At 43.9% G+C, this 287295-nt stretch overlaps 7 protein-coding genes and 2 pseudogenes across 22 annotated transcripts in view; 4 read left to right on the top strand and 5 right to left on the bottom strand.

The window, feature by feature from the left end:
• The window catches only part of DSCAML1 (DS cell adhesion molecule like 1), a 343723-nt gene extending 334628 nt beyond the window's left edge, over positions 1–9095 (top strand). The window contains exons 24-32 of the mRNA XM_054592323.1: positions 73–261; positions 717–1004; positions 2576–2731; positions 4738–4768; positions 4908–5026; positions 5321–5473; positions 6050–6244; positions 6760–7071; positions 8620–9095. Coding sequence (XP_054448298.1) covers positions 73–261; positions 717–1004; positions 2576–2731; positions 4738–4768; positions 4908–5026; positions 5321–5473; positions 6050–6244; positions 6760–7071; positions 8620–9095 — 1919 coding nt within the window. The remainder of the gene's footprint in view (positions 1–72; positions 262–716; positions 1005–2575; positions 2732–4737; positions 4769–4907; positions 5027–5320; positions 5474–6049; positions 6245–6759; positions 7072–8619) is intronic.
• Positions 9096–24829: 15734 nt separating this feature from the next.
• LOC129086151 (protein lin-28 homolog B-like) lies at positions 24830–25717 on the bottom strand (annotated as a pseudogene).
• Positions 25718–48991: 23274 nt separating this feature from the next.
• On the bottom strand, positions 48992–122483 carry CEP164 (centrosomal protein 164). The gene is made up of 34 exons (XM_054592321.1): positions 122348–122483; positions 119158–119282; positions 115793–115895; positions 111141–111252; positions 100219–100423; positions 93178–93333; positions 92661–92780; positions 91886–91963; positions 82060–82431; positions 81011–81091; positions 78605–78688; positions 74388–74473; positions 73262–73429; positions 72248–72364; positions 70599–70736; positions 67714–67923; positions 62828–62959; positions 62527–62743; positions 61417–61494; positions 61060–61191; positions 60628–60750; positions 59341–59484; positions 58842–58925; positions 58627–58692; positions 58136–58311; positions 57648–57774; positions 57305–57372; positions 56627–56834; positions 55547–55654; positions 52110–52224; positions 51193–51540; positions 50260–50326; positions 49281–49403; positions 48992–49085 (listed from the first exon to the last, which is right to left on the bottom strand). The coding sequence occupies exons 3-34, from the start codon at positions 115872–115874 to the stop codon at positions 48992–48994; spliced, it is 4419 nt and encodes a 1472-aa protein (XP_054448296.1). The 5' UTR covers positions 115875–115895; positions 119158–119282; positions 122348–122483.
• A 4949-nt stretch (positions 122484–127432) lies between these two features.
• Positions 127433–149553, top strand: BACE1 (beta-secretase 1). 2 transcript variants are annotated; one of them, XM_054592319.1, is made up of 9 exons: positions 127433–128137; positions 141333–141421; positions 142947–143163; positions 143655–143792; positions 144466–144600; positions 145572–145673; positions 146283–146432; positions 146698–146869; positions 147481–149553. In XM_054592319.1, exons 1-9 carry the CDS (start codon positions 127880–127882, stop codon positions 147720–147722), a joined length of 1503 nt encoding a protein of 500 aa, XP_054448294.1. In that variant the 5' UTR covers positions 127433–127879; the 3' UTR covers positions 147723–149553. The 2 variants fall into 2 exon arrangements, with proteins under 2 accessions (XP_054448294.1, XP_054448295.1); XM_054592320.1 differs by lacking the exon at positions 127433–128137 and adding an exon at positions 140540–140597.
• Positions 149554–151522: 1969 nt separating this feature from the next.
• Positions 151523–206914, bottom strand: RNF214 (ring finger protein 214). 4 transcript variants are annotated; one of them, XM_054592314.1, is made up of 16 exons: positions 206822–206914; positions 205148–205254; positions 202565–203075; positions 201810–201869; positions 201241–201276; positions 197757–197897; positions 195200–195339; positions 155861–155957; positions 155557–155645; positions 154858–154948; positions 154556–154654; positions 153973–154349; positions 153723–153855; positions 153443–153547; positions 153048–153143; positions 151523–152144 (listed from the first exon to the last, which is right to left on the bottom strand). In XM_054592314.1, exons 2-16 carry the CDS (start codon positions 205249–205251, stop codon positions 152079–152081), a joined length of 2145 nt encoding a protein of 714 aa, XP_054448289.1. In that variant the 5' UTR covers positions 205252–205254; positions 206822–206914; the 3' UTR covers positions 151523–152078. The 4 variants fall into 4 exon arrangements, with proteins under 4 accessions (XP_054448289.1, XP_054448291.1, XP_054448290.1 ...); XM_054592316.1 differs by having other exon boundaries at positions 203030–203075; XM_054592315.1 differs by lacking the exon at positions 201241–201276.
• Positions 200420–201065, top strand: LOC129085917 (PRELI domain-containing protein 1, mitochondrial-like; annotated as a pseudogene).
• A 546-nt stretch (positions 206915–207460) lies between the features above and the next one.
• Positions 207461–234619, top strand: PCSK7 (proprotein convertase subtilisin/kexin type 7). 5 transcript variants are annotated; one of them, XM_054592312.1, is made up of 17 exons: positions 207463–207529; positions 209112–209233; positions 209696–210175; positions 210908–211042; positions 211656–211821; positions 212977–213067; positions 213997–214051; positions 214545–214683; positions 215415–215515; positions 218796–218963; positions 219427–219534; positions 219985–220087; positions 230990–231146; positions 231706–231800; positions 232593–232686; positions 232897–233014; positions 233297–234619. In XM_054592312.1, the coding sequence occupies exons 3-17, from the start codon at positions 209708–209710 to the stop codon at positions 233660–233662; spliced, it is 2364 nt and encodes a 787-aa protein (XP_054448287.1). In that variant the 5' UTR covers positions 207463–207529; positions 209112–209233; positions 209696–209707; the 3' UTR covers positions 233663–234619. The 5 variants fall into 5 exon arrangements, with proteins under 5 accessions (XP_054448288.1, XP_054448287.1, XP_054448284.1 ...); XM_054592313.1 differs by lacking the exon at positions 209112–209233 and having other exon boundaries at positions 207461–207529; XM_054592309.1 differs by lacking the exon at positions 207463–207529 and having other exon boundaries at positions 209117–209233; positions 232596–232686.
• An 87-nt stretch (positions 234620–234706) lies between these two features.
• Positions 234707–257474, bottom strand: LOC129085911 (transgelin). Of its 6 annotated transcripts, XM_054592302.1 has the most exons (30): positions 257043–257474; positions 255263–255384; positions 254793–254957; positions 254660–254705; positions 254150–254251; positions 253961–254044; positions 253083–253182; positions 252830–252895; positions 251822–251915; positions 251410–251462; positions 250609–250680; positions 250374–250445; positions 250121–250183; positions 249205–249323; positions 248871–248944; positions 248709–248775; positions 248049–248122; positions 247787–247910; positions 247422–247539; positions 246779–246915; positions 246418–246526; positions 246103–246179; positions 245886–245932; positions 245526–245631; positions 244755–244865; positions 243412–243525; positions 236534–236725; positions 236254–236431; positions 235856–235958; positions 234707–235550 (listed from the first exon to the last, which is right to left on the bottom strand). In XM_054592302.1, the coding sequence occupies exons 1-30, from the start codon at positions 257223–257225 to the stop codon at positions 235406–235408; spliced, it is 3117 nt and encodes a 1038-aa protein (XP_054448277.1). In that variant the 5' UTR covers positions 257226–257474; the 3' UTR covers positions 234707–235405. The 6 variants fall into 6 exon arrangements, with proteins under 6 accessions (XP_054448277.1, XP_054448278.1, XP_054448282.1 ...); XM_054592303.1 differs by lacking the exon at positions 250121–250183; XM_054592304.1 differs by lacking the exons at positions 234707–235550; positions 235856–235958; positions 236254–236431; positions 236534–236725 and adding an exon at positions 241940–243321 and having other exon boundaries at positions 257043–257473.
• Positions 257475–265689: 8215 nt separating this feature from the next.
• On the bottom strand, positions 265690–287027 carry PAFAH1B2 (platelet activating factor acetylhydrolase 1b catalytic subunit 2). 3 transcript variants are annotated; one of them, XM_054592300.1, is made up of 7 exons: positions 283099–283249; positions 280745–280832; positions 274011–274100; positions 273075–273191; positions 271447–271569; positions 271205–271273; positions 267941–268058 (listed from the first exon to the last, which is right to left on the bottom strand). In XM_054592300.1, exons 2-6 carry the CDS (start codon positions 280823–280825, stop codon positions 271232–271234), a joined length of 453 nt encoding a protein of 150 aa, XP_054448275.1. In that variant the 5' UTR covers positions 280826–280832; positions 283099–283249; the 3' UTR covers positions 267941–268058; positions 271205–271231. The 3 variants fall into 3 exon arrangements, with proteins under 3 accessions (XP_054448274.1, XP_054448273.1, XP_054448275.1); XM_054592299.1 differs by lacking the exons at positions 271205–271273; positions 283099–283249 and adding an exon at positions 286905–287027 and having other exon boundaries at positions 265690–268058; XM_054592298.1 differs by lacking the exon at positions 271205–271273 and having other exon boundaries at positions 265690–268058; positions 283099–283253.
• Positions 287028–287295: the final 268 nt, after the last annotated feature.

Genomic DNA, 287295 nt, shown 5'->3' with positions numbered 1-287295 from the left:
CACCCCCGTGATGCCTGTCAGGTACTCTTGGCCCCACCCTGCCCACCTGAGCCAGGCAAACCTCCCGGGCAGGCTTCGTGCTGCAGTACTCGGTGGACCACAGCGAGGAGTGGAAGGACGTGTTCATCAGCTCCAGCGAGCGGGCCTTCAAGCTGGACAGTCTCAAGTGTGGCACATGGTACAAGGTGAAGCTGGCGGCCAAGAACAGTGTGGGCTCCGGGCGTATCAGCGAGATCATCGAGGCCAAGACCCATGGGCGGGGTGAGGCCTGAGGACAGGGATGTGGGAGGAGATGTGCCCAGGGAGGAGGAGTGGGGGGAGAAAAGTTCAGGACAAGGGGTGGAAGATGGCAAGGATAGGGAAGGATGGTGCAGGGAAGCAAGAGGCTAAAGGGAGAGGCTCAACCTAAGTCCCATCACTGCAACATCTGGACAAATCACAGTAGGAAAAGCCAGTCCCACTTTCCTACTGTGGGTGGCAGATTTTTATCCCTTCTCTCCCTTCTTCCTGCTTCTGTCCTCCTCCTTTGCTGAAGCCTTCTCTCCAGGTCTTTCCCACCTGTACTCCTCCTCTGTTCCCCAGGGTCAACCACTGACACCCCTGGAGCCGCTGCAGTCTCGGGGGCCCCCAGGGAGCCCTTTACAGCCCAGATTAATGAATCCCTTCCCCTCAGTCTCTCTAACCTCTCTCTCTCTCTCTCTCCTTCTGGCCCCCAGAGCCCTCCTTCAGCAAAGACCAGCATCTCTTCACTCACATCAACTCCACACATGCTCGGCTTAACCTACAGGGCTGGAACAATGGGGGCTGCCCTATCACAGCCATTGGACTGGAGTACCGGCCCAAGGGCACCTGGGCTTGGCAGGGTCTCCGGGCCAACACCTCTGGGGAGGTATTTCTGACTGAACTGCGAGAGGCCACATGGTATGAGCTACGCATGAGGGCTTGCAACAGTGCTGGCTGCGGCAATGAGACAGCCCAGTTCGCCACTCTGGACTACGATGGCAGTGAGTCAGAGGGGGTGGGAGGGAGCAGCACAGATGCTGGAGCAAGGTGCTGCCAGGGAAGCTGGCAGGGAGGCAGGCACACAAAGAGAGCGACAAACAAATACATAAATCAGCAGGACGACAGTTGGGAGAAAGGCTGACAGGTGGATAAGCAGGCAAATGAAGCAACAGATTGGTAGGCAGGCAGGTAAGTAGTCAGATGCAATAGTGGTCAACAGAGATAGGCAGACAAGGTTATAATACTAAAGATAGAAGGTCTTTTAAGGCACGAGCCTTGCTGTCCATTACTTCAGAGAGACAGAGAGGGAGGTGGAGATGCAGCTGAGGTCCTGCCCTCTACGAACCCTCTGCTAATATGGTATATTAGGCAGGATGAGAGAGCCTGTGCTGCAGTATGAGAGAGACATGAAAAGTTCCACGGCTAAATCCAATAAAGATTTGTTTCCTGCCCTCATAAAGTGTCATGAGGGTTAGCTGGCTACCATCTTTTAGATCTGTCATCTTGAACCTGTAACTTCCAAGATCACCAAAAAGAGAGAGATAGGAGAGGCACACAAATTCTTTAAGTGCCTTGGCCAGGAAGTGATACTCATGACTTTTATTCACACTCTGTTGTCCAGAACTAGTCACATAGGCCCTGACTGCTGTGGCTTAGTGGACTGGGTGTTGTCCCACAAACTAAAAGGTCACATTCCCAGTTAGGGTACATGCCTGGTTGTGGGCCAGGTCCCTGACTGGGGGCATGTGAAAGGCCACTAATTAATGTTTCTGTCCCTCTTTCTCTCTTCCTTCTCCTCTGTCTAAAAATAAACAAATAAAATCTTTTTTAAAAAAAGAACTAGTAACATGGTTCTAATCTAACTACCCAGAAGCTGGGAAATGTAGATGAGCATATGGATATTTGGTGAGCACTAACTGGAGCCTGTCACATAGGGACATCTCACACAGTGCATGCACACACATGCACATACAACTACATATGTGTGTACACATGGACACACACACATGCAACATTAAAGGTTCACAGAAGGCTGCATTCATAGAGACCCAATATCACAAGCTAAAATTAAGTCTACTATGTGTTAAGGAAACAGAATGAAGTGATATCAGAAGGGGATGGGCTCAAACAGGAAAGGCTTCATGAAGGAGATGACTCTTAGATGAGGCTTTGAAATAGGCAAAGATCAGGCTTTGGCAGAGGGCTGTCAGCAGGAAATTGTATCATTGTCTCCCTGCAGGCATGAGACCCAAGGCAAGCCGATATTGCCCATGGGAGGGGTGACTCCAACAGTCAAGAGACTCTCTGACAGACTTCAGGATAATTTTATAACAGGCCCAGGAAGTCATTAGTATCAAAATATAGTGTAAAAACTACCCAACTGTTCCTGGCTGTCCTGATGGGACCAGAATTTGTGGGAGCCGAGGGGTGGGGAGGAGCTCTGTACCAAGAAGTGGAGGTCAGGGTGAGAACAAGGGCAACAAGGAAGGTCAAAGGGCTCCTTCGCCCATGGGAATCTGCATAGCACCTAACTCATAAGGAACAGCTGGCTCCCTTCTTCACCCCCGTTCAGGCACCATCCCTCCCATCAAATCTGCTCAAGGCGAGGGGGATGACGTGAAGAAGCTGTTCACTATTGGCTGCCCAGTGATCCTGGCTACGCTGGGAGTAGCTCTGCTCTTCATTGTACGAAAGAAGAGGAAGGAGAAGCGACTGAAGCGGCTCCGAGGTGGGGGAGTTTCCTTCCTGTGGGCTTCCTGGGCAGGAGTGCTGACCCCCAGCCCCACTGGCCACCTACCACTGGCTCACATCCCCTTCTGGACAAGAGAGAGTGCCCATGTCCCCTTGAAAAGCGAGCCACCACACCAACCTTCTAAAACCTCCCTAGTATTCACTGCCTGCTCCTATATGCCCCAGGACTTTGTGCCTGTCCTAACTAGGGCTAACTTTTAGAGGTTCACACTGGTAAAGCCATAATGTTTGTTAAAAGATTTAAACATTTCCATGTTGATTGGTAAATAGATGTTGCTTCCTGCACCATGGGTGTGCCATTCTCTCACACAGGATTCCTGGGACTTTCCTAGGACCCAGCCACTAATGAGTGTGCCTGCAGGTGTTCTCTAGGGCCTTGATCAGTTCTGAATGGAGAGTTTCCATGCCACATCAGTTTTTAAATATTTTGAATATCATCACCTCTCCTAATACCAAATAGTGCAGTCTAGCATGAATGAGTCTGATTTGCCTTGGTTTGTACAGTGTCTGGCACTTATTAGTTGATTAATAAATGTTCACACTCATTTGGAAAACACTTATTGAGTGTCTACTGTATTATAGATATGCCAGACATTGGAAATAAAAAGATAAATGAAGGAACAATCCATGCCTTTATAGAGTTTACAGTGTCATTTGAGAAGCCAGGGCACAATAGTAGCACAGAAGACTAACACTGCCTAGGGTTTAGGAGTTGGATGAATAGATGAACAGATAGTTCAAATGACGATTGGATGGTTATTGGACAGATGGATGAATAGATGGATGGATGATTGAGTGGATGAGTGGTTAGATGGCTGGGTGGATGGTTAGATGATTGGATGGTTGGATGGAAAACTGTATAGATGGAAGGATGGTTGAATAAAAGGTGTGATGGATAGATGGTTGAATTAATTGGTGGTTGTATGGATAGATGGATGGAAGAGTGGATGGATGGATGAATGGATGGATAGATGGATGCGTGGATGCATGGATGGATAGGCGGTTGAATGAATGCTTGGATGTATAGATGTATGTTTGGATGGATAGGTGGATGATAGGATGGAGAGGTGGTTAGAAGTTAAATGAATAAGTGGATGAATGGGTGTTTGGATGAATGGTTGAATAGATGTATGCATAATTGGATGGATGGTTGGAGAGATAGTCAGATTGGTTGATGGCTGAATAGATGGAGGGTTGGATAGTTAAATTGGTGGATGGTGGATGAATAGTTGGATAAGTGAGTAGATGAGTGTGTAAATAGTTGGATGGGTGGATTGACAGGTGTTTGGATCAATAATGAATGAATAAGTGAATAAATGGGTGGCAGTCAGATGCTTGGAGGCGTCTGTGCAACTAGATTCACTTGGACAAATCATTCTTGGTTATCAGGGGTCTAATGGATTAACCAGGACGTTTTCCTCTCTCTCATCAATTTTTAACCTGCGTGTCCTAATCCTATTCAAGACCCCTCTGAAACAAAGCAGGGACCCCTAAATCTATCCATGGAATTTTTAGGGGATAGATGCCCTAGAGGAGGAAGGGAAGCCTCTTGGTTGACAGTCATCTGGGGCTGCCAATTGACCACCCTTACTTCATCCTCTACTCTGTCCTCTCCATAACAGATAACTAAGCATAGACCCTCCACTGGTGCAAGTTTTCAGCCTAGTCTGGTGTCTCGTTCAACTAGAGTCAATTCAGGAAACAAATGGAGTTCTTTATATACCTCTCCTTTAGGAAAGACCTTCCTATTAGATAAAAGTCTGAGAAAAGGGAAACAGGCCTGAGCCAAATCCTGAATGGAAGGAGAGAGACCTTATCATGTTTTGGACTGTTTTAGAGGTCCCTACATTTCTTCCTCTTCTTCCCAGAAGATCAGCCTTGGCCCTAATTTAGACAATTCTCCCACCTTGTCCCATGCCTTTTCCAATTCTCATCCTATTCAAACTCCACTCTTACCCAGCCCCTCTCTCTACTGTTTTGCAGATGCAAAGAGTTTGGCAGAAATGTTGATAAGGTGGGTTTCAAATAGCTGCTTCCTCTCTCTTCTCCCTCTGCAGGGGACAAGCTTCTAAGATCCCACTGTTTTTGCAAAACCCCCTCCCCCAACCCCTTATGGCTGCTGAGCCACCCACCTCTAGCCCTTCTCCCCACAGCAAGAACAACCGAAGTTTTGACACCCCTGTGAAGGGGCCACCGCAGGGCCCACGGCTACACATTGACATCCCCAGGGTCCAGCTGCTAATTGAGGACAAGGAGGGCATCAAGCAACTGGGTGAGTAACAGGTGCCACAAGCTCTCTGTCCTGCTCTAAGTGTGCTTCTCCAGGCTACAACACACAAAAGGCAACACCAGCCTTTACAGCAGTGCCCAGAGTTCTAACTGAAGCCCTATCAACAACCCTGAATGCATTGCAGCTTCTCTCAAGGGCTGTTTCCTTCTCTGTCTAAGGGAGAATTATCCTGGCCTTCCTAGACCTCAACATTGGATAAAGACAAAGAGAAATTTGGGAATTAAAGATGGTTCCCAAAGGGGAGGAGTGCCACTGATTTTTTTTTTTTTTCCCCAGGAGATGACAAGGCCACCATCCCCGTGGCGGATGCTGAGTTCAGCCAAGCTGTAAACCCACAGAGTTTCTGTACCGGTGTCTCTTTGCACCACCCAGCCCTCATCCAGAGCACAGGACCCCTCATCGACATGTCTGATATCCGGCCAGGCACCAGTATGCATTATCCCCAGGGAGAGAGCCCTCCTTCCACACAATGTGTCTTGGGCACAGCATGGGGGCATAGGTGATTTTTTAAAAGATAAAAAAGAGGGAGGAAGAGCATGGAAGAATTGAAAGAGACTGGAGTTAAAGTCTGGATACCTTGATTGCACACTAAATAACTGTGGCCTTGGGCATATAACTAACCTTATACCTCTGAGTCTAAGTTTCCTTACCTAGAAATGTAGAGAGGGTTCTGCCTCTAGCACTCTAGATATAATAATGAAATACATCAAGCACTGTAGGGATGCACAGTCGGGATGCAGCAGAAGAGGTGGCATTTCTTCCCAGGCTGGAGGAAAAGATAGGGTGGGAGGAAAAGACCAAGAAGTTGCCCACTGCCCCCATGCCTAGACACTCTTGCTCCTCTCCTCTGGGCCCAGCTGGTGCTGTCAGGAAAGGCGGCATGCTCAGCATTCCCAAGGGAGTCCTATGGCTGCTTCTGCCTCCTCTCTTGCTCCTCACTGCCCTCTCTGCCCAAGCCCAAGTGCCCTCAGGTGGCAGGTGCTAGCTCTTGCTTCCTCTGTGTAGACCCAGTGTCCAGGAAGAATGTAAAGTCAGCCCACAGTACCCGGAACCGATACTCAAGCCAGTGGACTCTGACCAAGTGCCAGGCCTCCACACCTGCCCGCACCCTCACCTCTGATTGGCGCACCGTGGGCTCTCAGCATGGTGTCACGGTCACTGAGAGTGACAGCTACAGCGCAAGTCTCTCCCAAGATACAGGTGAGAGCAGGGCCCAGCCTGTGTCCTGCTCACTCTCTCCCACTCCCCCTTCTTCCAGCTCCACCTTCCATTTTCCTAACTCCTACCCACCAGTCTGTGGGTTCCAAAACACAAGTCAGCTCATTTCCAGCTGGCCACTGACTCACTGTGTGGCTGTGACAAAAACACTGGACTTTGCTGAGCTTTGCCTGGTCAAGTATTTCATTTTGGTCTCCCCCAAAGTGTCAGAGAAAATAGTATACATGATGTTTGTTGGAGAAAGGGCTGAGTGTTCCAGGTAGTCGCTTATTTTCAAGAACGAAAGGTGTTTGCCCTCTGTTAGTCAAAGACCCCAGTTTTGCCACCACTGCTATTTTCACAGTAGGAAAGTAGGATTTTCTGAGCCTGGTACACCAGCCAGGCCTTTCAGTGGGGGCTGGGCTTAGGGTAGGGAAACTGCTCAGTCTGGTCTCATTTACACACTTCTCCCACAACCCACTGATTTCCTCTTAACTCTATGCCTTCCATCTCCCCAGACAAAGGACGGAACAGCATGGTGTCCACTGAGAGTGCCTCTTCCACCTATGAGGAGCTGGCCCGAGCCTATGAGCATGCTAAGCTGGAGGAGCAGCTGCAGCATGCCAAGTTTGAGATCACCGAGTGCTTCATCTCTGACAGCTCCTCTGACCAGATGACCACAGGCACCAATGAGAATGCCGACAGCATGACGTCCATGAGCACACCCTCGGAGCCTGGCATCTGCCGCTTCACTGCCTCCCCACCCAAGCCCCAGGATGCAGACCGGGGCAAAAATGTGGCTGTGCCCATCCCTCACCGGGCCAACAAGAGTGAGTGTCCAGACCACCTTCCCTCCTTGTCCCCTGCCGCCTAACCCCATGAGCCCTGGCTAGGCCTAGCCCTCACAGCACCGGATCCAGTAGAGCTCCTGGGCAGTGTAGGGTAGCACAAAGAACAAGGACCTGGGAGCAAGCATATCGGGTCCACATCCTGGTTCAACCTTTTAATATCTCTGTGACCTTGGGCAAGTCGTTTAATCTCTCTGGCCTTAACTTTCTCAGTTATAAAAATGCAAATGATAGCATATACTTTTCATCGTTGCAATGGGAATGAGAAATGATATCTGTGCCTGGCACATAGTAGGTTCTCATTAAGTAGTGATCATTCCCTTAATCTGAAGCTACTGATGAAAAGAGATCCCTGTGGGGTCAAATGCCCAATGGCCACTCATCTCAATGCTCCGTAAACTTAATCCAGACCCAGAGAAGCAATCCTGGCAGCTCAGCCCATGGTGGCTGAACCCCTAGGGGTGAGGGGAGGCACTGAGCTAGACTGACTGGGAACCATCTAACTGCAGGGGCCTGGCCAGAGCGTATGCCCTTTGGGGTTGGTGGGGCAGGTCTAGAATAACCCAGGGGCATAGGAGGAGGAGTGCCTCAGCAGATGTTGGGATCACAGCTTGCAAGACTGTCAAACCATTAGTCTGGTCTGCTCAGTACTGGCCTTGCTAAGTGACCATGCTAACCTGAGGGGCTCGGGGTCATCTGAAGAAGAGCCTGGGGTAACAGAAAGTCAAGGATTTAGGAGACTAGAAGCCCTGAATGATGCGCCCAGCCTGTTCTAACTGTGAATTTGGGAAAATTACTTAATCTTTCTGAATCTCAGTTTCCTCACTTGCAAAATGCAGGCAGCTTTGGCAAGGGCGGTGGGTACTGAATGAGATCGTCTAAGGAAAGTACCTGGCATGGTCAACATGGTAGAGGCACATGCACAGGGGAGGGTCACACAGAGCAGAGGGAGCAGGACAGGAGAGAGTTTAAGAAATTAAGGACAATTCCACCTGAAGAAGAGGGAACCGGGGAGAGAGGGGGACATGTAGCTGATCTCAGACTTCTGAAAGGCTGCATGGGAAAGAGGGGGAGGCCCCGTTCTGTGGGTTGTCAGAAGGCAGAATTGGGTTCAATGTAAGATGTGTCAAAGAGGTACAATCCTTGTCTTCTCAAGGTTAAAAGAGCTTTCTAGCAGCCAGAGCTTTCAGGAAGTTCTGGTCTCCAGAAGCAAGTTCTCTTCCAGCTGAAGCTGAACCATTTATAGTGATCATTCAACAATAAGCATCAGTTTATTGAGCAACTGATGTGTGTGCCCACCATATGTTGAGGAACTTTCCATACTTTATCTTATTCACTACTTAGAACAATCCTGTAGGGTAATGTGATTATCCCCATTTCACAGATATGGAAACTGAGACTAAGAGAGGTCCTTACTACCCAGCCTGTGGAGGGCCAGTTCAGGAAGAATATGAAGGTGCAGGGAGTTGGCTGAACAAGCTGGTACCCAGAGGCCTCTGCCTCTCACATCCTCTGCCTCTGTGATTCCAGGTGACTACTGTAACCTGCCCCTGTATGCCAAGTCGGAGGCCTTCTTCCGAAAGGCAGATGGACGTGAGCCCTGTCCCGTGGTTCCACCCCGTGAGGCCTCCATCCGGAACCTGGCTCGAACCTATCACACCCAGGCTCGCCACCTGACTCTGGACCCTGCCAGCAAGCCCTTGGGCCTCCCACACCCAGGGGCCCCTGCCGCTGCCTCCACAGCCACCTTACCTCAGAGGACTCTGGCCATGCCTGCCCCCCCAGCTGGCACGGTGCCCCCAGCACCCGGTCCTACCCCCGCTGAGCCCCCTGCTGCAGCCAGCGCTGCCCCTCCAGCCCCTAGCACCGAGCCTCTGCGGGCCGGGGGCCCACACACCAAAATAGGGGGCTCCAGGGACTCACTTCTCGAGATGAGCACGTCGGGAGTAGGGCGGTCTCAGAAGCAAGGGGCTGGGGCCTACTCCAAGTCCTATACCCTGGTGTAGGGCATAGCAAGAAGACAGCCCTATGCTTGGACTTGTCTGAACCTCCAGCCCTCAAACACCAACTTGGCTGTTTTCCTGAATTATTTATATTAAACTGGCAGACAAAAACCAACCAACAATGAAAAAAAAAAAATCCAAGTCATGAATGCTTGTACATAGAACTCTTTTGTACAAATGAAACTATTTTCTTCTTCTCCATGGAGCCAGGGCACAAAGAATTTGACAGTACAAGTCACCGCACCCCCCCCCCCCAACACACACACAAAATATGCGTGGAGAGATATATACATATATAGAAAAGTAGGAGCGTATCAACAAGCTATATATCTATATATTTCTCTCAACCTTATTTTGAGACAGAGGCACAAGGACTCAGCAATTTGTCCCTCCCCTTACCCCTCCCTCCAATCTAGGTGGTTTTGACAAAAACCAAAATCCCAGCTCAGAGACACTGCATGCAATTTTACTGTTCCAAGAAAACCAGAGGAGTTGCTTCAATTTGCAGATGCTTATGTGTTAATACCTTTTTCTATGAAAAAAGACCCAGCGCCGTGTGCAATAAAAGATATGTTTCTACGAGGTGGCTTTTTCCCATCTGCCAAGGGCCAATGGGGAGGGAGGAAGGAAAGGCCCTGTACCAGGCCATCATTTCTCATAGAGAGACTTTGAGAAGCCTGGGTTCCCGCTTAGCATATTAAGCTTTTTAAAAGGCTTTCAATTAGCCAGGGGGCATCCTTGAGCACCTGTTCTGATCACAGATCTGTGCTGGGCCCTAAGAGGGACCAGAGTGTGGCTTTGAGCACGCTCCAAAACCCCTCTGAGACCCAGTTTCCTTATCTATTGATATAAAATGCGGCAACCTTGGTGAGAGCTCTGGGGAGCCTGGTATGAAGGTTGGGAGTGTCTACCAGCTTCTCTCCTCTGGGAGAATGCAGCATAGCCAGAGGAACAAAGCTGTGCCAAACCACCAGTGAACACCTAGGGCATATGAGGGGTCCCCATGAGCTGGGAGGGTAGGAAAAGATGATATATACCGAGAAGGCAGGGCCAAAGCCTGAAGCTCTGGGCTGATGGTTAGGGCAAGGTGAGCCCCAAAGGAGAGGCAGTAAAGTAATCAGAAGCCAGAGAGGTGAAAAGGGTTCATGAAGGAGGGGGAATGGAGCTCAGCCAAGAGAAACAGGCCAGAGTCCTACTTCACCTGGTCTCAGAGGAGCTGGCAACTAGATTGCCAGGTAGAAGGAACTGCGCCCACTTGCAGGTGTGCAGAGAAGCCATTTTTGATGAGAGTGTTAAAAGCACAGCATAGCAGGGTAGCATGTGAGCTGGGCCTCCAAGGACGTGAAGGTTTGGCTAGGCAGAAAGGGGAAGACCCAGGAGACTAGTAAAAGCCCATGACTATGAAGTTTGTGGTCTCGGCGGGGACCTCCCTCCACCATGAGTGGAGCCCCCTGGTGAAAAGAAGGTGTACCTAAGAAGTATTGTGTTGGCCAAAAATTCGGTTATGTTTTTTCCATAAAATAAAAGACATATTTTTAATTTTCACCAATAATTTTATTGATTTTGGTATTTTGAGTACTTCAACTATCTCCCACTATTGGCTTCTAGTGGGTAGAGGCCAGAGGTGCTGCTAAACATCTTCCAATGCATAAGACAGTCCCACATCAAACGATTATTTGGCCAAATGTCAATAGTACCAAGAAACTTCACAAACCACTTTTGACACAATTGATCAGTCACACCACTTCTCAATACTCTGCACAAATCTTTTTTTTCATTTCAGTTGCATTTTTACTTTTCTTGAAATAATAAAGCATAATATGGCAAAAATGTTGCATATCTTCTTCCGTCTTCAATATTAAAGTGGGTACACAAAAATCCACCAATTTTGACGTTTTTTTAAATGCACACTGATATGACAGCTGTCACAATACAATCTAACAGAATTGTTTTGAATGAAGCTAAAGACAACTCAGCACTACTAGAGCCATCGTAAGGAAAAACATGACAGACTTTTTGGCCAACCCAATACAAGAGCATTCCTGAATTCCGCACCCCCAAGCAAGGCTGAGTTGTGCATCAGGAATGTGTAAGGATGGTGAGTCTGGGACCTGCTGTTCCCCCACAGCTGAGAAGAGGAACTGGGAAGGAACCGAGGGTTGGAGAGGAAGGGAGGGGTTTGTGCCTTTGGGTCAGTGCCTCAGTGTGGGCTGTATACCCAAGATACATGACCTTTAATAGAAGCACTTTCCAAAAAGGAGCTCATTCCATAAACACTCCCTGAGCCCACCAGTGATTTTGGGACATTGCAAGATAAGGAGACAATGTAAGAGGAGAGGAAGAGATGATGTGCTCCTTGGTGACTCCTGGGCCCCTGGGGAAACTCCATTGCAGGGCCCACAGCCAAGATCCACCAGGAGAACCAGCTCATGGCCTTAGTGAGAATAATGAGAAAAGGCCCTGCATTCCAGACACCTGAAGACAGCCCAGCTCCATTCCATCGTGGGAGGATGGGATCTGCAGGTCACCTCCCAAACTTGCAGGCACAATGATCAGGCCTGAGGGTTCTTCCCAGAATTTGGCTTAGAGAGCCCACACCCCCAACACCACCCCTACATACTAGACGCTGGGGGGAAAAATACAAATTAGCCCCAAGTCTGGCCCACATAAGAGGGTGAACAAGTCCCCAGAAGCTGGACTGAAATGGAGCCACCCACCAACCCTGTTGAAAAAGCACATCACAGAGCCCTGTGGTGCATATCAGGTGCTGAGCATTGGCTCATGGCACCTCCTGGCAGCTTTGGGAGGTAAGCATTGCAATCTCCATCTGAAAGGTGAGAAAGCTGGAGCTCTGAAGAGCTGAAAACTCCCCCCAAGGTTAGAGGAGCAGGGAGAGGTGGAGATGAGAGTCAAACTCGAGTGTCTGATTCCTTGACGATGAATTCATACTGTCTTGTGCTGCTCTGTTCAGAGGCTGAATTTCTGTTCTGTCCCGAGGATGTTGCCAGGTGAAGAGTCCTCCAGGACCAGGTGAACCAGCTGTACTCACTTGCAAAAAGTCAGTCAGTGTGGAAGTGTTCGTGACCCATTCAGGAAAGTGAGCCACTATGCTGGGCTCTGATAATGTACTTTATTCTGGGGGGGGGAAGTGGTAGAAGGGAGGGACTCATCTCTGGGGAGCTGTGGAGAAGGCCTGGGACCTGAGGTGGACCATGTAGGAAAAGAAGGATTTGGAGAGGCAACAGAGAAGCAAAATTTGAGCCAGTATAACTTGTGTTCAGCAGAGCTGGACCCCTTACTATAAAATTCAGACAGATTTGTGCAAAATCCACACAGCTTTATATGCTGCTAATCTCTAATCTCAACATGTTCTTGAGCTGAACCACAAACCTGCCTGTTTAAATTTTACCCAGAAGCTAATTCACAAATCAATTAAACTCCTGCTCTTCCTCACTGAACCCTATCTAGACCATCATCTTAAACCTTTTCTTGTTCCTTTCCAGATCTCCACTTTGTCCACCACAGAGAAGGCCACCATCTGGCTTTAGAGCCTTAATACTCAAGGTATAGCCACAGACCAGCAGCATTAGCCTCCCCTAGGAGCTTGTTAGAAATGCAAAGTCTTGGGCCTCACCCCAGACCCACTGGATCAGAATCTGCAGTTTAGCAATATCCACAGAGGATTTGCATGTACATTCAAATTCAAGAAGCTCTCTTCTAAAAGGTCTTCTGAGAGACCACTGCCCTGCTTCCCCATCTGCCAAGAACCAGAGCTAGACTACTAGACTACTGGGCCTCAAACTTAGCTGCACATCAGATTCACCTGAGGAGATTCTTAAAAAAAGAAACAAAACCAAAAACACGAAAAACCGAAAAAAACAAGCCCAGCTCTCACCAACCTCAACTGAATCACAATTTGTGGGTGTACAGCCCAGGCATTTGTTTTGGAGTCTTATTTTTATTGTGGTAAAGGATATACAACATAAAATTTACCATTTTGACCTTTTTTTGAAAAATAGATTTTTTTTATCCTGTTTTAGGGAGAGGGTTAGCATGTTTGTAAGATGGCACATGGGATAGTACTAGCATGGTAAACAGAAGCAAGACCACTCTTGCTTTTATTTGAAATTTGAGTACAGTTTAAAGAGATGTGTATGAATACCATGGTGACAAGGGATACATTGCTCTGCCTTTTTCTTGTCGTTTCTGTCAAATTTTAACTTATTTTTTATTGACGTATAATTGACAATAACATTAGTTGCAGGTGTACAACATGATGATCCAGTATTTGTGTACATTGGGAAATGGTAACCACAGCAAGTCTAGTTAACATCTGTCACCGCACACGGTTATAAACAAATTTTTTTTCTTATAATGAGGACTTCTAAGATTTACTCTCTCAGCAACCTTCAAATATGTGATACAGTGTTATTAGCTATACTCGCCATGCTGTACATTATATCACCATGACTTACTGATTTTATAACTGGAAGTGTGTACCTTTTAACCCCTTCACCTGTTTTTGCCCAACCTCAAGCCCTTCCCCAGCAACCAGCAATCTGTTTTCTATAACGATGAGCTTAGTTTTTGTTTTGCTTTTGTTTCTTTAAATTCTACACGTGAGACCATACAGTATATGTCTTTCTCTGTCTAATTTATTTCACTCAGCATAATGCCCTTAAGCTCAATTCATGTTTTCAAAAATGGCAAGATTTCCTCCTTTTGTGTGGCTAAATAGTATTCCATTGTTTGTATATACCGTATCTTCTTTATCCAGTCATCTATTGATGAGCACTTGGGTTGCATTCATCTCTTGGCTATTGTAAATAATGCTTCTATGAACATGGGGTGCAGGTATCTTTTTGAATGAAGTGTTTTCATTTTCTTTCGATAAATACCCAGAAGTGGGATTGCCATTTCATATGGTGGTTGTATTTTTCAACTTTCTGAGGAACATTCATACTGTTTTCCACAGTGGCTGCACCAGTCTGCATTCCCACCAACAGTGTGCAAGTGTTCTGCATTCTCTTTTCTCTACACCACTGCCAGCACTTATTTCTTGTTTTTGCTTTTTTGTTTGTTTGTCTGTTGTGGTAATGGTCATTGAAACAGGTATGAGGTCATATCACGTTGTGATTTTGATTTGCATGTCCCTGACGTTCAATGATGTTAAGCATCTTTTCATGTACCCATTAGCCATCTGTATGTCTTCTTTGGAAAAATGTCTATTCAGATCTTTTGCCCATTTATTAATCCAATTGTTTTGGGTTTTTTCCTATTGAATTGTATGACTTCTTTATATATTTTGGATATTACCTCTTATCAGATATATGATTTGCAAATATTTTCTTCTATTCAGTAGGTTGTCTTTTCATTTTGTTGATTGTTTCCTTTGCTGTGCAAAAGCTTTTTTAGTTAAATGTAGTCCCACTTGTTTATTTTTGCTTTTGTTGCTTTTGTTTTTGGAGTCAGATCCAAAAAGTCAACACCAAGACCAATGTCAAGGAGCTTACCACCTATGTTTTCTTCTAGAAGCTTTATGGTTTCAGGTCTTATATTCAAGACTTCAATTTATTTTGAGTTAATCTTTGTGTATGGTATAAGATAGTGATCCAGTTTTCCCACACCATTTGTTAAAGAGACTGTACTTTTCCCAATATATTTTCTTGGCTCCTTTATCGTAAATTAATTGACCATATATATGTGGGTTTGTTTCTGGGCTTTCTATTTTGTTACATCAATATATGTGTCTATTTTATGGCCATAATTATAATTTAATTACTATAGCTTTGTAATATAGTTTGAAATCAGAGAGTGTGACACCTCCAGCTTTGTTCTTCTTTCTCAAGATTAAGTTGACTTTGGGGATTTTTTGTGGTTCCAAACAAATTTTAGGATCGTTTATTTTATTTCCATTGGAATTTTGATAGGGATCACACTGAATCCATAGATTGCTTTGGATAGTATGGACATTTTCATGATATTAACTCTTCCAATCTATGAACACAGAGTAACCTTTCCACTTATCTGTGCCTTCCTCAACTTCTTTCATCAATGTCTTATAGTTCTTAGTGCAGAGCTCTTTGGTTACATTTATTTTGAGGAATTTTATTCTTTTTAATGCAACTGTAAGTGGGATTGTTTTCTTAATTTCTCTTCCAGATAGTTCATTATTAATGTATAGAAACACAACAGATATTAATTTTGTATCCTACGACTTTACGGATTTTGTTTATTTCTAGCAGTTTTTTGGTGGAGTCTTTAGCATTTTCAATATATAATATCATGTCACCTGCAAATAATGACAGTTTTACTTCCTTTCCAATTTGGATGCCTTTTATTTCTCTGACTAGGGTGAGAGCATGCACTTGCAAAGACTTCCAGTAATGGGTTGAATAGGAGTGTTTTTAATCTTAGAAGAAAAACTTCCAACTTTTCACCATTGAGTATGATGTTAGCTGTGGGCTTGTATGCTCTGAAGGTTATGTTGAGGTGCTTTCCCTCTATACATGCTTTATTGAGAGTTTTAATCATAAATGGGTGTTGAATTTTGTCAAATGCTTTTCCTGCATCTGTCAAGATAATTATGTAATTTTTTATCCTTTATTTTGCTAAGGTGTATCACCTTGATTGATTTGTGGCTGTTGAACTATCCTTGCATCCCTGGAATAGAGCTCATTTGATCATGGAGCATGATTCTTTTAATGTATTGCTGAATTCAGTTAGCTAATATTTTGTTGAGAATGTGTGCATCTATGTTCATCAGAGATATTAGCCTGTAGTTTTCTTCTCTTGTGTTCTTGTCTAGTTTTGGTATAGAGTAATGTTGACCTCATAAAATGAATTTGAAAGTGTTTCCTCCTTTTCCTTTTTTTGGAAGAGTTTGAGATGGATTGGTATTCTTGTTTGAATGTTCGGTAGAGCTCACCAGTGAAGCCATCTGGTCCTAGACTTCTGATTGTTGGGAGGTTTTTGATTACTGATTCAATCTCCTTGCTAGTAATTGATCTATTCAAATTTTCTATTTCTTCCTGGTTCAGTCTTATAAGTTGTTTGTTTCCAGGAATGTATGCATTTCTTCTAGGTTGTCCAATTTGTTGGCATATAGTTGTTCATTGTAGATTCTTATAATCCTTTGTATTTCTGTAGTATCAGTTGTAACATCTCCTCTTTCATTTCTGATTTTATTTATCAGAGCCCTCTTTTTTTCTTGATGAAGCGAACTAAAGATTTGTCAATTTTGTTTATCTTTTCAAGGAGCCAGCTCTTCCACTCTGATCTCTGTTATTTCCTTCCTTGTGCTAATTTTGAGCTTTGCTCATTCTTCATTTTCTGGTTCCTTGAGGTACAAAGTTAGACTGCTGAGTTGAAGTTCTTGTTTCTTGTTTCTTGCAGTAGGCACTTATCACTATGAACTTCCCTCTCAGAACCTGGGTGCAGGTTTTGCTGCACCCAGGGGAGCAGGTGGGATTGGAAGTTCCCTTGTTGCCCTGGAGAGCCTACTGAAAGTGCCCATGACACCCCACAGTGTCTGCCAGAAGGAAGGAAGCTCTGAAGGCTGATAATATGCTCAAATCTATTAACCTTGGTAGCAAAAAAGAGCTGGCAATTGGCTCTCTGACTCCAAATGAGAGATACTGCAGCAAAGGAGACAACATGTGATTAAGTGCCACCCCAGCCCAGCTGCTCTAACTGCACCCCAGGAGGTTTCATCTGCATGGCGGTGCTCTGCCCTGAAGCCCTCTTGCTGCTGTTAGTGTCATTCTTTCTCTCTTTAGTTCCATCCTTTTCAGGCCAGGCCAAGGTAGATGCACACAGCCCTGCATGTCCACAGCGTCCTGGAGCTACAGAATACATGCTCATGCCCTGCCCCCTGACACCCACACAAGCCCGGCCCAGAGCTGCCCACCTAGCACCCAAGTGCACAAATGGGGCCTAAGGATACAAGCGCCTCACCTTGCCCTCTACTGAGGGTTTCTACATCATCTGACTCCACCTTGCCACTCTGCGTCCTGCGGCACCCTCTTCCCTCCAGGGAAACAAAAAAACAAAAAAGAGCTGGCAATCCTCACCTAGTGGATTGGGGAGGAAAGCAGGAAACACTGCAGGGTCTTACTACCCTTGAGCCAAGCAGCAAACAAACTGCATACCAAGCTGAGCTGGGCTTATTGTGGGACTGCTAAAGGGTCTGATCAGGTCCCTGGATATCTGAAGCCTAAGGGAAAAGTCCCCAGCATCAGGAAGGGAGTAGGAATTCAACAGAGACCTTCCATGGAGGAAAGCCTCACCCAGTACCTACCGTGTACATGGTGCTTTTCCAGGCACTAGGGGCACTGGATGAGGAAGACAGGCAGGCAGTGGGCTTCCCCTGGGTGCAAATAAGGATCCCAATCTCTGGTGAAGAAACCAAGACTCAGTCTCTGTCTGCATAGTCACTTAGCCAGAGCTCAGAGGTAGTAAATGACATCACAGCCAGAGGACGGATGCCTCTGATGCTGACCCCAACAGCAGCTGCCTCCTTCTGGGGGCCTCAAATCCACAGGAGGATGTTCCTGAGGCACTGCACCCACACACCTCTCCTGCAGGTGAATGAGTGCTATTCCTCAAGTGAAATGGGGCAGAGGAGGAGGAGAGGAGAGCATTAATGTCAAGGCACAAACACTGTCTTTTCTTCAGTCACAGGACCTGCTATCCTCTGAAGCAAGGGAGAATAGTAGGGAGGGAAAAGGAGAAAGGTAGGCCGGGAGGCTTTCCCTCTAAGAAGACTGTCCCTGTTTACATGAAGGAAGAAGTCCCTTTGAACCTCCTTCCCTGTCCCCTCCTAATTGTCCTCTAATTCCAGTGTCAGGAGGGAGGGCACATACTCAAGAGGGTGCGTAGAAAGTGCCCACATGCACAACCATGCCTAAAAGTTATTCTCATGTGGGTTTGTATTCTGAGCCTGCCACCTATTAGCTTAACCTTTCCAAGTCTCCCCCTTCCCCCACCAGCCCTCACTCATCTTGTAGATATGACCTACCTTATAGGTTGGTTGTGAGGATTCAGTAAGGCCTGTAGATAAGTAAAGCACTTAGCACTGGTAGGAAGCAAGCAGAGGCCCTGTGATAATGCATATGGGCACTCTCCATTAACTTAAGTGAGCACACACATGTGTTCGTAAGTAACAAGGCAGGAGGAGTCAGGGGAGGTGCCTGTGACCACCCTGTTTCATTATCATGTGGAAGGAGAAGAGGGGGCATTTTTCTGGGTGGCTCCTGTGCAGAACTGTGAGGGAAACCTCCCTCACAGCCAGCTCAGAGGCAGTCAACAGAGACTGGGCTACCTTGCCCTGGGAAGCAGTTAGCAGAGGCTGGAAAAAGACCAGTTTCCATAACACTGCAGATTCCAGGGTGCTGCACCCAGGGCTTTTGACACAGGTTATTTCTTTAATCCTCTCAGTATGAGGTATTTTCAACCCTATTATACAAACGAAGAGACTGAGGCTTAGAGAGAGGAATCATTCCCAAAGATGTCCCACTAGTAAAGAACAATCAGAATTTAAACCCAGGTCTCTTGGAGACACAGAGCCTTGGACACAGACTTTGGTCCCAACCTCAGCCTAATACAATAGGTGCTCAGAAAAGGTCCTATCTATCCCCACTCCCTTTGCCCCTTTCCAGCACTAGGCTAAGGTGCCCGTAACTCCCCCAGCAGTGGCTCCACAGGTGGACTGACGACCAGGAGAGAGCAGTCGAATCTGTGTCCCTCAAACTCCCAGAGTCTACATAATTGTCAGGCACTGGCCCTTGGTCCCTGTGAGGAACCCCAAGAACAAGTCTTCCCTCCTATCCCAGGGCAACTTCTCTTGTTTCCCCAGAGGCCTGGGCTTACATCACTTTCCCATGTGAGCTCCCTCTCGTCCTCTCTCCCTTTCTCTATTCTCTGTCTGTCTCTGCCTCTCTCTCTCTCTCTCTGTCTCTCTCTCTCTCTCTCCTGCCCCCCACCTTCACATACAACTAGCCACGAGGTGTATACAATCCCCCAGCAAACTTCATCCTTGCCATTTGTGCCATTTGTTTATCCTTTATGTCCAAGACTTTACTGTTAACCATGGGAAGCCACACAAGTTCCAGAATCTCATTCACGGTTCCCAACTTCCCTGTAGGGGTGATAATAATAGCTAAAATTTACTGAGTCCTTCTTACTTCATGTTTTATTCAAGTTGTACTGAGATTTAATTGACATGTCACTGTATAAGTTTAAAGTATACAATATAATGGTTTGACTTACAAATATTATGAAGTGATTATGGCAGTAAGTTTAGTACAGTAAAAAGAGGCAAAAATTTTTTTTTGTCCTTTTAATGAGAATTCTTAGGATATACTCTCTTAACAACTTTCATATACTTACCAAATACAGTAGGGTTAGCTACAGTTATCATGTTGTACATTATATCCCTAGTACTTTCTTATCTTTTAACTGGAAGTTTATACCTTTTGACCACCTTCATCTAATTCCTCCTCCCTCCACCCCACATGCCTCTAGTAACCACAAATCTGATCTCCTTTTCTATGATTTTTTTAAGATTCTACATATAAGTGAGATCACATAGTGTTTGTCTTCCTCTGAGGATAATGCCCTGAAGGTCCATCCATGTTGGCAGGATTTTTTTTGTTCGTTTTTTTATGGCTAAATAACATTCCACTGTGTGTGTGAGTGAGTTTGTGTGTGTGTGTGTGTGAGAGTGTGTGTGTGTGTGTGTGTGTGTGCGTGTGTAGGTCACTTCTTTATCCTTTCATCAACTGATAGACATTTAGGTTGCAACCATGACTGGGCCATTGTAAATAATGCCTCTGTGAACATGTATCTTTTCTAATTAGTGTTATTTCCTTTGGATATATTTGGTTATATTCCAGAAGTGAAATTACTGGATAATATGGAAGTTCTATTTTTTTAATTTTTTGAGGAATCTCCATACTGTACCAGTGGCTACCAGTATACATTCCCACTAACAATGCCAAATGGTGCTAACATCATCAGAACCATTTGTTATCTCTTGTTTTTTTTGTTATGGTCATTTCAACAGTCGCAGCTCACTCTGGTTTTGATTTGCATTTCCCTAATGACTCATGATGTTGAGCATCTTTTCATATACCTATTAGCTACTTGTATAACTTCTTTGGCAAAATGTCTATTTATAGCTCACTTTATTTGGGTTTTTGTTACTGTTGAGTTGTAGTAGTTCTTTATTAATTTTGGATATTAATCCCTTATGAGATACACGATTTGCTAATTTTTTTCTCATTTCGTCGACTTTCTACTTTGTTTTTTTTTAATGCCAACGTTATATGTTTCATTTTTAATCAAGTAATTTTTTTAGACCTCAAAATATCCATAGTTGACAGAATAAGACATTAGGCATAAATCCCATGGTCTGCAGAAAAGCAAACAGTACTTTAGCCCATCAGAATGACTATCCACAAGTGAAACACCATTAGAAACATCTCCTTTTTTGTCCTGTAAAAACATACAGTTCAAATGTTTTGTTTATTTTCACTTGTAAACAACATGAATTAAATTGGACAATGAGGCAATCTAAATACTATGCAGAATAATTTAAACACAATAGATAAAACTGTATTAAAGACATATAGAAATCAGTGTTCACTTTGGTCTCTAGCACGGTTAGGGTTGTTAATACCAAAAAAAACCACAACTCATACTTATTAAAGCCAGCTTGTTTGTTAGTGCCAGTGGTTGATAGATGTAAGTAATTCAAGAAGTAGTCAACACCATCAGTTTCAAGCTGGTAACTCTCACAAGTGTGAAGCCACAGTTATATTAAATATCGTAATAGTTTCTCACATAACTTTGCAGCTTCGTTCCATATATACAACTTAAAAACGATTCATAGGTCAACTTCTCACTCTAACTGAACTATGACACAGATCACACAACCACCACATCTTAAAAAGGCTGATGACAGCTATGTAAGACAGACTTTGATGCTTTTAACAAGTTGTTCTTCCCTAAAACAAATAAATTTCATTAAGACATCTAGAAAATTAAACTCAGTGCAGCTGCACTTGTACATACTTTCCCAAGTTTTATAACCAAAGGGGAGATACACATATATATTTTATGATAAACATTTCTTAGAGAAAACAGATAAATTAATTTAAATTAACTTTAAGACTTAATGAGATTTCCCATGTCTTGTATAAATGTTAAAAAGTCTATTAAACACTATGGGCTTCTATTCACTAACTAAATACAACTAGCAGTAACTTGGGGCCACATTGGTGCAAGAATATTTAAAAAAATTGGCAATAAAAACATCCTATTTTGTAGGTGAATCAATGCTAATAACATGATGTTTCCTGATCTTTTCCCCTACATTGCATGCCAAACTTCCAAGTCATAAGCAAGTAAAGATCTTTCTATATCTTTCAATTGTAAAAATACATCCAAGGTCTTCTAATAAGACTAGAAATGCAAGTATAAAAATGTTTCCACTATAATCTGCCATGTAGCAAATGAACAGCTCACAGGACTGAGAGACCAGTGGAGCATCTTTCTTAGGAATTACATTTGCGTTGACATGGGGGCGAGGTCAAGGGGCTACTAATTTACAGACCTCCTGCTCAACTCATGAGTAACCCCTGTAAACTGATGCTTCACACAGACCCTTCCAGTTAGTATCTAGAAATGGCATTGCACATCCACTCCACGTCCACTCCTTGGCAAGCCAGCACTAGTGAGTTGTGTGTGGGGGGCAATAAGGTTGCCACACGCTTGGCTTCAGGGCAGCACAGAAATGCATGAGGGAGATTGGCTTTTTTTTATACTGCTTGCCCAGCATGAACACACTCACATACTCACCTCTCTTCCTGCTACCCTTTCCTGCCTTGACCTCTGGGCTGAGCAGTTATTTCAAAGATGGCTTCTGTGTTCTGCTTTGCTTAAGTGTAAGAGTGCCCATAATTCTTTCAACTAAGTACATGATAGGTTTAAGGAAATGCTTGGAGACTTCGCTAACTAAATGAGATGCTTCATTATTCACAAGTGTTTGTCAAAAACACACAGCCGTGAATTGCTATACTATAAAAGGTTCTGTATCAGAGAATTATCAGCCACTGTTAAGGCTGGAGCAGCATAAAGGTGTGCTATGCATCAACTACGAGGTAGCCTTGTGTTGTAAACAGAGTTATATTCTACCCATGTAAATGGATACTGTGCTTACATCAGTGATATTCACATATACAAGGAGTTCAGGAATTTTGTTTTATTTTCACATGAAATAAAAATAGGAGAATCGATATCTGAAATTCAGAAATTTTGATCTATGTCAAACAGAGGTAGCTTACTAACATCAGTATATAATACTTACATAAAGGTCAGTTATTTGGTTTGTTCTGAGTAAGCAGGACTGTAGACTATTCTGTAAAGAAACAACATCATCATCATATGGTATGTTCCCTGAGCAAAGTTCTTTGTTCTGAGTAGGTTATGTAAGAGTGATAATATTCTTATATAAAAAATAAACCCCAATTTTTTAATCATAAGATAGGTTTGGTGTGTGGTCTTAGTTCAATCTGGTAAGATGCTTAAAATGATTTTAAATTGCACCCATAGGTCCACAGTTATAAAATGTCCTTAAAAAAAGAAATGATCTCGGCTCTGAACTTTTTAACATGGAAACAGGGAATGTCCAAATCTCAAGTCTGTAATTTCCTATTTCTATAAGGTCAAGAAACTTTGGTTTGAATTTTCGAAGTGACTTACTATGTTTTGCATTTTTACTGTTAACCTGCTTATTATACCTGCTAAAAATTAAGCAATGCCACTTTGATTTGTCTACATAATTTATACATGCTTACCATCCTCACATAAGGCCAGGAAGGACTTCTCTACAGCTATATAACATTCAATATCGTCAAAGGTAAGCTTTGCATCACAACATACTGGTACGTCAGTATATGTACCATGGAGATGCTCACAAGCACTGTGGTAGAATTCAATCTGAGCTGTAAAGGACCAGTGGCCCAGCCCCGGGCATTCGTCCTTATGCCTGGCCTGCTGAAACAGCAGCAGCTGTGCGCGTCTCTGATGGTAGAACAAGTGGAGAGGGAGCTGAGACTATTCACTAGGACATGTCTCACCTCAGCCATGCTATTTTCTTTCTATTCTTTCTTTTTCTTTCTTTCTTTCTTTCTTTCTTTCTTTCTTTCTTTCTTTCTTTCTTTCTTTCTTTTTTTTATCTGAGCTTACACCAAAACTGTATTTATTGTCAATGTTAAGCATTATAATTAACTGGTACCTTCTTGGAAATGTTTCAGAAATATACCCATAATATCTATAATCAGGATGACACCAAAATGAATTTTCATGACTGAAAACTAAAAGGAACAAACACTATGATTGTTCTCTAACCAATTTATTAACAATAACTGAGGACCAACCTGAGTAGTGTTTTTATCCCCATCACTGCATGGTCATCCTGAATCCACCCTACGGGTTACTTTAGCATGAGTCATGAAGGGAACTTACGTGAGATCAATTTTATTGTATAAAATCTGTCTAGCTCTCTGGTAGGAGAGGTTCTGGTACCTCTGCCCCAGGCTCATCACTCTAGTTGCCTGCCACCAAACATTGTACTTTTTAATATATTCAAGATGATACATACTGGACAATTGAGAGCACCCACTTAATGTTTACTCTTAACCCTGGCATTTTATTCATGTCTCTGCTCTTTTGTTTGTTTTAGAAACAAGTTAGATAACTCTTCAGAGGAAATAATAATAGCCACCAAAATATATACCAAACAATTGGGGTTTTCCTCCAAGGTCTTCAGTTGTAAACAGGGAAGGCCCTTGCTCCAAGTGATGGTTAGAAGGACCAATTTAGTCAAGGGAAGCTGCTGCTGTTGCCACAATCCCTTAAAAAACCTCGTAACATGTAAAAGGTTATGAGCCGATATCAAAATACCACTGAAAACAATCAAGTCACTACATTTTTACATTGCCCTTTCCCCTTCTTTTCTCTTAATATGCATCTAATTTACAAGCAAAATATATGAGTTAGAAACATTGAAATATCGGCACAGAATTACACATTAATTGTCTTTTCTGGAGTTACGTATCCTAGATTCAAAAAATCTTATGGCAGTCAGAGGAATATGGAGTTAAGGTACTACCTTCAAAGCGGGTCGGGGCACTCTACAGATAACAAATAAAAGGCAATCCCAAACTTGGTGGAAGTAATTATTTAAAAACCTTAAGTACCATGTGATTGGCACCTCTGAGATCTGAAGTATCCTTTGGTTCACACAAAAGGTAACAGTCATGTTTTTATTTGTATGTAATGTAAAGGGAGTGGTGTTTCAAGAAAAACTCCAGGGGTTATTTTTGAAACCATCTAAAACACTTCACACAAGTTTTTAGTTCTTGGGGATGTCAAATTCTGGGAGGGAGGGTGTGTGCTTGTATCTCTATACACACATATATAAAGACAAACTCTCTCTCTCTCTCTCTCTCTCTCTCTCTCTCTCTCTCTCTCTCTCTCTCTCTCTCTATATATATATATATATATGTCTACATCCCTACATAAATCCTTCTACACACACACAGGACTCAGGCTCTCTCCCTCTCACACATGCACATATAGATATACATAGTATCTCATTCTCTGAATTACATAAAACATGACACCCTGCTCAAATGCAATTTGCTTAGAGTGATTTGTCTGGTTAAAAAAATTCACAGTTCCTCAACAGTAGTTAAAAACCCCAGGTCAGTTGTTGTCTGTGAAATACTGTTCCCCTGTATTGGCATGAGGTAGACTTTCCAATCAGGGAAAGAAAACAATACATTAAGGAGAAAGATTATGGATTTTTCTTTTTCCTGTTTTTGAACAGAAGTCCCCTTTTTGCTTTGTTCTTCGGGTGCTGCTGACGACTTCGTGGAGGAAGCTTCTTGAGGTGACCTGCTGGGCCATTCTGAGACCTCAGACCTAGCCTCTGGAGGAAATGGGGCTGATGCACAGCCATGCCCTCCCATCACCTCCTGTGGGAAAGCCGATGTGCCGGGATGCAAATCTGCTTCCTCTCTTCCCTAAGAACTGACAGGCGGCTGCGCAACAGTTTTATGCGGGCAGTTTGCCACCATGTGTGTGATGCTCTGACAGTAATGGCACTTCTTTGGCCGAGGAGGTAGACTACATTCCTTAGCATGATGATCAAGGCCACCACAGTTGTAGCATCTGTCTCCCTTTGCTTTTCTTTTTTGTTGTGTCTTCCCTTTGGGTCTTCTTTCACTTCCTAAGCAGGAGCTCCCACCAGGTCCTGTTACCTGTATTGATTCAAGGCCTTTGGAAGATTTTTTAAATGTGAATTCCACTGGTTCTCCTTCTTTTATGCTTTTAAATCCTTCCATGAATAATTTGCTTGGGTGTACGATGAATACATCGACTGGAATATCCAAGGGGCTTCCCTCTCAGTTTATCACGGAGATGAATCCAAATCCCATTTAAACGTTGAACCACTTACAGTGGCCAGTCCCGTGCAAAACCTAGGATTCCTCCTCTGCCTGCTCAGGCAGCTTCCCGGGCTCTTTCCCACCACCTTTGCTTGCCCCACCTTCGGCCATGTTGCCCCACGGGCTCTCTGATCTAAACTCATGAGACGAAAACTTTCCCTTTGCAATGGAGTGATCTGCATCAGTCTAACATCTTGATTTTGTGCGATCACAAATTTAGCTGGTATGGTCTAAGGTGTTTTCCCTCTTTTGATATTTTTCTCTTCTCTCTCCAGTTTCTGGCTCCCTGAGCACATGTGACTTTGTCAATTACATGCTTTCTTGCTACTAATTTCACCTTAGATCCTTAAGCTCCGCTTTGTTGTTTCTTTTGCTGCGCAGAAGATTGTTTGGTTTTTATCATTCCACCTTTTTTTTTTTTTAATTCTGTTGCTGTGGTTTAGGTGTCATACCAAAAAACTCATTGCCAAAACCAATGACAGTTTTTTTCCTGTGCTTTCTTCTAGGAGTTTCATGGTTCAGGTCTTACATTTAAGTCTTTAATCTGTTTTGAATTAATTTTGGTGAGTGGTGAAAGATGGGGTCTCATTTCATTCTTTTTTTCTTAAGTATATTTTATTGATTATGTTATTATGGTTGTTCCAATTCCCCCCGCCTTTGCCCCCTTCCACCTACTACCACTCTTCCCTCCAGCAATCCCCTCCCTTAGTTCATGTCCATGGGTCATGCCTATAAGTTCTTTGGTTTCTCCATTACCTATACTATATTTATCATCCCCCTGTCTATGTTGTACCTATCAATTACACTTTTTAATCCCTGCATCTTTTTCCCCATTCTCTCCCTTCCCCCTCCCTGCTGATAACCCTCCATGTGATCTCCATTTCTGGGATTCTGTTCCTGTTCTGGTTGTTTGCTCTATTGGTTGGTTGGTTGTTTGGTTGGTTGGTTGGGATTCAGTTGCTGATAGTTGTGAATTTGTTGTCATTTTAATGTTCATAGTTTTAATCTTGTTTTTCTTAAATAAGTCCCTTTAACATTTTATGTAATAATGGTTTGGTGATGATGAATTCCTATAACTTTACCTTGTCTGGGAAGCACTTTATCTGCCTTTCCATTCTAAATCATAGCTTTGCTGGATAGAGTAATCTTGGATGTAGGTCCTTGCTTTTCATCCCTTTGAATACTTCTTTCCAGCCCCTTCTTGCCTGCAAGGTTTCTTTCGAGAAATCAGCTGATAGTCTTATGGGAACTCCTTTGTAGGTAACGCCCTCCTTTTCTCTTGCTGCCTTTAAGATTCTCTCTTTATCTTTAACCTTTGGCAATTTAATAATGATCTGTCTTGGTGTGGTCCTCTTTGGGTCCAACTTATTTGGGACTCTCTGTACTTCCTGGACTTGTATGTCTATTTCCTTTGCCAATCTAGGGAAGTTTTCTTTTATTATTTTCTCAAATAAGTTTTCAATCTCTTGCTTTTCCTCTTTGCCTTCTGACATCCCTATTATTTGGATATTGGCATATTTGGAGATGTCCCAGAGTCTTCTTATACTATCTGTGTTTTTTGGTAATTCTTGTTTTTTCTTTCTGTTCTGGTTCAATGTTTACTTCTTCCTTATGTTCCAAATCATTGATTTGAATCGTGGCTTCCTTCCCTTCACTGTTGGTTCCCTGTAGATATTTTATTTAATCCAGCTGAACTTATTTCTTTTATTATTATTATTCTATTAAAATTGTCCCAATTTTCCCCCATTGCTCTCCCCTTGCCCCCTTACCACCCTGCTCCCACAATCAGTCCCCACCCTGTTGTCCATATGCAGGGGTCATTTATACTTGTTCTTTACCTAGACCCTTCCCCTTCTTTCCTCCATTATCCCCCACAACTGTCCCCTCTGGTCCCTGTCATTTTTTCCTTGTTTCCATGCCTCTGCTCCTACTTTGTTCATTCGTTTTTTGTGTTCATTAGGTTCCACTTATAGGTGAGATCATATGGTATTTGTCTTTTACCGCCTGGCTTATTTCTTTTAGCACAATACTCTCCAGCTCCATCCATGTTGTCATGAAGGGTAGGAGTTCCTTCTTTCTTTCTGCTGTTCCATTATGTATATGTACCACAGTTTTCTGATCTACTCATTTACTGAGGGGCACTTAGGCTGTTTCCTAGCACTTGGCTATTATAAATAGTAATGTTATAAACATAGGGGTACATAGATTCTTTTGATTTGGTGTTTCAGGATTCTTAGGGTATAATCCCAGCAGTGGGATCACTGGATCAAAAGACAGTTCCATTTTTAGCTTCTTGAGGAAATTCCATTCTGTTTTCCAAAGTGGCTGCACCAGTCTGCATTCCCACCAACAGTGCACTAGGGTTCCCTTTCCTCCACATCCTCACTAGCACTTGTTGTTTGTTGGTTTGTTAATGATGGCCACTCTGACCAGTGTGAAGTAGTATTTCATTGTGGTTTTAATTTGCATCTCTCTGATGACTCGTGATGTTGAGCATTCTTTCATATATTTATAGGCACTGTGTATGTCCTCCTTGGAGAAGTGTCTGTTCAGGTCCTTTGCCCATTTTTTAATTGGATTTTTTGTCTTCCTGGTGTGGAGTCATGAGTTCTTTAAATATTTTCGATATCAAACCCTTGTCCAAGGTATCATTGGCAAACATATTTTCCCACATTGTTTGTTCCTTTTTCATTTTGATGATGTTTTCTTTAGCCATGTAGAAACTTTTTAATTTGATATAGTGTCATTTGTTTATTCTTTGCTTTATACCCCTTGCCCTAGGAGATATATCAGTGAAAATATTGCTGTGTGGGATATCTGAAAATTTTCTGCCGGTTTTCCTCTAGGACTTTTATGGTGTCACAACTTATATTTAAGTCTTTTATCCACCTTGAGTTTATTTTGGTGTATGGTATAAGATGGTGGTCTAGTTTCATTTTTTTGCATGTAGCTGTCCAGCTCCCCCAACACCATTTGTTGAAGAGGCTATTTCTACTCCATTTTATGCTTCTGCCTCTTTGTCAATTTCAATTGACCATGGAGACATGGGTTTATTTCTGGACTCTTTATTCTCTTCCATTGATCTGTGTGTCTATTCTTATGCCACTACTAGACTGTTTTGATTACTGTGGCCTTGTAATATAGTTTAATGTCAGGTATTGTGATCCCTCCTACTTTGTTCTTTCTCAGTTGCTGAGGCTATTTGGGGGGTTTTATGGTTCCATAAAAATTTTTGAAATATTTGCTCTGTATCTGTGAAATATGTCATTGGTGTTTTAATAGGGATTGCATTGAGTTTATCGATTGCTTTGGGCATATGGCCATTTTAATGATGATAATTCTTCCAACCCATGAACATGGTATATGCTTCCATTTATTTGTGTCTTCCTTAATTTCTTTCTTCAGTGCTGTGTAGTTTCTTAGTACCGGTCTTTTGCCTCCTTGGTTAAGTTTATTCCTAGGTATATTTCACTTAGTGTAACCTTCATTTCTTCCTTTATTTTGTTGCCATACTCAGTGAGTCCTTTGAGCATCTTGATCACCAGTGTTTCGAACTCTGCATCTGATAGGTTTGCTTTCTTTATTTCATTTAACTCTTTTCCTGGGGTTTTGTTCTGTTCTTTCATTTGAGCCATATTTCTTTGTCTTCTCAATCTGGCAGCTTCCCTGTGTTTGTTTCTGTGTATTAGAGCTGCTTTGACTCCCCGAAAAAGGCACCTGTAAATTGTGTGGGGAGGAGCCTTATGTAATAGCCAGGGTGGGGCAACCCACTTCACCACTTTATGGCTCTGTGTGGGGAGAGGGCTCAGAGAGGAGACTGTGCTGCTGCCTGGATTCTGGAGGTTTGCCTGGCACTTGCCCCATTTCTAGTCACTTCACCCATTCCCCATATGCTACTGGCACATTTCCAACTGTTACCCTGCTGTTCAATTCCAGAGTGGGTGGGTTTGTGTATGTTTTCAGATTGTGTGGGCCCTTTAAGTGAAGTTTTCTGGAAATCCAGCAGTTTTTCCCACTGCCCCAACCCCCACTGGTTTTTACAGCCAAAAGTTATGAGGATTTATCTTTCCAGCACTGGAACTCTGGACTGTGTGGTCTGGCCTGGGGCTGGGATCCCTCACTCCCAAAGTATCCCTCCTGATTTTTGTCCACCACATGTAAATGTGGGACTTACCATGCCCAATCCACCACCACCACCACCCCTCCACACCAAACCACATCTCCTCACCTCTCCACCTCATCCCCGCATCTCTGCCCCTTCGACCCACCTGGATGATTGTTGCTTCTTTAAATCCTTTGTTGTCAGACTTCCATACAGTTCAATTTTCTGACAGTTCTGGGTGTTATTTGTTTTGTCTTGATTTAGTCTTGTAAATTTTTTTGTGGTTGCACAAGGAGGTGAAGCGTGTCTACCTATGCCTCCATCTTGTCCCGACATCCTCATTTCAGTCTTTTACATGTGAATATCCAATTTTACCAGCATGTTTATCGAGGAAACTGTCTTTCCTCCATTGAGTATTCTTGGCTTCCTTGTCAAATATGAATTAACTATATATACGCTTGGATTTATTTCTGGTTCTCAATTCTGTTCCATTGATCTCACAGTCTGTTTTTATGCCAGTACCACACTGTTTTGATTACTTTACCTTTATAGGATAGCTTGAAATCAGGATGTGTGATACCTCCTATTTTGTTCTTCTTTCTCAGGATTTCTTTGGCTATTTGGGGGATTTTGTTTTTTTGTTTGTTTTTGTTTCTTTTTTGGATCCATATAAATTTTAGAATTCTTTTTTACTTCTATAAAATAACTTCATTGGAATCTTGATAGGGATTGCATTGAGTCTTAGATGGCTTTGGGTAATATTGATGTTTTAACGATATTAATTCTTTAAATCCACAAACACAAGATACCTTTTCATTTCTTTGTGTCTCTTTTTCTTTCATCAATGTCTTGTAGTTTTCAGAGTAGAGATTTTTCACCTGCGTGATGAAGTTTATTCCTAAGTATTTTATTGTTTTTGATGGTATTGTAATTTTGTTATTGTATTTCTTTTCTACATAATTCATCTTTAGTGTGTAGAAATGTTATTGATTTTTGTGTGCTAATTTTGTATCCTGCAACTTTACTGAATTCATTGATTAAACATTTTTTGTGAAGTCTTTAGGATTTTCTATATAGAAAACCATGTCATCTGAAAATAATTTTACTTCTTCCTTTCCAATTCTAATGACTTTTATTTCTTTTTCTTGCCTAATTGCTCTAGCGAGGACTCCCAGTACTGTGATGAATAGGAGTGATGAGGGTGGGCACCTTTGTTTTTGTCCTTGATCTTAAAGGAAAAGCTTTCAACCTTCTACCATGGAGTATGATGTTATGTGTGATATGGCCTGTATTATTTTGGGGTACATTTCTCTGTACCTACATAGTAAGAGTTTTATTGTGAACTGATGTTAAGTTTTGTCAAATACTTGTTCTGCCTCAATTGAGATGATCATAAGACTTTTTTTTTCTTTCATTTGGTTAATGTGGTGTATCACAATGATTGATTTACATATGTTGAACCATCCTTGCCTCCTAGGAATAAATCCCACTTAATAATGATCAAGGGAATGATCCTCTTAATGTGTTGCTTATTGGCTTTCTAGTATTTTATTGAGAATTTTTGCACCTATATCCATCAGAGATATTGGTCTGTAGTGGTTTTTTCCTGGTAGTGTCCTTTTCTGGTTTTGATATCAGGGTAATTCTGGCCTGATAAAATGAGTTTGGGAGTATTCCCTACTTAATTTTTTGGAAGAGTTTGTGAAATATTGGTACTAATTCTTCTTTAAATGTTGGTAAAATTCACCAGCAAAGCCACCTGGTCCTGGGCTTTTGTCCACTGAGAGATTTTTGATTATCGATTCAATTTCCTTACCATTAATTCATCTATTCTGATTTTCTATTTCTTCCTGATTTAGACTTGGTAGGTTGTATGTTTCTAAGAATTTTTCCATTCCTTCTAGGTTGTCCAGTTTGTTGGCATATAGTCCTTGCCCTTTATGACCCTTTGTATTTCTGTGGTATCTCTTGCAATATCTCCTATTTCATTTATAATTTTGTTTATTTGGATCCTCTTTCTTTTTTCTTTCGTTAGTCTGACTAAAGGTTTGCCTCTGTGTGTGTGTGTGTGTGTGTATGTGTGTGTCCACAGCAAGGTGTCATGAATACAGATCAGACAAGAGTAGAGTGCATGCACAGGGCAGGCAGTCCAGTGGTGCAAGCTTGGGAGTAAGGCCATGGCTCCTGTGGTGCTGGATGGCTGCTACCAGCATCTGTGGTACCAGACCACCCTGAACATGCCCGATCTCATTTAGTCTTGGAAGCTAAATAGGGTTAGTCCTCATTAGTACTTGAATGGGAGATCGCCCAGGAATACAGGGTGCTGTAGGCTTCTGTGTACCACATTTTTTGCTACTGCCCAGTGATGCTGCTCCATCCAAACATCTCTTGCTCCTCCTCCCTCTGTGGTCACTGTGCACAGAGAGGAAAAGTACTAAAACCAGCAAGCAATGAGAACGTTAGAATGCTACACATTCTCTAAAGCATGCAAGCAAATGCTTTACAACACTTGTAATCAATAGGTTTCTCCAATGCTACATGCAATCACCATTCAGCACAATGTTGTTTCGGTAAATAGAACACATACAGTGTGCTTTCAATAAATGGGACTCACACACATTGAGAATGTCTACAATAATATGTTTCTCCAGACTTGTAAAAGTTATATTTTTTACTAACTTTCAAGAAACACACTGTTAAATACAAAGTATTTTTTTTTCATACAATGAACTCAAATCCTACAGTACAGGCAGTAAAGTTTTTAAGAAAATGTTGTTACCAAGTGAAACTAAAGATACTTATACTTATGTTTTCTGTAATGAATATCACAACTGACCTGAATAGTAATCAGGTTCTTAAGCAGTTATTTACAACTGGTATTTGGAACAGTGCATATTCAGTAAGTACATGTATTAATACATGGTCTGATTTGTAAGACATATTTTTCTAAGTAGTTACTTGCAAAATATATTTATGCAAGACCCCAAGACATGATATCACAAGGCACAAGTCCCCAAGACTACTACACCCAAGACAACAACACCTGAGATCCAAAAGCAGCAGATCTGATACATGAGTCCACACCACCCGAGACCACAGCACCAGGTGACCATGACACCACAAGACAACATGCATAAGTCATGGAACCTCGAGACATGAAACCAGGACCTGAGACCCTAAGACTTGAGATCCAAATCCCTGAGTCCCTGAGACCCTGAGACATGAGACAGGAAACATGTCTCATGTCTCAGGGTCTCAGGGATTTGGACAGCTGTCAGAAAATAGAAGACACTAGAAAAAATACACTAGACACATGGCACTAGATACAAGACCCAGGACAAGAGGCGAAAGCCCAACTCCGGATCTTCGACACCAACTCTTAGTTTGGTTAATGTTTTCTATAGCTTTCCTGTTCTCTATCTCATTTATTTCTGCTCTAATCTTTATTATTTCCTTCCTTCTAACTTTAGTCTCAGTTTGTTCTTCTTTTGCTAGTTCCTTAAGTTATGAAGTTAGGTTGTTGATTTGGAATCTTTCTTGCTTCCTAATGTTTGTATTTATTGCTAGGACTATCCCTCTTAGAACTACATTTGCTTCATCCCATGTTTTGGTATGTTGTGTTTCCATTTTCACTTATCTCAAGATAATTTTTTTATTTCCCTTCATTCTGTCTGTTGGTTGTTCAGAAGAGTTTTGCTTCATTTCCATGTATTCATGCATTTTCCAGTTTTCTTACTGATTTCTAGTTTCATACCACTGTGGTCAGAAAAGATACTTGGTATGATTTTAGTCTTCTTAAATTTGTTAAGACTGTTTTGTGACCTAACGTACAGTCTATTCTATCTATACAAGAAAATGTTTCTAGTGCACTTGAGAAAAATGTGTATTCTTGTGTTGTTGGATAGAATATCTATATACAGCTATTAGGTCCATTTGGTCTACTGTGTTGTTCAAATCCACTATTTCCTTATTGATTCTCTGTATGAATGATTTATCCATTGTTGAGAGTGGGGTATTAAAGTCCCCAACTATATTATATTTCTGTTTATTTCTTCTTTTAGTTCTCTTAGTATTTGCTGTATGAATTTAGGTGCTCCTATGTTGGGCACATAAATATTTGAAATTGTTCCCTGGCTGGTGTGACTCAGTGGATTGAGTACTGGCCTGCAAAGCTAAGGGTTGCCAGTTGTGTTCCCAGTTGGGACGCATGCCTAGGTTGCAGGCAGGTCTCTAGTTGGGGGCATGTGAGAGGCAACCAATCAACATCTCTCACACCATCCTTAGCACCGGTGTTTCTCTCCTCCTTTTTCACTCCCTTTCCCTCAAATAAATAAATATTTTAAACATATTTGCAATTGTTTTATCTTCTTGCTGTATTGACCCATTTATCATTATATAATGACTTTCCTTGCCTCTTTTTACATTTTTAGTTTAAAGTCCACTTTTTCTGATGTAAGTATAGCTATCCCTGCCTTTTTGTTGTTGCTACAGTTTGCTTGAAATACCTTTTTCATCCCTTTGCTCTTAGTCTGTGTGCATCTTTAAGGCTAAAGAGAGTCTCTTGTAAGCATCATGTTGTTGGATCTTGATTTTTTTTTAATCTATTCAGCCATTCTATGTCTTTTGATTGGAGAATTTAATCTGTTTATATTTAAAGTAATTATTGATAAGTTAGGACTTCCTATTGCCATTTCATTCATTGTTTTCCAGTTGTTTTGTAGATCCATTGTTACTTGTTTCTTAACCTGCTATTGTTTTTGTTTTGATGTCTGTTGTTTCAGTATGCTTTGACTTCTTTCTCAGGTTCTTTTGTGTAATTACTGCAAGTCTTTCCCTAGTTTACCATAAGGCTTACAGAAAATATCTTAAAACTATAACACCCTATTTTAAAGTAATAATCACTTCCTTTGCTAGAAGTCCTAAGCTTTACACTTTTACTTCTCCCCTCCCCCACTGTCAAATTTTAGGTTATTGATTTTAAATTTACATATTTTTATATTGTGTAACTAATAACAGATTACTGTTATGGTTATTTTTACCATGTTTGTATTTTAAGTTTTAAACTAGAGTTGTAAGTAAATTATGAACCATCATCACCATATTACAGAATCTAATTTGAAATATGATTATATTTATCATTACAAGTCTGTATTACACTGTCTTCTGATGCTTTTATGATGTTAATTAGCATCCTTTTATTTCCACTCAAAGAACTCCTCTACGATTTCTTCTAAGGTAAGTCTAGTGCTGACAAATTCCTTCTGCTTTTGTTTGTTCAAGAAAGTCTTTATTCCTCCTTCATTTCTAAGGACAGCTTCACTAAGTATATTATTCTTGGTTGATAATTTTATTCTTTTAATATCTTTGTTTTTTCTATTTTTAATTTTTTTATTATTTAAGGTATTACAGTTGCCCCAATTTTTCCCCCTTTGCTCCCCCTTCCACCCAATCCACCCAGTCCCCCCTTCCTATAGTCAATCCCCACACCTTTGTTCATGTCCATTGGTGATGCATATATGTTCCTTGTCTAGTCCCTTCACCTTCTTTCACCCAGTCCCAACATACTCCCTCCCAATCTTATAGCTGTCAGTCTGTTCCTTGCTTCTGTGCCTCTGATTCTATTTTCTTAGTGAGTTTATTTTGTTCATTAGATTCCGGTTATAAGCAAGATCATATGGTATTTGTCTGTCATTGCCTGGCTTATTTCACGTAGCATAATAGTCTCCAGTTCCATCCATGCTGTCAGAAAAGATAAGAATTCTTTCTTTTTTACTGCTGTGTAGTATTCCATTGTGTAAATGTACCACAGCTTTTTTACCCACTCATCTACTGATGGGCTGTTACCAAATCTTGACTATTGTAAATAACACTGTTTTGAACATAAGGGTGCATACATTCTTTTGGATTGGGATTCTTTGGACATATTCCCAGAATTGGAATATCTGGGTGAAAAGGCAGTTCCATTTTTTACTTTTTGAGGAAACTCCATACTGTTTTACATAGTGTCTGAACCAATCTTCATTCCCACCAATGCACTAGTGTTCTCTTTTTTCCACATCCTTGCCAGCATTTTTTCTTTCTAGATTTAATAATGATCACCATTTTAGCAGGTATGGGTTTTGATGTGGTTTTAATTTGTATCTCTCAGATTACTAGTGATGTTGAGCATTTCTTCATATGTCTATGGGCCATCTGTATGTCCTCCTAAGAGAAATGTCTGGTCAGGTCTTTTGACCATTTTTTAATTGGATTGTCTGTCTTACTGGTGTTGAGTCGTATGAGTTATTTATATATTTTGGAGATTAAACCCTTGTCCAATGTATCATTGGCAAATATGTTCTCTCATACAATGGGTTCCCTTTTCATTTTGCAGATGATTCCTTTAGCTGTGCAGAAGCTTTTTAATTTGATGTAGTCCCATTTGTTTATTTTTTTTCCTTTATTTCCCTTGACCAAGGTGATATATCAGCAAAAATATTGCAGTGTGAGATATCTGAAATTGTACTGCCTATGTTTTCCTCTAGGAGTTTTATGTTATCACAAATTATATTTAAGTCTTTTATCCATTCTGAGTTTATTCTGGTATATGGTGTAAGATGGTGATCTAGTTTGTTTGTTTGTTTGTTTGCATTTACTAGTCCAGCTCTCCCAACACCACTTATTGAACAGACTGTCTTTACTTCATTGTATGCTCTTGCCTCCTTTGTCAAATATTAATTGACCATAAAGATGTGGATTTATTTCTGAGTTCTCTACTCTGTCCCATTGATCTATGTGTCTGTTCTGATATCAATACCAGACTGTTTTAATTACAGTGGCCTTGTAGTATAGTTTAATATCAGGTATTGTGATCCATACTACTTTGTTCTTCTTCCTCAAGATTTCTGAGTCTACTCTGGGTCTTTTTTGGTTCCATATAAATATTTATAATATTTGGTCTAGATCTGTGAGTCATATGCCATTGGTATTTTAACAGGAATTGCATTGAATCTATAGATTGCTTTGGTTAGTATAGACCATTTAATGATGTTAATTCTTCCAAGTATGAACACAGTACATGCTTCCATTTATTTGTATCTTTCTCAATTTCTTTCTTCACTGTCCTATAGCTTTCTGAGTACAGGACTTTTACCTCCTTGGTTAAATTTATTACTAGGTACTTTTTTTTTGTAGCAATAGTAAATGTGATTGTTTTCTTAGTTTCTCTTTCTGACAGTTCAATATTGGTATATAAATATGTCAATAATTCCTGAATATTGATTTTGTATCCTGCTACTCTGCTGAATTCACTTACGAAGGAGGACACACAAAGAAACGAGAATTATCTCCTGGAGGGCAGGTCCCTCGTAGTACAGGCTTCCCCCACTGGGTAAGTGTTCTAGGCACCCATCTGTATCAGTGCACCAGCTGGCATTGTTGTGAGATGCTGAATTAGGCTTCAGTGAAATTTTTTGGAAGACTTTTTTAACTCATTTGCCCATATCACGATGGGTGATTTACAAGCACACCTACCCACACACCACACTGAGTGTTCAGGAGTTTTTGACCAAAAACAGCATGACCCCCATGCCACACCTTCCCTATTCACCCCAGCTCACCCAAGCATCATTTTTTGTTTGTTTGTTTGTTTCCCTGGATGAAAAAAGTCCTTAAAGGGAAACATTTTGCTGATGTGCAAGAGCTGAAACAAAAAGTAGCAGAAACACAAAAAGGGATCAAAATCAACAAGTTCTAAAACTGTATTGAGCAGTGGGAAAAACATCTTGGTAGGCATATTGCATCAAATGGAGAGTGCTTTGCAGATGACTATAGAGTTTAAACATATAACAATAAGTCCACATTTTTAATATATTTCGGGGGGGCAGGTCCCACCTCATATTAGGTCAAGTAGTTTTTTAGTGGAGCCTCTAGGGTTTTCTATGTACAATATCATGTCATCTGCAAATAATAACAGCTTTACTTTCTCTTTTCCAATTTGGAAGCCTTTTATTTATTTTTCTTGTCTGATCACTGTGACTAGGATTTCCAGTACTATGCTGAATAAGAGTGGTGAAAACAGACACCCCTGTCTTGTTCCTGACCTTAAGGGAAACACTTTTAGTTTTTGCCCATTGAGTTTGGTGTTGGCAGTAGGTTTTTTGTATGTTGCATTTATTATGTTGAGATGTGCTCACTCTAGTCCCACTTTGCTGACTGTTTTTTATCATAAATGGGTGCTGAATTTTATCAAATGCTTTTTCTCTATCTATTGACATGCTCATGTGTTTTTTAATTTTATTATGTTTATGTGATGTATCACATTTATTGATTTGTGAATATTGTACCATCCTCGCATCCCTGAAGTAAATCCCACTTGATCATGGTGTATGATCTTTTTAATGGATTGCTGCATACAGTTTCCTGATATTTTATTGAGGATTCAGCTACTATGTACATTAGATATATTGGCCTGTAATTTTCTTTCTTTGTTGTGTCTTTACCTGGTTTTGGAATTAGGATAATACTGGCCTCATAAAAAGAGTTTGAAAGTCTACCCTCTCCTTGAAATTTTTGGAATAGTTTGAGAAGGACAGGTGTTATTCCTTCTTTGAATGATTGGTAAAATTCACCTGTAAAGTCATGTGGTCCAGGGCTTTTGTTTGCTGGGAGATTTTGGATTACTGCTTCAATTTCATTAGTTGTTATGGGTCTATTCAGGTGTTCTGCTTCCTTCTGATTCAGTCTTGGGAAGTTGCATATTTCCAGAAATTAATCCATTTCATTCAGGTTGTCCAATTTCTTGGCATATACTTGTTCATAGTATTTTCTTACAACCCTTTACATTTCTGTGGTATCTGTTATTATTTCTCTTCTTTCATTTTTTATTGTGTTCATTTGGGTCCTCTTTTTTTCTTGATGAGTCTGGTTAAAGGTTTATCAATTTCGTTTCTCTTTTCAAAGAACAAGCTCCTGGATTCTTTGATCTTTCGAATTTTTTTTAATCTCTATGTCATTTATTTATGCTCTGATCTTGATTATTTCCTTCCTTCTCACTTTGGGCTTTGTTTGTTGTTGTTTTCCTAGTTTTTTTTTTTTTAAGTGTAGTATTAGATTGTTTATTTGAGATCTTTCTGTCTTCTTGAGGTATGCCTACAATGCTATAAACTTCCTTCTCAGGACTGCTTTTCCTGTGTATTATAGGTTTTTGTGTTGTTGTGAGTTCATTTTCATCGTTTCCAGGCACTTTTTGATTTATTCCTTGACCTCATTGATGATCCATTCACTATTTAATAACATGCTATTTAGTCTCCATGTATTTGAATGATTTTGAGTATTTTTTACTGACATTGATTTCTAGTTCCACACCATTATAATCTAAGAAAATCTTTATATAATTTCCATTTTCTTCAGTTTAAGACTTATTTTGTGCCCATGTGGTCTCTCTTTGGACATGATTCGTGTGCACTTTAGAAGAATGTGTCTTCTGATGTTTTGGGATGAAATGATCCATAAATATCAATTAAATCCATTTGACCTAGTGTGTCATTTAAGGTCACTGGTTCTTTGTTGCTCTTTGTCTGGAAGATCTATCCAATAATGACAGAGGAGTGTTAAAATCCCCTACAATGACTGTATTGCTGCAGATATCTTCCTTGAAGTCCAACAAAATTTTCTTTATATATTTGGGTGTTCCTATATTGGGCGTATATGTGTCTATAAAGCTTATTCCTTTTGTTAGATTGTTCTCTTTAGTATTATGTAGTGACTTTGTTTAGCTCTTTTTATGGCCTTTGTTCTGAAGTCTACTTTGTCAAATATAAGTATGGCTACCCCATCTTTTTCTTTCATCTCCATTTGCATGGAATCTTTTTTTTTCCCCATCCCTTCACTTTCAGCCTGTGTTATTCTTTTGTTCTGAGGTGGGTCTCTTGTAGACAGCATATACATGGGTCATGCTTTCTTATCCATTCTTCTACCCTATGTCTTCTGATTAGAGCATTTAATCCATTTACTTTTAAGGTTATTATTGATAGGTACTTGTTCACTGCCATTTTATTTTTGTATACCTATGTTCCCCCCTCCCTCTCTCTCTCTCTCTCTCTCTCTCACTTCTTCTTCTTAAAACAGCCCCTTTAAAATCTCTTGCAATGCTGTTTTGGTGTTAATAAACTCCTTTAGCTTTTTTTTTTTTTCTTTTTGGTCTGGAAAGCTCTTTATTTATCCTTCAGTTTTAAATGATAGCCTTGCTAGATAGAGTAGTCTTGATGGCCAAAACTTGCTGTTCATTACTTTGAATACTTCATGCCAATCCCTTCTGAAGTGTTTCCGTTGAGAAATTAGCTGACAGTCTTACAGGGGTTCCCTTGTAGGTAAATGTCTGTTTCTCTCTTGCTGCCTTTACAATTATCTGTCTTTAAACTTTGCCATCGTAATTATGTGTCTTGGATCTCTTTGGGTTTCTCTTGATTGGGACTCTCTGTGTTTCCTGGACATGTGTGACATTTTTCTTCACCAGGTTAGGGAAGTATTGTCATTATTTCTTGAAACAGGTTTTCTGTCCCTTGCTCACTTTCTTCTCCTTCTGGTATCCCTATTATGCGGATATTACTATGTTTCATGTTGTCCCAAAGTTCCCTTAAACCATCCTCATTCTTTTTAAGTATTTTTTAAGTATTTTTTCTTTGTTTTGCTCTGTGTTTTTTCTACCTTGTCTTCCAAATTGCTGATTCAATCCTCTGCTTCATCTAGCCTGCTTTTAATCCATTCTAGTGTATTCTTCATTTCAGGTATTGCATTTTTCATTTCCAAATAATTCTTATTCATGGTTTCTATGTTCTTTTCATGCTGATGTAGTCCTCCCTAAGTTCCAAGTTCCTTGAGCATCCTTATAACTATTATTTTGAACTCTATGTTTGATAATTTGCTTGCCTCAATTTCAGTGAGCTCTTTTTCTCCTGGAGATTCCTCCTTCTCTTTCAATTGGGTTTTTCCTTTGCCTCCCCATTTTAGCTAACTCTTTGTTTGTTCCTATGTATTAAATAGATCTGGTTTGACTCCCTGTATTCATGGTTTAGCTTTATGTGGTAGGAGTCCCATTGGACTCAGTAGTGCAGTTTCCTTGATCCCCTAGTTGGATGCTCTAGAAATGCCCTTTGGGCAATTTATGTGGGCTCCCCTGTTGTATTTGGGTCTTGATTGTTGTTGGCCTCTTTATTGGTGGGTTCTCCCCTCCAGCCAGCTGACTGAGAGGCTCAACCCCCATCACATCTTGAACATTGTTGTACCAGTGCTGACAGAACAAAGCAAAACAAGACAGAAAACAAAACCCACATGAGGGAAAAAACCCACAACAGCAAAATCAACTATTAAAAAACAAAGAATAATAAAGCTGTAAAGAGAAATAGAATATTATAAGAAAAACATGAATACAGTAAAACCAAAGAAAAGAAAAATGATTATTGCAGGATAGAGGGAGGAAAAGCCATAAGAGTAAGGAATAGACACAAGGAATTGCCACAAATGAACAAAGAAAGGGGAACAATAAAATTAAAAATATAAGAAAAGGAAGGAAGAAGGCTAAATGGAGTAAGAAAAGGGAAGCATAAAATACAAGATTTGAAAGAAAAAAATAGAGGAAGTGAGAAAAAATTGAAAAGAAGGAAAAAGTAAAAAGCTATAGGAAAGAAAAAATAATGAAAAAAGACACAGTGGAATTCATCTCAGCAGAGTTAATGCTTGCCTGCTGGGCTCTCCCTCTGGATACAATTCTGATGCTGTCTGAAGTTGGTGCAAGCCAATGTCAGCTACTGTCCAGGTCTAGTCTCAGCAGCCTGTTTGAAGCTACAAGGGATCCACAGTTTGTTGCTGATTCCTCCAGGCCTCACTGCTTTGTAAGTCTGGCTTTTTATCATGAGTGGGTCAACTACCAACCAAGGGCACTGGAAGAACCACCTCCACCTGCCTCTGCCTGTGGTCCTGCCATTAGTCTTAGACTAGCCACTGACCTGTCTGTTTCTGAGAAGGCTTCTGGTGGAATCAGGAGAACAGGACCGCTGAATCTCTTGTGGGAGGTGCTGTTCAGGTTTCAGGGAAGATGGTGGGTATGCTCCCCTATCACCGTCACATGTCTGAGTCTTTCCCAGAATGTCCCTGAACTCTGAAGGACGAAGCCCCTAGTAGGATAGTGGATGAGGCCTCCAGAGTTCCAAGTTTGGTTCTTCCAGAGACCTGAAGGGCATTCCTAGGTTCTCTCATGAGGGGGAAGTGCCAGTCTGGTTCCCAGGAAAGTATGTAGAATGGCCATGCCCTAAAGCCAGTCTCTAACACCCCTGAGTCTGCCTATGTTGCTGTCTCCTCAGTGGGGGATAAGACATATATTGGGGGAAAGAATGAAGGGGGGAAAAAAAGGATGCAGAGTAGGGTGAGTTGGATTCCAGAGGATGGGGGTAGGAGGCTTTCAGGGGGCAGGACTAGCAGTTTCTCCAGAAGGTGAGGTAATTGTTTTTCCCCTGGGAGGGGATTGCTCTTCTCAAGAAAAGTAGCTGCTGCTGTATGGTGTTATATCCTAGCACTGAGAACCTAGCATCCATTCCCCCACACCTCTCCCCCAAGCCTCCCACTCCAGACTCTCCTCACATGACTCCAGATTATGCTGCCCTCCCTTCATCTGATCCCAGGGTGAGTGGCTGGGAACACAAAACCTGTGCGTTGGCCCCTTTTAGAACAAAACAGAGGGAATGGATGCTTTGTCTTCAGTGGGTCCTGTCTCCCTTCAGCAGGCCAAAATACCGGCAGCCTTTCACCGCTGGATGCTGCGTGAGTGGGTGATCCCAGCACTGGCACTCTGTGCTTGGAGGCCTGGTCAGAGGTCCAGGACTCACTCCTCTTCCAGGGAAGCTCCCACAGTTGTGTGGAAAACTCAGGCCACCACCTGTGAAAGCAGTGCCACCGCCTTTCATGTCCCTGCCCTTTCTACCAATCTTCAGATGATTTCTGCCCATCCTTGGTTCCGTATCTTCTCTTCAGGTAGTCTTTAGTTGTTTCAGGGGGATGTTTCCCTCTTTGTTTTTATTTTCAGTTTGGTTCTGGGAGGCAGTGCGACATAAATTCTCCTACTCTACTGCCATCTAACTGCTCCTATTTGCATCCTATTCTTTAAATGTTTCAAATATGCTGTTTTATTCTCTTCTGTCCGGAAAAGTTTCTGTTGGAAAGTCTTGTGGGGGTTCCCTTGTATGTAGCTTATCTTTTCTCTTGCTTTTTTCATCCTTACCAGAGGACATTTTAGTTGTTGTTGTTGATTTTTAGAGAGAGAGGAAGGGAGGGAAAAGAATCAATGCAAGAAAGAAGCATTGACTGGTTGCCTCCTGTACACACCTGGACTGAGGACCAAACCTGCAATCTAGGTATGTGTCCTAAAGGGAAATCAAACCCATAACCTTCAGGTTATGGGACGATGCTCCAAACAACTGAGCCACACCAGCCAGGGCTTTCTCTTGCTACTTTTAAAATTCTTTGACTTTTGACAATTTAATTATAATATGTGTTGGTGTAGACCTGTTCAGGTTCAGCCTATTTGGAATTTTTGGGGTCTCTTGAATCTGGGTATGTTTCGCTCCCCAGGTTTGGAAATTTTTCATCTATTATTGCTTTAAATACATTTTGTTGCTTTCTCTGTCTCCTCTCCTTCTGGAATTCTCATTGCAAATATTGGTGATTTTTATTGTATCCCATAAGTTCCATAGGCTTTCTTACTCCTTTTCATTCTTTTCTTTTTGCTCCTCTGACTGGATAATTTCAAATGTCCTATCTTACATGTCATTTATTTTGTTTTGTATGGTTGAGTCTGTTCTTGAAGCTCTCTTGAATTCTTCAGTTTGATTATTGTTTTCAGCTCTAGGATTTGTTTGGTTGGGAACTTTTGGTTTCTATTTCTTTTGTTCATGTGATGTTTTCCTAATTCCGTTTAGTTGTCTGTGCATTTTTGTAGTTCACTGAATTCTTTAAAAAGGTTATTCTGAATTCTTAGCCTAGCAGTTCATAGGTCTCCATTTCTTTAGGATTATTCATTAGAGATTAATTTCCTTTGAGGGTGTCATGTTTATGAGGGGTGTGTGTGAGAAAGAGATCCTTGATTACTTAGGTTGGTATATGTGCATTTGAATAAGTGTTCTCTTCTTACAGACTTCGCAGGTTTGCCTTAACAAAGACAGTTCTTCAAGTCAGCTTAGTTTGGGTTTCTGGATGTGTCTGCTCATAATGTCCCTGGGCAGGTGGTGTATGCTATTAGGGTCTTTTCTTGGTTAAGGGAACTGTCTGAGCCCTGAAGTTGATTATGAGTGTGTGTTCCTGCGTGCTGCTGGCTGAGAGCAGCTGAATAGCACTGCTGGCTTGGTTCCCTGCCCCAAGTGAGGCCATAGGATGAGCTCCATTGTTGCCTCAATTCTCTAGTCAGGCTTACTAGATGGTCAGGACTGCGTACTATATTCAGTAGTAGGCAGGGTTGTGAATTAGCTTCCCTGCTCTGACGGGGCAGCAGGACAGTACCCAGGGACCACATGACTCATTGTTTGGGGACCCAAATTAGGTAACAGTGTGCATGGAATATCCTGGTCAGGTGAGGCCACCAGTTTCACTCTGAAGACAGGGAAAGACACAGGCTGTGCTCTCTGTTCAAATGCCACTGTAAGCAGGGCTGGTCAGGTGGGCTGAATGCTGCATTCTGTGATAAGTGGGGCTACAAATAAGTTTGCCTGCTTTTGTACAGCAGCAGGAGCCGCTCCAAGGCCTCCTAGGCTCTTGGTGGTCTTGATTCAAGCTGACTCATGCCCCAAGTTCCTTAGCCAAATGGGGCCACTGGCTGTACTATGGAAGCAGTTAGCTCTGCCCATCCACTTCTTGGAGCAAGTGTTGCTGGGCTATATAGCTTCTAGGTGTTCTCACCACCCTTCCTGTCAGATAGGGCCCAAAGCTACATCCCACAGCTGGTAGGGCTATGACTCAGGTCTTCCACCTAGGCATGGGCAGACCACGCTCCAAGGCCAGCAAAACCCTTTCTCTGAGGATCCAAATCAGGCAAACCAAGTTCTCTGAGCAGACTGCACCACCAACTTGGTTCTGCAGATGAGCAAAGCCACAGGTTGGGACTACTACTTGGGTTCTGCAGGTGGGAACTTGGTCTGCCATGATTTGAGTGTTTGTTGTTGCAAGACCCTACCCCGCTTCTCCATCACAATCAGATTCCCAGTAGTTTAGTCCCACATTCACCTGCAATCCCTGTTGGACAAAACCAGAGTAGGGGCTCCCATGACACAATCCACAATTTTGGAGAGCTGGATGTCACCCCTGGGCTCCCTTTTCCCTTTGGAGAAACCATAAGCTTGGGGGAGACTTCTTGGTGTGGTGCCGCACGGGCTGGGGGCGGTACACTGCAGGCAACATGCAGCCATTCTTAGCCTCCTAATGCAGTCTCTCTAGGTCTGTGGTGAGCAGAGGTGGAGCACTTCTGCCTCAGCCCCACATTCTAGGAGTCTCCCAGTGGTGTCCTGCCTATGAGTAGTTAGTTGTTAGTTGTTTCTCTTGTGAGGGGAAACAAAGTCAAGAACAACCTATCTTGTCATCTTGGTGATGTCACTTCCCTTACTGTGTTGAACACTGTTTCTGAGGACTTTATAGGGATTAAGATCTTTAATCCTCACAACCATTTTATGTTACTGCTCTTAATCCCATTCTACAAATGTGAGAATAGAGGCAGAGAGAGAATAAAGCAGGAACCCTTGTTTGTCCCATGCCCGCTATGCTTTTAACTCAGAGAGCGAGACTCACAAACTGTCCCACTGCTTCCTACCTCCCATGAGCAGGTGTCTTTCTCCACAATGGCAGTGTTGCATTGCTCTTCACTGGGCCCTCAGGGTAACATGCCTGCTGGAGATGACGAATTCAATGGAAGTGCAGGAGTGGTAGACAGAAGATGCAAGAGGAAAGGAGGCACAAGGGGGATGGTTTCCAACTCATTAGGATACTTACTGATAACTACCTTCGCTTGCCCATCTCCACTAACAAAGCTGGCGGCGGGACTGGCCACTCCCCCCAACCCTGGCCGAGCCCTGCCGTAGGCCACTAGCAGCAGTCCAGCCTTCCTCTGGATGAGGGCAGCTCCCCACCCACGGCTGGTCCTCAAAGCCACAGAAGCTGAGCAGTCACCCTGCTTCATCCCTGGGGCATGGATTCAGGCTTTGCACTGGTTCCAGGCACAGGACCAGAAAGGACTTGTTCAGGTCACAGAGCTCGTAGGTGTCAGAGCCAGGCGTCCTAAAGCCAAGATTATTTCACTCCTCCCCATACTGCCATTTTGTGTGGAAGTCGCCATGGCAGTTGAGGGGGTGTGGTGGGGCTATTATCATTCCCAACGTTGCTCCCCTAATAGTCAGTGAATGTCTCACAAAAGAGCTTTGGGAAATAGTCTATTCCTGTATTAGGAATGACTCTTAACCCTACCTGAAAAGGGTAAGAACATCAAAACAGTGCACATTTTTTCCTTGTATTTTGCATAAATCTCCAGAAGGAACTGGTGTATTTGTTACCTTCAAGAAGGAAACCCGATGGCCAATGATGGAGTGACTTTTGTACCCTCTGAACATTTAGCATGTGAACATATTGCCTATTCAAAATAAACATCGTTTAAAAAATATCCTTGAAAACTCAGGCTGGGGGTTTCAGAACCAGTTTCTCGGTTCTGGCCCCACCTCTGCCACACAGTGACTAACCCTAGACAACTCACTTAATCTCCCCAGGCCATTTCCTCCCCTGTAAAATATGAGTGTGCTGAACCAGCCATCTGCAAGGCTCCTTTCAGCTCCAAATGTCTACGACTCTAGACTCCCCAGGCAGATGAGGGGAGGGATGGGACAATTTTGGAGGTTTGAAAAAGTCCTTTTGTAAATACTGGCCTGGGGGGGGAGTTGCTTACTCAGCCAGAAGCCACCCCCTTCCTGAGGCCAAGGTCTTTAGAGCAAGCTGGCCAGGACTGTTCTGCAAGCCAGGAGGAAGACAGGAGATGCTGGCACAGGGGAGTGTGGTCAACAGAACTTGGCTTTCAGAGATATATGAACCTGGGTTCAAATCCTGGGTGACCTTGAACTATAGTCATTTAACCTCTGAGCCTAGATTTCCTCATCTATAAAATATCAACTTCACAGGTTTAAAGGATTACAAGAGATTACATATTAAAATAAAAGCACTTGGCATAAAGAAGATATCCAACAAATGTTTGCCAGCTTCCTTCTTCCCTCCCTTCATCAAAGTGGGTAGGACACCTGGGTTAGTTTATATGCCTTAATTGGTTTTCTTATGCAAATCCATGAAACATGGACATCTCCAGCTGGTTGTCCTCCTATCTCTGTTACTGCAGACCCAAGACTGCACTGTACGTAGGCTGTTCACGCCACTGGAGTTGGAAAAACACCCACCTAACTTAGCCTGCTTCAGACTTCATGTCTGTATGGGAAAAACTGTGCCCTTTGGGAAATGGCACAGTGGGTCTCCATCTAGTAGGCAGTGGAGTAGGGAGGTGGGTGAAGGGAGAGATGGGGGTCAGCACTTCCCAAGGCTGGAAGCGGGGAGCAGGGCTTCAGGGCACAGGAGTAGGTGTGAGGAATCTACTTTTAGGGAACTCAGATACTTTCTCCAAGACCCCAGGCACTGAACCTTGATTTTCTCATTCATAGAAACAAAGATGAAAATCTCTGCATCACAGGTTTTCTGTAATGATTAGATCAGCTACCTAGGAAATATTCTGTGAATACTGTTTTCCTTCCTCTATTCTTAAAAGGAAGGAAATAAAGGCCTTCAGAGAGGAGATACATTCACACAACTACCTTGTAGATCATGGATCTGCAGAGATTTAATTGATGTACAAAACATAGTATTGTTACCCAAGATGGTTGTGACACATATGCTAGTCCCAAAGAACACAGAATCAACCAAATAACAAAATGGACTTTTTTCTGTGTGGTAGACTAATGACAAAAGCCTATGGGATTAGGTTGGGGGTGGGGGCGGGGGTAAAAAGCCAAGGATCTTAGTTTCTTATTCCATGGCACAAAGAAATTAGTAGTGGGATGGTAGAGAGTTTGTTTCTAGGCATTGGAGAGGCAAGGGCAACCCCACAGCTTCCAAGAAAAATGGGGACATTTAATTAAAAAATAAGATGGACGTCAGAGAATACCCTCTGTAGTCCCAGAGAGCCAGCTGATGAGAAGTGAGGCTCCAGGAAGCTGTGCCAAAATGACACAAGACCCCTCACTACCAAGGCCAGGAACTGACCCAGCCCTTTACCTCCTTCAGAATGAGTCTCCAAGCTCTGAAAATGGGCAGCAGGGGACGGGCACAGGTAGAATAGATAGATGGAAACAATCTGTGAATATACCCAAGGAGGGGAGAAGCGAGATGAGGACCAGACGCCAACCCAGACTTTTCCTATGGCTTGTTGTCTTCCTGAAAGTTGTGTGCTTGAGATCTGAGAAGCTAGCTGGAAGAGCTCTGGGCAGGAGGCCCAGAGAAAGGAAAGGGGGTGGTACTGAGGACAGCCCCTGAAGACAGCATAGTGCCAGCAGAGGGACGACAGGTGACAAAACTCTGGTTGCCTCCAGCAACCTCTGGCAGGGCTCTGGGCCCAATCCTGAGATAGTTAAAAGGAGAAACAGAAGGATCAAGAAAGAAGACATTTTAAAAAAGAAGAAAGGAAGGAAAGGCAGGAGGGAAGGAGGAAAAAGAAAGGAAAAGGGAAGAAAAGGAAAAAGAAAAGGAAGGCCTGCTCTCTATGAGGCTGAGGTATTGGAGAGACAGAGGCTGGTCGCAGGGAACAGACATGCTGGGGGCTTTGTTCTGGTGAAGAAAGGACCGCACACGTAACTGAGAAATGCCCTGTGGGTACAAGGGATCAACTTGGCTCCAAAGGGAGTCCCTAGGCCTTTGACATCAACTCCTCTAATACCCCCTTCCTGAAGGTACCCATGTCCCAAGTGCCCCACACCAGTGTTGCCATGTCCATGCAGGAGAGCTCAGAGAAGTCCATGTATTTTGGCCTGAGACCCATCACATGATCACTGCATGGCTCACTGTTTCCAGTTGTACCCTCCTTTCCCCCAGCCCACTTCCCCCAACTGTAGTTCCTCCAAGTTTTGAGCGGGGCAAGCAGCAAAGAGGGGACAGGAGAGTGCTTTATCAGCGGAAATAAAGTGCAGGGCCTCCTCAGGCACTTGGTCTGGGTGCAGAAGGCGCCAGGTGTCCCAAACGCCTGGGCCTCAGGAGCGATAGATCTTCAGTCTGTTGTTCTGATCCAGGCCCAGCTGCTGGAGGCCCAGAGTGGCTGTGGGTTTGTGCACCGAGAAAAGATGTCTGGCCACAGGGTTAAGGAAAACTCTAGAGTCAGCTGGGCACCAAGGAAGGGCCATGGAAGGAAGAAGGGTTAGAAGCTAAACAGGATCCTCATTGGACCCCCAGGGTACAAACACAAGCCATGCAGCCCAGCTCAGCCCTCCCAGGAGCTACAGCAGGAGGTGACCAGGGTTTGAGAACTGGCTAAAAGGATACAACTTGGGATCACTCTTGTAACGTTCTAGCCACTTCAGGTTAGCCTCAATCATGCCCTGAAAGTTGGTGCTGCCCACGTGGGAGATGTGCAACTGAGGCTGGGGCAGGAGGCGGAGCTGCTCACTAGGAAGGGGAAGGGGGTGGGCAGAGGGAGGGAGGTCGTGATACAGCCAACCACAGGCTATCAGTCTGCCCCTCCCTCTTCCTCTCGGCGTACCAGCTGCAGACTTTTCGGGGTCTCTTAAGCAATTCAAAATTTCGTCTACTGGCAGGATGCCCTTGTGAATGTTCCCACCCCCTCCTGGGTGAATACTCCTGATATCAAGGCTCCAGGCTCCCACATCCATGGTTTCTGGACCAATCTCATCAGCAAAAGTTCTCCCCAATGTCAACTCAAATGCCTTCCCAGCATCAGCTCCCAAATTGGTTAAAAGGGTAAGTGTGGGGGGTCAGGGTACTTATGGTCGAGAGCGCTGAGGGGGCGGGGGGCGCGGCAGGATCCATTTTGCAAGGAATAAGATGAATGAGAAATAACAGGCTTAAATAATTGCCCATCTGTCTCCCTCGCAGGGCGCCCCTCTCACTCCAGATGCTGCTCAGTAGGACTGGGGGAAGAAGGGAGCTGTTGGAGGCAAAGACCTGGATGACAAAGACAAAGGCCACACTCCAGCGCTGAAGGCGCCAGTGGGAGGGCAGTGTGCAGGGTCAGGCCAGGGGTTGGGTTCTCCCCACAGGTGCCACAGGGCACTTCCTCCTGGAGCTGGGCCAGGTACGTCCAGCCACACCCGCACTGGGACTTTCCTCTGGTTGTGTATGGAGGAGCACCTAAGACCCAGGCAGCTTTGGTGGGCTGGGGGCCTGCCTGACCTGTCTTGGCATGACCATGAGTTCTGCTCCCCTCCGAGGTCCTACCAGCTCAGGGAGATGCAGTAAGCAGCTGAGCTGTGTGGTTCCCCACTGAGCCTACCTGGAGTCTTACCTGGCAGACACGTACCCCAGCCTGTTCTCCAAGGGGGCAGGACCACTGCTGAGGATTGGGACCCCAGCTGGAAAGTGGGAAGAAATCATTCACATAGGACAGTGGGTCAGCTGAGCCAGTGCTGGGCCCAAGCAGGCCACCTCCCTGCTCCCCAGCACCTCTGCCTCCCCAACACTGAAAAGGCAGTGCCCCCATAACATAACAGAAGCAGGGAAACTTTCAGTAGTTGGAAGTGAGAGAAAGGTGATGGACGGGAATTACTCTATTTTATTTCTAAAACTTAATCTACTTTTCTGTTTGGGTTGGAATGTGGAGTTGTAACTTTTTCTCCTCAAGCAACTCTTTTTTATGGCTTTTCACATTCCTTGACCGTCCAGTGGCACCAGGGGAAGCCAGCCTTCCCAGATATAGGAAGCAGCCAAGGGTGACAAACAGAATCCTGAAGTCACAGAGACTTGCAGTCAAAACCCAGTCTGTTGCTCCCTTACTGGGCATCCAGGAGCATATTATTTAACCACCCTACGTCTCAGTTTTCTCATCTGTAATGTGGGGATAAATAATAACTACCTTAGAGGGTTATTATAAGGCCTAAATCAAAAACTTTATATAAAATGCCTGGCCTACAATATAATGCACACCATGGCAGCTACTGCAATGATAATGACGATAAACTTTTAGGTTCAGCTGAGCTCTGGAGTCACAAAGAGCCCAACCAGCCAAGTTCCAGATACACCATCGTGGCCCACAGAGCCTGCAGCTGCAGGGCAGCCGGAACAGCCTCCTCCCCGGGGACCCACAGTCAATGGATCAGCGAACCAAAGCTGGGGGTGGGGGAGGACGAGGAGTGGGAGAAAGAAGGGAGAAAATGGAAGAGGAGGAGGAAGGCGGGAAGGCTCAGTCCAGAATCATACAGTGGCCCAGAAGGAAGCTTACTTGGAAAATATTTGCGCCACTTCTCTACCAGGAAGTCATCCACTGTTTGAGTCACTGAGGAGGAGAGCCTAGGGCCCAGGCCTGGGGACCAGGCCCACTGGGTGGACATGGCTGTGGTGGGGGAGGAGGCTGAGACCCGGCCCAGGGAGGTGTGGGTGGAAATGAGAGCACTCCTGCAGGATGGGGGCGGGATCTGGGCTGGGGTGGAGGTGAGGAGTGGGGGTGGCGGCTGAGTGTTGAGGACACCCAGCATGCAGAGGACATCATTTAGCTGGCTGCTAATCCGCTTCAGGGAGCTGTCCAAGTAGTGGATCTTGTTGAGTAAGGTGGGGCTTGCAGTCGGGCTGACTGAAAGGGAAGAGGCAGGAGGACCCAGGTTTCAGGCACAGGGGTTCCCCAGGCCCTGTTGGCACTGTGGCGCCCTACTTGCCCGCCCCTCCCTGTTCCTCCAGGCAACAGCCCCTCGCCTTGATTGGGAGACTGGGGGATGGCAGGGCTTCTGTGTCCCAGACAGGGCAGATGGGAAGCTGGCCCCAAGAAACAGGTTCTCCAGGGCACAGTCCTGGGGGGAGGGGTGGGGGAGGGCCCTCTCCACTTCACAGGCCAGAGTGGCAGAGGGAGAACAGCCTCCCAGAAGGTAGCACTCGGAGGGAGTGGTAAACAGGGACACCCCTCACTGTCGAGTACTCTGCACATCCAGAAGGCTCCCCCAGACCCTTTGGGCCCTGGGGACTAGCAAATCCAGACTAGTTTACTCCTCCCCAAGCATTTACTGAGAACCTGCTCCAAACACCAACTCCCAGAGGCTAACCCACACAGAGCTGGGGAAAGGGACTGCGCCCCTGTTCCCCAAGTTCCTCCCTCTCCATGGAAACTATGGTCCTCCCCTCCCTCTCATCCCTACTACCACCACTCACTGTGAGGCAAGGGGCCAGATTCTGAACTTTCACTGCTGGTGTTTTCAGAGCTGCTGAGGTCGAAGGTCACCACTTTCTTGGTGGGGGCTCCTCTCAGTGTGTCCTCATCTGCAGCCTATGGGGAACAGCAGCAGTTATGACTGGTATTCTCCCTGAGCTCTCTGTCCATTGCCCTGGCAATGTCAGGGACTGAGTACTAGTGTGCGGGTTCTCTGGGACCCAGAGTTCTGTGAGAGGCACACCACACAGGCTGCCTTGCAGGGGGTAGGCGGGAGGCTAAGCTAACAGAGCTGAACCATTGGGGACACAGGCAGTAGGGCCACCAGGACCAGAGAAACATCCACCCTTTCCCCCAATAACCTCCCTGCAATGTCTCTCCATCTAAGCTTCCCTCCCACCACATCCATGCATCAGGCATCCAGGGGAAAGTCTACAAGGCACAGGGAAGATCAGGAAATCTCCTAGGTGCACATATTCCCAACACCCCAGGAACACCTGTCCTTGGGTGCCACGGCAGGGGAAGGGGGAAGGGCTAACTCCTCTCTCAAGAAACTTCAGCAAGAGAACATTTAAGAAAGAGCCAACCCCTTGTCCTTAGACTATTCCAAAAAAAATCCAAGAAGAGGGAAGACTCCCAAACTCTTTTCATGAGGCCAGCATCATCCTAATCCCAAAACCAGATAAAAGACACAACGAAGAAAACTTCAGGCCAATGTCTCTGATGAACATAGACACTAAAATCCTCAACAAAATATTGGCAAACCGCATCCAGCAATACATTAAAAAGATCATCCAACCATGATCAAGTGGGATTCTTCCCAGGCATGCAAGGATGGTACAATATTTGCAAATCAATAAACATAATACATCACGTAAACAAAAGAAAAGACAAAAACCACATGATCATATCAATGGATGTGTAAAAAGCAACTGATAAGGTGCAGCATCCATGTATGGTAAAGACCCTCATCAAAGTGGGAATAAAGGGGGCATACCTCAACATAATAAAGGACATATATGAAAAACCTACAGCCAACCTCATACTCTACGGGCAAACACGAAAAGCTTTCCCACGAAGACAGGGAACAAAACAAGGTTGTCCGCTTTCACCACTTATATTCAACATGGTACTGGAAGTCCTAGCCACAGCGATCAGACAAGAAAAATAAAAGGCATCCAAATTGGAAAGGAGAAAGTAAAACTGTCATTATTTGCAGATGACATGACAGTGTATACTGAAAACCCCAAAGACTCCACCAAAAAACTACTCAACCTAATAAGTGAATTTGGCAAAACAGGGGAATACAAAGTCAACATTCAGAAATCAAAGGCATTTTTGTACACCAACAATGAAATGTCAGAATCAGAAATCAGGAAAAAAATCCCATTTGCTACAGCAACAAGAAAAAGAAAGTACCTAGGAATAAACTCAACCAAGGAGGTGAAAGACCTGTACTCAGAAAACTACACAACACTGAAGAAAGAAATCAAGGAAGATGCAAATAAATGGAACCATATACCATGTTCACGGATTGGAAGAATTAACATCATCAAAATGCCCATACTATCCAAAGCAATTTATACATTCAACGCAATCCCTATTAAAAAACCAATGACGTATTTCACAGATACAGAACAAACATTTCAAAAATTTATATGGAACCTTAAATGACACCGAATAGCCACAGCAATTTTTGAGAAAGAAGAACAAAGTAGGAGGGATCACAATACCTCACATCAAAGTATATTACAAGGCCGCTGTAATCAAAACAGTCTGGTGCTGACATAGGAACAGCCACATAGATCAATGGAACAGAAGAGAAAGCCCAGAAATCAACCCATGTCTCCATGGTCAATTAATATTCGACAAAGGGGACAGAAGCATAAAATGGAGTAGAAATAGCCTCTTCAACAAATGGTGTTGGGAGAGCTGGACAGCTACATGTAAAAAATTGAAACTAGACCACCAACTCACACCATACACAAAAATAAACTCGATGGATAAAAGACTTCAATATAAGTCACGACACCATAAAAGTCCTAGAGGAGAACATAGACAGGAAACTCTCAGATATTCCACACAGCAATGTTTTCACCGATATGTCCCCCAGAGCAAGGGACACAAAGGAAAGAATAAACAAATGGGACTCCATCAAATTAAGAAGCTTCTGCATGGCGGAAGAAAACATCAACAAAATGAAAAGGGAACCAACCATATGGGAAAATATATCTGCCAAAGATACCTAAGACAGGGGTTTGATCTACAAAATATATAAAGAACTCACACGACTCCACTCCAGGAAGACAAACAATCCAATTAGAAAATGAGCAAAGGACCTGAACAGACACTTCTCCAAGGAGGAGATACAGAGGGCCCAGAGACATATGAAAGGATGCTCCTCATCACTAGCCATCAGACAGATGCAAATTAAAACCACAATGAGATACCACTTCACACTAGTCAGAATGGCCATCATAAAAAGATCAACAAAACAACGGGTGCTCGCGAAGTTGTGGAAGAAAGAGAACCCTAGTCCACTGTTGGTGGGAATGCAGACTGGTGCAGCCACTGTGGAAAAGTGTGGAATTTCCTCAAAAAGCTAAAAACGGAACTGCCTTTTGACCCAGCGATCCCACTGTTGAGACTATACCCTACGAATCCTAAGACACCAATTCAAAAGAACCTATGCACCCCAATGTTCATAGCAGCACAATTTACAATAGCCAAGTGCTGGCAGCAACCGAAGTACCCATCAGTAAATGAGTGGATCAAAAAACTATGGTACATTTACACAATGGAATACCACACAGAAGAGCTACCACCCTTCACAACAGCATGGATGGAACTGGAGAGCACTATGCTAAGCAAAATAATCCAGGAGATGAAAGACAAATACCATATGATCTCACTTATAAGTGGAACCTAATCGACAGAACAAACAAGCAAGGAAAATATAACCAGCAACAATGAAAGAAAAAAGAAACCAACAGTAATGAGAGGGAAGGAGGGAGGAGGGTAACAGAGAAAAGAAGGGAAAGAGTTAAATCAAGGAACATGTATAAAGGACCCATGGACAAAGCCAGAGTGGGGAAGGATTGAGGGTGGGAGGTAGGGGTGGGTGGGGCAGGTGAAAGTGGTGGCAGGAAAATGGAGACAAAAGTATTTGAACAGTAACAAAAACAAAACAAAAAAATGAAAAGAAAGAAAGAAAGAAATTTCAGCAAGAGGCTCCAGTCTCTCAGAACCACTCAGCACAGACAACCAAACTCAAAGCTGAAGCCATTGCCATTTTCACCAGCCCATGAAGCCAAAGCCTACTGCCAATCCTGGCCTTAGAGGCTCAGTGTCCTCGACACAGGACCAAAGAACCCAGCGTATCCTGGGAACAGAAAAGGAGGCTATGGCCACACACGGCTATGTGGCCACAGGGCTGCACCTCTTCCTGAAGAGAGGACTCCAGCTGATTCAGCTTCTCCTCCTTCTTCTTGAGCAGGTTGTGGCCTTTCCGCATGGCTGACTGCATCTCATCCAGGTGCCTCTCCTCCTGCATTCAGGGAGGAAGGGGGGAGAAATGTGGGGACTTCCACTCAGATGCTGTAGTCCCAGCTTTGCCATTTGTCAAGTGGGTTATCCCGAGAAGATTACTTAACTCCAGTCTAGATTCTCATTGAAGAAAGAGAAACACTACTTTCCCTAGGGTGGTGAGAATTAGTTAAGGGTATATCACATGCTTAGCACTACACCCATATCTAATTAAGTTCTCACATGGTCACTGTAACCGAATGGTTATCATCACTGCTCCAACTACCACTACAGTCATCATTGTGGCCACTGTCATCAGGAGGGTACAGCAAAGCAGTGATAGGCCCGGAGCGGCACGCACACACCCGTGGGAAGTCTGCACTTTGTGTGAGCCTCCTGCCTGCTGCTCCACCATCCCCAGCCACGCGTGCTCACAGCTCTGACACCAACTGAATTTAAAGAGACCTCAAACATCTGTGATCCCAACTAACAAGAGCCATGACGTCTCTGGCTCTTCGATATGAATCAGGGTATCGAAGAAGTTCCAAAGAGAAATCACTCGGTCTTTGCTGAGTGTATACTCAAAACATTTTCAGTCATCAGTGAAGTCTTTAGGGTGATGGAATGGAGGAGCGAGGCCCTAAGTGCGAAATTTTGAAAAACCTTACTTATACCCTTCACCTAGGAAACAGGAATAACACCACCTGTCGTGCGTGCCATCTAGGGTTGCTGTGAGCACCAGGCGGCTCACGACCAGAGAAAGCACTCTGCACACTGCACACTGCGCACTGCCTCGGGGGTGTATGGTGCTCTCACCCTCGTAGAGATCCCTAACCTTTGTCACCTGTCCAGTTGCCCTAGAGGACCTGTAACTGCACAGGTCGCCACTGTCCTGGGAACCCCAGAATGCTCCACTGAGGGCAAGCCCCAAAATGAGTGTGGCCCTGGCCTGCCCTCCCCCGGGACTGCCGGGCCCGGCCTCCAAGCTCCTGACCTCCCGCAGGTCCTTCCGCACGTCCTCCAGGGCCTTGGTGCCTAGCGGGTCTTTGGCTGCACCCGGAGCACTGGCCAGCTCATGGCACCAGTGCTGCTGGGCGGCTTTCAGAACTATCTGCCGCCTCCGCATGGAGTGTTTCTGCCGCACCAGGAACTCCCTGGCACTGCGGAGAGCTACCCCCTCGGCAGAGAGGTAGTGCCGGAAGCTGTGGGAGGACAAGGTGGGGAGGGAGTGGAGGGTTGGGTGTGGAGAGGGCCAACAAAGACTCTGAGAGCCCTTGCTCTGGGTCACTTGACCACTTCCCCAGCAGATACCCATCCTGAGCACAATTGCTGGGCTGGGCCTGGACAATGTATAGGAATACTACAGCAGGCAGCATGTTGCACTGAGTCCTCCCACCCTGACTCTGAAAGGACTCCACATGGATGGCCAGACACTGCCTTCATCCTGACCCCCAACCAGGGATCAGCGGATCAGCATGCTATGTCCGCAGTCACAGTGACCATCTACTTGGCTTGCCAGAGAAGATTCCGCAGTCTCCCAACCCCCTTCCCTGAACCAAGCCCCCCTGGTGACTGCTGTCACCTCATTTCAGGTCACCCCAGCTCTGTGACACAGGCACTCACCCCTTCATGGCATCCTCAGCCCCAATAAAGACAGGCTATCAGAACTCACCTGTCCAGGGACAAGTCAGTGTCTTCCTTGCTCTGGGACAGAGAAGAGGGTACCTCTTCGGTCTGGCTCTAAGGACACATGGTAGGAAAGACCCACTAAATGCAACACAAACAGATACACTGCAGGCTCAAGGGGCACTGAACCCCGCCCAGGGTCAAGACACAGGCAGCTTTGCTGGCTGTTGGGCACCATTCACTCACAGATGGAAATGGGGCACTGGGAGTGACAGGCACAGGAGGTTAAGGCCATATACGAAGCAGCGCCAAGAGCCCTCCTGGCACCCTACCGCTCCTGCTGCCCCAGCCCAGCCACGCTGTCCCTTCCAAGACAGAGGAAAGCTCACAGTCCTAAGGGATTTCCTCAGGTCCTCGATGTGGAGATCCGGCTCCAAGCATGGGGAAGCACTGCTCTTCTCAACTGCCAGCTCTTTCAATGTGTCCTGCTTCCTCTGAGCTTTGGCTTCCAGGTCACTGTTGTGGAGGACAGTAGTGGGAGTTGCAGGGAGGTGAGGCAAGGTCACGTGATGGAGCAGACCAGGCAGCACACTGTCGGGACCCTTGGGCAGACTTCAAGCCCCAACGTCAGGTAGAAAATGAGACCATCCCTGTCCCTTCACTCCTGTCAAAGTCACTGAGGCAGGGCTGGGGCATGAATGGTAAAAGCAGGGACCCGAGCTATTCACAGCCTCCTAACACCCCCCTCTCCCTACAAAACAAAGCAGACAGAGCCTGGCTCTGCCTCCACCAGTTAACTGGGCCATGAGTAGACAGGGTTTGTGAGCAACACAGGTCAGAGGGCATTGGGTGGCTAAGTGCAGAGTGTCCACACTACCTGATGTGCTTCTGCAGCCTCTGAGTCTGGGTCTGCAGAAGATCCACCTGGGATTCCAGCTCCAACTTGTGGGTCCGAAGCTCACTGAGAATTCTTCGGAGCTGCTGGTTTGACTCCAATAGGTGGGTGTGCTCCTTCTTTGCCTCTTCCAGCTGCTGATGGGTGGCTGTGACTTCCTGGGGCAGAAGAAAAGACAGAGGCACCTGGAGAAACAATGAAGAGAAGGCAGGGAGCAGACCACCCTGGACACCAGGGATCCTGAGGAGCAGGGGAGAGAGGGCGGGACTGACATACCAAGGTCACCATGTCTTCGGTCAGAGGGTGTGCAGGCTTCTACCCTCCCCCCACAGCCCCACTGCCTGCGGTTCCTGAGTTGTGGAATAACCCCAATGCCCTGGAGAGGTCAAGTGAACAAAAAGTGGTGTGCTGCCGGGAGAGGAAAGGAAGGGAGTGGGGACAGACAAAGGAGGGATGCCAAGAGTCAGACAAACCTCGCTCTCCAGCTCAACCTGCTTCTTCACGTCAAGGAGCTGCTGCTTCTCCTTCCGGACAGTCTCCTCCCGAGGGGGTGAGGAAAAAAACGGGGCCCCTTGGCCAACTCCAGGCCCCAGGTGAGAGGGCAAAAAGGCCCATCCTCTCTTGGGGGAGCTATGACTCCAAGGTCAAGGGCACCTAGAGATCCTGTCCTCCACTCCCATGCCCTCACCTGAATGTCCAGCTCAGCCACTCTGGCCTTGACTTCTTTGGCTCTGGTTTCAAGTTCTACCTCTAAATCTCGAAGTTTCCTTTCCTGCACAGGAGCAAAGGTGGAAAAAAACATGTAAGTGTGGAAAGGGAACAAGGAATTAGCTGAGGGGCAGGAGGGGTCCTGACCCACCATCCCATGGCACATTCTCCAGATGGCTCGGGCTGCATCATTAGCCCCTGTGGCCTCCCAGAAAGCACCACGCCTTCTTTGTTTCCAGCGGTGGCAAGGAGAAGCAAAAGTGCCAGCCCCGTGGCCCTAGAGAGGCAGGCCTCCTCTTCTAAATCTGGGGATGGGCCCTGGCACAGAAAACAAAGAAGCAGAGATATCCCAGCTCAGGGATGGCCAATGAGAGGCCTTCACTCCTGAAGCTGTCAGGCTCCACCCTGCTGTCCTGCTACCCTAGTACTTTTCCACCCTGCATGGAGGTCAGCCCCAAGTGACTGTCCAGAGTCCCCACCTGCTCCCAGTGCCGATGCCGCAAGTCTTCCAGCCGCCTGTCTTGCTCCTGCCTCACGGTCTCCAGTTCCCGCTCGTGAGCCCTTCGCAGGCGCTCCAGTTCTCCGGTCAGGTGCCCCAGGAGCTCAGCCCGCTGCTTCCTCTCCTGCATGGAGGGTGGGGCCGCCCATGGGAGACGGCAGTGGCCCTCACACCCCTAAAACCACAGCCTCCCACTCCTGCCGCCTGGAGTCAGTCAGATCAAGGCCTCCATCTGTTCCCTGAGGCCAGCTCTTAGAGAATAGCATCAAGGATAGCATGGTCCTGCCCCCTAGAAGTCTGCACCCTGCTCTGCCACTGAGCAGAGGCTGGCCAGATGTCAAGAGGTATCCCCTGTGGGAACCTGCCTCTCCCACGGCTCCCCCACATACAGCTTCCCTCCCTCAAGGCAACAGAGGTCATCGGTAAATGATCTCTATTCTTCGGCAAGGTCACAATTGGTTTGGGAAGGAAGTCCACTACATTTCATCATGGCCTGCTATTTCTGCCCTGGGAAGGACTGTACGAGGAGTCTGGGACACTTGTTCCAGTCCCTGGAGCAGTAGCCTCGACGCCCTGGGCAGAGACCCACCTATGGGCTCAAGTCAGTCACCCCGCCATTTTTCACCCCAATGGAAGCAAGCCAGAGTGAGGCCTCTCAGATAAATGAACTCCCCCCACCCCACCAAGGCCAAGGGCCAAAGATGGGCAGGTACTATGCACACATGGGTTGGCTCTTGCCAGGCTATTTCTTGGTGTTCCAGAATTTCGATTAACCCTGGTAGCATGTTTTGTTAGGGTGGTTAAAACTGAAGGCTTTGAAATCAGTCTAGGCTTGAGTCCTGCCTCCTCTGCTTTTAGCCAGAGGGGCCTTGGGAAAGTTGTTCATGTACCTCAAGTCTCAGTTTCCTCATTTTTAAAACAGAGATAGTGATACTATGTATCTCCTAAGGGTGTTGTGAGGACTGAATGAGTTAATGTACACAAAGAGCTTAGAACAGTGCCTGGCATGTAGCACAAGCTCAACATTAGCCAGCATTACCATGAGGGGAAAGTGCAGCCTGCCTGATGGAGAAGCAGCGCTCCTCATCAAATGGTTTAGTAAAAAGGCAAAAAATGACTCCACCATTTCAGGGGGCCACGGAAGAAAGCCTCTCACAAACCAAGACCACAGTTTTTCCTCTGCCCTAGAGCCAGCTGGGAAAGGCCCAGGTTGTGTGCATGCGGGCACATGGGGGCCCATGCATGCAGAGGGTCGTGGCCGGGTCACCTCGGCTTCATACTGCTCTCTGGCCTCAGCCAGCACTTGCTGGTGCTCCTCCTTCATCTTGTCCATCTTCCTCTCATGTTCCCTTTCCACCTCCTGGCGCTTCTCTCTCAGGAGAGCACTGAGCTGCAGGGATACCACATGCAGAACTGAAGCACCTGAAGGTCTCATACACGCACACCTCTCCAAGGCTCCCACCCACATGACACACACATGGCGATACCCCAGCTACCACCTCCCCACATGCAGGGGGCATGGAGGTGGAGAAGGACCTGGCCTCAAGGGAACTGAAACGTAAGAAGGGAACCAGAAGCTCTAACCCCAGCTGAGCCATCTGAAGCAAAGAGGAGGGCCCTTTGGGCCAGGATGGCCTGGCCAACCAACAGAGCATCCACAACAGCACACAGAAAGTGGAAGAGGCAGACCAGCATTTACCTCTTGCTCGTACTCTAGCACTTGGTGAACTCTGTGCTGCGCTCTCTGCTCCGCCCTCCCCAGGCTTTCCTGTAGCTGGGCCTCCTCTTTCTGCTGAGCTTCCTCTATCTTCTTCTGGAGGCTGGAGACCACCTGAGCAAGCCCCAGCACAGAGGGGTTTCACTCTCCAAGAGCACTATAGTGGCTGGGGGGGGACTTACCTCCCAGGGACCCAGTGCTCCTCCCCTTGGGGCTGTGGCAAGAGAGGCTCCCTACGTCATGGCAGGGATGGGACTATCAGTGAAGGGGTCTTGAGGATGATGCACAAGGACCATCATAACCAGGCTCTGCCTTGCAGGCGTAGCCTGCAGCACCTACCTGTCTATGCTTGGCCTTCAGGGAGGAAGAGAGCTGCTCCAGCTCAGCTCTGTGCTCCCTCTCTAGCGCTGCCACCGCCTGGGGAGCAACAAAGGGTCTGTGAGGGATGCAGGGCAGGGAAGGCAGGCTGGGCACTGACCCTGGAGGAAGGAGGAGTCAGGAAACCCATCCCTGACGCTCTGCACACGAAAAGGCCAAGAGGAAACACAGGAACATCTCTGTTCCTTCAATATAACTCAGTCCCTAAAAGTCTGCAACTAGCAAATGAACAGGAACACGAAGGACAGAGTGGAGGGGCATTGAGGTAAAGCCTCAGGTCACTGCTTCCATGCCCTGCCTCTGGGCTAGGCCACGGTCACTTGGGTGACACTCATGCCTATGAATGTGACCCAAGGCAGGAAGGGCTGGGGGTTTTAGCACCATCTACCCGAGCACTTGCAGTACAATGTTCTCCCCAACGCTGTTGGTGTTTCTCCTTGTCTGAGAGCTGAAGCTCCACCCTTAACCAAAAGAAAACAGAAGTTCCCTGTGGTCTGACAGCTACTGACTTCAGCCTCTTACCTAGAGACAGACCCTCAGATCCAAGGGACAGGGAGTAAGGACAAAGAAGGAAAAAACTCCTCTAAGAGTGCTAACCTCTCATACTAAGGCAGGAAAGGGAGAGAGACGAAAGGCCATCACAGCTGTCCCTCGGGGACAAGGACGGGGACAAGGACAGAGACAAGGCACACTTGTCTCGGGACCTCTGGTCTGCTTTAAGTTCTTTTAGTAATGAAATCTTCCCAAGCCCACAGGCCATTTCCCCTCAAACTTTTCCACTGCCATTGACAACACCCACCTGCCACTGGCCCAGCTGGCCCCAGATGAAGCATTTGGACACCTCCAGCACCCTCAGCTCTGCCATGTGGACCAGGGCTGGCACCTGCCCTGAGACAAGCTGGATCCACATGGGGCAATGGGCGCACAGCCTCTGCATCCATCTGTGCAATTCCCACTCTTTGTCTGGCTCCCCAACCTGCATGCCCAAGGTTGGCTCTTCCTCCACACTCAGTCCCTCCCTAGGCAGCCCAGGGCACGTCCAAGAAGAAGGTCCCAACTCTATTTGCTCACTTCTTCCCTCTCTCCTTCCAGCTGCTCCCTCAGCTGCTGCAGAGCCTTCTCCTTCTCAGCATTCAGGGCAGCCTGCTCTCTCTTCCCCAAAGCCTCCATCTCTTCCTTGAGCTGCTCCAGCATTTGCTTGTTTCTCTGTTCCAAGCTGGCCCTCTCGCTCTTCTGTAGAGACTCCAACTTCTCTCTCATCCTCTGCAGGGAAGCCTCTTGCTCAGCCCTGGCCAAAGAGAAGGAAATGGAGACAGACCTATACGTTCAGGGGTGCCCCCACAGCGCTGGCCAGCTCACGGCAGGCACTCACTTGATCTGGTCCTCATCTGCTTCTGCCTGGGACTGGGCCTGGGCCCGGAGTTGGGAGAGCCTCCGGCTTTCCTCCTCTCTCATCCGAGTCCCCTCTTCCTCAGTGGCTTTCTGTAGCTGCTCCTTCAGAAAACTGGGAAAGAAAAGAAAGGCAAGTTTGCTGGAGGGCCCACAGGTCTTTCCTCTTCTAGTCTTAATCCCCGGCTCTCAGCCTCAAAGACCTGTAGCCTGACTGTGAAGCTTCTAAACTCTTAAAGGTGAGCCTAATCTCAATCTCTGGGTCCTGCTGCCTCCGTGAAAGGCTCCCCAGGGTAAGGAGGCCATGAATTCCACCTGCCCTTTACCTCAGGAAGCAGATTACAGGCTGCCTGGTCCCAAAACAGCATTTCTTCCAAAGGCGCCCCTCTGCCTCCAAGTTCACCTTGGCATGGCGTTCATTCAAGGACACATACAGGCTGACCCCAACCTGACTCTGGTTCCATATCCTTTCACTCTCTACCCCACAGATTCTGTTTTAGCCACATCAGATGAGCCACCACCTCTAAATCCTACCACACTCTTCCTTGCCTCTTGGCCTTTGTTCATGCTGGTTCCTCTGCCTAGAATCCCCTTTTCTTCCTGACAAACCCATATTCATTATTCAGTACTCAGCTCCATCCTCTCAGAGAAGTCTGACTCCCTCCAAGGTCGTCAATCTACTCCCGTGCCAGTCTATACCATGCATCATAGTGCATCATAATTAATCATTTGTAAATCTGTTTTCCTTTCACGTCTGGGAGCTTCTCCAGAGAAAGAATCTTGTCTTAAAATTTGTTATATCCCATGTACCGAACACAGAAACTAACATGAAGTAGGTGCTCAATAAATGTTTGTTGAATTTGAACAGTATCACCAGCTCCAAAATAAAAGCAAGCTTTGATTATCTATGAGGGTACCTTTTTTACAGACCAACGACGGTCAGCATTTCACCCCAAGTGGATATGCTCTGCTCACACAAACCACACCCTCCTCACAGAGGCTCAATGGCCAGGGCTGTGTGCTGGCCGCTCAGGGCACTCAAGCCTAAGAACAAGATGACTCAGAAGACAATTTCTCTGAGAAGCTCCTGTAATGAATTCCAAAGCCATGAAAAATTTAGGACTGTTTCCTATTTCAAGTTATCAGCACCACTGCTCTCTCCTCCATTATGACAGAAAACTTGAGTTAGGTAAAAATCGTTCCTTCTAGATTCCCCAGGAACCCTTTCTCTGTTCTTTGGCTAAGTTTTATGCATAGTACCACAGAATGTTAAGAGCTGGAAGGGTCTTCTGAGGTGAAGACCTTCATTTATAACTCTCTTTCTTCATCTTACAATGAGATCCAATCTCTTCATTTTACATCTAAAGAAACTAATGGTCAACATGAATAGACATTTCTCCAAAGAGGATACGCAAATGGCCAATAGACATGTGAAAAGATGCTCAATATCACTAATTATTAGAGAGATGCAGATTAAAACTGAAATGAGATAGTACCTCACGCCTGTAAGAATGGCTAGCATCCATAAATCAACAAACAACAAGTGTTGACAAGGATGTGGGGAGAAAGGAACCCTTGTGCACTGTTGGTGGGAAGGCAGGCTGGTGCAGCCACTGTAGAAAGCTGTATGGAGTTTCCTCAAAATATTAAAAATGGATCTGCCTTATGATCCAGCAATTCTACTTCTGAGAGTATATCCAAAGAATCTTGAAACACCAATTCAAAAGAATATATGCACCAGAAGCAGCCCAAGTGTCCATCAGTAAATGAGTGGATCAAAAAGGTGTGGTACATTTACACAATGGAATACTATTCAGCAGTGAGAAAGAAGGAACTCTCACCCTTTGCGACAGCATGGATGGACCTGGAGAGCATTATGCAAAGTAAAATAAGCCAGTCAGAGAAAGTCAAATACCATATGATTTCACTCATATGTGGAAATGCTGTCAGAGGGAAACAGAGGTTGCGGGTAAAAAAGCTGAAGATATTAAGCAAAAAAACAAAACAAAACAGAAACAATCTCATAGACACAGACAACAGTATGGTGATTACCAGGGGAGAAGGAGGTGCTTGAGAAGGTAGATGAAGGAAAAGGGGGTATAAATGGTGATGGAAGGAGACCTGACTTGGGGTGCTGAATCATCCCAATAAATTCAATTGAAAAAAGAGAGAGAGAGAGAGAAAGAAACTAAGGGTCAGCCTGCCTGCCTTCCTGCCTGACTACTCATTCAAGAAATATCCGCCTTACACCCTGGCTGATGTGGCTCAGTGTATTGAGCACTGGCCTGCGAACGCACCAAAGGGTCACTGGTTCGATTCCCAGTCAGGGCACATGCCTGGGTTGCGGACCAGATCCCCAGTAGGTGGAGTGCAAGAGGCAACCACACATTAATGCTTCTCTCCCTCTCTCCCTCCCTTCCCCTCTCCTCTAAAAATAAAATCTTAGAAAAAAGAAAAAGAAATACCTGCATTACAAAATAGTCAAGGATATAAAGTACAGCATAGGAAATATAGTCAATAATATTATATTAACTAAGTATGGCGCCCATTGTATGGGTACTAGAAGTACCAGGAGAAACACTTTGTAAAATATATGATTGTCTAACCACTACGCTAAACAACTGAAACTAATACAAAATAATATTGAATGTAAACTGTAACTTAACATTTTTTTAAATTGAAAATAAAGAAACAATTTGCTATAAGGTGTGGCTTCCAGAAATTTCTACCAAGTGGAAGCTTCCCAGCAGAGAGGCCCCACCTCTCAGGAAGGCTCATGTGTAAACAAAAACAGGGTTCTCATGAAGAACTTTTTTGAAGAGACCCAGGCAAGGCCCTGCCCACAGAGATGTCATTTAGTAAAGACTGCTGAAACTATATTGATTTCAACTGAAAGTAAAAACAAGAGCTACCACCTGTTGTGACTACTGTGCTACAGGTCCTGAGGCAGATACCTTTGGCATGCTAGTCTTCACCAAAACCTAAGAGGGCTCTGGACAGCCCTCTGGAGTTGGGGGTTTGGGGAGGATGGAAAGCACAGTCAGCTAAGCTTCAGAAGAACCAGGAAGGGAGGGGGAGCCTGGTGGACTGACAGGGAAACACTGCAAGGATTTTCTTCTAGGCACTGCCTCTAAAGGTGAGGTGAGCCCCACCCTGTTTGGGTCAATTTTCAGTTGGCTGAGAAAGGAGGATGCTACGGAGGGATCTGTTCTGTGGGATGCTCTCTGGCAGGGGATCTGGGCAGTTGGGGGGTTGATTTAAGGATGGACCCTGGCTCAGAAGATCCTGTGTTGGGCTAATGAGAGAGATTGTTCCCAACCCTCTAGAGAGTCGATATTGGTTGCCTGTTAGCTTCTCTAAATAAAGCATGTGTATATACTCCTTGTTATTTATAATATAAAAAAAAAAAAGTAAGTCTCTACCACTTTTGGATGCTCTAAGAGGTAAGATTTAGATGTCAGCTAAATTGCCAAGTAAGTGAATTATATTAACACCTTTTCATAGCACTTTTCCCACCCTGCGATTGTGACAGAGGTTACTTATTATCTTCTCAATATCCATTCTACCATTTTCCTACTAACAGAACCGTGATTTTATTCTATCAGGTAAAGACATCTAGCTAAAGGACTACATTTCCCAGTCTCCTTTGCAACCAGGGATAACCAATGAGATTTAAGTGAAAATTATCAGGTTGAGTTTCTAGGAAAACGCCCTTAATGGGACTGAAGGCGCTAGAAGGAATCCCCTTTTATACTCTACCCCTGTTCTTCCTGCCTGAAGCATAAACATGATGGCTAGAGATCCAGCAGCTACACTGGACTGTGAAGAGACCCTGAGAGTAAAGTCCTGCACTAAAGAAGTAGAGATTAAGAAGACAGGGACCCGGTGACTCTGGGGAGCCACTATGCCAACTCAAGACTTCCTGTTCTTATAGAAATAAACCTTTAGGTTGTTTATACATATATACACACAATCACATATATACAGGCCCAGCCCAGGCTGAAGTGTTTTATTTGTCTAGAGCCTCCCAGCCAAATACTCAAAGAGCAGAAACCCAAAGAGAAACCAGTGGGTCCTGGGCAAGAGCACTTCACACTGCATCATCACGTGGCCCCACCAATGATACTGGGTCCCAGCAGGGACCTGACTCCCAGGAAAGATGACACATAGTAATTAAGAAAACAGGCTTGAGAGGCAAGCCTCCTGGGTTAAGCTGACTCTGCTGCTGCTTCTCAGCTTCCATACCTTGGGCAAGTTGACCTAACCTTTTGGTGCTTCAATTTCTCCGTCTATATTATAGATTCTGTGAAATGGAGTTGATAATAACACCTCATAAAAGCTGTTCAGAAGACTAAACAAATTAACAGATATAAAGCCCATGGACACCCTGGCTGGTGTGGCTCCATGGAATGAGCGCTGGCCTGTGAACCAAAAGGTCGCTGGTTCAATTCCCGGTCAGGGCACATGCCTGGGTTGCGGTCCAGGTCCCCAGCTGGGGGCGTACAAGAGGCAACCTGTCAATGTTTCTCTCACACATCAATGTTCCTCTTCCTCTCTTCCCTCACCCCTCTAAAATATAATTAAATAAATTAATGAACAAACATGAAAAAATAAAAAAGCTCACAGAACACCATAATCTCTCAAAAAATCTTAGCTGTTCCCATTATGATCGTGCCACCCGACTCCCTGCCAAAAAGAGGGGTGTCATGAGCCTTGGCTAGGGAGCCCATTCCTCCACACAGGCCACCAAAGAGGAGTCTTGATGGGACTGTGGGCATCCCACTGGTCTCCAGGGTGGGAGGAGGGTTTCTCTTGCTCCAAATGTCACTGCCAGGCCCCAGGTAGCTTGTCTAAGGAGAGTGGCAGGACCTAAGGGACTTCTCTTTCTGTTGGTGAAGTTGGAGGATCTCGTCCTCCTCCTCCTGCCACAGCTTCTCCCGCAACTGCTGCATCTTCTCTTGCTTCAGTTCCAGTAGCTGCCTCTGGTCTTGCTCCAGTTCTTGGGCCACTGCCTCTTCCATGGCTTTCAAGGTGGCCTCTGAGAGCTGCTTTGGGGGAGCCAGGAGCTCTGGAGATCGCCTACCAAGGATGGGGTCAGGAATAGCATTTCACAAGTTTTAGTATCCACCCACGTTTTGGCATCAAGGTTGTAGAGCTACAGTTCATCACAAACCCTGATGGAGGGCCCATGATCAGGAATCACACATGCAAATCAGGTCACCCAAGGGCAGGCAATAAGGCTTCCCCTCTCAGAGATGCAGGCAGCATCTGTTCTTGAAGACAAGCCCCAGTGTGGCTGTATAAGGCCCCAAAAGCCTAGGGAGAAGGGCAGCCCATGGCAGGACCTGGCAGATTGTGACCCAAGGTGAAGATGGAGCTCAGGAGCTGGCAGCAGCAGGGAGAAATTAAAGCTCCGTCTGTAACAGACTCTTCCCCAGAATGGCTCAAGACCCTGTTCTGTCTCTACCCTAAGGCTCTGCCTGCTGCCTGAGGCTCATGTCAGCAGTTTGGGATGTCCTCAGAGGCTGCTCTTTGCCTCCCAAACTGAAAAGAGGCCCATCTATATGAGTCTGTGGGAAAAGCAGCAGCATCTAGACTCGTCGGTGAAGGTCCAGGAAAGGGGAAATCTCCACCCCACACTGCCAAGGGAGAGAGGCAGGATACCATTCCCTAAGCCAAAGGGAGTAGCAGATGCACAACAGGAATGCCATGCTCCGTATCTCCCCAATGATGCAATGCTTTCATCTACTTAAATTCAGTATTTGGGTAAATACTGAAATGGGTAAAAGAAATTCAGAGCTAACCTGGATGCATAAGGTGGGTGGTAAGATAAGGATTAATGTAACAAGGTTGTTTGTTGCTTGTATGGTGGTTCTTAAAAGAAATACCAAAAGAGAAACCGCAAGGACATTTAAAACAATGAAAGCATAAGCAGGATAAAGTCTGTTACCTCCCAAAGTGGCTTTCCTAAAAGCCAGTATGTGTTCGCACTCCCATGTCCTAGATCTTACGTTAGCAATTGATCTTGCCACACAACCATCACCCTTCTCCCACAGTGCTCAGGCTGTGGCAGGCCTGGCCTGCTGACTCAGCCAATTGCAGCAGCATGTGGGCATAGCCCACATCGAAGTGCACTGGAGCGAAAGTGGCACAGGGGAACCAGTGTCCGTCTAAGGTCACAGAGCCCTCTTCGCCCTCCCGCTCTAGCAGTGCAGCAGATGGAAGGCAGCGTGAGGGGTCAGACTGGAACAGCAGAAGAAAACAAGCCTTTGGAATAATTCCAGTTTGGTCCCTTGAGACCACAGAGAGAAGGAAGACATAAAAGGCCAATGACATCTCTGAAATACCGTGAAAATCTTTCCTTCTGCCGTTCCTAAAATCATAACTCAGACCAGAAACAGTCTTGAGCTATGCTTTCAATTTTCTTCTGCTTCCAGCTCCATCTCCCCCCTCCTTCCAATTCCCAGCTTCCTCTTGGTCCCCCGACACAGCCCAATGGATGCAGATGTAAGAAATGTGGATGCCACCTCCTCTGAGAACCCTGCCCTTGGAAAGAGCCTCCCTCTGCAGCTCTCTGCCTCATCAACCCTCCAACTCATTTCCAGCCTTGGCTGAAAACATCTTTTTTCCCTGAGATGGTTCCTTTTAATGTGTCTCTCCCCTGTGGGCTGTGTAGCTCTGTGGAGCCCTGGGGACAGATGCTGCAGAAAGATATGGCATCCAACAGCACGGCAGCTTGTGCCCAGGCTACATGCACCGGTGAGCTGGCTCACACCTGGCATGTGGGCGCACTGGCCTATTTTTTCAGTGTGCCTCTTCTCCACGTCCTGTTTTAAAGATCTAATGTCCTAAACTCCCAGCTTATATTTCTTGTGAGCAGTCAACAATGAGCCCACAAGAAAGATCTATGAGACGACTGGAAGTTGAAGACCCCAGAGGAAGAGGCGGGTCCAATTCCTAGGCCACTCCTCGGAATCAGCATCGATGAGACCCAGCTTCTACCAGTCAGTTAGTGGTCAACAGGAGGCTCTGTAGGAACATCATCATTTCAGGCTAGCCACCAAGTAGCTCTGAGACATGTGAAGAAAAGCAAGGAGGGAAGGCAATCAGGGAGGAAGAAGAGGGAAGAAAGATCCAGTACCCAGACATTCTGGAATGGCTGTACACCACTGAAACTGGGATCGCAATCCAAGACATCGTGTGTCCTCTCACATTCAACCCAGTGGTTTTAATTCATCTACCATCTACAAACACCTCATGAAAGTCGTGGGCATGACAAAGGGGAGAATATCCCTGTTTCCCAGAGCCAGGCCTCCTGGCCATAAAGTGTGCATGGTGGTGGTTGCTTGTGAGTCCTGCCCATGTTCTCTGCCCATGTTCTCTGCCCTGCCCTTTGCTCCTAACTCCTTCTGATTCAGCTTGGCAACACCTATGAACAGTGACCAACTTCATTCATCATGTTTTTTTTATTTCCTATATTTTATGATGTTTTGACATTCTTAAAAAGCTTGCTGATCAGAGAGACTGCCCCTCCCAGGACTAGCTAATTCTTAGATAGCAAAGGGAGCATGTCTGTCATATGCAAACCAACCTGAATCTATCCCCAGCCACATCCTTATCTAACTCACCCCAAGCCAACATTTCCCTACTCTAAACCACACAGGACCAGGTACCAGGCAACTAGAGACCACCCCCATAACTCAAAACCCACAAAATTATTCAAACCATCCAATGCCACACTCTAAGGTACTTACCCTGCCTCGTCCATTCCTTCCCACGAAAACCCCAATAAAGGCTCTGGACCATGCTCTCCCTTCTCGCCTCTTCTGCCTCCTGAGCAGTGCAGGTCCTTCCCCACATGGCCCTGTGTGGTGTGACATGCCGTCTTCTCTCTGGAAATGTCAGCAATAAATTCTTCTTTCAGTGGCAGTGACTTCTCCGTAAATTAAAATCCCACAGATACAAATGAGACATAGAGCTACTCTCCACAAAACCCAGAAAATCAACCCACTCCTAGTGTAGCTGTAAAGATTAATGACAAGGAAGTTATAGGGTCTGAAAAGACTCAGGAAAGGAACAGCAGACATTTCCTACAGGGACTGTGTAAACTGGTCAAGGAAAGGAAAGTGTCCCTGAGACCTCAGCAGGGGAGAAACACAAAGCTGCCTTGACTTCTCTCACTGCCCAGCTTCACTCCAAGAGGCCTTGAGTAGACCCCCTCTGGTCCTTCCTCTGAGCCACTTGGCCTCCTTCCACAGAAAAGGACCCTGACTGACTGTCCACAGTCACCAAGGAGACTTCAGGGTCAGAGCTGTCACTTTAGGATACATCACCACCTGAAAGTCAGGGCTACCCCTCACCACATCACTCCTGTAGCCCATGGTGATGACATGCGATGGTGAATTCATGTGCCTTGCTGGCTCTTGGTGACAGTTTCTGTAAGTAATCAGTGGATGAGCGTATCTGTGCTCAGTAGTCAGCCCAAATCCTAAGGACTCTTAACTCTTTTGTACCATTTGGTTCACAGACAAGAAAATTGGTATAGCTCTGGCACCCGTCTCTCTCCTTGTAGAAAAAAGGCACAGTGGCTGCACACTAAACATCAGAAGTCTATGGCCAGTGATGAGCCTCAGTCCCAGTTCTGCAGCTGACTAGCAATATGGCCTTGGGCAAATCCTATCTGGGCCTCAGCTTCCTCACCTACAAGAGTGGTGAGGTAGGGGGAGGTAAAAATAGGAAAAGCTGAGGGATTTGTAAGTTTTGGAAGTGCTTCATGAACTGCAAATCCAGGCACAAACAAAATACACCACATACCATCTAATTCTATGAATATAAAGTTGGGGAACTAGAAAAATGAGTCTACAGGACAGAAACCAGAACAGTGATGCGCTGGGGTGGATAGGCTAAGAGGAAAGGGGCATGAGGAAACTCTCAGGGGTAGAAACATCCCTATCTGATCTGCATGGTGGTTACATGGTGTGTACATGTGTAAATATTCACCATACAAGTAAGACTCGCATACTTTCATGTTTAAAAATATTTCAACAAAACTGTTTTGGGGTTTTTCTTTGAGCAGGAATTTTTTTCCCCTCCAATTACAGTTGACATACAATAAAACTTTTTTTCAAGAAAGAGAAAAATAGTGCTTGGTAGAGGGAAAAACATGATTTACCAGGTTTCTGCTAATGACTTCACTTCCACCCTTGTACCCCAGGTCCTGGCAAGGGGGGCCCTGGGACCAGTGATGGCTACTCACAGAACCAAGGGTATACCCAGTCTCCCCCAATTTCACCCCTCAGCTGGGGCCAGAACATCCCTTCCCCACCACCCAAGAGTGGATGGGAAGTAAAGCCTTCCATACGCAACAGAGCACTGGGACAGACACATTAAAACTGGCCCTTACACCTCAGGAGAGACTGGCAGAGCAGGGCTGACCACCACCTTCTCCTTGGGCTCCTCGACCGGGCAGCACTGCTCCTCACCCCTCCTGGAGGCAGCAGGTGGACTCAGGATCTCCTCCCTTGATAGCAGTAAGGAAGCAAATGTGTTCAAGTCAGTGTAAGTGCAAGAGGCTCCCGTAGCATCCCGTTTGGGCTCAAAGAGCTATGATGGGGACAAGGGAGGGAGCCCCAACAGTGTCCCTACCTCAGGTCTTACATCTTACTGCCTCTTCCTGAGCTGTTCGGAATGAGGAACAGACACTCACATCCCAGATGTGACGCAGAATGGTTATGGGACCCAAGGAGAAGTTCTGCACACAGCAGGTGTTCCATAGATGCTAATGATTGAACACTGATGCTGCTCAGCTTCCCCCAGTGACTCATTCCAACTGGATGGGCTCTAAGACCAGCTTCTTTCTCTCGCCAGAACAGAACTAGCAAATATACACCAGGATCCGAACCAGGCAAGGACACAAAGGTCCTCTCCACTGGCTGCAGGGAGGCCTGGGGCTACGCAGCTCCCTCTAGAACACAACAGGACTCTACAGGGGTTTGCTGAACGACTAGAGGTTGGATGACCACTGGGTGGGAGGGGGCTGGTGGGCAGAGACTAGGAGAAATGGCCCATTGCAGGACCAGCACAGCCCTGTAACAGGAGTCTCTGCTCCAGCCCCTGGGAGGGACACGGTTAGGTGAAAAGAGGGCCAGAGACCCCAGCTCATTCAAGAGTTCCTAAGCTGCCCTAATCAGACTACGCACCCCAATTTAGCTACAGACTGAAAACTCAGAAGAGGCCAATTTCCTCACTCTCCAGATCATGTGGGACACTCAGCAGAAACCTGAGACCTGTTACTGCTGCTTCAGCTGCAAACCTGCCCCAGCACTCCCCACTTCTCCAGGCCCACCCCTCCACACCGTCCCTCTCCACCCCAGCACACACAACTACACACAGGACACGGCCACTGCCATTCACTTACCTATGCAGGGAAGCAGGCAGGATGGCACGGCCTGCAGGCACCTCCCCCGGCTCCTCTGCCCCATTCCACTCAGGCTGCCCATCAGGAGCCTGCAGAGGCCCTTTTTCAGTGGCCTGACTGTGAAGGGGACTCTTGAGTCGCTCCCCGTGCAGAAGTGAAGGAGATAACCTGGTTAGACCAGCCACAGCAGCAGAGTCAGGCCCCCTCCATTTAGAGAGCAGGAGGAGAATTGGGAGTGTAGTATGTGGACCTAGGTCTGCTCCTCCTCCAGGCTGGGCCCCAGTCCTGGAGAGGCAGGGAGGAGGGCAAAGCAGCTAGAAGAACAGGAAGGAAAGACTCCTACTGTAAGGAAAGTATTTCCTTTGCCTACACCAGACTTAGCCTTCCCAGGTCCCTGCACTGTATACACTTGTTCCAGAAGTGAGAACAGAACAGACTCTCAGTGTGTCCATTCCCAGAGTTCACCATCACTAGGACCAGGGAGGGATGGAAGAACCAAGCAGAAGTTAGAGAGAAAAAGGGAAGAATGATTCAAGTGGTCAGACTATAGAAAATGCAGGAAGTTGTAGCTTTAAGGAAGAATTCTGATAGCCTTTCAAGGTCCAAAAAGTAGAATGACTGCCTCCCTTCCCCTTCCAGGGTGGCAGCCCTTCTCTCATACAGACTCAGGCCTGAGAAGCTGGAAGGGGACACGGACACACACACACGCATGCACATAGTCACAGCCAGTTCTGATGTGGCAGGGCCCTGGTCAGAGCTCTGTGCTGCGGAACCAACCCTGTATCAGGACTCCAGATCCCTAGCATGCTACTCCAGCGCTGGCCAATGACCAGACTACACACAGTTTAATCCAAGTAGTGATAAGGACAGAGCCCTGGCCCACAGTAGTGCTATGTGCACAAAGTCCCACCAAAGGCACCCAGCAGCTCTTCACATTCCAGTCTTGGTATGGAATCAGGTTTGAGGTGCGTGCACGTGTACATGCACTCACATATACGGACCTTATACAAAGCCATCCATGTCTGCCTTCAGGCAGGAGCACACTGAGCCATGCTGACCAAAGCCAGGAATTGTGCCCAAGTGCCGGCATCCCCGGGGCCCAAGGGTGGCCTCCCACATACTGTACCTCTCTGAGCTTTTGGACTGCTTGCTCTGTAGCTCATCTTGGCTGGATTGGCTGTTTTCCTTGTCTTCTCTTCCCAACCTCTGGGCCTACAGGCAGTAGCAGTAGAAAGTGTATATTGGAGGGGACTGTATTTGGGCTCCTCAGTCCTTCACCTGACTCATATGCCTAGGAGGAAGCACTGGGAGGTGGTTCTTCAGTGGATGAGGGCTACTCAGGATACAGAAGAAGTGGCCTGTTTGCTGTACAAAAAGCCTCCTGGGGTTCTGTCCCAGCCCCTGGGCTCACAGCTGCTCCCAGGGCCGGCATTACAGGCTTAGGGAGGGGGGGTCAGACACTGCAGCCACTGCATGCTGAACCAGAAGGCAGAGGCTGAAGGGAAACACACAAGAAAAAGCAAATCCTGCCCCCTGCAGTTGGAAGCTTTCACTGCCAGCTGCAAAGAGAAAGAGGTATCCATGAACACCCCCTAACCACAGAGGCCCCAGGCCTCAGTGCAAATGGTATACAAAGATGCTAAAGTTAAGCAGGCTGCACTGGAAGTAGCAGACAAGTACACTAAAGAGGAAAGACCCTGGGACGACAGAGTATTGGTGAAACAAGAGAGTGCCATACTCCAAACAAAAAAGGGCACCATGTGAGTACCTGAGGAAGGAAGATAGGGTGCCCCTCTGCTCCATTCTGAGCTGCCCCAGCCACCCAGCTCCCATCAGTGGACCCTTCCATCAAAGATTACACCATCCATCAAAAACAAAACAAACAAATCTCATTTTAAAGCCTGGGCAGCTGGGCAAATTTGGTAAAAAAAAAAAAAAAGGACTATTCTTGATAAACTCAAATATTTCCTTCAGGGGTGGGACCATGGGAGTGTAGTGGCATCATCAGCCTGGCCTCAACCCGCTGTTCTAGCACTGAGGGGGTTCAATTAGATCGACTCTGGGCCCAAAGAAGCCGGCTGCAAACATTAGCTCCCTGCTCACACTTCTCCTCCTCCCCCAGCTGAAGGCAAACAAATGAACAAACAAACAAGCAGCCTTGCCAGAGCCAGTCCCCATTCTAGGACCTGCACTCCTTCTGTCACACTGACAGGAGCCCCGTCTGTCTCAGGACACAAGAGTTAACAGGAGCAGTGAGGCAGGAGACAGCTCACTCCATCTTCCCCAGTGGGACCCCCCCGGCCCTGGGCCCACAGTCTCCTACACCTCTCCACTGGCAGCCCGAACCCCACCAGCTGTGGCCGACTCTGCCATCTGGATGGGTGAGGAAGGTCAGGGCCTGAACTAAAAAGCCAGCTTCCCCGGATTATATTAAAAACAGAAACAGTGCTCTGTGTCCCTCCTGGAGCCCGCAGCAGAAGGGCTCCCTGCCAGCGCTGCCAGCCCTAATCGCATCAGCCTGGGCAGAGCCCACAGACAATAGCAGGGGCGTGCAGTCGTCCTCATGCCCCAGCTCTTCCCTTCCAGCGTTCAACTCACCATTTGCCTTCCTTACAAACCACTTGCCTTCCCACAGTAAATAGCTCCCTCTCTCATTTCTCAAGGAAAAAACCACACAGGCCAACCTACTTAAACAAACTAAAAAGCGCGGTGATCATAATAAACATTTGGAGATTGAGCCCTACGTCAGAAAGAACTAGCTGCAGACAATGTCTGTCTGCTTCCTTCTTGTTTCATCTTCTATGTTTCTGCCAGAAACCCCTGCTGGAGAAAAGAAGGTACCTTGGGAAAGTACCCAGACAGAGGTCCCTCAAATAGGCTTTTACTGGATTCCAGAAGAGGAATCAAAGGGATGAGACAGAAATCATCTTCAGAAAGGGGAGAGAGCAAGCACATTCTCAGCCCCTGGCCTAAGACGGCTAACGACACCATTTTCCCATCCTTACCTCAGCTTCGTGGTTTTGTTCTGTATATGATCCTGTCCCCAGTTAAATAAATCACAGCGCAGTCATAAAGCAGAATGCTCTACAACCAATCAAAAGAGTAAGATAGATCTGAACTCACTTAGAAATAAAGGTCTGTTCTCAAATCTGAAGACCATATTGCCAAGAAGTTTCTGTAGCAGAGTCCCAAATTTTTGTGGGAAGAAAAAAGATAAACAAATAGAAAATAAATACATGCTTACATGTACACAGAAGGATTTCTGGAAAGGTACATGCAAACTGTTAATGCAAACTGCTAATAGTCCCCACCGGTGGGAGTAAGGCTGTAGGAGACTTTGACCATCTGTAGTATGTGAAATAATTTTATGGTCACTTTTGTAATTTATTATGAAATTCACCATGTTTATAACTGATTATAATCATCTTGACTGGTGATGTTTTGAAAGGTATATACATATGGTAAAACTTATCAAATGGTACACTTTAAATATGTCATTTACTATATGTCAATTATATATCTCAATTAGGCTGCACATAATTTAAGTGAACAAAAACTCATCATGCTCACTTCTAAGCCTCTGCACTGGCCTTGGCCTGCGAGAGATCCCGAGAATACAGACCATGGACAGAAGCGCACAGGAAAGACGAGGAGACTGCACCAATGGTTCCAACTGTCCCACAAAGAGGCTGCCACTCATCCCTCCAGCTCCACCTCCCTGCTCAGCCCCTCCATGCCCTGAAGACAGAAGAGAGCTAGAGACCGAGCCCAACAAAGAGCTCTATGTGGTTGTCAGCCAACCGGAGAACCCATGACTGCTCCACACCCCAATGTGCTGGTCATGAGACACAGCTTAGGCTTCCTCTGCCAGAGCTGACTGCCACAGCGGGTGCTTGTGAGAACAAAATCCAAGCCAGGCCCTGCAATACTTTATACAATATCAAGTGCCATGACCCAAAAAGAGGCTGCTAGCCTCATGAGGCTCTAGGCAGGGCCTAGAAATCTGTCTGTATGAAAGCACCCAAGTATTCTGATATTGGCCAGGTTTTGGAGCCAGAGCAATGGAAATACACCCTGCACAGCCAACTCAGTAACTTCCCCACTAACCTCCTCCCATAGGTGCCCCACAATTCACCTGCTATACACCATTCCTGACTAATCCCACCTGCCCTTGGTTGTGTCTTTGCATCCGTCCAGTGCTGCACATGAGGATGACCAATGTGTAGCAGGGACTACTAGGCAGTGGCACAGGAAGACTCGCCAGCCAGAGCTCGGAGGATCACGTCAGGTTCAAATGTACCTGGCTTCACAGCTCTATCTGAAGGGCTCCCAGGCTTGATTTATATTAAACATCTTGTTTGTGTCACCCAAACCAAATTTTCCCTTAAACTTACAGAGGCTGTGAGCCAGAATCATTCTTGTCTCACAGAGAGAAAAGAAGTTTCACAAACTCACAGAGGAGAAAAAAAAATGATCTTGTCTTAACTCTAGAAATGAAACCACAGCATCCTTCCACAGAGCCTGGGGACTGGTCCCTGCCATAGCTCAATGATCCCATAAAGACACAACACACACCCCTAGTCTCTAACCTGCTAGATTCATGCAGTGTTCCTAGAAAAGCCCATAGGCAATGATCTCACTCACAGGCAACTCACACAGCAGTATTAGTAATAAAAGCTAAGTTTATTTAATATTTATATGCTAAAGTTTCACATTCCTTATTCCACTTTCTTCTCATAACATAGCTCCTTAAGAACAGGATCTATGTCTGAGTCATTCTTGTACCCTACTCTAGGTCAGACATCACCCATGCCCACACATAGCTTCTATCTGTCAGGAAGACAAAGAATCATAAAACAAAAGAAGCACTAAAGAGAGCAAAGCAAAGAGATGATGTCAGAGGTAGGGCTTTCAGGCCAAAAAAGAACCTGGACAAAAGGGGAAGGAGCACAGCACACAGACAGTGAAGGAGGTAAGGTACCCAACAAATGGAGAGTGCTGGGCACAGCTAGTGCCCAGTGGGTAGGCTGAGGAGGATAAGGCTGCAAAGGTTGAATGGGCCAGGTTGAAATCCACAATCTAATGTAAAGCACATGAGCAAGTGGTCAACCCTCAGTTGCTAAATGAGTGGATAAGCAGATCAATATGATGAGGGGGGGAATGCCTTAATTCATAGCAGCAACAGAATGGGAATGGTCAGAAGCTCCATCACAGGCAAAGTCAGGGCCATGCTTTAGTAAATTAGAAGGTAGGAAACTCCTATAACTGCATCCTGGGACAGAGAGGACTCAGCTCTGGGTTATCCTAAAAAGTGAGACCCCAGCCCACGACCCAGCCACTCACCTCCCAGTGGGCTCCATCCAGCACCGGGGAAAGCACGTCAACATCCAGCAGGTGCTCTGAGATTCGGCTGCAGGAACCAAAGTCCTAGGGACAGTGGAGGTGAGAAGACCAACTTTCCTTCATCAAAGTCAGCATCCACCAGAGCCTCTCTCCTCCACCATCAACCTTCCAGAAAGGCACATCCTATATGCCAGGAACTGCACTAAATAATTTGATATCTATTAATTTTTTTTAAGATTTTTATTTATATATTTTTAGAGAGAGGGGAAGGGAACAAGAAATAGAGAGAGAGAGAAACATTAATAGGTTGCCTCTCTCACGCCCCCAACCAGGGACCTGGCCCACAACCCATCCATGCGCCCCGACTGGAAATTGAACCGGTGACCCTTCAGTCTGTAGGCTAGCACTAAATCCACTGAGCCACACCAGCCAGGGAAGTATCTAATTATTATGTTCAAAATAACACCGCAACTAGATGGAAAGACATGTGATAAAGCAAGTACGTTAAAATGTTCACTGTAGCCCTGGCTGGTGTGGCTCAATGGGTTGAGTGCTAGCCTGAAAGCGAAAGCGTCGCCAGTTCGATTCCCAGTCAGGGCACATGCCTGGGTTGTGGGCCAGGTCCCCAGTAGGTGGTGCACGAGAGGCAACCACACATTGATGTTTCTCTCCCTCTTTTTCCCTTCCCTCCCCTCTCTATAAAAATAAGTAAATAAAATCTTTTTTAAAAAAATGTTCACTGTAGACTCTAGACAAAAATAAGAATTTTTCTACCCACATACGTATTGTAGAAAAAAATAAGAAAAATTCTTATTTTCTGCATGTTTGAATTTTTTCATTATAAAATTATGAAAAAAAAATTCTGTTAGACAAATACTCTTATCCTCATCTCCCAACTGACATAGCAGGTCTGAGAGCATGCCATTTGCCCAAGGTCAAACACCTAATAAACAGTAGAGCTGCCAGCAGATGTGTCCTGGACAGACTCAAAGCCCAAGCTCTTTGCATGGCAAAGCACGTCACTTTCCAGCTGTCTCTCCCTCCTGCTGTCCAACCAGGCCAGTAGGAGGGAGGCCAAGACACCCAGAAGACATGTGGACAGCTTGGAACAGGCTTGGTAGGCTCCTCCCAGCTTGTTTTCTCTCCTTCCCATACAGGTGCCCCTCTGAACAAGGGGAATTAATCAGCAGCACTTCCTCCACAGGCCTCTCTTTGGGACAGGCAGCACATGCCCACACAGGTGCCAGCTTTCCTCTGCCCTTTGGCTGCCATGTAACCATGCTGCCCACCCCACACTCAAGACCCCGCTGGGCAAAGGGAAGAATTGCTACCTGACAACATGCTGCTAGGAGAGTTGTCACAGCCCTGAAAAATAGTGAGACACCCAGCCAAGTTCTGGTCCTGCTGCCCACGGCTTCCTCCACGCTCCCACAGAAAAGAAAAGTACTGATGGGCACATTTCTCCACAAGGCGACTCCTTTTTCTAAAATGAGGGCCAGAGCCCTGGTTTCAGTGTTCTGAGACATGGTTACTCTTCATGACAGTTTTTGCCAACAATGACTTTTTGCCTTCCCTTCCTTACTTATGGGTTTTCTTTTTTGGTGACATTTTCCTTTCACTTTGATTCCACTCCACTTAATGCAGCTGCCATCTGCCTCCTAAGCCCACAGCTCAGTATGAGCAAGAGCACACAGCTTCCTAATACCTCTGCAGTCCCTCATATCATTACTGCTCATCCCTGACCCTCTTCCACTAATCCATTCCCTTTGATCTGCCTCCTCCAAACAGATGGAACATGGTTTCTAGAGGTAATGCTCTGCCAAAAAGCATCCCAAATGACCTCTCTTAGATACAAACCTGGCAAATGAAGCCAGGAGGCAGCAGGCTGGGTTGAAGGTCTGGGACAGAGAAACCCTGGATATTGGCATTCCAGGACAAGTCTTAACTTTGGAAATGAAACCACAGCATCCCTTCTGGCCAGAGCCTGAGGACTGGTCCTTGCCATAGGTCAGTGATCCCTCCCCCACCACAGCACACACACACAAGCACACACATACAACCAGTCTCTAACATTCTACATTCATGTACTGTTCCTACAAGAGCCCAGAGGCAAGGATCTCACAGAGCAGTAAACAGAGCAGTAATAGTTATAGCAGCTACATTTATTTAGTGTTCATATGCTGATGTTTTGCATACTTTACCCCACTTTCTTTTCACAGCAAACCTAGAAAGTAGGTAGTGTTACCCTTAGTTAATAAGCTAAGAACTGGAGTTAGAGAAGACCCAAGTCTGAATCCTAACATCCCCACTCACAAGCTGTGTGATGCTAGGCAAACTCCTTAAACACAGTAACCCACAAATATATGCTTTTTACCACCCCTCTGCTGCCTCTCATCTCAGACTCACCAGGCCAAGGAAGGACTTGGGGTCAGAAGCAGTGGAGTAGGAGATCTGTAGTTCCTTCATGGGTTCATTGATCTCTGGCTCCTGGGTAAACAGACCCCCAGAAAAGTCACTCTGAACCAAGCACAGAGGATTGTGATCACCAGCCAGGAAGTCTGTTCAGGCCATGAAGCCAACACAGGGCTTAGCGCAAACCAAAATCCACCTCTCCTGGGAAACCTGGAAGAGGCCTGTGGACCCTCCCTTTCTCTCTGGACAGATGCACCAGCCCCCAGCCATCTCAGGCTGGGCCACCCAGATAAATATAGACACCTACAGGTCAACATGCGTAAGTAGAGCCAAGTGAAGCGCAATGAGGATGGCTAGAGTTGGCAGGAGGGAAGTTTGATACTATCCTGAAAAAAAAAAAAAAAGTATCTTTTCCAGGAAGTAGTTAAATAAATTAATTCGCTTGTCATCTACCTGGAGGAGTAGGACTAAGGGCTGGAAAATCAAACATACCAAAGGGTCTCCCCACTAGGTCCTACTTCTGTCCATTTGGGTCATTGCCCACATCTTGGGTTGGCTCAGAAAGACCCATAGAAATTAATGAGGAGTCATCTTATAACCTAACTGCCCAGGGCTGGGGCAGGAACTCCCAATTGTCCCCCAAATCCCCTCAGTGTTCTCTCTCTATAGGAACTCGGACTGATGCAACCAAGACTAACCCCAAAATGAAGTCAAAGAGTAGAAGGGGAAGGCAGGAAATGGGAAGAGGAAGTAAGCAGAATAGAAGAGCATGAGTATCCCAGGGGGGTTCCAATGGAAAAGCAAATTTCTGCTCTGATTTCTTGAGCCAGCAGGTTTGGAGTTTCATTCAGGATTTTACCTCCTGCTGAGTCTGGGCACATTTATCACCATTAAGGTTTCTGCCTGATGTTGACAGCCAACTGGAGGCCTGCAAATGAAGCTCCTGCCTCAGATATAAAGATCTGGTACAGGAATGTGCACAGGGCTTCAGAGAGCTGCAGAGGGTCACAGCCAGCAGCTGCCCATGGGACAAAGGGACTTACTTCACTGGCGTCTGATATGCTCTCTTCTGGGACAGCAGCCTCCTTCTTTGGCTCCTTTGCTGCCTCTTCCTTCCTGGAACCCTCCTCTCCTGCAGCCACCAGGTCCTCTGGTGCATCTTTTTTATTGCATTTGGCAGGCCGATTGCTCCCAGGATCCACCAGACTCTTGGACATCACAGGATCACTCTTGTGATTCTTTTCTATCCCTGGGAGCCAAGCGTTCGCCCCTCTCCCCTGCTGTCCTCTGACCTCTGCACAGGTGAGACTGCCGTCTGCACCCTGGCTAACGAGCTTGCTGGGAGCAGTGGGATAAGGAGCATCACATCCAAGAGAGACATCCTTCTCCTCTGGTTTGCTTGTTCTTGGAGACTCCTGGGGAGCAGCAGATCATGTCGAAAGGAAGATGTCAGGAATTAATAAAAAGAACTGAGGCTTACTATAAGACGGAGCAACCATTCCTTGACTCCTACAGGCTCTAGTTCTGTTACCAATGGTTAGCAAGTACCCAAAAGCTTTTTAAAACAGATTACTGGCCCCACCCCAGACCTACTGACTCTGAACTTCATGGTGATTGAGACAAATCCAACCTGACCCCCATCCACTGATGGGCTTGAAAACTACTGCATTGGTCTGTACAACTCTATTACCCCCTATCACATCCGTGAGTAGTACATCTCTTTCCAGCCCCAACAGACAATTATAAGATTGCAGACTCAAAAGTCAGTATTTATTTACAATGATGATGAGAGAGAATCGCATGAGAGGAAAGTACCAAAGTCTAGAATTTCTATTTTTCATTTTAAAAGGCAGCAGGAAAAAAATATCAGGAGGATGCCCCTTCTTCAATAGCAAAATGTGCAGCTCTCTCCCTAGAGCTCTCCCATGAGAGTAGCCCTGGAGGCGAGGCTTCTGTTGGAGGACATCAACTGCGTCCTGAGAAGTAGGTGCCAAGATGCGATTAGATGTGTAATCAATTTATGGGGGAAATGCTGACGAAAGATAAAAGAGGGAGGAAAGCCTTCGGAGCACAGGACTCAGACCTGCGACTAGAGAAAGGGACAGAGGGAGCTTGATCAGGAGGAGTCTTGGGCCACAACACAGTTCAGAGAAATGTCTGGCAGGCCCAGATGGGGTCCTGCATCAGACGGAAAAGGCTCTGCTCTAGGGCCTGCTGTACTCCATCCACTCATCAACAAGCATGGCCTTGTCACGAGCCACAGTGGAGCAAAGATGCAGCAGCGGTCAATCTGCTAAGGGCCCTTTACCAGGGTCTCCTGAAAGGAGATGTGGGCAGCAAACCTCCACCACTGACACACCCTGCTTCTCACACAAAAATCTCACTTTGAAGACTAGGGCAAACCTTTAGAGCTGGCCAAAATAAAGAAATTAGAACCCGCCCCCCTTGGAAAGGCAGCCAGGGATCTCTCCTGAGCTCAGGCAGAGAAGCCTTCCCCCCCAGAAAACATCTACGCTAACACTTGAGCAGCTAGTCAGAAAAACTGATGAGTGGGGATTTCTGAGATCTCCTGATTCCCTACCCTGGACACTCAAACAAAAGGAGCCTGATAATCAGAGTCCAAAGGTCCAAAGAGCAGCCCTAAACAGTTTTCACTGATGGTATCTGTGAAAGGATCTGTTAAATCCAAAGACAAGGAGCACCTATCTAATCTGCCTGTAGGTCTGGCAGCCAACTGACACATTCCCAGGACACTCAGGAGAGGCAGGAAAGCAGAGCAGTTCAGAGCTCAGCTTTGGAGCCAGACTGCCTGCGAGGAAATCTTGGTTCCATATTAGGCAAATGACTTAACTTTTCTGCACCTCAGTTTCTTCCTCTAAAATACAGGGATATAGTAAGGCCTGCCTCACAGGGTTATTGGGAAGATTAAATAAGTTAACACTCATTAAGTGAGTTAAAGAACTGACAACTGTGCCTGGCATTAAGTGTTCCATAAATATTACTGAATGTAATAAGACCCACACCTTCATTCACTGAGATCTTCAATGCGCCAAACACCACCTTGGTGACCTAAATATGAACAAGACATAGATCTTGCCCTCAAGGAATTCAGATGAATATGGAGAAAATTGAAATGTCCCAGGTGGCCCTGGTTATGAGCCTTTACAGCCCAAAGCAAAGGGCACTAGACACAGAGGTAATGCTGTCACCAGCTTCAAGCCTATCCCAGGGAGAATAGCACAAAGACAAGGCACTCTCCAGCGCTGCCCATTCTTCCAACATCTCTAACCTGTAACCTAGGAGAAATCTGCTGTGGTTACTGAGCCGAGAGAGGGTGGCAAGATGAGCTCCTGCTCTTCAAGACAAGCTTCTTCCAGGTGAGGCAGGCCTCCTCATCTCAATATCCCCCGTAGAGGTCAGCACTGGGCAGGAGCTCAGTAACGTGTGTGCGTGTGTGTGTGTGTGTGTGTGTGTGTGTGTGTGTGTGTGTGTGTGTGTGTGTGTGTGGCGAGGGGTTGGTCTCCAAAGACTCCAAGAAGGAGGTGCGAGTTTCTCAGGGTAAGTGAGGGGTATGTGGCCAGCCACACTGCCTCACTCATCAAATGCAGGATCAGCCCTGGCCAGTGTGGCTCAGTTGGTTGGGGCGTCATCACATAACTGAAAGGTTATGGGTTCGATACCCGGTCAGGGCAACATACCTAGGCTGCAGGTTCAATCCCCAGTCTGGGCATGTGTGATCCCTGGCCTGGGTGCTTGCAGGAAGCAACCAATTGATTTTTCTCTCTCACATCAATATTTCTTTCTCTCCCTTCCTCTCTCTCTAAAAGCAATGAAAAACTGTCTTCAGGTGAGGATTTAAAAAAAAAAAAGCAAGACCAATCCACCCAGCCGTGCTGACCTCCTGATTAAATAAAGGCAGCAGGCCGTAGATTAGGGGACAGAGGAGGTGTCAGATTAGGGGACAGAGGAGGTGTCAGATTACAAACAGCAACGATGGCTTTCAGGACAAAGTTCCTATCTCCTCACAGGGTCCAGCCCCTGCCTGTTTCTCATGGGTCATCTCTAGCCTTTCTTTCTTCCTGTGAATAAATTTCAGGCTTATTCTCTACTGTGCCATACACAATCTTAAATCTCTCCCTCACCTCTTCTCCCCACCCTCCCCACCCCCGCCCCCACTAGTCCTCGCAGTCTCACAGCCTTCAGGAAGCCATCTTTGACCCCTGGGGCAGCAGTCCTGAGATTAGCCCTCCCCATCCTCTTTCATAACAATGGCTGTATTGTAATTGCTGACTTCCTTGTCTGTTTCCCTTACCAGATCAGCCCCCCTATTATCCTCACTGTCTGGCACATAATAGGTTCTCAGTAAATGCTTGACTGAATTTTTAAAAAGAAACTGTAAAAACTCCACAGAAGTTTGCTAAGCTGTGGAAAGGACAGCTTCAACTTGAATAAGCCCTCACACAGCACATTCTGAAGGAAAGGAAACCGAGGACGAGAGGTATGGAAACTAACACTGCTGCTACATAAATAAACAAAGATAAACAAGTGTGTCACGCAGATACAGGAGTTCCTACCCTATAAACGGGAGATGTAATATTTATTTTACAAGGTTATATAGAAATTAACTATAAATATTTGTTAGACTGCTTATTAAATAAAAAATACCTAAACAAATGTTAACTATTAATATTCAAGGTGATGGAAAAACAAGTAACCTATCAAAAACCAGAGGACACCAGATATAGGAAGAGTTTCGCGTTATTTTGCATAAGAGAACACAGCCAGACTACAAGAATGCAGGGTTAGCCATTCTCAGGCTTAAATTCTTCAAAAGAAAATTTTTCCCATGATGGACTTATCCTTTCTGTCTACCTGAATATTAAAATATTACAACATGGCTAACATTAAAATTAGTGAGTTTGCATTGATGCATCTGTGACAACTGCACAGCATGACAGCCAGAGGAAAAGATCAGCAAAGGGAGACTAGACATTTGTTCTAGACACTCACCAATGGAGGAATGAGAGATGAGCGTGCCGACAACCCATCAGACAGTCACACAACATACTCCTCGCCTTGCACAGGGCCCTGCTCCTGATCACAACACGGGCCCACTGCCTGAGGCCCTGCCTAGGACACCCCTGCCAGGCCCTGGTGTCAGTGTTCTAAGGGATTGACAGCCAAGGGCAGAGAATGCACCCTCGGCAGGGCTTTGCCTCAGCTCCTCTGCAGTCAGACCCCTTCGGCTTCTGTCACAGCCCCAGGTCTGTGGATATCTCAAGGCAAATTGCTGCTGCTTTTTCAAAGAAGACCTCGCCATCTGCATGGGAAGGGGGTTGTTGGAGAGTGCCTGTAAGAACTATTTCGAGTTTCATGTACCCCTCCAAAAGCCATGTGGCGCCCAGTGCTACGGTCCTCCTCTAGCCCAGAGCACAAAGGCAGGGACTCCTGTAATCCACACAGCTCTGGAGGGAGGATGTGGGTGCGGTGGTGCTGAATACAACATCCATGCCCAGGTCCTGTTCTGGGGAGACCCCCACCAAGGCAAACATCAAGTCAGTCTCTTTTCCACATGAATTCTTTGCATTTCTCGCTGGTGCTGTTAGCACTTTCCAATCACACTGACATCATCCAGTTATTTCTAAGCCCAACTCCCTCCCTCCCTCCCTTTGATCAGCTGACGGGCTTTTCACTAGCAACACAAGGCCACATGCCAGTTCACCTACCTACCCTTCAACCTCCCCCTTTCACTCACACCCATTTTCAGTGTCTGTTTCATGAACCTATCCCTTTTAATTCTGTAATAGACTAGAAATGGGTTTTAAGTGGAAGGCAGAAGAGTAGGGGCAAGGAGAGAGAGAGGCATTCTTGCCATCCTACTGCCCTCTCATGGAATCAGGAGCACAGTGACAGCTGACAATGAGACAGGGTAGAACAAACCACAAAGAAGCTCTCCATCTAGGTTGCCTGGGGCACCTCAGAGGATCTATAAACTGGGACAAAAGCCATTTTCAAAAGGTGTGGTCCAAGCAGAGGCAGCTTTGTCATCTCCTTAAACATACCCTTCTCCCATTCATCCCCACCACTAACCTGCCCTACCAGGAAAAGCCCTAGTTCCTGCCAGAGGTTAGAACAGAGGAATTCAACATTCCATGTGGCAAAAAGAACTAAATCTAATAAGATGCTAGAGACAGGAGTGGGAGGTGTACTTAACAGACATTTCACTCCAGACATTTTGTCCCATCACACTAGGTTGCCTATTTATATTAAAAAAGGTTATACAAAATATGTTTAAAAGCATCCACTCACAAAAAAAAGAAAAAAGCATATCATCATCAGAAATGAAGTTTTTGGAAGTCCAGGACATGTCGAAGAACATTTTTTTTTGGCACTAATAATCCATTGTAAAGTAAAAATTAACTAGCCCAAAGTCAAAGTTCATCATGATAGACACACTTTGGGATCTTCTATCCACCAGCTGATAGCAGAGACCAAGTATCTACTCTACACAGGACAGGGGAAAGCCAAGGGAAGGAAAAAGACACAGCACAAGCTGCCAGAATACCAACCCTATCCCAGCATGACCCATTCATTCCTTCCTTCATTCATTCATTCATCACCTATTTATTCTCTCGGTTGTTCAGCAAAACTTACCCACAGCCTTCCCATGTTCCAGGCAGTGGGATGGAGAGAGAGAGAGAGAGACAGACAGACAGACAGACACACACGAACGAATATGAAAATCTCTGCTCCCAATTTGCTCTGTCTTGTGGAGACTATCTTCTTTCTCCAAAAGTTAAGTCAGTCCTCCTGACACCCCATTCCTATTCATGGCTACCCTTCTAGGTTCAAAATCTGAGCTACTGATTCCTTCAGTATTTAAGGTCTTAATGGTAGATGACAAGAAACAAAGTTGTCATTTTAGGGAAGCAAACAAACCAAAGGGTTTGGATTGAATGAAAACAGACCAGGCCCCACTCAGAAGGAAGTTTCAAAATAGGCAAAGATCAGATTGGTGATAAAGATGGGACACTGAGAAAAAAATGCCACATTTGGAAGAAAGTGCCAAAGTCACAATCAAAGCATATCTGATTGTGCAGAGCCGAAACTATGGACAGTTTGTGAGGTACTAAAGAAAGCCTAACTATAAAGAGGGGCCTGCAATGGCTCAAGTTGGGTCACCTAGGAACACCTACCTATAAATCAGGGCCTGTCAGCCAACATCTGCAACCTCAGCTAGCCTGAGACGTTAGCCCTGGCTCTCCATGTAAGCTAAGGAGCAAGAAATAAGAGCCAGAAGTAACAGGAACATAATAAGAGTTTATAAGGACATACTATAAGAGATAATAAGGAAACAAATTTTACTCCCTGATGCAAACACTCTTGTTTCAGTGGTCAGTTTTGTGATCATTCTAATAAAACATGAGTGATCCATTTCATCTTAGAGGGTTTAAAGTACTTAAAAGAATTTGGTATATTAGGTAGCTACACTTTGCCTCCTCACACAACCAAAAGGACAACAACAAATTTAAGAACAAAAAATAACCACAACTGCCAGAAAATCGAACTGGATGGAAGTCCGACAACCAAGAAGCTAGAGAAGAAACATTCATCCAGACTGGTAGGAGGGGCAGACACGGGCAGCCAGGGCAGAAAAGACACATGGTAAGGTGGCAGCTAGAGGACCGGGTGGTCCCACATTTGCGCACAGATTAACCATGAGGAACAGCTGAGGAGCAAGACAGACCACGCAATCCAGGGTTCCAGTGCAGGAAAAGAAAGCCTCAAAACTTCTGGATGCAAAAACCTGCAGGGGCTGCGGCAGTGGGAGAAACTCCCAGCCTCACAGGAGAGTCTGTGGGAGAGACTCACAGGGTCCTAGAACGTACACAAACCCACCCACCTCGGAATCAGCACTAGAAGGGCCCAATTTGCTGGTGGGCAGAGGAGGAAGTGACTGAAAGACAGCCCACAGTCAAGCAAGTGGCACTGATCCCTGTCAGACCCTTCCTCAACAGACAGCATCACAACACAGTGACCTAGGTTGCCCCACCATGGTGAATACCTAAGGCTCCATCCCTTCCAAGGTAACAGGTGGGTTGAGCAACAAAGAAATATGGCCCAAATGAAAGAACAGATCAAAGCTCCAAAAATAGAACTAAGCAATGAACAGACAGCCAACCGATCAGATGCACAGTTCAAAACACTGGTAATCAGAATGCTCACAGAAATGGTTGAATATGGTCACAAAATGGAGGAAAAAGTGAAGGCTATGCAACATGAAATAAAGAAAAATATACAGGGAACCAACAGTAAAGGGAAGGAAACCAGGATTTAAATCAACGATCTGGAGCAGAAGGAAGAGACAAACATTCAACCAGAACAGAATAAAGAAAGAAGAATTCAAAAAAATGAGGAGAGGCTCAGGAACCTCTGGGACAACTTTAAATGTTCCAACATCTAAATCATAGGGGTGCCAGAAGGAGAAGAGGAACAACAAGAAACTGAAAACTTATTTGAAAAAATAATGAAGGAGAACTTCCTCAATCTGGCAAAGGAAATAGACTTCCAGGAAGTCCACAAGCCCAGAGAATCCATAAGAAGTTGGGCCCAAGGAAGCACACACCAAGGCACATCATAATTACATTACTCAAGATAAAAGATAAGGAGAGAATCTTAAAAGCAGCAAGAGAAAAAGGAGATAATTACCTACAAAGGAGTTCCCATAAGAGTATCAGCTGATTTCTCAAAAGAAACCTTACAGGCAAGAAGGGGCTGCAAAGAAGTATTCAAATCGATGAAAGGCAAGAACTTACATCCAAGATTATTCCATCCAGCAAAGCTGTCATTTAGAATGAAAGGGAGGATAAAGTGCCCCCCAGATAAGGTCAAATTAAAGGGGTTCATCATCACCAAGCCCTTATTCTATGAGATGTTAAAGAGACTTATCTAAGAGGAAGATCAAAACTATGAAGAGTAAAATGACAACAAACTCACAACTATCAACAGTTGAACCTAAAAACAAAAGCAAAAACAAACTAAGCAGACAACTAGAACACAAAGAGAATCACAGAAATGGAGATCAGAGGGGAGGGGGAGACGGGAGAATAGGGAAAAAGGTACAGGAAATAAGAAGCATAAATAGTAGGTACAAAATAGACAGGGGGAGGTTAATAGTATAGGAAATGGAGAAGCCAGAGAATTTAAGTGTACGAGCCATGGACATGAACTAAGGTGGGGGGGGGCGGTGGGCAGGGAGGGGGCCACACGGAATGCTGGTGGGGGAGGTACACAGTGGAGGGGAATAAAGGGGAAGAAAAAAATGGGACAACTGTAATAGCATAATCAATAAAATATATATATTTGGTATATTAGACTATGAAAAGTTTAATTATGTTTGTAATCAATATTTAAATGTTTGGGGAAATGTGAATTGTTGACCTCATGATTTATTAGTTACGTGAATACTTTTGGAATATTTAGAGAAATATTAATTGTTACAAATGAATAAACTGAACACCAAAGTGCGTATAGTAGGAAATGTTCCTTTTCAAGTACAAAATGCATTGGAGTTTTTAGGTGTAATAACAACATGATGAGTTTGGGGTTTTGTGTGTTTATTTTTTATAAAGAACATTCTGGTGGCAGTAAAGAAGAGACCACGGACAAAGAGATCAGAAGGAACAGGGCTATTTCTGGAATCTATTCTCATCTGTATTCTGCATTTCTCAGGCCTCGTGCCTTTGCTCAAGCTGTTTGCTTGCCTAAAGCATCCCTTACATCCTTCCTCCATGTCCAAAACTTACCCACTCCTAAAGACCCAAGTCAAATGTCATCTCTTCCACTAAGTTTTTCCTCTCTCTAGACAAGTAATTTCGTCCCCCTCAGGACTCCTCCAAACAGTGTACCTGTGCTGTTCAGTTCTTGTACATGCTGCTCTGCTTTAGAGCTTCCTAAATATTCATTTACTCAACAGTTACTGATCACTTATTAAACAACAATCATCTAGCGTCCTTTTTCTGTCTCCAAATGCAAATTCCTTGAGGCCAGCCCAGACCCATATCTTACCAATACCTGAATCTCCCACAGGGCCTAGCGCAGAGGCCTGCTACAGAGCCAGCATTTGACAAATGCTCAGAATCTGGATGATGTTACACTCTGTTTAAAACCGCGGATGACTGCCCATGCCTGTGTAATTTGATCCCAACTTACCAGCTCGCATGCAAGTCCTCCATGACACAGCCCAACCTACCCCTACAGTGTTCTCCCTCATTCCTTTCTCACATACATTCTGTACTCCTGTCAAAGGAGACGCCTCATCTTCCTCCTCAGACTGATCCCATACCTCTCTGCCCCTGCCTGTGCAGTGCCCTGCATTTGAACTTCTCTCTCACCATTCACCTCTGCTTGTCTAGTCCAGCCCATTGTTCTTGACTCACCTCAGATGTCAGTTTCTCAGTGAAGCCTTTCCTGGTAAATAACAACAGACAAGAGACTTCTAATGCTCCGCTCCCATGGCCTCCCTGCATGCTACTCTGCACTCGTTATTTAAGTCTCTCTTCTATGAGACTATAAGCTCTTAGAGAGCAGGAATATCTAACGTAGGCATTTTATGACCTATAGCAACTAGTAAAGTACCTTATTTTGTAGAAACATACAACAAGTGGTGCTTATTTGATAACTGACTAAGTGGATGAAGTCCTTTCCCCTCCGTGCTTCCCCAAGCCCCAGAAATCCTACCTGGACACAACTGGGACACAATGATTCTCTTCCCTAATATGTATTCCCATGGGGTGAAAGGCTTAAGAAGCAAGGAGGTATCCACCAGGCTAAGGAAGGCACCTGCCTACAGGGGCTTCAGGATCTTACCTCATACTCAAAGTTGCCTTCCAACACCCCAATGTCCAGGTGCAGGTTCTTGAGAAGCTCACTTGAGCTGTGGACACTCTGAAACAAAAATGATTATGAGTGGTAAGCTGGGAAACTGGACAGCCCAGAGGGAAGGCCAGGAGGCTCTTTGTGGGTTATACTTTCTCAGTCAGACCTAAGAAGTATACAGACTAGGCGAAAAATGAAGCTGCTAGCGAGAAATCATTTTTACTTATTTTCAAACTTGCACAGAGGTTAGCCAAAAAGTGAAAACAACCCAAGTGTCCATCAACAGATGAATGGATAAATAAAATGCTGTCTATACATACAATAAGGATTATGCAGCCATAAAAAGGAATGAAGTTCCAATAGATCCTACAATGTGAATGAACCTTGAAAACATTATGGCACACACAAAAAACCATACATTAAAGGGCAAAGACTGTATAATTATCCTTATAGGAAACATGTAGAATAGGCAAATTAATAGAGGTAGAAAGTAAATCAGAGGTTTACCAGGGGCTGGGTGGAGGGAAGAATGAGGAGTTATCATTCAGTGGGCACAGAGTGTCTGTTTGGGATTACAGACAAGTTCTGGAGCTGGACTGTGGTGACAACTGCACAACACTGTGGAAGTCATCAATGCCTCTAAACTGTGTACTCAAAATTGGTTACGATGGTAACCTTCGTGTTATATATATTCTTTACCACAATAAAAAGTTTTCAGAAAGAAACAGAATAGGGTTTTCAGGGCGAGGAGCAGGATCATCATTACCTGGTTGTCACTCTCCACTTCATCCTCCTCATTGGCCTCCTCCTCTAAAGCAAAGAGGCTGACAGCATTCTTGTCCTCATGACCCTTGGTATAAGCAGAAGTCTTGAGACCCTGTGAAGGCTCCAAAGTAGAAAAAGAGGGTTAAGCAACTCATGAGGAAGACCTTCAGGATGCTTTCCCCACTCTCTTTCTGTTTAGGTGTCTTCCAGAGCAAGTCCACATCAATGAAGCTGGCCCTGGTAACTCTGGCTCACACTGATCCCTCCTTTCCCCAACTACCATTGCCCTGGCCGTAGAGACTGGAAAATCAGCACTGCAGTCTCTATGACATGGGTCCATCCTCCACTGCCAAGAGCCCACCATCAGCATCATACAGGAGTAACTCACCTTCCCAACTAGATTAAAAACATTGAGGACTCAGCCCACGCCCTTTATTTCTCATCTATGGGCCACAGAGTTCCTAGTGCAGTACAAGGAGACCCCACAGTAACTACACAACACAAGGAAAAGAATTTACCAGTATGAGCTCTCCAAGCTGGCCAGACTCCACTGCATCCCCCAAGTCCACACTTTGAGATACACGAAGAGCAGAGGGTGGGGCATCCACAAGGCCTCGTAAGGGAGCCAGGCCCCCAACAGGGATATGGACCGAAGCTAATGAGGAGCCCAGGGCCTGAGCAACAGAAAACATCCTGTTACAAACCCAAGAAACCACATGGCTCTGAGAGTCAGAGGCAGATGTAAAAATAAAACATCTAAATCCTGCCCGCTCAAATTTAAACCACCTCCGTTCAGAGGCTGCTAATGAAATACAACATCCAGAAATTACCATCGTGCCAACTGTGTGAGAAATCAGAGGCTGATTCCCTGATTCTCATAACTCCACTGCTGTCTTCCAGTAAACATCCCTTCGCATCTGGCAGGTGCTGCACAGGGCTCTGCTCTCCTTTCAGAAGCCACACAGGAAGTGTGTGGAAGGGGAGAGCAGAGACAAGAGCCTCATTTACCAGAGTGAAAAGTCTCAACAGATAGTTTAAACTGATAAATCAAGAAAAAGCAGTGTAAGCACATTATTCACAAATATGGAAGTAAAACACCAGAAGAAAGCAGTTGCCTCTGAAGAGAAGCACACACACCAGAGAACTGCAGTATCTTGTGATAGGCCGTTAGGTACCATTGGACTTTGTTTAATATGGCCATGTATTATTTTGATTAAAATAAATATTAACTATGAAACAATATACAAGAGCAACAAAAAAATAAACTCTCTTGCCCGCCTGCACTGACAAGAAAAGTGGCTGACAGAAGTCAAAAGACTGGCCCCTTCTTCTGCGTCTTCTCTAAAGGCATTGAGCCAGCATGGCCAGGGAAACCAGGTAAGGAGTCAGAATCTGGGAGACCACGGGCTACTCACAGTTACCCATCAGAAAGATGGGGATGATGTGTGTCCGATCACTTAAGGTTTGTTGAGAACTTCAAATGGGATCATCAGTGCAAGGAGCACATGCGAGAGGTCCAGGGCTACACCAGTGTTATGGAATTGGTATTATAACACAGATACCTTACAATAGTCTGGGCTAGAAGTGGAGGCAAGGATAGCATTCTGGCGACAATTTACAAAGAGCTCTTTAAAATTCACTCTGCAAGCTTAAAATGTATAAAACAACACAAAAATTCCATTTCCTTCTGATCCCACAAGGACAGAAGGAAGAAAAGAGAACCAGGAGAGGGTCAGAATTAGACCATTCAGACAGCCCTTCTCCTCACCCACAGCCTCGGCCCAGGGCCGGACTATCAGGTGGGTCCTGAAGAGGGCTGTTTCTCCAGGGAAAGGGCATGAGATGTTCATCTGAAAGGTGACATGAGAACCACTCCGAGGCCTTTGTAGGTTCCCGAACACCTGGCCTGTTATAGAGTATCTCTGTTAGGCAGAAAAGGAGATGGCTATTAATAAAATTGGCCAAAATCACCTGAGTTAAGCACCTTAACTCAGTAATGCCATGTCTCATTGTACTCTCATGACAGCCTGAGGACACCATCCTCACCACGTGAGCCAATGGAAATTGGTGAGGTCAAGACCCCTGCCCAAAGTCATGGGCCACCAAGGGGGGCAGACATAGGCTTGGAACCCGGAGCTATCTCTAAGCCAGTATATTACACTGCCTCCTGGCTGTGGCAGAAAGAAGCCCAGGTAAGCATCTCTGAGGTGAACTGTGAGTAAACCAGGCCTGCTGCTCGACTTCCACCCTCCCAGCCAACCACAGCGTAGCAGCACGCAAAATTCTTCCTATGCTGTATTTATGGAAAATTGCGGGCTCCTAACACAGCTAATTTGCTAACGTGCTGGGGGCCTGGGGGAGGGAGACAGGGATGCTGAGGACTTTTATTCTCCCAGACTTTTACCAAATTAGTGTTTAGCAGGGAAATTATGCATTCCTGGCTCCTAGGTAATCATCTTCTGTAGATGGCCATTAACTCTGACCATGGACTGTGCATGGCCTTGTCCTTCAGAGCAGATAAACTTGCTGCCATTGGGCTAAAACTTTCAGGATAATCTGCAGCTTATCTGATATTTATAGTGCTGCAGTAGTTATTAGAGCTAACAGAGAACCAGTGCAAGCCAGCAATTAAGAAGCAGAGGTAACAACTAGGCGAGGCCACAGCTGGACAACAAAATAGCCAGGGAAATTCAGATTGACCCCGTGGTCTCTGATCCAATTTGACTCCTAAATGAAGGATATGGTGTGACTCTTTAAAGAGATAAAGGGTCAAAGTGACAGGGCAAGCCCAACCCTTTGGAAATCCCAGTAGGGGAGGAAGTGAAGGCACAAACAGGATCTACACAGCTTGACACAGGTTATTCACAGGTTTTCTGGGAACCCTGGGAAGCAAGAAGCAGAAGCAGCTTACTGGATGAAGCCCAGAGTGTAAAGAGATTCTGGGCTTCAGCCCCTTGTAATCATATTAACTCTCTAGTTCCGTGTGATTCTTAGAAGGGACTAAGTTCAGAGCTTGGGGGCAAGGTGTCTGATTAGGAGCACTCCTCCTATAATCAGCGATGGGAAAGGCTGCCCAAATCCTGGGAAGGTACCTATACCTGTATGAGTGTCAGGATTGGTGCCACCTTGCTTACCCTCAAAACTTGTCAGAAAATCCCCAAAACATGTGAACCACCCAGGAAGTCTAGGTCTCTCCAGCCCCTATCTTGTACATGATGGGATAGAAGACACATGAAATACATATCACCCCACAAGATGAACATCCTGAGTAGTTAAGGGATCAACAGTTACCAAGGGAGGGCAAGTGACAGGAAAGCAGACCTAATGGCTGGCTGCATTAAGATATCAACTCAACCTGCTCCCTCACTGCCACGTTCAGAGAGACCTGGGCACCATGCTCTCTAAGAAGCCTACCTGATTAAGAAGCTTCATCTTGCCTGGCTCTACAGCAAGGCTTCCATTGGAACTCAGCTCGACTAGCCCCTGCCTGAGAGGGCTGCTGCTTGGCTGAAGACAGGCTTGCTGAGAGGCCTCCTGCCCAGCTGGGGCAACGGCCACCTCCTGAGGATGCTCCAGCAGCTCTGGCCCCCAACCCAGAAACCGTAAGTCCCTGTCCGTTACTCTGGTGGCCTCGTGCTCACCCACATGAGATATCCTGGGAGACTGAGCTGTTGTGCAGCCGACCATGCTGGCCAAGTCTCTGCATGGCATTTCCTGCATGTTCTCTGGCAGCCCCAGGTCTTCCAGCCGCCTGGAGATCTTGACCATCTGCAGGATGTGCTGGTAAAACCTCTGATCCTCGGAATAGTCTTCACTCTCTGACTGCTCATCAGCAGAGCTCTGCAAGTGGGATAACTGGGGCACTAGGAAGGGGCCAGAGTGTAGATGTCTAGTTCCAAGGCCTGCCTGACCCACACCTAGCCCAGGTCCCGGAGGGCTCTGCAGGTCCCATGGGAAGTTATTCACCTCACCCACGACCTGAGAGCTAAGGTGAGAAGCCAAGCTGCTGCTGCTCTCTAAGTCAGACCCATCCCCACTGGGCTTCCTGTCTTCTTCAGGGGGATCTGTAGACAATGGGAGGTGTCTCTTCACACTGGTAGGAGATGCCCCAGGGGCACTTCCTGAAGGGGCACTCTGGGCTGGCTCTGATGCAAGAGTATCAGGTGGTATTAGGGATAGTCCCTGAAGTGGACCTTCAGCTGAGGCCCCTAGATCCTCATGGTCACTGAGCTCTGTTTCCTTGCAGCTCCCAGGAGTGTCCTTGTTGGCAAGCTTGGAGACCTGTCCCATCCACAATCCTGGGGGCTCTCTCTTCCTCTTTCCCCAACCCACATTCCCACCTTCCCCAGAAACACTCTGACAGCTCAGGTCTTCAGCGGGGCCACTATCTAACATGAACAGCTTGCTCTTCCCAGTAGGCAGCATCGGGTCAGAAGAACAAGGAGACAGGGAGAGGTCCTCCTCAGGGGATGGTGAGGAAACGGGGCTCTGGCCCTTGTCCGCCCCAGGGCCTATGGAGCTCAGGGTGCCCATGCTGTGGCTGTTCTGCTCCCCTTTCATCTGTGGGCCCTTGACGGTTTCAGAAAGATTTGAGGGGGCAGGGGCCGGGCTCCTGCTTTCCAACACACCCTGCTCATTCTGGAGGGGTCTGCTGTTCTCAGGGCCCAGAGGGCCGAGTCTCTGCTGTGTGGTCCTCATTTCCAGTTCTTCTATTTCAGGGTTTGAAAATCCCATGTAGATTTTTTCGGTCGGCTTCTGGGGTTTCTCCAGACCCTGCTGATGACCTAATTCTGTTCTGCATTGGGCTGGGGCCCTGCCTAGGATTTTGTCCACGTCGGCAAAGATCTGGTGGGTTCGGGAAGCTTGGTCTTTGAAGAGTGGCTGTAGCTTGTTGGGCAGGGTGCCCCTGAGAGGCCAGGGGGTGTCACCAAGCATGCATGGGCTCTTCACTTTCTTAAAGGAGCCCTCACTTCTAGCCTGCATCTCTTGGTCTAGGTCCAGATCAGCAAGCCCAGGTGCTGGGACAGGGGATGGGCCATGGAGAAAGGAGGAAGAAGGCAGAAGTCCCTGCTCAGGCTGTGTTTCCTAGATGGATATACAAACATGCAAAGAAAACTAAGACAAAGCCCTTTTGATTTACATTTGCCACCTCAGCACTTGGCAAGCCCTTAGCAGAAACCCACCCTCCATTTAAAGTAGAACAAAAACCAAAGAGAAAAGAAAAGCTAAAAGCTCCCTTGGGCTTTGTTGTCTTCTGGCCCTAGTTTCCTCATCTATAAAGAGGAAGCCTGACTAGAACAATGACTTACAAACCTTGCTCCATAGAACCTGAAGGCTGGTTCCACATGGTATCCCGGGGCCCACTATAGTGTACATGCGATGGAGAAGGGCCATCACCAAGACCCACCCCAGCAGCTCCACTGCTTCTTTACATGCTGGACGGACCTCTCTGGAGAAACCGATTTGGAGACAGGACCTCACTACTAACCAAAGTCTGAAAATCACAAACCAGATTATCCCTAAGGTACCATCAAGCTCTCAGCTCTGTAACTGGTTAATTTATAAAATCTACCAACCTTACCAAGGACTTCCAGCATTATCTAAGAAGGGAGAAAAGAGGGGAAATCTAACTGTGAGTGAACTTTAAGAAACAGCCTACATCTTCTACCAAAAGCACGAGTTGGTACTGCTCAAAAGAGGTTGACGCCGTCAGAATGTTGGGGCCAGAAGAAACCCTAAAAAAATCAATCACACCCTGCAAGCATTCACAGTAAACTCCACCCAGCCCATGAGCACACACCTCTAGATAGCCCAAACCACCTAAGCCCAGGTCACCCTCCTGTCTGCCCCTTTGACAAATTCACGTTTTGAGACTCCTATCCTGAACCCTAAGAGCCAGACTGGCAGCCCAGAATTATCCAGTTGACCCCAGCTCCTGAAACTACAGAAGGAATTCTTTTTAACAGAGCACGCCAGGAATTCAGTCACACATCCAGAATTCTGACTAGCACCCAACCCTCCGCCCCAGAACCCTCGCTTCATTCCCTCTTGCACCTTTAGCCATGCCACAGCCTGTCCAGATGCTGAGTATCATTCAAAATAATCCTAGGCAGTCCTGAGCAGCCCTGAAGGTGTGGCTCAGTTGGCTGAGCAACGTCCCATGGACTAAAGGGTCGTGGGATCAAGTCCCCATCAGGGCACATACCTGGGTTGCAGGTTCAGCCCGGTCAGGGCGTGTATAAGAGGCAACCAATCAATGTTTCTCTCTCACATCAATGCCTCTGTCTGTCTGTCTCTCTCTCTCTCTCTCCACTCCCCGCCCCATTCCCCTCTCTCTAACAAAAAATAATAATAATAATCCTGGTCAAGTTAAAATCCCATTGTTCATCTTTTGTCTTCAAACACATGACTTTAGAAAATTCAACCTATTTGGAAATTGCGTGTCCTCTTTTCTCTATCTGGAGGAACAGGCTTGTTATCTTATTTCTCAGAGCCATAGTAGTAATATGTGGGGGAAAGGAAGGGAGGGAGGAGTATCTGTAGAGCTTAGAGATGATGAAAAGAATGAATTCATCAGCAATCATCCAATGCCAGAACTGACACCTTGAAAAGGATGGAGGATGAAGGAAATCTTCACTGAGAAGTAAGCACCAGGCACTGGTGGGAAATAAGGACTATAAACAAAAGAATAAATCAACTGGACCTAGGAGGGTTGAAAAGACAGTCCTAGTGCTCCCCACCTGGCTGATCCTCCCTTCTCCTCAACATGCCCTGCTTGCCCCACCCCTGAGTGAAGGGAAGAATGCACGCTTCACGGCACTGCTACACTATGGCTCCAATTCTTAGCTTCTCTGTCTACAAAATGAGGGTGATAACTCTGCCTCCTAAGGGCAGACATGCTGAAGGACAAAAAAAAATAAAATAAAATAATAATAATAATAATAATAATAATAATAATGGAAAAGAACACCTTCAAATCTCAGCAAAACAGCTCCTTGAGATCAACGTTACCATGCTGCCATCAAATTTCAGTTATACATCATTCACCTAGGACACTGGCAACTAAGACAAGCAGATAAGGCCCCAAGAGAGCCTTTCTTGGGGACCGTGAAGACACTGGTGTTCTGGCAACTGACATCTAGGATTCACACCACTGGGACAGCAACAAGCTCATACTAGGAAAGCCCCACTCTGAAAGCAGAGGAAAGCCCCTCTGCTCACGCAGACTCTCTGGCCTGTGCCAGCTGCTCCCCATCCCCCTACAGTCCCGAAGGGCCGATGGCATCACTTCTTATACTATTACTGCAAAGCATCGTCCTCAGCAGAGCATTCTCTCCTTTATGCTTTCCCCAGGGGGAAAAAGGGAATTGTTTAGAAATAGCAGCTTCTAAAAGGTGAAAGGAAAATTTGCCAGAAGACTGGCACAATTCAGATGATGTACTATCAAGAATTTACTCTTTATTGTTGTTCTTAACCTCTCAGCTATAAACACCTAGAGGTTCCCAATATCCCCTCAGGCTGCAGCCCTGGCCTCTGTGAGTTGGCACCGACTGACTCACCACAGCACTTTTTGAGGTCTCTTTGTCCTTCTTGTCTTTCTTTTCCTTTTTCTTTTTCTTGTCTTTCTTCTTAATAGCCCCAGAAGCTGACAGCTTCCCTCGCTCTTGGATTACCAAGTTCCGATAGTGCTCATCACATGGGTGGTCCCATGTGGACTGCCCATTCGCAAAGTTGAAATAGTAAATATCACCTGTGATGTCCTGGCTGGGGATGAGCAGAGGAAAGAAGTTAGTCCCTGCTCAAGTCAAAGCTACTTAGGAAAAAAAAAAAAAGAAAGAAAGAAAAATGGCAAAGAGGCAGAGGAGAAGGAACTGGGGAGAAGGGAAAGAAGGAGAGAGAAGATGGAAGGAGAGGGGAAGACAGGAAAGGATAACACAAAAAACTAAAGGCTACTATTTAGCTAAGACTAAAAGAGTTAAGTTAGATAAAAACAAAGGACTGGGATACCTAGGGACATTGCTACATGGAGACGTATAATCATTGGGGTTCCTGGGAATTCATGCTAGACTGGTGTGGGAGTAAGTTTTAGATAAGTACAAACACCATGGTATATTGGTAATAAAATCTAGGACAGACCTTGCTTAATAGTTGTATATACGGTCTGAGGAAGAAAGATGCATTATGAAAGCCCCGGTTTTATAAAAAGCCTTCAAACTCATAAACGGTGACAACTCAAGCTAGTAGGGATCAACAATAGAAGAAAATAATGTAGAAGGTGGGTTTCAGGAATCTGTGCCTCACCATGGACAAGTCCAAAATAAACCATTTATCCTATCCACCACTATCAATAATCCATTAAGACAGATAATGGATTAGGGGAAAAATTCACAAATAGCAATATGAAAGATATAATACCCAGGAATAAATCTCAAGTGCAAAATCTTTCTAAGCTTTACTGAAAAGCCAGGAAAAAGAAAAAAAAAAAAAAAACACACAGAGATACTCCATGTTCCTGAATAGAACGACTCAAATCTATAAACATGCCAATAACCCTCAAATTAATCCATAGAATCCCAATAGAATCCCAATCAGCTTCTTATGAAACTTGACAGACTCAATCTCTATTCAAATAAAATAGAAAATATACAGAAGTAAACAGGAAAAACATCAGGAGTAAATGATAAAAAAAAGAAAGATATTCAAGTGGTCAATAAGCACATGAAAAGTCAGTCAACATCACTAATCATAAGAGAAATGAAAATTAAAACCACAGTGAAATACCCCTCTGTACTCATTAGCATGGCTAATATCAAAAAAGCAGAAAATAACAAATGTTGGCAAGGATGTGAAGAAATTAAATGCCTTGTGCTCTTTTGATGATTATGTAAAATGGTGTGGCCACTGTGAAAAACAGTATATAATTAGCATCTGGCCCAGCAATTCTCTGGGTATATACCCAAAAGGGCTGAAAGCAGGATTCAAACAGATACTTGTATACAGTCCCTGGGAACTTGGGTTTTAATGCCAGTATTCACAGCAGCATTATTCATAATAGCCAAAGGTGGAAACAACTCAAATATCCACTGACAAATAAATGGATAAACAAAATGTGGTCCATACACATACCAAAATATGATTCAGTCTTAAAAAGGAATTAAATTCTGAAAAATGCTACAACATGGACGAGCTTTGCTAAGTAAAATAAGCCTGTCACAGAAGGACAAATATTGTATGACTCCATTTATATGAAGCACCTAAAATAGACTATTAATGGAGACAGAAAGTAGACCAGAGGTTACCAGGAGCTAGGGAGAAGGGAGAATGAGGAGTTTTTATTTAATGGATACAGAGTTTCAGTTTTGGAAAATAAAAGCTCTGGAGATGGGTGATGGTGATGGTTGCACAACACTGTGAATGTACTTAATGCCACTGAACTGTATATCAAAAAATGGTTAAAACAGTAAATTTTGTTATGTATATTTTACCAAAAAGAATTTACAAAAAAATCTTGTATTGAATAACTTATGCACTGACTAGAACCTCTCGTATAATTATATAGAAGTGATGACAATGGCCCTGGCCAGAGAGCTCAGTTGGTTAGAGCATCGTCCCAATACGCCAAGGTTGCTGGTTCAACCTCTGGTCAGGGCACATACAAGCAGCAACCAAGGAATGCATAAAATAAGTGAAACAACAAATCAATATTTCTCTGTTTCTCTCTCTCTCTCTCTCTCTCTCTCTCACTCTAAAAATCAACGTGTAATTTTTTTTTCTTTTAAAAGCTGAAAAAAAAGAAGTGATAACAATGGACATTTTTGCCTTGTTCTTCTTCAGTGCCTAAGAAAGCATAAAGAATATTAAAAGACAAGGAACTAGGAGAAAATAGTAGAAATGGAAGTATAAGATCAGGAAAATCAAAGAGTTCCACCTCATCAACAAAAATTAAAAGATAAGCAACAAAATAGAAAAAAAGGCAAAAGATATAAACAAGCAAATCACAAAAGATAAACCATGGCCAACTGATGGCCAACTCAACTCCATGAACAATTTGGGAAATGCAAATTAAAACAATCAGGTATAATTTCTTGCTATCAGGCTGACAATATTTTTTGACTGATACTATTTTTAAATGAATGATCATACGTGCTGTTGGTAGGGCTGATAAACTGCAATGGGATATAATTTATTATTAACTAATAATATTTATTTTAAATTCTATACCTTTTAACACAGCAATTCAAATTCTAAAGAAACATGCAAAACTTCGGGCAACATGATTAACTGAAGAAAACATCTGACCTATCCTCACCCCATGTCAACATAAATAAATAATGGATGAATATATAACAATTACAACAAAATAACAAGACCAAAAAAAATTCTTTCAATATAGCCAGAAAGAAAAAGAAATTCTCACATGCCAGAAATGGAAAGAAAACATGAACTCTGAGTAATAAGTGCATGAACTGATAGATCAAGACTGGTATCTGACCTGGATACAGGCCCTGGGAACTTGGGTTTTAATGTCAATTTATGGACACAAAATGTGGCCTTAGGCCTCCATGAATTTGGAAACTGGAAATGAGACCCTTACATACATCTGTAGGCCTTAAGAATGCTCCCTCCATCAGTAAAAGAAACTAGAGGTCCATGGAAACAAGGAAACATGCAACTCACTCCATTCTCAGCAGGCAAAATACAATGTTATAAAAAACTGAAATCCCCAAGATACAATACATGTTGATACAGAAGTTAAAATGTGTTAAGGAAATCTCAAGTGAGGAAATTAATATAAAAACTTAGTCCTAAAGCCCTGAGAAACCCTTGACAGAAGCCACTATAAAGCCACTCAACACCCTAGGAAAAAGACACTCACAGAAAATAACCTCTAGAGAAGATGGACTCACAAAATTGACAATAAATAATTACAAACCATGGGAGGACAGGTCACCACGACAAAAATTCAGTGACAAAATGAAGAGAAGAATTAGCACATAAAAATCTTGGCATAGTAGAACAATTAAAAGACTAATAATAACTACATTTACAATTATTGCAGGGATAAAAGGAACAGAATCTGTAATAAAAGAACAGAATTCCAGAAGAAAAAAAAACCCAGACATATTGAAAAAAACATAACAGAACTTACAGGAATTGGTAGTATCATTACATTTAAAAAAAAAAAATAGGTAGGTTAAACATCAAATTTAACAGAGAAAAAGAAACAAATAGTGAATTAAAAATTATCCAGAATGCAGCATGCAAGAGAAAGTGATTTTTAAAATATGAAACTGAAATTAAGAAACAGAGGATAAAAAAAAAAGAAGGTACAATATATTTCTGGCAGAGGTTCCAGAAAAGAAACGTGATAGGGTTGAAAATGTTCCAAAATTGAGGAGAGGCATGAGTCCTCACAGTAAGAAAGCACTCCAAATCCTGAACATGGTAATTAAAAATACATCCATACTTAGATATACTGTAGTGACACTATAGAACACCAAAGTTAAAAACAAAATAAAAACAACCAAAGGGGGAAAAACCTGATTGTTTACAAAGGAACAACAAATTACAGCAAGAAAACATGTCTTATTTGCAAAATCAGAAGTCAGAAGAAAATGGCATAACATTGTCAACAGGTTGTTCATATTCAACAAACAATACTATACTCAACTAAACTATCTTTCAAGAGTGAGACAAGACAAGAAATGACTGAAGACACAGGAAGATATTAACACATTTAGCACACATACAAAGGACATTTACAGAACCCTGTATCCGAAAATGAGTGATGACATTCTTATCAAGCACACGCTTACTGAGCCATAAAATAAGTCTCAACTTGTAACAATATAATGAATAAATAAAATTGGAAATCAGTAATAAAAAATACCCAAATATCTGTCCACCTCATTCCCTCCAAACCATTATTTTGGAGCAAAAATATTTAACAAAATTTTAGAAAATCTAATCAACTAATATATATTTATGACCAAGCAGATTTTTCCCCAGGAATGTAAGGTCACTTTAACATTTGAAAAATCAATCAATATAACTGCTAACACACTAAAACAGAAAAGTCACATGGTCCTATCAATAGATTGAGGGGAAAAAAACCCAAAAACATTTGATAAAAATCCAATATCCGTTTCTGATTGAAACTCTCAGAAAGCAAGAACAGAGGCGAACCTCCTCATCCTGACAAAACATACAGCTAACATCATATTCAATGGTGACAGAATGACTGCTTTTCCCTAAAGAACAAGGCAAAAATGTCCAGTGTCACCATTTCTACTTAATTATATTAGAGGGTCTGAAGTAAAACAAGTAGATATAAAAAGTATTCAGATTAGAAGGAAAGAAGTAAAAATGTCTTTATTCCCAGAAGACATGGTCACCTATGTTGGAAATCCTATAGAAACTACCAAAAAGCTACTAAGAATCGACATACGTAAATTTAGTTAAGTTTGTAAGATACAAGATCAATATAAAGAAAACAACTTTATTTCTGTATAAAAGCAACAAACAGCCCTGGCTGGTGTGGCTCAGTAGATTGAGAACCAACCTGCAAACCAAAAGGTTGTTGGTTCGATTCCCTGTCAGGACACATGCCTGGGTTGCGGCCAGGTCCCCAGTAGGGTGCACGTGACAAGCAACCACACATTGATGTTTCTCTTTCTTTTTCTCCCTCCCTTCCCCTCTGTCTAAAAAATAAACAAATAAAATCTGTTTTAAAAAATATTTTAAAAAGCAACAAACAATGGGAAATCAAAATTTTAACTATACCATTTGCAGAAACATCAAAAACGGAAACTATTTAGGCCATAGCCAGGTGACTCAGCTGGTTAGAGGAGCATGGTTCCATACACCAAAAGGCTGCAGGCTCGATCCCCAGTCAGAGCACACACCTAGGTTGTGGGTTCAATCCCCAGTTGGGGCAACCTGCTGGGAGTAACCAATCAAAGTTTCTCTCTCACATCAATGCTTCTCTCCCTCTCTATCTCTCTACCCCCAAATAAATAAATATATATTAAAAATAAGAAAAATGTTTTTAAAATTTTAATATATAAACTATTCAGGAATAAATCTAACAGAATGTGGGCAAGATGTATGCCAAAAACTACGAAACATTGCTTAGCAGTATTAAAGAAAACCTAAATAGAGATAGACCCTGTCAATGGGTTGAAAGACTTGATGTTGTTTTAGATGTCAATTCTCCCTATTGATTTACAGATTCAATACAATCCCAATCAAAATCCTAACAGGATATTTTGGTACAAAATGGCAAGCCGATTCTAAAATTCATATGGAAATGCCAAAGACCTATAATACAACTTTGAAAATAGGGAACAAAGTTGGAGGATTTGCCCTAAATGATTTCAAGATTTATAATAAAGCTACAATAGATATGATAGAATGACATTGTTATAAAGGTAGGCAAAGAGATCAATGTAAGACAGCAGGCTTCTGACCAAGATGGAGGTGTAGGTAGATATGCTTCACTTCCTCACACAACCAAAAGAGGGATAATAACCAATTTACAAACAACCACCAGAACTGCTAAAAAATCAAACTGTATGAAGTCTGACAACCAAGGAATTAAAGAAGAAACATTCATCCAGACTGGAAGGAGGGGTGGAGACGGGCAACTGGGGTGGAGAGGACGCATGGCAAGGCAGCAGTTGGCAGACCGGGCTGGCGAGGCTACAGCAAGCAGACCGGGCAGTCCTGCATTCGCATGCAGATAAACCGGAAGGAACAACTAGGGACTGAGACACACCATGCAACCCAGGGTTCCAGCACTGGGAAAAGAAAGTTTCAAAACCTCTGGCTGTAAAACTCTTTGGGGGCTGCAGCGGCGGGTGAAACTGCCAGTCTCACAGGAGAGTTCATTGCAGGAGCCCATGGGGTCCTAGAACATACACAAACCCACCCACCCGGGAATCAGCACCAGAAGGGCCCAATTTTCTTGTGGGTAGTGGAGGAAGTGACTGAAAGCAGGGTAACAGCCAAACAAGCAGGCTTGTTCCCTCTCTGACCCCTCCCCATCATACAGCACCACAAGCAGCCAAGTGGGTTGTCCTGCCCTTGTGAATACCTAAGGCTCTGCCCCTTACAACATAACAGGTGCACCAAGACAAAGAAATATGGACCAAACGAAAGAAAAGATCAAAACTCCAGAAAAAGAACTAAGCGACATGGAGATAGTCAACCTATCAGATGCACAGTTCAAAACACTGGTAATCAGGATGCTCACAGAAATGATGGAGTATGGTTGCAAAATAAAGTAAGAAGTGAAGGCTATGCAAAGTGAAATAAAGAAAAATATACAGGGAACCAACAGTAAAGGGAAGGAAACCAGGACACATCAACAACAATTTGGAACAGAAGGAAGAAATAAACATTCAACCGGAACAGAATGAAGACACAAGAATTAAAAAAAAAAAAAAAAAAAAAAAAAATGAGGAGAGGCTTAGGAACCTCTGGGACAACTTTAAACATTTCAACATCTGAATCATAGGGGTGTCAGAAGGAGAAGAGGAAAAGCAAGAAATTGAAAACTTATTTGAAAAAATAATGAAGGAAAATTTCCCCAATCTGGCTGAGGAAATAGACTTCCAGGAAGTCCACGAAGCTCAGAGAGTCCCAAAGAAGTTGGACTCAAAAGAAACACACCAAAACACATCACAATTTTTAAATTACCCAATATTAAAGATAAGGAGAGAATCTTAAAAACAGCAAGAGAAAAGGAAACAGTTACCTACAAATGAGTTCCCATAAGGCTTCTAGCTGATTTCTCAAAAGAAACCTTGCAGGCGAGAAGAGGCTGGCAAGAAGTATTCGAAGTCATGAAAGGCAAGGACCTACATCCAACATTACTACATCCAGCAAAGCTATCATTTAGAATGAAAAGGAGGATAAAGTGCTACCCAGTAAGGTCAAGTTAAAGGAGTTCATCATCACCAATCATCACAAAGCCCTTATTATATGAGATGTTAAAGAGACTTACCTAAGAAGAAGAAGATCAAAACTATGAACAGTAAAATGAGAACAAACTCACAACTATCAACAATAGAACCTAAAAAGAAAAAAACAAAACAAAACAAACTAAGCAAACAGCTAGAATAGGAACAGAAACACAGAAATGGAGATCACATGGAGGGTTATCAGCAGGGAAAGGGAGGAGAGAGAATGGGAGAAAAGATACATGGAATAATAAGCATAATTGGCAGGTACAAAATAGGGGGATGTTAAGAACAGTACAGGAAATGAAGAAGCCAAAGAACTTGTATGTATGACCCATGGGCATGAACTAAAGTGGGGAATGCTGGCAGGAAGGGGGATAAAGGGCAGAGGGTGATAAAGGGGAGAAAAAAATGGGACTGTAATAGCATAATCAATATATTAAAAAAAAAAAAAAAAAGACAGCATAGAATCCAGAAACAGAACGATGCATAATGGTCAATTTGGAAAAAATCTAAACACCCTTCAATATAAGTGGTTAAATAAATCAGGATTTAAAAAAAATTACAATGTATCTATGTATGGAAAAGCATTCAGCTGATAAGAGACTAAGGGAGACTTTCACACACTGACATAGAGAAGCAGTGTACACAGAATAGCACTTACATTTAGAACATAAAATGTATACAGGGTGTGTGCCTGTGTGTTTTAAAGGACTGGAAGGAACTCACCAATCAATTACTCCTGGAATTGGGGCTAAGGGTAAAAAATGACATTATAAATTTTAACGACTTTTGTTAGTTTAAAAAGTGAGAAATACTTCACACTCTTCTTACAAGATAAGGGAGGGTCAGCCACCACGAGCAGGGAGGTGAAGGCAGCTGGCACAAAGCCTGGCACGCAGCTGGCCCATAACCAATGACAGTTTCCTTCCTTCCATCTGCCTTTTTTTTTTTTTTTACTTTTTAATCTTTTAATATCAATATATTGCACAAAACTACAGATGAGTATAATTATAAATATCTACTCATTACTCATAATTAAATCATTACCAAGTGGAATTTAACATTATTAAAGAATACATTCTTACCAGCTAAGTTCATAGTCATTATTAGTAAATGCATTAATATAACCCATAATAAGCTGAAAAGAAAAATAATCATCTTTATGGTAAAAAGTGGCATTTGATCAAATTCACATCTATCCTTAATTTTAATTTAACAAATCTTTTTGAAATATAGCTTTTAATTGACAGGATTATTTTTAAAGAAATCATTATTTCTCAATTGTGAATAATTTTTCCCTCTGGTAATTTTTGGAGAGTTTTTGGAGATATCTGGAGACATTTTTTAAAATTTAATCTTTATAGTATTTTTTTTCCATTACCACTTCATTCCCTTACACCCCCCGCCCCCTGCAGTCACCACACTGTTGTCCACGTCCCTGAGTCCTTTTGCCTTTTTGCTCAATCCCTCCACCCACTAACCTCCCCGCCCCCAAATAACTGTCATCCTTCTCTCCATCTATGAGTCTGTCCCCATTTTCCTTGTTAGTTCAGTTTGTTCATAAGATTCCACATATAAGTGAAATCATATGGTACTTCTCTTTCTCTGACTGGTTTATTTCACTTAGCATAATTTTCTCCAGGTCCATCCATACTGTTGCAAAGGGTAAAATTTTCTCCTTATTTATAACTGAGTAGTATTCCATTGTGTAAATGTCCCATAGTTGTTTTACCCACTCATCTACGGACGGACACTTGGGCTGCTTCCATATCTTGGCAATTGTAAATAACACTGCAATGAACACAGGGGTGCTTATGTTCTTTCACATTAGTGTTCTGGGTTCCTTTGGATATATTCCCAGAAGTGGGATCGCTGGGTCAAAAGGCAGATCCATTTTTAGTTTTTTGAGGTATCTCCATGTTGCTTTCCATAGTGGCTGCACCAGTCTGCATTCCCACCAACAGTGCAAAAGGGGTCCCCTTTCCCCACATCCTCACCAGCATTTGTTGTTTGTTGATCTATTGATAATAGCCATTCTGACAGGTGTGAGACAGTATCTCACTGTGGTTTTAATTGCATTTCTCTGATGATTAGTGATGTTGAGCATCTTTTCATATGTGTATCAGCCATCTGTATGTCCTCTTTATACCTTTTTTAACATCACTGCAGTGATTTATTTAAGTATGTGTACATTAAGGTGCTATTATACTGATTATATTTCTCTTGTGGCTTTTAATTAAAAAAAAAAATATATATATATATATCTATATATGTATATATAGATATATATATATATCTCCAAAAGCAAAACAACACAGATATATACAAAGTTAAAAACAGAGAGAAAAAGAAGACAGAGATTACTTGATAAGGCAAATGTGATCATCAGGGTGGATATCAGAAACAACAAAAACCATTATCCTATAAACACAACAGGAGTCCTCAGCACCTGGAATACTGTGTGCACTGTGGATGGATTTACTACAAAGAAGCATATTATGAAGCTGCAGAAGGTCCAAGAGAAGGCAACTAAAAAGGTCAAAACAGGGAGACATGATGTGAGAAGCTAAGAGGATTACAGTTCTTCAGTGGAGATGATTAAGACTACAACTGCAGTCATTCTAAAGTGCAGCCAACACATTAAATGGATGGATAAGAGCAGAATAATTATACCTTGCACACAGAATGTTCACAATACAAGGATAAGAGAAGACCCCAAAAGACATCTGGGGATGAGTACAGGACAAGCATAGGGAAATCCCGTGCTAGAGTAGGAAGTAAACTCATGGCATTCATTTTAGGGACACAGCTTAGAGAGAGAGTTCTATGTAGGTGATGAGCTCTATGTAAATGATGAGAACAGAGAAGATACGCAAAACAGAGGAAACAGAGTCAGCAAGAAGGGGAGAGGATGTACCCTCAGGAGGGAGACACAGCTCCCAACTCCTTTTAGCTTCCCCACCCCAGCCAGTCTGTTTCCTCACCACCAACCTGTTTCCCTGAGATAACCTGAGTCTCTGCTCCTCACAATCCAAAGAACTGAAATTGAAAATATGAACAAATCCCCAAATATGTACCTATTCATGAAGAGATTACTTAAAGTCAGGGATGGGTTGCCAAGGGAGCTGAAACCCTGCCAGTCTGTGGCCTCATCGCAAACCTCTTTAGCACCAGCATCCATTGTGGACATGCCAACAAGGTCTCAATACCAGTCTACAAAGTATAACACAGACAACTTGTGAGTGTATCAAAAACAGATGCTGGCGCTCGAGGACCTGACCCAGGGCAGTAGCTCCTGGGACACCGGGTATAAATGCTGAACCCCTCATGGGACCGTCACATCAGCCTATGCTCAGGCTCAAAGCATCAGAGAGCCCAGCAGAGCAGCTTATTGCTGTCCCCAACTCTGTGCAGGACAGGCTTTGAAAGGTGACTGGTTGAAGCTGATCTCTAGTGTCAGCCTCCCTCTGACTCTGACAGGCCAAGTCTGTGGGCCACCCCCCCTGCTGACTTACCATGGTTTCCACTCCACGGGCAGTGGGGCCACAATGCCCTCCCGTGCCAGCCACATCAGTTCCGGCTCCTTGATGGGATCGATACCTATCTCTCTGGCAAATTCAACAATTTCTGCAAGGAGAGGCAGGAGGGTAGAAAAGTAAGAGAGGTGGAGAAGTGGGTGAAAAGAAAAAAAAAAAAATCACAATTAGTCTATGGAATAAGAAATGTACATGTTAGTCTCTGCCCCCAGTTCCTATTAATATTTGGTCTTTGACCCCAGTTCCTGAAAGAGAGCTTCTAAAACACTTGCAATTTCCCAAGGAATAAGAGCATTTACGGTCCAATGAGGTGACTCTAGGTGGGTGCCTGGATGGCTCCTGATGGGGCTGGTCACCAGAAAGACTTTCAGGCTCAACACCCATTCTCTGGACAGGGGAGAGGGACTGGAAAACAAGTTAATGGATCATGTCTGCATGATGAAGCCTCCATAAAAAACCCTTAACTACGGGGCTCCTAGAGCTTTCAAACTGGTGAACACACCCATGTGCTAGGAGAGTGGGGCACTCCAACTCCATGGGCACAGAAACTCCTGCACTTGGGACTCGCTCAGACTTCATCCTATGTATTTCTTCAGCTGGCTGTTGATTTCCATCCTTTATTATAAACTGGTAAACATAATTGTTTCCCTGAGTTCTGTGACTTGTTCTAGTACATTATCAAACCTGAGGATAGGGTCATGGGAACTCTGATGTACAGCCGATTGGTCAGAAGTACCAGGGACAACCTAGGACTTTGGATTAGCGTCTGTAGTGGGGGCAGTCTTGTGGGACTGTGCCTTTCGCTTGTGGGATGTGATGCTGACTCCAGGGAGATAGTGTCACAGCTGAACTGAACTGCAGGACATCCAGCTGATGTCAGAGAATTGGCTGGTGTAGGGAAAAACACACACACCTGGTGGCAGACGCATTGAGTTGAGAGTAAAGGAAAAAGAAGGTTTTATCCCCAAACAACTTCTCTACTCCGCCTTTACTTTTCAAATTTACTTCAGTGAAGAGGTTATTAGTTCTACATAATAGATATATGTAATTTTCTTAAACTACAGTTATAAATGGTACATCTGAATCAAGGCATGGCAATTGCCATGGCCCAAGAATATAATCTGAAGCCAAGTTAATGAAGGCAAAAAAAAATAAGACCATGACTTCAGTGTGGCAGGGGCCTCAGGAAGAATCCCAACAGCCACAGCTAGAACTACCCTGAATGGGGGCAGCCTTATGAGGACACAAGCTCTCCCAAGATTTACAAAATCTTAGTGCAAGTACTCATCACTCCATCAACACGCATGTTTGAAAACTACAAAAACACTTAAGCCCATTGGGGACCTTACCAACATATGACTAAAGTACAAACCAGGTGACAGGTGCTGCCAGAGAGATGTGCACTGAGTGCCATGGGAGCACAGAGTAAGTGGTGACATTCTAGCCAGGCCAATGGATATCTGAGCTGAGAAACGAGGATGATACTCAGGCAGCCTTCTTCCCCATTCACTGAACCCTCTCTTCCACGAAGAGAGTTTCCTTTCAATTCTGCTATATGTGATTAACTGTAATACTTTTTTTGTACTCTTTTGGAATTAAGAATTTAGAAATGCTCCTTTGCCAAAGATCTGGAGGAAAAGGGGAGATATATGTACTGAGTTAAGAGCTATCTCACCTAGAAAAAGATACATAAGATAAGCATTGGAATATGTCACCAGAGCCCCCAGGAATAACAAAATAAAGTCTCAAGGAGCTTCAGTGCTTGAGCCATCACCAGTATGGGTCACCGCAGTAGAGAGTTTGGAGGATGACATACCTGGGGACTAGGAAACAAAAGCACTTTTTCAAAAGATCAGCTGGGATTTGGCTAGCCAGGGATTAATTTATTCATTGATTTCACAACCAGTTTTTGAGTGCCTCCTGTGTACCAGTCACCATGTGCCACAAACGAGAGGGAAATGGTCTCTTCCTTGGGAAGCTGGGATCCTAGTAGAGGAAACAGCCAGTAAAGAAGTGAACAGATAAATATACAAAGAATTAAAGCTTCTGATAAACACAATGAAGGCAGTAAATGTGGTATGAGATAGAGAACATCAAGGTGGAAGGCACTGCTTTAGGAAGGGTCAAGGAAAACATCTCAGAATGATGACAACTGAAACCCAGCGGCGGAAAGGAGCCCCACAGAGCCCTGAGGAAAGAGCACTCAAGCAGAAGAAGAGCAGGTTCAAAAGGCCTGTGGCAAGAAGCAGCTTGGCCCATCTGGGGACTGTCAGAAAGGCCGTGTGACTGGAAGAGTGAGTAAGGCAGATGGTGGCACCTGGTGAGCCTGCCAGGTGACAGGGCCAGGTCATGTAGAGCCCTGCACACCTCACTAAGGGTGTTATGCTGAGTAAAATGGAAGATTTTAATAATCAGAGCCCTGATATGATCTGCTTTACACTTAAAATGAACACTCCGTGCTAAATACAGCAGACAGGAAAAGGGAGTGAGTATAAGCAGGGATTCTAATTAGGAAGCTATGCAGAGTCCAGGAAGAGAAAATGGTGGCTTGAGCTCAGGATGTCTAAACTTGGACTGGGCAAAAAAAGAGTTCGTATTAAGATCCTTGGAAAAACATTAGAACTCATTTACAGAGGGTGAAGCAGTACAAACTGATAGTTACAGAAGAGCCACAGAAATGTAGATTACAGCATAGGAGATATAGTCAATAATATCTTAACTATGTATGGGGCCAGGTGGGTACATAAAGCAGCAGGAAGGCCACTTTGTAAAGTACATGACTGTCTAACCATTTTGTTGTATATCTGAAACTAATACAGAATAAACTGAATGTAAACTGTAATTAAAAAAATAAAAATTTTAAAATAAAATATTTAAGAAATAAAATGAGCAAGAAATGTTCAAAAACTATATGAAGAAAAATTTAAGTCACTCCTGAGAAACAGAAAAAGACACAAATGGAAAGGAATACAGTGTTCTTGGATAGGAACACTTAACTTCATAAAGATGTCACTCCTCTCTAGGTTCATTCATAAGTTGAACACAATTTTTCCAAGATGCCAACAGTTCCCACATATTGTGCCCACCCCAGAACTGGACAAGGTGATTCTGAAGATCACAGGGAGATAAAATCAATAAGATAACCAAGAAAACTTTGAGGAAAAAAGCAAGGAGGGTATTTCAACCCTACTAGATATGAGAATTTATTATCAAGCCTCAGTAATTAACAGTACTATACTGGCTATGAATAGATAGTCCAATGGAAAAGAGGAGAAAGTAGACCCAAATACACACAGGCAGCATCCAGTGGGGGAAAGATGAGTTATTCCATGAATGGTGTGGGAACAAACTTAGAGGAAAACATAAGTGTTTATCCTTGGAGTAGGCAAGGCTTTTCTAACTGTGATACAAAATTCAGAGGCCATATGAGAATAAACACGTACATTTAACATGAAAATGAAAAATTTCTACACGGCAAACAGAACAAAACTCTTATGCTATAGGAAAGTCCAGGGTTTAACGTGGGATCTCTGGACTCGTGAAGGTGCAAGTGGTCTTTCCCCCCTGCCAACAGATCCTCAATCCACTTGAATCATAAGCAAAATTTGTGTGTCCTGGTCCGTAAATCCTGAAAATTTCAAAGGAATCTTCATCTCCCCGCCCCAAATGTCATAGTGCTTCAAAATACAGGCCCTTGAGTAAGAATACCTGGGTATAGATCCTAGTTGTATAGCTTCGAACTGTATGGCTGCAGGGAAGTTACTTAACCTTTCTGTGCCTTCATTTCCTCATCTGTAAAATGAGGATCATAAAAATACCTAACTCATGACTTACTTACCATGAGGGTCGAAAAGGAAATACATGTAGAGTTCTTACTACAGAGAATGGCGCATAGTAGCACTGAATAAATTTTGTTATTATTGCTATTAATAATGTTATTGCTGTTGTTTAAAAAACAAAAATTGCTTTGGCTTGTTCTTAAGAAATTGGGCTTCCCCTGGCCTTCGGCACACTCTGTATTTTATAATATCCCCTACTGTATTTTCATTTAAAATTAACCATTGGCCTAGACCTGACGGGTGTGGCACCATCCCACAAACCAAGAGGTTGCCAGTTCGATTCCTGGTCAGGGCACATGCCTGGGTTGTTGGCCAGGTATCCAGTTGCGGGTGTGCAAGAGGCAACTGATTAATGATTCTCTCACACACTGATGTTTCTCCCCCTCTCTTTCCCTTTCTCTAAAAAATAAATAAAATCTAAAAAAAATTAATCATTGGTCTAATCCAAGGTCAGCACACTTCTTCTATAAAGGGCAGACAATAAGTATTTCAGGTTTTCTGGGTCAGTCATATGGTTTCTGTCACAACTACTCAATATTGCCCTTGCAGCCTGAAAGCTGCCATAGCTAATACATGAACAAATAAGCATGGCTGTTTTGTAAATAAAACTTTATTTACAAAAACAAGCAACAAGCCAGATTAGGCCCATGGGTTATAGTTTGCCAACCCTTATCTAACCCAAATGTACTGAGCAGCTCTGTGCACATACCATCTTTTCACCAGAAAACAAAAATAAATCAGAGATAATTCCTGCCCTCAAAGAACTATGACAATACACCCGAGGCCTCTTACCTTGCTCACTGGGGATATAGGTTTCATCATAATCTTCCTCCAGAACCAGCTGGTCTCCTATGCGGATAGGTCTTCCGGCCATGATTGGTCTGGGCTCAAACTCCTAGATCCCAGAGACCCCACCCAAAGAGAAAATCAGTGAACCAGCTTAGAAGAGAAAAAGTTGGGGCTGAGTCATGAAGCACTTGGGTCACATCAGACCCTGCAAACCAATTCAGCTGGGAATTTTCCAGATACTAGGAAGAACTTGGGACTTATGGCCCTGTGCTGGGAAAGTTCCCTGAGACATATCTCCCAAAGTTCCAAAGGCTTGGGAAACACTGGGTGGACCACAAAAGATCTGAAAACCTATCCCTCAAATGGAGAACTAGACCCCCAGCTAGAAAACCCCAGTGACCAAAATAACTAACATCATACCACCCCTCCACCATATACCAATATACCTTGGTGTGGTCATACTGCCTCAGCACACAGCCCTGTTTGCATGTCCCTATTTACTTCAATAATGCCCTCAGAGAGCTTATACTCTGGTGGAAGTAGCGTACATAACCTCAACAGCAGTACTAAGCAGAAGGGAAAAACACATCCTTCTCTGAGAGTACTGAGAGAGAAGTAACACATTCCCACTGAAAGAATGAAGAAAGGCTTTGTCAAGGAGCTGGGTACCAAAGGCTGACAAGAGGCCTGACAGTAGACAGACAATTATTCTAGGCAGACAGAACATCACGTGCAAACAGATGTTCTGAGTGCTGGATACCAGCACCCTTGGCAGGGGCTGGGGTGGAAAGCCAGACCAGGGTCTGGTCCGTGCTTAAGAGCTTTGACTCTGCCCTGTAGCAAAGGTGGGTAGAGGTGTCACTGTGGGCTTTGGTGAAAGAAAGGGACACAGAATGGCCTTTTTTTAGGATGAGAACTCTGGCAGGAGTGGCACAGCTAGATTAGAGAAATGAGACTGGTATCAGGAAAACCCCTGAGAGGGCAACCATACAGGTGAAAGATGATGAAGGCTTAAACTAGGTCAGAAGTAGTGGGAATGGAGAAGAAAGGACAGATGTGAGGGATGCTTTGATGTTAACTGGACTAGGAATGAGGGGAAAGAGTGGAAAGGAGTCCACCTCAAGTCCAAGATTTCTAGCTTCAGGGACAGGACGGTACCAAATTCTTCAACTGACAAGCTGGTGCAGTTCCAGAATTCTTCCTCCTTTCCCATCCCTACTCCCGTAACTACCCCAGGACCCCAAGGTCACATTGCTCCTCCCCTACAGCAGCTTCCATGCTGAAGCCTCATGACACAGAGACAAGTCACCCTGTAAAGTGGCTGCTGTGGCCACTGGCCACTACTCTGAGTGTGTCCCCCAACTGAGGAGCCATCAGCCACACCATGTGACCAACAGGGGTCTGAAGGAGCAGGTCCTGACCCCTCCTTAGCCACCTCTTCAGAAGCTGCCACTGTCCCACCTGGAGCAGTAAGCATAACATAGCCCTCTGAAAGCAGAAAGACCCTGTCATCAAAAGATCAGAATGTGGCCTGCAATGAGTGCTCATGACATGACCAGATCTGGTCATTCTGAATCTGTTCCAAGGTTCCTAGAGAGTCCCTGATAAAAGGCATGGGATCTACAAGGGAAAGTGGTGGTGGGAAAATGGAGACGACTGTACTTGAACAATAAGTAAGTTTGTTTTATTAAAAAAAAAAGGGCATGAGATCTATAAGGGACCTCTCTCTGCACCCTGACAGCTGTGAGATGGGCAAGAGAGGTGTCTTGCCTTAAGACTCACAAGAGGTGGTTCCCTTTGTCAGTCCTCTGCACCCAAGGGAGCAAGGCTCTGCCACCTCTTATTCCCATGACACCTCCAAGCAGTAACCTGGGGGGCAGCATCTCAGGAAGAAAGACTACAGGAAGAAGGATTCTTCTCTGCAGTACATAAGCCCAAGCAGGAATCTGGTCCCTACTATAAGAACCCATTAACATCCTGTGGACATAATGATTCGGCCTCTGCACACAGTCAAAGATGGGTAGGACCACTGACTCTGAAAAAGCAGAGCCAAAAAGCACCAGGAACCAGGGCAGGAGATGTGGCTTAAGGAGTCTTTAATCCTCTGAGTCAAGAGAAGAGAGGGAAAGGGGAAGGATCCCTGGGCAGGGATGAATCAATAGTGGCCTGAACATCCGGCTGGACACTATTCAACCCAACAAGCAGTGATCTATACCAGGCATTGTATCAACTATCTCAAGAGAATTTGAGAAATTCTGCACTTGAGAAGGGTTACCCAACCCTAGACACATCCCACCTCTAGAAAGCATGGTCAGGTAAATCTCTGTCCTTGTGGCAAAATGTCTAATTAATTATATACATAATTACCTACGTTTAACTATTTAAAGGTCAGAAAGGCCCTGGAAAATCTGAATTCATAGATCACTCAAAATGTCAAGCAAACCTTCTGCCAGAAAAAGATTAAAAGAGGGCTGAGCCGTATTCTACCTTCTTTCCTCGCCTTGCTAGCTTCAGAAAAGATATGGGCAAAGGCATGGCCAAAAGGACAGGAACGGTAGAGGTGGGGAAGGTGGTGGGAAGAGAAACCATATTTATTGAATGGCTACTGGAGATCATTTACTCATTCAAGAACTATTTATTGAGCTAAGTTTATTTATTGTTTGGCACTAGAAATGCAATGGTGATAAAAACCAATTCAGCTGTTATTCCCCTGGAGCTACAGTCTCATGAAGGAGGATAACAAACCAATCAAAAAGTTACAGATCGATGAATAATTATAAATGAGGTAGGGCTCTGGAAGAAATGAGCCTGACTTAAATAAAGCCTATGCTGAGAACTGAAGGACAAGGAAGTATTCACTAGACAAAAACAGAGGGAGCAGGTGTTCTAATAGAAGCAGAAGCACATGCAAAGGCCCTTCCACAGGAAACAACACCAAGCACAGTTGGAGATGATGCTGGGGAGGTGGGTGGAGGTCAAGCCATGCTGAGAAGTTGGCCTTCATTGGGAAAAAAAAAAAGCTGGGAAAAGGGGGTTTTTTTAGACATTAAAGATTACTCTGGCAGCCATTGGGAATACAGACTGGAATAGAGGCCAGACTGGAAGGAAGAAAGAGTTGCGGCAGAGAGATTTAAGTGGGAAACCATGAGCTAGTCAAAGAGAGAGATAATGATAACCTGGGCTAGAGTGGTAACAGGGAAGATGAGATGTCTAAGAAAGTAGCCCTGAGATCTGCTATTGCAAATATATGTTACATGTCCTAACATTTCCTTCCAAGTCTGAGACTGAGAGAGAGACATCACTAGGCACTCATAGTACCCTAGACATGCATTCAGAACCATCAATATTATACTCCATGCAGAACTTACCAACAGATCAGATGAAATTTGATGAGTCCTACTTGCCACCAGGCCTGAGACCTTCTATGAGCCATAACAATTGTAGGGGAAGGGTCATCCAAGTGCACTCATCCATCTCCTGCCAATCCTAGAATCTAGCCAAAAATAAATAAATAAAAGTGGCTCATACACCTCCTCCAGGAAGCCCTCCCTGGATAAGCACCACAGCCCCTCCCATCAACTCACAACCTCCTCAGCAGAAAGGACACATTTTGCATGTGTTCATAAGCATATAACTCCTGATACTACTTTTTTCATGGGATTGTGTTCCACCTCTCTTCTTAAACCACAAACTTATGAGGGCCATGTCTACTCCTTCCTCTGCATTTTCTGACCAAGCACAAAATAAGGTACATAAACCATAGGAGCTCTATCTCTGCTATAAACCACTAGCACAGGACCAAGGAATCTCAAGAGTCAAAAAATAAAAATAAAAACCATAGGAACTTTGGTCTAACTACCCCTCCCATGTCAAATTTTCCCTCTCTATGCATTAAGTGACAAACAACATAGTGGCTGAAGTACCACCTTTGGGGCCAGAAACTCCTGAATTCAAATCCTGCCTCTCTTGCTTACCAGCTGCATGGCCTTAGGCAAATTAGGCAAGGTCCTTCACCTCTCAAAGTTTCAATAACCTCATGTGTATAATGGAAACAATCATGATAATCTACATCAAAAAGTTATTTGAGGATGAAATGAGATAGTTCTTATAAAGTACACTGGTACACAGTACAAGTTAAACTGATGTTATTGCCCATTCCACAGTTAGATAATTATTAACTATGAAAAGGTCTCTTTTCCACATTAAACCAAAAATCAGTTTCTAAGAAAATTCCTCCTATTTGCCTGTTCTTCCCTCTGGACCTAAAGAGAGCATCCAAGTCTTCTCTACTCCAAGCTAAGTATTCCTTTCCACTCAATACATGCCATTGTTCCCCAATCCCTCAACATTGTGTTAAGCTTCCTAGAACGCTAATTTGTCAGCATAGCCAAAAAGTTTTGAACAACTGAACACTAACAAAGCATATACACCCATATGCACGATTAGGAATCTCTGCACATTTATTTCTTCCTCCCTCCTTGAACAATTACAAGGAAAGTTCAACTCAGGAAAAAAAATTTACTGAAGGCCTTGGGGAGAAAGCAGAAGACATCAGAGTTGACTATGTAGTTGTAATGAGCACAGGTTTTTGAACATTCTTGGATTTTCCACTACCAGCTGAATAGGATGCCTGTTTCCTCATCTGTAAAATGGGGAAAACAATACTTATCTCAAAGGGTTGTAAGTTACATGATTCAATACATGTAAAATACTTAAAACACAGTAAGATCCAAATAAATGTCAGTTGTTGTTATTATTCATTCTTTTTACATTTTTTTGTTTTATTTTTTGATTTGAGAGAGGTGAAGGGAGGGAAAGAAACACTGATGTGAGAAACATGGAACAGCTGTCTTCTATATGCACCCCGACTGGGGACTGACCCTGCAACCCAGGCATGTGCCCTGACTGCAAATAGAACCTGGCGACCCTTCAGTTTGTGGGACAACACCCAATTAACTGAGCCACACCAGCTGGGGCTACTATTCACATTCTTAAAGGGATTATTTTACATTGTTCCAGAGGACAGATCACGTATGAGGGAATATAAGTTAAGGCCATTCAGACATGCGATAGCCAGTTATTGAACACCTACCATGGGTCAGGCACTGTGCTCACTGTTAGGGCTACAAATCTGATTACACATGGGCTTCAACTCCAGCTCAGCATAGCTGGGAAGCCAAACACATAAACATATGGTTGTATAATATGATAACCACATTAGGGGAAGAAACAAAATACAATGGGATGCAAAAGTCAGGGCAACTAACCTTACTTTGGAAAAGCAGGGAAAGCATCACAGACAAGAGGACTACTGAAATGGTTCTGGAAGGAAGCAGAAGCGCACTAGGATAAGGGAGTAAGGGAATTTAATGCAGAAGAAACAGCATGCACAAGGCAAAGAAGCAAGAAAAGAATATGGTGGGTACAGAGAATTCATTACAACAAAAGCTTACATTCCGTGAACACTTCCTATGTTCCTCAGACTACTAATGCATTATATACATCACCTCAACTTATCCTCTTAGGTAGGTTGATTATTATCCCCATTTTTCAAATAACGAAACTCTCAGAAAGTTAAAAAAAAAAAAATTTGTCCAAGGTCTCACAGCTAGTAAATGGCACAGCAAAACATGTACACAGCCACATCTATATGACTCCAAAGCCTGAGATCTAACCACTCTGACATGACCAGAGTGCAAGGGACAACGGGAAGGATGACAGAAGAGAGACCTACAATGGAAGGCAAGGAGCACAATATAAAGGGCTATATCGTTTTCATGATGAGGAGTCATCTCAGGATTTCATATAATTATGGCAGCTGTGTAAGAACTAATCAGAGGAGGGCAAGAACAGAGGGAGAGGAACCACTTACAAAGTTATCCTGAAAGCACAGGCAAGAAATTATGAAATTACTGGCTGTGAGAATAGAAAGGAAGGGTTTATCACGGATATTAGGAGCAGAATAACAGGACTTGATGTCTACAGCAAGTGAGGGAAAAAGAAGTGGGAAATGAGAGCACTTAAGCCATATCCTGTTCACTGTTATCTTTTCATTCCTACACCTTGCCCAGTAACCGCACCTGGCATACCGACTAGACTGCAGGAAATACCCAACAAATGTTTGCCGCATACGTTAGATGAATTCCAGGTGCAGACTTGGCTAAGCGAATTAAGTCCTTGACTGAAACAGGAACTACAAAAGGAGGAACAGCGCTGGGGGACCAGGAAGGCTGGAGAAGGTGCAGTTGGGGATAATCAGTAAGCAGGTTCTAGCTCAAGAGTCTGGAGAGAGCCAGTGTGGGAAGTCACCGTTAAACAGATGGTAACTGAGCCTCCGGGTGAAATCACTGCCTGGCCAGCAATCGGCCCAGGACCCCGTTTACCACTCGGAGAGATTCTGGAAGGATGCCACCTAGTCCGGCCGTTACTTTTTCACTCCATTCTTCAGTTCCCGCCCACGCTCGTGCACGTCCCGCTCGTTGGCACACCAGAGTGCCTCGACCCTCCCGCTTTCCTCCTTTCCCTGCCACCTAAGCCCTCCCTCGAGGACGACCTCACCTGTCCCTCACCCCGGGGAGTTCTGAGCGAGGGTTCCCGGGTCTGCGCAGCTTCCCTAGCACCACCGGGGTTCCCAGCTTTCCCGCTTCCAGGGACGCCGGGGTGTTGCCTTGCAGCGGCCCAAACTACTTCCGGAAAAGGTAACAACCTAGCAACTGAGAGGCCCGCCTCTACCCGGAGTCAATAGGTCACAAAATGAGAGTTCTGCCATTGGATTGGTTAAACGTCTTTGTCGGATCACGGAAGAGTGCACGTTTCCCGTTGCACAATGGGAGATGTAGTCCAATATAGTGATTATCAAGGGGTTAAGAGAGCGCTGAATTGAGATATGAGCGGAATTTCTTCCGGGCAGGAAAGGGGCATTCACAGTATTTAGAGAAAAATGAATTAACTAAGACAATATATTGCTCATTATTTTTTAGCAGTGCGATTTAACATCAGGTGAACAATACACTGATTATGAATAGTCAACCCATGAGCCGTTAATAAACAAAAGTAATGTGAATATAAGGTAATGGAGACCCCCTCCCAAGGAGGGGGAGGGGAACAACTATGGGACATTTACACAAGGGAATACTACTATACCCATAAAAAAGAAGAAAGTTTTGCCCTCTGTGACAGTATGGATGGACCTGGAGAAAATTATGCTAAGTGAAACAAACCAGTCAGAGAAAGATATATACCATATGATTTCATTTATATGTGGCATCTAATGAACGAACTGAACTAAGAAGCAAAATAGAGACAGGCTCATAGAGAGCAGACTGACAGCTACTAGGGGCAGGATAGGGGATAGAGGGATTGAGCAAAAAGGAAAAAGCACTCATGGACATGAACAACAGTGTGGTGATTGCTGGGGTTAGGAGGTATAAGAGGACTAAATGGTAATGGAAAAAATACAATTAAAAATAATTAAAAAAAAAAAATCTTGCTCCCTTGTGCCCTGATTAAATCAACACACACTTGACCAGGAGTTATCATAAGACTAGTTTCTACTATCTTTTCACCAGAGCACAGGCTCAAAGTGGGGATAATATCTGTCCTAACAATTTCGAAGAGACTCTTTAAGGGGAAAAAGAGTGACACAGTGTGTAGCTGCTCCACACACCCTGTCTGGCAGGAAAGGGTTGCTACCAATATAATTCCAAAGAGCCTTAGTTTTGCTTACACAGAGGACAAATCTTCCTTTCTCTCATACATCCTCAACCTCCCAGAGAAGAGAAGAGTGGCAAAGGCAGCTCTGGCCATTATCAATCAGGAAACTGGAGAACAGGAGAGTTAAGAGAAGCTACTAGTTGGAAAGGAGAATGAAGCACCTAAAGAAGTTCTGGATTAAGTTCCATTTTGGAGATGTATCAGGCTCCACTAACTCCTGAAACTAATCCTAGTGCTACTTCAGGGCTGATTCCAGAATGAGGAAATCAGATTGTGGTTCACATACATCCCAAACCAGATATCCAGAATGTAGTCCTCGTGTTTAACTTTAAATATTTCTGTGACAGTTCTGCCTGTACTTCCTTTATTCTGCCTGCAGATGAAAAATCATTGTTCCCCCTTCCTCTCCTTAAAAGTCTCTCAGAGGCCAAAGGGACTAGCCAAGGAAGGGACTGGAAAAGCTCACTAATTTAGTCATCACAGGCCTTGCACAAAACAGATTCAAAAAACCATTCACAGACTTGGTCCCTATGTCGAAGAACTTGCCATCAATTTGGTTGACTTTAACAGCCATCAAAATTCTTAATTTTTGTCCCTTAGCATGGGTTCCTTGCTCTCTTATGGGAAGAACTAAAAAAATATGGGTCACTATGGAATTAATGGGATTAACCCCACACAGATAAGCATTTTGCATTTTATCAGATTTCCCTATAGGTTTGTACTCAGAAATGCAAACCAATTCTTAAATGCCCTTAGGCAAACAATTAAGAAAGCAAGTCATTAGGGGAAAAGGACAAAAAAGACACACCAGTTGACGTACCAGTAATATGCCCAATGAGTGAGGAAGAGAAACTGAGAATTTCACAAAGTAGGTTATCTTCTTCAGCCAGGGATGAACATTTAGGGGTCATTTTTCAAAGATGGGGTAAGAAAACAAATAAATCAGTCTCAAATTTTATGCCCTACCCCCAGGTCAGAAATTCCACTGTTAAAACATTTCTCCTTTTTCATACTGTTTAGTTGTGATATATGAAATAATCACCCACTGAATGAGAAAGAAAAGCACTCATTAATCCTACAATTGAAGAGGACGGGGCAAGCAAAGGAACACAAGTAGAGGACTCATGGGCACAGACCAGACAGTGGGGGGATTGATGGTGGGAATAGAGGGGGACAGGGTAGGGATGAACAATGGGGGGAAAAGCAGGACAACTGTAATTAACAACAATAAATTTTTTTTAAATGTAAAGTGTTCCCTCTACACTTTCAGTCCAGCTTGCTTAAAATCACAAACTGCTCTTCCACCTCCCTTCTCTGCTTTATTTTTCTCCATAGAACATATCGCCATCTAAAATACTGTACATTTATTTCATTGTTTTCTGTCTCCCTGTATTAGAATGTAAGCTGAATGAGGGTAGGAATTTTGTCCACTTTATTATTGTATCCACAGTACCTAAAACAGTACCTAGCATCTAGTAAGCACTCAAAAGACTTTTGCTGAATGAATTAATGATTGATTGAGCAAATGAAAGAAGACACGAATCCTACACTTTGGAGAAAACTACTGCAAACATTTTGATTCCTATCTACTAGATTTTTCGATACTTATGCACACATGTATAGCACATGTACATACTTTTTAATTTTTACAGAAATGAGATCATAATGTACATATTGTTCTACAACACGCTTTTTTCATTTAACATGTCATAAGCCTCTTCCAAGGTAAGTTTCATATGAAGTTACTCCATTCTTTATAATGGTTAGGCAGGATTCCATTCAATGAATGTCTCATTCCTGTATTGATAATAATTTAATTTGTTTTCAAAGTTTGACTAGTGCACAAATGGTGAAATACTGTTATTTTGATGCATAGTATTTTAGCATTGACATTGCTCAAAGAGTATGTTTTTTATATTTTAATTGACATTGCCAAATTTCTCTCTAAAAATGGAATAATTTACAGTCCAACCAACACCTTCACTAACACCAAATATTACCAATATGAGAAGCAAACTAATAATAATAATAATGGTATCTAAATGTTGTTTTAATTTCATTCTTTTACTGTTAGTGAAGATGAACTTTTTTCCATGTTCTTTGACCTTATGAATTTCTTCTATTAATTACCTGTTCACATTACTTGTTCATATTTCTACTAGGTTGTTTGAGGTTTTATTGACTTATAGCAACTCCTTCTGTGTTAGAGACATTTGCCTGTTGTCGCTCTATTCTGTGACAAATGCTATCTCCTAGTCTGTGACTTATCTTTTAACTCTGTCAATGTCATTTTTCTCAAAAGTTATAGTGGTAATAACACTAATTGCTAACTTCTATTGAACATTTACAATATGCCAGACACCATTCTTTGTGACTTACATGGACTATCTCATTTAATTCATACATCATGAGGCATGTACTATTGTTACTACTTTTTACAAATGAGAGCACTGAGGCACTGAAGGATAAGTCACTACCCTGGACTCTCTCAGTTACTAAGGGCAAAACCATAATTGAAATACTGTAAGTCTGATTCTACAGAAGTTTTCAAAATTTAAGTAGTTAAGCCTGTCCATTAAAAAAAAGAAAACAACTTCTGAGTTTTGTTAAAGAGGACTTCTTAACATAAGATCATTAAATATTCTTCTGTATTTTTCTGTAGTTTTATTTTTAATGTTATACACTTTGATCTATGTGGAGTTTATTTTTAGATAAGACAGATTTAATTTTCTTTCCTTCCAAATGGATTGCCACTTTTCCTAACAATAGTTATTGAATAATAAGTTTTCCCTCTGATATGAATGCCAGCTTGATTATATACAGAATTCCCATACATACAATGATCGATCGATTTTTAATTTTTAATTTGTGCCCAGTCAACTTATTGGTTAGAATTTTCTACCCATATCCTATAATCAGTAAATAATGATTCCTTGGCTTTCTAATATTAATAGTACTTGTTTCATGTTCTCATCATACAGAGTTAGCTAGGCTGACCTAAACTATGTGGGATAAGAGTAGCATCCCACATAGGTTTGGTCACATAAAGGGATAGCATCCTTCCCTTTCCTAAGCCTGATTTTCATGGAAATAACTTTAGCCTGTTACTATTATGTGTTCTATGTTTTTCTGTTACTTTGTTTAAGATGTTTTCCCTTAGCTTTTATTAGAAGGACTGCTGAATTTTAACAACAGTTTTCCACATTTGATAAATAATATGTTGATATAATCATATGGCTTTTCTTATTTAAGCTATTAGAGCTCCAAGCCTTTTGTTTTAAGCTCTTACCAACTTATTTACAGATAGTTTTAGAGTGATAATACTTTAAAGCTGACATAGCCATTTATCCTTAGTCTTCCTGACAGCACAGAAATCAGGAGGGTCTCCAGGATTCACAGCATCTGGAGTGGAGGTGAAAGCACATCAAGGCACAGAAAGACTCTGATGAGAGAAGATCCAGCTGGCTCTCATCTGCGTACAGATTGCAGGCTCGTGGAAATCCCATCCACTCTATAAGGCTCCAATTAAATACCACCTCCTTCCATTGAGTCTTCCCAAGTCCCCCAGATGTCCCCAAAATCCCTACCCTTAGGGCCTCATCATTTTGCATGGTGCATGTGCATTTTATTTCTCTCAATTAATTACCCAGATATACCTGCCATGCAGTGGATACTTAATAAATGCAGAAGGAAGGACTGACAGAATGAGAGGTTGGCCGCCACTCTCTCCTGATGACTCTTCCCTGCCCAGCTAGGGCCCAGGCAGCCTTGTCCGCCAGGGTCCTGCACGGTGGACTCCGACTCGGCAGAGGGCATCACAAACCCCTCACCAGCTCCGGAAGCTGGGCTACCTGCCCTGGGAAGACTACACTTCCCAGCAATCCCATGGAACAGCGAAAACCCTTGGCTTTGACAGCAGCCACCACAAGTCTTTCCGCCTCCCCAGCCTGCCTGGGAGCTAGGAGCTGAATTATGGTGGCCTGACCAGCAAACGCAGCTGCAGGAGCCCAGAGCCTCTGCCCCTTCCCGCGCTGCTGACCTGCCTGAAGGACCAGGAAACCGGCCGCTGCCGACCTGCCATGCTCGCCCCTCCCAGCTCCCGCAGGGGGTCCAAGCCATCCTCGCCCGGACCTCTGCTAAGGCTGGAAGCCGCTGGCCAGATGTAGCCAGGATCCGTCTCCTTCCCTTCTCTCTGCGGATTGTTCCTGCCCAATACCCGCAGCCTGGACCGGGGCTGGTTCAGGGGCCTGCAGGAGCCCTGATGCTGCACAGCTCCCTCTCCTGAGCAGCCACCACCAGCACCCAGAGTTGGGGGCAGGCAGCAGGGACGGACTTGGGCCCGAGGGAGCCCCGAGGGCCTGAAGGCCAGGGCCCAAAATGGCCCAAGCGCTGCCCTGGCTCCTGCTATGGATGGGCTCGGCACTGCTGCCTGCCCACTGCACTCAGCCTGGCATCCGGCTGCCTCTGCGGAGCGGGCTAGGGGGGACCCCCCTGGGGCTGCGACTGCCCCGGGACACGGAGGAGCCAGAGGAGCCTTGCCGGAGGGGCAGCTTTGTGGAGATGGTGGACAACCTGAGGGGCAAGTCCGGTCAGGGGTACTATGTGGAGATGACTGTGGGCAGCCCCCCACAGACGGTAAGGTCACTAGGCCAGGCCTACTCTCCTATCAGCATGAGCAGAGGGGGGACAGGCTGGAAATACAGCATGCTGGCCCCTGCTAAAGGGGGCTGGATGGTCTGGGCAGGAGAGCCCCTCTCCCAAACCTGTCCTCTGGGGTCATCTGTCATTCCCAAAGATCCCCTTCCCTTCAGTTTCCCTGGTCTGACTGCTCTCCCATCTTACACACTTACTTATGTTTTGGTAAGGATTTGGGGCAAGAGAAGCACGTCAGTGCAGGGAACCTGACCTAGGGAAGGATCTAAGTCAAAGGGGGTGTTAGGAACAGGTGTCAGCCCTGGCCAAACCTGGTCTCCCAACCCCACCATTCCAGATCTGGGTCACCCAACCCTATCACCTCCTCTGGTGTTTCCAGAATTGAGGGTCCCACCATCGTTCCTGGCACATAAAGACCACAGAATCCTGATATGAATTGGATTAGGCCCTTTCTCCCACAGTCCTGGCTACCACAGGGACAGCAAGTCATGATGCCTGAGCAACTCTGACCCCCAGGCTAGCCCAGAAGCCCTGAACAGACTCTTACCTTCCCCAGGCCCTCCGTCTTCCCCTCTTCCCTCTTTGCATCTGCACTCCAGCCCCTCCCCCACCCCATGCCTTCAAGCCTCCGGAGCACAGGCCTGAGGAGACTAAACTGACCCTGAGGAAAGGACAAATCACTGTAAGGGAACCAGAGCCCCTTCTAAGAATAAGACTCCTTCCATGAGCTGATAGGTGCTGTGGGGAAGCAAGGGACCGACATGGCAGCAATGGCGAAAATACTACCAGCTCTCCCCATCCTTCCTGACCAGTGGCTGGTGGAGATTGCTCCATCTGCACCTCTTTGGGTGGGTGGGAGAATGGGCATGAGTAGCCTTCCGTGGGATGTTGTAGCTGACCTCTGAGCACATTTGCTTCCTCTGTGGGCTAGCCTGGACATGGGTGCAGGAAGGTTTTCTGTGTGCTGGTGTCACCTTGAATTTGAGCCTGAACATCTTTGTGTGGCACTCCTCTGCCCTGATCGGTGTCCAGGAGGCCTGCCCTTGGAAGAGTCTCAGAAGGTGGGAGTGTATTTATGCCTAGAGAGAACACTTACTTCCCTGGGCTTCTCAAACAGCTTATACACTGGACCAGAAACACAAGTCTCCACCTCCCAATTACCTGAAGGAAGCAAGCCTTCCCAGGCCCCTGCCACTTTGCCCCAACCCCCACCCCCACCTCCTGGCTAGTCTAAGGCTCTAGTCACCCCCTCTTATCCTTCCTCTTTCCTGTGCACCAAAACTTACCCAGAAGCCATCTTGAATCAGTCCTCAGTGTGAGGACAGAGCCTGAATATAGGCCCCCAGCTGCCTGGCCCACCTGGGTCAGGGGCAGGGGGCGGAGGGCAGGGGCATGTGGAGACCTTGGACCATGATGCGCTGTGCAAACTGTGTGCATAGACCCCGTGACATGGAAGCAGAACAGGGCTGTGAAACCAGTAAGGGCTTTGGGGTCAGACAGGCCAGGAATTCCAGCTTCTCCTCAGCTATGTGGCTTTGGGCAAATGATACAACTTCTCTGAGGCTATTGCCTTGTCTTTCACATGGGTGAAATGAGCTCTCCATTGCTAGGTAATTGGGAGGATTAAATGGGACTATATAGATAAAAGCACCTAGAACAGTGTAGCTGGACACACAATTGACCTCCAGTAAATATAAAGCCACTTTCTCCTAATTTGTTTGGCACTTCTGCCTCTTGTGGGCTATGCCATGAAGCATTAAAACCTGGGTGTTCTAGGCCTCCATGTTTTACACATGTAGAAACGGGGACAAGTTACTATACTTCCCTACACCCCTGAGATCATGCCTACATCCCCCAGCCCAGAAGTTGGCAGAGAGACATTTATTGCCCAATAAATGTCTAAAAGAAGGGGAAAGTGGGCTTAAAGTTCAACACCAGCTGACGAATCCAGTGCCAGGGAGACCACAGGCGAAAGGACTGTGGATTGCCCTGGGCTGCAAACCTGAAGCAACATCAGCATCACTGCTCTGCGGTGACTTTCATTCTTTTCCCAGCAGCCTGCCCTATCTCCCTGCCTGGTGGGCTGTTGTAAGCACCATATAAGAACACTCATGGCAGAATACTCTGAACAAGTAAAAGTGAGCACTTGCTATGTGCCATGCAATTAATTGCTTGGTTTGGGAGCTGATCCACAAAGAGATAGTACATACATTTTCTGCCCAGAAAGAGTTTAGTGTGAAGTGAAAGTATAAGTGCTAGTACAAGTTAATCCACAGCGGTGGTACTCCTAGTGAGGTCCTCAGGCCCTTTTATCGGAGCCTGTTAGAACTATAAATTCTCTGGCCCTACCTCAGGTTCCCTGAGTCAGAATTTCAGGCGCTGTGTCTCAAGTTTGATCCACAGTAGTATACTGAGTGAGTGTGTTGTTGTTGAGGAGGTAAAATTAGGGAAGGCCTCACAGAGGAGGTGTGCTGTTAGCATGGTCTTGAAGGATGGTCAGGAGGAGGGAGACCATGCTCAGTGGGGAAATGGCACCCGTCCCACCAAACTGTAATTGTACTTTATTTGTATGTCCACTTCTTCCCTCCCTGACACTGGGTCCCGTGAGTTACATGTGTTTGGGCTTAGGCATGTTTGTTCAGGAGACAGACAGAAAACCAGTTCAGTTAATGTTACAGGTTTGGGTAAATAAGAGAGCCAGTTTACCAAAAGCCTTAAATCTTAAGCTGTAATGTTTGGACCTTCTTCTACAGATATAAGGGGGAAATGGAATTTATTTGTGCAAAGGAATGACATAAAGAAAGCAATCTTCTAGGAAGGGACATCTAAATTTCAGAGAGTCTAGAACTGAGAGACACAGACAGGGGCAGAGGTTCTGTCGCACAGTCCCAGTGTGAGGCGCTGTGACAAGGACTGCATGAGGCTGTGATAAGATGAAAAGGGAGGGGAGGACCAGGATGCGGGAAGCAGTACAAGAAGATGGACAGGACTTGGCAACATTGGTGTGAAGAGTGAGGAAGAAGGTGTCAAAGATGATTTTGAGGTTTTGATCTGGGGTGAACTGGAACAAAACAAGACCATTTGAGGGAATAGGCAAGTGGGCAGCAGGGGGTGGCTTCGCAGTACTTGTATACAAATGTCTACTTGTATTTATGGTTACGGTTTATGTAAAGTCTTTAAAATATATTCTACATAGATTATTTTATTCTTTATATTCACAGCTTCTAACAGAAGAAATAGGGACTGAAAGGGTAAACAGTTAGCAAGGTGGCAGGCCAGTAAGATGCTGTCTCGCCCTTGTACTTCCTGTGGCACCACGCCGCCTGCTTGTGTGTCTTGGGGAGAAGAAGAGTTTATCATGAACACCCTTCTTCCAGTCTCTCATGCTATCTGCTCATATCTCCCTTACTACACTTATCCAAATGTGTAACTGTGTGTTTCCCTCATGAAACATCAAGTTCTTGAGAACAGTGTCTTTTAAATTTTTTAATTCCTCTTTTCAGTGTCTTTTCTTTACCTAATATCTATGACAGCACCAGGCTCAAAAGATGCATCTAAAAAACATTGAGTGAATGATTAATAAACTGTAAGATATCTAAATAGAGCTGTTGGTGGGCAACTGTAAATGCAAAGCTGGAGTGCTGGTAAAAGTATTTTCATTATTTTTTTCTAAATGAAAGAATATCATATCATTACCATGGTAGGAACCTCTCTATCCAGGCACAGGATAATAATTTAGTTGTTAGGGTTGATATATGGTGATAGTCAACTCAGTTAGACAAAAGTTTTTTGAGCACCCATGTGTGCAGAAGAGAAAAAATAATGCCAGAGTCTGAGTACTTGGAAAGCGCAGAATTTGATGTGACGTGCAGATATACAAGTAGCTTCTTGGGACAGGTGTTGGAAAGGCTCGCTGGAAAGTGTAGCATGTGAATATGGCCTAGAAAGAGAACAGTTTGCTGTTTGGAGAGTGGTGGGGAGGAACACTTCAGGAAGAAGTGGGCTATGCTAAGAAGCTGGAAGTTGTGGTCGGGATGCTGTGAAGCTGGGTGGAGTCTGCATTTTTATTCTAGAGGCAGTAGGGAGTCCTGGTAAATATATGAGAAGAGGGGCGGTCTAGTGTAGTTTTGGTTCCAGGAGCAGCAATTGTCAACATTTTTCATCTCACAGCACATTTAAGCTAATGACTAAAATTCTGCAGCACACAGAATCTAACAAAAAAAAGATAGGTATAATTTTGATTCATTCACACCAGATAGCTATTGTTGTATTGGCTGTCCTTTTTTTTTTTTTTTTTTTTTTTTTTGACAATCTAAGGGAAAAGAAAGAGGTCAGTGCCCTGACTAGATAGTCAGTTATTGCATGTTTTAAAAATTCTTGCAACACACCAGTTGAAAATTGCTGGTGTGGAGGATAGCGTGGAGAGTCTAGAGCCTGAGAGGAGGATCAAAGTTAGGATACAAGGGCCCGAAAGAGAGTGGTGGTAATGAGGACTGAAAAGAGGAGAGGTCTGATTGCCAGAGGGAAGGAGTGGGGGAGCTAAAAGAGGGTAAAGGAGGGATAAATGGTGATGGAAGGAGACTTGGGGTGGTAAACCCACAATACAGTATACGGATGATGTAGTACAGAATGGTATACCTGAAACTTATTTTATTTTATCAAGCAATGTTACCCCAATAAATTCAATTTAAAAATTTAAAAGATAAACCTAAGTAAATAAAAGAAAGGAGGAGAGATCCAGCATTCACTTGTCAGTTCACCCAGCTGGTCTCTACCCTGGTAAGGAAAGGGAAGAGAAGATGATCCTCCTCCTTTCAACCTCTCTGACTGGGTTTGCGTCAGGGAACACAGCAAAAGGAGCAAGCTGTTAAAGCACAAGTTAATCTTCCAAATTCCATGTGTATTATTCTGCTTTAACTACAAGGAATATGTATTAGCATGTCTACTTTAGGGATGAGGAAATTGAGGCTCAAAGAGACTAAGTGGTTTGCCCAAAGTTACTCAGCTAAGGAAAAACTAAGCTACGTTTCAAGTTTGTATTCCATGTGCAAATACTGGGTTCTTTCCCACATTCTACGGTCTGGGACATGTTGGTTGACTTTGAGATGCCAGTAGACCATTCTTGCGGATGGACACAGCAACCATCTGAGAATGGGGATCTGGAAACCAGGAGACAGAAGTTAGGACTGGACAGGTAGACCCAGAGTCACCTGCGGAGAGGCAGTTGTGAAAGCTAAGTTAGCAAATGAAATGCTCTTTGAAAGAATAGAGAGAACAGAGAAAAATGGTTAGGGAAAGAACATTGTGTATAGACTAGGGATCAAGGAGGCAAGAGAAAATGATTAGAGAAGTAGAAAACTTCTCTAATAAGAAAATAAGTGTTCAGAGTCTCAGACACCAAGAAGAGCCGAGTAGTTTTCCTCCCCCGTGCCTAGAATGGTGTTCAAGCTGTGGTTTGTTGAATTCTATAAAGGGACCACAAGTGTGAGGGAGAAGGTTAAGAGAAAGGAAGGCAGGCAAGGGTGTACCTTCCACCTTTCCGCAAGCTCTTCTGCTCCCACCAGACCCCAAATCTCCCGGCCCTCCTAGAATAGCTCAGCTTTTATTGTTTTTATACAGTGGAATTCCAGATTATTTTTTCAAGTTCGGATACTAAAAAGATTAAAAACCATTGGACTCAAAGAACCACCCTCCAAATTAGACAAAGCAGATGGGATCCCAGTTCTAAGTTTGCCTACCCAGTCCCTGAGACCACAGCGGGATTGATGGTGCTGGGCTTCATGCTGCACATTGGCCCTTGCTGCGACCCTGATGCTGTTGTTTCACTCACTTCTCCTCTGCCTCCCCAAGTCAGAAAAGAAAGAGTTCATTTGGGAGTGGAGGGCATTGAGAAAGGCTGTGCCCTTTCACTAAGGTGGAAGGTCAGGAACCCTTCTCGTTGTCTCCAATAGGGAGCTAAGCAGAGAATTCTGGTTGAAAATCCAGGAAGAGAACCAGGGAAGCCCCCTACCTGACAACTAACTTCTCTGTCTACTAGGAGCCATTTCTCTTGGGGGCCTGGGCAGCGGAGAGTTCTAGGAAGGAGCCAGACCATTTTCCAGGTCCTAGAACCACCCTAAGCTTCCCCAGGCAGGATGCATCCAGACCTGGGAAGCAGGTGCTGTGCCCAGTGGAACCTGAGAGAGGAGGTGTGTGTGCTGAGGTGAATGACAAATCAGTAATCCTAGGGACTGAAATGGGAAGGCAGGACTTCTGGGTCTTTTCTCACAGACTCTGACAAAGCCACAGAGGAAACAGGCTGAGCTCCCTGTCTCTCCCACCCTAGCCAAACCTTCCCCAGACCTCCCAGATTGCTATGGCCCTGTGGTTACACTCTGCTGCCCAATGTAATCCCACTGTGTCCAGGCTGGATGTCTCCTTGATTGGCCTCTCGAGGGCCATGAACCCCACCAATTATTCTTTCCTGGTGCCTGTGGACTTTTTGCCAAGGAGCAAAAGAAGTGAATCTGGTATCTCCACATGGCTCAAGCAGAGAAGCCTATGTGCAGAGGATGACCCAGTTCCTAAGGGGGAAAGTGGGGTTTGTGCCACAGACCAGCTTCATTTTCAACTGAGTGCAGACCCAGAGAGTATCAATGCCAGTCACGTGTGAGCGGGACATGGATAGACAACAGGAAGGATTTACTGTTTGGCAATGGAAAGCAGGGAGCCAATAGCAGCCATGATACCTCACAGACTGGGGCTTTCCATGTGGGTTTCATGGAGGCTGCAGGTGCTCAAGGGTTTCCTGAAGAACTACTGGGGATGGGACGGGCATGGGGAAGGTAACACCTCTTCTTCCAGCAGAACATCTCTGCTTTTTCTCTCTTTGGTACACTGGGATCCTGCATAAGATGGGAAAAGGGTCCTGCTGCTTAAAAAAAAAAAAGTTTGAAAATGATTGTCTTAGATCTGATCTTTAAGACAGGCATGTTTATTTTTGACCATTTGATTCCGCCATCTGATTTGAATCAGAAGCCCTGACAAATATTAGCTGAGCTGGATTTGAGGCTGGGGGAAATGGAGCATCCTGTCTAAAGGGGGAAGTGTGCACTAGATAAAGTTTGGGGTGATACAGCCACCTTGGGATTCTTTTAAGAAACAAAATAAAACCAGCCCAAGGTGGGGAGCCTGGCAGCCGGCTCATTCCCAGGTATCAATTGCCAGCTTCATCCTGGAGAGAGCAGTGGAAGCAGGGAACATGTCTGGAGAAAAACTGTCCATTTTCATTGGATCAGCTGATTTGGTCAAGGTGGGAGGAACCTGGACAGGACACAGTCACTAGATTCAGTTCGATGTAGGAACTGAGTACCCTGATGGCCCTCAGCCACTCCCAGCTGCTGCTGTTAAGTTCCTCAGTGCTTCCTTCCTTCCCTCCTCCTCTCAGCCTCGGGCAAACTCTGATCTGGAAACATCCACTTAGGAAAGCAGATGAATCTGGCCCAGTGATTCCAGAAGCAAGGAGTCCTGAAGTCACTATGGCTGCTCTAAGAGCCTGAGTGGACACTGAGTGGATAGGGTGGGTGTCAGTGTCATCATCACCCTGTATAGTACCAGACTGAAAAAACCACCCTGGCAAAGACCCTGGGGCTGAGAATTAATAGCAAGAGTCTGAAGTATCTCAGGTAACTACTGGAAATGAGGCAATTGCTCTCACTTAAAGTTGTTTTGGAGTATTTACTGAGGGCTAGGTAAGAATTAGGTAATGAGGACACAGACATGCTCCCACCCTTGTGGAGCTCACAGTGTGCGGGACATGCAGGCAATAGATAAATGATTAAAAGTTTGTTGAGTGACATACAAAGAAGCGCAGGAGTTATTGAGGTCTGCAAGAAGGAAGCTAATCTTGGCTGAGGGCATCGGGGCAAGACGTTTGGGAGAAAGGATGTTTAAACTGCGACTAGAAAGTTGAAGAGAAATGTTAGACAAAATAGGGAGAACACATTATAAGCAAAGGAAACAGCATATGCAAAGATGCAGAGAGGGAAGTGGTTGTTGTGCTTTTCAGAAACTTCATGAGAAGTGTGATGAGGAAAGGGAAAAGTGATGAGAGAAGTTCATTGGCGTTGAGCTATTGTTGGTTAGAGGCCACCAAGGCCAAGGATCTCAGGATTTAATTCAGGAAGTTTTGTATCAGTTTTCTGGAAAACTTAATGGCTGAAGACAAGGGCCATTTTGTTTCTCAGGGTTCTGTGGGTTGGCTTATGGTTCTACCAGTCTTACCTGGGCTCTATCAGGTGGGTGAATTCAGCTGGGGAGTCAGCAGGGGGCCAGACTAAGCTGGGCCTGCTGGACCTCTTTCTCCGTGAAGTGTTTCACCTTCAAGGGGGCAAGACTGAGCTTCTTTGCACGGTCTCAGGGAAGCCTTCCAAGAGGGCAATCCCCAGTGCATAAGAACTTATCAAACCTCTGCTTTCCTCCTTTGCTGATGTCTCCTTGGCCAAAACAAGTCATGTGGCCAAGCCCAGAGTCAGTGTCAGAGGGGATAATATCATGTCATGGATGCAAAGGGTATGATTCATTAGTGTAACAATCTACCATATATTTCTTCTCCAAATGAGAGATTCAGTAAGGTCAAGGAGATGAAAGACCAGACTTAGGGCTTAGAACCGATGGATCCTTGTCCTGGCTTTGTGTCTCATTGTATTCAGCATAAGGTGGGTCAAGTTGCTTACTCATACTAGGTCTGAGTTTCCTCGTCAGTAAAATGGAAGAAGACTTCTACATTTCAGTTTAGTGAAAAGGCTTATTATATAAGAGTGGAAGAGCTCTCCTTCCATCAACTCTGAGGCCCCCACAGAAAGGAATAGACTAGGAGAATCAGAAGTGGGATAATTTGGGCTAAAATCCCCTCCCCAGAGGCTTGCAAATAGACTACTGGAAGATCCTGGAATAGACTACTAAGAAAGGTCATGGATCTCAGTAACTACAGATCTTTCAGAATTGGAAACAGTCCCATCTCTCCAGGCCAGTGAACAGATGACTCCTGTCTCTTTTTACCTAGAAGAATCTGAGCTACTGTGATCTGCTAGTGAGTGCTGGAGCCAAGGCAGCTGGGCTCTGGGGAACAAAGAGCTTACTTACCCTGAACTCAACAGCTCAGTACCTCTCTCACCACCCAAAATCTACTGCTGTCTTCAGGGGAAATGGGCAGGTGTGCCTTCCCCAGTGGGACTTGTTAGCACTTCCCCTGAAGCTGCCTTCCCTCAGAGGCCCCAGGGGCATGTTTGTTTGTTAAATAATTGGCACTGACCTAGCCCTGACCCCCAGGCTTCAGTCCCCTGTGCATCTGAAGTCAACAGCTACAGAGACTCCTGAGTTGGCAGGGACCTGAGGGATGGGGAAGAAGTAAGATGACTTCGGGACCTCAGGCTGCCTGAAGAATGACATCCTGTGCCAAACCTGGTGACCTGGTGAGAGGAAGGCAGGTCTCAGGCAGAGCAACACTAGAACTTAAAAACTCCCACAGTTTGGGGGTCAACAGAGGGATCCCTTCCTTGCCCCAAATATAGGGTAGATGAGCTCTTTCCCATCATCTTTCCTTTAACCATTCATTCAAGCAATATTTATTGCCAGGCACTGTGATATCCACTGGGAACACAATGGGGATTTTTTTTAAAATTAGTTACATGGGGGAGGCAAGAGACAATGTGGAATTAGAGCGACAAGTTCTATGGAAACATTTTAAACAAGACAATTTAACCTGGTCTCTCTCTCTTAGGAAGTCCCTTTTGAGCTCAGGCTGAAGAATGAAGGAGTAGATGAAGCTGGAAGAGGAAAGGAGGATGGTTTGAGGACCTGAAATGAGGCCAGAGTGACAAGTAGGCAGAGGGCTTAGGGGCGGATGGGACAAGCTAGGATGGATATGCAAGCAGGGCTGGATCACGAAGGGGCTCAAAATGTTCACGCTTTACACTTTTATTTTAATAGCAAAGATAAACTATTGACATAGGGGTGTTAGCATGGTCAAATGTGCACCTTAGAAAGATCACTCTAGCCACCATGCAAAAACAGGTCGGAGAGGTTAAGGGTGGTTGATGTGCCATGACCAGTCAGTTATATCCCAGAATGAAATGATGACAGCTTGGCCTAGGGGTGGCAAGGAGAGATGGCAAGAAATGAATAAATTCAACTTGTTCATACCATCTGAGACTTTTCAGACAGTTCATTGGACAGGACTTGATGAGGCTTTGAATAGAAGTGTGAAGAAGAGGAAGGTTTTGGTATGCCTTTGAAGTTGCCAACTTATGGAACAGGTGGATGATGATGCCATTCACTAATGTAGGGGACACTGGGCAAAGACAGAGGGGCAGGACCATGTAAGGTCAGCTTTGGACATTTTAAATTTGAAGTAGATTTGAGGCAGTTTGGTATGTGCTTCTGGAGCTTTAAGGAGTTGGTGTGGGGGAGCTAGGGCTACAAGCTTAAGCATAGAGGTGATGACTGTAGCTGCAGCCACGGCAAGGTGATTTAGGGTGCGAGTACAGCAGGAGAGGAAGAGGGCCAAAGCCCAAGCCTGGAGGAGCGAGCCTGCAAAGAGAAGGTATGATCAGAGAGCTGGGAGAATGACAGCGGGGCTGGTGCAGAGAAGGGTGTTTCAAGGAGGGAGAGAGAGGTCAGCGGTATTGAATGTTGCAGAGAAGTTGAGTACCATGAGGCCTGACTTGAAAATGTCTTTTGCATTTGGTGACATGAAATCATTGGTAACTGTAGTAAGGGCTGTTTTATAGTGGAGGGAGGGATAGAGGGGAAATTCAGTTTTAGAATGGGTTGAGGAATGAGTGGGAGGTGAAGAAATGAAGACAGCTTGGCTGAGAACTTTGGTTGTGAAGGCAGAAGAAAGAGGGTAGCTGGAGGCGGATGTGAGACTTAAAAGATCTTTTAAAAATGAATAGACTGAAGCATTTGTAAATGCCAATGAGTAGGTTCCAGACTTGGGGTGGGAGTCAAGGTCAGGGAGCAGCAAGGTGGTTAACGACCCGAGAGACAGGGATGATGGATGGGGTAGGTGCCTGAGAATGAAGGAGAGATTTGGTTCCCAAGCCAGGAGGAGGGACATCTAAGAGGAAGGACTGGCTCATACAGCGGCAGGCAGGTTGCAATGACTGGTGTGGGAGACATGGAAGGTTCCATCATGTGGGCTTCCTTGGTGAGGCTGTCTGTGTAGGTTTGGTGGCATGCGCCTCGTTTACCACTATTTTCCTCTTTCCGGCTACCCTTAACTGCCCTGTTTTACAGTGAGAGTGGTGGCTCAGTTGCTGAAGGCCCTCCCCTGGAAGAGGCCTCTGTGCGAGGCTGCCCAGGGGGCTTGTGCTAGAAATGTTTAAGGACAGGACCAGAAATCTCTTAGAAGCAGGATCATACTCGAAGGACAGACAGACAGTCAGAACCTTGCTCAAGAGGAAATGGCAACTGCTTACTCTGGTTGCCCATTTTCTTGTGAGGGCAAAGAGTGGGTGGCAGAGGTATGAGCTGAGAGGGCAGGGAGAGGAGGGTTCGATCCCCTTTAAGGTGAAAGGGGGAGACCTTCCTCAGACAAGGAGAAAGGCTGGGACTGGAAGGGCAGCAAGAGTGATTGCACCTGCTGGCTGGGAAGGGGATGGCCTGCAGAGAGCCCCTCCCACCGCAGGAGTAGAGAGGAGTGGGAAGGAGCGGGGAGCTGTCTGGAACAGCTGGGACGTTGAGCCCCCAGATAGAAGCTCCCTTCCAGTGTAAAAAGTGGTCCTATTTTCCTCAAATTGGCCACGCACACATTCCAGGCAGCTCTCCCTTGCATAACTGTGGGACCAGTGTGGTGGAGGAGATCCTCTTTCTTTGGGGTCTTGTGGTAGCAGGGATCACTGCCAATATGAGGCCAACATGGTGCTGGCAGCAGAGTTCTGGCAGGCGGGGGTGGGACCCTGGGGTGAAGAAGCCTTTTTAATCATTAACCCGGCTGATTGAAATCTGACCTGCTGTGCCTCCAGCTTTATTGATTCTCTCTGAAAGCACAGCATCTGGAGCAAGTGGCTGCTCAGAGACCAGGGAGAGGGAAAAGGGGGAAATCAGGGAAGAGGGCAGAGGGGGAAATGGGAACCAGGCCCGGAGTGGTGGGCCCAGGAAGGAAGGCTGAGTGAGGCCAGGTCAGAGGGCCTGGGCGCCAGTGGACAGGTGTCCTTGGGGATATGGGGAGGCCAGGAAGCCTGAGCAGGCATTGGAGGAGGAGCAGTCTGCAGTGTCACAGAGGACTGCTGAGAACAGGAAGGAGCAGCCGAGTGGAGGAAGCTGGAGCCCAGAGAAGCATGGTGACCTGCCCAAGGTGACCAGGTCAGAGCCTGCACCAAATACAAGGCCAGCTGACATCACAGCGCTGAGGAGAGAGGACACAGAAATGAAGGGCCCTGAGGTCAGGGGAGAAGCTGAGGTTGGTGGACATGGCAGGTGGGCAAGACAGGACTCACTTTACAGACAACTGTTTCTGAAGACAGGACCTTCCCTCTTTTGGCCTGTGAGGATGTAGCAGGCATTCAGAAATCAGTACTGGACAGACTGCTTTCTTGGGATGGGAGGTTAAAGGGAAGGCAGACTTAGAAGACAGGAATTTGGAAGACTATCAAAGGAGGAAGGAGGGACAAGTAGGAGAAATGCTAGAAGGAGCTGCACAGCAAAGAACACCAAAAAGACATCTGTCCATGTTCATTTAGCCACAACCCAGGCCCTGGATGACCCAGGCTGACTGCTGGGTGATGAGATTCCTAGGAGAACCAGAAAAGGAAGGAAAGGGCAAGCTCTGGGGACAGAATTAGACAGGTACAGAAAGAAAGTACAGTTAATCTGAGGGTAGAGAGAGACAGGGATGGAGACAACACACACACACACACACACACATGCGCGTGCACATAATGTGGTTCTGATAACTCAGAAAATGCTATGATTCTACAGAGAAGACAGAAGCAGACACGAGGTCTCTGAGGCCAAGCTGAGGATGCCACAGGACACATGTTGTGTCTGTGGTTGCCAGCCTGCCCAGTCCTGCCTCATGGACACTTCACGGTGGACACTCCAAAGGGAGACCATGTGGCTGGTGCGGCGAAGGACCCGAGGTTGTGAGTCCAGAGCCTCCTGTCAATAACATCTTTCTTTTCCCTTTCTCTGGCAGCTCAACATCCTGGTGGACACAGGCAGCAGTAATTTTGCAGTGGGGGCTGCCCCCCACCCTTTCCTGCATCGCTACTACCAGAGGCAGCTGTGAGTCCTGGGGAGAGCTGGGGGGGATAATACGTCCCAAGGATACAGGGCCAAGAAGGGTCAGAGAAAAGGAAAGGGCTGCAGAGAGAAAGACTAGCTCCTTAGACCCTTTCTTGCTGCTGGGGAATGGGGTGGGAGAAGAAGGCGACAGCAACCAGGGCAGAAGAGTGGGGTGGTATGGATCTAAGGAGGTGTCCCATGGGAAAGGGTAAGTTAAGAGGCAGTAGGAAGTTCTTCAGTATTGAGGCCAGGCAGCTTCCTGTGACAGGGAAAGGAGGAAAGAGAGCAGCCCCAAAGCTCCCAGAATAATCTCAGGGTCTCCTTCTCTCTTTCTGAATGGGGAAGCTAGGGGACTTCATTCCATACCCACTCGGTGGCCCTGTTTTCAGGCAACACCATGTATAATCTAGGCCGAGCAGGCTGCGTGACAGCTCATTCTGCTGTGTCCTCACTTGGGGGTCACCCTGTGGCTTTGCACAGTTCACAAAAGTGAAGAAAGAGCCTTCCATAAACCCCGCTGCCGGGACCAGCTCAGGGACTGTAAGCTAAAATGTCTCCTTCTGTATCACCCAGAGTTCCAGCAGCTGGATTTAGCTAACTGGTGGGAGGCTGGGTTAAAGTGGGTTTTAAAGGTAAGAGGCAGCAAGTGATCCCCTGGGATACTCTTAGCATAAAAGCAGGAAGTGGCACGAGAATAACTAATGTCTGAGGCATCTCTACGTGTGAAAACGTGAGTAAAGGCTTGAATCCCATTCTTGGACTTCTAGGAAGATGTCAAAGCCACCTTCCCCAACTCCTGCCTTCTGAGGCTGCCTGTCCTTTAACTTCCCATCTAGAGAAAGTGGTCAGGAAGTGGGGTGTGCTCACGACGAAAGGGAATTGATTGCAGGTTCTTGTCCCAGTCCTGTCATTGTCCCTGATGAGACACACCAAGTCCTGGTTAGTGGTGTGATTAAACACAGCTGGGGGTATTGATAAGCATGTTTCATACAAGTGGTGTGTAATACCTGCATGCCCTGCTTAGTTAGATGGTTGTGCAAATCCCTTCTCTGGAAGAACTTGTAGAGGTTCCACATTGCTGCGCCTGGCACTTTGTCTACCATTTAGATGATACCACTGGGTCCCAAGGCAGCAAGAGAATCAATGGCTCCTTTTCTCTGGGAGCTTGATGGAGCTGGGGGTGGGGTGGGCAATACATGCCCACTAGCTGTCCTTTTAGTAGCAACAAACAATACACAAAGCCTAGGCTTGTTCTTCACAGGACCTGAGCTCAAGATCTAGAAACATGAGCTATGGAGACAGGAGAGTGAGCCCCAGCAATAGCTCCCCTGATCAGTTTGCCAGGTCACTTTACATTATGTTCTGGGTGACTGATCTCCCTAGACTCTGCTGAGCAGCCTGAGAGCATCTTACTTATCTAGAATGCCTGAGATAAGGCTAGGTATTTGGGAACTGCTTTGATGCTGGATCCCTGTACCAGTCGTTATGGTTATGCATCCACAGATCTCTGCCTCCATTTTCACAGGTCCAGCACATACCGGGACCTCCGGAAGGGTGTGTATGTACCCTACACCCAGGGCAAGTGGGAAGGGGAGCTGGGCACCGACCTGGTGAGCATTCCCCATGGCCCCAATGTCACTGTACGTGCCAACATTGCTGCCATCACTGAGTCAGACAAGTTCTTCATCAATGGCTCCAACTGGGAAGGCATCCTGGGGCTGGCCTATGCTGAGATTGCCAGGGTGAGTAGAACAGACCTGGCTCCAGATGTTGTGTCTGTGCATTGCATACTACACAAGGACCCAGTTGGGAAAGAGAAGGGGAGGAACTTACTAAGAAGGGGAGGGAAACAAATCAGTTCAAAGGCAGTCTGAAGTTCATCCCTACAGAGGCCAGGCCTATAGCGAGAGATACTGTGATAGGTACAGAATAGGCTGTGGTTTCTGCTAATTCTGAGATCTTTAAGAATAATAGGGCCCCATAAATCGGAATTAGGTTAGGCATAGGGGATCAAATCTCCTATAGATCTGTGGGTCCATCATTACTCTCCTGTTTGCGTTGCCAGTGTCTCCTATTAACCCTCTCTCTCTGCCAAATCTCAGTACCCCAAGATGGTCTTTCCCAAGGAACAACCCCCAAGTCTGCTTTTGCCTTCCAGTTTAAGCAGGGAGCTGGCCTCAGTCCACTGGGGTCCTCTGTGTGAGGACTAACTCCTTGTCTCTTTCTGCCATAGCCCGACGACTCCCTGGAGCCTTTCTTTGACTCCTTGGTAAAGCAGACCCACGTTCCCAATCTCTTCTCCCTGCAGCTATGTGGCACTGGCTTCCCCTTCAACCAGTCAGAAGTGCTGGCCTCAGTTGGAGGGAGCATGGTGAGTAGGTCCTAGGAGAGGGGAGGTCCTGGCACTGGCAGAGAGATGGGCACCATCTGCCTCCCTTCCCTCCATTAAGCCATGCCAAAGTCCTGGGCTCCACTATTTAGTATCTTTATATCCCCTACCCTCACCTTCATCCATCCTTTCTTCCTTGCATTGTTCCGGAAAGGATTCAAGTCACCAGTGGTAAACTTGGAAAGGATCAGAGATAATTGGAAAAGTTTCAAAGGAAATGAAAATAAGACCTATTGGAGTAAGATTATTCAGTCTGATGATAAGAAGGCAGAGATGTAAGAAGTTTAAAAATCTATTTATTAATTAGGACAACTGGTGAATGGTTGTCCATCTCTAACGAGAAAATAAAATTTATAATAGAAGCAAATAATCATTCATTCAACATTTATTGTGCCAGTTTAGGTTTAAATAACTTCATATCAAGGACCGTGTGATTCTGAAACAAACAATTAAAAATGTGGAAGGTCTCTTCCCCTGAACACATTAATACATTTTAAGAAGCCATAGTCACTTTGGGCATGATTTGATTAGAAGCATGGAGGAAGGTGATCTATAGGGGGCCTTACCACCCCCAGAAATTACTGGTCCTATCACTTGCTCTCAGGGTGACTTGCTGTCCTTCTGTGCTGAGGTACCTGCCTCTTTTTCTCCCTAGATCATTGGGGGTATTGACCACTCGCTGTACACAGGCAGCCTCTGGTACACACCCATTCGGCGAGAGTGGTATTATGAGGTGATCATTGTGCGAGTGGAGATCAATGGACAGGATCTGAAAATGGACTGCAAGGAGGTAATAAAACCAAGGGGATACCAGGGAGAGATATGGGGGGGAGGCAAGGCGGTGAGGTCAGACCCTGGTTTATGAGGTTGAGAGGACAGGCAGAAGTGCAGGACCTGCAGAAAGATTTGTGGACTGAACCGAGAACAGTCAGGAGCATAAGGGTCACATAGCAGGACTTGAGGTTTGGAGTGAGGGGCTGGCAGAGCACTTTCACAGGGACCACATGGCTTATGGTCTAGTAACAACAAGGGCACACCCGCACCCTAGTCACTGCCTTGCTTTATGACCTTCGGCAATTCATTTGCAAGGCTGTATGATATGATGATGTACTAGAGTCCTGCTTTGGGGTCAGGAAGACTGACTGGGTTTCCAGCTCTGCCATGTACTGGCTACCTGACCTTAGGCAAGTTCCTGTGTTGTGTCTCAGTTTCCTCATCTACAAAATAGATAAAAACAGCATTTGAAAGACTGTGGTGAAGATAGAGAAAATGCATAGTGTTTATCCCAATGCCTACCACATAGTAGTACCCAACAAATGGCAGCTCAACCATGGGAGTCTTCTTTACTTAGGTTATTAACATGTGCTAAATTATGATAGATTTAAAAGTATATGAAAAGTTAAAAGCACTATACAAGATATTTTTATTTTCAAGATTTGGAGACTGTCTTCCCACCCAAGATAGTAAGAGTTAACATTTACTGTTTCCTATGTGTCAGGCCCCATTCTAAGCACTTTGAATGCATTGATTTATTTAATCCTTATAGTAACTCTTTGAGGTAGGTACTATCATCATCCTTTAAGATTCGGAAACTGAGGCACTGGGTTAAGTAACTTGCCTGAGGATGTACACATAAGAAATGGCAAAGCCAAGATGCCAACCCAGGCAGGACCCCACAGTCAGACTCACCCCTCTGACTCAGGCCAGACCCTGGCATCACAAAAGGCTTCTGACTTCTCTAATTCTCTCTTCTCCTCTTAGTACAACTATGATAAGAGCATCGTGGACAGTGGCACCACCAACCTTCGTTTGCCCAAGAAAGTGTTCGAAGCTGCAGTCAAATCCATCAAGGCAGCCTCCTCGGTCAGTGGGACTAAGGAGAGGGGTACAGGGATGACAGAGTCAGGGGAAGTCTGTTAAGTCTTTAACAAGAGCCAAAATGTCTACCCTGAGACCCTTCTACCTAAGAGCTCTTAAAACTCTTTGGTGGGCCTGTTTGCTCATCACAGAATCCCCCTGCCACAAGGTTTTGGCCTCACTCCCCTGCTCTCTTCCTCTAATTCTTGGGTTTCAGTTAACCTTTCTCCAGTTTGGATATTCCAGGAAAGGCAAATACAATCAAACCTCGGTTTTTGAACATCTCCCATCTCGAACAATTCGGTTCTCAGCCAAGTTGTTCAAGGAAAAAAAGTCTCAGTTGTCAAACAAAACTCCTGTCCTCGACCTGGTAACCCTTTCATTGCTGATACCTGAATGATTGGTCACACGACTCTCAGGCAACAAAGGAGAGAACGTGTGAGTATGAGTATGACTCAGTTTTCAAACAAATTGCCTCTCAAACAGCCTTCTAGAATGAATTAAGTTCGAGAACCGAGGTTCCACTATAAAGGGCCCATTAAGTGGATGTGAAAACAGGAGAGGCAAGGTGGTGAAGGAGGCCGTTTCCTCATTATCCTTTTTTGACCAACACAGACAGAGAAGTTCCCGGACGGCTTTTGGCTAGGGGAGCAGCTAGTGTGCTGGCAAGCAGGCACCACCCCTTGGAACATTTTCCCAGTCATCTCACTCTACCTAATGAGTGAGGTCACCAATCAGTCCTTCCGCATCACCATTCTTCCACAGGTATGTCCCTAACCTGAGTAGTGGGGCCCCAGGAAGACACAGTGCATATAGAAAGTCAGTAGGCACGGCTCCCCACAGCTTGGGAGATAAAATAGATGAGTGTCCAGTGGCAAAGGGCTCTTGGGAAAACCAACCGTTGAGAGTTTAGGAATGACAAAGGAAGAGTGGCCCAAAGACATAGATACCTAGAATGCAGAGACAGGGTGATGGATGGAGTGAGGAAAAGAGGAAGATATGCTGTAACTCTTTGATTCCTTATCCTTAGCAATACCTGCGGCCAGTGGAAGACGTGGCCACATCCCAAGATGACTGCTACAAGTTCGCCATCTCACAGTCATCCACGGGCACTGTTATGGGAGCAGTTATCATGGAGGGCTTCTACGTTGTCTTTGATCGGGCAAGGAAACGAATTGGCTTTGCTGTCAGCGCTTGCCATGGTGAGAACACCAGGTTACGGGGTCAGTCTATCTATGTTCTCCCTATCCAGCAGTCAGGATACCTGGGCCCATCAGCGGGGAGGTAGTAACAGTTGCCTCAAGCCCGAGTCAACACACTGAACACACTGGACAAACGCGTGTCAGCGTTCATGCTTGTTTTGTACTGCTTGCCTCGGGTGGTACCTCTGTCGGACACCCAGGGCAGCAAGAGCTGCCTAGCACCTTAGGAAGCTCTAGATCCAAGGGCAGCAGGCTGAGCCCACAGTGACCCTGTCACCTGCTGTATGGTGAGTTTGAATGCTACTTCAGAATGGTAGCAACTAGTCTTGCAACTAGATTTTAGCAGTGTCAGGTGAGTCTACTAGGTGTATATGGAGCTCTTTTTAGTCAACTCAGAACAACGGACTTTTGGGTATCATTCCTATTAGACAGGTACACAGAAAAAAGGTTGTTGCTCCCAAGCCAGTGGGGGACATGCCCCCACCTAGCACTGGCTTTTGATAGCCCCCAAAGGGGCTAATTTCAAGGCCTATCAGGAGTTATTTTTGTTGTATATTCCAAACTGCTCTATGATGATGAGACCTGCCCACTCACATGTGCCCTTTCTCCAGTGCACGATGAGTTCAGGACAGCAGCGGTGGAAGGTCCGTTTGTCACCCTGGACATGGAAGACTGTGGCTACAACATTCCACAGACAGATGAATCAACCCTCATGACGATAGCCTATGTCATGGCTGCCATCTGCGCCCTCTTCATGCTGCCACTCTGCCTCATGGTGTGTCAGTGGCGTTGCCTCCGCTGTCTGCGCCATCAGCATGATGACTTTGCTGATGACATCTCCCTGCTGAAGTGAGGAGGCCCTTGAGCAGAAGGCAGAGATTCCCCTGGACCACATCTGGGTGGTTGGTTCAATTTGGTCACAAGGAAACACAGATGGCACCTGTGGCCAGAGCACCTCAGGACCCTTACCCACCCACCAAATGCCTCTGCCTTGACAGAAAAGAAGTAAAAGCTGGCGAGGTGGGTTACAGGGTTTGCACCTGTAGGAAATAGGAGGGAAGAAAGAATGTTCTAGTGGCAGGAATACTCTGTCACTCAAACTTAACTTGGGAAATTTTGTTGCTTGAAACTTCAGCCCTCTTTGTCCACCATCCCTCTTAATCCCCCAACCCAAAATATTCTTCTTTCCTTAGTTCCAGAAGTAATGGTGTCCCACACAGGTGATGCCAGTGAGTGTCTGCAGTACCTGGAAGAGAAAGGGCCAGTTCCCCTGCTGCCAAACTCAGTAGGAGCAAATGCAGTTTGCTTTTGCATTAGAGATAGGAACTGTATCAATAAGCCTAACACTGGTGCAAAGATTGCCTCTTGAATTAAACAAAAAATAATATGACTCAATATTTGTACAAATGGGGGTGGTTGGAAGAGGAGAGGGAGTGCAAAGACAGGGAATAAAAGGGGATCCAGGCTAGGAAAGGTAGAAACATGACTACTTGCCAGTTCCAGCTTCAGACTTCGTCTCTAAGACAGACTCCCATCTCTGTGAGATGGTGTTGCTTCCCAGAATTTTGTCTGTAGCTGCAGCCTGACCAAAAGTGAGATAGGAAGAAGAGCTTATTTAGCCAAAAGGCTCTTTTTAGCTCTTCAATGAAAAGTGTCCACTAGGAAGTTCCAGCTAACATATGAATTTTTACCTTATTGATTCCACTTGTCTCTATCTGAATGCCCTGCTCTACATATGCTAGGTAGCACTAAAATATCCCAACCCTCCGAAACTCCAGTGCCCTATGGAAAGCAACTGAAATAGAGCAAACAGAGCAAGGCTGGGCTTCATCTAGCTGGATACCTCTTCACTCCCCCAAATCCCTAGTCCTCTGGAGCTCTGCAGCTGAGGTGCTAAGAAGAATAGACAGGAGACTTCTCCTACCTAATAATCCTTGAAAGCAGAATCCTGAAGATTCATTCAACAGGCATAGGGGTGATGCCCTTTATCCATGCTTGGATTTCTTCCTGTTCAGTTTTAAGTTATAGTAAGATCTTTACATAATACAGAGCAATTTCATTGTCTTCTCAACCTCTTTAATGTCTCACCCTCCATCTGTTTGGCTAAGGCATCCCACCGTGGCACAAGTATTATACCAAGAGTGTCAGGAACACAGGACTTTCAGGTTATAGCATCATTGCCTTCAGTATCAAGGCTGCCTGGAGAACGGATGGCAGCCTCAGGGCTTCCTTAATTCACCTCAGTGGAATCCATCCTTTTCTCCTGTTCTGCTCTCTATTCCCCACTCCTAATAGTACTTGGGTACCCAGGCTGGTTCTTGGGCTAAGTATTGGTGACCAAGTTCATTTCCAAGTTCATTTCACTTCTACCACAGTCAACTATGACACCAGTGTCAGTGAGAAGAGCTGAATTTTCCTAGTATACCCACTGGATCTTATTCCTTACATAGTCATCACACTGTTTCCAGGTATGGGACCTGTCGAGTGTGGAATTACCTGATGAGGGAGAGGGATCTGCAAGAAGGGTCTCTGGAAATCCTGGCCTCAGCCGGCTGCCCACAAGCCATAAATCAATAAATCAAGAACACTGAGTCATAGTTTTTTATCTGGATTCTCTTCATTCCCCTGCACTTGGTGCTGCTTTGGCTGGCTGGGAACACTGCATAACTACAACGATGGACAGGAAGACTGGAGATTGTCCACTTCCAGCTCGGAACTTACTATGTAAATAAACTTCCAGAATTGCTACCGTGAAATAAAAATGCCACATTCTGCTTTATAATTTCTACCCATGTTGGGGAAAACTTTTTTCCCCCCAGTTCTTTCCAGGGTATAAAACTCAACCCCTTCACTAATAAGTTCCACTGTCCTATTTTCCTTTAAGAGAAAACCTGGGCTTGCTTTTTACAGTTAACTTCCTTTCTACTCTGAAACTATAAACTCTAAGTATACAAAGAAAAATCTTGACCACAGCTTCTTGCCTGTAAAAATATGTATTCTATGTCTCTATTTTTAAACTCTACTCCAGAAAAATGGCTGTCCCCACTCTCCTCACTGTACTGGGGCCTTTCCCACTGTCTGCATGGCTGTTCCTGCTGCAGGCCAGCGGGCAGAAGGAAAAGGAGAGCAAGGCTGGCCAATACATCAGTGCTGCTTTCTGACTGATCCTGAACAAGGAAGAGAAAAGAGCAATAGTAAGGCCCCAGTTCCCACACACAACTCTCCAAAGCACTTGTCCTTCTGCTATAATTGGCTTTCAAGGGCTTTTACTGGGTAGCGGTTAAGCTCCCTTAACTACTGCCTCCTTTTTCTCTCCTTTGGATTCAAAGACTTGTGGAAAAGAAACAGAATATTCTTTACATACACTTCTAATTTCTAAATTTTCAGGGGATACTAAAAAATACTGCAGGTAGCCCAAGGGCTGCTGCAAGGTTGAGGGGAAATAAAATCTTAAGATTACAAGATAAAAAAAAAAAATCCTCCACCAAATAAAAAGAACAAAGGAACTGGTCTTCCATTTTGCCACATTTCCTGATCATGACAGCTACTACACTGGATACATTCATATTTTATTACCCAAAGGAAGTGGGTTAATGTCTATGTAGAGGGGTACTTAGGTCATTTCAATGTCCCACAAGATGTCCAAGAGGTTCTGGGAAATCCAGTTCCTTAGACTGATGTCAGTCAATAAACCTGGAAAAGTAAGAAAGGAAAAGAGGAAGAATGTGTCCATGAGCCCACAGGCAAGAATGAAAGACAAAGAAGGAAAAGAGTAACAAAAACAGGGGAGAATTAGATGAACCTGAAAACAGTTTTTGCTACCCAAGTGTATTACAAGTGTGAGTAAGCACTGCCAGGTCCCAGAATGGAAAAAAAAATCAGCTGTTGGTGATGTAATAATGTCCTTCCCCTGAAGCTATTTTTAAAAAATTAACACTTAGTTTTTAGTTGTTAATTCCAAAAGAGAAGGGTGCTGAAGCCACTTCTGCTAAGAGTAAAGATAAAAGGATAGGAAAAGACTCAAAGCTGTAATAGAGTCACAGTTTTCTTAGGTATAAACCAAAATGCTCAGTAAGCAGAGTTGGAAAAAAATGATCTAGTTCCAGATAGCTGTCCACATAACAAATGACTTGTAAACCTGAAACCCAAGCTCTCTTTACATCACTCTGGTCTCCATTTTTCCCAGGGCAGGACACCTCTTGCCCTGTTCTCCATAGCTTTCTTGCCTCAAAAATTAAAACCCAGCATCCCGAGATCATTCTGAAAATAATTTTGCACAGACACCTCCTCACCCCAGTGCCTGACTGGAGTTCATCTAAGGTCACCACCCAACCTGGTTGTGAACTACCTGCCTTGACTTTCGATACAGAGACAGGATTAGGTAGACTAGGAGACCAGAAGTACAAGGGGTGAGGTAAGGACTTTACAAAGTTGGCCAAGTCCATGGTGGCAAGGGATGGCTTGCCAGAAGAGACCTGTAGGTTGTGCTAGTTTCTAGAGATGACTATCTAGGAACAGAAGTTTGTTAGGGCGTGAGGGAAATGGGACCTGGTTATGCTGTTATTCTTAGGACTGAATATAGCTGATGTAAAACAGAATATCCTATAAACCTAAAGTGTATGTACAAAAAAAATGAGCACTAACACAGTAAAATACTTGATGAAAAGTCAAACTATTAGGGTTACATTTTTTTTCCTCAATCAGTCTCATTTTATCCATTTGAAGTCGAGTTGCTACAACACTGAGGCTTCAGAGGCTTTTAGTAAGCAAGGCATCTGTTTGTACAGTGGGTGAGCACCAGGGTCGAAATCTGCATACATAAGCCTTAAGAAAACGGACTAGTAGTTGAGCCAAATCAAAGCAGGATAGCCTTAGAGCAACAGTAGCTTCCTAACAGTTTTTATATTGTATTTGAAAACAGCTTTAGGCAGGAATATTTTAATTTCAAGGCCAAACTAAATATCATCTTAGCTACAACCTGCATCCCCCAAAGGGACTGCACGGTGAAGGGGGCAGACCCATTCTGCATAATATACATACTTTCATTTACGAACATTTGAATACAGACTTTCTATACACACATTACCCTATATAATAAAAATGTACATGGCATGAGTATATGTCACTGTATAAATATAGAGTTTTAGAAATCTTGAACCCGCGCTTCCTGTTCACATCAGTTTCTCTTCTTCCTCCTCAATCAGGTCCGTCATTTAAGAGTTGGACAAAAGGGACAAGTGTCATTTGTGTTGGTCTGGGCCCAGAATTTGATACACTGGAAAGAAAAAAAGACATACCTCAGCTTTATCTGGAAAGATGGAATGAAGGAGGAGAGAGAGTACTGTTGAGGTTCAATGGGTCTAAGAAATATCTACTAAGTCAGAAAAGCTCCTACCGTGGGGGACTAGAAGGGCTATTTCATTGACTCTTACCCCCCCCCAAAATCTTCAGAGCAGGAAAACCTATTCTTTTTATAGGGAAAATTAATAATCAACTAATAATAGTATGAAACTGCTCTTTTGTTGAATAGCTAGGCTTGCTCCTCCTTATGATCTATTTAGGCATAAATAAACTTCCATCTTCTAATACACAGTCCCTTAAAATTTTTCTCAGGATTTCCCTTACCAAGAATTTAGATGTAAATTCAGTTCCTACCTTTTGTTACAACAAAATAAACAAAATAAAATAGTAAAAGAAAGAATCATCCTGCCTGCTAAGAAACTTAACTCTGCTTGGTGACAAAAAATGATAGGAATAATTTGTCAGTTTGGAAAGATAATCTCTTATAGGCAGGCCTTCGAGCTATTCTGTTAATGGAGTTACTAATCTCATATTCAGGTTCTCTATTCCATTTTTCTCATCTATGCAAAGTCATTGACAATGCTATATTTGAAGCAGCAGTTCGATATGTATATCCTATTATCGATTCTTCAAGAAAGTGACCTATCAGTGCTCTACTATGAACTGCTTATCAACACAGAGAACAGGGTACAAGGAAGCTGGGAGAGCCTGGCTACCACTATTCTGAATTCCGCCGATGTTTATGCCACGATTTACCAAAAACCTTACACTTAGATATTATTGATGAGCATCAACACTAAAATGTGCAAGAAAAATCAAATTACCTTAGTCATCAGAAAAGAAAGAGTGAAAAGTGAGGAAGGAATGCAGCACCCACCTCCTTATGCAACACATGGGTACATGCCATTGGATGCAGCTCACTGGGCTGGACAAGTTTCTGGCACATAAGACACAGCTTACAGGTGGCCGGAGCCTGCAGAACAGAGGAGGGATGGTCAAGAGCATAAGAAAATAAGGAACCTCTGAGTCTCCTTGCCTTTTATGTCCATGATTCCAGCTACTGTTTCCATGTAGTAAAAAGATTTTACACCAGGAGAAATAAAAATTCAAATACAGATTCTTGCCAAAAGTACTTACACTTTCCCAGTTGGGGCTGCCAACAACCCAGCTGAAGAAATAATGGCTTCTTCCTGCACTGTAAACCCTCTCCCTTTTTACTGACATTTTCTCCCCCACTTTCAAATCCTAGTTTTCAAAGAAAATGAGTCTTACATGTGAAGACCTTCCGGGATATGAAACTTGTGCAGAAGGCAAGAACATTGGGGTACTGATTTGGGTCAATGGAGCAGGGAACAAGGCCCGGATCCGACCAAGTGGCTGTGGGCAGAAACAGTGTCAGAGTAAGGAAAGAGTCTGAGTAACAGAGTATATAACAAAAAGAAATCATTCAGTACCCAGCTGGCAAAAGAAGACAGAAGACGAGATCCCTTGGCTGTCATGCTGCCTCTCCCCAACATCCCAGCAGGTCTGAGCCCCCAGCAGTGTGCCCTACCTGAGTGCTGGCTGCTGCCCGCTCGTGCTCTGCCAGCCGTGCAGCCACCAGCTGGATCAGCTCCTCCATGGTCAGGCCGGCCATGGTGGTGCGTGCCGTCTTGATCTGCTGAAGGATGTTGGTCATCTGGGCCCTAAAAAGGAAAGGGAGAGACAGACACATGGGGAATGTCTATCTATGAAGCCTCTCCTACTTTAGCCCATCAATTTCTCTGACAAGTTTTAAAAATTTAGTCCTTAAAGATACTTACTTATTACATTGTGGAAACCGGGTCAGCAGCTTTTCCAAGATTTTCTCCAGTTTGTCTACTGGTTGGGGCCGAGGAGTTTCAGTAGAAGCCTTAACACCGCCCAAGCCTGGGGGAGGCGGGATGGAGGCAGCAGGGGACATGTGTGGACCATGGGAGCCAAGAAGGGAACCCAAGCCAGGGCTATTTCTCCCATGGGAGCCAGGAAGGGGTGGGGAAGGCTGGCTCGGCTGGGAAAGGGCAGGATTCAGGATTGGGAAAGATAAGGAACGGGGATCTGCACTGGGCATGACCATGGGCATTGTGACCTGCCCAATGGAGAAGGGCATCCGAGGAACCAAAGAGGGACTGGGTTGGAACACCTGAAGCATGAAGTCTGTCTGCAGAGGGGAAGAGGTGGAGGAAAAAGAGAAAGCAAGAAAATGAAAGGTTAGGACCTGGAGTAGAAATCAATGAGCGACTCTTACATTAAATAATACCAGTAATAATATAATAATAAAAGCAGTATCTTCTTTAAAAAAACAAGAGAAACACACTGGCTCTGTCACAGAAAGGCTGATTCCCCCAAACCAGCATTTCTACCTACCTCTGATGGGGGTGGAGGCAAAGTAGGAGTAGGAATTTGAGGAAGGCTGCTCAGCTTCGCTCCATTCCTCACTAGTTGGATATGATTATTAAACTGGTCCTAGAAAAATGAGAAAGGACAGGATTATCCCTTACTATGGAGCTGAATGAGCCTCCCTAGAAAGAAGGCACCAACCCATATGAAGAAAACAAAGGGAGTGGTAGAAAAGGCTCTAAATGGCAATGTAAAAGGTCCCTACCTATCACCAGAAGTACTGAGGCATAGATTAACTCAGACTCAATGATCCCCATTACTACACTTACCCGAACATTCTTTTTCATCATCCGAACTCCATTCAGTCTTGTCTCCCACTCCTGTTTAGAACGAACTGTCTCTAGGGTTGGGGGAGTTGACCTTTCAAGAAACCAACAGGAGTTTACAGAATTAAAGAAAACCTAACTTCCAGCACTCTGAGATAGCATAACAGTAACTGGCTAATGGGCCTGGAGAGAAGAGGTCAAACCAGATACAAGAAAAGGATGAAGATCTAGGTCATTTGCCTCATTTTAACTCCAACATCTTTTAAGCCAAATATTGGATAAAGAGAACCAACCACTGAGACAAGGGTCTTATTTGCCTGAAAATGCCAGGGGGTACTCCAGATTCCATGGCAAAAAGAGGAGAAATGACTATATAAGAAACAAATATCCAAAGATAATTGTAATGATTTGACAGCATAAAAGATATTGTTTATACAACTGAAACTAATACAATAGAAAATACAAAACTATAAAAGTATAGAAAGGAAGAGTTGGAGAATGAGGAAGTTAGAATACGGGAAGAGAAATCACCAAACAATTACTACTGCTCAGAGATGACCTTGAAATTCCTGTGAAAATAAAATAAGTGCCAGACTAGCTGGCCTAGGGTTTCAAGCCATTAAAAAAAAAAAAAGAAGAAGAAGAACCCACACACCCCCAAACTGCAGGACCATTAACATTCTAGAATGGGAAGTTACTTACTTGAGGTAAGTAAGGTGCAGTTCTGCCTCTTTTTCTGCTTCTTCTAGCTTTAGTACCAGCAACTCTTTCCGACTCTCTAATGATAAGATCTAAGGAAACCACACACACACACACACACACACGCGCGCACACTTTATTAATTTTACATACCCATAGTTTAGTTAAAACTAATGCTTAGTGGCTATATGATATAATACTTGTATGTCCTAGTGGTATAATACTATACCAAAAGGATATACCATCTTTTTGGACACATCTGGAAGCCCTAAATCAAGGCCTTCAATATAGCAACTGTTCTTCTCACCTCTGCCTTCCAGGCCCGTTCAGTCTCTTCCATAATGTTTTGGTTTATTTCGCCATCCTGATTCTTGAGTCTATCCAGTTCCATTTCCCATACCTCTCTGTAAGGTAAGAAACCAAGGACAAGACTAAGGGGAGAAAGACACCAAGGCAAAGTAAAACCCAAAACTGGTCTGCCAGTTATGCTACAGAAAGTCTTACTCTAAATATTAACTATAGATTTAGACAATGTTTAAAATAGTCTGTAACTGCAAAAAGGCAAGTAAAATTTGAAAGTAAAAATGTTCATATCTCCACTTGCTAAAATAAGGTTACCCAGAGCAGGAAAAAGAGTGTACTTAGCACCAAACCCACTAAAAGCAGAATGTTCTTCTGTGTTCAAAAAGGGCTCAAAACCATTATAGCATTCCTCTTATTCCAACTTATCTCTTGGTATAGGTACTGAAGAATGCAGGATGAAAAACAGGGGTCCATTTAATACTAATCTCTAATTTACTACTAAGCACATGGTTACTGGCTTACTGATCTTCTTATTTTTCTTATTTTCTTAGTTAGAGTAAACATTCTTAAAAAAATGTCTCTGGATTAGGATGACAGTGTTTCTAGTACTGAGGGAGTTTCCAGAATGGGGAACCTGTTCAGGACTAAAGATGCCAATAAAGGAACAGAGCCAGCAAAAGAAATTCCTTCTATTTGGAGTATTTGACTGTAATATGTTTTATGGCTAAAAGCAACAGGATTATCCAGATCAGTGGACACAATATGGAAAAGTTTAAATTATTTTAAAAAGGTGAAAATAAGAAGAAAGTTCAAAAAAATTACATCTTAAAAATGTTCACAGTTTTGCCCTGACCAGTGTGGCTCAATTGGTCCAGCATTGTTCCACAAAGCAAGATGTCACCAGTTCAGTTCCCTATCAAGGCACATGCCTGGGTTGCGGGTTCTGTCCCTGGTCAGAATGCATGTGGAAGGCAACCGGTCGGTATTTCTCTCTTACATCAATGTTTCTCTCCCTCTCTTTCTCCCTCCCTTCCCCCACTTAAAAAAAAAAAAGGAGAGAGAAAAAATAAGTTCCTAGTTTTTTTCAGTGAGAGAAGCAGTTTTACTCCTCTTGTTTTTTCAGTAGCCTTGTATATTTGAAAAGGAACAATTCAGTTAAATTTTTGAGGTCTCTTCTTTCATTTGACCCAATCCTCCATACATCCCTGTTCTCTATTTCACAGGTAATGTATAGGTGTATTTGTGTATGTGTGTTACACACATATTCATTGATTCACTAACATTAGTCTGCCCCCTCTACTGACAAGGTCTTCTTAATGTAACAGAAATGACTAGGTGAGCATTTTGTTCCTTAATCTCCATGTGCTGTCCTCCTCAAATTAACTTCCGGCCAGAGGAAAAATTCTCTAATAGTTCTTTACATAGAGGTTTACAGTAGATGTGGTTTTCTGCTGCAACACAAATTCCTCAAGTTAAAAAATATATGAGGAGTCACCCTTTGCAACAGCATGGATGGACCTGGTGAATATTATGCTAAGCAAACTAAGCTGTCAGAGAAAGACAAATACAGTATTATCTCACTCATACGTGGCGTCTAATGAACAACAAAAACTGATGAACGAAATAAAACCAGAGGCATGGATACATGGAACAGACTGACAGATCTCAGAGGGGAAAGGGTAGGGGACTGAACGAGATTAGCCAAAGAACACATATGCATATATGCAGAGTCAATGGACACAGACCAACTATGCAATGAAAGCTGGGGATAGGTAGGGGGTGAGTGGAGGAGGGTTAGAGGAGGAATGTGGGGGACATCTGCAATAGTGTCAACAATTGTAAAAAACCTAAAAGCAAAAATAAAAACTGCTGCTCTATAATACAACAAACAAGTTTTTGCAGGAAAACCAGAAGCAGGATCATTAGCTGTGGGAGAATTGCAGGATGGAGAGGGAAGCTGAGGAAAAAAATGAAGAATGAAAGAGTGGACACCTAGGACTGATGGAAAGCAGAGCGGGCTCGGCTGATGTGAGAGGCAGCACACAACATATGTGTGCGTGTGTGTGTTTGCAAGTCCAGTGGTCCTGGTGGATAAGCAAAGGGCTACAGTGGAGGTAAGTAGGATGGGTATAATGGATGTATAAAAAGGTAAGGGAACTGGAGATTCTGGCAGAAAGGAGTTAAAGCTCCCCTTCCACACTGACCCCATCTCAAACCTGCTATGGGAGGGAAAGGTAGTATTTTTTCAAAAAGCTATTAAACAGTTATGGGGAGACACACACACACACACATACACGAGTCAAAATTCTCTTACCGTAAGAATATATGAAATATGTTGTGGGGTCTATCAATGATCTCTCTGCCTACCAGTCCCTCTTTGACAATGGGATAATCGTAGGAAAACATTACAATTGAATTCTTTGATCAATGTTATTCTTGAAGATTATAGATGCTCACTGAATATCTCTAACTTCATTAAATACATTTGTCAACTACAGATATACATTTATATTAGAAAAATCCTCCTACCATGCTCATGGAGACATTCCACATATACACACACAAAGAAAGTTTTTCCTTTGGGCATCCGGCCACATATACCTCATTGGGATCCAACAAGACAAAAGGGACTACTAGCAACAACCACAACTGCTGCTAGCAAACAACTAAAACAATCATAAAAATGCCCAATCTTATTATGTAAACTAGCCTGTAACACATGTATCATATTTCATTTCATGAAAGGGGACTACCTGCAACCCTTGCTAGACAAAACTCAGTTCCCTGCAGTAGATGGTTAAAAATATCTTTGATAGAATAGATAGAATGCAGTGAGTCTACTGTAACTTTTTAAATGCTTGATCTTGTTTCTTTCAAGTCCCACACTTGTATTATTTTGCAAAGTTAGTTCAGGGAATCAATGGTTCAAATGAATAAATCCTACCAGACTGTACAAGCCTGACTTGTTGTAGGTCCAATGGCTGCATAATTAGAAAACTTAATTTTGTTTTTGCTCATGTAAGTAATACAAATTATAAAAAGTTTAAAAAATACAAAACATACAGAATATAACATAGAGGTCCCAACTCTTCTATTTATTGGTTGTATAACCCTGCAAGTTAACCTTTTTAGGCTACGGTTTCTTCATCTGAAAAGTTAGTACCTACAACACAGAACTCATGGAAGAATTCACTGAGAAAATACACATAAAAAATTTAATATGGTGCCTAGAACATTAGATGTATCAGCAAATGTTATTTTTCTAAGCATTAATATTTTTAACTCAATTTCTCACTATTGCACTAACAAAAAAATCATTTATTTTTCAACTTTTTCAGTCTTTTAAAAATATGTATTTATATATAATATACAATTCCATTATATCTGAGTCTCAAAGACTGTGATTTTTATCTTTCAGCCTCACATACTCGTATTTTCCCTAACATTAAGTATTCTTGAAAAAATGTGATTTTTAAATAACTATGTTACACAATACATGTCTACCATTACTTACTAAGGTATGCTCAAAGTTATGTTCTATTAGTATTTTATTTATTTATTTTCAGAGGGTAAGGGAGGAGAAAGAGAGGGAGAGAAACATCAATGTGTGGTTGTTTCTCATGCATCCCTTACTGGGGACATGGCCCACAACCCAGGCATGTGCCCTGACTAGGAATTGAACCAGTGACCCTTTGCTTTGCAGGCCAGTGCTCAATCCACTGAGTCATCAGCCAGGGCTCAGAGTTATTTTCAATTTCACAATTATAAATAATTCTATAATGAGCATCTGTGCATATGTACTCACATAGGTTAAGGATAAAAGTAGTGTGTTTTGAGAGGAAGCTACTAAAAGTAGTTAAGAACGTAGCCTCCAGAGCCAAATTAAGCGCTGAGTTAAAATTCAGATTGTATTTCTTTTCTGTGCCTCATTTTGTTAACGTAAAATAGGAATAATAAAAGACTCTACCTCTCATAGAGATATCAGATTAAATGTGTTAAATATGTAAGACACTTAGAACAGTATCTGGCATAGTTAAGAACTTAATGAATGTTAATTATCATACAGATGTTAGAAAACCTTCCTTCAGAGAAACTAAAATACATGTAGTGTACATTTTTGCACCAGTATTGGTGATGGAAATCAGGTGATGAGAGAAGCAGATGCTAAGTGTCTTGTGGTATCTTCAACAGTCAGAGAGAGAGCTAAAAATTAAGATGTTGAATCCCAGACCAAAATACCTTCCTTTCAGAATACAGTACACTCTAGACAAGGCAAAAGGAAACAAAATTAAAACTGTTGGGTGAGTTAATATATAAGGGTTGGCTGTCCTGATTTTCTCTGAAACTGAAGTTAATACAAATGAATAAAAAATCAATGAGATCAGACATGAAACAGAAAATATTTACCCTGGGGTGAATTATAAATTTATTGCTTAAGAAGCTAGAATTCTTCCTTGATTTAATTTCATTCAACATTTACTGAACAGCCTAGTGATGGGCATTCTGCTAAAATCTGGGGATATAAGATGCCCTGTCCCCACTCCCAAGAAGCTCACAATTTCGTAGTTTTCTGGGTGAACAAAAGAAACAAGAAAATTTTGAGCAGAACAAATAGCATGTGCAAAGGCCAGAATATGAGAACACGAAGTTAAGGAAGCAGTCTGTGTAGTTCAGCAGGAACAAACAACAGTGTCACTTAGCATAGAGACAGTAGTAGAAACCCTACATACGAAAGAAATAATCTACAACAGCAGTTTGTAAAACACAGTTCATGATCTATAACACTATGATAACCTGGTCTATGAAGCAAAAAAATAATTTCATATTAACACTAAAATTATTTGCCTTTTTTTTACTCTCATTCTTTCATGAGTCTACAATGGAGTTTTCCTGAGACCACATGACAAATAATAATATCATCACTTGGATGGCTAATGGAATATATGCTTCTGTATTCTTAAGTTTCCTAGCATTTTCTAAGGTAGGTTTAGGGTATATGTAATCTCTCAGTACTTTTCTTTCTCAATTCTTCTGTTGTACTTTTCCTAGCTATCTTTGGTAATGCTTGCTATAATCTCCATAATCACACTGTTGTCCAAAAAATCATTATTGTAAAACTTCAAAGTTTTTCATGCATCTTGGTAAAAACAAGTACTTTTTGTTACTTTGCTTTAATTTTTCTGCAATAATACTTTTAAAATTTTCTGAAAACACTTCTCAATTTTAAGTTATACCTAAAGTATATTATTTTATTTTAATATTTTTCTAAAATAAAAGATTTCTTTGTAATTTTTCTCATATTTAAAAATGAATCACTGGCTCAAAAAAAAATTAAGATTAGAAGACTCACTTTCTCAACCCCCAGCTGCAATGTATATACCACATCAAGAGAGGCTAAAAATAATGCAACTGGCTTAGAATTATTTGACTCATGGAAAGAATCTACTCCAAAGAAACTGAACAAAATTATAAACAAGCTGATTCAAGATGCTGGAGGAGTGAGTGGAGGTCATACTGACCTCTTCCCAGGACCAATCTGGAATTACAACTAAATTGTAGAGAAATCACCTGGAAAGCAACTGAACAATATAGCGAGAAAGGAGCCTTAAAACCTCAGACAGACAGAGGAATCGGCTTTAGCACAACCTAACTGGTAAGGAATGCAGCAATGGCTTGAGAAAGTGGGCTAGGCGACCATGGGTGGCACCGCCAGAGAAATATTGAAATGGCCAACTGGACCTCCCTGAGAAGAGCGGGGTCTAAACCGTAAGCGGGGATCTGAAGCCTATAGCACCAGAGCCCAGAAAGCACACAGATAACAGCCAGCTGTGAAAAGCAGCAGGATGCTGGAGACACAAGGAGCCCTTTAAAGGGCCAGCGCAAAAAATCTGCAGTGGCATCCACTCGCCCTGGGCTCCAGCGGAGGTGGGAGCAGAGGGGGCTGGAGCCACCTGAAGAGACTGGGGAGGGAGGCTTTGGGGAGAGAACTGAGAGAGTAGCCTGCAGGTCCTGGTGCTGACTCACTCCCCATTCCGCAGTTGCCATCTTGCTTGGGTGGACCACTCCTCTGAGCTGCAGTGGCCTGAAAGGACACAACAGCCATATTCCCAGGAGGCTCTGCCCCGGCCTGGTGTTGCACAGGCCCAGGTGCTGAGTACAGAGCAACAGTCACAGAGAGTAGATCCCTGGCTAAAGGGGACACAGAGTCGTCTAGAGACGCTTGAGCAAAGTCTGGAGACGGAGGCGTTGGGGAGAGAACTGAGAGAGTAGCCAAAGGGGGTGGGGGGACCCTGGGGCTGACTCCTCCCTCATATGGCAGCAGCCATCTTGCTCCGGAAGACAACTCCCCTGAGTGGCAGCAGCATGAAAGGACCCAATTGCCATGCCCACAGGACGGACTTTGCCCGGCCCTGACTGCTGAGGTCAGAGTGACTAGATTAACAACTGGGGGAGACGGACACACACAGCAGATTCCTGAAAGACACTTAAAGACTGCCTAAGATCAGACAGGGTCAACAGCTAACATCATCAGAGGCAGGTCCATAACGAAAGAAAGAAAAAAAAGCAGTCTCTTACCACAGAAGTCCACATCACAAAATCAAGAAGTCAAGACAGATAAATTCAAGAAGCAGAAGCAAAACACAAGAGTATCACAAATAATGGGAAGACAAAGAAACACCCCACCCAATTGAAGAAAAATTTGAGTCCTCTCAAAGAGAACTAAATGAAATAGAGGCAAGTCAACTATCAGATACTGAATTCAAAACAATGGTTCTAAGGAAGCTCAATGAACTCAGCGAGCTCAAAGAGAATTACCAAAAACTACAGGGAAACTATGAGGAACATATTGCAAACTTTATCAGCATGAAAAAGGACACGGGAACTATCAATAAGAGACAAGAGGAAATGGAGAATACAATTTCTGAAGAACACAGTAGAAGGAATCAAAAGCAGGCTAGATGAAGCCGAGGATCAAGTCAACGAAATGGAGGACAAGGTAGAAAAAAAGCTCCCAGAAAGAGCAAGAAATTGAAAAAAGACTCAAAAAGAATGAAGAGGCGTTCAGGGAAATGCAGGTCAACATGAAACGTAGTAATATCCATATAATAGGGATACCAGAAGGAGAAGAGGAACAAGGGATAGAGAATCTGTTTGAAAAAGTAATGAGGGAAAACTTCCCTAATTGGAGGAAAGAAAAAGTCATTCAAGTCCGGGAAGCACAGAGGGTCCCATTCAAGAGGAACCCAATGAGGCCATTCCAAGATACCTCATAATTAAAATGGCAAAATTCAAAGACAGAGAATCCTAAAGGCGGCAAGGGGGGAACAGGTAGTAACATACAAGGGAGCCCCAATATGCTGGCAGCTGACTCTCAACAGAAGCACTAGAAGCCAGAAGGGAATGGGAAGAAATATTCCAAGTCATGAAAAGCAAGGGCCTGCAGCCAAGACTACTCTACCCAGCAATGCTCTCAATTAAAATGGAAGGCAAAGTAAGGAATTACCCAGACAAAAGAAGGCTAAAAGAATTCACCTCCACCAAATCAGCACTACAAGATATGCTAAAGGGAGATGCTTTAGGAAGATGAAGAAAAAAAAAGAGTGAGAAAGACAGAAACACAGATACAAAAAGAAAAAATGAATAAGTACCTAAAAATAATAACTTTAAATGTAAATAGATTAAATGCCCCAATCAAAAGATATAGAATAGATGAATGGATGAGAAAACATTACCCACACATATGCTGCCTACAGGAGTCCCACCTCAGAACAAAGGACCTACACAGACTGAAAGTAAACGAGTGGAAAAAAATATTCCAAGCAAAATGGACATGGAAAAAAAGCAGGGGTAGCAATACTTATATCAGACAAAATAGATTTCAAAAAAAAAGGCCATAAAAAGAGACCCAGAAGGACACTTTATAATACTCAAAGGAAGAATCCATCAAGAAGACATAAACATTGTACACCTATATGCACCCAACATAGGAACACCCAAATATATAAAGAAAATCTTGGAGGACTTCAAGAAAGATAGAGACAGCAACACACTGATAGTAGGGGATTTTAACACCCCACTGTCAAAAATGGATAGAACAAACAAAACATCAACAAGGATATTGTGGAACTGAACAATGCATTAGAACTAATGGACTTAACTGGCATATAGAGAACCTTCCCCAAAAAGAAAAATATACATTCTTTTCAAAGGTACATGGAACATTTTCAAAGACAGACCACCTGACAGGATACAAAACAAGCCTCAACAAATGCAGGAAAATCGAAATCATAACAAGCATTTTCTTGGGTTTGAAACTAGAAACCAAGCTTATGGAAAAAACTCAAACATTCAAACTCATGGAGGCTGAATAGCACACTATAAAACAATGAATGGGTCAATAATGAGGTCAAAGAAGAAACCAAAAGGTTTCTGGAAACAAATGAAAATGAACACACAACAGTCTAAAACCTATGGGACACAGCAACGTGGTCCTGAGAGAGAAATTCATAGCAACATAGGGCTACCTAAAAAAGACAGAAACATTGCAAATTATCGACCTAACCCTACAACTTCAAGAACTGGAGAAACAACAACAAATGAAGCCCCAAGCAAGTAGAAGGAAGGAAACAGTCAAGATCAGAGCAGAATCGAATGACATAGAGACTAAAAAAACAATTCAAAAGATCAAACCAGTGCAGGAGCTGGTCCTTTGAAAAGAGAAACAAAATTGACAAGCCTTTAAGCAGACTCAGCAAGAAAAAGGGAGAGGACCCAAGTAAATATCAGAAATGAAAGAGGAGAAATAACAACTGATACCATAGAAATACAAAGGACTGTAAGAAATTACTGAGCAACTACATGCCAAGAAATTTGAAAACCTTGATGAAATGAACAAATTTCTAGAAAAGTATAACCTTCCAACAGTGAATGAAGAAGCAGAAAGCCTGAACAGACCAAAAACAGCTCGTGAAATTGAAGCAGTAATGAAAAAACTCCCAGCACACAAAAGCCCTGGATGGGACTGTTTCACAGGAGAATTTTACAAAACATTGAAGGAAGAGCTAACTTCTGTCCTTCTCAGACTACTCCAAAAAATTCAAGAGAGAAGACTCCCACACTCTTATTATGAGGCCAGCATCATCCCAATCCCAAAATCAGATAAGGACACAACAAAGAAAGAAAACTATAGGCCAATATCGTTTATGAACACAGATGCTAAAATCCTCAACGAAGTACTGGCAAATCGCATCCAGCAATACATCAAAAGGATCATCCACCATGATCAAATGGGATTCATCCCAGGTATGGAAGGATGGTTCAATTTTCACAAATCAATAAATGTAATACATCACATAAACAAAAGGAAAGACAAAAACCACATGATCATCTCAATAGATGCAGAAATAGCATTTGATAAGGTACAGCATCCATTTATGATAAAAACACTTAGCAGAGTGGGCATAAAGGGGGCATACCTCAACATAATAAAGGACATTTATGAAAATCCTACAGCCAACCTCATACTCAACGGGCAAACACTAAAAGCTTTCCCACGAAGATAGGGAACAAGACAAGGATGTACGCTTTCATCACGTTTATTCAACATAGTATTGGAAATTTCAGCCACAGCAATCAGACAAGAAAAATAAATAAAAGGCATCCAAATTGGAAAGGAGGAAGTAAAACTATCACTGTTTGCAGATGACATGATAGTGTACATAGAAAACCCCAAAGACTCCACCAAAAAACTACTCAATCTAATAAGTGAATTTGGCAAAATGGGGGATATAAAGTCAACATTCAGAAATCGAAGGCATTTTTGTAAACCAAAAATGAAATATCAGAAGCAAATCAGGAAAAAAATCTCCTTTGCAATAGCAACAAGTAAAATAAAGTACCTAGGAATAAACTTTACCAAGGAGGTAAAAGACCTAAATGCAGAAATCTATACAACGCTGAAGAAAGAAATTAAGACAGACATAAATAAATGGAAGCATATACTGTGCTCGTGGATTGGAAGAATTAACATCATCAAAATGTCCATACTACCCAAAGCAATTTATACATTCAACGCAATCCCTATTAAAATACCAATGACGTATTTCACAGACATTGAACAATCACTTCAAAAATTAATATGGAACCTTAAATGACCCCGAATAGCTACAGCAATTTTGAGAAAGAAAAACAGAGTAGGAGGGATCACAATACCTGATAATCAAACTATATTACAAGGCCACTGTAATCAAAACAGCCTGGTACTGGCATAAGAACAGACACACAGACCAATGAAACAGAGTAGAGAGCCCAGAAATCAACCCATGTCTCCATGGTCAATTAATATTTGACAAAGAGGGCAGAAGTATAAAATAGAGTAAAAATAGCCTCTTCAACAAATGGTGTTGGGAGAGCTGGACAGCTACATGCAAAAAATTGAAATTTGACCACCAACTTACACCATACACAAAAATAAACTCAAGATGGATAAAAGACTTAAATGTAAGTCACAACACCATAAAAGTCCTAGAGGAGAACATAGGCAGGAAACTCAGAAACCACACAGCAATATTTTTTACCAATACATCCCCTAAAGCAAGAGGTATAAAGGAAAGAATAAACAAATGGGACTTCATCAAAGTAAGAAGCTTCTGCATGGCTAAAGAATGCATCAGCAAAATGAAAAGGGAGCCAACAGTATGAGAAAATATATTTGCCACTGATACCTCAGACAGGGGTTTGATCTACCAAATACACAAAGAATTCACACATCTCCACTCAAGGAAGACAAACAATCCAATTAAAAAATGGGCAAAGGACCTGAACAGACAGTTCTCCAAGGAGGACATACACAGGTCCCACAGACATATGAAAAGATGCTCAGCATCACTAGCCATCAGAGAAATGCAGATTAAAACCACAATGAGATACCACCTCACACTGGTCAGAATGGCCATCATCAACAAATCGACAAACAACGGGTGCTGGCAAGGTTGTGGAGAAAAGGGAACCCTAGTGCACTGTTGATGGGAACGCAGACTGGTGCAGCCACTGTGGAAAACAGTGTGGAATTTCCTCAAAAAGCTAAAAAGGGAACTGCCTTTTGACCCAGTGATTCCACTGCTGGGATTATACCCTAAGAATCCCAAAACACCAATTCAAAAGAACCTATGCACCCCAATGTTCATAGCAGCATGATTTACAATAGCCTAGTGCTGGATGCAACCTAAGTGCCCATCAGTAAATGAATGGATCAAAAAACTGTGGTACATTTACACAATGGAATACTAGTCAGCAGAAAGAAAGAAAGAGCTACTACCCTTCGCAACGGCATGGATGGAACTGGAGAGCATTATGTTAAGTGAAATAAGCCAGGCGGTGAAACACAAATACCATATGGTCTCACCTGTAAGTGGAACCTAGCCAGCAAAGCAAGCAGGCAAGGAAAAATGACTGGCAACATTGAAAGAAAGAAGAAACCGACAGGGATGGGAGGGATGGAGGGAGGGGTATAGGAGAGAGGGGAAGGGGGAGGGTCAGATCAAGGAACAGGTGTTAAGGACACATGGACAAAGCCAAGGCGGGGAAGGATTGAAGAGGGGGCAGAGGAGAGTGGTGGCAGGTAAATAGAGACAAATATTTGGACCAATAAAAAAATTAAAAAAAAAAAAAAAAAGGAAACGAAAGCATGACAAAAGCCATCTTTCTTTTGACTTTATAGATGTTAATAATATACCTTACTGTATCTTAAGCAACAGAACATTTTGTAATTATACTGTGCCAGTTAAGTTATTGTAACATTTTGAGACCAATCATTCAGAATTAAAAGAAAAAGGATTTGACACAGATGTGATAACTTCTTTAAAATTTTAAAAACTTTTAAAGTCATTCCAACTAGAAAGGAAAAAGACACTGAAGCATCTTACTCAGCTAAGTTACTGTACTGCATTAACTGGAGATGCACAAGTTTGTACAGCTGACATGACTACATGGCTGCCAGGTGAAAAGTCAGTAAAACAAATCATGGCAGTGCCACTTTTTCAGTGACATAGTAATTCATAATATTAAAGATTCTGCTGTAAATTTGAAAAACTTAACGATTTCATCTGTGGAATCTGTAATACTGCTTTACAAATAAACAAATCTATGAATCCTGCCAGACTTGCTATTTTGTTTATACTTCTATAGTGGCAGTACCAGCTAACCACCAATGATGATGTGCACAAATTCTTGGCAACCAACACAAGTGATGCTCACATAATCCAAGCTAAACAAATTCGTTGAATTTCATGGTTTATCCTAGAACAACTATGTTGATACTGTACTTACAGTGCACTTCTAGTATAGAAACTATAGTGGATAAAAATATTGGCACCATACAAAATCAAGTCAATGGCATCAAATTGTATCACAACCATTGTGGTCTTTACTGCCACATACTTGCATTTGAGGGAGCATAAATAATAATTTGTATTAAATCTCAACACTAAAATAAACTTCTTGTTAAAATTCTGACATGATGAAATGCTACATGCTAAAGTACAATGTACAATGGATATCTTAAGGAAAAACATCTGTGAGACCATTTAAGTTGTGAACTGAACCAACCTCTCTTTTCGTGGAGATTATCATTTTTACTTTAAAGAACAACTGACAGACAAACTATGGTTACTTGAATTTGAGAATATGGCAGAGATATTCTTGAAAATAAGTTAAGAACTCCTGTTATTTCAAAGTCAACAGCTGACAGTACTACCAACAATAAAATTCATGCTTTCAAGACAAAACTGATTTTAAAAAATCTGTCCCAGCCATTGGGACCTTGAAGTCTTTTCACTACTTACAATGACTACACCGATGAGATCAAGAATGATATAAACCAATGATTTTCAGTTGGTTTGCCACAAGGATTTTTTTTTTTTAAAGAGAGAAAGGGGAAGAGAAGAAGAAAAAAATGAATGTGAGAGAGAAACGTTGATTTGTTGCCTGTCATTCATGCCCCATATAATCTCACCTATAAGTGGATCCAACCTGGGGCCAATCCCACAACCTAGGCATGCACCTTGACCAAAATTAAACCAACAATCTTTTGCTTTGTGGGACAATGCCCAACCCACTGACCCATACCAATCAGGGTGCTGCAAGAATTTTTAAAACATGTAATACCTGACTATTAATCAAGGGCACTGACCTCTTTTTCCTTAGTTTGTCAAACAAAAAAATGACAAGAGCCAACACAACAGCTGTCCGGTGTGAATGAATAAAAACTATACCTATTTTTTTGTCAGATTGGCAAAAAATATATTCTTTGGAGTGCCACAGAATTTTAGTTATTAGTTTATGTGTCACGAGATGAAAAAGGTTGCAAACCACTCATAAAAACTAATGTGATTCTTTAAATGTTATAATATAAAAATGTGTCAACACTTGTAAGACCTAAATAACTCTGAACCAATGTTTTCCAAATTATCAATCCATTGTGTTACCAAATCAAAACTGGGACCCATCTGAAACCCCAGAACTGTTAGGTTATTTTAAGATGGAGACATTTAAGGTTTAACAGATGTAGAAAAAAAGGCTTCTGGTAGCTTCCCATATCTGACTAAAAGCAGCAACTTCTGGGAAATAAAGCTGTCATAAATTCCTCTTCAGGGCAGTTCTACTCTGAGGGGAGAGAATGAAAATAAAAACTACCCTAAATCCCTTCTCCAGCGGAATTTTATGGTCCTAAAAGAGACAGAAAATCCACTCATACATGCATAGACAAATACTACACAAACTTGTTATCTCCTGTTTGTTCTCCTGAAAATCCATTTATTTTAAAAGTCCCAGAGGTGCCCTGTCCTCCCCTCCTTCTAAGAAGTCATTTGTTCTCCCCTAAGTGTCTTTCTTACCTCTCCCTTTCACCTATTAAAATGGTATATGAGCCCCAAATTCTAACCAGCGCTTTGAGTTGCTGAGCTCTCCCACATGTCTTTTGTCAGTTTAATTGACAGGCCTCAGATGTGGAACCTAATAGAGTAGAGGTAAAAGTTTTCTTCCCCTGCACAGTATGCTTAAAAGATCCATTCAAAGTACAAGGCAAGCCAATGGATTTTAATGTAACAGTAAAAATTTCACTGATGTGGTTTCAGAATACACAGTGCAACTAACTTTTAAGAAACTATTATCTGTCAAGTTTTGGGGTACTATTAAAGAAGAATACCCACAATTATCCAAAGGCAATTAAAATACTCTTCATTTTTTTCCAACTACAGATCTATGTTTATCACCAGATTTTCTCCATATAGTTTAACCAAACAACATACTCCAATAGATTAAATGCAAAAATAGGAAAATTAAACTTTTTCCGTTAAAGATACAAAAAAAGTAAACATGTCATTCTTCTAACTAAACAGATTTTTTCTTTGGATTAGGCAAAGATTTCTTGGGACACAAAATGCGTGAACCACATACACACAAAAAAAGGCAAACTGAACTTGATCAAAATGTAAATATTTGCATTTTAAAAGACAGTGGTATGAAATGCAAAGGCAAGTCAGAGGCTGGGAGAAAATATTTGCGAAACACCAATCTGATAAAAGAATTATTGAGTAATAAAATACTTAATATGAAATGCTTTTTTAATGGGTAAAATACTCAAATAGTACTTCATCAAAAAAAAATAGAAAGACAGATAAGCACAAGAAAAGATGCTCAACATCAATAGCCATTAGGGAAATTCAAATTAAAATCACAATGAAAACCCTGACTCCTGTGGCTCAGTTGGTTGGGCATTGTCTCACAAAGCAAAAGGTCGCTAGTTCAATTCCAGCTCAGGGCTCATAGCCTGGGTTGCAAGGTTCGGTCCCTGGTCTGGTAATGAACAAGAGGCAACCGATCAATATTTCTCTCTTACATCCATGTTTCTCTCCCTCTCTTTCTCCCTCCCTTCCCCTCTCTCTAAAAAATAAGTTAATTTAAAAAAAGAAAAAATCACAATGAGATATCATTAGACACTTATTAGTATGGCTAAAACTGAAAAGACCGATAATACCAAGTATTGGTGAGGCTATGGAGTAACTGTAATACTTATAATTAAGTTGCTGATGAGAACACAAAATAGTAAAGCAAGCAACTTTGAAAGCAGTTTGGCATTTTCTTGTAAAGTTAAGAAAATATAGCCCAGCATTCTTACTCCTAAGCATTTATTTACCCAAGAGAAAAGAAAACATGTCCACATAAAAACCTGTCGTTGAATATTCAGAGCAGCTTTATTTATAACAGACAAAAAAAGGAAACAAACCCAAATGCCCATCAGCTAGTGGGTACATAACCTAACTTGGTATAATCTGATAATGGACTATTACTCATCAATAAAGAAGAATAAATTATTGATACGTGCAACATGGATGAATCACAAAAGTTTTATCCTGAACAAACAAAAGAGACTATCATATAATTCTGTTTACATGAAGTTCTAGAAAAGCAAAACTATAATGAGAGAAAACAGGTGTTTGCCAACAACTGAAGGTGGAGGAGGCAGTGGACTCGAGTCATGAAATAACTTTTTGGGACAGTGGAAGTATTTTATAATATGATTGTGGTGGTACTTATATGACTGCATATGCTTGTCAAAACTCATCATTTAAAATGAGTGAATTTTTATCATATATGAAGTACATTTCCAGAAAGCTGAGTTAAAAAAAAAAAAAATACAACCTCTACTCCAAAGCCACTGCCCCAAACCTGCTCCACTTCCAATATACACCATCTCAGCCACCCTGAACACCTCATTGTCACTTCTTGTCTTCTCCCTACAACAATCAACAAATCGCATCAAACCTACCTCAGAATACCTCTCCTTTTGGTTCCTTTAATACACAGATCAGGCCCTCATTTTATATTGCTGTAACTCTGTTTTCCTGATATCAATTTATCTGCACTTTAGCTGATCTAACTATTATTAACCAGAGTTAACCTTCTAAAAATTAAATCTGAATATGTCTACTCCCAAAAAGGGCAGAGTTGCTCCTAACAGATCAACATCCCATAGGTCAAAAACTATAAATGCTAAAAATGTAAAGCAGCATCTATTTGAAGGCACTACAGAACAAATAAGGAGAAGCTCTGACACTTGGAAGGAGTGATTATCACTGTTGTTTCCTGTTTTTTTGTTTGTTTGTTTTAAATGGTTATTTGTCTAAGGGCAAACCCCAGCCAGCTCAATGATGATGGCTAAAGCTGAAATAGAAATCTTGCAGGCTTACCAGCTGAAACACTAAAGAAAAAAGTTAGGGGCTACCATAAAATTGGGAGCTAGAAAATGAGAAGGAAATACCCAAAATGAAAAAACACAGACAGTAAGCCCCAAACTCTGCATATACATCTGTCCAAATCTCTGAATGATTCCTGAACCCAAGCATGCACAAAAAAGATTCTAAGAAACCTACCTACAGCTAGTAAAGTGAACAGAGACCATTGCTGCTGCCCACTGAACAAGAGTATGACACTTAAGCCCTGTCAAGGAAACAGACTTAATGACACAATTTTTTTTTTAAGTCAAGATTTTTTGGAGAAATACAACAGAATCCAGAGTCTCTACAATATATTATTCACTATATTCAGGATTCAGGCCCAAATTACCAATATAAGAAACAGGAAACATGATCCATAGTCAAGGGAAGGAGTTAGCAAACTACATACAGCCTGAGAGTCAATTGCAGGTCGCCACCTATTTTTGTAAATCAGTATTTGTGAACACAGCCAAACTCATTTCATTTACATATTTTCTATTGCTACTTTCATGCTGCAGCAGAGCTGAACAGATGTGACAGGTACTGTATGGTCTGCAAGGCTTAAAATATTTATTGTGTGACAGTCAATCCCTATCCTCCACACCAAGCCACTGAGAACCACTGATGTACTTTCTCTTACTATGGTTTTGTCTGTTTTAGAAATTCATGTGAATACAATCATACTGTGGGTAGTTTTTATACCGGTTTCTTATTTAGCATAATGCTTTTGATTCCAACTCCTGGTCAAAAAAAAAAGCGGGGGGGGGGGGCAATCAACGGAAAAGGACTCCAAGGTGACCAAAATGTTAGAAGAAGCAGACAAAGATTTTAAAGCATCTATTTTAACTATGTAAAAGGACAGGAAGGAAAAATATGCTTACAAGGACTGAACAAATAGGAGTTCTCAGCAGAGAAACTGGAACTATAAAATAACAACTAAAAACTTCCAGTCATGATGGCACAGTGGGGAAATGCTGTTGCTTGCCTTCTCCCACCCATGACCACATCAAAATTACAACTAATTACAGAACAACCACAGTTGAAAACTGTCCACAGTTTAACTGAACAGAACTCCTATGATTAAGGACATAAGAAAGAAGCCATGTCCAGAGTGGAAGGAGGGGCAGAGATGTGAAAGGGGCTAGTCCTATATTCAGGCGCAGTGGTTCGAAATCAGAAGGGATATTCCAGCTGCTGAGGTCCCCCAAGGAGCAAAGGGTCCCAGCCCCATACCAGGACCCCAGGCCAGGGTTCTAGTGTAGGGAAGAGAAGTCCCCACAACTTCTGACTGTGAAAACCAGCAGAGATTGAGGCTAAGTGAGACGGAGGGCTATTGAAATCCCAGGCATTCTACTGAAAAGACCTGTGCATGGACTTAAACGCTGACCAAATCACTCACTCTGAGCTCCAGCACTGGAGCAACAGTTCAAAAACTGCAAAGGAACTGAACTGTTTGGTTTCAGCGCAACGGCTGGAGGGACAGTTTTCTCCTACACAGAAGTGCTGGCAGAAGCCACTGTTCCTTTGCTAAGCCCTCTCTCTGGAGGTGGAGCAGGTGCAAGAGGGTGCCATAAGTGAGTCTCCATCAACCTGGCTAACACTGTTTGTTCCACCTTAGTGATACCCTGAGACCCTGCTCCACCCAGCTTGCATGCCCACTCAAGCTGTTTCCAGTGGCTTTTCCATACAAACAACTGTCTTGGCTGATGCTGCAAAGTTGCCTAAAATCTCCCAAAGGTACACAAACCCCAAATAAACAGCATCTGGCCTCAGCATGTCTCATAACTCTTGCTAGGCAGCCTTACACTAAAGGAAGCCTCGGTTCCCCCCTTAGCCTCTCTCAGGCATCTCTGAGTTCAGCGCAAGTAGTAAATATCTGCAAATCACTATTTAGTTCATACCAGGTAGCCCTGGGCAGAGCAAAGGCAGCAGCTGTCCTTGACCTGCACTAAAAGCACCCCTCCCAGAGGTCCCAGAATCAACATACTCGTAGTCAACTTCAGATGCACCAGAGAACAACTCAACCCCTTACACACACCCACCCACCCACCCATCCAAAGGGAGAACTCAGCAGGCACCAGTGATCTGCTAAATCAAATCCTGTTCTGTAAGGTCTGCCTCTGCACAACAGTTCCTCTGCTATAGTCATGGCCAGTCCTCAAAGCCAATCAGTGTGAGGGTCAATCTCTCCCACTGACGAACCAACAGCAATCAAGGCTCAACTACAACAGGAGGGGACACACAACCCACACAAGGAAAATACCTGGATCATCCAACTCAGGTGACCAAGGAACTGCTCCACTGGGTCCCAGAGGCCACTTACTACATAAGGCTACTTTATCAAGACCGGGAGACTTAGCAGCTCTACCTAATATGTAGAAACTAATACAGGCAGGCAGGCAAATTGAGGAAATAAAGAAACACATACTAAATGAAAGAACAGGAAGAAATGCAAGAAAAACAAGTAAATAAAATAGAGACAAATAATCTGCAAGATGCAAACATCAAAACACTAATTATAAGGATGTTCAATGATCTCAGTAAGAACTTTAACAAAAGATAGGAAACAAAAATGTAGATAGAAAATATTAAAAAGGACCAAACAGAAATAAAAACTACAATAACTAAAATGAAGAATACATTAGAGGGAATCAACAGTAGCTTAGACAAAGCAGAGGGCTGAATCAGTGATTTGGAAGACAACATGGCAGAAAACATCCAATCAGGACAGCAAAGGGAATAAAAAATCCAAAAACAAATGAAGATATTTTAAGGGGCCTCTGGGGCAACATCAAGAGTAAGTCCTGACATTTGAATCAGGGGGTACCAGAAAGAGAATACAAAAAACAAGAAAATGAAAACCTATTTGAAAAAAATCATGACAGAAAACTTTCCTAAGCAAAGGAAATAAAACATACTAGATAGGGAAGTACACAGAGTCCCAAACAAGGTGAACCTAAAGAGGCCCACACCAACCCACATCATAATCAAAATGCTAAAGGTTAAACACACAGAAAGAATCTTAAAAGCAGCAAGAGAAAGACAGTTATCTACAAGGGAGCTCCCAAAGACTGTCACATGATTGCACAACAGAAACATTTCAGGCCAGAAGGAACTGACATGAAATATTCAAAGTAATGAAAAGCAAGAACTTATAATAACCGAGTTGACTTTACCCAGCAAGGCTATTGTCTTAGCCAAAGAGTTCATTTAGTTTTTTTGCTACAATGGCTCTAGTAGTGCTTAGTTGTCTTTAACTTCATTTGAAATAGTTTTGTTAGACTCTATTATGACAGCTGTATTACCAAAACTGGTGACTTCTTGTGCAGCCATTTTAATATTAAAAATGGAAGAGGATATACAACATTTTCAGCGTATTATGCTTTATTATTTCAAGAAAGGTAAAAGCACAACTAAAATGCAAGCCAAAAAAAAAAAGATTTGTGGAGCATATGGAGAAGGTGCTGTGACTGATCGAATGTGTCAAAAGTGGTTTGTGAAGTTTCTTGGTACTATTGACATTTTGGCCAAATAATTCTTTGCTGTGGGGCTGTCTAATGTATTGGAAGATGTTTAGCAGCACCCCAGCCTCTACCCAACAGAAGCCAACAGAGGTAGACAGCCGACATACTCAAAATACTCAAATCAGTAAAGTCGTAGGTGAATATTAAAAATGTGTCTTTTACTTTATGGCAAAAACTAAACAGACTTTTTGGCCAACATAGATTTTCATATTGAAGGAGATATAAAAAGGTTCCCAGACAAGAAAAAACTAAAGGAGTTTATTTTCACCAAACCAGTACTACAAGAAAAGGTAAAGGGCCTGGGAGAAGGAGGAGAAGGAGAAGAAACAGGAAGAGAAGGAGAAGAGCAGCAAGAGGGAGAGGAAGAGGAAGAAGAAGAGAGGAAGAGGAAGGAGGAGGAAGAAGACAGAAGAAAGTAGGAAGGAGGAAAAAGGGAAAAGGAACAAAGAAAGAGAAAAAAAGAAGATAAAGATGAAGGAGGAGGAGGAAGAGCACAAGGATAAAAAGAGGTACATAGTTAAAAGAATGAAATGGCAATAAATATGTACCTATTGATAATCACTTTAAAGATAAATGACTTAAATGCTTCAATCAAAGACATAGGGTAGCTAAATGGATTAAAAAAACAAAAAACAAAAAAACAAGACCCTCATATGTGCTGTCTACAAGAGAATTACCTGGGAATGAAAGATACACACACTACAAGTAAAAGGATGGAAAAAGATATTTCATGTGAATTGAAATTTTTTAAAGCTGGGGTAGCAATACTTATACTGACAAAATAGACTTTATTTTTTAAAAAGATTTTATTTATTTATTTTTAGAGAGTCAGGAAGGGAAGAAGAAAGAGCGGGAGAGAAACATCAATGTGTGGCTGCCTCTCACATGTCCCCAACCGGGGACCTGGCCTACAACCCAGGTATGTGCGCTAACTGGGAACTGAACCAGCAATCCTTTGGTTTGTAGGCCAGCACTCTATCCACTAAGCCATACCAGCCAGGGCCAAAATAGACTTTAAAACAACGGCTACAGTAAGAGACAAAGGACACTACATAATGATAAAGGGGACATTACACTTGTAAACATTTATGCACCCAACATAGGAGTACTCATATATGTAAAGCCAATGTTGAGGGTGTAAAGGGAGAGACTCATGGTAATACAACACAGTCATAGATTTAAAAACCCTACTGACATCAATGGATAGATCTTCCAGACAGAAAATCAACAAGAAAATGTTGGCCTTAAATGACATGCTAAATCAGAGAGATTTAATAGATCTCCTCAGAGCACTTCACTCTAAAGCAGCAGAATACACATTGCTTTCAAGTGACATGGTAAATTTTCTAGGATAGACCACATATTAGAACACTAAACAAATCTCAATAAATTTAAGATGATTGAAATCATGTCTAGAATCTTCTCTGACCATAATGGTATGAAACTTGACTTCCAGCCAAGACGGAGGAGTAGGTAGATACACTCTGCCTCCTTGCACAACCAAGAGAAGGACAACAAGTTTAAGAACAAAAAATAACCAGAACTGCCAGAAAATCAAACTGTACGGAAACACATTTAGTTTAGCATTTTAATACAAAGTAACCCAATAGTGTGTATATATGCGTGTGTTGTGTCTACTCGAGTTCTTTTCACAATGTTTTGGTGTGGTCCTCTTTGGGTCCAACTTGTTTGGGACTCTCTGTGCTTCCTGGATTTGTATATTACCTTCAGCAAATTAGGGAAGTTTTCTTTCATTATTTTTTCAAGTAAGTTTTCAATTTCTTGCTTTTCCTCTTCTCCTTCTGGCATCCCTATGATTCAGATGTTGGTATGTGAAGAGATGTCCCAGACTTCTTATACTATCCTTGTTTTTCTGAATTCTTGTTTCTTCTTGCTGTTCTGGTTGAATGTTTATTTCTTATTTATGTTCCAAATAGTTGATTTGATTCCAGCATCATCCCCTTCACTGTTGGTTCCCTGTAGATTTTTATTTATTTCACTTAGTGTAAACTTTATTTCTTCCTTTATGCTGTTGCTGTACTCAGTGAGCATCCTGATCACCAGTGTTTTGAACTCTGCTTCTATAGATTGCTTATCTCCACTTTGTTTAGTTCTTTTTCTGGAGTTTTGTTCTGTTCTTTAGTTTGGGCCCCATTTCTTTGTCTCCTCATTTTGGCAGTCTCCCTGTGTTTGTTTCTATGTATTAGGTAGTGGTGCTTTGACCACCTGTCTTAGTAGCATGGCCTAATGTAGAACAGCGCACAGTAAGTTGGATGTGGCGGAGGCTTAGGTAATGACCAGGGTGGGGCAACCCTTGCAAACCAGGTTGATGGAATCTCAGATATGGTACTGCTCCCACTCTGTATGGGGGAGGGATCAGAAAGGTAAAAATGGCTGATGCCTGGCCTCTGGAGTTTTGTCCAGGAGGAAGCTGTCCCCTGGCACTCACCCTGATGCCAGACACTTCAGTTTCCTCCCATATGCCACTGGTGCCCTTCAAACTGCTGTCCTGGTGCATCTCCCAGAGGGAGTCAGTCTGTATAACTCTTAAGTCCATTACAGGCCCTTTAAGAGGAGACTGAGAAACCCACAGTTTCTTATGCCATCCCAACCACCACTGGTTTTACAGCCAGAAGCTATGGAGACTTACCTTCCTGGCATTGGAACCCTGGTTTGGGTGGTATGGTGTGGGGCTGAGATATTCCTCCTAATTTTTATCACCACATAAGTATGTGGGACCAGCCTTTTCTGCATCTCTGCCCCTCCTACCTATCTGAATGAATGTGACTTCTTTAATTCCATGGTTGGACTTCTATACAGCTTGATTTTCTGACAGTTCTGGGTGATAGTTGTTTTGTAGTTTAGTTGTAATTTTTGCTGTGGGTGTGTGAGAAGGCAAGCCATATTTACCTACGCCTCCATCTTGACCAGAAGGTGCCACAGCAATCTTGAGAAAGAAGAACAAAGTTGGAGGAATCGCATTGCCTGACATTACACTATACCACAGTAATCAAAACAGCATGGTACTGGCATAAAAACACATGTAGATCAATGGAATAAAATAGAGAGCTCAGAAATAAACCCATACCTTTATAGTCCATTAATATTTAAGAAAGAAGTCAAAAACATATCTGGAGGTAAAGACAGTCTATTCAATAAATGGTGTTGGAAAAATTGGACAGAAACATGCAAAAAACAAAAGGAAAAAAGAAAATAAACCACTTGCTTATATGACATACAATAAACTCAATATGGATTAAAGACAAATTTTAGACTCGAAACCATAAAAATCCTAGAAGAAAACATAGGAAGTAAAATCTCAGACATTTCTTGTAGCAATATTTTTTTCTGACATATCTCCTCCTGCAAAGGAAATAAAAGAAAGAAAAGACAAGTGGGACTACATCAAACTAAAATGTTTTTTGTACAGCAAAAGAAACCATCAACAAAATGAAAAGACAACCCACTGAATAAGAGAACATATTTGCCAATGATACATGTGATAAAGGTTAAATTCCAAAATGTGTAAAGAATTTATAAAACTCAACACCAAAAAAAAAAACAAAACCAATTAAAAAATGGGCAAAGGACATGAATAGACACCTCTCTAAAGAGAACATACACATGGCCAACAGACATATAAAAACATGCTCAAAGTCACTACTCATCAGAGAAATGCAAATTAAAATCACAATGAGATATTACCTCATTACCTGTCAGAACAGCTATCATCAATAAATCAACAAACAATAACTGCTGGCGAGGATGTGGAGAAAAGGGAACCCTCATGTGCTATTTGTGGGAATGCAGACTGGTACAGCCACTGTGGGAAACAGTATAAGGTTACTTCAAAAAGTTAAAAATGGATCTGCCTTATTACCCAGCAATTCCACTCCTAGAGGAATATAGACAAAGAAACCCTAAAACTAATTGGACAGAATATATGCACCCCTGGGTTCACTGTAGCATTACTGACAATAGCCAAGATTTGGAAGCAGTCCAAGTGTCCATAAGTAGGAGAACAGATAAAAAAGTTGTGGTACATTTATGCAGTAGAATAGAACTTTGCCATAAAGAAGGAGGAAATCTTATCCTTTACGACAGTAAGATAGATGTGAAGAGAATTATGATAAGTGAAATAGGACAGAGAGAGAGAAGTACCATATGATTTGAGTTATATGTGGAACCTAATGAACAAAATGAACAAGCTAAATTATGATAAACTCGTGGATAGTGGACAGACTGACAGCTTTTAGAGGGGAGGGTGGCTGTGGGGCTGGGTGAAAAAACATGAAGGGATTAAGTAAAAACAACAAAAAACCCTCACAGACACAGCAACAGTATGGTTGGTGATTAGCAGAGGAAAAGAAGGTCGGGGGACGATAGAACGGGGTATGGGGGGATAAATCATGATGGAAGGAGACTAGGAGTGGTGAACACACAATACAATATATAGATAATGTATTGTAAAATTCTACACCTGAAACCGATACAGTTTTATTAAACAATGTCACCCCAACAAATTCAATTTAAAAACTTACATGGATTGTACCCTATCTAATTGATACTCACTGATTTTAGTAGTACAAGTTAAACAGATTTAAATATGAAACCTGGTAAAAATAATCATAAGATTCATGTCTTAGGCTAAGATTTTCTCCTTCCCTTGCCTCTACTGTAAAATACAAAGTAACCCAATAGTGTGTGTATATGTGTGTGTTGTGTCTACTCCATTGCGAAAAAAAGTTCAGACATTCTGCTTATAAAATTTTTCTATAGTCATTAAATGAATACAACAGTTTATTAACTTTTAAAAAGAAGGCAAAAGAGAAATATCTATAATCATAGATATATTAACATCAGCCCCCAAGCAAGCGATATAATTAGAATTTTAAAAATCACAAAAACACAGAATAGTATGCCTCTAAAAATACACATATAAAATTCCTTAAGTAATATTAGCAAGACAAATCCAGAAATATATAAAAACTATATATCTTGCCCAAGTTGGGTTTATCCCAAAAATGAAAATAAATTTTGCAATTTATTAATCATTTGAAAATATAATGCATTTGAAAATAAATTAATGCAATTCACCATATTAATCAAAGAGAAAAATCCTTTGATAATTTTAATACATGCAGAAAAACCATTTCACAAAATTAAGCACCCATTCATGTTAAAAACTCTCTGAGAAGTAGAAATATAAGGGAACTTCCTCAGTTTAATAAAGGGCATCTACAAAAACCCTACAGCTACTATCAAACTTAAGAGTAAAATATTAAACACTTTCCATTAAGTGCAAGAACAAGGCAAGGATGTCTACTACCCTGCCACTTCTATTCAACATTGTACTAGAGGTCACAGTCAGTGCAATAATACTTACAAGAAATAAAAGTCTTAAGATTTGAAGGTAAGAAATAAAACTGTGTATTTACAGAAGTCTTGATTTTGTATGTAGAAAATCTTAGGGAATCTTAAAACAACGAATACACTAATATGTGAATTTACAAAAGTATCACGTACAAGGTTAATACACAAAAATAAACTGTATGTTTACAATCTAGCAGGAAACAGTTTAAAAAATTAAACTTTACTTATTGATTTTAGAGAGAGAGGAAGGGAGGGAGAAAGAGAAACATTGATGTGAGAGAGAAACACTGATCAGTTGCCTCTCCTTACACACCCAGACCAGGACCAAAACCACAACCTAGGCATGTACCCTGACTGGGAATCGAACCAGACTTTTTGCTTTGTGGGACTAGGCCCAACCAAGCAAGCACACTGGTCAGGGCCAGACAGAAATTTTTTAAAAATCTGATCCTACTTAGTATCAAAGAACATAAAATATTTAGGAATAATTTTGTTAGAATTTTAAAGAAATATGTGTAAGACCTATACACTGATAATTATAAAATGTTGCCAATGTAAATTAAAAACTTAAACACAAACAAATATTTATGGATTGGAGGGTTCAATATTATTGTATCCATATTCCCTACATAGATCTATAGATTCAAGACAAATGTATTCTCACCAACTTCATTTTGCTTTAGTAGGAACTGACAAGCTGCCTCTAAAAATTATATGGAAATGCAAAAATAAATATGGAAATAAAAATATATAATGTCCAAAGTAATCTTGAGGAAAAAAACCAGAAGACCTTGCATTACTTGGTTTCATGACTTAATACAAAACCATAATCATGACAGCATGATTCGGCATAAAGATAGACAAAAATATCAATGCAATAGAATAGTACTCAGAAATAGACTCACTATACAAATGACTCATAATGTCATTTGGTTTTTGGCAAAGGTGTCCAGAAATTCAATGGGGAAAGGAAAGTCTTCTCAAAAACACGATGCTGGAACAACTGGATATCCACATGGGAAAAAAATGAGCCTGAACCCCTACCACCATACACAAAAAGTACTTTGAGATGGGTCATAGATATAAAAATAAAAGTTAAAATGATTAACACTTCCATAAGAAAACACAGGAGAATATCTTTGCTGCTTCAGAGTAGGCAAAGGTATCATAAACAGGACAGGAAATTCAGTAACTATAAAAAAAAAAAAAAACTTGATATATTAGACATCACTGAAATTAAAACTTCTGTTCATCAAAAAATGCAATTAAAAAATGAGTAAGCCAGAGAGTAGGAGAAAATTTTCACAGTACATATACTGGGTTAGCCAAAAAGTTCGTATGTTTTTTCCCGTAGAATAACTCTAGTAGTGCTTAGTTGTCTTTAACTTCATTCAAAACTATTTTGTTAGACTGTATTGTGAAAACTGCCATATCAGTGTGCATTATAAAAAAGCTTATCAAAATTGAATTTTTGTGTAGCCCCTACGATATTGAAGATGGAAGAAAATAAGTGACATTTCTGGCATATTATGCTTTACTATTTCAAGAAAGGTAAAAATGCAACTGAAACGCAAAACAAAGATATTTACAGGGTATGGAGAAAGTGCTGTGACTCATTGAAAGTGTCAAAAGTAGTCTGCAAAATTCTGTGCTGGAGCTTTCTCACTGGACGATGTTCCACAGTCAGGTACCTGGACCAGTCGAAGTTGATAGTGATCATACTGAGACAGTAATTGAGACCAATCAATGTTATACTGTGCAAGAGAAAGACGACATCCAGATCAAAAAAGTTATTGGTGAAAATGAAAAATGTGTCTTTTATTTTATGGAAAAAACTAAATGGACTTTTGCCAACCCAATAACTGACAAAGGACATATATTTGGAATGTGTGAAGAACTTACTACACAGTAATAAAAAACCCAGAACTCAACCAAAAAAAAATTTTGACTGGGCACTTCACCAAAACAGATATATAAATGGCAAATAAGCACATGGAAAAAGTGATCAGTATCATCAGTCATTCAGGGAATGCAAATTAAAACCACAATGTACTACCACTGTGTAACCACGGGAATGGCAAGAATATGAAACAACCAGAACTCTCATGCATTGTAGGTAGAGTGTAAATGGCATATCCACTTTGGAAATATATCTGGCCATTTCTTATAAAACTAAACATACAGGGGTGGACAAAAGTAGGTTTATAGTTGCAATACAAATAAATACAATAATTAACAAATAGCGTTACAAGAATAAACTGTGTTTTGTATACTCACAACTGTAAACCTTTTGCCCACCCAAGTATACCTACCCTACAATCCAGCAATTCTACTCCTAGGAGTTTATCCAAGAGAAATAAAAGCATATGTTCACACAAAGACTTGCACTTGCATGTTCCTAATAGCTTTATTCTTAATAATTAACATCTGGAAACTGTTAATGCCTATCAACAAAGGAATAGCTAAACAAACTGTGGTATATTAAAAGGAATACTACTTGATAACAAAGATACAAATTGAATGAGTGTCAAAAGCATTCAAAAGCTGAATAAAAGAAGTCCTACACAAAAGCATACATATAGCATGATTTCATCTGTGTGATCTTCTAGAACAAGCAGAATTCACCTATAGTGAAACAATTAGAACAGTGGCTGCCTTTGGAAGAATTGAGACAAGGAGTGACCAGAAAGGTGCATTAGATAACCATCTGATTTAATGGTAGTATTCCTCATATTTTTATGGGGTTTGATTTACACAGGTACATACATTTATCAAAACTCATTCAATGGTAGCCTTCACGAGTATGGCTGGGTGTCAACTGGTTGCGTGTCATCCCACAAAGCAAAAGGTCACCAGTTCAATTCCCAGTCAGGGAACATAACTGGGTTGCGGGCCCAGTCCTCGGCTGGTGTGTGTACAGGAAGCAGTGATCAAAGTTTCTCTCTCACATCGACGTTTCTCTCTCTTTCTCCTTCCCTTGCCCTCTCTCTAAAAAAAAATAAAATCTTTTTAAAAAAACCCAAAAACCCTCATTCAATTGTAAACCTAAAAGTTATATATTTAGCCCTGGTTGGTGTGGCTCAGAGGACTGAGAGCCAGCCTGTGAACCAAGAGATCGTCAGTTCAATTTCCAGTCAGGGTATGTGCCTGGGTGGCAGGCCAGATCCCCAGCTGGGGGCATGTAAGAGGCAACTGTTTTGCTCTCTCACAACGATGCTTCTCTCCCTGTCTCCTTCCCTTCCTCTCTAAAAATAAATAAATAAAGTCTTTAGAAAATTTTTATGTATTTAATTGCATATACAGTTTATTACCAAAAAAAGGAAATGCAAATAATATTAAACTCTAATTAATAATATGTATGTTTATGGGTTCAGAGGTGAAGTTACTGGTATGTAACTTACTCTGATATGCATCTGAAAAAAAGATGAACCGATGACTGGATAGAAGGGTGGATATATGGAAAGATACTACTAAAACAAATTTAGCAGAATGTTAATTGCTGAATCTATGTGGCAAATGTTTATATACAATACTTCTAGCTTCTCCTGGTGTCTGAAATTTTCATAATAAAATATTGGGGGAAAACAAATCCACTAATTTAATTCCCCTGCCTAAAAATCCCATTGGTTACACTCAATAATTACCATGGCTTTTATTCAGACCTGGTTCTCATTTTTACTTCCCAGCAGTTTCTGACACTGTTTATCATCTTCTCTCTTTTGAAATTCTATTCTACTATTCCGAACTTTCCCTTTCTTACTGTGGTTATTCTTTTTGCCTTCTATTCTTCTTTCTACTCCCAAACTGTAGGTGTACATCAGGGTTTAGAAATGAGCTCTACCCTAAACTTTTTCCCACAGAAAATTCACTTCCATAGTTTTAACTATCTATCACCTCTCTGCAGTCAACACCAAATGGAGACATAGCATCTCTTCTGTATTCAAGTCTCCCATTTCCAATTGCCTCCTGAGTATTTTAACTCGCATATCGCATATTATCAAATTTATTATTTTTTTAGTTTTTAAAAAATTATTTTTATTAATTTATTTATTCACTTATTTAAGAGAGAGAGGGAAGGAGAGCAAAAGAGAGGGCGAGAAACATCAATGTGAGAGAGAAACACTGACTGGCTGCCTTCTGCAAGCACCCTTACCAGGGACAGAGCACAGAGCCCGCAACCCAGGCATGTGCACCGACTGGGAATCGCACTGGTAACCTTTTGGTTTGCAGGATGACACCCAACCAACTGAGCCACACTGGTCAGGGCCCAAATTTATTATTTAAAGTGCAGAACTTAGAACTGGAATTCTACTTCCAAATTACTGTCCATGTGGCACAGTTACCCAGGGTCAAAACAGTGACTTTTTTTTTTTTTACTTCTTTCTCTGTCCTAATGTTTAAAATAATCAAAACACCAATTCTTTGTGAATCCATTTCTTTCTTTTCATTCCACCACCAGAAGTCTTATAATGATTCTTTTAAACTCACTTTATTATAAGAGCTTAATAGTTGATATCCCAGCCTGTTTCTCCCTATAATTCATCCTGCATATTTCTAAAATATCATTAATTATGTGTCTCCTATTTATATAACTTTTATTTCCCACATCTAGAAGATACTAATACATGCTGAGCAGAAAAAGTTAAATAAAATGTGTTACTTGTACCCTACCAGTGTGGCTCAGTTGGATGGGAATCATCCCACAAACCAAAAGGCTGCTAGCTCGATTCCCAGTCAGGCATGTGCCTGGGTTGAAGGTTCAGTCCCCAGTCGAGGCAAGTAGAGAAGTAGCCAACTGATGTTTCTCTCTCACATCAAAGTTTCTCTCTCTTTCGCCTTCTCCCTCCCTTCCCCTCTCTCTAAAGATCAAACATAAAAATAAAATTAAAAAAAAATGTATTATTTGCTCTGATAGCAAATCTCTAAAGATGGACCCCTTCCAATGAATCAGGCCTCCTGGTATTCATGTTCTTGGTAATTCCCTCTAGCACTAAATGTGAGCTAGCCCTCTGACTCATTTTAACCAACAGAATGCCACAGAAGGAGCACTGTTCCAGTGCCAAGTCTACACCCTAAGAAAGCCTGGAAACTTCTATTTCTACACTCCTGGGAGCTGTGAGCCACCAAGTAAGAAATCTGGCTTCTCTGCTGGAAAGGCCACCTGGAAAGGAAAAAGCACTGAGACAACACAGAGAGAGAGTGAGGAAGTCCTAGACATCCTAGTGTCCCAGTTGAGCCAATCTTGGATGTTCCAGGCCCAGCCACCACTTGACTGCAGCTACAGAAATGACTCCAAAGAAAACTGGTAGAGCCATCAAAGATTCAATCATCCAAAGAATTTTGAAAAATAATAAACTACTCATTTTAAAACATTAAGTTACAGTGGTTTTTTTACACAGCAAGAGACAATCAAAACAACTGTCCTCAAGAAGCTAATTAGGAATCTAATGAATGAACTGAACTAACAAGGAAAGAGGGGAGAGTGGTATAAGGGGACTAAATGGTAATGGGAAAGATTACAATAAAGATTAAATTTTAAAAATTGGAATATAGCAGGAAAGAAGAATGTCTTTCCTTTGTTAGAAAAAGAAAAAATAATGAAGTGAATAAACTCTCAAGAGAACAGTGGGAGAAAAGAATAGTTAGCAAGAAAAATATACTTCCTAACCATGAAAAATTCATTTGCACTTTGTTTGCGAAAAAAATTTGGCCACTTCATTTCGATTCCATGTTCAAGAAAACAATGCTCATTGCTGAATATATCAACATGCTATTCTTTTATGTGTATTTGGTTTAATGTGTATACTATTCTTTTTACAAACACTGTCATCAGTTTTTCACTTTAATTTTTTCTTTTTAAAATTATGCATTCAGATATTGTTAAACGTCAAATAATTCTGCAAGCTTACAAAGAAAAAGAGCAACTCTTCTCTCCCTGCAATTCCTTATACATCATAGGCTCTTACTTCCTTTAGCTACATTAGTTTTTAATTCTTTCTTCTAACAGTTGTCTCCATACTTTGAAATAACAAGCTTATAATAAATTTATTAACTTTTCAATTTCAGAGTTATTGGGTTTTCACTATGAAAAATGACATTCTGTAAGTATTTTACCACTTGCAGACTTACACTGACTTTTCAATAAAATCTCCCACAATTAAAAAAAAAAAAAAAAGGCAGCAGCAGCAGCTAACTAGATGAGGAAACATTCAAGAGAATAAAAAAAGACCATCAGAGGTACATGGTAAGGCAGAAGCATACACACTATGCTAGATTAGCATGGAGGAGTCATCTAAGATGGTCAGGGTGTGGGAAAGGGAGGAGAAAAGGAGTATCTGGGGAAGCTTTCTAGAGCAGACAATACAGGCTGAGTTTTAAATGAGTTCAGGAAACTGCACGTAGCATTAAGTATAAAATAGAATGACGGTTTGAAGGAGTGGTAAAAAAAACATAAGGACATAAACAGGGATTAGGTAACTGAGGGCCTTTTATGCTAAGACTTTAAACTTTACTCTAAAAACAACATAGAACTATGAAGGATTTTAGGCAGGAAAATTACATTATCAGAACCATTATCTTAGAAAGATCTCTAGGGAGGCAGACTACAGGCAAAATTTAGTAGCCTACTTCAGTAATCTAGAACTGATGAGAATCTCAACTGACAGTGGCAGAGTGAATAGATAAAAAGGAATAATTAAGTAACTAGAGAACTTGCTAAAAGAACATGTGGTGGAGAGGTGCTAAGAAAGAGGAGTTTAGATTGACTCCCAGTTATTCTGCTTAGGCAACAGAGGAGAGAGAAATGGTAGAAGCAAAAGTGAATTAAATTCACATACAAGTAGAAAGTTTAGATTCAGACACAAAGAAAGAAAAAAATGTGTGTGTCTGCTGATAGTGATGAAACTAAAGGAAGTTTTACTTGATGGCATTTCTTTTTCCAGTGAAATAAAAAAAATCATCTGCTAAGATTAAGGAGAAAAAGGGTAGAGACAGGAAGTTTAGAAAGAAAAGTAAAAACGCTTGGAACTGGCCTCAGAGGAAAAGGGTGCCTTAAGGACTCAGGTAATGTCTCTGAAGTCATAGATTTCTGGCCCCAAGACACACAGTCATATGATTTTCTCCAGCAGCACTCAGAAGCGCAGGTATAAGTATAGAGAGGTCAGGAGACTAACTTGGCCCAGGATTGGAGTACTATGAAAAAAATGAAAGGAAAGGAACGAGGCACCCCAGAATGATAAGGAAATAAAGTAATGGTAATGGTAAGGAAAGTAATGGTAAGGAAATAAAGTAATGAGCCATGAACGTAGGCTGTCTTAAAAAAAAAAAAATGCTCCCAGGGATCCAAAGACTAGTGTAAATAGAGTGAGGTCACTAAACAAGAAAGAGGCCTTGATGTGGTCAAAGTGGAGATTTATTGGGAATGAGACAAAAAGCTGGAAAGACTAAAGGCTGAGGTCAAAATATGGAATGCTGCAACAGCCTGACTCACTGCTATTGCACATAAGAGACACTCACTAGATTTACTGATCACTAAACAAGTTATTAGGAATTCAAAGCATACCAATTAAATAAACAAGCATTTGGTGAGAAATTTCTAAAATGAAGCCTTATGAGCCATCAATTTCAATTTAGCATACTCTTATATCACATCCGAAGTAATCGATCATTCTATCACATGAGTTCATCAGGCAAGCTCAGAACATTAAAAAAAAATTATGCTTGATACTGCAGTTTTTCTGATACTTGTTCTAAGCTAGTTCTTCTATGATTCAATTGATGAGGTCCTTTAAATTGCAAGTTCATCATCTTTTATTTTGAAAGAGCCCCACTTGCTGCCATTCTAGATGAGTCACTATTAAAGGCAGGGAGCTTAAAATGAAGTTCAAGTCCTGGAAGAGTACTAGCATGCAAGCCTCATCTTTCTAATGCCAGGAATAACTTTGAAGGATCCAAGATGGGAACTAGAAAGTATCCTCACAAAAGTAAGACAGCAGCCATGACAAAGGAGCCAGGTGTCTAGGGGAAAAAATCAAATACATACCTAACCTGGATATTTGATTTTTTTTTTTTGGTTATTTCAGGGTGTCTTCTTTAAAAATGTAAGTACATTCAAATGCATAGTGACTACCTCCAACTAGTACAAAGAACTTAACAAAATTCTACTAATGAAGTTAGCTTACACAGTATCAATGTGAAATTCTCCTAATTTCCTATCCAATAGTTCAACAAATACTTGTAAAATAATTATCGGACATATACCTCTAAACTATGTGCTGTAAAAGAACACAAAAGACTAAAATAAAGGTTTTTTTAAAATAAACATATTGGGTCAGCCAAAAAGTTCATTTGGTTTTTTTCTGTAAGATGGCTCTAGTAGCCCATAGTTGTCTTCAACTTCTTTTGAAACAATTTAGTTAGATTGTATTGTGAGAGTACACATCAAAGTACATTTACCAAAAAAAAAAAAAAAAATCAAAATTGGTGAATTTTTGTGTAGTGCTTTTAATATTGAAGATGGAAGAAAATAAGTGTTGTTTCTGGCATATTATGCTTTACTATTTCAAGAAAGGTAAGATTTGTGCAGTATATGGAGAAGGTGCTGTGACTGATCAAACATGTCAAAAGTGGTTTGCTAAGTTTTGTGCTGGAGATTTCTTGTTAATGCTCCAAGGTCGGGTAGACCAACCAAAGTTGATAGCAATCAAATCAAGACATTCATTGGTAACAATCAAAATTATACCACGTGGGAGATAGCCAACATATTCAAAATATCCAAAATAATAAAGGTATTGGTGAAAATGAAAGATGTCTTTTATTTTATGGAAAAAATCACATGAACTTTTTGGCCAACTCAATATGCAGGGGTCTTGCAGAAGAAACACTTGCTTGAGTGTGGCTGGTAGGGTAATAATACAGGTATAATAGAAAAAAAGTAGAGACCTCCAGCCAAGACGGAGGCATAGGTAGATAAGCTTTGCTTCCTCGCATAACCAAAAGAAGAACAACAAATTTAAAAACAAAAACCAGCCAGGACTGCCAGAAAATTGAACCATTTGGAAGTCCCAACAACCAAGGATTTAAAGAAAAAACATTCATCCAGACCGGTAGGAGGGGCAGAGAAGTCAGCCAGAGTATGGAGAGGATGCAAGAGGCAAAGAAACAGACTAGGCAGGAGAGGAGGCAGGTGGCAGACCAGGTGGTCCCACATTCACATGCGGATTAGCCAGGAGGAACAACAGAGGTGCAAGACAGACTGCGTAACCCAGGGTTCCAGTGTGGGAAACTAAAGCTTCAAAACTGGCTGCAAAAATCTGTGGGGGTTGCGGCAGTGGTAGAAACTCGCAGCCTCACAGCAGAGTTTGTTGGAGAGACCCACAGGGTCCTAGAATTTACACAAAACCACCCACCTGGGAATCAGGACCAGAAAGGCCCACTTTGATTGTGGGTAGCACAGGAAATGACTGAAAGTAGGGCGAGAGCCAAGCAAGCGGCCCTGTTCCCTATTTGACCCCTCCCCCACGTACAGTGCCAAAACGCAGCCAAATGGGTTGCCCCGCCCTGGGAAATAGATCTAACACTCTGCCCTTTCCTACATAAAAGCTGCACTGAGACAAAGAATATGGCCCAAATTAAAGAACAGATCGAAACTCCAGAAAAAGAACTAAGTGATGCGGAGATAGCCAACTTATCAGGGGCAGAGTTCAAAACACTGGTAATCAGGATGCTCACAGAAATGACTGAGTAGAGACCCAAAATAAAGGAAGACGTGAAGGCTATGCAAAGTGAAATAAAGAAAATATACAGGTAACAAACAGTGAAGGGAAGGAAACTGGGACTAAAATCAATGATTTGGAACAGAAGGAAGAAATAAACATTCAACTGGAACAGAATGAAGAAACAGAATTCAGAAAAATGAGGAAAGGTTTAGGCACTTCTCAGACAATTTGAAATGTTCCAATATTTGAATCATAGGGGTGCCAGAGGAGAAGGGGAAGAGCAAGAAATTGAAAAGTTATTTGAAAAAATAATGAAAGAGAAGTTCCCCAACCTGGCAAAGGAAATAGACTTCCAGGACGTCCAGGAAGCTCATGAGAGTCCCAAAGAAATTGGACCCAAGAAGGAACACACCGAGACACATCATAATTACATTACCCAAGATTAAAGGAAAGAATCTTAAAAACAACAAGAGAAAAGGGGACAATTACCTACAAAGGAGTTCCCATAAGATTTGCAGTTGATTTCTCAAAAGAAATCTTACAGGCAGGAAGGGGCTGGAAAGAAGTATTCAAATTCATGAAAGTCAAGGACCTACATCCAAGATTACTCTATCCAGCAAAGCTATCCTTTAGAATGGAAGGGCAGATAAAGTGCTTCCCAGATAATATCAAGTTAAAGGAGTTCATCATTACCAAGCCCTTATTATATGAATGTTAAAGGGACTTAACTAAGAAAAAGATGATCAAAACCGTGAACAGTAAAATGGCAACAAACTCACAACTATCAATGACTGAACCTAAGAAAGAAAAATAAAAACAAACTAAGCAAACTACTAGAACAGAAACAGAATCACAGAAATGGGGATCACATGGAGGGTTATCAGTGGGGAAGGAGAGGTGGGAAAAGGTGGGAAAGGTTACAGGAAATAAGCATAACTGGTAGCTACAAAATAGACAGGAGGAAGTTAAGATTAGCATGGAGAAGCCAAAGAACTTATATGTGTGACCCATAGGCATGAACTAAGGGGGGAGATGCTGGTGGGAGGGAGGCTGCAGAGCACAGGGCAACAAAGGGGAGAAAAAATAGGGACAACTATAATGGTATAATCAATAAAATATACTTAAAAAATAATACGGGTGTAATAATTTATTGTTTAAATTTGAACATTTCACCTAAAATCCCATATGGTATGCCTGAGTGTGATATTATGTTACAGAATTACATGCTTATAATTTTCTAATAAAAGATTTTGTAATAAAAAAAGGGGCATTATTTGTACCAGACCCTCTATATGGAGAGTGCCTAGCCTTTACAATATAAATGGCCAGTCAAGACATACACAGATGGAAAAAATTTAGGGTATAATATAAAAATAAGTGTTAAAGGAGCAGAGAGCTATATACATGTTCTGAGGAAAAAAGAAATTAATTCAGGGAAAAATGTAAGGAAGATTTCACAACAGAGGAAGAATTTAAGTTGAAACTTGTAAGATGAGGAAAACGGATAAGACATCTTATAAAAGAACCCCATTTTCCAAGCCAGGAATATGGGAACTACTTTAACTTTTCCCTGTCCACCTACTGGTTCTGCTCCCAGTATCTTACAAACATGTTCACATCTTGCCACCCCACTGACCATTCTAGTTTTGGCCACCATTATTCTAACCTAGGTCTTGACAGATCAGTCTCATAAAGGGTCCTCTATACTACCCCAAATCTATTTTCCGACTGCCAAAGACATCAATCTAAAATGTAAGTCTCATCCTTTGTTACCCCTCCTTCCTTAAAATCCTTCAGTATCTCTCACTATCAGGCAAAAAACCCGAAGCCCCTAATGCAGTGAGTCTCTTGTGATCTGGTTTCTGACTGCTCTGCTAGCCTCATTCCTCTCCACCTCACATCTCAGTTGTTATTCTCCCTGTGGAGCTGTGCCTGCATTGTCTTTCTCCCTGTTCTTTGCCTGGCTAATTCCCACCACTGCAACTTTTTCTTTGAAAATTTCAAACCAACAGAAAAGTTAATACAATAGTACAATGAAGGAGGGGGAGGGGGATAAGGGTGGAAAGAAGGGGAAGGAACTAGTCAAAGAACATGTATGAGTGTCCCATGGACAGGGACAACAGTGTGGGGATCAACTGGGAGCAGGGCGGGGCGAGGGGGTGGTGCTGGGCAGAGGAGGGCAAATGGGAGGGAGGGGAAAAATTGGGACTATAATAAAATAACGATAAAAATTTTAAAAAAGAATAGTACAATGAATATATATGCCCCTATCTAGATTCATCTATTGTTATACTTTTTTGCTACATTTACTTTACCTCTCCCGGAACCACCTAAAAGTCAAGACATCACAAAATTTAACCCATTAAACTTTAGCAAGAACCTTCTACACAATCACAAATACCATAATCACATAAAAATATTTAGAATTTGACAGTATTACCTAATATGTAGTCTATATTCAAATACTCCTAATTATTCCAAAATGTCCTTTATAGTTTATTTAACCCAGGATCAAACCACGGTGATATATTGCACTTGGTGGTCTTGTTTCCCCTTATCTTTTAGGACTCAATTTTGGAGTCATTTCATCTGGGAAGTCCTCTCTGACTGCCCCCACCCAGTCTGGGTTACATGCTTCTTCTAAATGTTTTCATACCACCACTATCATGGTATCATTATGCTATTTTATAATTACCTATTTATTTACCTATTTTTCCCTATTAAAGAATAATCTCCTTGAGGACTTTTTATTCTCCAGATCCATACTGTCTGGCTCATAGCAGATATTCAATAAAGGCTGGCTGAGTGAATGAAAGAGCTATGAATAGTAAATATGTCCATCATGGACTGAATTGTGCCTGCCCCCCTAATTCATATGTTAAAGCTTTTAACTCACAATGTGACTACATTTGGAGACAGGGTGTTTAAGGAGGTAATTAAAATTAAATGGTGTCATTAGGCTGGGGCTCTAATCCAATAAGATAGGTGTCCTTATAGGAAGAAGAGAAACACCCAGAAGTGTGCATGCATAGAGGAAAGGCCATGTGAGGACACAACATGAAGGAAGCTGTGGCTGCAAGCCAAGCAGAGAGGTCTTACTAGAAACCAAGCCTGCCAGCAACTTGATGTTGGACTTCAAGCCTCTGGAAATGTGAGAAAGTAAAATTCTGTCGTTTAAGCCACCCAGTCTACAGTACTCTGTTACAGCAGCCTGAGCATACTAATACAATGACCGCAATTTTGTGTCCACAGTTCCTATAGTAAATGAAATGTTAAACAAAAACTTATACCACTGCTAGAACAAAGATCTGCAAAGAAGACTTCTTTTCCTACTTCTGGAAAAATGAACCCCAAAGTTAACAGAGAGCATGACAGAAAGCATGGCATACATAAGAAAAACCCAATTAGATCTTCAAGACTACAAGAAAATTGTTAGTATCAATCACCAATTGTAGCTATCCAATTACAGATGGTAACAAAGATAGAGATATGTAGAGTGTATGGAGCACACATCAAAAGGAAATCTTTCATGGAGCTTACAAAAAACTTACCTCCCAATTTCTGCTCATTAAGATATCTGCTGCTAAGCTGCTTATATGTACCTTCCCATGATTCATCTGTCCCACATAGAACGTAAAGGCAATGGCCTTGTTGGGTGGTGGTGGTATCTGTCTTGATCAATAAGCCTAGTACAGCGTTCTGCTTCTAATACACTCTTTTTAACTGCTGGCATATGAATCATCATGGACCACTTATCCATCTTCTAATCAATTTCACTAGATTCTCAATAGAACAACTGATTGGTCTTTAGGCCCTCTTCCAAACATTCTTTTTCATGCTGACCTTTCACAATAATCTTTCATACTTGGAAAATGATTCAGCCAAATGAGCTTGCTACTTTTCACTTAGCTCTTTCACACATTAGCAAGCCAAGATTTTCTTGATAAATAAAAATGTGTTTTAGTAGAATTTAAATAAAATCATTACAGTATGCACAGCTATCTTGATTTCCAAACAGCTCAGATTAAGAAACTTGAAAAACTGCAAATATAATTGACTTCTATGTCCACTTTACTCTTGCTCCAGTACCCAGAAGAGGATACAGGTCTACTAAATAATTCTTTCCAAACAGCTTACAATGTTATTGTTTGAAACTTACTTTTGGTGCTGAATAGCATAAATATAATCAAAGTATTCTCATAGCCTAAACTTTTTAAAAAATCAGGTTTTAAAGCAAGTAAAATAAATGTTAAGATGCATATCAAAATCTTGATCAAACTTGGGACCCAACAATTAGCTGCTATTATTTCAAAAGCCATAATCATTGGAGGACTTTTATTTGTGCACTTGTTTTTGAAATAAAAATTGGACTGAAAGAAAAAAACTGGAAATACAAAGAGGACTGACCCCTTACGCACATACACAGAGGGTTTTTATTCTTAATAGCATAATTTACCTTCTGCCCTTCTCACAAAGTTTCTCAATTTCAGCTTTCAGATCCTGCTCCTTCTGCAAAAACTCTTTCTTTTCTTTCTCTATCTTCTTCTTTGTCTCTTCTCGCTTTATTGTTACATCCTGGATAGCCTTTAATATCTCCTGAATCCCACACAATTACAGTCACACACAAATAAAGAAGGAAATAAATTAGTTATTGTAGTATTAGTTATTATTTTTAACTATCACAAATTAATACATTGACTTTAGTAACAAATTGAATTGAAGGACTCTGGTTGATGAGTAGCTCCAAAAGCCAGTATTTAGATGTAAGGAAGACAGTTAAAATAAAGCAGATTTCAATTCAACAGGAAAAAAGATTTTCTAACTGTTCAAAAATGGAATTTACTGCCTTGTGGTGCAATAAGCTCTCCATTATTGGTGTTCAAATAAAGGCTGAATGAACCTGTCAGGAATGCTGAGAAAGGTATTCTTGTACAGGGTGGCAGTTTGTTACTTTCAATAAATATGGTCTTGTTTTGTTACAGTCCTATTTTATTATGTATGAGGTTATTATTTTTTTCTTTTCTTCCTATTTAACAAATACATATGTGTGTATATATGTGATAAGAAGTAACAAAAAGTTAAGTAACTCCCTAATTCACACCAAATCCACCCATAAAGTAATCAATGTATTGTTTTATTCTTTCACATCTTTCACCATTTTCACACAAACACATGTATACTTATGTATTTTGGTGGTTTTTTCTTTTTTAATGAGGTCATTTTATTATTCTGCATCCTGCTTTCTTTATACTTGAAGTGAACATACTGTCAATATAGATCTAACTAAAAAATAGCTGTATAATATGACGTAATGCACACATATGCAATTTATCTAACCATTCTCTATTAAGAGTCCATCAGGTTGATTCCAGTTTTTTGTAACTAAAAACAATACTGTAATAAACATTCTGTATGTCTACACTTTCATACAAAAACTATTATTTCTGTAGAATAGATTCTTATCAATGAAATTGCTGGGTCACAGTATGTGTACATCTTAAATTTTAACTGACAATTCCTAGTAACTTTTCCAAAAAAGGTTGTAACAATTCATACTCCTACCCATGTCTGAAAAGAACCATTTTTCCTCACACTTGACAACTTATTTCATTTTTGCCAGTCCTCTGGGGGAGAAGGAAGAATGGTATCTAATAATTATAATGAGCATTTCCCTAACTTCCCTTCTTTCCTGTTTTTACTGCCTGTCTCCTCCAACTACAATAAGTAGTCAATGAAAGCAGAGACTATGTTTCATTTACCACCAAATCTTCAGAGCCTGGAATAGGAACTCAAAAAAATATTTGCTGAGTGAATGAATGAATACCAGTGAGGCTGAGCCTCTTTTCATATATTTATTACCTATTTGCTTTCCCTCTTCTGTGAATTACTGACTACAGTAGTTCTCCGCCCAAAATATGTCCACATTCTAATTCTTGGAACTTGTGAATATGTTACCTTCCATGGGAAAAGAAACTTTGCAGATGTGACTTAGGTAAGAATCTTGAAATGGGAAGGTAATCCTCGATTATCTGGGTGGCCCTATCTAATCACAACATGGGTTTTTAAAAATGAAGAATCTTTCCCGGTTGTGATCCCAGAAAAATGTAATTAGGGAAGAATGGTCAGAGGTGCAATGTTTCTGACTTTGAAGATGGAGAAGGCAGCCTCAAGTGAAGGAAGGCACACAGCCTCTATAAACTGGAAAAGCAGAGAAGCAGATCTTCTCCTAAAGCCCTCAGAAAGGAATATGACCTTATTGACACCATGATTTTCACCCAATGACCTCATGTTGGACTTCTGACCTGTAAAAACTGTGAGATAAATTTGTGTTGTTTTAAGCCACTAAATACATGGTAATTTTTAACAGCAGCAATAGGGAGCTAATACAATAACTTTTCCTGGCTTTTCTCTAGTTATTTGACTTTTATCACAAATTTACAGGAGTCTCAGAGTGTCACTGATATTAAACCCTTCCTCAGATGTACTACAGATATTTTCTCTCAGCCTAACATTGACCTTTTTTACTGTTTTTTGTATCATTTGCTGTATCAAAAACTTTGAATTATATGTAATTAAATTTATTAATTGTTTTATGGCTTCTGGGTTTTCTGCCTGGCTTAAAATCATCCCTTACAACATGAGGTTTTATAGATATTCTCCTAAATTCTCTTCTAATTTGAAAGATTTTTCCAGTTTTTATATGTAGATGTTTAATCTACCTAGAATAGTACTTTTTAACATAATATGATAAAAGAATCTAATCAAATGATTTTTCTAGGTAGACTATCAATTATGTCAACAAGCTATAATGAATAATCCTTTTCTCTCTAACTAAAAGACAAGTCAGAGTTTGAACGAGATGACCTCAAAGGTTATTTTTATCCTTAAAAGCCCACAATAACCATTAAAAAGTTAAATACTGCTTTTCTATTTCTATTTATTTGGAAACAAAATTAAAGTTTGATTAGGAACTACAGCTTTAATTATTGACAATTAGACCATAAACAGAATACCTGGTGATTCTTCATTTCCTCTTCTCTCCTCTGCTGAAGTTGCTTTAATTGTACTTGGAGCTGATTCTCTACTTGCCTCTGCTTGTCCAGGACCTCCTGGTACCGTTCCTTCAACAGGGTTCTCTCTGTCATCATTTTATCCTATTGGTAACAATAGAAGAAAAGTGTAGTTCTCCAACTTAATTGCAAGAAACATTTACCAGGTGCCTGCTCAAGGCACTGTGCAGAGCTCTATAGTTACAGTGTCCAATACTGTAGCTTACTAGCCATATGTGGCAATGTTAATTTAAACCAATTAAACGAAGAAAATTAATTAGTTTATCCAATTAATTTCAGTCACCTAGCCATGGTCCAAGTTCTCAAAAGCTACATGTGACTAGTGGCTACCATACTGGACAGCACAGAGAGGGAAGATTTCTATCATTAGAGGGAGTTCTATTGTACAAAACTGCTCTACGGCAGAGGATGGCAACCTATGGCCTATGGGCCAAATCTAGCCATTGCCTGTTTTTGTAAATAGAAGTTTTATAGGAATACAGCCCCCGTCAATGGCTTACAGGCTGCTTTCACCCTACAACAGAAAAGTGGAATGGTTACAACAGAGGCCATATAACCCATAAAGCCTAAGATATTTATTCTTTGACCCTTAAAAAAAAAAAAAAAGTTTGCCAATCCTGGCTCTAGAGAATAAGAGGAAGAAGGCATTTTATCATTCATTAAGAGAAAGAAGAAAAGAATGTGCAAAAACAAAGAACATGTCACCTACCAAAATACATCCAGAAACAGGACTTCTTACATCATTAGCTCTGAAAACTGAGAGATCCACTAAGAGGTGTAGGGAACTTGGGATTCAGACTGATCAAAGCAACAAGCTCTCATATAAAGTCAGGAGTAGAAGCAAGGACCACAATTTCTCTCTGCCTCCCTCAAATCAGTAAATCAAGAAAAGCTACGGTTAGCTTTCAAAGAGACACTAAAACTTACAGAGGGTCAATTTACAACACACAGGTATAAGGGAATACACAATTCTCATAAATGCATGAAAAGGAAAGCAAATAAAACAGGAGCCAAGTTTCTTGCACTACTGCCAAGCTTAACACCTGCCTCGTTCCACTGCCTTTTTAAAAGATTGTGGGTTGTGCCACCACCCAAAAAAATACAGCCAAACACAACACAACCCTGGGCCTCTTTTGGCCCAATTGCTTGCCAGTTTCCACCCATTTCAGACTGATACTGAAGTGTATTTATAACTTTAGTTGGCCCCTTCAATTGTTATACAGTCATCCAAACCCTATGGCACAAAAATAAATACTTAATGTAAATAAACTGATTAGTATAAGTGCTCAAGAAAAGATGACTTTCTCCTCCTTTCCCTGGAGGTTCTCTTCTATGCAGCATATCTCCATGAGGTCTCTCATCTCTAGGATCTTTTTTTCTGCCTGTTATTAAAAACTCCTGAGTAGCTACTCTCTACTGTAAAGTTTTTACTGGTCTATGATTAATGTACTCCAATAACTTATTTCTTTCCATCTGCCTCTAAATTTCTTCAACATGCTCCACGTATTTACTTTATCTGGTTACTACAAGCACTTTTCCTTTTTTCCATTCAAGTAACACATCTTACCCTGAAGACTTCTTTCTGATCCTCAGATGCCTTTTCCAGCACTATTCATCCTCTTGAAAAATATACCTTTAGATAGGTATTCACTGAAGGGGTAGAAGTTTTTGCCAGAAAATGTCAGTGATAGATAAACGGGACCAATGTAATAAAGATAAATGTGAAATTTTCTAAGTTTTTTTAATGTTTTTTTATATCTTCACCCATTTTTTAAAAAGATTTTGTTTATTGTTAGAAAAAGGGGTCAAGAGGGAGAGAGGGAAAGAAACATCAATGTTTGAGAGAACCATCAGTCAACTGCCTCTTGCACACACCCCAACTGGGGACCAGGCCACAACCCAGGTAGGGGTCCTGACCAGGAATCGAACTGGCGACCTTTTGCTTTGCGAGACAACACCCAATCAACTGAGCCACATTGGCCAGGGCTCTCTCTCTAAGTTTTTAAAACTAATTGCCTAGGAATAAAATGGAAAGACACAACTAAATAATACATGAGAGAAAGACTTGATGGAGTTTGACTGAAGGTGACTGAGACTGCCAAAATAAACTAAAAGAGAGATAGAGAATGAGAGTCCCATTGTATTATGAATTAATTATTCTCTGTCTGGATTATTATATTTAGTTCTCAGGATCACATTTCAAAAGAAACACTGATAAGATGGTACATATCTGGGTAAGTGCTCAAGAAAAGGTAACCAGGATGATGAAAGGACTGAAACATACCATATAAATTAAAAAAAGGACTGTTAAAAACACCTGGGAATGTTTCACAGAGAAAGGTTCAGACCTGAGAGTTAAGAGGAATAGGCAAAAAAAAACCCCACAAACCCTTTAAAACTATGTAGGGCTACTGGACAATTTCTTATGGCAGTGGCCGGCGGTGGGGCACTGAACAGTGGTGACTGAGCTGCAAAGCTTGTGGGTGTGTGCCAAACCCAACCTGGCCTTTGCATGCCACCACCTGCACACAAGCCCCTCCCCCTCCCGCCCCAGCCCCTACAGCCCTAATGCTGAGCAGATGCTGAGTTTGCCGCGACTGGGGATGATGTTGAAGTATTTTCTGGGACACAGCGTGCTCCAGAGTTCCTGGGATCAAGTGTTCACTGCCTTCTGGCAGTGGTACCCGAATGTCTATAGCAAATACGTATTGACAGAAGACTTAGTGTACCAGGAGATAATCCTTGACCAAAAGCTCCTGTCCCAGAGAGTCCTGCCAAGACCCACAGGAGGTCCCACTAGGCCAAGTGACTGTTTCCTGTCAATGCTACTCACTCAGTGTACATCCTAGAGGATTCTATTGTGGACCACAGAATCAGACCATAACCATCTTCACCTGGAACATCAACCATGCCCAACTGATGGCAGTGGAAGAATGACATGTTTACTGTGTGAACTGAGAACCGAAGCTGGACTGAAATCCGCTGGGAAGGCTCAGTCTCCTCTAGCTTATTTGGTGTCTTCAGACCTGTCCAGGAATTTGGTCTCACCCAGTTCAAAAGCAATGTGACCAAGACAATGAAAGGTTCTGAATATATCTTGGCTGAGGTGCAAGGTGAGGTCCCTTCCAAAACCCTTGTTTGACACAGCCAAGGAGAAGGTAGAGGAGATGGCATTGGCAGTAAAGACAAGGCCCAGCACCTTGCCACAAGGCAGCCAACAAACAGCAGCAGCAGCAGCAGCAGCTGGTGTAGCCAGCCCATGCCCTGGTGCTGCAGCACACCAGACCACCCAGCTCCACTCCCTCTGTCCTCCTCACTTGTACTTTATTATTAAAAGTCAACTTCCAGCCCGATCTACTATACAGGTGGTAGAATGGGGGTGTGGTGTCTTGTCTGGCATCTATAGTGCACCGAGCATGTCACCTACATCAGGGCTGGGCCTACTTCTTCCTGCATCGAGGAGCTGTGGACAGAAGCACAGAGAGGTGCTGTGACTTGCCCAGAGTCACAGACAGCATGCAGGCAAAGTGATCATAAACACTAGACTGTAAGCTCCGTGAAGGCAGGGACCTTTGTTTTGTTCTCTGATGTGTCCCAAGTATGTGGAACAATATCTAGCACATAACATGAACTCAATAAATATTTGTTGAATTCAGTCAGTGCCCCTACCCCTCCAAAAAAATATGTAGTGCTAACAAGTAAAAGAGGATTTAGATTTACTCTACATAGCTCAAGAGAGAATTATAACAAGGCTTAGCGGTTCTGTCCTCACCTCCGAATGAGATCTAACGATAAAAGCTATTTTAAAAATGCAACAGGCTGCTTTGTGAGCAGTAAGCTTCCCATCCCTGGAAGTGATCATGTAGAAGTTAGCTGACTATCCATCAGGAATTGTATAAAGGAGGTTCCTACATCTTTTTTCAACTGACATCATATGACTCTAGATTTTCTGCATTAATGGTTTAATATATCAACAATGACAGTTTACATACTTACCAGATTCTTTTCAATATCTTGATCTGTGTTTACCTCTGAATCAGCGGTCTTAAAGTCAGTCTATAAGGAAAGAAACAATATATTCAGAACCATTCAGTTACATTTTAAAAGGAAGAATTACTCTAGTACTTTCACCTAGAAATATGCCACAAGTAACTAAGTAGTTAACTTACTGGCTTCACAGCAAGAGAACGCTGTAGTTCTGGCAAATGGACACTGACACCCACACTGCAGTGAGCACTTATCCCACAAAATAACCTGAACAAAAACCCAACAACTGATGGAGAGACAGCCTCAAGTCTGAGATTAGAATTTTGCCCCCTACAACCTATGGTACCCATCTTTCCTCCTACAACAAAGCACACCAGCCATTACAAGGCAGGATACATTGTACTTCTTAAGATGTAGATCAGAGAATTAACAAGATTCCTCCTGCAAGGACAAAGATGGGAAATATGAATGCGAATGACCTACACTCATCATTTACTCAGTGAAAGAGATTATGTGTAGATCATAAAGTTCCTAGTCACCACAATTAGACAATGGCTCCTGGCTTTATTATTTACTGAACACCAGAATGAAGTCATCATATAGCACCAAGTGGATATGGTATGAAAGTTGCCAGGAAAAAAAACAAAAAACAAAAAACAAACAATAAAGAGTAGTTCTCCACCAACCATGAAGAAATGTCTCTTACCCTAAAAAAAAAAAAAAAGCCCAAATTCCATTTTAATAGTAGAAACTTGATACTTGACCTGTACAGCAATGTTCTGAGAAAGCTTCAGGGAAGGGCTATCCTGATCATCATCCTGATCCACTCTGACTCCTTCAACCCCATTTGCTGGAGGTACTACAGGTCGGAAATCCAAGCCTGTGTCCCTGCTACCTTCCTTTAGGATGGAGGCTTGTGGGGATTTCTCTTCAGAACAATTCCCGGAGGCAAGTTGCTTTGAATGGCACCCTGCCTTAAGAGACCGAGTGACAGGGTGGAGGCTCTCCCGGAGGCATGTGTCCCCCTCCTCTCCTGAGGTGTCCGCCATGTCCTTCAAATCAGACTGAGACCCACTGCCAGAAAGACAAAGGGCTGTGGCTACCAAGTTTTCTCCTAAAACCGCCTGGTGCGCCGCTGAAGTATCACCTGCTGACGAACCAGGATTCTGCTCTGGCTGTTCCAAATGGACATTTCTGTTACTCTCCTTGGTTATCGTTTGGCTACTTACACTTGACAGAGGCGAGTTCTTGTGCTTCTGTGCAGGGTCTTTGGGGCTACCAAAACATAAGATAAAAAGTTTCTCTCTTCACCCAATCTTAAAGATGATTAAATACATAATACTTTTCATGTAATCTTTAAAAGAGTAAGACTAGACTATATAAGCCCCCCAAATGATCAAAATGAAAAGCAACTTAGTTTCTATCTAGTGATTTTATCCCACATACAGGGAGTACAAGCTGGTGGTTAAGAACCTGGATTCTGGAGACAGTCTACAGTAAATGACTACACATAAGTGACTCCGAAGATTCAAAAACTTTTTGAGGGCCAAGTTGAATAATTTTTAGGAATACAAATGAAATAGCTTAATGTTAGAATATTTCATTTTGTTACATGTATTAAGTTAGTTATGCATATTTTAATAAATAAAATACTAATTTAGAAATGTCATTTTTATTCCACTCTCATGTTTCACAAAAATAATTTTCACTCTAACTCATACAGATGTCTGATGAGACCCACTTTTTAGGTTCTTCAACATTTTCCCAGAGCATCTTCACTTCAAGCTGTCTGGAGTACAAACAATTTTGAATCAAAAATTGAAGCTTTAACTAGAAATTTTATCCCAGACAAGTACATATGTGTACAACACTGCAATAGTTGTTTTATCGTTTATCACAGTGACTTAAAATATTGGTTTTTAGGAGATTTTTAAACCTATTTACAATGACATTCAACATTCACAACTGTTAAGTTTTTCACAAAGGAATAATGACTAAATCTGTGTTAAATTTCTTTACCTAAGAAACCCCAAACTAGCAATGACTGAGGCTTCAGGTCACTATGCCTTTCTTTCCTCAGTAGCACTTGCTGCTCAAAATAAAACAACTGAGAGAACATCTTGTAAAATGAAAATCTTTATAAATACTCCAAGCTGATTCCTTGCTGGGAATTAATTGAGGAGTTGGGGGAGGGGCACTTAATTACAAATTTGGACATATATAGTACCTAGATGTGAATCCTGACTCTAGTATTTACTAGTTGTTTAACTCTGGGCAAATTACTTAACTTCATTTGTAAAACAGAAATATTATTACCTACTTGATACAATTACTGTGAGGATTACGTGAGATAATGCATCTTAAGAACTTAGTATAGTGCCTGGCACATAGTAAACATTCAATAAACCTTAGTTGGTAGTAGTATGTAGCTGATTTTATTTATAAATTGAAGATCCAAGTTTATGATTAGACTTACTTAAGATTTTTCCCCATTACCCATTCACTAACAAACTTCTCTTCATTTAAACAAATATTTATTAAGTACTCTGTTGTCAGACAAGCCTGGGTTCAAACCCTGACTCCAACAGAGCTTGGTAACCTTGGGCAAGTTACTAACCTCTCTGTGTCTCAGTTTCCTCACCTGTAAATGGGAATAATAATATTAGCACCTACCTCCTGGGATTGTAGGGAGGATTAAATGTGTTAATACATATAAAGCTGTTAGTACAGTATTATCTATTGCATTAGCTCCTAAATACTCTAGAAAAGAGCTGAGGTAGAATATATAGTTGATTCAGTACAACACTGTACATACAATGTGTCAAGCATTGTAAGATACAAAGTTGGATAATCATAATTCCTGCCCTCAAGAGCTCAGGAGAAAGACAAAAGATATACATGAAGAAGTAAACCATATTACCAAAGCTATCTATCTATAGATAGATACAGCTATACAAATAGAAACATATGTATATATATACATGTACCTATGTATATGTTATATAGAAGATGTATATGTGTATACACATATGTGTAATATATAAACATGTAGTTAAATATATAATCCATGTAGAATAGAGGAAATATTTGCATTTTTAGATGAGTCTGACCCCTCGTGTTCTAATTTATTTATTCAACAAACATTTATCATGTCTGCTGAATGTCAAACGCTGTGTTACATACAGAAACATATATCAGACAGTCCCTACCTTCAAGAAGCGTAATCTAGTGCAGTGCACTGCTACTAAAGCCAAAAAGGGAAAAGACCAGCTATACTTCCATAAGAGGCCCAGCTCAAATGCCCTTTACCCAAAAAACTTCTTCCCAATCAAGAATCCACACATTACCTTAGAGCACCTAGGAGACCTTCATCTGATTTGGAAGCACATACACTGGAAGAGGATTCTGGAGGATTGTCCACCACACCAGCCACCTCAGACGCAGCCATCATGCTCTGCATATTCAGAAACAAATTACAGGCCACAAGTTTCAAGTTTTTAAAACAAATGTATCTTTCCCTCTCAGAATGCCCACATAACAGTTAGTTGTTCCAGGAAAGAAACAAAGTTGGGCTCCAGGGGTAAATATTTAGGAACATTTATTCTATGCTAGGGTATTAACAGAGCCAGTGCATGCAACTGGTCCCAGTGGACATCAATCCTCAGGAATCACCATATTTATCTAAACATCCAGGAGTCTGTGCCCAGCCTTCTTTGCTTTTGGCATAAATGCAGTCATTTAAAACATTAGACCAGAGTTTGTGACACATTTTCAAATGGTTCACATATCTACCTTACCTAATATCACTTACAAAAGATGCATTTTTTGGCCTAATATCAAAATATCATACGTTTTTAAATCATTTTATTGCTGTTACATTAAAAGCATTCTCCATTAACTTGAGAAGTTTTAGTTTTAGGGAGGTGTCCCCTGTGTGAAAGAAAAGCAGTATTACATTGAGCAACCCAAATTATCTTTTACTCTGCCAGTACTTCCCCAGCGATGGGAAAGTTTGATAACCACTGACTGAGTAAAGTACAGACTCTTCACAGTTACTACAAGGGTGCAAAAGAGTATGAGAATCTAGGTTACGCTAGCATGAAAATGAGCTGAAAACAGGACAATCCCAAGTAAGGGAACCGGGATAGACGACTTTCTCAGACCAAACAGTCATCTTATCTTTTACGTTGTAGGACAAACTCACCGCAGTCTCTGGGAAAAAATACACATGGGGGGAGGGAGGTGTAGCATAGGGTTAGTATAAATTTTTTCTTCTTAATTTTAATATAATCACAGGTACACCCCTGACCCTTCAAAAGCCCTTAGGGCAAGTATGAAGACAGCTGTGTCAACACTTCAATTACAAGCCAGGGATTCTCTGTGCCTCAGTTTCCCCCATTATACAAAGGTCCTAGGAAAAATGGGCCCTCAAATCGCCGTTACTGCTACCTCGGGTACAAACATCCTGCCCCGAAACAGCCCAGAGGCCGGAGATCCTTGGTGCCGGGTAAAACGAAACCACAGGGCACCGGTCACATATGCAACTCCGTGCTAGAGAGCCCAAAGAGTAGGGGGCCGGTACATCGGGCTGCAGCGTGGGATGGAATGTCGAAGGTACCAAGGGAATCTCCTCTGCACCGCAACCCGGGGGCGACCACCAGCGAGACCAGCGACACCAGCGATGGCGTGAGCACTGGGTCCTCGGGGGAGAACGGGGGACGGACGCGAAGGGGACAATGGGTGAAAGAAGCGCCGGGTGGCCACGGTCGCCCTCCAACTAGCTTTGCCGGCCGCTGCCTCCGGCCAGAGCCCCTCCTCACACTCCCCTCAGCCCAGTATCCCGTGGCCGGCCCCCGTTCCACTTCTAGGCCAGGACCTCCGCCCGCATCCTCAAGGCACCCTCCACGCCCCCCACCTCAACTCCCGACCCCCGGCGTCGCAGCCCCCAGCCCGCGCGCCCGCCCCGCACACCCCTCGGGTTCCTAGCCCCCGGGAGGGAAGGGGGGAGGGTCGGGACGCACCTGAGCGGGCGGAGCGGGGGGAGGGGGCGGCCGGGCCTCGGGGGGAGGGGTCGAGCGCTGGTCCGCGCGCTACACCTCCCACTTCCGGCGGCACGAGCGGAGGAGGCGAGGCTCAGCCCGGATAGGAGAGGCCGCGGTGGCACCGGCCGCCTCCGACGGCGCCCTCTGGCGGCCAGAGCTGGCACCGTCGAGGGGACGAGGGCGTACGGAAACCCCTTAAGATAGAAGTGGACTCTCCAGGGACGCTGGGAAGAAAGGAGATGGGATCGCGAGAAGGAAGGAGACCCAGTGGAGGGAGAAGCCTTTCTAGAAAGGTTACAGGGAGAGTCGGGACCATGGCAGTCAGAGAGAGAAAAGAAAGGAGGTGTTTTTAAAGGTCGCAGCCGAGAAGCCCTTTCCAGAGAACACCATGAAGAAGACGGTGGTTCTGGGGAATCCCCTCTTGAAGATGGCCGAGACCTCGAGACGGTGTGGCCCGCGAGGAAAGCCCACCACACCCGCACGCTCCTCTCCCGGCGAAGGATCCCTAAAGGAGCAGCGTCTTAGCGCCGGTTGCTCACGGTCGGCCCGGCCCGGCCCGGCCCGGTGACCCGCCGTTGATTGGCTGCGCCGCCGGGCGGAAGTGATGCTGCTGTCACTAGCTCTTCGGACCCCCGGGAAGCCGCGAGTTTCCGCAGGGAGGCGACGGCTGGAGTGGCGGCCGGGTCGGTGAGTTGGTAGCTCGGTGAGGGCGGAGTATTGTAAGTCCGGGGGGCCGAGGACTGGGGGAGCCCGTATCCGAAGATGAGGGGGCTGCACAGAGTGCTCCTCAGTCCAGGCGTGGAATAGCCCAGGGATACGGGGCACCGGAGTCAGGGATTCCAGGAAAACCTAGGTCCCTCTGAGGAGGCGTACACTGGAAGGGGCAGTCGAGGCCGGCGGGGGGGGGGTGGGGTGGGGGATCGATGCAACTGACCCCTGTACGCAACCTGGTTTGTGAAGTAGGGTGTAGACGATGCGAGGACAGTCTCTAGGAGCAGAATCTTGGACTCTGGGCTTCCCAAATTACTCCTATTCTCCCTTGGCACCTAAGAGCTGTAAAGATATGCCCAACAGTTGAAGGAGGTTCAGATCTGCTTCCAGAAGTATTTAAGGTTCTTTACCCGGAAGCCAGGGGAGGGTGAGTGGGGTAAAGAACTGCTGTGCCAGAGGGCAAGGAGGAAGTGGTGGTCAGATTTGTCTTCTCTTCGGGACATCTACGGATTCTCCTGAGATTGAAGGAGACTGCCTACAAGGATCACTATCTTACTAATAAACAAGATTGCGTTTTACTTAGTAAGGTGTGAACACAGGCAAAGTCATCTGAATATCTTGAGACAATCAAGGCTGCAGCAGTAGGTCAGTGAGGACTTTGAGAGAGAATGTGCCTGGAAACCTAAAAGGAAAAGAGAGGAGTTGTGGAATGCAGAACGCTGGAGGGAAATGTTAGATGGTATAAATTCCCTTCTCCCTTTCCAAAGAGACTTCAGTAAAACACCCATTTTTTTCTGTAATGTTTTGAGTCAGATCCATTTGGGTATGTGTGAGTACTAAGCAATACCAGTAGAGAGCAGATGGTTCTAAAGGAGCTCAGCCACCAATAGGTACGAAGAAGTTCTGCCACCCATTCACTTGTTTTTGGCCTCGTGGTTGCCCACCAGTTAGTTCTAATTTGGCCCTTTTATCAAACTATGAGTGGCATTCCCAGGTTTGAAGTCTGAGCCCTCACTTCCAAGCCAACCTTCTGGGTTAGTGACTAAAAGTAGCCCTTTAGAACTGCTTTCCAGTCTTTTCTTCTCTCCCAGTTACCCACTTGTCCTTTATGCCTGTTCAGTGTCATTTGCATTCCCAGATTTTCCCCGTTTCCCCTGCCTTCTGCCTGCTCTTACTTTCCCTGGCATCTTTCAGATACAGAGATCAGGAAGTTAGCTACCACCTGGACCTATAGGAAACGTTACTACCTACTTTTTCAAGAAGGGGTTTTAGTAATAGCCCAAGCCCTCTTTTAGGCCTCTGTAGGGAAAAGAAAAGAGGGTTGTATGATGGTTAGGACAAGAAATAGAGTTTCTGGGGTGTTTTTTTTTTTTTTTTTAATTAATTTGGCCTTATTGTACCAGTTCTTTCCCAGTCTATTACCTATCTGAGATCCCTGGAAATGATACTGGATGATTGGCCAGTTTCTTTGGTTACAGATCCCGGGGTTCATGGCAAGCCTCTGTTTGCTCCACTAGGTTTGGGAGGACACCGTTTCTTCTTTTCTTGGGGTCCACAGGTCTGCAATCTGTGCTCAGAGTCAACACAACTCGTAGTGAAAGTGATGCCTTTTCTCCATTTGCACAAAATGAGCGTGAGGTGGTTAGCCAGACCAGGAGCTCAACCTCACATACAGTCCAGGTGGGAATGGGGCCCCACTGGGGAGAGTTAGCCCTGAAGACAACTGGACTGGGACGTCAGCTGGGGAAAGATTTTTGTCCCCTCTAAATAAGGGAGGAGGGTCTCTTCTAAAGAACAGTGATGATTCTGCCAGTAATTTGTGGGAGTGATAGGACTTTTGAGCCCTTTCCATGGCAGCAGTGGGAAAGAGCAGTACGGTGCCTGTTAGCAACAGGATGTGCTGCCTGATTATCCAGTGAGATGAAGTGCTCACTGGGGTGAGTCCCGGCCCACACTCCACCTGGAATCTTGTTCCTGTTGGACAGAGATAAACTTGAGTAAGAAGAGAGGATCACATGTTTCCTAATTTAAAAGGAGCCAATTGGGGGGTTTCCAGTTGTACATTGATGGCTTAGTTCCCCCTCTCAGATTACTGTAGTTATCAGCTCTTCTATCTCTCATGTCCTTTCTCTCTGTCTGCAGCCTACTGCTCTGATGCCGAAGGGGAGGCAGAAAGTGCCATACTTGGATGCCCCCCTGGGCCTGTCCACCTGCCTCTGGCTGGAATTAGCCGGGCTCTTCTTACTCGTTCCCTGGGTCATGGGCCTGGCAGGGACAGGTGGGCCTGTGGCCCAGGGCCCAGGGGGGCTAAGCTGGGCTGTGCATCTGGACAGCCGGGAAGGCAGCAGGGAAGAAGAGACTCTGGAGCAAGAGGCAGATGCCTTGGCCCAGGCAGCGGGACTGGTGAATGCTGGACGCATCGGGGAGCTTCAGGGCCATTACCTCTTTGTCCAGCCAGCTGGGCACCAGCTGGACCAGCAGGTGGAGGCCATCCGGCAGCAGGCAGAGGCAGTGCTAGCCAGGCATGACGCTGTGCGCTGGCACTCAGAGCAGAAGCTGTTAAAGCGAGCCAAACGCAGTGTCCACTTCAATGACCCCAAGTTCCCACAGCAGTGGCACTTGGTAAGTCCAGCCCTGTAATGTTCAGCTTCAGATGGATCAGTTCTGGGTATCCAATTCTTTAGTGAAGTTTCTACTGTATTACTTTTTAGTTTGCATGAAGAGACATTTCTGTGGGCTTCAGGGGCATGTTTCTTCTTCAGGCTGCACCTTCCCTGTACTCACTTCTAGAGAGCCGGTGGGCTGCAGTGGTTAGGGAGCAGGTGCTGGGACCAGGCTGCCTAGCCTCCCATTCCAGCTCTGCCACTTACTAGCATGTGCCTTTGGGCAAGCTGCTTACCCTCTCTGTGCCTCAGTTTCTTTCTTTGGAAAATGGGTACTACCTACCATGTAGAGGTGGTAAGGATAAATGAATTACCATGAGTGCCTAACACATGATAAACACTTTAGAGTGTTAACTACTAACATTATATTATATAATGTTAATATAAAAGACATTATATGGCATAATAATTGTATTAGCCAACCTTAAGCCTAGCCAGCATTTCATCTTTATTGCCCATGAATGCTGTCAAGCTTTCCTGGACAACTAGGTTGTGGCAAAGCTCTCACTTGTCCCTCCTTGACTCTGTCCCCACCTAGACATATTGGTTTACAACCTCTATCTGGCTCTTTGATGGCAGCCAAGAGTGAAAAGAGAAAAGAGGCTGCTAGACTTGAATACCTGTGGGCTAAGCTGTGTGTCACTGGAGTCCCAGTGCTTTGAAACCGTTCCTGACCCTGTCTCTCCTGCAGAATAACCGGCAGAGCCCCGGCAGGGACATCAATGTGACAGGTGTATGGGAACGCAATGTAACGGGGCGAGGGGTGACTGTGGTGGTAGTGGATGATGGAGTGGAACACACCATCCAGGATATTGCACCGAACTACGTGAGTGGCCCTGGAATGACCCCTCCCATCCCCCAGTTTTATCTCCTTCTTGATATTGCCTCAGGCTTGTCCCCTTTCTTAGAGGTCTTTGGACCAAACAAAAGAGGGGGGGCGGTGTTTGTCACCTCCTCCTCCCCAGCCAGTGTTCCACACTGGCAGTCAAGAAATGGAATTGCTCTACCCTCAGCAAGGGAGAGGATCACAGGTGGTTCCTAACTGGTTCCTGTCACAGCTCCCCGCCCTGGGCAGTAAGGAGTGGAGGCTAGAGGCAACTTCCCTCTCCACAAAAGTTCTGAGCACCTTCCTCTCTAAAGGTTGGACTTTAGGTAGCCCTAGATCTTTTTTATCCCAGGTTTCCCAAGTCGTGGAGCAGTTTTCTGGACACATTCCTATAAAGGACAAGAGAGAAGTTTCCTATGAAATGTAGCACTTCTCAGTTTTGCCCTGATGTGTCTTGTCCTCATATCTTGTAGCCCATGTGGTTTTCAGAGAGAGGTGGGCCTGGTACTCTGGCTGAGAGCCCTGAACTCCCAGTTCCCCTCTCTCCCTGAGCTTTAAGACATGACCTCTTATAACCAGTGAGTGACCATATGTCACCCCCTCAATGTTTCAGAGCCCTGAGGGCAGCTATGACCTCAACTCTAATGACCCTGACCCCATGCCCCACCCAGATGTGGAGAATGGCAACCACCACGGCACTCGGTGTGCGGGAGAGATTGCCGCAGTGCCTAACAACAGCTTCTGTGCAGTGGGAGTGGCATACGGGAGCCGCATAGCAGGTATTTTCCAGTCTAGGTTCAGTGGGTTTCTCTCATGATGGCACTCTTCATTCCCTGCCCCACGCCCTGAATCGTGTGCCGCCTTTATCCTACCCTCAAAACACACAGCACAGAACAAAGGGGAAGCTTATAATAAACGTCTGTAGGACAATTTGGTTCACTGATATTTTTTTCAGTGCAGTGGTGTTTTAGACATGCTTTTAGCAGCAAACCCTGCCATATAAAACAGACAAAAGTGGGAATGCTCTTGATGCAGGATGGAGGCCTCAAGTCCCACCTGCTCAGTCTCCTCTTTTTCTGATCTTGATTATGCCCCATCAATGACCCAACTCATGGCAGTGATACCTCCTTTACTTACCTGTGGTATACTTGTATTTTCAGTTTACCAAACACCTCACCTGCCCTTCTTCCTTGACCAAACATGCCTTGAGACTCCACTACTGTCTCCCAGCTCTCCGGCTCCCAGCCCTTCTGATTATCACTGTCTGTTCTCCATCCTTTCAAGAGATCTGAGAAGCCCTGGCCTCCACTGGGGGTTGCTCTATGGCTCCTTCACCTCTCAGTCTTTGTCCGTCAAGGCAGAAGGTGAAAGGAATGAATGGGGAAGCTCTCCCCCGTGAGTCCTCGTAAATGCTTGGAACCCACAGGCTGAATAAGTTGGCTTTATTCCTCCTACACTCCAGCAGAGGGCAGCAACCTTCTCTGTTAATGAGGCTACAGAGGGAGCCAGAAACCTTCAGGGTCCAAATCCCTTCTGAAAGCTCCATCTGTCCCTACATGGTCACCAGAATGTGACCCACCCCGTTTTAAAGGGTGAAATTAGGCATGCATTGGAGTAGTTAATGGTAATAAGTACCATTTATTGGGCATTATCTATGTGTCAAGCACCATACTGGTGTTTTACATGATTAAGGATGCAAATAAGAAGAGAAACCGGGCTACCTACATTCTAGCCTATGTCTCTTCCCACCAGACCCCAAGATTTAGCATTATATTAAAAAATATTTCTGGACAGTGCATACACATGGTATTAAACCAAAAAACAGAAAAACGCTTAGAGGGAAAAGTAAATCTCCACATATGGCTCCCCACCACCCAGTTCCCTATCTAGGGGTCGAGTATTACTGAGGAGCTGATGTGGCCTTTGCTGCCTAGGTATCCGGTTACTAGATGGACCCCTCACAGATAGCATGGAGGCCGTGGCGTTCAACAAGCACTATCAGATCAATGACATCTACAGTTGCAGGTGAGACAGAGCCAGGAACAGGTGAGAGGGCGAGAGGCTCGGACACCTGGAACTAATTCTGCTACCAAAGAACAGCAAAATGAGCTGACTCCAGCAGGTTCCAGCAAGGGCCTTCCTGTTGGGTTCAGCCTATAAGCTCATTGCCCTCATTTCTTGGACCCCCAGCCACTGGGTTCTCAGTCTTAAGCCTCATGTCACCCCAGTAATCAGGTTGCCACATGAGTGTGCCAGCTACTTAATAAGTTCATAGGCCTCTGGGAAAGAGTGGGCTTTCCTTCCCACTCACAGCTAGCGGGTAAGCTGAATGCTCAGCACCAGTCCCAGCTACCCTACACACATAAACGCACCTGCAGCCTCAGGTTGTGATTATGGCGGCGGCGGGGGGGATTGGATTAAAGAGAAGCTGAGATTGGGCTACCCCCATGGCACTGATGGAACCTGTTCTTCCCCATAACTTGTACGTCCCTGAAATCCATGGCATCCACAAGTTCCGTTCCTCTTAGAGAAGGAATAGAGAACTCCCAGACCCAAGAGTTTTCACAGAGTGAATACTTCCATCGTGGGTGCTCTTCCATCATGCCTAGTAATAGATCCCTAGATCCGGAGAAGGTGGCCCCCCTGTCCCTGACTACCACTATGTCCTGTCTCCTGCTCCCTGGGACCTCAGAAAGCATTTTAGGAGCAGGTTAAAATAGTGCTAAGTTGGGGAAATTTCTAAGGGAAAGATCCTTAGCATGTACTTCTCTTTTCCACTTTGGAGTGGGAGCTGAACCTTTGAACCTTCTGTCCTTTTTCCGTGGGAATCCTGAACTGGAACCCTTGGAAGAAGAGTAAGAGCCCAGGCAGAGGGGTGGCCAGTTGAGACTTTCGGGCCTGGGAGGGCTGTCACAGCCTGGCTCTGGCTCTTCCCTCTGGGTATTTCTCAACAGCTGGGGACCAGATGATGATGGGAAGACAGTGGATGGCCCCCATCAACTTGGAAAGGTAAGCAAACTGTGTGAACACTGTAGGAGACTTAGTACACCGTCTTCATTCAGTTCCTAGAAGAGTACTACAAGTCAGTACCTTTCCTGCCCACCCCCATTTGCCAGGCCTATGCCATGTAACCCTGTGGCCTCCTTTTGGGAAGAACATTCCTAAATGGAGGTAGCAGGGTAGAGGTGGGTCACAGGTTCTGAGAGAGAGAGAGAGAGAGAGAGAGAGAGAGAACAACGCTTTGAGATGGTTTTCCTTTGATTTTGTGCTTGGCTTCCCATTTCTGACCCCACCTTTCCTTATAAGCAGAGTACATCCATCAACAGTTGCTTAACTAACAACTTCCTCCCCTTCTTATGTCCACATTCAAATCCCTTCCTGCCATATCTAGTGCCTTTGGGCTTTGTTCTTCCTAGAAGAGGAGGGGAGGGCAACTTGTGTGGAAGGTAGAGGTCTTTCTTTTGAGTTTCTCAACTGATTCCTGGGCGCTTTTGCTCCTCAGGCTGCCTTGCAACATGGGGTGATTGCTGGCCGCCAGGGCTTTGGGAGCATCTTTGTGGTCGCCAGTGGCAATGGGGGCCAGCACAACGACAACTGCAACTATGACGGCTACGCCAACTCAATCTACACCGTCACCATAGGTAGTAGCCTTGTGGTTCCGTGTGACTCAGTGGTGAAGGGACTGGATTGTGGTGTGTGTGCACGACTCTGGTGAGGGACTGAGTATCTTGGCGGGGGAGGGAGGGTGTCTTGGTGTGCCCAAGCTTTTGTGTGTCTTTGTGTATGAGAATGATCTTTTCTACAGGCTCAGATAATTAGGAGGGACTAGCCCTGCTCACTGAGGATTTCAGGAATTCCTTAGAAGTTACCATTCCCTGGAAATCCTTTCTGGAGATACCCCACCCTACCTCCACCTCCCACAGCTGGTTAGGCCTCCTGCCCCTCACCTGTGCTCCCTACAACAGTATTTGCTATCCCTGTTATACTTCTTTACTTACCTGACTTCCTCCCTGGCTGTAAGCATCTTGAGATCAGGACTGTCCTTTTCCATATGGCCTGAGTGCCTTGCACAGTGTGTGACTCACAGTAGATAATGCTGAGGAAAATGAAGGCATGAGTGAATGAGTAGGTGCAGAGGTGGGATGCCCCCAGTTTTACCCTGGAGCCAACCTCTTAAGAGAGCAGTATTTAGGACACAGAATGCTCTCTGCCACTTGGGTTGGCCTGCTCAGGTGAGGAGAGTGGGCACTCTGAGGCACTTGGGCCACTTAAATTCTTTAAACTCACACAATCACCCAGATGATGACTCAAAGATAGCTCTGATATGATCAGGCTTTTATCTCAGCTCCCATTTCCCCATCTCTGTCCTCAGGTGCAGTAGATGAGGAGGGACGGATGCCTTTCTATGCAGAGGAGTGTGCCTCTATGCTGGCGGTCACCTTCAGTGGTGGGGACAAAATGCTCCGGAGCATTGTAAGTACCTCCCTGTCCCTTCACTCCCTGCCCCTGTCCAGTCATACTTCTCTCAGGCAGCACAACCATACTTCTTTTTGTTCCCTGCCACCTTGGCCTGTCCTTCAGGTCCCGCTTCCCTAGCAGATCTGTATTAACGATGTGCCCCTGCTGGAACAACAGGGCTGAGAACTCTAAATAATCTGTGAAAGTGGGATTTATCTTTAAAATTTTTGCTTACAAATTCCTATATTACAGGAACTAAGCATCACATTGATTAAAGAACTTCTTTGAAATGTCTTTCTTTAGTAGAATTTGGGCTTTTGATAATTTCTGCGGGCTTTAAGAAATCATCATTCCATTGCTATTCAGCCCTTATGTAAATACTGTGAGCTCTGCTTATGGTCACTATCAGGAGTAAAGCTAGCAGCTGTGCTTATGGGATGGGCAGGATAAGGAGTCCGGGGAATGTTTCTGTCAGTCCAAGAGAGCTCTTACCTTGGAGCTAGAATTGGGGCCATAGCAAACAAAAGATTGGGTACAGCAAGGGAGTGGAGCTCCTGAAACTATGGGAACCTTTAAAAGAATTCAGGTTCTAGTGCCTGCACTCAGCTGGCTCAGTTCCATCCCAGCATCTTCAAGCCAAGTCTCATGGCCATCACCCCAGAGCTCCCTGCCCATCCCTGCTGCCCATAATAGAATAAAGTGGGAATGGGGGCCCAGGCAAGAGGTGGGCTGGGGCCAGGTGTGTGAGATTTCTCCAGTGGCCAGCATCAGGAGATCTCTCTGGGGCCACTGGGAAGTAGACTGCCCTGTCTCCTGCTGGGCCAAATTCATTTTCCAAAACTGAAATTTTGTTTTGCCAGTAAATGACTTCTGGTTAACGCAATGTTCCAAGGCTCTGGGCCAGTTGACCCCTGCCCACCTCCCTTCTGCCCTGGGGAGAAAAGAAAAGGGAGTGGACTGAAGTAAAACAGCAAGAGAGGCTTTGCTTAGCAGGCAGGGGTCTGAGTGCAAAGGGCACCTCTGCCCCCCGCCCCTGCCCCCCAGGCCAGACTGGGCTAGAAACAGGAGCAAGAACATACTGTGCTCTTCATGGCCTGACAGAACTCTCGGGAACCCTCATCCCGGCCCCACCCAGGAACCAATAGGGCTCCCCAGGCATAATTGTCAGTCTTGCCCTGAGGGGTCTGGTTTTTGTCCTCCTAACTCCATTCCACTGCTTATCCCCACCCCCACCTTCCATCAGAACTGTAACTTGTCCAGAAATGAAAAGAGAGTTTTGTTCCGCCAAGTTTCCATCTTTGGGATGTCCTTGCCTTGGAAAGCTCCTGTTGCCAGTCTCTGGTCAGTGACCAGCTTGGTGAAGCAGTCTTCCTAAGGGCAGGGTGTGCAGGCACATGCTGCCGCCCATTTGGCTGCCAGCAGCACTTCCCTGGACTTCCCTCTGGCTGCCTGGGGTTCCTGCCACCACAAGCAAGTTCTCAGGCCTCCCAGCTACAGCTACACACTAGATTCTCACTGTGAGACTGTTTCCTTAACAGGAAACAATCAGTCTGCTCCCTGGCACAGACCAGGCCTCTCACTCCCATTGAGATGACAGCTTAGGAGAGTTTTCTCATTTCCTTATGGAAGCGCATGGCATCTGAGTGAGAACTACTGCTCCTGGCAGCCACTGTCACAGTGGAGAGGGAGGCAGTAAGCACAGGGGGGGAAGGGCAGCTTTGGGCAGACATTAGGACTCTGATAGCTGACCCAGAAGAGAAGGTTGGAAAAATTAAAAATAGAACTACCTTTTGACCCAGTGATCCCACTTCAGGAAATGTATCTTCATAATCCAGAGATGCTAATCAGAAAGAATATATGCGTCCCTCTGTTCATAGCAGCATTAGTTACAACAGCCAACATTCGGCTGCAGCCCAAGTGCTCATGAGTAGATGAGTGGATAAAAAGAAAGCTGTGAAACACTACTTGGCCTTAAAGAAGAAGGAATTCTTACCTTTTGCGACAGCAGGGATGGACCTGGAGTTTATTATGCTAAGTCAAATGAGCCAGTCAGAGAAAGAAAAATACCATGTGATCTCACTTATATGTGGGATCTAATGAACAAAATAAACTGAAGAACAAAATAGAAACAGAGGCATGCACACATGGAACAGACTGACAGCTGTCAGAGGGGAGGGGGAGGGAGGGACTGGATGAAAGGAGGAGAAGGGATTAGTCAAAGAACATGTGTGCATGACCCAAGGATATAGACAACAATGTGGTGATGGCCAGAGGGAAGCGGGGGCAGGGACTGAGAAAAGGGGGGATGAAAGGGGGAGGGGATTGGGGACATCTGCAACAGTGTCAGCAATAAATATAAAGTTAAAAAAAGAAAAAAATTTCTTTGATCTTAACATTGGCATCATGCGCTAGAGCCAAAGTGGCACATAGTGTAGCAGGTTTGGGGGGGGCCCTCCTTGGCTAAAGCCATTGTGGCTGCAGGGTTGTTTACAGCATAAAAAGAACTTGATGAGGGACATATGCCATCTGTCCCCCTCAGGCAACTCTTCTCCTCCCCACTCCCAGTCTCGCCTCCTGTTCGGAACTGCAGGTAGAGAGTCGGGGACTCATGGAAACCATACTGAGACTCTGGGTCCAGAGCAGTGATGCAGCTCATCTCGTCGGTTGCCAAGGCCAGGGCAGGCAGGCAGTGTAGACACTGACCCTACACCAAGCCCGTGGGGTAGGCAAGGGGACAGTCCCCTCTGCCTGGGAACACACGCCCTTTGTTCACACTGAGGTCATTGCATCTCCTTATCACCGAGCTGCCAAATTGTATTTTGTTGAATGGTGCAGTCACTGTTGTCCCAGGTCCAGCTGGGGCCCAGGAGCTTCTTGACCACTTCCTCCATGCCTAGCATGGTTGTGGGGTCTGGATGGTTGGGAGTGGGGTGTTGGGATGGAGAATCTGGGAATGGATCATTGGAGCATAGGAGTCAGGATACTGCCGTCTGCACGTAGGCCTTTCCCATGCCTCCACCTCCTTTCACACACAGCCAGACCCCCATAAACAACTCTTCAATTTGTATTCTCCTTTCTCAGCTCTCCAAGGATTCTCTTGTGAGGCCCAGAAGGACTAGGGATCTCCTTTGTCCTGACCTGCTAGTCGGTCTCCATCTGGTCAAAGACTCAGCTCTCACAAGGGAAGGGCCCACCTGAAATGCTTGTTCTGAGGCCCAGTCTGTACCCCACCCTCCACAGCACCTGTGAATGCAATCTCTAATCCAGTTCCCCTCCCCTCCATTTCACTTCCCAGGTGACCACTGACTGGGATCTGCAGAAGGGCACTGGCTGCACTGAGGGCCACACAGGGACCTCAGCCGCAGCCCCTCTGGCAGCTGGCATGATAGCCCTCATGCTGCAGGTGCGGCCCTGCCTCACGTGGCGTGATGTCCAGCACATTATTGTCTTCACAGCCACCCAGGTGAGATGCTATCAGGTAGACATGTGACCTGGCCCAGCCAACCCCAGAGTTCTGGTTCTAAAGACAGGTATCAGGAGGCTTCAGATTCTAAATGTTCCCGACGTTAGATGCCAAATCTCATTCAGAGTTGCATGTGTGTAGAGCAAGGGTGGGGACCCCATCAAGACCAGAGGCCTAAACTCGTTTATACCTATTCTGATTATGGCATTTTACCTGCAAAGGAGAGCTGTGGCTGGGCTTCCTCTTGGGAGCCTGTGACTCCTGGGCGCCTCTTTAGATGTAGGCCATAGGGGTGGTGACATCCTGGGGCTTTGACCTTTTGTCCTTGGGGAATCCGTTCCCAGTGGCCTTAGTAGGAGAGTCCAGATTGGCTCAGCCAGCAGGGTGAGCAGGAAAGCCAGAGATAGGTTGCAGAGATCACTTTGGAAATCCAAGAGACTAATCAGGACCTCTGTCCTCTCAGTATGAGGATCGCCGCGCAGATTGGGTCACCAATGAGGCAGGCTTCAGCCACAGCCACCAGCATGGATTCGGCTTGCTCAATGCTTGGAGACTCGTTAATGCAGCCAAGGTGAACAGGTGTTTGCAGGGCAGACAGCCTGCGTGGCGTGACCACGGGAGGGGGCCAAACGCCTAAACCATTGCTTGGCATGTTGTAAGTGCTAATTAATTCATTCGTTTTCAAGAGGGTAATTCACTCATTCATTTACCCTCATCTCAGCTGATACCCATTTTAACTTTAACTGAAGTTTCCAAACCATTTGTAGGGAGTAAATGAGACCTGAGTATACCTTGGAACTCTCAGGGTGCTCTGGTTTTCATCTGCCACCCTGGGCACAGCCATTTCCTCTGGCTCTTTGATTTGGTGCCATAGGGAACACTCCATGATGTCAGCAGGAGCCTCAAGAATGAAAGAAAGTGATGAGAAGAAAAATAAAGAGAACCGGGCCTAAAGAAGAAGTTGATGAGAGAGATTTCAGTCTTGTTGATTCATCCATCACACCCCTCTTTCCTTTAACAGATCTGGACATCTGTCCCTTACTTAGCTTCCTACGTCAGCCCCATGTTAAAAGAGAACAAGGCTATCCCGCTGTCCCCGCACTCGCTGGAAGTGCTGTGGAATGGTAAGTAGTCTGCAGAAAGGGGGTTAATCGTGGGCTTGAGATTTCGGGCGGGGTAATGGGGAACTCATCCTCCCTGGGTTCTACCCAGCTCCTTTAGGAGTTGAGCTTCAGCCAAATCTGTGGAGTTTTCTATGACCATTTTAGGACATGTTGCTGCTTCTGAGTTGGCTGGCCCCCTGGCTGCCTAAACAAGACCTTTCTCCCAAGTTACTAGTAGTAGAAAGGAGCTGCTGAAAAACTGACTAGAAAGGCTAGAAAGGCTGGTGGGGGCAGTGGGGTTAGGATTTGGGGAGATGATGTTGAACAATATTCCTTTGAATTCCATGCTGAGAACTTGCCAGACAATTCTCTTCATCCCAGTGGCCTTTGGATGAAGTGAGAGTTGGAAATTTCTTCCTTCGATTCTCAACCTTGTCTAATACAGAGAGAGTCACATGGGGTCTGTTGGGGGTGGGACAGAGGAGAACGTGGATGTCTCCCTAGACTATGTAGTTGTCTATCTGACCCTGCCTCCATCTCCCCCAGGGTCACTGGGGTTGTGTGAGGTCTATCAGTCAGAGATGTGGTTTTGTGTTGAGCACAGAGGTTGGGCACCTTCCCAGAAAAGAGGGAATGGGACTAGGAAATTAGTGCCAGCGGTTCATCTGTCTGCAGTTTTCCCAGAGCTCCCGTGGGAAGGTTTCCCTACCTCCTGCTCCATGGGGGACTTTCTTTTCCCTTCAGAAAATTTGACAGTTATTTGGTAATTTTTTGTGAAGATTGAAGCATGTCATGTTTTGTGCCCAAACTAGAACACTGTCCTCACTTTACCAGTTCTCATAAGAAGTGATCAAACCAGAGCAATTACAAGAGGAGGAATGGCCCAAAAAGGGAGCTGGGAAAAGAGGGTCAGAGGCAGCTTTCCTCAAGTGGAGGTGTCACTGGGAAGAATTGTCTCTCTTCCTAATCATGTCCAGTGCTTGCCCAGTTGCCCTCTCTGGAAGGAAATCCATGGGCGTAGTTCACTGCAATTTTTGTAAAACAAAAGCTATCTTGGAAAGGGCACAAAGCATCAGCCAAGGCAGAGAAGTTCAGAAACAGTCCCAGGAATGCAGATCAGTCAGAACCCCCAGGCTTTGTCTTGGAAACTTGTGTGTCTTAGAGATGTGCCTTTTCACTTTTACCTTCCCCCATGACTGCTTCCTGTCATTTAGGTAACAAAGTAACCCAAAGTCACATCTGTCAAATGAGAGGCGGACTGAGAGGAGGGTTAGAGTCTTTTCCAGCTTTCATTCTCTGCTTCCCACAAACCAGGGGTGTCATCCCAGAATGTCAGACAAACTTCCATAGTTATAGAGGCATCTGGCAGCCGCCTGTTTGTTGCTAGGAAGCCCAGGAAAGAACAAATCGTCCTAGGCAGAGGAGACCGGGAGGTGGGATAGTGGAGAGAGAGGATGGAGCCAAGAGAGGTAGAGACCATGGAAGTTTTGCTAGTGGAGCCTCTCATCAGTTTGGAGGGCCGCAAGCAGGACTCTGTTAATTTCTGAGGCCAGCAAAGGTGTCTTCCCCTCTGTTGGGACTCACTTAACCCTGAGTCAACAAAACAGAGGGCACGAGCTTGTGTGTGTGTGGAGGTTGAAGGAAGTATGTGCAGTTAATACAGTGTTGAGCAACTCAGTCCTAAGACAGTCAGGAAACCTCTTCCCCTGTAGCCAAGCTGTAGTCTTTCGCCACCAGGGTTGACTCAGTGTCTGAGTGCTGGGGGGGAGCTGAGCGCGGCTAAGATAGAAGAGGTGAAACACCAGTAAGACCCTAGAGCAGTGGTGTCCAGTAGAGCTTTCTACAGTGATGGAAGTGTTCTCTACCTGTGCTGCTGAGTTCAGTGGCTGTTGGCCATATGAGGCTATTAAACACTTGAAATGTGGCTAGTGTGACCGAAGCACTAACATTTTACTTTATTATACTAAATTTAATTAGCCACGTGTGACTAGTGACTACCATATTGGGCGTTGCAGATTTAGAGCAAGACAGGTTTTTATTCCTTCCCGTTGGAAGGAGGCTATGGGGGAAAGGGTTTGGGGACCCTGGGTTCCTTTAGATCTGACTCTGGGCCTAAACTCTCCACCAGAGAGGAGGAGGGAGAATGGGGTTTGGGAAGATTGTCTCAAACGCAAGAGAGCCTCTGTGTCTTTATAGAAGATTCCTAATCACCACGTGCACTTATCCTTTTATCCTTCTTCGCAATGTGAGCGTGTGGCTAACCTGCCTGGGCAGGAAATCCTTGTTCCTTTACTCCTTCACATCTTTTCCCTCTCCAACCCACTCTTGCCCTCTCTTCACTGATTGCTCCTTCTGCCTTCAGACATCCTTGGCTCACCTATAAGGAAATAAATGAAAGTCCCTGCCACCCTTCAACTGGTAACTTTTTCAAATGAATTAAATGAATTAAGCAATTGCTCACTTTCATCAGTTCCTCTCTTGACTACCGAAGCTTTACTTCATTACTCACGATACCCCTTCTCCTTGTCAGATCCAGGGGCTGGTTCAGCATTCATCCCCCCGGCCTTCTTGGTGCTTCGACCCTATTAACAAGGCCTTTGTAGCAGCCTCTCTCCTCCTCTACCATGCGTGACCTTGCTCCATAGCCTCTTCCAGCAGCTCTGCCTGAGGTACTTGTTTTCTTGTTTGCTCATCCCACTGCTCTCATCCAGTAGTGACTTCTGGGCTCTTTATTCTCCCCGGACATTTTCTTCCTTGACAGCGCACCTGGTTTTAGGACTTCAGCTGCCACCTTTCACCAAATGATTCCTAGATGGATATCTCTTATTCTGATCTCTTACTAAAGAGAAGGATAGAGATTTTCATAGCTTCCACAAGATGATGGGCAAATAAAGCCCTGGGATCTTCTGGTCAGAGGGTAAGAGCTGAAAAGGACCCTAACTTACTAAAGGCCAAATAATAATAATGAGATAATGATCATCAACTAAGATTTCAGTGCCTTTTATGTGCCAAACACTGTTCTAAGTATTAACTCATTTAACGTATTAGCTCATTCAATTCTAGTAAAATATGGTAATTCTAGTGTTCTCGCATACATGACCGCCCAGTCCTTATTAGACCCATAAGAAAATGCCAGTATGTACACATGCTAACGCAGACAAGCACTCACAGGGCTCTTCTGGATCCCATTTCATTCTATAATATTCTATCATTTCCTTTCCATAAGCCCCTTCTGCCTTGTTAATGCTCTCCTCCAACTGTGCCATGAATATTTTCCGTCATCTTTCTATTCCTAAATCACTGTGTGCTATTGGATATTCCACCAATACATTACATTAACATGTACAGAAATTTAAATTTCATTATCACCTCTCAAAAGCCAGCTTGCTTTTCAAGTTCCTTCCATTTCTCCCAGTGCCATTACCATTCCGTAGGCTCCCAGACTTGAAACTCAGGAGTTTTCAATCCCCAGGTCTTCCCCTATCCTGTCCCTGGCAATTTAGTCTGTCATTTATTTCCCTGAAATGTCTCTTTATTCATTCTATAAATACGTAAAACCTACCTCATCGCAGGCACTGTATTTTTTTTAATGGTTTTATTCATTTATTTTTTCAGAGAGAGGAGAAGGAAGGGAGAAAGAGAGGGAAAGGAACATTGATGTGCAAAAGAAACATGGATTGGGTGCCTTTCACATATCCTCAACCAGGGACCTGGCCCACAGCTCAGGCATGTGCCCTGACTGGGAATCGAACTGGCGACCTTTTGGTTCTCAGGCCAGTGCTTAATCCACTCAGCCACACCAGCCAGGGCAGGCACTGTGTTCAGTTTTAGTGATTCAGAGATAAGACCTGATTCCTGCTCTCAAAGAGCTCACATGTGGCAGGGAAGACAGTCCACTCTGGTAGAGTACTCAGGTAGAGTACAGTGTTATAAGCACTGGAACAGAGATGATATAAGCATTAGAGGAGAGGTGCCTCCTGCCACCACATAAGCTAGGTAGGAGAAGAGGTGAAAAAGGGACGTCCAAGCAGCAGGGCATCATATGCAGAGTCGATGGACTTTTCAGGGAACGGGCCAGTCATGTGATACAGCTGGAGCACAGGGGCGAGCGCAGAGAAAGGCCTGAGGGCAGTAGTGCCAGCAGCACGTGTGCCATGGTAAGGAGCCTGGACTTGATCTTGAAGTCTGCTGGCAGCCTTCAAGATAAATTGTCACCAATTGATGTTAGCAGGCAGGAAGAAGGAGAGCAGTCAGAGACTTCCAAGACCTATGTTTTAGAAATACGTATTAACTCTTTACTGATGAAGTGATATGATGCCTAGGCAGTCTATTAAAAGACTTGGGGAAGGGGAAGAAGTGAGGACCATTGATGAAATAAGATTGACCATGTATTCATAATAAAGTTAGATGTTGAGAACATCTGTTCTCTTTACTTTTATATATGTCTGAAATTTCCTATAATAAAAATTTATATATAAATGTGTATTTATGTAAATAAATATGTTTATATGTGCTTTTTAATATATAAAAAGATTTCTACATTTTTTAGTTTGGGCGACTGGTTAGATGATGATGATAGCAAATAAGATTAAGAATGCAGGAGAAAGAACAGGTTTGAGCAAGGGTTGCCGAGCATGAAAAACAGAAAGAGAATTTTGGCTCTGTTATATTTTAGGCTTCTGTGCATCATCTAAAGGTTATATCTAGGAGGCAGTTGAATAAATAAGTTTGAAGGTTTAGACAGGAAGTAATGATTTGAGAGTCACCAGCATAAAAATGGAAGAAAAAAGGAAAGAGTGAGATTACCAGGTTTGGTGGGTAGATAAAGCATAAAAGAGGACCTAGGACCCAGCCAACATTAGAGGAATGGACAGTGGAAAGGAGCCTTTGAAGAGAACTGAAAACAGATGTCCTGAGAGTAGGAGAAAGTTCAGGAGGACAGTATTACAGGTATCTAGGACAGGGACAATGAGAGAGGGCAAGCAGACAGGGCTGAAGGCCATCCCTGGGTTCATCAAAGAGGCCATTGGTGATGTTGAGAAGTATTGTTTCAGTGTATTCATAGGGACAGAAGTTAGATTGCAGTTGGTTGAATAATTAGTGGGGACAGGAGAAGATTTCTAGTTAAAGAGAGTGAGTTGAACACATACTTTTATTTCTGCTTTCTCCCAAAACCTCACCAAAATAAGAATATAGGAGTAAAAATGGTATAAGGACAAGGACAAAGAGAATGAGAGAGGAGACCACAGCAAATGACATATTTCATCACATTTTTGGAAAATGGAAATTAATGGAGAAGGGAGCAGGGCTAAGAAAACTGCATAGCAAATACCTGCAAGGGTGATACTGAGAAACAAGCCCACTCATGCCACAGAATCCCAGCGTTACAGGACTTGGAGGCATTGTATACTACAGAGGACAGAGATGTGGTATGAGAGACTAAAAACAGGGATCAATTAAGAGGTAGACTTTCAAGGACTTTCATCCATCCTTAGCAGCCAGGATCTGGCCCATTCCTTATCTGGGCAAGAGTTGGGAAGTTTATTCTCCAGCACCAGGGACTCCAGGTACAGCAGGAAGCAAAAGACAGGGAGTATACAGGGGGCGGGAGACCCTGCCAAGCAACCACTCAGATCCCAAGGCACTGGCAGCCAGAATATTGGAAGATTCCTTTCTGGAGAAATGGAATGATTCCTTATCAAAGACTGATAGATACTGATATGTGGGCCCCTCCATGAAAGTCCTGTCCCAGTCCAGTTAACTTTAGGGAAGCCCACCAATTGAAAAGCTCCACCCATGACTGAAGCTTCCAACTGGCTTTTGAAGATACTATGGATAACTGGCCATTGGAAGAAATGCTCCAGACCTGGCTGGTATGGCTCAGTGTATTGAGTGCCAGCCTGTGAACAGAAGGATCACCAGTTCAATTCCCAGTCAGGGCACATGCCTGGGTTGCAGGCCAGGTCCCAAGTAGGGGGCGGGCGAGAAGCAACTACGCATTGATGTTTCTCTCCCTCTCTTTCTCCCTCCCTTCCCCTCTGTCTAAAATAAATAGTCTTTAAAAAAATGAAAGAAAAAGAAATATGCTTCAAATACCTCCCAAATCCTGAGGAAAATTGTTTTCAGTTGATAAACCCTGCCTAACTAATAATCATATGGAAAGGTAGAATAAGAATGTTTTCAGAGGTGCAAGTATTTCTTATGTTCTTTTCTCTGAAAAAACTGCTAAAAGATGTGCTCCTCTATAATGAAGAGGAAACCAAGAGAAGAAAATGATAGAAAGAAAGAAAAGCAAGGGAGGGAAAGGGGAGGAAAGGGAGAGAGAACAGAGAGGAAGTGAAGCCCAAGTGAGAGGTAAAGGAAGGTCCTAACCCAGTAGCAGTACAACAGATAGAAATGGGACAGAAGGTTCCAGAGAGAGACTTTCCAGTGGGAAACAGGCCTTGAGGGAACCCCTGACTTCTTTGAAGCATCAGAGAAGTTAAGTGATCTTTTGTGCAGTTTGGTAAGAAGTACTGATAGGGACATGAGTTTAAGTAAACTAAAAAAAGAGGGCAATTATTAACTCTAGAGAGAAAAACAAATTGTTCAGGAAATGAAATAACAATCATTGTACACTACTTGACTAAATTCCATATATATATAAGATCATGGTATAGTAAAGGAAATATTGATCTAACCAAAAGTTGTGATGTAATTATTTTAAGAAGGGAGAGGAAAGGGCAAGGTAGAGGGAAGATGTGGGCTTGGTGTTAAATCCTTAACTGCTGTAACCGAAAGTTGATAAATGATGCCTTTATTGATAAACCATGAAATAGCCATACATGCTTATTACCTAGAAATATGAAAGTAGATTCCCAGAAGAAAACAACTAAAAGCAATAAAAAGTGTTTGCTTCTGGGGAGTGGATAACCAAGGAGATAAGGAACGTGGTAGAGAACTGCTCTTTTACATTATACACCCTCCAGAGCCAGTTTACTTTTTTACCCCCATTGATTGCTCTAGTTTTAATATATGCATCATAACAGCAAAATCAGCTTCAGATTTGTACCAGCTTAATTCCAGAGATACAGAAATGTTACTCCCATAGAGCTGTGTTTTCTTTACCCAGTTCTTTGGTGTGTTATTATAAATATTACATCTGTTGTTACAAACCCAGTAATAAACTGTCATGATTATTTTACCATCTGTATCCATTTTCTTAGCCCAATACAGCCTTGCTCCCACTGACTTCCTTTATATAGCACATTCCTGTATACATTGTATATATATTATTGTATATAATTGCTTCTTAAATCAGTTAAGAAATGGAAATACTATTCATTTAAACTGTCTTCTGTAAGGAAACAATTACATTTATTGGTGCTTTCTTTTTTTCTTTGAATTTGAATTGCCATCTGGGATCACTTCCTTTCAACCTAAGGAACTTCATTTAATATTCATTGTGAGGTGTCTGCTGGCAACAAGTTCTTAGTTCTTGTTTATCTAGAAGTACCTGTTTTGCCTTCATTTTTAAAGAATAGCTTTGCTGGATTATAGGACTTTTGGTTGCAGCACTGCCTGTGAGAGTGACCAGATCTTGCATTTATCAGAAAAAAAGACTTTAAAGTAGCTATTATAAACATGTAAAAAAGAGATAAGAGAAACTATGATTAAAGAAGTAAAGATTTGATGATAATGTTGCATCAAAGAAAAAATATCAATAAAAAGATTGAAATTATAAAAAATGAACCAAGCAGGAGTTCTGTAGTTGAAAAGTATGACTAAAATAAAACATTCACTAGAGGAACTCAACAGTAGATACGAATTGGTAGAATAAGAAAAAGTGAACTTGAAGATAGACATGTAAGCTGAAGAACAAAGAGAAAAAAAGAGTGAACAAAATGAAGAGAGTCTTAGAGAAATGTTGGATACCGGTAAGTGAACCAATATACATGTAATGGGAGTACCAGGAAAGAAGGACAGAGAGGAGTAGAAAGATAGTCAAAGCAATAATGGCTGAAAACTCCCCAAATTTACTAAAGAACATCACCTACACCTCTAGGAATCTCAAAGAACTGAATTCCAATTAGGATAAATGTAAAGCGGTCCAAGTAAGGTAAATATAAATGATATCATTGTAAAAATGCTGAAAGACAAGGAGAAAACTTTGAAAGCAGCAAGAGGAAAATGACTCCTTACTTATAATGGAAGCCCAATAAATAAGCCTCTGACTTATCAGCAGAAACGCTGGAAGCCAGACCACATTGGGTATGTTCAAATATATTCAAAGTTCTCAAAAAAGAATCCGTTTACTTGTTAAAACCATGTACACTAACTGTTTTGATAGAAAAAAAATGGCAAGGATAAATGGGGGAGTAAAAATTAGAGATAGTAAACATAGACATCTTTTTCAAGAAGCTTTAACAGCAAAGAAAAGGAATAACATGTAATATTTATATAATCTTAACATTTACTGGGTACTGTTCTAATTACTTTATGATTATTAACTAAGTTATCAACTCTGTGAAGTAAGTACTGTTACTACTCCTATTTTATACCTAAGGAAACTAATCCAATTCGCATAGTTAGTAAATGCAGAGCTGGGATTTGAACCAAAGCTGGATGGCTCCAGAGTCCCAGCTCTTAACACTCGGTAGAAGGAAATTAAGAGTTAAAAAAGGGTTTATTTGTTTTTGTTTTTTTGTTTTTCATTTGTAGTAGCAAAAATGTAAGCAAAAAGAACTAGCCAAGACAATGGATAATTGGGCTGACCCAGCATTGGACTTCTGCCATATAGTTACTGTGAGAGGAAAAGAAAGCAAAGGAGATTGAGAGCATACACAAGAGAGTGTTGGAGAGATGAGCTGTGAGGTCTTAGCTGGTTTGGAAAGAGGAGCTTGATGGCTTTCTTGAAGAACAAGACAATGAAAGGATCAAGGAAGCAGTAAGGAAGGTGGAAGGACAGGATGTTGCTTTCAGAGAAGGTGGGACATTGACTTGAAGAGTTGACAGATAGATTTAAAGAAAATAAATCCATGCACACATACATACGCAAAGAGGAGTCTAGACGGATTTTTACCAATATGTTACCAAGATTTGTGAGAGCTTTTTCGTTGTCATATTTGCTCAGCTACTTTTCTAATTTGTCTTCAATTAATTTGTGTTGCTAATATAGTAAAAGCCACAGTGAAAGTTACTAAAGTATTCAGAAGTGAGGGTCTCAGATAATGACAAGGACCAGGGTCTGCTCATGGAAGTGGGTGCTGATATAGGATGGAAAAAGGTCTCTGGATCTGAAGAGGTTAAAAAATACGAAGTTATGACATTAAATAGGTAGTCCCCATGAACACTGGTGTCATAGTGGATAATGGGGGTGGGACTCTTCTGTGAATGTGGTGAGAGGAGGACTGAGCAGCACTCGGTAGGAACAGGATCTGGGAAGGACAGAAAACCGTGTCACAGAAAGGCTCATGCCTTTCCTGTCCTCTTTCTTCTTCAGTCATAGTTATCCATGCTCACACTGCCTCAGCCCTAGAATAAGGTGGCAGCCTTTTAGCTGGCCTCCTGTCACCTGTTCCTTCCTTCCTACTTCAGTTCTTCCTACCAAGAGCTGTTAAGAGTAACCTTCCTTAAGCACTGAAAAAAAAAACCAAACCCAACAACAAGAAAAACCCCTATATTCTTGCTCAACAGTCTATAATAGTGCTTGCTTGTTTAAAATAAAGTTTGAAAGCTCTTCTCATCGTAGGTCGGCCTCCTGTGTCAACTTTCAGTGCCTCTCTGAGCTTTATTATCTGTAAAATAGAAGTACTGCTCTCTGCCTTGCCTGTTAGAATAAATTAATGGGGAAAAGTGTGCTTTAGAAGAAATTCTTTCTCATTGCAACCCAATTTCTTAATATTCCCCAAGTCAGTCTTCTATTCAGTAGCTTTTGTTGTTTTTTTTAAACTTTTTATTTTGAAATAATTTTAGATTCACCGGAGGTTACAAAAATGTTCAGAGAAGTTCTAGATAGCCTTCTCTTTATGTTAATGTCCTAAATAATAATACAATATCAAAACCAAGAAAATGACATTGCTATGATTTCAGAGAGCTTTTAGCTTATTTGGATTTCACCAATTAGACCTGCACTTGTGAGTGTGAGCAGCTTTACCATGTGTTGCCTTGTATAACCACTACCACAACCAAGATTCAGAACAGTCTCAACCCTACAATACTCTCTCATGTCACCCTTTATGGCCACGCCCGTCCCCTCTGACCCATCGCTAAATCCTGGTCTCCATCTCTGCAGTTATGTGATATATGACTATTACATAAATGAAATCATACACTATGTATCCTTTTGATTTTGGCTTTTATATTCAGCATAATTTCCTTAAATTCTGTATGAAACGTTCATTTCCACCTCTGCCTTTGTACATGCCATTTCCCCTTCTAGAATACCCACTACCACCCTTTCTACCAATCAGCACTCATTTTCATCTTCAGAGTGTCTCACTGCTGTTTGCCTACACCTATCTGAGATCTCTGTTTTAGTATTAGTCATGTATACCTCATGCTATGTCATTTTGCAGTTGCATGTAGAAGGCAAAGACCATGTCCAACTTAGCTTTATAGTCCCAGCATCTAGTACGGTGCCTGAAATGTAGGAGGTACTTGATAAATTATGTTTTTGGATGAATGAATGGTTGAAGTTCTCAATTTGGTTCTTATATTGTGCCTTCAATATTGTCTTCTCAACTAGACTCTAAATTAGATTGTAAAGTACTTGAAAGCAGCCACTACATTCCACTTATTTGCATACACGAGGCCCCGCTCAGAGCCGCCATGGGTATTCCTATGTAGTTTCAATGAGCATGTGCCTTGTGTATGCTGGGATGAAGTAGGGGTGTGAGTGTTTCTGGGGCTGGTTTCCCAGCCACCCAGCTTGACCTCCTACAGTCAGCAGGATGGACCTGGAGATGTCGGGGCTGAAGACCCTGGAGCATGTGGCAGTGACAGTCTCCATCACTCATCCACGACGTGGCAACTTAGAACTGAAACTCCTTTGCCCCAGCGGCATGATGTCCCTTATCGGTCCCCCTCGCAGCATGGATTCGTACGTATATGTGCCCATACCTTCTGAACTCTCTTTGCAACAAGGGCCTTTTCAAGGAATCAAGAGTTGGACACTGGTGCTGTCCTAAGTTACCATGGCACTGGCTGACCTTGGCAACTGGAAGCCGTTTATTACAGGTTCTGTGTGAGTACTTACAATGTGCTCAGCACAGCACTTTACATATATTTTCTCTAATCCTTATAAGAGCCATGCAGAGTAGCCTTTGTAACTGCCTTTTACAAATGAGGAAATAAGTCAGAGAGCTAGTAAGTACCTCAGGAAGTAACAATAAACCTACCTATCAGACTCCCCAGGCTGTGCTTGTCCCACATTTGCTTTTTCCACTATAGCACATTGACATAAGTCCCTCATCCTATGAGATTCCAGGGCCAGGGACAGCATGTGAGGACCCCTCGTGGCATCCTCCCAAATGGCTGTAGCTCAGGCAACAGCTGCTACATTTTCATGACTACTACATGGAGAAAGGAAAGTGTCTGGGCAGCAGGGTCAGTTCCCTGGTCCCTGCCTTCCTGATCTTCCGCTCTGTTCCTTCCCCCAGGGATCCCAACGGCTTTGACGACTGGACCTTCTCCACTGTGCGATGCTGGGGGGAAAGGGCAAGAGGGTCTTACAGACTCATTGTCAGGGATGTAGGTGAGCGTGCCCACCCTTCTGTCAGGTCCCTGCCTTGCATGAGCGTCACCTGGTCGCACTGGATCTGAGTCCCCACAGAAACCGTCCCATGTGGAATACATAGTGTTGCCATTGGGCCAGCTGGGTAGATACCAAAAAGTAAGCCCCATTCAGAAAAATGGGCAACCGATATCTAAAATTGTTCATTTATACTGCTTCTCCTACTCTTGGAGAAGTAACTGATCCATTTTTCCTCAGGATAGCAACAAAAATTCCATATTGAAACCACATTTCAAGTCCTTTCCCATATAACCATCCTTCGGCCAGCTGTGGTAGGCAGTAAGGGCAGGACTAATTTTCACGATGATTTTGGAAAAACAGGCCCTCCTAGAGGTTTGAAATGACTTTTGTAAGGTGACGCAGTATTTCAGTGAGGAGACTAGAAGTTGAACTCAACCCTCCCAACTTCCCATCAAGCGAGGTATTCACTAGACTGGTGGTTTTCAAACCTTTAATTTAGTAGGACTTTTTTTTTTTTTTCCAAGCAAAATTCCAGCTGAAACCCAAAAATATGAAACAGATAAGGACAAAACTTCCCTGCTTTGGAGAACCACCCTTTGACCTTCCCCTTTCCGCTCCCGAGGGGACCCAGGGAGGCAGACGGCAGAACCCCAGGCTCAGTGGGACAGAGAGAGACAGCTCCTGCAGCAGACCATGTGGTCCGGTCCCTTTAGGGGGAGGGCAGGCAGGGCCTGTGCTGTTTGCAGGGCCAGCAGAGGGCAGGGCTCAGGGATCGCCTCACTTGCTGCCTAGGAGATGAGACACTCCCGGCTGGCACCCTCCGGCAGTGGCAGCTGACCCTGTATGGCTCTGTGTGGAGTGCAGTAGACATCAGAGAGAGACAAAGGTAGGTGTAGACACATGTGTCAGAGGGAAGGCAACTCATGGGGATGGGGAAAGATGCCACTAAGGGTGCACCACCTGTCTGGCAACCCACAGCGTACCCTCCCCTTTTTGTTGGGGGGCTTCTCTCTCTTCAGCTATGAGGGCGGAGGGTGGATGAGGAGAGATGATACCCAGTTCACCAGGGCAATCCTGTCCATTTCCCTCTCCACAGACTATTAGAAGGTGCCATGAGTGGACAATACCTGCATGATGGCTTCACTCTGCCCTGCCCTCCAGGGCTGAAAATTCCCGAGGAAGATGGTTACACCATTACCCCTAACACCCTCAAGGTACTAGAGCTAAGACTCACCTTAGAGGCAGGGGGTGTGTCCTGGGGGAGTTGGTCCTTAGTGGGATACTCAAGGTGATGGGGAAAGGGGTGGTGTGAAGACTGGGGTCCCCCTCTGCTAGCTCACTCTCAGAGGGTGTTTCTTCTGTATGTAGGTGAGTGGATTGGGGTGGGAGAGGCGGTCCCTAGTAGGAGAGACTCTCTGAGCTCACTGTTCCAGGCTGAGAAAGGCTACAGGCTTTGGGAAACTGTCCCTAACTTAGGTGGTGGACTTTCCCTCCAGACCCTGGTGCTGGTCGGCTGTTTTACTGTCTTCTGGACTGTTTACTATATGCTGGAAGTATACCTGAGCCAGAGGAACATGGCCTCTCACCCAGTTTGTAGGAGTGAACCCTGCCGCTGGCCCCAGAGAAGCCGAAAAGCCAGGGAGGAGGGGACAGAGCTAGAATCAGTGCCACTTTGCAACAGCAAGGATCCAGATGGAGTGGAAACAGAGCGTGGAGGCCCATCCCCAGCCTCTGGTCTCCTTGCCCCAGACCTGCTGGATCAAGGGGACTGGAGCCTGTCGCAACACAGGAGTGCCCTGGACTGCCCTCATCAGCATATGTCTCTAGACCTGCTGCAGGGGAAGGAGGAGCAGGTTTGCTGACCCAGGGCCTGACAGGCTCAACATGGGACAGGCTCAACATGAGACAGGCTCTTCCTTCCCCCGTTTGGGGAAGCTTGGAAAGCTGCTCCGAAGTCCCAGAAGCCCCAGGGAGAAGGCATTCCTGATGCTTACCTCGGAAATCCAAAGGCTAAAGAGCACCCTCTGACTGCTCAGGGAGGGCCAGGGCTTTCTGAAGGTACAAGTGGCGGGGAATGGTGCCAGAGAACAGTGTGGCAACAGCCCAGGATCTTCCTCTAACCGAACAGGGGCTTAAGGTGAAAAGGCCTTAGACAAGGGATCGTTCCCTGTCCCCTATTGGGCAGGCCTCTCTCCTCATTTCTCCTGGGCAAGTTCGTGGTATGGGCCATAGATGCACGGTGAGAAGGTGCCTGTCACGGCCAGAAGAGCATCTCAGCAGAAACATTGCTGGAGTCACATGGGAAGAGGGCTCAGAAGTGATGGCCGGGAAGAGCCCCTGGATATGCCTGTCCCAATGACCCAGGACCTGGGAACAGCAGACTTTTCCTCTCCCTAACCTTCCTGCCTAAGCCTTGGACCTTGGACATACTGGTATGGCAGTCGGCCCTCAGCCCAGCACACTGCCCTAAAAGCAGCTGCCTCCGTTATTCCTCATCAGAAGCCAACTAGGAACATACCCCTGACTCCTTCACCATCACCCCTACCCTTCATCCTGAAGGATCAGTATGATGCTCCTGGCAAAGCTGGGGGTGGGCATGGCCCCCAGGGATGCTGCTTCACTAGGGGAGTCTGCACAGGACTGTGACAGGTGCCCACCACTGCCACCCCCAGCCCTGTGACCACCCTATCTTCCTCTGAAAAGTGCTCAGGGAAATGGCCTTACCCACCAGAGGCCAGCTGTCTGCCTGACAGGCTGTGACTCTCCTTTCCATTCTTGGCCTCCTCCCGTCTTCTGAGCTGCTTTGTTGATTTGAATTGGTTTTTAACACTTAAGATTTGGTTTCTCTTTTCACAGCAACTTTTGTTGAACTTTTTTCTGCACAGCTTTTCCAAAATAAAAACCTTCCACTCAATTCTGCTGCTCCCCATCTCCTTTTCCCTGCTAAGGCAAGTTGCCAAGTCACTCCTTTCCGGCAACCACCAAGATCCACTTTCCTCTTCCACTGCCTGGTCCTCTGAAAGACCCTGACCCCCTCCCCACCCCAGAATCCTGGAATGCGAGGGGTTCTTCAGAGGACATTGGCCAGGACCATGCAGGTGGTCCTGTCCCCTGCTCCTATGTCCCAGAACCACACAGGAATGACTAGGGTAAATCAAACTCTGCCAGCCAGGCCTGAGAAAAGATTAACGTATATTTTTTTCCTTTTTAAATTTCAACCCCAAAAATATTCCAGCAAAAAATGGGGGGGAGGTTGGGCTGTGGGTCTCCTTCAATGGGCATGTGCTGCCAAGGACAGTGGACTTGCCCCACACCCAGGCCACCCCCAGCCCAACGCCCCCTGCTCAGCCCAGGATGGGGAGAGACAGCAGAGATGGCGGGGGAGCCAGGAGGAGGTCCAGGAGCAGTGTTTGGGGTCAGAAGTTGGGCTGAGGGGTGGGGGGAAATTGCCAAAGCGCAGTCCCCTTTGCTCAGTGATGGAGCCTCGGAGCCTGGAAGCTTGGCTGGGGCTGAAGGACTACACAGGTGTGGGTGAGGTGGGCTAGGCGGGATGGCTGCAGCCAATGAGCTGGGGAAGGGCAGGGCTGGGGGCTGGCCCTCGTCCTCTAACTGATGATCTGCCGGGGTCTTCCATAGCCTGTCATGCCAGCCTGGGAGGCTCCTCTGTTGCTGCCCATTTGCAGGCCAATGACATGCTTTCCCTCCTGCAGCTGGCTCTCTGTGAATTCCCTCTTATGCTCCTGGGCTTTCCTAGAAGAGAAAGAACAAGGATAAAAACTTGCCAGGACTGCATGTTTTCCATCTGTTTTCTGTTCGCTCTGTTACTTCCTAGCCTGATCCTTTTCCCTTCTCTTATCCATGACTTTACCTTGCCCCACAGGTGAGGGAGACTGAATGAGCGCAGGAGGGTAGAAAGGCAAGTGTCAAGAAGCATTAGGGACCCATTTCTCCCTATGGTAGACCTTCATACCTTCCTAGCTATCACTCACACTAAGAGGTCAGCCCAGGCCACCTCCCTCCTCATGCAGAGACCCAAGCATAGAGTAGCCACGTACTTCATAAACCAGCTGGGATCTCCACGGTAGTGCCCATCATTCTTGGTCACTGCCAAGCTACCCAGGGCCATCAGGGTCCTCTGCACTGCTGCCATGTCTTTGCCTGTGAGAAGAAAGAGGGAAGGCAAACAACCCTCAGGACTGTATAAACAAGACTCCCAAGGCAGGGCCTGATCCCACCTCAGAAAAAGAGCCAACTCAGAGGCAAAAGTTATCCCAGAATCAAAGGAGGCTTCAGAAGGCCCCCATGGTATGCCCCTGTGAGTGCGGCGTGGTCTTCCCTTGGCATAGCCCATTCCTGCTATGCACACCCATCATTGGGGCCTGCTTTGGCCATTCCTTTTACCTGCCTCAACCACCTGTCCTTCACTTGCCCCTTCCACCTCTTTGCTCTGTACCTTCAAAGAGGTCAACAGTCTGGAACATGTCAGTCTTGGTGACCCCATAGTCCTCAGCTGCCTTCAGGAACTGAGCCACCTGTTCCATCTGCTTAAAGACCATGGAGGGTGGGTTCTCGGGCACCTTCACTGGCTTGGAGCCATCAGGATACAGGCTGTTCACCAGCTTGCTTAGAATCTGCCGGGCAGAGAACACAGCTTGGCACTTGACTCAGAGTGCCTGCCCTACAACTCTGGCAGGATGGCAGAGCCCCAACCCTCTTCCCAGGGTGCCACTCACCACACCATTCTTCAGCCAGACTTGGAAGCCCAGGCGCCCACGGTCTGGGCGGCCCACGTCAGGGCCACACTGCACTATGATCCATTCCACCAGCCGTTCCTCCAGCTCCTCGTCATACTTCTTCTCAATTTTGGATTGCACTTCACGGCTCATGCCATAGGAAGGTCCCTTGTTGGCCATGTTTGGGGAGAGCTTAAGCAGCACCAGCCAGAGAAGAGAGAGATTAGGGGTTTAGAAAACAGCCCTGCTTTCACTTGTGTCAGGCAGGTCTAGGTCTATGGAGCCCAGCCACCCTAGGTGCTTGTCTTTCTCCCCTGGCTCCCTGACTTTGTTTTCACAGCATTGCTCATCGGGGCCAGGCTCATCCCCTCAGTCCAGGGCCCTCTCCAAACTTGGTGACCAGAGGGACAGGAGACCGGATCTTTGGCAGTCTAGAACAGGGGTCAGTGAACTTTTCTGTAAATGACTAGACAGTATTTTAAGCCTTGCAGGCCATATGGCCTCTGCCATTGCCCCACAAAAGCAGCCTTAGACAAAACATGAACAAATGAGCATGACTTTGTTCCAATAAAATTTCATTTACACAGGCAGCAGGTTGCATTTAGCCATGGGCCAGTATAACAATCCTCGATCCAGAGCATTCTTTCTTTGCCAAGAGTGGCCATAGAGGTACTGGAGAGGCCTTCTGGAGGAGGCCACATCCCACCCCTCCTACCCCCAAATAAACCAGCAGGTGTCTTTGTCCAGCTAGGCATGAGGTGGTTTACTGGCTGTGCCTCAAGTTATGGAGTTGCCTCCATCTCTTCCTTCTCCCCTCATTTTTTTCTCTAGCCCAGAAGTGGGAACTCCAGAACTCTAGTGCTTTGCCAGGTCAGCTCAGCCTCTGGCCTGCAGCTGAAGAGGTTCAAACTTATCCACCCTTGTCAAGGTCTAGAAAGACAGCGAAGCCCAGGAGGTTTTGGCCAAGAAGTTGCATTTCCTCAGGGGAGCCAGATGAGGTGAGAGAGAGAGAAAAAGAGATACACTGGTATACATGTGGACTCCCCCACATGCCCAGGTTCTCGCCACTGTAGTAACTTGAGTAACTAAGAAGCCAGAGTCCTGCAGGGAAATCCCAGAGCCAAGAATCTGCCTGTCCAGAGAAACAGCAGCTCTGGGGCTGGTCTGAGGCTGCCCGGAGGCTCTGGGGTTGGTCCTGCTCAGGAGAACCCCACTAAGGGAAGGGGAAGGCTGCACGAGCAGGTCCAGGAAGGTAGGGCACTAGGCAAACGTGGCTGTGGTTGCTCAAGAGGAACCTAACCTGGCCACAGGTATCAACCTGGGGTGGTGCGCAGAGTTCCTCCAAAGAGGTACCACTTGAGGCCAAACCCATCCCTGGCCTCAGAGAGGTCAGAAGATGAGGAGAGGATGGTCTGAGGACGAAGGTAGTCAGCATGTTCCCCCAACCCCCTCTCTGGTCAGAGTTGAGACCCTCTCCACGCCCACCACTGTGGGAAGCACTTCACGCCATCCTGGGCCAGCTGCCAAACTCCGTTTGCCCTTCTCTTCCTTTCCCCACAGCTGACAACTTTTCTGAGCTAGAGTTCTCCACCTGTGTAGTGAGCATAATGGTGTCTACCTCAGAGGACTGTGTGAACATTCCATAAGACACTGTGATGATCTAACATGCTGCCTGTCCCTCAGCAGAGTTCCTCAAAATGACAGTCTTTTGCCTCCCAGAGCCGTTCTCCTGGGAGTGGCCTGGGAGAGCCAGCCCAGCCCCTGACTGAGGGGTAAAACACAGTAAATGTTCTTCCTAATCCAGGCTCCACCCCTTCTCCAAATCATGCCCTGAAAGGACAACACAAGATGGATTCAGCTAAATTCTAGCGGCTGGGCAACTCACTTCTCTCCGTGTCTGTTTCCTTATTTGTAAAGTCAAGGCTGGGCTACCTGAGAACAGGGTTCTCTGAGCACCCGTACCCTTTCCCATTGGCTGCAAACAGCAAGCTCCCTTCCCCATCCCCCGCTTTGTGCCTCACCCATGTTCTCCCATCACCCAAGGCCTCCTGGGCAAAGCACAGTAGCCAAAACCTACCAGTCTGCAGAGACAAGTGATTTCAGCCATTCTGCACCCCTGGCCTCCCTCCTCCCCACCTCAGCTTCACCCTCCATCCCCAGCAGGCGGTATGCCTCGCTGTGGTCCAGGCACCGAGACCGTGAAGCAGAGTGCCCCCGCCCCCAGCCTTCAGTCTCAGGATACTCAGGACAGCCCATGTATCAAGGCTCACAGTGGCAAGGCCACAAAAACTTCAGCCTCTAGATCTAGAGACAATATTTGAATTTTGATCAGAATGGTGGGGTGGGGAGGGATGAAATGCACACACCTCCACCCCCAGCCTGCTCCCTCCTGGAGAAGAGCTTGACAGTGCAGAGTTCCAAGAAATCCCTCCAAGCCTTCTGATAAAGACCTCCCCAGCCTCAGCTTGGAGCTGCTGCGAAGGGTCAGGGGGCACCTCCTCCGAGCAGAAACCTGGAAAAACCAGCAGAACCAGGGGCCTCTCCGGGATTGCTGTTTACCCTCTCTCTTCAAAATAAAACACAGCAAGTAGGAAGGGGCACCTGTGTATCTAGATGGCAGGAGACAGGGCTCATCTAAATTCCAGGGACAGAGAAGAGCTGTCCTACTCTCTGCTACCCTTTGAATAGCAACCACTGAGAGGAACCAGCCAAACACTTCCGGAAGGACCCAGGGTTCCAGGCCTGCCCAGCCCTGACCGAACCACCCAGACCATCACTCGGAACCCCTGGAGTGCCCACTCCCCGCTCCTCTGCCTGTAGTGAGGTGGCCTCCCACTCAGTGTTTGGAGGGAGCTGCGTACCCAGAGAATCAGCTCTCACCTATCCCTGCACTCTGCCACCCCAGCGTGTTTCAGAATATAAGGGCTTTGTGGTCCTTTCCACTGCCTCAGGGGCTGCCCGGAGGATCTGCCATGCTTCTCAGGCTTTGGGGACCCGCCAGTGGGATACTGCTCTCCAACACTGGTGTCTTCACACACCTCTTCACCTTCTTGGACATCCTCCAAGACAGGCAACAGACAATACAGTCTAACCCAACGACACCCTGAGCCTATCACATACCCTCTCGCCCCAGTTCTCAGGTTTCTGCCATCAATCCCTCTTCACCAGCCAAGTCATCCTGGGCATTTCAGTGAGCCCAAGGCTGCCCAGTCTGAGCAATACGAGATTCTGCCAATCCCATTCCACCCATCTGCTAGGACCACCTCCTCATCTGGAGATTAGGAATGCACACTGACTGAGAGGGTGGGCTCCCCTAGCCAGGACCAGGACCCATCCCCCAGGCCTGCCTGCCTGCAATACGCCCTCTGCTCATGTCAAGTTCCAGCCCAACTTCCCTCCAACTCTGGGACAGATGGTACTTACAGGGGCTCCTCAGAGCTCGCAGGAAGGAGTCAGCTCTGTCTGGACTTGGACAGACAGCATGGGGCGCTGTCTGGGTGGGGGGTTTAAAGGCCTGCTGCTGTGGTGATGTCAGCTCCCTCCTCCCCTGCCGACTCACCCCATGGCCCCCTCCCTGCTAGAGGAAACGGCTCGTTCTCCACCCTCAGACCCCCCAGTGACTCCATACAGGCTCCATATTTGGGGAAAGACACCAAGTTGGAGCAGTCTGCCAGGACTGCCTGAAACATTCTCTGCATGCTTTGGAGATGGAGCGGGTGGGGCGGGGCTGTGCTGCCAGTGGAGAACCAGCGGGAAAAGCCTTTTATGGACAGGACCACGAAGGCTTTCCCAGCTGTCTGGACTTAGGGCTGCTCCTTCGTCACTGTTCCCTTCCCCCGCCCCCTGAGTTTAAGGGGAGGGGAAAATTCAAGAGGGCCTGGCCAGAGACAGAGGAAAGAGGCTGGGGATGGCGTGGGGAAGGGAGGCCCATCCCTCAGGTTTATGGAGGACAAAGAAGCCACCCTCTCCTCCAGGGCTTTCAGCTCCAGTTGGAGAGGGGAACCAACCTTTACTGAGGACTGACTACATGCCAGACGCTTTGCAAATGCTCCCATTTAATATTCACAGCTGCACTGTGAGGGCTTAATTACATCCCCATTTTACAGATGAGGAAACTGAGGCTCAGAGTGTATCTTACCCAAGGCCACAGGGTGAGTTGTGAGTGGTAGGACCTGAACATCCCCGCAGACCCATGTGGGAGCTGGAGAGGCTGTCAGACCCACCATTTCAGCTGTACCACCCTGATCGGGTTGAGAACTTTCAGCTGGGAAGGGTCTTGAGTTACATTTAGTTGACGGTGAGAATTAAGGGTTCAGGAGCGGTTGTCAACCCTGGTCCCCATCTAGAGGATTTCTAAGGCCTGGCAGGGCCTGAGACACCAACACTGGGGCAAGAGGCTCAGATGCTGCAATCATCCCTCCCTCCCTCTAGGAATAGTCCCTACCTAGCCTGAAAGCAGACTGACTCCCTCACTCCAGGAAGGAAACCCACTGGTATCTTGCTTGTACCTAGCTCAGGGGTCTCAAGAAGGGATAACAGGAGGTAACAAAGGTGAGACGTTCAGAGGGGTCTCTGGGCTGCCCTCTGAGGCACACTGCCCCTCATCACCCTAGGACAGCCTGGCAGGGAGAAGCTGACTCTCTCTCTACTATGCACTCAACAGAATTTCCCGAGTCCACACAGGCTAGTGGTGCATGGAGCTACAGTGCTCCCTACAGGTGTCTGCAAGGAAAAACAAAAGGAGCTGGGGATCAGCTAGAGAGCTGCCCATGGACCTCTGCCTGTGTCCTGAATGCACCAGCTCCCCTGCCCTCCACATCTTGTCCTCCTTAGCCTGTTGTAATATAAATCAACCTTCCAGGGTCCTTTCAACACTCCCTCCTCTTGGAGCCCCGTCTGTCATCCATGCACCCACTAGTCATCATCCTGCGCTTCCTGAGCACTGCCCCAGCTTTGACCTGCATGTTCCTGTCCTTTAAAGCCATGTCAGGGAGCGCTGTGCCTGCAGCCTGCCGAGCTGGGAGGGGCTCAGGTCAGAGGTGAAGCCATCTGACTGGCAAGTAGGGATCAGGTGGACAGAGGTCACTGCCATTTGCCAGAAAGGGCTGGGGCATCTCCAGTGAGATGGCATGATGTAGGCTTCTTCACTTCTCTAGCCTCTGCCCAGCACAGTGCCTGGCATGGAGCAAGTCTCTCATAAACATTTACTGAATTGATGCCACCACTCAAAGGAGAGGAAGGACATAAGGGAGTCAAGGAACTGTTCTTCCCAATGGGACTGGGACTTGGAAAAGACACAGGTAGACCAGGAGAACTAGAAAATGTAAGGCCCCTGCCCTACCCCACATTCTCAACATCTACACCCGGAAAAAAGGAGTAAACAGTGTCCAAGAACTGTCTGTTGTTTCTTTAATTGAATGCAGACTCATTCATAGAAAACAGAAATGCAACCATAGCAGGGAGACAAACATTAAATGGAGTTTTGAAGAAAGATCCAGGCCCACCTCCTCTCCCCAGCCCACAGGAGGGCTATATAAACAAACTGGGGAGAATAAAACGTTCCCCCACATTCCCATCTGCGAGGCAGGGGCCTGACCTGACCTCCCAACCCTGACATCTGGAATGGACCAGGTAGGACAAAGGGGACCCCAGAACCAGAGCCACCAGGGGTCCCCAAGCTAGGATGACTCATTGTAAACTCCAAGGTTCATATGTACGCATGTGTGTGGCCAACAAAAAACTGGGCTGAAGACTGGACGGAACTCAGGAGCCAGCCCTGGGTCCTAGAGTGAGGCTCGGACGAGCAGGGACAGAGGGAAATGTCATGTCCCTTTCTTGAGCCCCTTTCTATGATAGGCACTGGGGCTCCTGTGACGGTGGAGGAGGCAGATTGGGCTGGGCTCTTTGTATCCTCCCTCCTTTGCCCCGGACATTCTTGGGCAATGTCAATGGCACTGAAAGACCCCCAGCTGGGGCTTGGCAGGACTAAGGGCCTGGAAAGAAAAAGGAAGGAAGAGGGTGAGTTGCTTTTTCTTTCCAATCCTGGGGCTAGCATCAGTCTGGGGGCTGATGAAACAGGACAGTGACCTCTGATTTTGGCCCCTTAGTTCAAAGGCAGTTCTCACATATTGAGCTGATCCTCACTGCCAAAGAGCCATCCAGGGCCCTTTGGAGGTTTTAGCACCATAAGCCTGGACAGTTCCCAAAGTCCTACATCCCATCTATCCTGGCTGACCAGAGCGGGCAGTGATGGCAGGCCGGTACAACCCCAAATAGAAGTGGAGCCCTAGGACAGGCCAAAGAATCGGGCCCCAGACTGAGGAATGAAGGGCTTTGGGCCCCAGGCTGGGGGAGAAGGGAAAGACAGGTAGAAGTCAAGGCATGAGATGAGCAGGGCAACACTTCCCCCACTTTCTCCTGTAGAAGGACAAATGGAGAGCCAAGGACAGGGGCCTTGAAAGGCCCCAACACTGATTAAAAAAAGCAGCAATTTGGCCAACAGCTGGGATTTTGGGGGAGCAGCCATCCTCCCCGGCAGAGCACAGCCGCAAGGCTGAAGGCCACCCCGTGACTGTCCGGGGCCAGGTCTGGCCTAGGCCTTTGTGTCCTGCTGCCACCCAGCTCTGGGTAGCAGGCCTGGGACTCACACCCCTGGTGCTACAGACTCCAGCAGTGAGGCAGAGGAGCTCAGGGCCCCATGAGTGAAGCAAGGGGCCTGGCTCCCGCTAGAAGACATAGATCTTGTCACGCTGCACGGTGTCCAGGTCATCGTCCAGTGTCAGCAATACCTGGTGGGTGGATGTCAAGTCAAGCACAGGAAAGGGGGCAGCCTGTATCTCTATGCACCCTCCCTGCTCAGCCAGAAGAGTCTCACGTACCAGGAATGACCCAAACATAGCGATGGAGGAGAGGAAGTGCCAGATGTCGTGGTCATCAAAGAAGTCAAGGAGGATGCAGTCCCGGTTGTGCTCCCTTGACTCAGCAGGAGTTTTCTGGGCAGAAACAGGGAGAGCAGTCCACTGACACCACCGTGGCAACCCCCCTAACTGCAGGGCTCTCCCTGTCCACAGTCCCAGGTGGGAGAGCAACTTTGTTTCTGCTTCACCCTTTGTCTCCATCTCCCACATCTAAGGATTGGTTTTTGTTACAAATTTCTCCCTGCTTTGCCCTTTCCTTTCTTTCACACTGACCCTCCTCCCCTCAGATTCTTCTTCCCTTGATGTAAGAGCAGAGGGCTGACATGACCTTGAGACACCAGAAAGCCACAAAGCCTCCTAACTCAGTCCCCGCCTTGGACTCTGCCCTCTGTTCTAATCAGGCCTCCAAGGTTCCTTCAGGCTCATTTTCTTTCCAAAGTACAATTGTCGGATAACACAGCCCTGCCCAAGCCCAACAGCAGCCATGACCTGTGGCACTCAAGGTCTATGACTTCTACTGAACAAACACTGGCTGAACTTCACTCTGTATCTGGGGGTAGTCTGTGTCATACGCTAAGGTCACAGAGAGGACCAAGAAAGACCTTCCCTGCCCTCAAGGAGCTCAGTCTTTACGTGGCTCCCAAATTAGTACATTCACTGAGTCCCAAGTCTTCCCCACCTAGTTCTGCCTCTGTATTGTTACACTGGTCACTGCATCTCTGGGCCACCAAGCCTTCCCCACCACTCAAGGCCTTTAAGGCCGAGCGCAAGACCTGCCTCATCCAGGAACTTTTCCTGGACCTCCTAACACACAGAGGCCTCTGTCCATTGCCCTTCTGGACATTCCCCTGCTCACCTTGCCTCTACCTTCATCTGGTGTATCATATTGTAAACTGAGAGCCAGGAACGAACAGTCCCTCTCTTGAACTAGATTATAAGTGCCTCAAAGGCAGAGCCCATACCAGCTTTAGTTCAGATCCCAGGACTGAAACCTGATCCACGGCAGGTGCCCTAGTAGGTACACAGAGCCTGACATCTCCGGCTTTTTAAACCACAGCTATGCCACTCCACCTGTGTATCCTTGCGCAGGTCCCTCAGCCTCCCTGAGTCTCAGCTGCCTCGTAAGTACAAGGGGGACCCACCATGCATGTGGAATGGTAGGAGGATTAGACAAGGCAGCTGCTGTGAAAGTGCTCACCCTGGGAAGGCTCACAAATGGTGTTTGAAAAGAAAACTGGCCATGTGTTAGCCCAAGATGAGCCTATGGGTGACTCCCCCAAACTCTCAGCAGGCTGACGGCTCACCTGCCAGGTGCTGAGTCCCTGGAAGAAGAAGAAGAGAGCAAAGCCCCAGACCACTGAAGTACAGACGATGCAGAGCAGTGGGATGAGCTTGATCCTTTCCCCGCTCCGGAGCTGCGAGTAGGGGTGGGGAAGGAAGGAAAGAGCAGCCTGAGGGCCAGGCCCCACCCTACCCCATTTCCTGGCCTGCCCTAGAGGCTGCTTTCCTGCTGCCTTCCCAGGCACTCAGGAAGCCTTCTTGAATTCATACTATCACCTCATATGGTTACATGGCTCAACTTGTCCCCACACTAGCAGCCGGGTGTCCGCACTGCTGATGTCCACCCTGGCTGGGCTTCCATATGCCCAGAATGCTGTGCTGGCAGGGTGTACTGGCCAGGGTGTTCTCCCTGTGCAGGAGGCTCCTCTCGCACTGGATGGCATGAGGGTCCCTTGGGAAACACCTGGCCCTCGGAGACCCACACGTGCCACAGACTCCCTGAGTCCCACCTCCTCAATCCCTTCTGCACTGAATGGGGCTCTTACCAACTATGGCCTGAAGTACTACCAGTTTCACAGGACATTCTCAGAATCTGAAGGTGCACAGTAAGTGGCTCTTAGGATATAGTTGGTTCCCAGGGGGTAAATGCAAGAGACATCAGCCTCTCCCCTCCTCAAACCTCACTGGCACAGACAGAGGGAAGGGAAAATTCTCCATCTCAGTGCTGCCCCAGGCAGACTGTGCCCATCTCCCTCCCCAAAAGGCAGAAAGCAGGCTCAGCCATCCCCATTCACCTTCATGATGATGTAGAAGGCAAAGTAAAGAAGCAGGTTGCAGATACCAATGGCCAGCAAGTAGGAGGCAAAATCATTAGGGCGCATGATGAGTCCGTAGGCAGCCCTGGCAATGGGGAGGGAGGCTGGTGAAGCAAGGGAGGGCAAGGGCAAGAAGGGCCTGGCCTTACCCCAACCCTATGTTTTATTATGATGTGCCTATAGAAGATTCTAGAACGGCAGGTGCCAACACCTCTCCTGTCAGGCCCTTTCTCATGCCCAAAGCTTACAATTTGTCTGTGGCCCCCAAGGAACCCAGTGGCTGGCCAAATTCCCACCTGTCCACCCAGCCAAGCTACCACAGATAGTTGCCAGACTCACAGTGACCAGTTGATAATGTTGCCCATGACCAGCAGCACCATGCGGTCCTAGACGGAAGTAGAGACACAAGGACTGAGAGGAGAAGAACGACAGGGAGAAAAGTGTGAAGGCCCAAGTCAGTTGGTGGTCTCCACCCTGGGCCCTCAGCTTCACCCCTAACCCCTCCAGAAGGAAGAGAGCTGGTGGAGGAAGAGGGGCTGGGGAGCTGGCAGGTTACCGTGTACAGAGGCCCACTACACTGCCGGATGCAGTCTGTGTAGAGCACGTGGAAGATCCGACGACCAACTCCCGAGTCTGAAAAAAGAGAAGGTACACTCCTTTCCCAGCCCTAGCCTGCACCAGCTAAGGAGTCAGGGCCTGTGGGGGCCACAGCTGTGCCCAGGCCTCATCTAATTACTCACCAGTGATTCCTCCAGGACCCCAGTGAGGGGGCAGAACCCGAGTCTCCCGGGATCCAGGCCCCCAAGGCCACACTCCCCTCATTCCACGAGGCCCAGCAGGTCCCAGCCCCATGCCCTTGGCATGCCCTCACCCAGCTTCCAGCGGCCCATGTAATAGAGCTGTATGCTGAGGAGGAGGGTGGCAATGATGTGAATGACCGAGAAGACAATCCAGAATGCCGTGTTTCCCTTGCCGAAGACCTGCCAGGGGCCACCAAGGGAAGGGCTGAGGAGGCACCGAAGAAAGCTGCTCCCCCAGCCCACACTTCCTCTGGAGGAGCCAGGCTGTTGCTCAGCCAGGTCAGGGCTCTCTGAGGGGCCAGGGAGGGCACCTCAGGGAAGGAGCAGGGATCTCTCCTGCAGAAGGTGGAGAAGGGGATTGTGCACGGGCACGGGTGTGAATGTGCCCGTGCACCTTTCCTACAGGGTGAGCAGAGCAGGTCAGGGCCTCACCACGCCCAGCACAGAGAAGAAGATGACAACTGCCAAGCAGGCATAGGCGCTATAGGCACTGGCATTGATGTCCGGGTGCCGCTTCTGGTAGAGCTTCAGCATGCAGAGCCCAGCAATCATGTACATGAATGATGTGTCTAGGGTGGGGGACATGGCCATGAGCTATAGCAACATCGACCAAGCCTCAGCATGCAACTCCCAGCCCCAACAATCAGAATAGAATAGAGCCCCCACACTACCTCAAGGCCACAGAGTGAGCCGGTGGTGGGCTGGCAGTTGACCTCCAGTCCCTTAACTATCCCTGCCACACCACACTGCCACCTACTGGCTCTCACCCACCACCTGACTTCCCCTGACAAGACACCTTAATCTGAGCACCCTGAGGTCAAGGGTCATATCTTAATTATCTTGTTTTTCTCAGTGCTTGCAGATGCCTTTCTATAGGAAAGGCTCACAGATAAATGAAATAGCATCCAGATGCCTATTCTCTACAAGCTAGGGTGTGTGTGCTTAAAGCACTGCAGCCCTGGGCTCTTCTTTGCAGCTGAGTCCTGGCGATCCCTGCAGGTGACCTGGGGATGGTGGAAGACTCAGGCAGATCCCTGCTCTGGGTTCAGCGAGGGAAGAGGGAGGCCATGCTTACCAAACTGGAAGTTGGTGTAGTTGGGGCAGACGTGATAGCAAGCACTCAGCAGGCCCTCCATCATCAGGGCTGTGCCCATGGCGTAGAACAAGCCAAAGTGTTTGGGGATCCCACACTCCTGTCAGGGAGAAAGGAAGGGAAGGCAGAGAAGTGAGGCAGGAAGGGAGGGAGGAAGGGACCCCAAAGAGGGAACTCATGAGAGGAAGGCAGGCTTGGGCAGAGACGGTGTATAGGGAGGGCAGGGCATGGCAGTGCTCGTCAGGGCTGAGCTGACCAGGGGCTGGGCAGGGGAAGGCAGGGATGGGCACGCCTGACAGGAAGGGTCTGGAGTAGAGGCCTGGGCAGGCAGGATTGGGGCTCCTCACCAGGGCATAGAGGTCGTTGCGCAGCAGGGCCCGGTTGTGGTTGATCTCCCGTTGTAGGATGATTAGCAAGAAGAGCAGCCCCAGCAAGATGTACCCCAGGTTGCTGAGGATGTTGTTGAAAGCACTAGAACAGGCAACACGGTGCATTGCCTCAGACTCATGCTCCAGCATCTTTCCCACAGTGGCAGGCATTCAGAGAGCCCTTCCCCCTTCCCAGGTTCACCATTCGCCTGGGGGAGGGGCCGCCCAAGAAGATCCCCACCTGAGGTTGCCCAGTGGGTGGGCACAGAGGAAGTTATAGTAGCAAATGTCCTGATTCCCTGTGACATTCACCACCTGCAGCAGGGGGTAGGAACAGGAAGGGGGCTGCTGAAGTGCCCAACTCAGCCACTGTCCTGGTGAGGAAGGGCAGACTCAGCCCAGGCCACACCACCCCATCCTGTTCTGCTGTGTATAGGAAGTGCCACCAGGGCCAGCATGTGTGTGCACACATACACAGGCAAGTCCCCTTTTTGGCACAGTCACTGTCACACCTCTCTGGGTGTGGCTGAAAATGCTGGGGTATGACCATAACTGAAGTTCTTGCCCCAGTACAGAGAAAAGGGAAGAGAAACCAAGACGTACAAAGTCCCAGGACTTTCATTTCAATGAATCTGCGTAACAACTTGGGGAAGGTGCCATCACTGATGCCGTGCCGTCCCCACTTTGCAGATGAAAAACTGATGCTTAGGGAGGTTAAGTGATTTGCCCAAAGTCCCCAAGCTGGTAAAAGTTGGGATTTGAACCCAGTTCTGGTGACCTAAGACCTGTGCTTGCTCCAGAGGCCCAGGCAGGGAGGCTCTGCACTTGGGGCAGAGTCCCAGACTCTGGCGAAGGGGTGCCTGCAGCTGCAGGTCCCCAGGAGCCGGCCCCACCTTCTCACCGTCTGGTAGGTAATCACCAGCTGCACCACAGGGAGCGCATAGAAGACAGCAATGGTGGCAATGTTCCTGAGGAGTGGGAGGAGAGCGGTGAGGTAGCAGGACCCAAGAAACAACCACCTCACCCCACATAACAGGAAGTCCCATTCATCCTGTCCACTCACCAGAAGTAGATCTGGTACTTTTTCCGCAGAACACGTTTGTCCTTCCGTGCCAGGTCAGCCACATAGAGGTATTGCTGAGGAGAAGCTAGAGTGAGCCCCCTTTCCCACCACCTGGGAGAGGTCCCTCTTGCCCAGGTGAGAGAAGCCAAGAGGGGCCAGACACTGCTGGGCAGGGAGCTCAGCCATCCCACTGCTGCTGGTCAAGCTTTCCCTGGAATCTTTCCTGCCACAACTGAGCTCTTTCTGACCCCAGGGGGAGATAAATCGGGCCCTGAACACAGAATCTCCCTTCCTTGAGGAACCCCTGACCAGGGCAGGACCTATGGTGTCAGACCTTGGTGCGAATGACGTTCTTGTCTGATTCGATGTCAGTCAATGTGTCATAATCATCTTCCTCCACAGAGCTCATGGAGTCTAGTCGTGGCCGCGTGCCCACAGGGTCAAGAGAGCGGTCTGGAGTAAGCGGGGAGAAAGGTTTCCCAGTGGGCACAGAGCTAGAGGTCTGTCTCCACCCACCTGGGGCAATTGTCATAATTACTAGGCAGTGGAAAGAGGCAAACTGTAGGCTCAGAGCAGGGGTGGAGGTGGGCTCAGGCTCTGGGGAGAGGTACCAAACCCTCCTAAATCCTTGAGGGGAGCCAGGGTGGGCTCTGCAAAGAGGCCACTGAGTAGGGACTGCTCCAGCCCTGCCCCCCTCACTGAGCTAAGGCTTCCAGGCCAGGACACTGAGCAGACCCCAGGCCCCAGAGACAGGCGGCAGGACTGAATTTGGCAGAAGTCATGCTGATTAGAAGGTGCCCGACTGTGGGGGCTCTGAGAAGATACTGGGTAAAGACCCAGGGGGCCTGACGGTGCAGGCAAGGGTCAGAGGCTGCCTCTAGGAAGAGTACTTGCTGCTTCAGCCTATTCTTTTGTTGTGTCTTTAGAAGCTTCCTCCTGTGACCCTGCCTGACCAAAGCACCCAGAGGCCAGGACATGATGCCTCTGCCCACAAGCCCTAACCCAGAAGGCCAGGGATTGAGGGTGCTGGCAAACATGACAGCAAACCAGAATATCTGGCACAGGCGTAGCTGGGGTACCAGCCTGCCAGTGCCTGCTCATCTCAAAAAAACACAAGAGCCGGCAATCATTGACATTAGGTGGGGAAGCCATGCACAAAGCATTTTTCTGGCCCCGGAGCCTACCAGCTCCAGTCAACCACCCTGGCAGGAGCTGATTGGCAGAGCAGCTCCCCACCTCCCCACATCTACCCATGGCAATGCACAGCTGCCGCATCTGGCCAAAGGGAAGGCGCCGCTTGAACTGGTCGTGTCCTTCAAAGGAAAGGGAAAGTTACCAGGGAAGTGGAGCCAAGGAAGAAAGGCCGAGGGAGAAGAGGGGTGGGAGACAGAAGGCCCTACCCTGTCCCAGCATCTGGCACAAGAGGCGACCGCCCACCATCAGGTGTCACCCAGCCAGCACCAGCCCTGCACCACACCACTGGGCCCTGTCTGGACTGCTCACCCTGGTAACTGCAGGAGAGGTCTCCAGTATCCATGCTGTCAACCAGCCCCTCAGTGGATCCGGAACAGTTCTCTGCAGAATAAGAGCTGGTGAAGACAGACCTCAGGGAAGGGGATGCTAGACCCATCCACAAGGAGCTCCGAGGAGGCCCACTACAAGTTTGCACCTTGGAGGTAGCAGCCTCAGGAGACTAGGTTGTGAATGGACCAGCACAATCTCTTTCATTGACACGTACCAAATGAACCATAGTTGTAACCCTCATAAGGGGAGCTGCCAGGGAAGGAGTCGGTCAGGACCCGAGGGTGACCTGCAATGAGACATCAAGGTCCCCCTGAGCCCTAGAAGCAGAGAGAGGCCAAAAGCCAGAGAGAAGAGAGACACAGAGTGGCCATGGCGGCAGCAAAGAATAAGCACTGATCACAGCAAACACAGCCCACTCCCATCACCACCACTTACCCTGACCTCCCTCCCATGGGTGTCCCCAACGGAAATACTTGCTACCCTGTGATGCCCATTGAGAGAGAGAAATCTCAAGGAATTGATGTACCTAAGTTACTAGCAGCAAGGATAGAGAGCAGTGGCCGGCCCAGGTCCCACCCAGATACCTCTAGTGTTTCCCCTCTCCCCCCCTGCTCTGGACTCCAGCTCCTCTGCCCACGGCACCTGGAGCTTACCAAGAAGAGAAGCTGAGAGAGAAGGTCCAAGCAGGAGGGAGTATAGAAAGGGAGAGGGATAGAAGAAAAGAAGAGAAAATGGAAGGTTAATAATCCCAGAAACTGTGAGCCCCACTGTCTGAGGCAGACAAACCGTAGAGTTAGACCCAGAGAATGAATCAAGTGGCAGCCTTACAGACGAGCACACTAGGGACAGACGGGACTAGTACCCCAGCCCTATGTCTATCCATAGTGTTCCTCCCAACTTGAATATCCAGAAGTCCCAAGAGAGCCTCCTCTAACCCCTAAGAGAACTATCCATCACTTTCACCTTCAAAACACCAAGCACACTCTACCCTCCCACTCAGGCCCTCTGCAAATACCGCTTTCTGGGCAGGCTCGGTCCACAGTCACCAGAAGGGTCTTCTTCCTCTGCCTGCAGGAACAGAATCCAGAGGCAAACCAGAGGGGGACAAGGATCCCTCCTATGCAGGAATGGCCTGCCTTCCACCCTTCCCACCCCATAACCCTGCCCTTCATTCATGATCCTATGGTTCTTCCCAGGCTGGGAAGCCATGTGGAGTCTCCCTGCTTGGAAAGGTTCAAAGAATGGGTTGGTTTCCAGAGGAGAGGCCCCTGGACCACAAACCCTAACAGGGGCCTACGTCCCCCTGCCCTGTGGACAGTGTGGAAGATTACCCTGGGCTGGCTCAGATCCTGCCAAGCCACCTCTCCCACATCCTCTGCCCAACAACGTAACCCAGAACAGGGGAGGGCCCAGCAGTTCCACTTTACCTCCAGTTCTCCCAACAGGCCAGAAGAATGGTCAGAAGGTAGAAGGAGAGAAATATGCCCAGGCAAAAGAGCATCCCACTCACATAGGCCTCAGCTGTTGGGAAAGAAGCAAGACGACGAACACACCAATTATGACACTCAGGGCCCAGACGATCTCCCACCACTTCTCCCTTCAAATGTAGTGACCCAGCTGGTATGAACAATTGGCCATTCCCCAAATCCACCAAACTCTGACATGATTCCTGTCTGTGCTCATGCTGCTCCCTCTGCAAGAACTTTCTCCTCTAATTCTTTCTCAAAAACTCCATCTTGACTTAAACTTCAAAACACAGCTCAGGGACTTTGTCCTCTAGGAAACTTTCTCTGTCCTGTGTTCCCACAGTGAGCTGTCCTTTGCTCATCACAGCTCTCAGCTCCCTGTGAAGCCACAGGCTTCTGTCCCTCCAGGCAGGTGCTCCCTGGGCGCTACCGATGTGACATAGCACCTGGCACAGAGAAGGTGCTTGACAAATATTTGCTAAATAAAGAACCTGTATAGGAGAGGCAGCTTCTTTCCCCTCCCATCACAATCTCTTATTTTTATCCTATACTTTCCAGTTTACAAAGGGCCCCATTCAAGTACTCAGTAAATATTTACTGAGCATGACTAAGGAGACTGGTACTTTCCTACTAATTTTCGCTAAACTTCACAACTTAAGTGAGACTGATGGGACAGATCCTATCACCTCTGTTATAGAGATGGGGTAACTGAGGCTCAATGAGATTACACTGCTCCGAAGTGGCACAGAGAGAACTAGACCTCAGTACTCTACTCTTTAGTCATATACTCTTTATGTCAAGTTATATTGGGACTCACCTCCCAGCCTTCCCATTGTGAGGCCTACCAAGAACACTGCCCCATTCCTATCCTATCAGCTTGGTTGAATAGGTCCTCATCACCACTCCCACCCCAAGTCTGAGAGGAAGAGCCAGAGACCAGTCCATCCCCACTCAGCCACCCACACTCACATGTGACTGCTCGAGATACCAGCACTGACAGGGTTTTCTGGCGGTGCCCTTGATCAACTGGTTCATCTGGAAGTAAAATGTCAAGTTGGCAAACCAAGGGCTGCCTGGAACTTAGCTAGAGTTGGTGGGACCAGCCCTGGGAGCCAAAAACGTGTGTTCCACTATGTCTACAAATCAGTCACACAGGCTCTTCTACCTCCCAGAAAGTGACCAAGACCTCTCCATCACCAGTCTGGCCTGGGCACAAAATTACCTTCTCCAAAGGGGTAGAAAGGCAAGGAACCCCCACAGGCCTGGTCTTCTGTCTTCACCACCACCACCACGTAGAAGCTGTTGCTTGGGAAGTCTTTGCGCTGTAGGATAATGATGATGATAATGATGATGATGATGATGATGATGATGATATCATTGTCATTGTCTTCATTATATCATCAATTGTCATCATCACCATCCTTTCCTGAACATCTACTTTGGGCCAGAAATTATGCTATCCTCTCTTTTTATATTATTTTACTTAATCCTTCCAAAGATCCTTATGAGAGAGCACTATCACTGTCCCTGTTGGACAGGCTCAGAAGTTAGCTTAGGGTCATACTGACAGTAAGTGGTAGAGCCAAGGTTATCTGACTCCAGAGCCCAAAGCCTGAGGCTATGCTATGGCCAGGTGAGCAAGTATGTGTGTACCCTACCATCACAGGACCATGGGTGCCCTATTACAGGCTATGCATCGGCCAGGAGAAAAAGTGGAGGGGCCACATTGCGTCCATCACCTGTGTGACTCAATGTTGTGAGGTGAACATATGGCCATCCCCTCCCTGCCTGCAGCAGAGGTTTCAGCCTTTGCCAAAGGTAGACACAAAGCCTCAGCTAGGGTTACTTTCCTCTCGTTATCATTATAGTGAATGAAGTAGATGTGACAATTAGAAAGGATATGTTGCTCTTTCTTGTCCCCAAAGGCAATTGGGGTTATGATTCAATTCTCACGCACATCAGGGGACCCAAAGTCTCAGGGACCAATGGACCAAGACTCAGTCTTATGGGTAGCGGATGAATGAAGCAGGGGAAGAGGAGGAGGGACTTGGAAAGCTAATCACCAGCCACATCTCCCACAGGTCCCTGTGCATCTCCTACCTGCACAGTGATGGCTGCCTTCTTGGTCATAGTCTGGTACATGCCGATGAAGGCTACATTGTTGTCTAGGTCATAGACAGGGCACTACAGAGGAGGAGGGGAAAAACAGGTGCAGGGAGCTGGGCTCTGTCCCCTCTCATTAGCAGCCCTGTTATCCACTGGTGGAGTGTAAAAGGACAGGCTACTTACCAGGACATCCTGGATAGAGATGACTGAGCAGGGGAAGGCCCTGTTGGAGGTCACCTTGACAATCACCGAGTCCACTCCTTCTGGGAACTCATATTTGAAGTACTGAGGGCAGAAGGAGGGTGGCAGGGAGATCCTCATCTCATGAGGATGCCCTCTCTGTCCCTCTAGAAGGGAACAGTATCAGTTCTCTCAGGGTTGGGTACTGGAGGCTCTCTGGGGAGAAAGGCCTTCACTATAAGCAGCTCCATTTTCTGTATACCACTCCTTTTGACCTCAGTTGGGCACTCAGGGCAATGTCCGCGAGGCAAGTAGGGAAGGTGACAGCCAGGCCCCATGTCTCCGCACTTCTCATCCTATTTGCCCCTTCCCACCTCGGGGCCTGAGCCTGTTTCCAGTCTCTCCAGGGAGGGTCCAAGCCAACTTGAAACTCCCAGCAAAGGCCACCAACCACTCCCACTTCCACATTTAAGCTTCCCCATTTCTTGAGGGCCAGTCAACAGGGGATCTTACCTGAGGCTGGGCTGCTGTGGTATTGAAGCTAAAGTGCTCTCCAGTCCTGTAGGGCAGAGAAGAACCCCCATGGTCATTCCCACAGCTTAAGAAGGAGGCCAGTCCCATGGTTCCCTCACTCTCCCCTGCAGACCTGAGCACGAAGTTGTCCATTCGGCTGACCTGGAGCTGGTACGTGGTATTGACTGGTGACAGGGTGGACACGTCCACGTAGAAGAACTGGATCTCAGACTCATTTTTGGTTGGGGGCTGACACAGTGTTCGTTCCACCTTTTGGTAGAGGTACTTGCGCTGAAACCTATGGCCAGATGGAGAGAGTCTGGACGTGACTACTGTCCCAACCAGGATGTCACTCCAGAGGAGCAGGGCCCCAATTCCTCTACTAGTTCTCCATCCCCCCCACTCCTACCCCCACTAGGCTGACAGACTCTGGGCTGGCTGGCTTGGCCCTCATGCTATAGGCCAGCCTCCTGGGTCTGGGGACGGGGAAGAGAAACAGAGAGGCTCCTGGGTGGTCTGAGGCCCCAGATAAGGACGTGTGTGAGGCTTTGGGGAAGGCCTGACCTGGGCCTACTCCCTCCCTGTTTCCCAGGTTCTACTCACAGCCCTCGCAGGATTAGGGGCACCTGGAAGGACACCACAGCCTCCTTCTGGCGGACCACAAACAGCAAAGGAGCTCCCTTCTGTTTGTTCAGGACATTCACAGACACACGCACACCTTCTGTCTGCAGAATGAGATGGAAATGCCCCTCAGTCAAGCCCATGGTGACTCCCTCTGCCACCTGGGACACATGGATGCAGACACTGTGAGCCCTGCCCTCAGTCATGCAAACCGCTTTGTTCTTTCCCCATCCTGGTTAGGCTGGAAAACTATCCATGCCCTTTCTTCTGCCTGGGCAGGCCCAAGTCTATAGGAGGGACTGGTGCTGACTCAAAGGAGAGGCTTATGGAAGACACAAACTCCTGATGGCAGGACAACAAGAACCAAGCAACTCAGGGCCTCACTCCCAACAGGAAGCACAATGGAGATCTTGGGTTTCTCCAGGGGAGCCCATTCCTATCCATGTTCATGAGACATACATGCTTGCACACATGTGCACATACACTCATGGACATGGGAGCAAAAACTCCTCCACTTTCTTCCTTATGAGCTAGAAGCTCATATTCAACAACTAATCTGAGGGTTGGGGGAAGTGGACACACAGGGACTATTGAGACCCAAGAAAGCTAAAGTCCATCCCTAGTTCTGCCTGAGGGACAGGGCTGTGAAGAAGTCACTTCACATCTCTGAGCTTCAATTTTCTCCTCTATAAAATGGAAACACACTCACTCTAGGTGCTGTATAGGAAAGTATATAGGACAGCAGGAGTTTAAGGAAAAACTAAACAAATCCCATGAATCTTATTACTGGGCTGCTGAAACCCATGTGCTAGGGCAGCTTTTCTCAGAGGGACAGAGGTCACAGCTCTGAGGGTAACCCCAGATATGGTGGGAAAAAAAAGGAGAAATGACTCTGAGCAGTTGGAGATCAAGCTTTACAGAACCAGGAACACAAGGCAGATTCTGACTTGTCACAGAAACCAAATCCCTCCCCATTCTGAAAAAAATCAGATTCCCATTCTCAACTACACTGCTCCTCAGTAAATGCAGTCGTGGAGAGAACTGTGCAGACCATAGAGCCAGGCTGGAAGAATTCTCCAAATTTCAGCTCTAGCCTTCCTGGACCTAGCTATGTCCATGGTCAACATGGGGAAGAAAGGAAACATGGGTCAGCAGGGGAAGAAAGGAAAATGAAGTCAGAGTGAGGTATGTTCTCCACAGTAGACAAACACCCTCTCCTCCCATCCACCTTGGGGTTGGCCTCTTCTATGCCACCTGCATCTTACAAGGCTTTCTAAGATTGGAAGAGGACTGGGATGTTCCCAGCACTTCTGGCAGCCCCAGAAGTCCTGCATTCATCTTCCCCAGGAGGCTCAGCTAATAACTCTTGCCTGGGCAGAGCCTTGCAAGTAGAGCCTGTTTCATCCCCCTGGGGTTTTCTGGGCCAAGCCCAGAGGCAAGCTTGCTTCCTCTTCCACACAGACCCCACAGAGCTATCAGACTCTGGTTGCTGGGTAGGGAGCAGGTCGGTCCTGCCCAGGCCACATCTGGTGGAAGGAGGCAGTCAGTGAGAAGATGGGAATGAGATACCTTCAGAGCCAGTCCGGTGGGAGCTTCGGAGAAACAATGGTAGCAAAGGAAGGAGGATTAGTCAAGAAAGTCCAGCGTGGTTCAGGGAACGGAAGGAACCCAGTGGGGCAGCTCTATAGGGAACTGACAGAACCGGCTGGGCCCCGTCTGCTCACTCACTCACCAACAGCCCCAACCCAGCCCCAGCCCTCACCCGGTTGCGGGTCACAGTATGGTTGAAGGTATAGATGTTGACCAGCTCGCTGTTGACCTCATCCACGTACGTGCGCTCAAACTCCGCGTCTTTCTGCGAGACGTTCTTGGGCCCCAGAAGCCCCGGATGGCTGTCGCCCGAAGCCACCAAAAGCGCCAAGAAGGGCAAGCCCAGAACGAACATGGCCCCAGCAGGGCGGCAGTGGCGGCGGCAGCGACAGGCGACAAGACACCTCCGGGACAGGTTGCGGCTCCGGCCGCAGCTTCCACCATCTCACCAGGACCAGAACTTTAACCCCGGCCTGAGATTAGGAAACGTCCCCTCCCTGGAGCCGCAGAGACGCTCCCAGGGGCACCGGAGGGGAGGGGCGGCAAGCGGGGGAGGGGAAGGCGTGGGGTCCCAGTCACTGGCAGGGGCCCCAGATCGCGACGGGCTGCGCACGGTTTGGACACCCTGCGGCCGCCCGCTAGGACGGTGAGCGAAGAGACGCCAGTTGCTGGGAGCCTAGAGAAGCCGGGAAAGGGGACAGAGGAAATGAGGGGAAGCTGGCCGCGGTGGCGTCCTGGAAGAGAGGAAAGTCTGAGGGTGAGAAGCGTGATAGTTGTAGTAGCCGGACGCCGCGCGGCCCGGCGAGTTGAGTGCGGGCCCTTTAAGGGCAGGCAGACTCGGCGGTTCCGGCGCTCGGAACTGGGGAAAGTGTGGAGCACGGCGAAGCGGTAAACAGCCGGGCGGCGGGCCCTCCGGCTGACGTCAGGGGAAACTGACAAAGATTTAAAGGGCCAGGTTCCGGATTGGGAGTTAAAGGGGCCGTAGCACTCCAGCTGGATGCCTTCGAGTCCTATCCCCTTACTGCCCCTCCTTTCATTATCCTGCCCCCTTTGGAAGCTCACTTTGGAATAGACGGATGTTTCCATGAAGGATCTCCAAGTGTTGGATTCTTGTTAACCTATTCCCTTTGCTCAAACTTAGGGATAGGATCCCCTACTCCCACGCCCACTACCACTAACACTAACATTCTCCACCTGGGCCTTTTTTTCCCCTCCTGGGATCCTAAGAAATGAGGAACTCAAAGAATTGGGAAACAGATAGTCGCCCTGACGGCGGAGGGGTAATTTAAGCAGAACTGCAGGTGGAATCCTTGCGCAATCTCACCTCCCCCAGCAGCGGCCGCACAGCTCCAGGGATGCCATAAGGCTTAGGGGCTTTCTCTACTCTATAGAAGCAGCTACAAAGCTCATTGCAAGATAGTGACTTTCAGTGTAAATTGGTGAAAACTCTTCTACAAAATGTTTTGGCACTGTGTTTCAAGAAGCTCTAAGAGCTTTATACTCTTTGATCCAATAATTTCATTTGTGAGACACTGTCCTAAGGAAATACAGATAAAAATGTGTAGGCTGCTATCTTTATCACTCTGATATTTATAATATAAAGCATAAAGCTTAAATGTCTATAATGAAGGAATGGTTAACTTAAACACACTATTATCAAGAAGCTATTAAAAAACTACGCTTAAGATTTTAAGGGACATGTAAGCCGAGAGAATTCACAATATGACACTAGAAACAGTATGGTTTCCAAATACATAGACATGCATTTTTTTTTAAGTTGAGAACTGCATAAAAATTTAGCAATGATTATCTTTGAATAGGAAAGCATCCCTCCTCCAATTTCTGTATTGTGGGTGGTTTTTAATATCTTTTAAAAATTTACAAATTGCCTACAATGTACATGAATTTCTTTTAAAGATAAATTAGATGTGTTTAAAGGATAAGAAATGTAGAGTGGCTACCTCTGAAGTTGTCAGACATCCTGGTGAAGCCACCTGGGCCAGTGGCTCATCAGAGTTCCCTGCTTCATAGGATTCCAGCAGCCTCAGCCCCTACCTCTGCCTTACTACCTGGGCATTGTTCCAATGACTATTTTATCTTATGACCAGTTATATTTATTCATTTCTGCACTAAATATTTAATGGACACCTACAATATGCCAGGTACTGTTCTAATTATACTGGGCAAATGGTGAGTGGGAGACTTATACCTGGCCCTGCCCAAGCATTCATACTTGAGGATGGAGACCAGAAGCAAACTGCTGAGGCTGGAGAGCTGTAGAAAGTCAGATCAAAGTGAACCTTTGCAGACTCTGGACCAACCCTTCATTTTACAGATACATAGGGTGAAGCCCAGAAAAGGTCAGCTCATGAGCAGCTCACCCAACTTCTTCCCTGAGCCTTGGTCCAATACTCTTTCCAAACAAACCTGAACTGGAGGAGCCTCAGAATAACAAGAGGTGTCATAATGAACCCCCAACGCAGTCAGCAGCCCAGTTTGGAGAGTCAATGTAAGATTTTCATATTCCAGTTGGTCTTCTCCCTTTCTCTCTCACTCTAACCCCCCACCTTGCAGGTAATTCCGGAATTCCCAAGCACTCCCGCCCTGTGCCTGAGCACCCCACTTAGCTGGATGGAATCTAACTGGTCTGTGATGTGCCAGGAACTTTCCTGGCAACTGTGAGAACAAGTTGAGGATTATAGGGTCTCTGCTATAGGCTGTTTGGTGCTGGGACTATACTGTATAAGCCCAGGCTGGGGGCTGGAGAGCCTAGGGAGTATTCCAAGCCTGTCTTAGGTTTTGGAGCAAAATGTGCCTCTGGACCTGTTTATAAAGCACATCCAGACGTTACTTACAGTTCTTGAATTAGTGTCTGGGGGTGGAGCCCAGGAATCTGCATGTTAGCAAGCACTGCAGTTTTCTATGCACTGTGAATTTTTAGAACCACTGCTTTGGGCCAAACAATTGTGAACTATCAATATTTCTGTGTGCTCCCTTTCTCCTGGCAGTATCTTGGAAGAAATATATTCAATAAACCCAGAGGGGATCTGTCCCTTTTGAAAGGTCTCAGGGGCTTAAACTTTGAATCCTCAGCACCATGAGTATCCAGACAGAATAGGAGGGGGCAGCAGCCTTGGATTCTCTTGCTGTTCTCAGGTTAGCAGACCTTCCTCAGCCTTGCTGTCCCAACCTCCCAGGGAGGGAACAGCGCAACCCAGTTGTGAAGGCCCTTTCTAAGGTCTGGAAGAGAAAGCCTTTTTGTAATCTGCAGCAGTCAGCATAAAAGGGCAGTGCTCCGTCTCAAAGCCCGACTGTTTAAGTGCAGAGATGTCAAGGCCTCAGAGAAGCCCCCTTGGCCCTCTGCACAGGTCCGAGATACTGCATTCTCCCGCATTATGTAAAAAGGCCAACCCAAGCCCTGGTGATGAAGTGAGCAGGGTGGCTCACAAGGCTTAGTTCACTTTCTTCTATTTCCTGTGGGCTACCCTTCCCAGCCTGAGCACAGAAAGGACCTAAGAAATGGGATCATTCAGCAGGCAGCTGACAAGGTTCCCAGCTTTGCTTGGATCTGGCTCCATTTTAAGCCACAGGGTTTCAAGGTTTGGAATAAAAGGACAGGAAGAAAGTTTCACCTGGGTCAGGGGTATTGCTAAAATGATCTTAGGACTGCAGTAAGAGCAGGACACAGAAAGAACCACAGTAAATCGATTAGCTGAGTCCCATCAAGTAACTCAGGAACGTGGGAGTTAGGAAGTGGCCACGCCTGTGGGTGGGGGGCAGAATCAAACCAGACTTCAGAATTAAGTAACGGTTTAACTTTAACCCAGGAAAAAAGGTTGCAAAACCAACCCCTCTGAAAAAAATGGACTTGAATTTCTCTGTTTTCATTGTGACCAAAAAAGGGCCCAGTGTATCTATTTGAAGCTCAAATAGAAATATCCTGGACATAGGTAGCCCTGGCAGCAAGAGTACAGCACTCCTTCCCATCATGGAAGTGCTATTTTTTTCCCAGGGCTGCCCTTGTACCTAGTTATCTTTCCTTCAAGGACTATGAAAACTAGATGCATAAAGCTTGGGAATCAGCTAAACTGTCATTCTGGGGATAAGGTATCAAATATGTCACACGGTTTCATGGTATTATGGAAAAAGTGAGGACTTTGATATCAGAAAGGTGTAGCTTTAAAGCGCTGCATTGTGTATCTTAGGCAAATTAAACTTTCTGAACCCTCAGGAGCTATGTCTCATCTCCATTGTCCTCCTGACTGTTACAGAGAGGAGCTAGAATGGGTTGCATTCCTCATCTTGATCTATTTGTCTAAAGAGTAGGTGAGTCATGAGACAGCAGCTTTGACTAAACGCGCAGGACTTTCTGCCAGAGATATCAGCCACTTTCCATTTCCTGAAACTGGGCTTTCACCACTCAGACTGGGAAATACATTCAGGCCCTGCATCTGCTTCCCTGTGGCCACGTGATGGAACCAACATCAGAGCTTTCCAGGAAATGAGGCTGGTCATCAGGTTGCTGAAAACAAGCAGATAAATAATTGATCAACTCAATCTGTGTCTCTAAAGATCACTGATAAAAATGAGCCAGCCATCCTCCTGTTTCAACCAAGCTTGGGTCCCTGACTAAGCAATCAGAAGATGCAACTGAAGAGCCTTTTAGATATAGCTCCTCTCTGGTTGTGCCTAAAGATCATGTGCAGCTACCAAGTTTATTCAAAATTGTTTTTGATAATAGAAAGGGGCACCCTCTCTTCACACTTGGGCTAGAATATAGGCCACATCCCAAAGCTCCTTGTTATTTCATTGGTCCTCAGAGGCTTCAGAATTATTTTCTCATTCACAATACCTCTGTTCCTCTGGTCCAGTCTAGCCTTTTCTTCTAGCTTCACTTTTCCTATAAAAACTATATTAACTCCATCTATTTCTATTCAGAAAAACCTAGAAAATGTTTTAAAATTTTTTTAGTAGATATATTCCACATCTTTTTAATTTTGTTTGCCCTTATCACTAGCAAGAATATGTCTATTGTTTCTCACAAGCAGAAGCATGGTACCATTCAAAGAGGAGGAACTGTAGTCAAAAGGTTTGTATTCAGTTTAAATTCTGACAGTTACTGGCTGGAAGACCATGAACAAATCAATCTATTCATTCATTTCTTCATTTATTTAGTGCCTAGTTTGTACTAGTTACTAAGCTAGATGCGGGGAACACAAAGATGATTAAAACACATTCTCTATTAAGGAATTCATTATCTAGCAGTGTAGACAAATAGGTAAGCATATAATAGAATGGTAAGTGCAATGATAAAAGACTTACACAAGGTATTATGGGGAACTCAGATATGAGAGATCTAGTACAAACCAGAGCTGGAAATAGAAACCAGAAAACACTCAGAGGGGTTCTTAAAAGATGAGTAGGGGCAGGGACATATTCCTGACAGGGGGTCTCAAGTTGGGGCAAAGGCATGACTCAAAGCTCAATAGTATTGGCATAAAAATTCAAGGAAAGAAGTGTGAGGACATGAAGACGGCCAGACCATGGAGGGGATGTTCTATTTAATACTTGGACTGCTTATCAAGGAGCATGCTGCTACACTGTCATGAATTCTTTACAGGTGTGCTGTCAAAGCTTAATCAGTTTGTAAAATATATTTTTATAGCATTTTTTGATATATACAGGGTGGGGCAAACAGGTTTACAGTTGTACCTGAAAGTTTATTCTTGCAGTTATTTTTTTCAACATGAACTGTAAACCTACTTTTTCCCCCACCCTGTATTTTGATGTAATGAGTTATACCAAAATAAACCAGCAAATAAGCAAAAGGCAAGAGGTATAGCATAAAGTCAGGCCAAGAAAAAGACTATGTCTTTACCAAAACATGTAAGACCTTTGCTTCATGGCTAAGTAAAAATATGTAGCTGAGTTTGGATTTCACCCCTGCCATGGCTGGAGAAAAGCAGATGTTCTGTTGGTTTTTTCAATTTTTCCCAAGATTCAGTGAAGCTTTCCCTTCTACCACACTGCTCTCTTCCACTTTGGGGCCGTGGAAGAGGTTACGGGAATAGTTTGGACAGTCTACAAAGCCTCAGGACCCCAGCTGCTTTTACCTCTCCTCTATGATCTAAGGGGAATCTGCAAATATCTCACAAAGGCAATGCCTTGGGGTGTGGGTAGGAACTTGGTATGGCAAGATATGGGGGGGAAGACAAATAGGAAAACAAAAACATCTCAGTTTAGTATCTCCGGATTCTATCTTCTTCTAGGAGTAAACCATTCTAATCCAATACCATCACTGCAGTAGAATGATAAAAGTGATGTTCATAACTATTTGCTATAATTATTGCTGGGGTGGTTATGGTATTAGTCATCAGGATAGGCCCTGGCAGTTGAGTGACTGAACCTTGTTCTAGCCATAAAGCTGAGGCCACACTTGGGGTAGGCTATTTTAGCCTGGGGAGGCGAGGGAGATGAGAACTGTGTCTTTGTTCAAGTTTCCTGTCCTGGACTCCATGAGCACGTTTTGTTAGACTGACACCACTCACCCAGTTCAAATGAGGTGGTCCACGGCATTAAATCCAGACTTACTGCAAAACTGTTCTGGACCCATTCTAAGAGTGGATGTCAAGGGAGACGGCTGTATTTTGAATGTCTGCTATGAATATCATTCAATGTTTTCATTTGCAACTGTGGCCCCTACCCCAACCCCCAGCACATGGAAACTGGTACTTCTTAAAAGTTTTTCTGCAATTTACTTTGTACCTCCACTTTCCTGTTTCCTTTCAGGCTTTTTACTTTTATTTACCTAACTAGTATCAATCTGAACTTACTGACATGTTAATACAGTAGCCAGACGGTCTTGGAACACCTTCATGTGTACTACCAAAAAATCTTGCTCCTTAACATCACAATGCAATTAATTCTTACTGCTGGTTTTAAGGTGGTAAACAGGTTACCTAGGTAATAATTCTGTGACCATGTGGAGGATGGAAGTGAAAAAGAATGTATTGGCTGCAAAAAAACAAACAAAAAACCCCAAACCAAAACAAAAAAAAAAAAAAAGAAAAAGAGGGAAACTGTTGCCATGGTCCATGTGAGAAGATCACCATTTCATTCCCAGGACTTTCTAATGTAAGGAAACCAGGGCTATATCTGTCATCAACTCAGTGAATCATCATCTAGAGCTAAAGTGCCCCAGGCTGAATGAGTAGTGACAAGGGCGAGGACTTTGAAGTCAGGTAAAGCTGGCATCACATCCCAGCACACCCAAACTACATGATTCACCCTGGACAACATACAAAACCTCCCCAGTCCTCTCAGCCAACACTAAAATGGGGATGCACCTACAAAAGGGTGTTAGGTGGTTAAGAGATGGGAAATATCTGGAGGCTTTTCTTCCTAGATAGCACAGGAACTCAGAATAATCCAATTAATTTGAGCACTGACGTACAAGATGGGAGCAATAGCAGAGATATTTAAAAGTGTAAAAAAAGAAAACTAGTAATTATTGGTATGAGAAATGGAGAAACAGTGGAAACTGGGACACTGAATGTGAATAAACTCTAAATATTGAAATTAGGAAAAAGAGTCAAAAGGTCAATTAGTGGTTTACAAGTTGCTTTTAACCACCAGATATTCTTAACCAGTCTGAAACATTCTTTGACAATTTTCCTATATACCTACTTAGGATTCCTTGTGCCTGTTCATCCCACCCCACCACCCTACACCCCCAAAGAGATGAAGTAATGAGGGTCAACTTGGTACATTCAGTTCCAAGAAAAGAAGCAGGACGACCTAAATATCCAATGTGCTTGTGATAAGGCAGGATAAAAACTCACCCCTTCTTTCTCCACTGGATTTCAAACTATGATAAAGCAGGCAGAAAGACAGCAAGTTTAAGTGAAATGTTTACATTTATATTGAACTATACACTAAAACAGAAGTTCTACCAGTCAATGAAACTTTGCCAAAGCAGAATCACAAACTTCCGTTGGGGAGGTCCAGTCAACTTAGCAGCAGTGATCCCCAAGAACGCCAAGGAGAAGTCTGGGAGACTCCACCCCAAAATGCCTCCTTTCAAGAGACCCCCAACTCACTTCTCCCACATGCACCCACATTTTCATACATTTTTAGTTTCTTCACTGCAATAAATATAAAGTTGGCAGTGCCCATATACCACAGCACAGACAATATTTCAGGCTTTTTAGCATACAACTGTAAATAGCGCCTAGGTTTAAAAAAAAAGATGGAATTAACAATGAGATAGAATTCTTAGCAGGGCATAAACTACTCCAGATTTGTTTTTGGTGGGTTCATGTTTTTGACAAAAGACATAGTCCGAACAGGCCCATGAGTCTAGAATATTATGGGCAGCAAAACAACAGGCCTTAGATCACCCTTGGCAGTACGTCTTTCACCTGCCACATTCAAGATGTGATCACACGGGAATCTTTATAGTGCGATCACCAGCTGCTACTTAATGTATCAGGAACGGGTGGACAAATGAATTAAAATTTGCCAGGAGAGTAACAGAATACTACTTCTGCTAGCTTCCTGGAAAGTTGGCCCCTTAATCACAATGACAACAAGAACATTTCACTTAGACAGGGCATTATATTTATATATTTATATATGTATGTATGTATGTATGTATGTATGTATGTGTGTATGAGATTGAGATTGAGAAAGCAAAAGATTAAGCATTAAGTTCTGTCACTGTAGCAAACTAGGATGTCAATGAATGAAAAACAGATGAGTACCTTTTGCCTAAAGCAATGCAAAAAAAGCTGGCAAGAAATGAAAGCGGACTCAACATCTGCACATTAGCAATGGGGCAGACTTTTATTTAAAAGGCTAGTGGTTCAAATACTATTGCTCAAATAGCTCTAGTAGATAGAAAATGTATAACATCTCAGGTTTATACACATAAGCAAAGGAGCTGAAGGTCATCCCACAAATGGATATTTAATCCTTAGTCAAGAGAAGCTTGAAGCCTATGCTGCTGGAGTAACCTACAGGTTTGTTTGGACCATACTCCCACCCTGACAAACAGAAGATCTGGACAGAAAACTGTCTTTTCACACACAAAACTGGATTAAGTAATTATCCTTAGAACGATACCCCAGCTAAGAAGAAGAAAAAAATCTATCTTGAAAAATTCAAGAATCTGGGCTAATAAACATAAAAAGAAAATTTTAATATAGTAAACGAGTTTAGTAAACACCATGTGTATTTTCTTTTGTTAATGAAGACATGATACATTAAGGAAAGTATGTGTTTAAAAAAAAAGACAAAAAACAAAAACAGAAGTCCTAGAAAGAGGCTTGACAAGGGAAAACAAAAAACCACCCAAGTTCTGTCCCATTCAATCAGAAGTGGCTCTTAGCACAAATCAGGAACGCCCCTCCAACACACAAGAGCACTGCTATTTGCCTTGCAAGCAGAACATAAGACATATGCCTTAGTTATTGAACTTGAATGTTAAGGAGAATCACTGCAGAGCACATATGGAGGGGTTACTTCAATATCTACCTGGTCCAGTTTAAAATATTTGTTTATAGATCCAGTTTGTATACATTTCATAGGTATATTGAACAATAAACCATCTACGGTCCCATTACTTTTAAAATGGCAGTTACTATAGCTCATACAAACCATTAAGATCATACAGAGCTCTCTTGAAAGAAATTCTCAGATGATGATATATTAAGGAGAAATCCTGAAAGTTAAACAAACATAGTTCCTTCCTTACTAAAATGGTGGGATCAAGGTGAATGTCAATTCTGAAGAACAACTTCTCTTGTTTCCCCATAAGACAGTGCCAAATTTTTCTGGACTGTTATAATTTAAAAACTAAGACAATAAAAAAATAAAATATACACCTTAAGATGCTATAAAACTTGAAATAATGTCAGGCTTACGGAATGGATAATAAGAGTTCTGATTCCGTCCCCCCAACAAGAAATTGTAACAGGTTCTAAGGGAAAAACAAACAAAACCAACCAGAACTCTGAATATGGATAGCACTACACAGACTCTATAGCACAGGATACCACACACAAGAATGAGTCACACATCAGAAATATCATGAGAGGAACTCGCTGGGGACTTAATACTTCCAGCAACAGAGCTCCTACGTCAAAAAAATGTTGAAAGCTTGTTATGTCAACAAGGACCAAAAAAATAGGGAGGAAAGGCTGCATGCATGGGTCTATTACAGACATGTTTATTCAGCAGCATAAAAATAATACCCTCCACAGAGACTCCCCCAAATGGGGCAAAATGTATTTTTCACTGCTAAGTCCAGAAAAGACTGAGTGGAACAAATTCACTGTAACTATAGCATCCCACATATGTGAATGACAACTATGTCCAACCTGATGCTATATGTGAAAACATTAGGAATATACAGAATAACAATAAAAAATGATTTAAGAAAAGAATACATATGAGTAAAGGAAAATAGAAACAAAAGTCTAAATGATGATCCTTAAAAACTGGAAAAAAGATGTTTTAAAGCCAGGTAGGTGTGATTCTGATTATTATGTATGACATAATTCAGAGAAAGAAAGGCAAAGAAATCTTCATTTTGTTCAGTACTTAGGCTTGATGTCATCCTAGAAAAAACAGCAATAATTCAATGACGGTGTCACACATCTAACTAAAAAGTCCCCTTCTGGTTTCGAATGAATTTAAACAACAATCTTCCTTAACTAGTTTTTCTCCTGTGTCAAACAAACCTATGTACAGGACCAGTTTAAATCCCTCCTCCCTTTCAAACACTAGATATGAACATCCAGGAACATTCTACAATGCAAAGTGCCTTAAGAAAGAGAAGGATTCTGTAGTGCCAGTGACATAACTGATCTGAGGAAGCTGGGATGCAATTAACACTGACAGGAGGCAGTCAGGCAATGGTGGTTTGTTTCTCCTCGGGTGTTTCCTCCAACAACTGCATGATCAGTTCATGGAGGGGTTTGCAGATCTTTGCGTAGCCCCCTCCTGTGAGATGCAGAAAATCAAACATGTCGTGGCAGGAGATGGCACCGTCCGAGTGCACGAAGCCCCCATCTATATCCAGGAGCTGAACATTGGCAAGCTTTGGCAGGGAAACCTTGAGGAGCTGGTTCACCTTGGCATTTTTTTGCCTCAAAGGGTTGGGCTTCTCACCTCGAGGTAACAAACCCTGGGGTAGAGCAGAGAAGAACATAAGATGAGAAGAGTCACTTGCTTTCCTTTACATATTTGGCACTCGCTACCCCCTTTGATTTCTGAAATACTGGAATAGATTGGTTTTAATGAAAGTTATTTGGCCCTTCCTTCTCGGTTTCTTCATGAGTCCCTCTTTCTACTGTCCCTGAATTGTTATTCTTCAGGGTCTTCTCCTTAGCTCACTCTTCTTCCTACTCTAACCACTTTGGCCCACATCTCATCCTAGAGCTTCAAAACCACATACTGACCATCAGCTACAAAAGCAAAACTCAATGTTCCTGAGGCACTCCCAACTTAACATGTCCAAAAGCAATTCATCACCTTCCCCCAAACAATGCTCCTTCTACAGTCTCTATAGCAACTGGTCATTCCAACATCTGGAGTCTCTCATTCCACATACATTATCTATTAATCGTTAAATTACTCAGATTTGCATCCTAAACATTTTTCTAATCCATTCATTCTTTCTTCCCCTCCATTCTGATTATATACACTGCTATCTCTAGGGAACTTCTCACACTATTCACACCTCAATTAATGTAAAATTTCCTGACTGGTCTTTCTATGTCCAGTGTTGTCTTTCCGTCACATAGTTCTCAATATAGCAACCAGCATAATCTAGCTCAAATACACATCTGTTTATCAATGCCACATGGAACCTACACTACTATACATAAGAAACAGAGTTGGAACAAATGCTGTCTTGAATCAGTGACACATAATATCTAGTAGATTAAAATAGAGATATGGACCTGGCTGGTGTGGCTCAGGATTAAGTGCCAGCCTGCGAACCAAAGGGTCGCTGGTTCAATTTCCAGTCAGGGCACGTGCCTGGGTTGCAGGCCAGGTCCCCAGTAGGGGCACATGAGAGGCAACCATACATTGATGTTTCTCTCCCTCTTTCTCCCTCCTTTCCCCTTTCTCTAAAAATAAATAAATAAAATCTTTAAAAAAAGATATGCTTTAAATTTGTTTTTAACTTATATGTTAAAGATCTAATATGATTTTCAAGTAAATCAGATAACTGTCTTTCTATAGTAAATAAAAGCCTGGTCTTACATGGTAAGAGCAAAGTTTTATCCTTTCAAACTAGAAATGGTCTTTACAGACAATCAAATCTATTATAAAATAAGTATTTTATATGACATCCATTTCCACTATAGAGTATGGTAAGAGGTCTTATTTCACAAAAATAGATTTTCTGTGGATATTCCATTAAAAGAAAATTTTTTATACCCAAAGTACTTGTTCATGTCTGTTTTAAATTTTTTCATCAAAATGTTGGGGCATTTATTATCACTTTGTTGTGTGACTGTATAGTTCCAAAAGAGAATTATGACACTGAGACACTAGTCCATCTCCTATCTTTGTTAAATACCTCAGAGTGTCACAGATAAGGTCATCCTAAACTCTAGTTTATATATTACTGTTACCAGTACAGGGCTATGCTTCTAACAGTTAACAAAAAAGAGCTGCTCTCAACGCTGACATATCAAAGTCTGGATGAGATATATTGAGCAACCAGGAAGGATGGCCAGTTGAAGAATAAATACATGCTTTGTTCTAACTTTCACATAATACCATAGCAGTGAAAGCCATAAAAAATGATAAAGTCTCAAGAACAGGGCACCATACCTATTGGAATTTTCAAGCAAGAATGAAAAAGTAGCTTATTGTATTTACCTATGTTTTCCTTAATATATGAATATCAAGGGTATGCCATGGGATTTCCCCTCTAAGATAATTAGTAAGTGCTAAAATAATATGCTAAAAGAAAAAAGAAAAATATTATCCTCTAATCCTTTTACCATGTAACTATTAATTGTTGCCTCTTCCAACTGCATACATACTTTTAAGTAATTCTAAATAACATATATATAGTATAGTATTCCAATTTTTCACTTAAATACACCATAAATTGTTTTCACAGTCCTCATAAAATTGTCATATGATTAATGCCGTTATATAAATGACTGGTGCAGTCATTCCCCCATGGGGATGACTGGCTAGGTTAGTGTTGTAGGTAGAACCTCTGTATGTCAAATTTAAAAGTCTAGTTGAAACAAAGAATATTTATGGAGGATTTACTCAACACCTTTCATGCAAAAAATACATCCTAAGCAACTACTATAGACCAGGCACTGTAATTCAGAGGTGAACTTTTAACCATGGTGTAATCCTTTCTGGAATAAGGCAAAATACAAGTAAGTAAATTAAATTGATGAAATACCACATATATATATATTTTAAAAAGGAAAGAAAAGGCCTGGCTCCCCAGCACCAAGAAGGTAAAATGCAAACTCCTAACATGGCATACAAATTCCTGTATGACCTGGCTGTGGCCTTTCACCTAACCATCCTAGTCTCAAACTTTATTCAATTCTTCTAGCAACCTTATTCACTCACCCAAACAACACACATGTATAAGCCTTTGATCATTTTTCTTTTTTCCCTCTGTAATGCATTCCTTTCTATCCCCATTTGTCTGGAGACCAGTTAGTTCTTTAAAACTAAACTCAGACATTAACTTTTATGTCTAAAATACACCCTGTTCTCTCCTTATTACCATGAGCATGCAGTATAATAATTCTCTCCTTATATTGCTGGGCCCATCCACTAGAATGTAAGCTCCTTGAGAAGGACTATCTTTTCATTTTCATGTGTGCAGGACCTAGGATATTTCTTTATACATTGTAATCCTCACATGTCTGTGTAAATGACTATCTTCTTAACACTATCTCATTAAAAAACTGAGCACATACCAGATTTTGCTAAAACATACATTTTTAGCTGGGCATAGGATATCTATAGGTAGACAGCTATTTATCTCTGAGACAGGAAGATTTACTGCTTGAACTCTATAAAGGATAGAACTTTCTGTCAGAGTAAAGATTATGAAGTACCTCTATTATTAGTGATGGAACCTCTGATATATTAGAGAATCCAGAGAGGCCAATGAATATACCACCTTTAACATATTAACAGTGGAAGAAAAGACCACATCTAAGCCAATCCAAACTCAGGTCTAATAAAAAAAAAGACTCAGGACTAAGACAAGTCTCATATGCAGTTTTAAAAATTATCAGAAGACAGTAAAAAATAAAAAAATAATAAGACTACCTGAGACAACAAAGAGGATTTCCACTTCTAAACAAGGATGAGCAGATAAAAGGTGACCCCACAGCTGGTCTGGGAAATGATGAGACCGGTAAGACAATGGAATATATCAGAAAAAAGTTTCTCAGGAGTATCATAAACTGTTTCCACCTAAAGATTCTTTATATTCATGAACAATCACATTTCTAAGAGTCCTCACCTGACCTAATGACATCAAAGTCTCCACCCACCCAAAGACTACATACCAATACAATGATTTTGGCCTGTGGCTGCCTAGTGTTGATCAGTTGTACGATGGCCTCGATTCCGCCTGCTACTTCTTCTGCTGTATTTTCATGGTTGTTTGTTCCTACCCAGACAACAATGACCTATAATTTAGAGGGGGGGAAAAAAGGGTAAGATAAATAGTGAAGAATAAAGGAACTTCTTAAATGGTATTGAATAACTTAACTGAGCAGCCACCTTAAAATACTGATTCACATCTCATATACTAGGATAAATTTCTAGAAGATTAACACATAAGTGGTAAAATTTTACTAGAATGAGAATTCTTTCATCATCATGAAATTGGAAGGTAATCTCTTAAATTCCAGAAACTACACAAAAAACATAATAAATCAGTGTCTAAAAATATAAAACTTATGCATGTCAAAAAATAAAATCAAATCAAAATCTAAGTAACAGGGGGAAAAATATTTACTACCCATATCACAAAGTCCCCCTGACTCGAAGTACCTTCTAGAAAAAAACAAAAGTACTCAAAGCTGTGTAACAGGTATAAATACACAATGGCACTCAAAGAGTCGTCACTGGTGTGGAGGCTGGATGAAGTTTTAACAGGTTTTTCTCTTTAAACAAATAACTGTACAACATTATCACCTGGAGACCTGTATCTGACTATGACTTGACAAAGTAATTTTCCATCCTGTCACAAAAAAGAGGAACAAGGATGAGTTTTTCTATTAGAAAGGCAAAAAGAGAAATAAAACTAAAGCAGGTGTTATCAGTGTCTGAGCTTTGTCTTTTTCTTTGGGGTTGAAAAAAATACATACAGAATGTTTATAATGTGAAAAGGTACTGGGTACATGTTTATGGTGAACCTTTGTTTACATCTGCTCCAAATTTTCTTCAGAAGACTTGCGAGACTTTGATTACCAATTTGTTTGTATGGTTAAACAGACCCAAAATTACTTTTTGAAGTGAATCCTGGCCCTGCTCCCATGGCCCAGCTCTGAGCAGTTTACCCCTCATAGGGCCTCAGGTTCATAGAATTGCATACCTCATTAACAACAAATCTTTTCCTACAGCTGAAGAAGATAACTGTAACAATTACCAATACCATTCAAACATGCACTATACTGATTTCTTAATTAAATGTATATTTGGAATACTCTTAAGCAATGACAATATCATTTATCTTAATGGGGCAAGAACCAAAGAACAGTGAAATAATGCTTTAAAGAAGGAACTTTTTTTTTTACTACCAGTCTCAGACAATTTAACTATCTGAAAAAGACTCAAGATTAATGATATTAAAAAAAAAATATATGTTTACTAGGGGGAGGAAAGTATAAGGGGACTAAATGGTAATGGAAAAAAATATAATAAAGATTAAATAAAAAAATACATATTTTTTAAAGATTTTATTTATTTACTTTTAAACAGAGGGGTAGGAAGGGAGAAAGAGAGGGAGAGAGACATCAATGTGTAGTTGCTTTTTGCACGCCCTTTGCTGGGGACCTGGCCCGCAACCCAGGCATGTGCCCCGACTGGGAATTGAACCAGCGACACTTTGATTCAAAGGCCAGTGCTCAATCCACTGACTGACACCAGCCAGGGCAAATACGTATTTTAAAAAATACATTTACTTTACCTTGGGTTTAATATTCTCCAGTTCTCCATTCTTTAACCTCCACAAAACATGTCTTGTTGTATCTCCTCCAATTCCAAAATTCAGTGCATGGAGAGGGGAGAAAAGCTCTCGCCATATCTAAAAACAGAAAAATTCTATTTATTTAAACTAAAATTAGTGGTAAATAAAATCTCTTAATTGCCATGTGTTTGTTATGAGCATATGAAATGTTTCCATTTTCTGTATTCAAATATAACACTGCAAATAGTGGACTACTCACAGTTTGAAGGACTTTGAGGATGCCAATGTGTCAATTTAAGAACTGAATCATAACTCAACCTGTTGCCCCTTAAAAAGTAGCAACATTTATAATTAAGTTGCCAACTCAATAAACTCTCCCTTCCCTTTATTCAGCCATTTAAAGGAACACGGTGAAGCAGAAACACAAGATGAAATTTAAGAGTGCCTGTAGCCAGAAAGAAATAAAGCTATCTTTTCTTTTAAACTTTGCTTCAAAAAAAGCCTTATCAACTTTTAAAGCCTTAAAAACAAAACTGCAACAGTCCACTACAAAAATAAATAAGAAAATGGTAAAACACAAATAGTAAAAACTGAAAATCATGACTAGGACAAACAAAAATAAGCAAATACAAGAAATAAAATAGTAAAATACAAACAAGAATTGAAAATCATCACTAGGACACACATAGTAAATGTAATGTACTGCCTTGGAAGCCAAGGCAAAAAAAAGAGGTTTAATTATAAATGATGCTAACATTTTTTGTTTCATTATGCTTAGTGGCACAAAGAATTACATCAGGTATGTCTGAAATCCCTTATACTCTGAACTAGAGCTTTTCTATAGTGTCATACATAAGTCTATAGGTCCAGATCAAAACGAAAGTCTGCCAGTGATAAATGGATTTACATTAGTAGCCAAGAGCCACCCCACTTTACCTCGTATTGCTGCATTAACTGCACCATGGAGTCCCCCACAAATAACACATCAGGCTCTTTGTCTTTACAGTCCAGGACAAATCTGTTGTGCTAGTTTGAAGAAGAAAGAAAAATCAGAAACTGGCATTTCTTTCCCCTCGAGATTTCTTGGCCTAGATAGAACAGTTGTCCAGCCAGTTACTCTATTGTTAAACATTCTCTTTGGTCTGTCCCTTAAGCTATTCCACTTGATCAGCAATAAACTGCTCGAACTTTCTTCCCATCCTTACAACACTGACCATTCTGGTATACTCAAGAAAACCACAATTTTACTGAAACCAAAATAGAAAAATATATTTAACAGGTTTTTAAAATTTATTTTTTCCTTAAGCTTTTAAAAGAAAATTTCAGACATACATGCGGAAAAGTTAAACACAATAAACATCTTAACATGTTCCATAATCAACAATAACATTTTCCCGTATTTGTTTTATCCATATGTGCGTTTGCTGAACCATTTCAAGGTTAAGTTGCAAACATTGTGATTCTGCACCCTTAAATATTTCAGCATGCAAATCCTAAAGGGCAGTCTCCTATAAAACCACAAGACTATTATCACATTTAAGAAATAAACAACTCCATAAACTCTTAACACTTAGTCCATAGTCAACCTTTCCAATTGTTCCAAGAGTTGGATTACTATCTATCCAGTTGAGAGGCATGTAATTTACTTGGATGTTTTTAATATGTCTTTGAAAATGCCTGTTAACTCCAAATCTGAGACACTTGCAAACTAGGACTCAAGCCTTTGTCTAATTCAAGGTTATAAGCAGTGGTGACTTAGTCCTGGAATGCTTCTCTTTGTTCTAAAGGCACAAGACACTTTTTAAAATGGATTTTACCCATCAATGCTTCAGATTTTTGTTCATCCCTGAAACAAACTTACATAATGCTTTAGGCAACAGTTCTCTAACCCAGTTACAGGGAAAGGTCTGAATGTTGTTTCTTTTTCTCAAACTACCCTCAATTACGCTCCCCTTAGGAATTAAGGGAGAGGTACTATTTAAGTATATCTGCTGATAATATCAGTGGCAGATGACACTGTGGTGAAACTGAAACATTCATTTGCTATAGGTGAAAATATAAAAATACTTCTAGAAATAATTTGACAATTTATTAAGACAACTTCTGTCTCAGAGTAACAGAAAATGGGATAGCTTTTTCTTTTTTCTCACTTCCATATCTTGCATAATTTTTTTAAAAAATTACTATTGCTTCAATAAGTATTTTTAAAATGAAGAGATAAATGAGCAAAAATATAACTTTAGCTAGTGAGCAGGTGCTCTTTCCCATCATGTCAACTTTCTACTGCATGTACTATATATAGTATCAACTACCTTTCAATACCAATAAAATAGCTCATTTATAGCATGTCATAGAATTTAGGCTCTGCTCTTGTAAAGATTATAGTATTTCACAATTTCTTTTAAAGTATAAAAGCAGCTGCAATAAAACAAAACACTTATAATCCTACCACCTCAACCCCTTGGTAACTTACCATTTTGGGATATTATCACCGTTTTTTCCACATACCCCGTCCCCACCCCATAGTTGAATCATCATGTATAGCTCCTTCTGGCACAACGGGGCTGGGAACTGGAAACCTGTGTTCAAATTTTAGCTTCTTGCCCAGTAACTTTAAGAAAGTACATAATCCAAGCCTTCTTTTTCACCTTTGCTGGCAACTCCGAGTTGTGAAGATAAGAGTTCTAAGAAAGGGGCCCAGCTTTTGGCTGGCACCCTGTAGGTACTCAATAAATAGCAGCCATAACAACTGCACCTAACATTAAACTAGATGTATTTCTCTATGTAGCTACGTGATTTTCAAAACCATAATTTTTAACAACCACATAATATCTTACTGAATGCACCTACAGCACATATTTTTTAAGCTTTGTCCTATTATTAAGATTTGCCAGTGGTTTCTTATTTACTATGTTGAAGAAATGTACATATATTTCATTTTTTACATTATGAGAATTCCTAAATCAAAGGGGATTATCATTTTCATAAACCTTGGATATATTTCCAAATTCTTAATAGAAAGGCTGTATCTATACTGACTCCAGCAATGTATCAGAACTGGTTTTACCACACTTGCTCCTGCATTGGATGTTAATATTTTTCTCTTCCTCTCCCTCCTTTCTTTTTCCATTGTTTTAATCTGTACTTTTTGGAAAGAGAAAATTAAACACATCCCATCATGTTTATTGAAATACTTACCTAGTGATGCCTTAAGAACCTTGTTATTGATATTATAACAAAAAATATAAATGCTTCATCTTTAATATTTACTGCAAGTAGTTCCCTCAGTCTGTTGCTGAGTCTACATTTTTTGGTTAATGTTTTGATATGATTTGTATTAAATTTATCTATAGTCGTCTTTCAATATCCTTAAAAACCTTTTATTGTTAATATCACACATACATAAAAGGGGAACACAATGCATCCATCACCAGCTACAGCAATCATTGAACTTACTGCCAGTATTATTTCAGTTATTTCCCAAATTACTACCTCAACCCACCCATCCCCAGATTATTTTGAAGCAAACTGAGGATACAGCATTTCATGAATAACTATTTCAGAATGGAACTCTTAAAGACTTTAAAAAATACATAATCACAATACCAATTTTATTCTCCTCCAAATTAACAGTAAATAATATTAATAGTGTATTCAAATTCAATGTCACACAATATTTTTAGTCTTTTTAAAAATCAGGACCTAATTTGTCTCTTAGATCCCTTTTAATCTACAGCTTCCCACTCCCTCTGTCACCATCTTTCAAACTTCTTTCCCCAAAATTATTTTTTAAGGAATATGTCTATTTGACCTATAGTCTGGATTTTGCTGTTTGCGTCCTTGTGGTGGTGGTGGTGAACCTGTTCATCTGTTTCAGGTATTTCCTGGTATGTGTTAGTTAACTCTACATTAGGGTTTCATATTTTGACAATACTTCAAGGTTCAAGCGTAGTGTCGACTGTCATCTGAATATTATATCCTTCACTTAGCTTCTTCCAACATCTTATATAAGCATGGTACATTTGTCAAAACTAAAAATTAACATTGGTAAATACTACCAACTAAAATGGTTTATTCAAATCTCACCAATTTTTCAATTAATGTTTTTTCTGTTCCCAGAGCCAATCCAGGATATTGTGTTGCATTTAATTTACGTGTCTCCTTTAGCCTCCTCCAAAACAGGAGAGTTTCTTGGTCTTTCCTTTTCTGTCATCACCTTGACATGTTGTGGTCAGGAGTTCTGGAGAATGTCCTGCAACACAGGTTTGTCTGATGTTTTCTCATGAATAGACTGAGATAATAAATTCTTCTTAAAGACTATCAGAAAGGTGATGTGCTCTTGTTTTATCAGGGGGCACATGATAGCAATATAGCTTATTACTAGTAAAGTTAACATCAATCATTTGGTTAGGGTGGTGTTTGCTACAGTTCTCAACGATAAAGTTACTATTTTTCTTTACATACTCTGCTTGTTGGAAGAGACACACTAACTCCAGCCCACACACTAAAGGTATGGGGAACTAAGCTTCACTTCCTGGAAAGAAGGGTATCAAAAGATGTGTGGCTGTATATTAAAACCACCAAAGCAATTCACAGGGAAATACTTTGAGGCTAGACAAATATACTGTTGTTCCTCCTTAAAGTGTCCACTAATTTCAGTATTCATCAACTGATCCTGCCTACAGTAATTATTAAATGGTGTTCTAACCATAATTTTCTTTCTTAAAAATTATTTATTTTTAGAAAGAGGGGAAGGAAAGGAGGGAAACATCAATATGAGAGGGAAACATCAATATGAGAGAGAAACATCGATTGGCTGCCTCTTGTACATGCCCTGACCAGGAATCGAACCACTGACCTCTCATTTTGTGAGAAGAATGCCCAACCAACTGAGCCGCACCAGTGAGAACTTATCATAATTTTCTTTTCCTGTATTAAAATTATTCTGTAAGGAAGACTTGTCCCTCCTTCCCTACTTATTTGTTCATCCAATCATTTATTTATACAATGGGATTCATAAATATTTATTTTATTTTTTGAGTTATAAACCAGTATCATCATTTATTATGTTGCTCAAATTTTCAATCTCTGTACTTTGGCTGTTCTATCAAGCTGGCTCCTAATAGTCAAAATTACTATCACCAGTGAAACAAACCATCACATTGAGGACACATCACTTCAGTGATATTCCTGCCATCCTTTTTTCCTTCTTTTTTTTTTTTTTGAGCTTTCTTGCATTACAAGATGCACCAGGCTCATCTTTTATTTTTTTTATTCCAGTTGTAGACTCAATCATTTCCCCAAGAAGCTCTGGTTCCTATCACTGGAGAAATATATTTAAAAATCAAAATCTGTGTGTATATTTTAATAATTAATGAAGTCAGTCCTTCCATATTATACAAGTTTTAAAAAAATTTTAATATTCATCACTGTTTTTTCTTCCTTGACTTATTTTTTTCCAGTCACTGCTAATTATTTAAGGCCTACTAATTTGTGCCAGGAAAAATAAAAGCATTTATTTTTAGTTACTACTTTTAATAAAGTTATAAATCACCTAAGTGTGTATCAATGAAAAAACTGGACAAATCCATTGTGGTGTTTTCACACAGAGCAATGGAATACTTTTTAGAGAGAAAAGAAACTATAGCTACACTTTTAACATGTATGATATACTGTAGAAAATTACATTCAGAAACATACTATTTACATAAAGTTTTAAAACATGCAAGAAATGCTATATATTATTAAAAAAACTTTTTTTATTGCGGTAACATTGGTTTAGTAACAGTATATCAGTTCCAGGTATACAACATTATAATCTGACAACTGCCCACACAATAATGCACTTATTACAAAAAGAGATTACAAATAACTAGTATGTAAATACATGAAAAAATAAAAAACAAACCCAAATTCAGGATACTGGTTTGGGAGGTAGAAGTAGGAAAGAGAAAGAAATGTGTTCAGTGAGAGGTATACCAGGAACAGCAATTCTATTATCAAAAAAAAAAAATTTTTTTAGGGTCTGTGAAAATACATCAATGCTCAAAATATTTCATAATATTTCTTTAAAGATATAATTGAGTAAGATTAAGTAAGAATAATCAAGTAGTTAATCCATACGCAAACGGCTGGAAAAAACCTAACTACCACTCAGAATAAGCTGGTTGAGAGACTGATTTTTAAGCCTGGGAAGACAAAAACAAAGAAAATAATATAGCAGAGTATAAACAGAATCACTAAATACTAAAACATGAAACTTTGGGAACTTGAAATCATAGCAACTTGTTATTTCAAAGAGGTAAAGTAAGAGATAAAGGTTAAATATAGCTACTGTTAAGTGATAACAGTTTATTAAAAGGAAGCTAAGAATACTGAAGAAAATAAAGTGCTAAAAAAACAATGGGACATATGAAGAAGACAGAGGGTCCAGCTTAAAAGATTCCCACTTGGAAAATCTAGGACAATTTGAGCTTCAAAATTACAATGGCTTATAACCCACCGAATAATATAAGAACCTGTGGATCCATACTATAAAAAATAAGAATTGATTTAGGCCAACACTATCTTAACCAAGTAATTAAAGTTAATACAGCAGATCATCAAATAATGTCATTTCATTCCATGTTATTTTGTTGTAATATTGATGAGATACTGTAGGAATTCAACTCTTGTTTATTATCAATTAGCCTACAGTAAAATTGGTTTCATTATACACCATTTTGTTTGTCACACCAATCTATTGGCAATAATAAGTGAGGACTCACTGTATCACCAATGAGACAAACCAACATCGTGTGCTTTCTATGTGATACATTGAGGACATCGCTTCACTGATATTCCTGCCGAAAATGCATATTCTGAATCTTGATTATGAGGAAAAAAGATAAACTCAAAATTGAGCGATTCTACAAAATGAATGGCCTATACTATTCCAAACTGTCAATGTAATAAAAAACAAAGTCTAAGAAATGTTTCAGGTTAAAGAAGAATAAAGAGATATGACAAATAAATGCACTGTGTCATTCCAGACTTGGGAGAAAAATGATATAAAGAACATTATTGAGACAACTGGAGAAGTCAGAATATGGTTTTGAGATCAGGTAACAGTGTAATAGCAATATTAAATTTCCTGACTTTAATAACTATAATATAGTTATATAAAAAAAGTCATTTTTCTTAGAAAACACAGATATTTTGAGATGCAAGGGCATGGTCACTACAACTTATTCTCAAATGGTTCAGGGGAAAAAAACCCAGCATTTTGGGTATACATACAAATAGATACAAACAACAATCAGGCAGATGTGACAAATGTTAACTGACAAGTGCAGATGGAAGACATACAGTTCTTTCTGAAAATTTTTGTAGTACTGTATTTGTGTTATTTTAAAATCACTTCAAAAATTTTAAAAAGCTTACAGAAAGAATACTATAGAGACATTGCTATGTCTTAAAATTAACAAAGGGCAATTATCATGTTTTCAAAATATTCTTCAGTTCCAACATCAGACAGTGATTAGGTACGAGATCTCTAATGTCAAATTTTATTTACAGTAATAAATTCTTACTGACCATTAAAAATACCCCTTTGCGGCTTTAGTCCAAAAACTTTAAAAAAACAGAAGAGATTCATTTCATGTGAATAATACACGTGCATTTCCTTTTACCTGAGACATCCATCTGTCATCTCCTTGAATATCTTCTGCTGCATGTGGAATGGCTGCTGGGTTTGAGTCTCCTTGGCTCATTCTACACCTAAAGAAAAAAATATCTGTCATGTTTCATTCATTAACAGGAATATTCACTTGTTATTGTTTACTTAAATACTGCACACCAGGTTTTAAATAATAAAACTTAAGTTTTGTGGTGTTTTTTCATAGAAACAAAACAACTGGACTTTATTTTCAGCAGGGATGAATTCCAAGACACAACTGCTAAAGTCCCATAAATATCTAGCAACACTAAACTTTCAGGCAGGTTTGAGTATCATTTAGGAACAATGCATTACATTTAAAACATCTATTCCAAGTATACACTTTACATCTATATTGATTTTTAATGATTATATTTTACTGTTACTTCCAAATGACACAAGGCTTTTAGGACGTTAACTACACACTTAAAAATTACAACAGCAATGACTAGAATCTACCAGTTACTAGGATCACACAAACAGCTATATTACCTATGACAATAAAATTGACCACAGGCTTTGAGTCTGGTTTTTGACGAACACTTACTAGGTATTTTTACTTCTGACAGGTCTCCACTAAGGACATTTTATTAACAATGAGCCTAGATATGGCATCTGTTACTGGAGAAGAATATGTGAAATTCAGAAAAATTAGAAATTCTGATCTTCTAGAAAGACAAATAAGAAACTAGGTTGTTTTCAACCAGCAATGGAAAAAACACACTTCAGACACGAGGCTCGAGAGATCACCTGGCAAATGCAAAGGATGATATAAAAGAAAAATCTCAGGTTTTGTGGCTTATAAAAAAGGAGGCTTTTTCCTTCTTTTGGCATTCTCAAATACAGTTAAGTTTTCTTAGAGAGAGGATTGCATTTTACCAGTAACCATACAAACAAATTAGCTCAATTCCAAATGATACTAGGTCTTAAAAATATGAGGCTTAGGTTTAGGGTTATATCTGACTGAAGATGTAAAAAAACCACCCACATCCTATGTATATAGTTCTTTAGATTACTAAAATTTGTGATGATCAGAAAATATAGCTACGTGTGAAGGACTATTTGTGTTACGTTTTATACCTACCACTTCCAATCCTCATAGAAGTGCTGCAAAAATGAGGAAAACCAAGAACAGGCAATTTTTGACTGAAATTAGATTTGTCTTACCCACTAATGTCACATCTGGTCCACTGATCAGAAAAAAGTTCATGGTGACTCCCTAAAGGGGGCCTTATCTATAAACATTTCATTCAGAAGACATATGTAAATACTACGTTGAGCTAAAAATAGGTGTAAAAATACAAGAATCAGGAAGGACTGCAAGGTGAATTTGTATAGCTCCAATCAGACTATCTGTAACTGTTTCTATGGTATCTATGTATCTATGGTAACTGTTTGGGGTATCACTGTCTTAAAAAGGTGTGGAAAATTAAAAGATGCATAAGGGAAAAAGAACAATGATTAAACGGACTATAACAAATAGCCACATAGAACTGTTTAATCTTGGGTTTTTGCTTGTGTTTTCAGCCCATAAAACCTCTATATATTCGATATAAAAGTGTCTTTGGGTCTAAGTTCAATTTTAGATTTAAGTCTGGCTATTCAGGTTAAATACAAAATAATGTTTAGTAGTTTTAACTTAAAAAGTAACTTTCTGATCTCACCTATAAATGGAACCTAATCAACAAAACAAACAAGTAAAAAACATATAACCAGCAACATTGAAAGAAAAAACAAAGCAACAGTAATGAGAGGGGAGGGAGGAGGGTAATGGGGAAAAGAAGGGGAAGGGTCAAGTCAAGGAACATGTATAAAGGGCTCAGGGACAAAGCCACAGTGGGGAAGGATTGAGGGTGGGAGGTGGGGCAGGGGAAAGTGGTGGTGAGAAAATGGAGACTAATGTATTTGAACAGTAAAAACTTCTTTTAAAAAAAGGTAACTTCCCTGCTAATTAAAAGTTCTACTTGCCTAAAACAAAGGGCAACCAATTTTTCCCATCTTATGGATTTCAAAATTAGATAATGTAAAGACATAGTACAACAGCTTCATTTTCCATCCACTAATTGAACAAGCCTATTTCCTAACTTTTAAAATAGATTTAAGTAACCCAATCATTTCATCACGTTGTTATTTATTTCATCACCTGGGGAAACAACAAGGTAGATATTTTGAGGCAAAAGTTAACTTACACAGAGTTAATTGAGAGTATAATCGAGGGATCACTACCGAAGGAGAAAAACAATCTGTCCTATTTTATTATATAATTGAAACTATTTTTACTGGGGACTGTTTAAAGAACAAGAGTGACAAGTAGTCAATATTAGGTACCTTATAATAGCTCCCTCACCACTTAAAGACAAAATGCAGGCCCTTAAGCTCCTTTCAGTTCTTGGGATACCTTGTCCAGATCTTGTTGAAAAACTAACAAAGAATCTTGACAACAGGAGAGTCTCTAGAGGAAAGGAGCCAAGATGGTAAGAAATTTTAAAACCAGCCATATTAGAATAGTTTTTAAAAAAATGGATGTGTATAAAATGGATATCTATAGAAAAATTGGCTGGGGAAGAGCAAGACACAGGACATAAATAGCTGCCCAAGTATCTGAAGATTACTAGGAAGGGATATTATACTTATTTGCATGTCCCCAGAGAGGAAGACAGGGCCATAAAGAAAGAGTAAGTTAAATCTTGAACAAATATGACTACAAAAACAGCATGGCCTGTCTCTCAAGGTAGATTCCTCTAACAGAGATTCAAAAAGAAGCTAGGTGAACACCTAATAAGAAAGCATAAAGTGAACTAAAGCACGTGAGTAAAAACTGGTTCAGATTAGTGGGATCCAAACATTTTAAAAAATCTTTTTAAAATACACCTCAATTATTTACAAATTAAATGTGAATTACTGTTAATCTGTATATTGTATTGTTAATTATAGGGTTAACCTATATAACATATAATATATATATTACTAAGGTTTATTTTTTTAATACATAAAAAATAAATTGAGAAAGTTCTAAATTTTTTCCTGTATTACAACATATCATCTTATGCATCCCAGGGGCTGCACGTATCTACTTTCAAGGCTGATGGTCCAGGGGTGCCCAAACTTTTGGCATCTCTGCGTCACACTGGAAGAAGAGTTGTCTTGAGCTACACATTAAATACAGTACAACACATAATCACACACACACAAAATCTCATGTTTTAAGTAAATTTACAATTTTGTGTTGGGCCTCATTCGCAGCCATCCTGGGCTGCATGCAGCCTGTGGGCCATAGGTTGGGCACCCTCTCCTTACATCTATGATTCATTTTACAGACATGGATTTTCAGAGTTCCTCCAACAGGTAAACAACTGATCTAAAATAACTGCAATTAAGAACTACTAAGAACTTACTATATACAACATACTGTGCTAGGAACTTTGTTATTTAAAAATAAAAGTAAAGCTCAGTTTTAAGGAACTCCATGATCGGGACAGCTGGGACAACTCTGGGTGATATACCTCCAAAGCCTATTACTCTTAAGCAAAGAACGTCAGAGAAGAGCAAATGGTACAACAAATTCTAATTTACTAGGTCAATTTACTTATATCTTCTATTACTACTACCCTAATTTAATGGCATTTTGATACCCTGAGCAAAATATTTTCACCTTCATCCTACATTTTTTTCATGGGTAAAATGAAAAGCTGAATGTACAGAGAAACTGAGAAACAGAATGTCACTTATTTGAGACTAACAGGAAGAAAATCACATATTCCCAATTAGCTATTTTTTTTTTAACTGTGAATACGAGGTCATCGTTCTTTCTCCACAATGGCTAAGTATCTGAGCAAAAACTTTTTTCTTTGTGCCTTCAGATACCTGGATTATGTATTGTTTTGACAAATCAAAATCTCATAATACAAAGTAGCTTTCAGTTTTACAGATCCCTATGGCTTGGTAACATTTTAAAATAGCAGGTAAAGACAAACAGCTACAAACCCATGCAATCTCCTATTTTAAGAGCAAGGCTGAAAATATACAACCTAAGGGAATATACACTTAGAAGAATCAAATAATTTGGGAGTTAGGGAAAATAAAGTGTGTCCTTTGCAATAAAAATGAAGAATAAATGAAAAGCTATCCTAAGAACAGCCTGTGGTAGGTCACAAAAATCTGAGTGTTTCTCCCTCAGGTAGAGAGCAATATGTAACAGTGGTATTCAGAATGGTCAAGCTGTAATCAGTAACACACCAAAAAAGCACCAATAGGGAAGGATTTTACTCCCATCTCACCTTACTGATTCATAATAATCTCTCCTGTGCAGCATTCATTTCTGAGATCACAAAAAGCACAATCAATCATAAAAACCCAGCCTAATGGAGACAAAGGCCTGAAGAAAAGTTTTGTTAACTGACCAAGAAAGACTATTCCAGAGAAGCTTTAATTGTTCATTAAAATGAGTTCTCTGGGAACATGAGGAGTAAGAGACTTGCACAGCATATCCCAATTTTCCTGCTTGTTCTATCTTCTCTCCTTACCTTGGACCGTGAGAGCATAACACCACAATTTCCAGATGCTTACAACTGCACAGTGTAATGGGCCTAACTAGAAATCAGTTCCAACAGCAAAGAATTACAAATTCTCAAGCTGAGCTGGATGTTTTTTTAGCTAACCAGGAAACAGATGGAGGGGGAAAGCTGCACTAAGAATGAAAAGATTCAGAATGTTTGCACTCTGACCTAAGACTCTTCATTTTATTTCAGAGGCAGCTGGCAGGGTATTCTTGAAGGGGAAGGTAAGCCTCACCCTGAATACCCTGCCTCGAGCGCTGAAGGGTGAAACTCTCCAGGTTCCAGCACATCCATAATTTATTATCAAATGCCCCAGCCAACAAATTAAAGCACAATGATTTCCTACTCCTCCCCTGCTCCCCTACAAGGAGGCAACCTTTATATCAGAACAATGTGCCCAGGAGAAGAATTTAAAGACACAGGCATATCCAAGGCAAAGGCAACTCAGAAGTTCAGGTAAGATAATCATCTGTATTTTCTCCTTCCTCTTTATCCACACCTTTATCTCTTCTCCCCCAATTTAATGATGTATAAAATGAGGTTCTAGGGTGGGGTCCAGGTGGTCTTCCCTTTCTTCATGGGTAAGCTCTAAAAAGAGGCAAAATTTCAAGTGTTTGGTTTTCTGAAGGTTTGTGTTGAAATGTTAAGTTATGAGAAAGCAACGCTGGGGTGGAGGTAGCTATGGAAAGCACAACAGCGAGTAACCATGCAACGGGTCTATCACAAACCTGTACACCAGAGATCCTGATCTGTAAAGTGGACACGGACCAGGTTAAAAAACCAAAACCAAACCAAAACAAAACAAAACAAAATCCCTAAGAAAGTCTGTCCACTGGTAGGTTTAACTAGCTGGCTGACCTTGGGCAAATTAACCTCGCTGAGCTCCATCTCTAAAATAAGGTGCTACGGTGGAGACAATCTTTTCTGAATCCTAACAGCCTATGGATTTAAAAAATATATTGGAGGAGGAAATGGAGAAGTTCCTGAAGGGTTGAGCTTTTTCAACAAAAGGGAGTAACCAACTGGTCTGGGCCGCGTTAAAGGCCTCGCAGACAGGACGAAAGGGGAGAGGAGGGTCAGAAGTGCAATATCGGGGATGGAGGGAGAAGGCAATAGCTGAGACTGGAGGGAGAAAAGTTCCTACAAGGGTGCTCGCCGCGGCAAACCACCGGCCAAAGAGGGCTTGGGATTTAGGGAGGCCTCCTCTGGGGGTGGGCCGGGGACGGCGGTGCGCCCCGCTGTGGTATTTCTCCAACCGAAAAGGCGGGATGGAGGGAGCAGCGAGCTGTAAAGGATCGACAGGTTTGGGGGTGGGGTGCTGGGGAAAGGCTCCAAGGGAGCCAGCGAGCGGCCCGCAGGCCCGGCGACTGCAAGGGCCGCTAAGGAACCAACACCCTGCCGGCGCAGAAGGCGCGCGCACGAGGCCCCATAAGGGGCTGCTTCGGCGGGGTGGGGGCGGGAAAGGGCCCCGGGAGGGTGGGGGAGGGGAGGCCGCGGGCCTCTCACAATAATAAATCGCAGCCCCTTCCAATCCCCACCTCTAAACCACAGACTCTCGGCGACTCTGGAGGTACTTACTCAGGCAGAGGGTCCGACCGGTCCCCAAGCGGCTGCGGCGTGGGCGGGTGGCGTGTCTGTCGCTCGCTCACTCCCGGCGGTCCCGCTCCGTGTGTCCCTCCTCTCCCGAGCACCAGCGGCAGCACCCCCACTTCCGGTTCCCCTGCCACTCGGGCAAATGGCTTCCGGATGTCCCGCCCCATCCTGCCCGACTAGGTGGCTCCCCGCTGTCTATTTTCCTTCGCCGCTGGCGCTGCTGCTGGCGCGCAGGTTACCTGCCTCACCCTACGAGGTTCCCTACTTTATTCTGTGTCCTGCCCTGTTATTGCTTGTAGATTGCGCTACTTGGCCTCTATCTTTCCTCCAGCCGCTCCTCTGTCAATTCTGTGTTAATGTCACCGCAGACTGGAGA

The sequence above is a fragment of the Pteronotus mesoamericanus genome, unplaced genomic scaffold (genome assembly GCF_021234165.1).
Source record: "Pteronotus mesoamericanus isolate MK-2021 breed Mesoamerican mustached bat unplaced genomic scaffold, CSHL_Meso_final scaffold_36, whole genome shotgun sequence".
NCBI lineage: Eukaryota > Metazoa > Chordata > Mammalia > Chiroptera > Mormoopidae > Pteronotus > Pteronotus mesoamericanus.
The sequence above is the reverse complement of the archived record's forward strand: the minus strand, read 5'-3'. Positions and strand labels throughout refer to the sequence as shown.

What these genes read in the sequence shown, in the direction of transcription:
- LOC129085911 (XM_054592302.1), bottom strand. Translation starts at nt 257,225, where the DNA reads ATGTTCGTTCTGGGCTTGCCCTTCTTGGCGCTTTTGGTGGCTTCGGGC. An exon ending in CTACACCAACTTCCAGTTTG is followed by an intron (nt 246,916 to 247,421) that starts GTAAGCATGGCC and finishes CCCCCACCCTAG; the next exon opens with ACACATCATTCATGTACATG. An exon ending in AGGGACTCAGCACCTGGCAG is followed by an intron (nt 243,526 to 244,754) that starts GTGAGCCGTCAG and finishes GTTTCTGCCCAG; the next exon opens with AAAACTCCTGCTGAGTCAAG.
- PCSK7 (XM_054592313.1), top strand. Translation starts at nt 209,708, where the DNA reads ATGCCGAAGGGGAGGCAGAAAGTGCCATACTTGGATGCCCCCCTGGGC. An exon ending in AATCTACACCGTCACCATAG is followed by an intron (nt 214,684 to 215,414) that starts GTAGTAGCCTTG and finishes CTCTGTCCTCAG; the next exon opens with GTGCAGTAGATGAGGAGGGA. An exon ending in GCTGGAAGTGCTGTGGAATG is followed by an intron (nt 220,088 to 230,989) that starts GTAAGTAGTCTG and finishes GACCTCCTACAG; the next exon opens with TCAGCAGGATGGACCTGGAG.
- CEP164 (XM_054592321.1), bottom strand. Translation starts at nt 115,874, where the DNA reads ATGGCCGGAAGACCTATCCGCATAGGAGACCAGCTGGTTCTGGAGGAA. An exon ending in AGACCTCAAAAAGTGCTGTG is followed by an intron (nt 93,334 to 100,218) that starts GTGAGTCAGTCG and finishes TCTGTTGCTCAG; the next exon opens with GCCCTGGGCTCCTCATTAGC. An exon ending in ACTGACTTGTCCCTGGACAG is followed by an intron (nt 56,835 to 57,304) that starts GTGAGTTCTGAT and finishes GTCCTCCCACAG; the next exon opens with CTTCCGGCACTACCTCTCTG.
- PAFAH1B2 (XM_054592299.1), bottom strand. Translation starts at nt 280,825, where the DNA reads ATGAGCCAAGGAGACTCAAACCCAGCAGCCATTCCACATGCAGCAGAA. An exon ending in ATGACAGATGGATGTCTCAG is followed by an intron (nt 274,101 to 280,744) that starts GTAAAAGGAAAT and finishes TCTTCAAACTAG; the next exon opens with CACAACAGATTTGTCCTGGA. An exon ending in AGTTAATGCAGCAATACGAG is followed by an intron (nt 273,192 to 274,010) that starts GTAAAGTGGGGT and finishes TTCTGTTTTTAG; the next exon opens with ATATGGCGAGAGCTTTTCTC.
- RNF214 (XM_054592314.1), bottom strand. Translation starts at nt 205,251, where the DNA reads ATGATGGCTGCGTCTGAGGTGGCTGGTGTGGTGGACAATCCTCCAGAA. An exon ending in CTTTGTGAGAAGGGCAGAAG is followed by an intron (nt 155,958 to 195,199) that starts GTAAATTATGCT and finishes CTTACCTTACAG; the next exon opens with AGAGGTATGGGAAATGGAAC. An exon ending in TGATGAAAAAGAATGTTCGG is followed by an intron (nt 154,655 to 154,857) that starts GTAAGTGTAGTA and finishes TCATTTTTCTAG; the next exon opens with GACCAGTTTAATAATCATAT.
- BACE1 (XM_054592319.1), top strand. Translation starts at nt 127,880, where the DNA reads ATGGCCCAAGCGCTGCCCTGGCTCCTGCTATGGATGGGCTCGGCACTG. An exon ending in CGCTACTACCAGAGGCAGCT is followed by an intron (nt 141,422 to 142,946) that starts GTGAGTCCTGGG and finishes CCATTTTCACAG; the next exon opens with GTCCAGCACATACCGGGACC. An exon ending in CCATCAAGGCAGCCTCCTCG is followed by an intron (nt 145,674 to 146,282) that starts GTCAGTGGGACT and finishes TGACCAACACAG; the next exon opens with ACAGAGAAGTTCCCGGACGG.